Below are 288358 nucleotides of genomic sequence, written 5' to 3'. Positions count from 1 at the left end.
TTTATGGTCTATTTTCCTCTAAATGGGACCATAATTGACTAAATGGCGGTGATTGGTACAGCACATGTGCACATGTCTCAACAAAGATGAGAAGGAAACGATACAGCTCACCCCTTTGCTACTTCCATACACTATACATGTAATTTACTTTTGTTGTCACATATATTAGATTATGTGCTGGGCCACGTGGAGGTTGCTTCGGGCCGGATGTGGCACGTGGGCCGCCAATTAAATAGGGCTTATATACAATATACATTTTATGTATCTCTCTCTGACCTAACCTTTAGTCCAGATATCCTCCTCCTGTACAACTTTACATACCTGATGCCCTGAAATCTGAGGGAAGAGATGGGATGTGAATATACATAAATGACATGCAACTGAATAATGAAGATCTTTTCGCCTTACGAAACTCTTACGTTCACTACCTCTCTGTTTCAGGAGGTGGGTGGTCCTCTCCACATACACTTTGCCGCAAGGACATTTCAACATATAAATATCCATTGTTGAAAATATTTCACCTGTTCTTGGATGTGAAAAAAGAAATGGGTAGCTTCCATCTTTTATGGAAGCAGTTCGTTACAGACAAGTTTGGATTGGCCCTCTCCTTTACACTTTAGGTAGACACTGTACGGATTAGACCAGGAATTGATCGTCTTATACTCAGTTTAAAATTGGACTGAATTTTAGCCAAATCGGCCGTCCTTTGACATGCCGTTTATACAGGGGGTCACAAAGTCTGATTAATTGCCTAAACGATGAATGATCTGGTTCTCGGAGCATCAGATTTATTTCTTTAAGTTCAGAAATTGTTTAATTGTCTGCTGATTAAAATGTGTAAAGTGAGTTAACACAATGCACAAGATAAACACATTCGCACAGTGTTTAATAAGCTTAAGTTTTAGCCCTTTTTTTTTTTGAGAACAGTGGCAGCAGATTTGTACGAGCAACGTGTTTGTGCAATTGATGTGATGAGCTGTTTAAATCCCCCAGTGGTGGGTCGCACACTACTAAGTCACCCTATCCCATTTTACACAGACATCTGTTTGGCTCTGTTACTATCTGTGGAACAACATTCCCACCTTGAGCAGGCTGTATAAAAGGGGCTTTTGACTTTATTATTTAGTTTGCTGAAGCATCTGAGGGACAGACAGATTAAATGTACTTTTAAGAGTAGATGGAAGCTACTGCTCTGGACTACGGCAAATCTCTCCACAACCCAAATGGCTGCCGCTGGAGCATGTGTGAAGTTTTGTACCACTTCATATTGCCCTTCCAGCACCTAGCAGAGCCTTTAAGCCAGGTGAGTGGTGGACACATTTATACTGTAACAAAGGAGGGACCACAGTGCTGTTTAAATAAAAGTTATGAGCAGTAAATGGCATAGCAGTTGCAAAAATGGGTTGAATCTGTGCAGGCATGCTCTGTTGAAACGCAATGGAGCAGAGCAGTTCAGACTGTACCAGTGGAGCTGTAGACGAGTGTGTGTGTGTGCGTGCACCTTTCAGCTGCAAAAGCAGAGCAGGAAAAGAGCATACATTATCAGCAATCCTTCAGTGAATAAACAAATATTAGGGGAAAAAATGAATTCCCTTAACATCTGCTGCCAAAAACTCCGGTCTGTTAACTTGGCAAATGGAGAAAACATTTGAATGTGTCTTTTCGACGATCTCTCTGAAGCGCCTCATCTCTGATTGATAGAGGCCACTGGGGCCCAGACCAGTCAGCCAGTGGATAAAACTGGATCAATACGACAGTGATGGTGTTTTATGATGCCAATAAGATGCTCCCTCCATCTCTCTCTCAGCCATAAACGTAGACACTCAGTAATGGACTGGACTGGCACTTGGAAAGCCAGAACACGCTCGCTCTTGGGAAATGGGATTCTAGTGTTGGGATTCAACTATTTTGCCGCTTTTTGTGATGCTACTTTGTGAGAATGGATTCCACATGCTGACCTAAAATACAACTCTTTTTCCTCGCTGCCACATCTCTCAGATCCATTATAAATAATGGATCACATTTATATCTTGCTTGACTATTTCCATCTCCCAGGGGCTTCAAGTATGCACACTTGTGTGTGGTATGCCTGTGTGTGTGTCTATGTGTGTGAAGTGCTTTTTCGATGCACAGTTAAAAAGGATAACCAGATTAACATTGTACTTCCATTTCGTGAGGCACAAGTACATTAGCAACCTCTTGTGAAGCGGACCATTGGACTGCTGAGCCTTAGTGTTCAACTGTTCAGTCTACATTTTGGTAAGGATGAATTGCCTTATTTGCAATAAATCAGCCATCCACAAAGGAACGTTAGCCTCTCCTCCTGACATTTAAGTATACAAAGAAAGCACAGACAAGCATACTTTATATAATACAATTTCACCATGTGATTGGAGTAAAAAATTAGGGCCCATATGTCACGGCACTGGTAGTACTGGTAAAATACTTGATACTTGAATCTTGAAGAGATTTATTGTTATACCTCGGGTAATTAATTATTACTAATACATCCATCAACTGTATTTTTCAGTTGTCCATTTCACACATGTCTGATAGAATGGAGAAGCTTCTACTTTAATCAATCCACTTGTTTACACAGGCCCATCAATGGCTCCTATTTTAAACTAAACCATATTTAAATTTAACTACGGTGATTGTGTGTTGGATTCTTCCCAAACATTGGGTGACCTACAACAAAATACTGTGCCTGAACGCATCCTGTATAGACACCAGTGTTGTGTCTGCGTTACTGCATTACATTACTGTAATAATATTACAGTAACGCATCACTGAAATAATATTATTTTTCCAAAGGAACAAGTGCAAGGGATTCCTTTTTCCAAAGCCAAAATGTACCAAAACTGGTTGTGAAAGTAATATGGAAACTGTCAGGATGTGTGTGGTTGAAAGGTGGGTGGACGCAAATACAGGACACTGAGCAGAGCAGGAACAGTTCAAAAGGTTTATTAACAAACTAACAGCGAGCACACTTACAATGAGGGGGAACAGACACAAGCAAATCTAAATGCAGAAAATACACTAAACATAATAAGGCAAAACTAAAACAGGACAGACAAGCAAACTGAATAATAAACTGAATAACGAGGACAGACTATAAGAGAACAATCAAAATCAGAATAATAATGAAACTAAACAGATCAGAATTACACAAGACAACAGACAGGACTGAAATCCAAAACAACGACAAAATAACAGATACAGGAAAGACGAAAAATAACCAAACTAAGAACTAACTAAGCAGAGCAGACACGCCCACAGTGTGACTGGAAACATAATGAGTACCGTAATTGGTGATGTTTGATACAGTAATAAAAAAAAGTGATGTTACTTTTTTAAGGAGTAATAATTAAAAAAGTAACTTATTACAGTTTCGGATTAACTAGCCCAACAATGGTAGACACACATGAAGCATTGGAGCTACAATTGAAATAAGCCTTTTGGCATTACAAGGTACAAGGTTGTTTATTTAAGCAATAGCTCACGACAGGCCGTGGTATACGCTCATTATATCACAGTTAAGGGGCGTACAGATAAATATACACCCCAAACATTCCACAGTGCATTTTTTGAATTTGCATCTGGGGTGAATGTAAACAGCAGCAACCAGATGATCATATGAGAATTTCATCTTCACAATAAACAGTCTGACATTTGAGCACCAAGCATCATCGAGTCCACCTCCTCTCATCTCGCTGAAGTCTTGTGCTGACAGCTCGGAACATGAACCGCCTGCCAAGTGCTTGATCTGGGATGTTGATGGGGCAGGTCTCTGAAATAATGTGGGCACAACAGTCTCTGAATTCCGCTGACTGGTCAACATGAGTCCCTTTTTGTCCAGACTGGCTCCTCAGGAGCTGGATCAAGTCCAAGCTGGGCAAGCATGGCTCCTCTCCTGGCTCTCTTTTGTCTCCTCTGAGCGATCACCGCGCCCGCCGTTGTGCCTGGTCCGGTTGTTTGGGCCACGTGGATCCTGGTCTGCTGCTCTTTAATCCAAAAACCCCGTCTTCATTTTCCAATGACTGTACTTATGTCAGAGGTAACACATTTTTGGCAATAAAGCCGGAAAAAAAAGATAAAAAACAAAAGTGTAGCGAAGTTTGAATTATTGTGTTTTTGTCCTTTTGATGGATTTTGTATTTGGTGCCACTTGTATTAATAATCAATAAAGAAGTTCAGTCAAAGCTGCTTCTCTGCTAACATGCTGCTCATGCTATGCCTCCTAGCATAGACACATAGACGCTGTTCGAAACGGGCTAAACTGCTGTCTCAGAAGGCGTCTAACAGCAAGGCATCGAGTGCTGTTCGAAACAGCTCAAATGATCTCTTCCTGTCTCCTGAGCTGCCCCAGTATCGGCCAGTTTTGAAGGCAGCATCAATGGTGACTTGATGTTGGCTATTGCCCATAAAGCGGTGCTAGTCAAGATGGTGGACAAACAAGGCGAATTTGTACACAAATATACATTTTTTAAAGTTTTTAATAGTTTTCTCACTTAAATTTTTGAAATCTAGCGAGAACTAAACACTGAACTATCATATTAGCCCATGACTGTAACCAACCAAGTTTGTTCAGTACGATTTCTGAGGCGTCTGTCAGCCGTTTGGCTTTTCAATAGCTAGTTAGCTGATGCTAAGGCTAGCGTCAATTCTGACAGCCAGAAGAGACGCAAGACGGCGTGCTGATGTCACAAGTTGCTGTAAGTGCTGCCCTAGAAGGCTGTTCGACACCAATGTTAACAGAGCTGCCTTCACTTGGAAGTGATGCCTTCTGAGGCAGCTGTCTATTATGGTATCAAGGCAGCGAGGCAACTGCCTTCCGTTTTGAACACAGCCCCAGTGTTATGGCTAACACCAGCTACTGACAGGCCACAACACACACTGAGTGCCTTTGGTTGCCAACATCCAAGAAAGGACATGGGTTTTACCTGGCTCATTTTATATAATACCTAATTTCAGCAACCAGTCAAGATGGCAGTCACTCCCACATGTTGAGGAACATTGAGGATGTGTTCCTCAAAATACTACTACCAGCAGCTTCTACCACTTCACAACACAAATCCAGTTCACAATGTCTGCTAGCTATCTTCTGGGAACTAACACAAAAAGTATTACAGAAACAGTATTATCAGTTTGTTTGACATAAACGTATTAATGCCAATAGTAATCAGCATTTATTTTTTTAACTGATGTGAAACTCGTGACTGAAGTATCTAATAGGCACCTTCAGGAGCAGATGTTAATCTGTAACCAGACCACGAGTCATGTGGGAAGTTGGGGGGAAAAACTGGACACACTGGTTTGTGTCAGCGTGGCTGTTAAGTGCGTCTGGTGCATTAAGGTGCTGGTGTGAAGGTCTAGTTATCTGAAAACTTGATAGCTGCCTTACAAGATTTTGACATATCAGAAAATCATTTTTAAAAGAGGACATTGATAAAAGAAAAATGTGGACTTGGAAGCCTCATTGAGGAGCTCACTGCGATCACTGAATGTGTTCTAGTACAAAATGTCTCCTACACATAATCGCAAAGCACCCTTTTCATGTCAAATATAGTAAATGGGATAAAGTGACCAAGTGAATTCTATACACTCATAGGATTCTAAAGAATAAAAAAACTGACACTGTAAATTAAACACATACTATCCAAGTGTTGGCCTAATTGTCTAATAAGATAATTAAGTAACAATGCTTAAGAACCATACCTGTGTCTTTGCCTTGTGGTGTTTGATTGGCTCTAGCTATGATGTGTCAACATGCCGTGGGAATGTAACTGTACCAACAGTTTGCTTATAAACCGCATCATATATGGAAGAAGCATCCAAATTCACACATGTACATCACAATACTGACCTCACAGTTACTGTACGGTCTTCAAACTCTTCTTCAAATCCTTTCCTTTACAGTATTATATTGGAAGCCTTCTGTAAGCTCAGCAGATCATTCAAATCCATTTCAGTTGTGTTTCTGTTCAACCAATACACCGGGGACAAAAAAAGGAAACGCTGCAAAATGGCAAAATTGTGAGCAACAGTGTTTTTGTAAAAATGTCCTTATGTTTCTCCTCCTTGTAAGAGAAAGCTCTTGCTACACCCTGAAAGCATCATGGCTATTCCCCTATTAGCAGCGGACAGTGTTTGGAAATAAAATATTCTCTTTGAATGAAAGAGAAATCTTCAAACGTTTAGAATTTGAGACAGTGCCGTGGTAGCTTGCATTATAGCTTCCCAGGCAGCTTTTTTATGCAGTGTTTGATTAAAGATAAGAAAAATCAGACAAGAACATCCACACACACTCTCCATTCCTCTGAGGTTGTGGGCCAGTCTATGAGTCGGCAGAGTGTGCCCAGGATGCGTCAGGTGGTATTGGCGATGTCAGAAAACCTTCAATCACAGAGCTTATGTTTCCTGCAGAGAACGTGGTGCAGGGGCCATCTAAAAATCCCACATAATGTCAAAACACCACTACATTCATTCATCTGCCAGCTCCAGTGCTCTCTACAACACTGGGAAGCAAGCACCTGTCAAAACATCCTGACAATTGGTAATGGAAACACAGCAGTTAATTAGATCCTAAATGGATGCAGGCAATAAGCAGGCTGTCAGGTGATGTAACAGGCCTTTTGGCTGCCATATTGAAAGTCTACAGCTCAGGCTAACAGTTGGTTATGTTTCTGAATATACAAATTGGACATTTCAATAGCTACACTGGTTGAAATATAATGATGCTACTGTAACCACGGTGCATCTGGCATTTGCTAATTGCACTGTGCAGTGTCCTTCATACAATCATCAAGCAGATGTGGCTGACAGATGTTGCTGTCACCAGTCAATCTACTGTATACTCTGATTCCCTGGCATTATAGTCATATTCTCATTAATTGTCATAGTCTGGTTAAAGAGGCCTTTTCTGGGAATTTACATGTGCTTATTGGTTAAGGAATGGAAGTTAAAGGAAATAAAAATAGCAACCCACTTTTTTTGTCTCTGAGATTTGCCCCAATATAATAGAGGCGCATCTCCTGCAAGTCAATCTATTCCGAACCCACCACCCAAAAGTAAGCTGGATCAATCTTGACCTTGTCTGATGCGTTTGATTCATTGTTGCTAATTCAAAACAGCACTGCGGAATGTTCTGGGCGTATAGGCTACATGTAGACTATGTTTATTAATAACTGTATATTGTATTATATTTTCAAGAGGTCATATACTTTTTGGCTTTTTCCCTTTCCTTTCCTTGTGTTATGTATCTCCCACAAGACATCCACCCGCTGCTTCCCCTCACCCCCACCCTCCCTACCAAACGTAAGCTACCCTCCAGGCAGTCAATGGGCATAAAGTTGTTACTCTGCACAGTTAGAACTTCACATATGAAAGATCAATGTGTAATTTAATAACTCACCACTCTGAAACTCTTGCTCCAGTCTAGGTTGCGAAGGTGGTTCGGGAACATGTACAGCTGAACCGAAGCCCTGGTTACCGGCTTGTCAGGACCTGCCCTACTCTTCTACTTCTGCTTCCCTACTGCTTCTGATTGGCTAGTGTCAGATAGCATGTAGCTAGAATGTGCAACTCCTAACAAAGATTACTTGGTAACTAAAATGGATTGTTAACGCACAGGGTGAAAAGAGGAGCTGCAGCAATGTGCAGTATAGCAAAAATATGGTGTCTTTTGAAAATTCAACCCCTAAATAAAATGATGAACCCGAAATGATCATAATATAACCACTATAATACACATTTAATCATCTGCTTAGTGTAGAATGAAGGGACACAAACTTTCTTTATATATATAATATATTTTATACAGCCTTGTGCTGTATAATAATAAATAGACTACCTTGTACCATGAACAAATGTACATTAAAGCAGATCAGTCTGCCAACCCATGTGGAATGGGTTATTGTGTATGTAAAATAAGTACAGTGTTGCCGTTGATATTTGGCATCGTGGGTCAGATCTCTCCACAAGGAGAAGGACGGTGGTGACACACCCATTACTGTACCGCTTCTCCTTTTCAAACCACCAGCAGGAGAGTTCTAAGCTGCGGGTAAGGCCTCAACAGGTGGCTTGAAAATTTCAAATGGTCAGAGTACTCTGATTTCCATGCAGAGCGCAGAAACAACAGGGACATATTGGACAGCAGTGTTTGTAAGATTGAATTTTCCACTACTGATTTCCAAACACATCAGGCTGCAATGTGACAGAAAGAGTAGATACTGCAATAAACTCATTTTGAATTAAGAAAGCAATACTATTTCCTGCATTTAATGAATTGGAGACATGCCACAACAACAAGCTTCTATGTTATTGCTCCTGAAATGGCTTATATTTTTAGAGGTAAATCAAACTATTTTATTAAGGAGTAACAGATACACGATTATTTTGATAAATGTGACACCCCAAAATCAGTCCTAAACAAAAGAAATGAAAGAGAGACTGGCCAAACTTAACAGTAACGAGGGAAGCCACTCAGGCCAACCACACAATGGACTGTCGGACCTCGGCGCTCCTCCTAACCCTCACCAGCATTAGAAAGTAAACCTAACAGAAACACAGCTGTGAAAACATGACTGGACCCATCTCCCCAAACAAAGAAATAACTGAAAAGAAAATAACTGATGCTGAGGCCAGAAGGAGAAAGAGAGAGAAGGAGAAAGAAAGAGCCAGTGACCCTGCTCCCTCTATATAGTTTTCTTCCTACCAGGTCCAGCTGCAAACACTGAATCCTTTGCAACAGGTTGAGCCCCAGTGGTCATACCTACTGTTTTGTCAGTGCATGTTTGTCAGCTTCTCTGCTGTTACTCACTGCCTCAAACCCCACTAACTCGTAAAGTTAGTGGGGTTTGTTTACTCCTAAATTTCTCCAAGTTTTAGACCCCTCTGTCCATCACCATGTTCCCTGAATAAAGAAGTGGTTGACCAGGCTCAGACTGTAGCTGTCTGGATCAGTCTGAAACATAAGCACACTGATGATAGATGGGCAACATTTCTGTGTGCAGTCAAAACATGTGAGAGCTGTAGCTCTCGTTCATATGTTGAACCGAACCTCTTTAATCTAAATCAGGTAATACAGCTGTAAATAACAGATGGTCAGCCCGCTTGGGTCCAAACTGAAATTATGCATCTTCCACTAAAGATGAATTGTAACAACTTTGGTTATCTACTGACTATTTATCTAATGAGGGGCCTATGATATCTGTTTTTTATTTCGTTTTCCCAGATTCCGTTTAATTTTTTCCCAAATTCTTTGTCATCAGACAGAGGGTGTAATACAATTTAAACAATTCAATAAGAAGATATTAAAATGGAATCAATATTAATGAATTGTATGTGTCATGCAAATCTCCATAAAAATATTAAAATGTATGTGCAATTATTTATGGGGACAATAAATGTATTGAAACTGTAGGATATTAAAAAACTAGTACTATTTGGTAGGAGACAGTTCACAATGAATGCACTGTTTGTCTATTAAATACAGTAGTACACTTGATGCTGGTCACTTTCCACTCTGCAGGACATACACAGTCTGAGTGGGTCTGACTATGCCCATACAGCCATGAAGCAGCCCCTGTAAATAACCCCAAAACATAGCAGTAGTTTTTTCAGTTTGTTTGGCATTTTGGCAGAATCTACGATATTCTGTGTTATACTGTTGATTCCTTTTTTATTAGTAAATTCCGCGATTCCACATCAGGGAAATCATAGAGCCATACTAGCGTCACTATCAGGTCAATATTTCAACATTTGGTTTATGACCAAATACCTGTTAAACTAATAACATTCCATCTGCATTGGCTGTCCTTTGTTTGTGTGTCATAGTACATGCCACGTATGCCTTTGGTCATTTTGATGTGACATAGAAATACAGATATATTCATGTGGCCAGTTAGTACAGCTTTGTTTACTCTGTATACCCACTGCAGCTATTCACCCATAATAATGTTTTTCCTTAATCACTTGATTTGAACTTGAAGCCACCTCTCCTCCTCCACTTTATAAGTTATTCATCCAGGTTAATCTCTTTTACACAGCTAAAAATGGAAGAATGTTTCCTTGGGCTGAATTGGCAGATACATGTATTTTTTAACCCTTGGCCGGCCTTTGGTCTATGGAGGACGGATTCTGACATAAAGGGAAATAAATACATAAATAAATAAGTGCTCAATAAATAAATAAGCATCTAATTAAATGCATAACAAATACAGTAAATAAATAAATGTAGTAATTAAATTATACAAAGAGACATAAATGTATATATCTCTTTTAATTAATTAACTTTATTCACCTTTGTATTATTACCTTATTTATTTAAAAAAAAAAATTATTTATTTAGGTGACGGTAAAAATGAGTGGAGCAGAGGAAAACATGAGCGCTACGTTTCAGTCTGGCTATAAATGTACAGCGTAGGTCACAGCATGTCCGTTTATTAAAGTCTGTCTGTTGTTTTCCAACTACTAGAAAGGCAGTTAACGCTAGCAAACATGTCCTCTTCAGACTGCAGTCTGGAAGCTGAGCAGGATGTTATTTGGCTGCTGTAAAGTTGGTTTGGGTCATTCATCCTCATTTCGAGTACACAAATGAACGAAAAGGCCCATGGTGTTCAATACAAGATTACAAGAATCAACTTACAGGACAAGACACAAACATGTTACTACACTATACGGAACAAAAATAAGGAAGTGTAGTGAACGTGGTTTGGCTGGAGCATCGTAAAGTGTGTAGTTCAGATTGTATCTGACTCTGTACTAACAGCAGGCTTATAAATAAAAATAGCAACAGCAGAGATCAGTAATAACGCTGTAATAATGTAATAATGCTATGCAATGATAGCTACATTTATTTGAAGTAACATTAAATAGCTGCATTTCATTACTAACTACTACTTTGGATTGTTACAAATACAATATAAATGCTTTAAAAGGACCAAATAGTCAAACAGTGAAAAAGTCCAGTTGCCCTTGACTTTAACCTTCATTGGATAACTATGACCTGGATGACTGAGAATCCTCACAGACATCTGTATCCTATTTGTTTTACAATCGCATCATAGCCTCATAATCATAATGAGGTACTTAGAAATTCCCACCCTTGAGGTGATGCATCGAGGAATCTATTCGAACCTGATAATCGTAAATCGAATCGAATTGTGAGACCAGTGAAGTGCACGCCCTACATGTGTTTATTAAAAGTAAAATAACACTAAAATGTTAGGGAAATTACTTTACTTACTTACTAGAAGTACTGTAGTTGTACATTGAAATACCTTCCTTTCTGATAGGAAGTCTTCTTGAGGTGCTATAAAAACACATTGCTCCTTAAATTCTGATTTGAGCTGTGGCCAAATAGGACCACGTGAATTAAAAAAGTCCCATAAACCTGCATTCTATTGACCAGCCAGCAGGGGGCGACTCTTCTGCTTGCAAAAAGAAGTCCGGCTCCATTAGAAATAATGGTAAAATTACCCTACTTCTCAGCTGATTTATTACCTCAGTAAACACTTTTCTAATGAGTTTATGGTCTCAATCTCTAGTTTCAAGTCTTCTTCAATACAACACGATGTTCATTTAGAAACAGATGAGTAGCTGAGTATGCTTCAGGGCGGGATTATCTGTGATTGACAAGTCGTTACCATGACATCTTGTCAATCAGGCTAGAGTGACGGCACTGTGTAAATTTAACCAGCGCCGTTGAAAAAGCTTATTAGGAGTTGGCAGTTCACTTTCTCTGGTGAGTAAATTTAGTTTTAAGACTGTTAGACAAAATTGTCAGCCCTGTTAAAATGACAGTTAACGTGAATTACAGATGCACCTAGCCAAGCAAGCTAACTAGCTCCACAAACAGCCGTTAACTCCACCGTCTCGACCAAATATGATTACTTCTTGCCACTTCTTGGTTGCAAAAACTCAACATGGCGGCACCCTATCAGCCAAACTCGAGGCCTCAAAACGGCAGTCCACAAACCCACGGGTGACGTCACGATGACTACGTCCACTTCTTAGATACAGTGTATGATTTCACTGCCAAAGTTAGCTATAACACAAGGATTTTTCATTAGGCTACATACTGTACAGTATTTGTGGACAGATAAATCCTGGAGCTCATTGACAATGTCTACAATGAATGAACACTGAATAGTGAATCAGTTCACCCTCAAAGACACCATTGGATATAAAGGCAATTACTTTACCCTCTGGCTATTAATTCATTTTAGTGTTTTAGTCAATTGTGATGCTTGCATTTTCATTCTTTACACATTATACAAGATGAATAACCTATGCAGACAGTTGTAAAGATTTTGAATGTTCTCCACTTGTTATCCTGTAGTTACACAGTAGTATTAGGGGTGTGGGCTGTATTAAAAGTCCCCACTGTTCTCCTATGCTCTATAATGACACAGTAACGATGACAAATGTGCTGTTCTCCCATTCTTCCTCTATATCTACACATAAACAACAAGGCATGTAAGGGGAAACATAAAAGGAATTTATTTTATTGTTTGGGGGTTATTTTCTTTGTTGCTGTCCTTCTTCTTCTTCTTCTTCTTCTTCTTCTTCCTCGTTTATTCTTGTCCTCTGACAAATATGGTAATGTCCACCGCATGCCTCCTCCTCTGTGTTTGGTGGAAGACATAGAAGAACAGTAACTAGCCTACATTAAATCATTTTGACTGGTAAAGTGCAGTTAAATTAACTTTAAATTGACTCCATTACCACACATAAAACATGGCTTAATAGCAATCACAGAAGCATAAAATTCGGCTTAATAATAGCTGTCAAAATCAGTTTATTTGCTGGTCACCATTACTAACATGAGCTTTAGCCTATAATGCAATAACACTACATTATTACACTACACTACTTTTCCTCTCCTCATAGCTTAACAAATTACATATATTATTCACAGAATTTCTTACTCACCGCTGGTTAAGTCACTGCATAGTAGCGTAGCAACGAGCTGCTCCATGTCGGAGCATTTATCGTAAAGGCTCGAATACGAGAGCACTCTAGATTTAGCTGCAGCACTTTCCCGCAGTTCTGTGTCCATGTAAGTCGCTAAATGAAAACTCTGTAGGTTAGAACGTCCACGCGAAAAAGAAGGAAGACATGGCTGGTAGTACTGTCTTCAAATAGAGTTGCCATCTGACGTGCAAGCAAGCTTTTTGATCTGTGCACATAGAGTCGACCTCTGCCGTCTGACTGGTCCACCAATAGAGGAGAAGTTGACCCCTTGAGACACAGCCCCTCCTCATTTGCATAATGAGGAAGAGGCATACAGGAAATAAATAGGGTAGAAAATGCAAAGGAAGAATAAAACAGACAAAAATATTAAAACATTTAACATTTAACAAATAAAGTTTAAGAATATAACAGACAATAAATTTATTTATTCACTTCAGTTTTTGTGCATTTAATCAGATGCTGATTTATTTATTGAGCATTTATTTGTTTCTGTCTTTATCTCGGAAATTGTCAGGATCAGTCCTCCATACTGGTCAGATATGGCTGAAGTAAATAGAAAATGTAGCTACACATCTCATCAAGGAAGTGCAACAAGACCTTGAAAAGAACCAGATATCCAATGCTGTTTGTTTATTCACTTTAACTAATGATACACGGAGCTGTGGGCCTGGACTTCAACCAACTGCTCCCAGAGAGCATTTGGCTGTACTTCACAGCACACTTCAAACACTGCCTCACATTATCAAAGACATTCCTGACCGTGGCATATTATTGTCTATTATTTCCTCAAAGAGAATACAAAGTCAGCTCCTTGCGTCTTGCAAGGGGTAAAGTTATCTTTGTTAGTTGAAGCTTTCTCTGCTCAGTTTATTTCATGTGCGACAGGTCCTTTTCTGTCCTCTCTTAATTGTGTCCTCGGGCCTTGACTCTGACTCCGCTGGGTAATGAGAAGTAGTACATGGGTTTGATGTTTTTATTTCATGATATGAGACAGAGATATCACCCCCCCTCAGTCAAGCGCCCCTGTCCCATGTCAAGCTTCCTGTGCTCACCTTAAAATGAATATTTGAGCTGTTGCCATGAACAGTGTGACAGATTCCACCTACTTATGTTGTTGTTTCATGTTTGTTTTTTACTGGCTGATAAGCCCAATGCGACGCCACTATTTATATACATATTTGTATGTTTACAAACAGCCTATATACACATCAAAGCCGGATATAACAGGAAATATCTCTCTTTAACGTTCATATACTCCGCTATGTCCACCTGCTAAGTTTGTGTATCTGCTGTTTGGTGCTGAGAAGGTACTGTACACTCGGTTTATTAAAGCTTTTTTTTTTGCAAAAAACACCAAACATGAAGTAAAACAGTAAACGATGAGGGTGAGAGCAGTGAAACTGAACCAAAACAGTAAAGTTGCGAGTTGTAAAACCAAAACAATGACAGGAACTGCAGAGTCTGTAATAATTGTCTGTGGGTGTCACTAGAAGCGTCCACTTTCATATTACACATTTAACCTGTTGTTAATATGAAAATATAAATATAAGTACAGTAGTAGATAACCTTTTAGCTCCACATTTTAGAAACCCGCAAAAATAGAACTAAGGCTGGTGCACATGCTTTGCCAGGAAGTAAAACCCGAGTGTCTTTTTACACAATTTTTATACATATTAAACTGTACAATTACTTTATTGGCATGTTATCGTTTATTTTACATTTTGGCCACTTTTATCGGTTTTTAAATTTTCTGCATTATTTGCTATTAAGTGTTACTTAAAAGTGCTCGTCTTATAGTGCTCTTTCTTTCCTGGCAACAATATGGCCAGCTATGGAATATTATGCAACTGAATTTACGGTTGACCCTTTTTGTAGACCAGATCATCTGCATCTGCAAGACTTAGAAAGAATGGTAACACTTTCTATGAAGGTCATCGCTATAATGACTTATGCATATATTTATAACACGATATAATGCGTCCGTAAGATATTATAACAGTTGTTATAATCACTTACACTTACAGTAGTTCAACCTCTGATTAAAAAACCTGCTCTAGATCCGTCAGTTCTTGCTAATTTCAGGCCTATTTCCAAATTGCCCTTCCTTTCCAAAATCTTAGAGAAGATTATGCACAGTCAATTATTGGCCTTTTTGGAAGAACATAAAATACTAGAGGTTTTCCAGTCCGGCTTTAAAACCTTGCACAGCATCGAAACCTTGTATCCTTGTGCTTTTAGATTTAACTGCTGCATTTGACACAGTGGATCATGAAATATTGATTTCACGTTTAAGGCAGTGGGTGGGCATCAGTGGCATAGCACTGGAGTGGTTTAGGTCATACTTAACGGCTCGAACTTTTTGTGTTAGCGTAGGTGAATTAGTATCCTCCTCTGCTCCTCTCTTGTGTGGGGTCCCACAGGGCTCAGTCCTCGGCCCTCTACTTTTCTCTTTGTATTTGCTTCCACTTGGTTCCATACTTAGAAAGTACAGCATTTCATTCCACTGTTATGCAGATGACATGATGATGATGCAGATTTATGTACCTCTTAAAAAGAAAAATGATAACTCTGTTGGACAACTACTCAATTGTCTCGACGACATCAAGGCCTGGATGGCTCTGAACTTTTTAAATTTTAATGATAAAAAAACAGAAGTGATGGTTTTGGAGGCACCACTGGGACCCTGCTTGTAGATCTGGGCTCCTTGGCACCCTATATTAAACCTAGCATTACAAACCCAGGAGTTAAAGTGGACCCTGAGCTTAAATTTGACAGTCAAATCAAAGCTGTTGTCAAATCAAGCTTCTTTCATTTGAGGCAGCTGGCCAAAATAAAGCCAATTCTGTCAAGACAACATTTTGAAACTGCAATCCACGCCTTTATAACTACACGGCTAGACTACTGTAATTCACTATATGTGGGGGTTAGTGGGTCCTCCATCACCCGTCTCCAGATGATACAAAATGCAGAAGCACGTCTTTTAACGGGCACACGTAAACATGAGCACATTTCCCCTTATAAACCCGGCCGTGCTCTCAGGTCAGTTGATCAGCTGCTCCTGACTGTGCCTAAAACTAAGCGTAAGCTCAGAGGGGACCGAGCCTTTGCTGTGTCTGCCCCTAAACTATGGAATGATCTGCCTTTGCCTTGTTATGAATATGAGTATGTAAGTGATTATAACAACTGTTATAATGTCTTATTGTGTAATAAATATATGCATAAGTCATTATAGCAATGACCATCATAGAAAGTGTTACCGAAAGAGTTTATGCTTTTTGCTTCTAAATGCCCAGGTCTCATTTCATCTGTGGTCAAAGTGAATCCTGTGACGTCACTGGCTGACCGGTATAATCAGTTTACATAGAGAAGATCTTTGCCCCTGCACCCATCCTCTCAGTGGATATAATCAATTTAGAAAAGCATTTCTATTCCCAAAATATTGATTTCAGCCCACCACTTTGGGATTACATTCTTGTTTTGCTTAGTTTTTTGATTTGCAGATACATGTGGTAAAATAAAAATTATTAATACATGTTTGGGCCAAGACAGTCACTGCCATCAGTGTATGAATGTGTGTGAATAGGGTGTATGTGACAAAGTGCTTTGAGTGGTCAGAAGACTAGAAAGGCAGTACATGAGCACAGCCCATTTACCAATATGCATACAAGTTAGTCACAAAACAGTCTCATAAAGAGGCATTTATTATTATTGCACATAAGTTATTTTTATTGTGGAGGATTTTTTAAAGGTTCCATGGTAATTTGAAGAGCCATTAAGTCTTTTCGATTAAGCTAAAATGTTGCAGGCTTTAAATAAGTGCATATTCACATGTACTTGAAGTGACATTATTAAAACATTCAGATTAACCTCTAATATACATGCTGTTAAAAGACTGAATTCCTAAAAATGTTCACACTGTTATAAAAAAAAATGTTTAGGACATTAAGCAGAATGAACTAGATGCTCCAAAGCCCTAGTGTTCCTTTGAAATTAATCTACTCTGACTTTAAAATATGAAGCATGTTTTTTTTTTAACATGCATGCCACACTCTGCTATGCTTCACTGTGACCCTCACTGAAATCTGGGCTGCATTCAGAAACCTTATGACCACAGTACATGTGGTTGCCATGGAAATCGCACTACTCAAAGGTTGCAGAGAAGCCTTTGTTTTATCAAATGGCTGCAAGAAATGACAAAATGCACGTGGGCGTCTGGCATGTAGGATGTTCGATCAGGTTTTGATTTATTCACTGAGCCTCCTGTTGAGGCAGGTTTTTTTTTAATGGAGACAAATTGCTCAGAACAAGGTTGTTGTGTATTCCTTCCCAAGAGTCTGTCCTTTTCACGGACACAGCCAGGGCTTTCATTACCTCCGAATGCTGCGATATTAGATAAATTCGTGAAAAAAAAACAACTGATGGCTGCCACAGGCTTCCTGCCTGCAGTGTTCAGTCTGTACACAGTCTTTGAAATGTCCTGTCTAACAGTAAAACCCCGACCGTTTGTCTGTGCCTGTCAATAACTCTTTTGTCTTTCTTGCAGAGTAAAGAGAGAGCGAGTGCTTTTGTTCAGCAGCTATGCATTTGTTTTCTCCTTATCTGTACGGTGGCAGAGAAAGACTTCTGAAGAGTGTTCTGGGAAGAAAAATAACAGCCTTTTATGAAGTCTTTGTTAATTATCAGTTGATGTTAAAAATGGACTCTGGATACTGTGTTCCCATTCAGTTGCAAAGTGGGAGGGCCCACTGGCTCTGGAAGTGTTCCCCCAATCTGTATTCCCATTTCAGTTCTTTTATTGCTCCTCCATGTCACTGAATATAGGAACACAGGACTCGTCGGGATAATGTAACAATCATATAGGTTTATGTTATGACCACCAGTTTAAATTATTTCAACTTAGTTTCTGAGAAAAACTACAATACCCACGAGCCTTGTTGCAGCTAACACGGCAGCACAGTTGCTGAAAAATCTGTGCCCAGAATTTTAAAAGTCAATGAATTTAAGCTGCTGGTTGTGTTTTTTAGTTTTCCCAACATCGTAACATTAGTGGTCCCCATCACATAGTTTTAAGCTTGGTAATTGGATGATTCTTGCTGAAATGTACCATGGGAGTCATAGTTAACTTTTATTTTGAAGTTTTTTCTCGTAGTTTGAATCAGATATTCAATAACACACTTGATCTTTTCCAAATTGTAGAAGAGCTCCAATTGAGAGTCATGTAACATTGTCTACGGGAAAAAAAGCTTTTCAGGCTTCCTGCAGCTTCTGTGTTTTTTGGGGCAACTACAGAGTTAAAGCATTGGAGTCCTTGTCTGACCAAGCTTGCTGACATCCTGTTTGCTCCCTGCACACCTGACTGGTAGATTATTTACTGATGCAGCTCTTCCTGACTGTTCCAATTGTATTGGAACTAATGTATCATATTCTCATATATAGGGTTTTGTGGGGGTGTTTGTGATGCACCCCACAGTCCAGAACTGTTCCTGTTCCAGCTCACACTGGGTGAGAGGGCTAACAACATTTACATTCACATTCACACCTACAGGCATTTTAGAGTCTCCAGTTCACCTAGCCTGAAAGTCTTAGGCAAAATATAGGCACCCAGAAGACACGGGCAGAACATGTAAACTCTACAAACAAAGGTTCTGTGGCTTCAAACCCTGGACTTTCCTGTTGAGAGGAGACAGGCTACATAGTTAAATTGTTAGTTTTTTGTCTGTTTTAAATGTTGATGTACTATCGGGAGTCTGAAAAGGGTGTTTTATTTTGAAAATCGTTCTGTTCTGTGTCTGACTTCCTGCCTGGTTCATCTGCTCTGTGCTTGCTTGACGCGGCTGCCGTCAAAAATAGACTGGTCGTGAATATTGAACTTTAGCAAAACTTCAATAAAAAAATCGCAAATCAAATCGTAATCGCAATATCTGTCAGAAAAAACACAATTAGACTTTTCGCCAAATCGTTCATTTATGGACAATAAGTCATTGTACTGTACCAGTCTGCCTGTTTCTGCCTGTGTTTGGGTCCATTCCCAATTGCTCCGGCAAACCCACCCTGACACATTAACATATTTATTAAAATATTGTCACTCACTGGGAAAGACGCAGAGAATTGTTACAGGATGCAGTTTGGGGAATGGGAAGTGCATATAGCTTTTGCCAGACAAGTAATAATTATATGACAGCTGAATTTGACCTTGTTGAAACAGCACTAATCTAATTCATTTTGGTGCCATGAAGAGGGTTGATGTTTGTAATTGCACCGCTGCACAATTAAAAAGAAGAATTCATCTCTGACCTGTGCTTTATAAAGATTTGGCAATATGCAAAAAAAGTACAACTTAGCTCATGATCTCTTACTTCCCTAAACTGATGGAAGACAATTCTTTACTTTTTACTCTCTGTCTCTGTTGAAAGTGAACAATCAACAAACAGATGCTCTCTGTGTAAAGTGATCTTATTTGTGCTTAAGGACAATACACGCCTGATTGTCCAGGCAAAGAGACAAACAACTTAATGCAAAAGGTTGGAGGGAGCTCTTTCTCTGACTTCTTCTCACAGCTAACGTCTGTAACACTGAAGTACCTGTAATCACAGCAAAGAACATCCTTGAAGATAATAAAAGTTTCATACAATCACTAATGATAATCATTTTGTTCCATACATACTGTAAGAATAAAATCATCTTCTTATTGAGAATTGTCATAAGAACCAAAGAAACCTGACATGGTAAAATATATTTATCAACATTCTTTGTGTTGTAGTCTACTTTTGGATATACATGTGTTTATTACACAACTTAGGTAGGGTTCTATAAATGCTGCTTCTTTTCTCTGTCAATGGGCAATTAACTGTAAAATGCACATAGCTTCCATACCATCAGCACAGCATGCGAGAGGAATAGATAAACAACATAAGCCTTCACCTCTTTCTCTACCCATAGTTCAGGTTTGAATAAAGCATGCAAAGCATGCTGGGGTTGACAGAGGGGCAGCATGGGATTTAGAGAAAATGAAGAACGCATTAAAACTTCCTGTAGATTTATTGATATTAATACAATGTGTAAAGTGTAACTCCAGACGGTGATTCTCAGTGAGCAGGCAGGCTCACAGAGTCTCACAGACAGGGCAAAAAACAAATGAGACAGATGAAACAGGGCTCTCCGCACTCTGTGACTAAAAACCTGAGGCACAAGAAAAGACAGGGTGTCGGGAAAATCTCCAATCTCAAAAACCATAAAACTTAGCTTTTTCTCTGAGGCCGTAGCGAGTGTACCAGTGGAAGTGAACGGACGATCTGGAGAAGAAGTTGACTTGTAACTTGTCATAATCATCAACCGTTCATGCAGAACGACGAGTTCAACATTTCAAAAGTTTACTGATTGGGGCGTGACTTTGTGTTGTAAAGTGGTGGGGACATAAGGGCTCAGATTAGGTGTGTGACGGCACACACAAGGTCACGAGAAGAAGATGAGAAGATATTTTAACTAGTGCTGGGTAACGATTAATTAACAATGCAATTAATCGCGATTGTTGCACGCAAAACTGAATGATGAATTCTAAAGTAGTGTATTGCGCACTGCTATATACACACAAGTGCAATAGCATGTGGTTTGCAAACACTTTAAACAAATGAGGTGCTTTTCAACAGCAGTATTCCCTTTACACAGTAGCAATAAAATATTTATTGTAAATCTCAACTTAAACATTAATGTAATCAAATCAAATATCAAACCAAAGCTATTTGCCACTGCCAGGGAAGTACCTTTTATCTAGCATGTTAAAACAAGTTACCACCCGCTGCCGAAGTTGAATTCTCTTAAAATATTGGTACGGGAGCTGGGGTCCTCCCCCAGAGGCCTTTGAGCATTAAACACTTAATTTCCTTCATTCTGGAGACATTTTATGCACCAATTTATGCTGGAAATGTCTTTATTTATATGAAGGGAAACAAAATTAAAGTGGCAGGTGACAATTCAAAATATAAAAATATAATGGAATATTAAGCAGTAATCTGCAGCATCGTTGTGTTAGCTTTAGTTACTTTTTTGGACAATGCACTTTTGTTTCTTCTATACCTATTTCAATTGCTTTGCATGTTTTCTTATTGTGCATTGTTTCGATTGTTATTTAACATTTCTCGTAGCAAGCTGTTTTTCAGAACATGTTTAACAAAAGCTTTCAAAAAGTGATGGAGACATTCTGATTCTGACCTGTCCCCAGCGTCCCCAGTGTAAATGACACCTATCTGTCAATATTTTTAAATGTCCCACCCCTACCAGACTGTGATTGGTTCACGAAAAGTGACACTGACGAGCTACTTTCTGCACACGGCTGCATGAAAGGCACCCGAGCTTCTCTTCTCCCTGCTCTGTCTCGCAGACAGAGTTTAGCAGGCAGGCGAGAACTTGAACAGGCTAGCGTCACGTAGCGCCCAGAGAACCTGATATCAGAGTACTGGCAGTTTATGAGAAGTGCCAGTATGCAAGAAAATGTTTGCCAAAGAATAAGATGCAGAAGTGCTTAAAGTGGGCCTGTACACACTGGTAACACCAGCATGTTACCAGTGTGTACAGGCCCACTTCAAGCACTGACCCAGTGCAACACCGCGGCTCACTGTTGGTTTGCTCATTTAGATCACCATCAGCTACTGTTTTAGCACTAATTACAAAATGTTAGCATGCCAACATTCAAAACTAAGATATAGTACCTACTTAATAGCGTCATTTTAACATTGTCGTTCTGAGCATGTTAGCTTGCTGATGGTAGCATTTGCTCAATGTACCCCCACTGCCTAAGTACAGCCTCACAGAGCTGCTAACATGGCTGTAGACTCTTAGGGCATTTTCACACCTGACAGTTTGAACTAAGGTTCGTGTTTTTGTTACATTGTATACATTTAATCCTGTTAGTTTTGGTTTTACAATGCAATTATGCAAAGTTTGTAGATGGGTTTGCATCTGATGTTGGCATGTTGTCAATTAAGCAGGTAGCCCTCTGTCATGTGTCTGTCAAATGAATGGAGGAAAATTAATGAACAGATTAATTTCATTGCTGCTATAATAAAAATTATATTTAATCATTTGGTTTCCTTTTCTCCCCATCTAGTTTTGTTGCATTGTGGCATCCTTTTTCCTTTTTCCAGTTCTAATGATCACCTGCCAGAACTTCCTGTGATTGGTCCAAAAGTCAAAACCATCCAAAAAATGTTTTGACACTAGAAACAAACCAAACCATGGGTCATTTTGACCCCGACTGAAATCACTTCTGTTTGTTGGACCAAGGTTTGGCTGTTTGGTCCATAGGAGGTTTCACACTACTAAACTAAAAAAATGGAGCTGAACAATTATTTGAAATCTTATCGAAATCGCAAGATGGCCTACTGCAATTTAGACTTACATCTTTTGTTTGATTCAGATCCTTGAAAAAAATCAATGACAATGAGAATAATTATGTAAAAATGATCGTCCCCTCTAATATCGCAAATTGTATCGCAATTGCAATATCAGTCAACATAATCGCAATCGGATATATTTTTTAAATCGTTGAGCCCTACTCTAGAGCACAAAAGAATCCATCAGGCTTTGGATACACACACAAGACTTGCTAGGTGGATTAAGTCATGGTTGAGTTTAACATTTTCATGGGACATAACATCTAATGATAAACTGGCTCAGTCATCAGAGGGTAAACCAGTGTTTGGGGGTTTCTTTGAACAATGTTCCATGTATATGGACATGGTTTTACTGATCACTACTGTACTGTAGATGTACAGTAATCAGAATAGAACGACCCAGTCAGTCATAGAGTAAAAGACTTTAAGACTGGGGAAGTGGCCCTTGTATCACACACTCATCAGCATTTATCAGCTAGAATCTCATTTAAGATGTCTGCCCTGGCTGCAGTGTGTAGGGAGTGCTGATGTTTAGTCTTGCGTGTAAAAATCACTGATATAGATCTGAAGAGAGGATAATCATTGATCAATATACTATTAATATTTCATGCTGCATGTGGTTTTTGTGCTGGATGATGCTCAGCTGAAAAGGCAAACAAACATTCATAATGGTGCATCTTCAACGAGATTTTGTTTCGAACAGTGTGAATGCAATTAGTTTCTGGGCCGAGGTAAACAGCTACATTGGCTATTAAACACATAAATATATTTTAGCTGCTCTCTCCCTCTCTGAGGAAACACTTTCAGTGGACAAAATGATCCTGCATTGTAAACATCCATGTGTATCCACCATATTTACACAGATGAGGACGCTGGAAATTAACAGAGTCTCTGGGCGTGGGTGAGAGGTGAAAATAGCCCCATGAAACTCCTCATGCGGTAGACTCTCGGTGAAGGCCAGCGCCGAGGTGACACGTTGCTATGCACACAGCGGCCCTTGGTTTTTAATTAGGTGAAACTGCATTGGAACGCGGCGTGCATTCAAACCCCGGCCGCACCGCATCCCCTCGCCTCCTTCCCTGTCATCTGGGCAAGAATGATGCAATTCGTGCAATTTTATGATCCACTGAATGCAATTACTGGACGTGTCAGTGTTTTGGGCGTACTTTGTCTGTGAAGTATGCACTGTGCAGACTCAGCCCCTGTTAGACTGTTTACATACTCTGTCTCTCTGCCACACACGCGAACGCTCAGGCATATGGTGATGCATTCACTGTAGGTGATTAGGAGAATGGAAAACATAGCTATGTATGTAAATATATTCCATGTACCATGCAATCTGGCACTGTTTATGTTTGACTGCACACAACGCTTCTATTACACAATTAGTTACTGACTGTTTTCATGTCAGCAGTGATTGTGCTGGTTGCAGTGTTGTTGCTGAAAACACCCATAAGCTCCTTATCATTTCGTCAATGCCTTGCAATACAAATGCTTTTTGCTATTTGTATTCTGATCTTGTCTCTATAGTTCAGTATGTTAGTCTTATTTGTTTTTTTTCTTTCTGTTTGTTTTCTTGTCCCACCATTCCAAAAGAGAGTTCTCATTGGCCCACCCTGTATGAGTAGGGGAGAGCGGGGTATGTTGTCACACTTTTCGCACCATCTAATATTTTCTGAGCACCGTACATCACAATGGTACAAATGTCAAACCAAATTAAAGAATGAAGTCTTGGGCAGAAGTTTTGTATTCATTACATCTTCATATCTTATCTCATTATGGAGTTGTAGACTGTTGAATAGAGAGTATGCACTTTTGACAATTTGCCCCATCGGCAGGTAAGTTGTCACACTGGATTATCAAACAGTTAGAACACTTAATTGTGAATATTGATTTCAATTTCAAACCTGTAACCAGAACTAAAAGTAAAATCAATCAACAATCAAGCCCAGAGAATTTGGAAAGTAAATAATTCAAAACAAAAATTTTGGCAGAGCACACATTGTGGCACAACCTCTTTCTTTGAACTTTAAAATCAAACGTTCTCTGGAGTGCAAATAGATCTATGGTAACTGAATGTAATGCTGCAGAAAACTTGTTTAAATGTATAACTTCTTTACTAAACAGATGCGGTGTTTAAACACACTAATGCAACAATGTGCATTTTTGTACGGCGTACGTCTGTATCTGACTAATCAGACGTGTTTAGAGTCACAGTTCTGGCACACATAAATTGCCTGGCCTGAGGTGCAAGTATCACAGGCCCATTTGTTGCATTTCACACACTTAAACCACGTCTTCTTTGGAATACTGCATGAAAATGGCTCCACATAGATGAGGCCAAAAGAGATGTAAGCGGCTTACGTCAAAATCCTTAGCTGTACTTGTTCTTGAACTTCACCTGCCTGACTGCTTTTAACATTATGTCAGGCGGTGTACTGCCATTCTCTGTCTTCTGCTGATAATTTTCTTCCTTCCTTCAAAAGCACATTCCTCTTTGCAATTACAAATTAATTACAAGCTTATTTGTCTATTACCCTTGTTGCCTAACTAAATTAATAACTGGATCATGTAGTGTGTGTGTGTGTGTGTGTGTGTTTGTATCTACATAACAACATACTACATGCCTACGGTATAAGACCGTATATACCCTCTCATGAATTCGGTCTTGTCCAGGCATTTGGCTGCTGCTGTAAACTACAGAGTATAATATTCTATTTACAGTATCATTTAATACTAGTGTCAGAGGTAATTACACAATTTCACATAGTTTTTTGAGCATTTTCTGTGTTTATTTGTACTGAGACAACTAATCGCATGTGACGACTTGCCCCAAAGTCATTGAGACAACTTGCCCCAAACTGACATGTGCTAATGTTGGCTAAATCTCAAGCTTAGCTTAACATAGCACTTCAGCTGAAGTATCAAAAAAATTATTGTCTCCTCTACTTTGTGCAAAGTTATCATTTCATTTCATTCATACCTAATAAGGTTGGAATACATAAAATGTAAAGTGCAAATGTTTTACTTTTGAAGCAAAAAAATAATAAAATTGTGCTCACCTTAGAATAGAGTGACCTTGACCACATGTGAACAGGAAGTTGAACATAGAAAAAGAAGTCACACAAAATGGCTATTTGATTTTTGACATAGAGCCTCTAGTGTTGGAGTTATGAGAAGTGTGACAAGTTACACACAAGACAACTTACCCCGCTCTCCCATAACAATTTCAAAGATGTCCCTAAAACTCGAGTTTAAATTTGCTGGAGATATGTAACTATATTTTATATAAATACTTTATATGTAATTAAAGTTGACGAAATTGACAGTAGTAGGCCAGCCAGAGAAGACAAGCCTGCCTTTTTCTACCTCTACCCATTGTTTCAAAACTTAGAATTTCAAGTGGCAACTGTTTGCATTGTAAACTGTACAGTTTATGTGCTGTGTTGGAACGCAAAACAGAAGAACAGAAGTAGCAACTAAGAGAGGCAGAGAGAAACTGTAGTCAGACTTTGGTGACTCTTGGCTCTTATTCAATTAATCTACATCATATTGTTGTTTCTGCACCATCTTATTTGAAAAATAATGAATTATTACCAAGGCCAAAAACATTTAAGAGCTATACATCAATCTTTCTTTTTTTCTGTCACTCTTGCAACTACATGTCCCTTGCCTCTCTAGGGAACCGGTCTGCTAATGCTCCATGGCAGGCCTCCATCAAACTTCCACCCATCACATTAAAGTCAGCCAGGGTCGGACAGTGTACTCCGAGACTACGGGGTAATGGCTGCTCTGAGCCTTTGCGTCTCCATACCTGCTAAACTCTTCTTAGACGTTGCTATAGTAACTGATAGGCGGGAGCATACACACACATCTACCCACACCCACCCACACACACATGGCACGTCGCTCAATCCCAGGAGGAGAGCGACGGAATCACATACAGGAGCAAACTTTTCGAGCTGAATGCAAGATCTGCAGACAGAGCGGATGGAGGAGGAAGAGGCTGCGGGTGTGTTTTATATCTTTCCTCCTCTTGCTTTCACACAATCTGAGGTGTGAACACACTTGGAAATAGAGCGAGCCGAGGCAGTTGCCAAGGGCTCGCGCCAACAAGTCAAGGTGAGAGGGAAAATTGGATAATGAGGGGGTGGGACGTGGAAATAGCTTGTCACTGTCCATTTTTGAAAATGAGAGAGATGGAAATAAGAGACTTACAGAGAGAGAGAGAATTAGGAAGGCCCATTTACACCTGACATTAACATAAGACTTTACTGATGTGATGTAGCTGAATTATATTTACACCAAGTGTAAGTGCTGTTTGCACTCTCTAACATTCACAATAAACACCTCCTCACTTTTGCGTTCTATTCACCAGAATCCTGACAATCCATCTTTGCCAAGTCACTATCTGAGCTGTCTGTTTGATTTGTATGTTTCCTTGTTCATTATGTTTACACCTTGTTCATGAAGCTGCCCTGGTTGGAAAGCTGACAAATGACTGCACCTGCTGAACCATTATTTTCCTACAGATAGAGCCATGCTACCCATCTGTGTTTCTACCATAAAATAATACTCCACTGATATATCATTGCACTCCGCACTCAAGATGGACAGACGGACAAAACGAAACAAAAAGATGTCGTACACTTTATTCCATGCATTCTTCTTCCTTGTCAAAACCTGGCACCTACATTACCCACAACGCCACTACCAACAGGAACTTAATGTGCATTCATGTACTCCTCGAATGGTCCCATGTAAAGTCTTCCTTCTGACTCCATCTGGTGTGTTCCTGTGCTATTAAGTCAGAATGTGAATACAACATGGACATGTACATAGGGATTTTTGTCCCCAGAGTAGTTATTGCACCATTACTTTACCATACCATATTACAAATGACATGTTAGCAAAAAAAATGTACATGATTTTGCACCATTCATCAAACATTTCTAACCATCAACCATGTTGTCCGGCATGTTTCTACATGTAGGAGGTCAACAACTTGGCTTTAATAACATTTTCTCAGACTTTGAGTTATAGTTCCAACTTCAGGGGGTATTCTCGTGAATTTTCCCCAGTCAGGAAATCTTTTTTCCGATTATTCCAACACCTCATGAGTGCACTATTTATTCACCGGCAGGTCTGGTTAACTAGCTTACAGTACCTCCAGCGTTAGTTCAGCCCAGCCAAGAAGTGGATGTAGCCACCATGATTGGTTTGTGGACCACCGTTTTAAAGCCTTGGGTTTGGCATTTTAGCCATCGCCGTCTTGGTTTTTTGGAGCCAGACATGACCCGAATGTGACCATATTTGGAAGAGGGTGGGGCTCGCTAGCTTGGTAAGTAAGGTGCATCTGTAATTCATGTTAATTGTGGGAAGTGGGGTCATTTTGTCATTAAGTCCAATGCAATGGCACTTCTTTTTGCAACCAGTCAGTTTTACTCTGCCAGATGGAGCAGTGATGAACTAAAAAGCTCCACAAAAGCCATTATTATGCATGTGGCTCTACCTTGCTATCGTCTGCTTACAAATTCCCTTTCTTACACCTGAAATCCACCGAGTCACAAGCTCTCTTCTGAGTTACGCACATGCTACTTTCCCGCGCAAACACAGTAGAGCGAGCGAGAGAGTGTGTACAGCGCCCAAACAGTAATAAATGTTATGGAAAGGACAGAAAGTTGTGAACATTTGTCAAATTCGGGAGAGATGTGACCCCAAAGTTACAGATGATGCAGGTCTCTCTTTTACGCTCTTAGGTCAAAACAGTGGTTAGCTTAGCTTAAAGCATAGCTCGCTTCCTAGCTGTGGCAGCTGGTCTGGCTGGGTGGTTGGAAGATGCCATGGGCAGTGATCTTCTGAAGTTCCAATGAACTTAATCCAATCAGTACCCTTCCTTTTCAGACATTAATGAGTGTATTTCTGTAGTGGGCCTATGTGCTGGGGCTGAGCCCCGTGTGACCATAGCCAAATTTATCCTCATATCCTCAAATAATTTTTGTGTTGTAAAATTGAAGAATACTGCTTGAAAATGCAAAGCATAGCCCAAATGTAAACCCTGTATTGCTTGATGTTTTTCTGTAGGAAGCAAATCCATATGGGGGTACTCAACGTCTGACTTTACATAGACCAACCAGTTTTCTCCCAATAAGTTAATATACAGCGTATTACAATATACATTTCAACATTTAATGCTGTAAATAAACATGTAGAAAGAAAAAAAACTTTCAATAAATGTTTTTAAATTGCGTGAATAAATCCACAATTGTAACCCTAACCCTAGTGTGTGTGTTGTGGCAGAAGAGGAACACTTGCTGAAGAGACGGAGCTCCAGCTTCACTGGTGTTGTGTCGAGTTGTCCGCACCTCGCAGGACTTTTGGATAATTTATCACCGTTGATGAACCACACAAAGAATATTATATCGTTTTTAAACAGCCGGCCACTTGAAATAGACCCACAAGGAACCGACGTGCATGCAGTTGTCGGCAGCACGGCACGCACGCAAAACTCTGCACAAGACCGGTGAATGGCAGGCAAGAGAGAGGGAGAGAAAAGGGTCAACAATAAGCCTCAGTTTAGCTTCGGCTCGCAATCGCCATGCACAAAAACACACATGATTCGACTATCAGTCGACTATGTAAATCCTTTGTCGGGGATATATATGTGTGTGTGTGTGTATATATATATACTGTATATATATATATATATATACACACATATATGTTTTGTAATACAATTACGTTTTATTTTCAATACCATGCTGTGGGGATAACTAGCTCTACACTGAAATACGCAAACAATGCTGCTCCCTTGTAAACATGGATCAACAACTGGTGAGGATGCTGATGTTGTGACTCTTTTAGGATTATATCATGTAGTTAAGGATTATTCACAAATTTAGGACAGTTTTACAGGGTTCTTTTTTTAAAATGTGCAGTCTCAAGTGTCCACATTGATTCTGTCCAGCTCAAATAACTGAACATCACATCCTCCTCATTTGCGCGGCTCCAAAAAATTAGCAATATTACTGACTAAGAATGCCAGCTTGGCATCTGTCTTGCAGCCTTTTATTTCACAAAGCTCTCACCAATGTCCAGGAGCATCCTGCATGGTCACTCTCTTTTTCTCTTCTTTGTTCCTCTCTCAACATCCTCTTTGCCTCTGCCATTAGCAAACAATATATAAAAATAAAGGTACATTTGATGGACATTTTCAGAGTGTAACCCTCAAAATGTATCTAGTTTAATTGTGTAGGTTCCACTCCTGTCTTAATGGGTTCCCACCAGTATAATGTCTCATTTCCCCTCAACATGTGTGGGGGTAGAGGTATTAAGTAACAAGTTAATGGTGTGGGTGGCTATAGAAGCACCAGTGACTGTACCTGAAATCATTATCCTCTGTCATGTGTCTGTGTATCATGAGTGGTCACACAGACATTAGAATTATGCTTCCTAAGTGATAAGTAAAGGGTCATTTAACTTCATATTTCCATTTAGAAAAAGCTCTTGGTGACTATGAAAATCACACAATTGCCTTTAGCTTTTTAAATGAGCAATGGAAACAAGGAAATAAATTACTAAGTCATGCTAAGACATTTTTTAATGTGAAAAAATGAATTAATTTTATAGACTATAGATAGTAGGATTGTAGGAAAAGCAAAAGCCATTGTAGTACTGTGTAGGTGTTTATGTGAGAAAAGAAAGCGTCTGAGTTACAGTAATGGATGCTTTCTAAAGACCTTTAAATAAAGGGGCGATCAGGTAGCAGGGTTGTAAGCAGGATGCATAGATGGCGGCATGCAGCTGTCGGCTTCCTGTTTCCCGGGGGTTGCTTCTCTGTGAGTCAGGAGACATAGGCAGAAGAGACTATTGTTGACATGAAAGGCAACTGTTTGCTGAGGAAACTCAATACTTTTTCTGCTGCAGTCTTTTTTACCTTTGTTGAACTAAACTGGGTTTGGGCTCTTTTACAGCAATGCCCTTCTTCAATTTCACATCTGGGAGCTGCAGACATAGACTATTTTAACTAAGCATCTGTATGGAGCGTATTGCCGATGATGGTAAGAGTTAATTTTCAAAGAACGCTGAAAAGCAGTGGTTCACTGCCCTCTCTTGTTAAAGTGTGTTCTGGGGAACCTGTAATCAAACTCAGCCGTGATGTCACAGTGTGCTGACCACACCCTGGGGTACATTACTGCAGCAAATTGAGAAGTTAAACCACTGGAAGTCAGCAAATAAAGATTTTCAGTTACTGTGAAGTTTCTCTTTCATAAAACAATTAATTAGATTAGATTTGTTTTCTGTCGGTACGCACTGCTAATGTACCCTCACGCTTTAGACGCCAGAAGCGCTACAAATAAAAAGGTGCAACTCTGTTAGTTTACTACACAGCGAAATAAGGGCTGGGTTAAAAAACTAATTCAAATTGTATCCTGATGATAGTACAAAGTTATTACAGTTTATGGATTAAAAGCTAGCCACTCCCTAAAGCTTACCCTGCTTTATTGTATATTTTCCCCTAAATGGGACTATAATTTAAAAAGTATTGCTGTATTGAAGAAGACTTGAAACTAGCGACTAAGACCATAAACTCATTAGGAAAGTTTACTGAGGTAGTAAATCAGCTGAGAAATACGGTAATTTTGCTATTAAGTCCAATGCTCCGGACTTCTTTTTGCAACCAGTGGAGGCGCACCCTGCTGGCCATTTGAAAGAATGCAGGTTTAAGGCACTCGGCATTGGCTTCACTTTTCAGACCCGGAGGTTCCCACTTGGGTCTTTCCCCTGTTGGCACTCTCCCGCTAACACATTCTCACTCCCAACTCATCACATATTGACGCTTGGTCAAGGCCCTTTGGCGTCATTTTTAGACGTTAAGGGCTCTGTGGTCAAGTTAGCAATAATAAATATGCTATGTCCAGTAACATTAGCAAGAATAAATATGCAACATCCGGTTAGACTTTCAAAATAAAATGCTAGCCTGGTTACTTGGTTAGGTTTAGGCAACAAAAGTACTTTGTTAGGGTTAGGAAAAGATCATAGTTTGGGTTAAAATAACTATATACATCAGTTAACACGTTAGTAACTAACATGACTTGCGTAACTTAAAAGTATTGACTTTTTGTTTCACACGGCTTGTTTCTTCAGCCTTTTCTGTTAAATATCATATACCTACCTTCATAAACTGACCCTACAGGGCTTCCCCCACCTCGTTGAACAATGATGCCAAAGGGATCCCCAGTGTTTTACAAACTGACGCCAACGGGTCTTGACCATGTTTCCATATGTGACGAGTGAGAACGGGTTGAGGCTGATATTAAATTACTCTTCAAAATTAAACAAAAAAACATACATATTGAAATGTACTGGAAAAGTAGTAATCCTCTGTACAGTAGAATAATTCAGTAAGTTGTTGGTCAAACAGAAGCATAATGGGAATTCGTTGGGAATTTAAATGGCTTAAAGGGGCATTTATTAAAAAGATATAAAAAGTAATTTGTTAGCAGCTCAGCACTGCTAAAGTGCTGTTAATGGTAGCTGGCAGACTTTGTGTTGTAGCTGCTGGCACTAACTTAGCTTAGTTGCAGGGATCTTAGACAGACCCATACCTCACTGCCGTAAAAAACAGAGTTGGTTCAGCCCAGAGACCTCTGTCTCCACATCTGCAAGTGGCCCCGGTGAGCGTGGAAGGAGGGAGAAAAAAAAGTTGAGCTGCAGTTTTGTTATCTGGTCAAGGAATATTCCAGGGGAATTCCAGTTTCAGGAAGTGACCAGACAAGAGGTGCATTTCAAAATAAAAGATTAAGTCACACAATGACGGAATCTAGGGAGGCCAGTGGTCCCTACAGGTAAAACTCACTTACTATTTTTTATGACATGTATCTATTTCATCAGGCTTGCTCATCAAGTAGAAGACAGATCACATTTTTATTAGTGCACTATAAAGGAATTTCCCTTTATGGTTATTCCTTCATTACAAATTACAATCATTGATCAAAGCAAAGAAAATGCCCATCCCTTGATGATATGTTAAAGCTAATGAGGTAATGATTTATTGATGATAAAATGCAACATGCCGCAGCTTTAAGGGCTAATATGAAGCTCATTAGGAAGTGAAGTGAAGTATTCTGCTCTGAGGTGGAAAAGTTGAGTTCAAATAAGGTTTAAAAACTGAAATAGAATCTGGGAGAACGTTGAAAAGGTTTGCTGGTGAATTCCCTTGTCAGCTTATTGCTTTACAGCTCAGAGTTAGTACAAACCTGAAATGGAAAAATTCAATATCATTTTCTGTGTGACCTTGACAATAAAAGCAACAACAAGCCTGACATACATACTGGCGACAGTATGCTTGCAAATGAGCGTGTGCATATGCATATGCGTGTCTGTGTGTGTGTGTGTGTGTGTGTGTGTGAGATGGACTTGCATTACATACTCACCAAGCCTGTCAGCTTGTTGGTTGAGTGGCTCAGTGTAAGATTATGGAATGGGGGGGGTGTTGACAGACTATCTTCCTTAAAATATGTGTGTGCCTGTTCAGTAGGATAGAGTGTGCATGTGGTGTCATGTCAACAGCCCTTGAGGTCTGCTGGTTGTGGCCATCACTCAACCAGCCACAGAGTCTGGGAGACTCTGAATAAAACTCAGACCCACCCTGATGAGACGCGCACACACAGGGGCCAGTCTGCATGATGCCCGGGGTAAGGGCACCACAACAAACAGAGTCAGACTCTGGAGGGCCGATGCAGGCAGGATGTGGTGGCTCTGACACAAGAGAATGTAATGTGTTTTGATAGATGCTCACAGCTAAACAGGAAAGAAAGGCATCCACACTGAGTTTGTTGGCTAGTTTTAGCAGAACAGCTGTCTGCTTGGCTTTCTGTGAATTGAGAAGGCTTACATGCACCCTAGTAGTCCTATTTTTGGGAGTAAACAGCTGAAACACACCATATGTACCTGCAACTCTGAAAGACCATAATACAGTATAGCTGCAGGAGGGTGACAGGATTAGTGATCAATACTTCAAATAATTTAGGTGTGCTGGTGGGAAACTTCAAAATCAAATGCTGAGGAGTCGAAACGGGGACCTTTAAAAAGCAGGAAACAATCATTCATATCCCTTCATTGCATCTATGTCGGATTTTTTTGCTTATCTCATGAATTCAATGTTGTTTACTGCTGTTTAAAAAATAAAACAGAGAGGATGTTCACTGAAAGGTTGTCTATTTTAAGTACATTGAAGTGAGCTGATTTCTTGCTATAATGGCTGCCTGGATGGTAGTAAAGGTAGAACATGAGCGTGTTGGACAAACCAAACACCACACTGACGTAACTATTCTTAGAGCCTACCAATGGTGAAGTTAATAAAGTGAAGATTGCCCTGATTAGAATTTTGTGAATTTATGTGTTCGGCACCTTTCATGGCAATTTGAACCATCCATTATGAAATTAATGATACACTGGTGAAGGGGTTACCCACTTGAAATTCCACTCAAATGATAGCTAGGTGTTTTACCTTACAGTATGTATGTAGGTTATATGTGTTTGTGTGTGTATGGGTGTATAATGCATGCACCTATGTGATATGTATGTGTTCAATTACAAATTATTTATGCGTTCTGGTGGGGGGCGGCAGTAGCTCAGTCCGTAAGGATTAGTCGCCGGTTCAAATCCAGCTCGGACCAGAGTTGCAGAGTGTGGATTGGTAGCTGGAGATGTGCCAGGTCACCTCCTGGGCATTGCCGAAGGAGGCCTTGAGCAAGCTACTGAACCCCCAACTGCTCGGGATGCCGCTCAGAGTGGCAGCCCCCTCACTCTGACATCTGTCCGTGTGTTGCTATGGGTCCTGTTTGTGCATGTGTGTGTATTTCGGACTTGTGTGTAAATACTGACTAGAATTTCCCCTTGCAGGATTAGTAAAGTATATCTTCTTCTAAAATGTTTTCATGTGAACTCTTTTCTTTTCCAGTGAGCGAAATCAATATCAAATCAATCTCTTCTACATGAAAAGAAAATGAAAACCACGCATTTCCAAAGTTACTTCGTAGACAAACAATGAGCTTTCTACAGTATCAATTACATGAAAGCGACACCAGGAATGCTAAAGTGGAGCAAAACTCTAAACCCGACATTAGTTACAAACTACTTAAATCTGAACAGTAGCAGAATTTTTTAAATAGTTGCAACTAGCAACATTGCACCATTGCAAGTAACACACAGTTTGGTTACAGAAGTACACTGCCAAAGGTTGGCCCTGCAACCAAACGGGTCCACAATTGTGAGGGTTACTCCAGTTTGAGATTACTATCTGAAACTATTGTGCTATACTGGATTTGTGGGATAAGGCCTAGAGAGCCCCCTCTGTTTCTCTCTGTCAGTCGCTCACACTTTTCCTCCTGGGATTGATGGCAGAGTCTCCTCGGCACCCCGCAGCGTAGCATCCCGCTATGATGCAATTAATTAGACGACCTTCCTAAGGTCAGGGCTGTTAACAGTGTAACATGACAAACAAAGGCCAACGTTAAAAACCAGTCAGTAGATCTTACAACAGTGTAGGAGTCCTCAGGGATTGGACTGGAGCCTGTGGGGGCTGCACCATTAGTGTATGCTGCTCCAGCAGATAAAGCTATATACTGTACTATAAAACTACATTATTTTATGAACCTCGCATCAGACAAAGGCAAACACTTAGGTGTACTTATAGCTGTAAAAGTTTTTCTTATCTGTCTGGGACGGAATTCAGCTGAAGGAACACAGTGACCTTTTTGGACTGGCTTAGACCCACAAGGCCCGCCCATAACGCTGATGCTGCTTGTCACATCATCTAATAGCGTAAAATTGGGTACATGTGAAAACCCCTTTTTACAATCTGAAATCATGCGTTCTAGCAAAAAAACAAAAGGGTCAACGCAAGCTCAAAATGTTTTGACTTGAGCTAAAAATTCTGGAGTATCCCGGGGCTTCATGGATCTGCTTCATGAACAGACAGAGACTAGAGGGAAAAGGAAAGGAAGTGGAGGGAAATAACAGTGTATGATAGCTAACGTAAAGTTCGAAGATATGGTTATTTGGTGAATAAACACAAATGGTCCAGCGGTCACATTTGCATGGATTACACAATTTGAATATTTGCTATTACTTATATATTTAAGACATGACTAAAACAACTTTAAAAGGCTGGTTAGTATAGTTTGTCAATACACAAGTGATCTATGTTCCACCTATGACGAAACCATGTAAATTTAGCCATTCTACTCTGACCACAGTTGACTTGATGATTCACTCCCTGGCCCTGGGAGGAAGGCTCAGAGTGGCCAGCAGGATGATAGGCTAATACTTGCTGACAGATTGGAGCATTTGCAGGTCATTTTCATTCAACATCAAGGAGCAGGCCGCAGCTGTTAAGACCGTGTATTAAAATTCTGTGCTGCTCCGAGTGCTTACTGACACGATTATTCCACATAAAGAGGAAATGGCCTCATAAACTAACTTTATTTCAGGGTCCATAAAACCGCTGGCCTGCGGGACTGTGTCTGATGAGCAGCACAGTTAACTTAAGGAGCAGCCAGGTGCACCTTGAATTGTCTCGGCCATCAGTAGAGCAGCCCTGGGCTAACAGACAGAGCGATAAATTTACCAACACAGCTGACCCTTTCGGCTGCATCGATCCCTGCGATCACCTGGAGGCTGCGGCTGTGTTCTGTTAGCACCGGCGCTGTAGTTTAATTAGCCGCTAATGTGCGCTGACGAACCAGTGCCCGGCCAGGTTAAAGGCTTGGAGCCCGAACACCTTGTCCTTCTACCTCTCACGTTCAGTGCATCCCAACATTCTTCAAAGGGTTTCTGTCTTGTTCTTGGTCAGTTGGTGTACTCTTTACCGTTTTTCATTAGACTGCAAAAGGCAATAAAACTTGCTGCAGGTAGCTCGTTAGCAGGTTCGTGAGCATGAGTGAGTGCACCCTAATTGCTCTCAGTTCAGTCCAATCAGAACACCATGTATGTTTTAGTTGGCTTTTATCATTGAAGTCTCTACATTAAATCCATGTTGCCTACCACTGACTCAGTCGTTTCAACAAAAATTGGAAAATGAAAAACTCGCCTTTTCTGACACTTCATAGAATTTAGAAAAAAGGGCATTTTCCTTAATAAGGAACCCCTTATCTAGCGTTATTAACCCTAACTCTTCAACATTAATAACCTCTACAACATTGACAGTTCAGTTAACGTTATAAACAAGCATTGTCCAGTCTGTTTATAAGGACATATTGGTCTGAACAGAATAAGTGCAGGACTACAGTGGTCTACCTACAATATACAGGATAATCTCCTGACTTTCTTTTTCAATATAATAACCTGTAACACCAACCCTGTCTCCTGCAAATTACATTTGCATATTACTGAATTGTTTTCATAATTACATTGTGGCGACAAACGTAATTACTGCGAGACAACGTTTCTTTGAGTGAATTAAACTCTACATTTATGCACTGCATAAAGTTGAATGGTGCTGTAGTCACTACAAGCAGATTTTTGCAATATTGCCTATTTTGGTTGAAAACATATGAAATATGTGAACATTTTATAGGCTAATGACTATACTGAGCGCAAGGCCCCACAGAATAAACTTCCAATGGGTTGGTACATGTTTCTCTTTCTGTTATGGAGTGGGATCAGGGATTTAAATCTAGGCTGCAACACTGTATTTACGCAGCAGATTGCAGGAACACGCTAGACAGTGTGATTCACTTAAATTATAGTTAAGTTCTATTACTTTTTAAGGAAAACAAGAAATTGACCCAATTTTGCATTTTGTAGTAACTGAATCACTCGTGTTTGACTCGACTTACTAATAAGGAAACACAAAAATATAGTTTGAGGACAAAATTAAATGGAAAGCGGAGGTTTTTAAAATGTTGCAAACTGATACACACCGATAATTTAAAAAAGCTCAGGATTTCTGATTTTTGTTTCAGAAAAGTAATTCAATTGAGACAAAAGTACAGGTACTAGGTTTAAGTGCCCTAAAATGCTATTGTTTTATTGGCCACTAGGTGCTAGCTCAAAGAGCTAATTTTGCCTGTGTGACAAAGAAGTCTTAACTCAAAATTCTGTATAGTATTTTTTTTCAGAGCTTGGAACGGCGTGTCACAGTCCTCTTTAGTGACTAGCACTGGCTCAAGGGGCAGCTGATGTTATCTGCTTCTCCAGTCTTTAGAGATTTTTCTTCCTAGTTTCACATCTTTGTGTTGTTCAATATTAATATTCAAAATTACTTTTCCATTTTGTCATGATATTTGTCATGATGTGTGATATTAAAACTGGGGGTTTCGGGGCAGGTTTTCTCTCACACTCAGATATGGTCGCAGCCACATGCTCATTCCGCCATAGTCCCACCCAGAAGTCATCCAGTTGCAGAACTTTGGATTTTTCTGCTTTCTGACTAAGATGATGTTGATAGGCAGAAGTGTGCATGGACTCTTCAAGGAACACGTGTGAAACTGGAAAATTTCAAAATTCCAACTTGCAATCTTAAAGGTGTTGCTCAAAGTGACAAACCCACAGAGAGTTTACACCAAATTTTACACTTCCCCTCAGCTCTACAGAGCATTTTGGCATCTTTCAGCTCATTGTTTTTGTTTTCAAACCTACAGCTGCTCTCATCAACCTAGTTTCCAGCAGCAGCCTCCAGCTTTTTCCTGCACAAAAGCTTTGGTAAACACACTGTGCACTACCTGGCCTGCCAAACAGCAGACAGATAAAGTTAGCGACCAGCCAGTGAACAGAGTGGAACATTTAGCGGTTACATTTATCAGGTCTGGAGAACCATGACTCCAACTGAATGCTAATGTTGCTCTGTGTCTTCTGTGTGTAAAAAAAGGCAAGTATTCACTAACATGCTCATCATTTCAGCTTTATATGTTGAACATATGCCAGTGTTGTATTTACAGCTTGTTGCGTACAGCCTTTACCCCTAAAAACATCCTTGTCTTTGCTGAAATCGCTTTAATTCTGACAGAGGAAGTATTTTTCAATAGCCTTTAAAGGTGTAAAGACAGATGTCAAACTAAAAGCTTTCAGTGATACCAGATTCTGATTCATCATGGAACAGTAAAACATGACGTGGGGTTGGTATGTTTGTAGAAATAATGCTGAGTCAGATACTACAGGCCAAAAGTCCTGATGGTCAGAGCTTTCTGTTTTTTAATCTTTATTTTTAATTTCTTCTACTATCATCAGTACTGTGTTGATGCTGTAGGTGTTTGGCTCAGTCCAGTAAACTGGAGCCTCAAGGCTCTGCTATCTCTCCCTACCCACCCACACATTCTTCTCTACGTAAGCCTCCGCTCAGGATTACAGCACTTTTTGTGATTTATGAGCAAACTGCACTGTAGTCTACCTTCTGAATTTACACTGATAGCTCGTGGGACCAATTCAGTTCGGGATGGGGAGGGAAAAAAAGCCCTCGCTACTGCTTTCCCATTACATGGTAAATCTCCAGAGAATGGGACAGAGGCATACAGAGTCAGCAGAAACCAAGATCTTCTGAAAGCAGCAATTTATATTCACATGGTCTCAGTATCATAGAGTAATGAAAAAGCTGAATAAGTGATTTTTTCACTTTTAATTGCCACTTGAACGGGCCTATATGTCTAAAAGGCCTACTGATGTGCTAGTGTTTTTTTGACCATATGGAGGGGCATGACTTTGATAATATGGATATATAGAGGATTTGGGTTTCCCTGTGGAGTAAAAACGTGATTGCTGAAACAGAATAATTGTGTCGTTTGGGATATTGCAAATTTGGCATGCTAGCCTGGTATTTGGTTCATTGGTTTGATTACCAGTCGTCAAGATGAAGAACAAAACCGTTCAGTCCCATGGTGTTCCTGTGCTGAATGTTAAGCATCACTATCACAGCACTAGGTTAGCTGAAAGGATGCTTAAAAATTATAATTTTTGTATCATTTACAATCCATTGCCTAATGTGTCTGTACTGAAGTTTGGTACTAACATTTCATGGTGAATGAGCTTTCTGAAATGTGAGCTATTTATACACTGCAAAACACACACATTTTTTAAAGTACTGCAGTATTGCTTTATCAAAGTCTCAGCTATCCACTTAAAGGTTAAGTGTGCAAGTTTTAGTGACATCTAGTGGTGAGGATTGCAAATTGCAATGAATTGCTCACTCACCGCTCTCCCCCCACCCTTTCCAAGCGCGTAGATCAGCAAGGACACAGGAAAAAAGATGTTGTCGTCTGAGATAGCAGAGAGTAGCCGGTCAAGAAATTAAGTTTCTTTAGATAGATATATTAAGAAATTATATTTACTTAATTATTCAGTAAAACTATATGTTATTGCGAATTCTTAATTGTTTATCAAACAACAGCAACATCAATGAGGTGAGTATCAAGGCTCCTCTTGCTTTGTTCAATTAGAAAAGCAGCTTACCAAAATTTTTTATTTTTTGAAATACAATAGGAACACAAAGTAGTACCGTAATTTTACCTTGTGGTAAAACGGTGCAACATTTTATTGGGCATTTAGCATGTGAAATTAAAATTACACATTAGTGTGCACAGTAGCGAAGCTACTCATGCAAATTCTTAAAGTAGGCATTATTGGTCACTTGGCACACAGTCTTGTTATCGTAACACCGTTAGCTGTAAAAACAAATAAATGTTTTCCACCAGGGCAGTAAAATGAGAAGTTTAGCTGCTAATCTGAACTTCTATGCTGTACAGTTTATTGCCAATAATATTTAGCAGCTGTTTGTCTCACGAACGTAACCAACACATTGCTGTCCACTTAGCAAAGCCAAAATACAGAATACAGAAAATTTACATGAAATTACAATCCAACTACATATTATTTCTACCAGGGCTGTAAAAGTTTAGCTGGCTGATCTGAGCTTCCATGCTGTGGGCTACTGTTTTAGAGCCAATATTCTGATTCTCACAAACGAAAGCAGCACATTTTTATGTCCACGGAGCAAAGCCAAAATACACCGCTGGAGAACTTTAACGTTATATGAAATTAATCCAACTACATATTATACAACATTTGAATATTCAAAGCTGGAAGTGCCCCCTTCAGGTGTTGATGCTTCCTTTCTTGGGCTCGGCACTTGTTGGTGTGCTATCATGCTCAACACCTTGATCGTCTGGCCTTCTTGGACTATGTCATGCACAATGAAGAGGACAGGACATTGTATAAAGGAAAGCACAAGCTGGAGCACAAGCTATGTGTCATCAGAACCCTGCACCACTGAGCCGATAACGTACCTCCCCCAGTCTGCATGTAGTAGTATCCTTGGGCAAGCTGCTGAATCCCAAATTGCTTCTGATGGCATAACAATCGGTGTGTGAATGTGTATTCATGTTTCGGATGACAAAGCCTCTGAGCCTCTGCTGAATGTGTGTGAATAACTAATAGACTAATAAGGCGCTATATAAGTGCAGATCTTTTGCCATAGTAACGTTATTCTAAATACGATATTAATTGATGTTCCACAATTCAGTGTTTATTTTAGCATTCAGTCTAGTGTATGTCACATCACCGTTGACTGCAGTTCAGTTAACGGCCACAGGTGTCATTAATAACAAGGGTTTTTCTAAGGTTTATTTCAGTCATGATCTTCATTCAGGTGTGAAGATGATGGACAGCACATATGCAAATTAGAAAACAAGCAGCGATAATTGTGTGGAGTTAACCTGAACTATTGATATGGACAAGAGCTAAAACATCAGTAGCTGCTCAGTACAGTTTATGATTTAGTTTATGTATCTATTTTCTTTATTACCATGCCAGTGTGGGAGGTGTGTATGTAGGAGGATCGTTCCCCCGGTCAGTAAAGTTATATCCAATTATTGCCTGACTCCATGAGATTGATATTGATCCTGTAAGAAAGCATAAAAGCTGATTTCCCCAAATGCTGAACTATTCCTTCTTGTCATTCGATCAGGTTAAAACTGTTTTCACAGCATCACTATATTACACAGTGGAAAGTTTGCGGTTTTACTTGTTGTTCTGTGAAATGTCTGCTGAGTCTGGAGTAACACAGTAACGTTACCATATCACAGAAAGATTATACTGCACAGCAAACGATCAGGCAGCTTTGTTCGGAGCACAATGAATGGCGTGTCTTTAAGCAGGAGTTTGTCCTCAGTTATATTCGCCCGCAGCACTAAAATGTAATATAAGAGAGAATCCCACTTTATGCACATTCAAAGCAATACTGTAACTGCAAACATAATGTGATACATTTTTGCCAAAGGCCTTTCAGCTGTGTTTCTAATCTTGGAAATAAACAATAGCAATCCTAATCTCATCTCGCTTCTCATATCTGCCCTTGAGCCTTCACCATGTTGAGACAAATCTGAGCATATGTGCTTCTGTTGCTCTTCATTCATGTAGCCAAGAGCAAAGCCAGGGAAGAGAACAGGCAGAAAAGAACAAAAAGAGCTTCATTATAAAAGCAGAAAATGCATTGTTGGTCTTTAAATTCCTTGTTATTCAGGTTTGTTTTTGAAAATAAATTGCGGCAAACAAATTAAACATGGCAGTTTTATAGGTTTGGACAACATGTCAAAGACATCGACACTGTTTAAATCTGCTATATACATATTTATGTATTTACCAACTTTTACCATAAATCCAATTTATATATATTTATTTGTTTTTTATTGAAGTATGGTGAGCTCTGTACATGTAAGGATCCAAAGGTATTCTTAATAAAACAGGTGGAGCAAGAGCACTTCTGGTGCCTTTAAACTGTACTTGGCTAGATGCAGACTTTAAACTCTAACAGTAACGTGACGATTTACAAGTCAACGACAACATAAGTACAAAAGTACAAAAAAGAATCCAGATTGAGAAGGACCTTATTTCTTGTCCAGGAGCGGTTACTTCCTGGAGTTTCACTTGTTGCCTGGAAACTGCCCCAGGCCGAGAAATAGTCAAGCACATATAACGCCACAAAAACCTTTACACTTTGGCATTTGTATGGAATAAACAAATGAGATGTAACATGTTAATAAATTAACTTTAGAGGTGCTGGTAGGTGGATTGTGAACTGTTTTATGCTAAGCTAAGCTACCCACCTTGCTGCCTGTAGATATAGACATTTAAGATCTTCCCTTGGCATGAAAAGAAATTGTGAGGTGTATTTCCCAAAATGCCAAACTGTTCATTTGAGTTGAATGAGGTCCACTTAGATTAGAAAGATGTTGGCGAACAGTGAGCTGTTGAAAACAGCTGCCCTCCCCCCTGCAGTATTCTGGCTGGCCTGAGCAGCAGAGAGAACTGTCATTTGATTTTTAATTGCAGCCGCAGTGACTATAATCAGATCTTATAGGAATGCGCCTATGCAAAGCCAGCAGCCGTGATATAGAGCCTGAGAGTGGCGGCCAGACATTGATTCCGTAACCTTTCCTAAATTATCCAGGCAACAGAGAGGACTGTGTCTCTTTTCCCTCGCTCTCGCTCCGTCTCCCTCTGTCGTTGTAATGAGCATGGGAGGGGGACACACAGAGAGTCCAGCAGTGCGCATGGAGCTGGGATGAACTGCAATTGATTGGCTGTGCGGCCATCTAAGACAGCTCAGTCGCAGCGCGGGCCGTGCTTTGATGCTCTATGACAGCAAAGTAAATGTCTGCCGAGATAATGAGGTGGCCTCGGCTCGCCCCACGTGTCAGAACTCCACCAATCAATGCGCGTGTGTCAACAGCCAATAAAATTGGCCTTGCGTTGAGTGTGCATGCATGTGTGTGTATGTGCTCTCATTTAAACCGATGCCAAAGGAAACAGGATAATTCAGTGGCCTCAGTGCCAGTGAGGAGAGAGGCCTCCTCAGATGGTCTGGATGGAAAGAGAGAGGCGAGGCTGGTGGACGCCTGGAGGTTGCAGAAACAGGTTTATGACAGGATGCTTGCCAGTTTAGCTGCCAGATCAACTGGAAAAATCTGGATAACTGAAAAACTATCCTTACAGCAATTTGTTGAGTCATCCTTAAAGTAATGATCTTAAACGATTTAATAGAAATGACACAAATCCCACCCTGTTTAAGTGGCCTGCATGTGAAGCCAGAAGCCCGGAACAATGAAACAGTATCAAAATCTCTCTAGTACGTTAAGTCACACCTAAATGTGACTTTTAAAGGGAATTTAAATCTATATTCCTCCTCACCATCTTGGTGAGAACAGGTAGAGTGTGTCTTCCACTTTGATTCCAAACCCTTTGTTTGAGCTTAGCGGGCCTGCCCACCAGTTTTGGATCATTGATGAGCCACCCACATGATTGCGTCGGCCATCTTTGTCTCTCTCCCTCTGTTGTCTCACACACACACCTACATCATATGCTTACTGATTGTTGTATGCTTTTATCGTGCTTTGAATCGATGATAGTATTTAGTTGGCTGAAGTTGTCGAGTACTGATCTGTGCTAAATTTAAATAAATCCTATTGCACCTTTTAGAGAGCAGCTGTCTGTGGTTATTTGCGTGTCGTGTTTTAATAACAGCTGGATGTGAAGAATGACGTGATGCTGGATGCGTCAGTGCTCAGATTCACCCTTCACTGTCCACCTTATTAATGTAAAATAGGTTGGTTAAGGGTTCCTGATCCCAGGGTGGTGATCCCTTCATTATTAATCTTTATTAAAACATTTGGGTAATATTAATAACTTTCTTAATATTACTAAATATCTTCCACATAGGAAATGTTGTGATTCTTTGTAATCTTTGGAATCAGCATCACAGTGAACCTGACATGGCCATCTCACATCTCCACGCAGGGCTAGACTGTGATAAAAAATCGTCCCTGGCATTTTTGGTCCGAGACGGCCCACCAAAATCGGTCGGACACCCCTCACCAATACACCGATCAATTTAGGGGGTCAGATTAGGGGTGTGATGAAACACTGAGACGTAACAATGGCAAGATTGGTGTCCATGAATACAAGAAAAGAATATATTTTGATAGACCTACTATTTGGAAAAAATATTTATAGATAAAATATTTCATTGGGGGGTCTGGGGGTCCACCCCCCGAAGATTTTTAGCAGTACACACTTAATTTCCTGCACCAATTTATGGTAGAAAAGTCTTTATTTTTATAAAGGGAAGCACAAATTTCAGGTGGCAGGTGATAATTCACAATATAAAAATATATTAAAATATAATCAGTAGCTTATTAATATTTTTTGCTTAAGTTACTCCTTCAGGTGCCTGTGCCTGCACAACGCAGGATACGGCAGCTGATGTTGAAGCTACTGCAGCTACGGCAGCAAACATACCAGTTATTTTTGCGCATTTGGTGGCAGCCGTCTGAAGAATGGGTTTTTTTTCCGCCTGCATTCATTTATATAAATGAATGATTTACATTACACCGGCCCCTAAGGTGCATCGGCCCACCGGGCATTTGCCCGGTATGCCAGATTACCGATCCAGCCCTGTCTCCACGCTGGTGAAGAAAGGTCAGAAACGCCTGTATTTCTTGAGGAAGCTTAAGAAGGACAAATTCCCACGCCAAGTTCTTGTCAGCTTTTACAGAGCAGCAATAGAAAGTCTACTGACTGGAAACATCACTCTGCAGCGGGTGATTCAAACTGCTCAGAAGATCATTGGTACCCATCTCCTGAGCATCAGTGATATCGGTGAGGTGAGGTGCTGCAGAGCCCAAAGGACACTAAAGGACAGTACCCACCCAGCCACAGCCTGTTCACCCTGCTGCCTTCTGGGAAGAGAGATAGAAGTTTCTGCTGCCGCGCCACCAGACTGCAGAGCAGCTTTTCCCCCAAGCTATCAGATTCTTAAGCTCTAAGTCATCCTTAGCACTGCTCCATTGAACATTGAATATTGTTTATTTCTGTTTGCCATTTTTTACAATTGTTTCTGTATTAATGTATGTTGTCTGCTACATAGCAGAAGGGAGTTACAAACCTCAATTTCACTCTATAACCTGTGACAATAAATGTACCCACCTACCTGCCTAAAACACAAGGACTAACAAAGATTCTACAGCTATGCTAACAGCTCTGTGAGGCTGTACTTGTAGCGAAGTGCTCATGTCAGCATGCTAACATGCTGTTAATGAAATAAATAAAGCTCTGCTGATTTTTAGTAGGTATAACCTTATGTTTACCATGTTTATGTTCACCATCTTTGTTTAGTGTGCTAGCATGCTAACATTTGCTAACACTAACCACAAAGTACAGATGAGGCTGATGGGAATGCCATTATTATGCCAGGTATTTGGTCATAAACCAAAGTATAGGACAAATTAAAAGTGTGACCTGATGTTGTCAGAGTCAGAGGAGGAGAAGTTATTACAATTCATCCTGAGCAGTACATGAATGCCTGCACTGAATCTTATGGCAAGCTATTCAGTAGTTATTGAGACATTTCTGTTAGGTTTGAGTTTAAACAGACCCAAGAGTGGACTCAGACTTGCAGGTGGAAGTTGATAAAAGGTATTTTAATGATAAAAGATAATGCTGATGGATTGGGGAACTGAGGCTGATGATGCCAGTGGGTAGGCAGGCAGTGGAGAGTGTGGCGGAGGCATGGTGGCTTGAGTAGCGGTAGAGAAGTGTGGCTGGTGGCGTGGGACACACTGTAGCACAGAGAAAAAACAGGTTAGCAAAATCCAAAAGACAAAAAGCACAAGAGAAACTTGAAAACTACTTTGGCCTAGAGTTGCGTTACCACAGAGAAGGAAACAATCTGGAGCTGACCAGGGGCATTTCAGCAGGAAGCTTAATGAGGGGATTCCCAGCAGGTGGAAATGAACCAGGTGGCGGGAGATGAGGACCACACCCATACACACACATAAACACACAACACCGGGAAAAGGGGAAACAACAGGACACATATATTTTTGATTATAGCTCCTCTGGTAAGCAGTACATTTTAAGAATTGAGATGTCCTTCAAAATGGCACGCTGAGATCGATTTCCAGGTCACAGTCAGGAGGACGGAGGATCGAGTAGACGAGGTGGCACAAAATAGAGACATGAGAAGAGCCTTCAGAAAAAAACATCAACACTCAACAGGAGTCACGGATGAACTGTGACAATTTCACTCAAAACCACAAATGTCAACCGCATAAAAGCTTTTCTGTTTGCGTTCAGTTGGAAAAAACTTCTCTCGCACAGGAAGGGATGTGGTTCCTTTGTAATAAACAAACAAACTGGGAAGTTGGAATGAACAGCACGGCACCTACCAAAACTCAAAACTACAGAAAATCCAAGGGAAACAAAGCAGCATGACTCAGCGGGAGATATCCAAAAACTGAACATGATGGTCTCTAAGACAAAATAGACAAATAGACATCTACGTGTCCTTTTCATGATTAGAAACACTTCAAGATGAGATGTGAAGAAAAGCAGTGCGGCTGCTTTTCTTCCGCATTGAAAGGTCTAGCTATGCTTTATCCTTGGGCTACACTAAATGGACAACACTTATTTAGCTTGAGTACTCCAAAAGGGCCTGCTCTAACAAATATTCATATTCCTCCTCCTTACACAACAGGAAAATACCTGTTTCTTTATTCAATGCCACGGAGATAAAGGCTGAATGTACTGCATTAATTACGGCTGCAGAGATAGATTTTTGATTATAAAAGACCAACTACATTTGCACTCAGAATACTTGCCCTCTCCTTTCTTGGGGTTAATACCTACTGGGGGAGAATATTTCCATGTTACATCATTTTATTTAGTTTTTCCTTTCTTTCTTCATATTGCTGGAAGGTAACAGTATGAATAGGCCTTTGAAGATGGTGTATTGTACAGTTTAACCCTGGACCTTCTATTACAGTTTTATTAAATGGACACATTAAATCAGATTCTTTATATCTATATCATGTTAGCTGCCTGGAGGGAAGATTTCAGATTTCTAGCCAACCATAATAAACTGAGCCTCCAACTGATGAATCAATACAATGTGTGGCTTTTATAAATGATAAGTGGTTGCTACCAAGAGAGAGAAACCGAGACACACATAGAGGAGGAACACTGTTTGATTTTTTCCATTATTCTCAATGTTTTCATTACTCCCACTGCTTTTTCATTCATAAAGACAACACAGATATCTAATCACCTTTGTCAAGTTGTTGAGGCGAACACATTAGCAAACAGTTGCCTGATATAGAGGGACATTAGCATTCATTTGGAGTCGTATTTCTGGCCTCCTTGTCAATGTTAGTCCAATATTCACTATTCTATTAGCACTGTTTGGTCTCCCAACTCCTGAGAAAAGTATCTGACTGCTAAATGTTCCACTTTGTTCACCTGCTTGAGGCTTTCACGTGTCACTCTTTAATAACAACATAAACTTTATGTGTAGAGCTTGTATCACTAACAACAATAAAATATACCATTAAATGCACAAATTAAAATGAAATTAAAACAAAATAAGGGCTGGCAGGTCAGATAAAATCAGAAAACACTTTAACTGAAACTGCCTTTGGTGTGGGAGACCTGGGTTGAATTCCCACTGCGAGACATCCACCATTGTGTCCCATTGTGTATTAATAAGACTTAACCCCTAGTTGCTCCAGAGGCGTGAGACTTTTGACATATAGCATTTGTAGGTCGCTGATAAAAGCTGCCTGCTGTTAAAGAAAAGGACTGAAGATAGAGAGCAGTGACAGTATACCAAAACAGTAAAGTTGTCAGCTAAGAAATGAAAAAAAGAGCTGAAAGTTGCTAAAACACTGCTTAAACCAGGGCAACAAGACAGGCAGGCAGGCTATCCAAATAAAGTGTGACCTGTAAATATATTAAAATTATACTATATTATTATATCCTCTGCTAACAGGAATGGGATGGTTTTTTGTGCGATTATTCTAGACTTTCCAAATGTTGTCGGACCAAATTGATCAAATTCTGATAGTGAAACAAGTCATGTGGGGGGTTATGATGCTCAAAAAAGTCCTCCCTTTAAGATCCATAACAACACAGTTTGCTAACAGGAAAATACTGACTGTTGGGTTTCATGATTGATCAACCACAATCGAGTAGTAGCAAATTACAAAAAGGGACAAATTTAAATTCATGGACTGTTACTGACTGTGGCATGGAACTTATGGGTGAGTGATTTTGTGCAAGCCCATATACATTCTCATAAAAGTACCAATAAAAGTGATTATTTTGTGCACTGATGATAGCTGAAGGGTTTTAATCAAACCCATCTCATAACATGAGCAAATTAACAAAATAACAATAGAAGTAAATTTCATGTAGGACGTAAACAGGTAAAATGAAAAAGAAAACCAAAAAAACATTTTTGTATCATTTGAAATCTTTTATTTATTATACAGACAATTAAAAGACTGGAACCTGCTTTTATAAAATACATTTTATCACAAAGTACAGCTGATATTAGTAGTATTAGTAGTTGTAGTACTTAAATTACAAACATACTTCACAGTACATTAGCTGTTTCCACACGGTTTGATTTTACTATTACATTTGACAAGTGTAGTTGGAAACAGGAAACAGGGTGATAAGCTTTCCACTTACTTATTTTTAGTTAATTTGACTTTTTTTTATCAGTTATTCCACTAGATAGCTATAGTCCCACCACCTTTTCAAGCTAGCCTGGAGAGCTTTGGACTTCATGTTGATTCACCGTAAACACGAACGACTGCATGTGTGTTTATCTGACATATCGATCAGGATTAAGCACAGATAGAGCAAACGTGTCTTTCTGTGTTCACTTGCATTTTTTCTTTTGAAAACCGATGTCCACTGTCAGCTTTTGACTTCCAAATATATGTTGCTGGTAGGGATGCACTGAAATGAAAATTCTTGGCAGAAGACTAAACCAAATATAATTATAACATTTGCCGAATTCCAAACAAGTACTTTCACATTTTTTCCATTTATTTTGCCTTTTTTAAAATCATTGCATAAATTAAATATGTAAGTTACTTTACCGGACCTTCATGGGTCCCAGACCCACCCACCATATCTTCTGCGGGAAAAACTGACTGAGTCCATTTACTTTTAATGGACACTAGACTTTAGGGATGAGGATAGAGACCCGGTTCCAAAAGGACCCGATTCCTAAATTTCTCAAAACCTGAACTCTATAAGGTTCGAGGTTATCGATACTGCTATCGAGACTTGCGGGTCCTATGATGTAATGTTATGTCTCAAGTGTCAAATCTGATTTAATTTGAAACGCAATGGATAAGAAAATCATCAGGCTGCAGTCTCTGCCTGCTCTCTGTTGGCTCCCACACACACACACACACACACACACACACACACACACACACACACACGGCAGCAGAGCGAGAGGCGGCGCCGTCGCGGTGGAATACGGTGAGGGTTAAGTTAGCTCCAAACTACTGTAACTTTAGTTGATGACAGCTACGCTCTTACTGTAAGTACGTGCAATAAAACCTTCGCAAGTAAAAAGACAATACACCTGTCTGTAAGGTAACGTTAAACATGTAGAAATGGTTAATTTAATCATCTCTGTCCTCAGTTTCTCATCCTGTATGTTTTATACAAACACAGCTAACCCTACCTTGGCATTAGCCAAATGTTAAAAACAAGCTAGATAGAAAGCTGTCTGTCTGGAGCACAGACTGGTCTGTAGTCTTAAAAACTCAGCTGCTGGCTGAGACAAACCAGCCGCTCCTCCTTCTACCAGGTAACGTTACCTGCAGCCAGCGACAGAGGAGGAAGGACTGATACAGACTGATGTTATTCTTTATAAACCTCACTCACTACTTGTGATGTCAGATAAAGTTATTGAGTTACTTTGCTAGTAACAAAGTAACTCAATAACTTTATTATTGAGTTCTAAATGTCTAGAAACAACATTTAGCTGTATTTAAAATATTAAATTAAAAACAACCAGGCACTTAATATGCACACTTCAATATGTTTATTTATCGCAAGTGATATGTCATCTCAATATATAATGTTATGGCACATTGAATATTTTCCTCATACCGTGCAGGCCTACCTCATGCCGGTTGGGTCCGGTCTTACCAAATAACCATCGCTAAATAATAGTAAAGTATCGAAACAGAATTGGATCGTTAAGCAGTCTCAATAAGGATATCAATATCAATAAAAATTAACGATCCTCATCCCTACTAGATGTTACGTCTCTAACCTGCCTGTCAGCTCGCTCTGGTCCGTTTCAGTGGATTTACCATAAAGGCTTGAATACGTGTGCACTCCAAACTTAGGTGTGGCTAGCTTTATCGCCCTCTCACAAACGAGTGACAGAAACACTCAAAGCCGTTCAGCCACAGATGGCGTGGATGTGCTAGGAGACAATTCAGTGTCTGCAAACGGTGATTTTTGTGTCTTTCTCGGACACTTTAAAATGCTTCCACACTGCCGACACGTCAACGTAATTGTTATTAGGCCGAACACTCACACATCTCTAGTTGCTGGAAAATGGTCACAGAAATAAAACAAATCTAAAACTTGACTATTTAATGAAATAACTGTTGCTTGGTAGCAATTCATGTTTAATACTGATGAATATATATTTTGTGATGAACACCTCTATCTAATGCTGCAAGATTTTGTGACGAGTTTACATTCTCAGGAACAAAGAAAACAGCATGTATTGATGCTACTTCGATGGAAAGCAACCCAGCACCAGCCTGTCCCCTCATTAGTAGACACCCAGTTGGTCCCAGAAGTCACATATATGGTTCCTGGACCCCACCTGAGCATGTGAACGTGCCGTCAGGTTCATGACCAGCCAGCCGCTGGTGTCGGAATAGCGCGGCCAAACAGGCAGACGCTGTTCTCGGCAGAAAGTCGTCTGCTGGACCCGCGAGGAAGGGTCACCAGTGTGGGCGAAGGCTCCCCAGTAGCACAGCATCCGATTGGACAGCAGCTTCTCTGGCATTGACAGGGTGAAGTTGGCCACCGAGGCAGAGTCAAAGAGAAAGGGCAGCTCGGCGCCGTGGCAGGCGTGCTGGTAGCAGAAAGTCAGACCTGACCACACACGATGGTCTGACGCCACGTGGTCGAACACGTACATCCACACTTGGCTGCCAGTTGCTGTGCCAGCACGTGCTGACCTCCGGGACGGACACAGGAAGACAAAGTCGGTGACGATCTGGATAGAGGAAAGAAAGAGACACAGCCGATCAGACAACAGAAATGTTTTTGTTAACTGATTAGCTCTCAGTGGCTTGGCTCTATGAATGGCAATGTTCAGCCCTCCTATTAGGGCCAGACTAAAATATCTGATTGCCATGAAATTTTGAACAGGCATTTATGGTCCCCAGAGGATGAACCCTAATGACTTTAATGATCCTCCACCTTAAGGTTGACCTTTGTGGTTTTGACTGAAATGTCTCAACTACTGAATAGATTGCAATGAAATTTGGTTCACATTTGTGGTTTTTGGGGAAATCTCTTTGGTAATCGCCTTTCTCTTACTGTAGCGCCACCAGCGGGTCAAAGTTATCCAGTGAAATATCTCAGCATCTACATGGTGGAAATTTATTACAGACACACATGGAATCTTACTGTAGCGCCACCATGAGGTTGACATTTGTGGGTTTGGTGATCAGTCTTGACAGCTATTGAATGGATTGCCATGTTATTCGGTGCAGAAACTCATGTGTCAGTTAATGTATGTTAGTATGCTAACATGCTAAACTATGGTTGACATTACCAGCTAAACTACATGTTAACATTGCCATTGCAAAATATTAGAATGCTGACTTTAGTAGACAGGAGTCTAATTTAGGCTACATATATGCGTGTGTTGAGTTTAGACACATGTGACTCACAGCACACCAACGGTAATCAGGTCTTTCCATAGGATGTTCTTTTCCTTTACTTCTCTTCTACAAATACATATATTCCTTCCCTGACATCACATACTCTTTTGCTTTTCCAGTCTTGGAAGAAATAAAAAAACAAACAAACCCTCCCACTCATGAGCACACTGACTCATTTTTTGGGGTCTGTCATGTAAGTTAATTCCCTGTGTTTTTGTGACTCATTATGGGATTTATGTAAATGTAATTTATTATGTTTTATAATGTCTTTCTTTCTTACGTCTGTAGAAGTCACATATTCCCACTTTTTCTTTCGTAATCAAGCTGAAAAGTAGTGAACTAATGTGACTGCAATTTTGTGGATAAAAGATCACATGGCCTCTTGATGAGTGAATTACATTTTGGTGCTGACCCAGCTCTGTGATTTTTTTGCCATGGCTGTTATAGTGTAGCATGCTGCTTCCCAAGTAGATATCTAAACATCACAGTAATCAGAATTTTTTTTGGACCATGTAATCTGGAAAATAGACTATAAACAAGCTGCTTTGCAAGTTGAACAACTGTTCAGCATTGTTGAAGGTTTATTCTTCACAGTGTATCTTCTACTTTCTGCAGTGTTTTGTAGAAAAGAAAATGAATAAAACTAATGAGCGTGACATCTACAATGAGGCGGGGTGGGGCCAGAGCAGCAAAAACAATTGTTCCCTCTCGGCTAAAAGGAAGCAGAAAGATAGAAGAAGGTAAACCGTCTTGCTCCTGTTACCTGGAAACCAGTGTGTCTTTTTCAGCAGCTCACAACCTGCGCCCACACAGCCCCACATCTGACACCTGAAAACAAACAGGCTGACTGTAGGAAACTGATGGACAAACAACACACACACACACACACACACACACGTTTCAAATAGGCCCATGCCATGCACAAATGTACTAATCACTAACAGACACACTGTACACAAACACTGAGTCATGGCACACGTGCACACACACACACACACACACACAGGGTACAAGCACAGGTTGAAATTAAGTTACATAATATGTACTATGTATTCAAGTATAGTCTTCTGTGAACAAACCTTTCCTCTACTATTTCTTCTGCTGCCTCTGCCTTATCCATATATCGTCCTCTTTTCCTTCCTTCCTCCCTCCCTACATCTGTTCAACCAGTTTTCTCCTCTTAGATTGCCCCTCAACTATATTTTTCTCCACCACCTCGTACTTTCTCATGCATCCTCTCTCTTTTACATTTCTTTCTGTGGTAAAATCAATTATTTGAAAGAAACAATCTGCTAAAATAATTGTCCGTATTTCTGATGAATGACTGATGCAGCCTATGAATCACAAAGCACTTGATTGCTACGGCAAATACGAGCACATTTTAGTAATAGGGCTACATGAGCAAATGATGTCTATGGTGAGGAGTTCTAAAGCTGAACATGGTCAGTGTTTTAACATTGCAATCAATGCTATTTATGTTGGCAGCCCTTCATTTCAATGTTACAACATACAGTGGTGTGAAGAAGTGTTTGCCACCTTCCTGATTTCTGATTTTTTTGCACGTTTATCACACAAATGTTTCAGATCATCATCAACAAATTGAAATGTTAAACAAAGTTAACACAAGGTTTTTATTATTAAGGGGGAAAAAATCCAAACCTACATGGCCCTGTGTGAAAAAGTGATTGCCCCCTAAACCTAATAACTGGTTGAGCCAACCTTAGCAGCAACAACTGCAATCAAGTGTTTGTGATAACTGGCAATGAGTCTTTGACAGTATTGTGGAGGAATTTTGGCCCACTCATCTTTGCCAAATTGTTGTAATTCAGCCACATCGGAGGGTTTTCGAGCCTTAACCACTTTTTTAACGTCATGCCACAACATCTCAGTTGGATTCAGGTCAGGACTTTGACTAGGCCACTCCATAGTCTTCATTTTGTTTTTCTTAAGCCATTCAGAGGTGGACTTGCTGGTGTGTTTTGGATCATTGTCGTGCTGCAGAACCCAAGTGCGCTGCAGCTTGAGGTCACGAACAAATTACTTTCTCCTTCAGGGCTTTTTGGTAGACAGCAGAATTCATGGTTCCATTTACCACAGCAAGTCTTCCAGGTCCTGAAGCAGCAAAACAGCCCCAGAGTATCATCTAACATCTATATCTCCACAAGTCTTTCTTCAAATGCTACCAAACTCGACAGAGTCGTTCTCCAGATGGCCGATATCGGCCGAAGTGTTTCAAAGGGTTTTCAGATCGGTCAAACGGTGAGTTTGCAGTGATATTCAGTATTTTGCTGTAACTTGTACAGTATGCACAACTTTTTCTTTTTAACTCAGTTTTGGATCAAATTACTATAATAATAACACAACCAAAACCGGCAGAATGATGTGATTTTTTGCAGAATTTTCTCACCAGTATCTTGACAGTTGTAAGCATTGTAAGTTTAAACTGACAAAACTATCCGGGTCTGGCGCATGTGACATCACTACCTCAAGTTGTGAGAAGGTGTGTGGAAACAGCCTCTCACCAGTAGTTCAGTCAGTTAGTCACCTACTCTGGAGATCTGCAGGTCCAGGCTTCAAATCCCCAGGTGAGCCAGTCAGATGTGCTGACAATGGGGGTGTTCAGATCATAGTGAGTCTAAGGTCTCTATTTTATTTGGATCCCTAGCAGTTTCTTCTCATTTTTCTCTGCTAGTTATGAGTTTGTGCAACTTAAACTTTAAATCTTGGAAACACAAAATGTCGCAGGTGGGTTGAACATTTCAACCCAGTAGTCAGGTACATATAATGACGCTCTAGTATGCGTTTCCCCAATTATCTCAGAGTCCAAATTCTTTCATCACTTTAAGCTCTGAAGTCGTCTGCGCCTGTTCTTCTCCTCTGAAAATTTCATATGTTGCATTTTTTGCGACTGGCTTGGATCCCGATCACTGCCGCTCGCGGCTATATTTTTTGAATATTATATTATTGTTACTTGTTCATTAATAAACTACAGCCACATCAAGAAATGCAGTGCTACATGATGTCTCATACTCCTGTAATATATTATTTTACAACTTGGGAGGGTTGGCTCATCTGGACAACATCTCAAAAACTTATCACATCTAGTGCATCGAGTAGGACCACTGACAGATAACAGGACATTGTAAGCCTCACTGTTTCTGTACCACAGTCCATTATAAACCACATAATACATGAAGTTTACAAAGGCATTGTCAGGTGAGGATCAAGGCTCCTCTCACTTTGCTTAATTAGATAAGCAATCTGCAAATCTTACCAAAATCTTACTTTATAATTTTTAAAAAAATACAACAGAAACACAAAGTAGTACTGACAGCCATAATTTCAGCTTGTGGTAAAAAGTGCAACGTTTTTAATGGGCATTTAGCTTGTGAAAGTACAAATTACACATTTGTGTGCAGTGGCAAATCAATGTCCAAAACCCACCTTTTAATGCAAATTCGGAAAGTATTTATTATTGGTCACTTGATAGGCACACGGTCTTGTTACATATCACCATTAGCAGTAAAAAGAAATACATGTTTTCCACCAGGGCAGTAAGAAGTGAAGTTTAGCTGCTGATCTGAGCTTCCCTGCCGTTATCGTTTCATTACCAATAATATTCATTCATCTGTCCACGTAAAAAAGCGAGTAAAAGAGAGAGAGTAACTACATGAAACTAATCCAACTACATATTACACTACAAGCCAAAGCCAGCGCTGAAGAATAAACCAATCCTACTAACCTTACATGATTTTTCTACCAGGGCAGTAAAAGTTTAGCTGGCTGATGCTTCCATGCTCTAAGTTAATGTTACGGTTTTATTATCAATTAACGTTGCTGATGAGTTGATTGTCTCGCTAACTTAACCGGCAAAGCCAACCCACAGACTGGAGAATAAGTAGGAAACATGAAATTAAAGCAACTACATATAGACAGGGGAAAGACCTCACGTCTCTCCGTGATTATAGCCAGATTCTAGCTAAAGCTATCAAATAACAGCTTTCATTTGCATCGCTACAGTCTGACAAATTTAAGTTTGTTTTCTGCTGGACAGGAAATAGACAACTTCAGCACCGCTTTGAAAACATCTGTCCCACATTATAGCCTTCCATCTGGAAAAATCCACATCCGTGATTTCTGCCGTTAGCTGTTTATCCGTCCCGACTCCGTCTGGCTTCATGGTATAAAAATCCACAGGCTGTCAGCTCTCGTGCTAAATAACACGTGTGCTCGTTCATTTGTCCAAATGTCACTTCTCTCCTTACTTCTAATAAACCAGAACACTACTCAGAGACTGTTTATTATTTCTTCTTCTTCTTCCACAATTAATGTAGTGACAGGCGTCAATACTGCCGGAATTATACAAGCAGAAGAAGAACGCCGTGATGATGAAACGCGCTCTGTAGCACCGTTTGTCCATTGTCAGCTATTGTAGAAACGTGACGACAAAATACGGCGACCTCCATAGAAGGGGGTGCCCGCGGTTATGTAGATCAAAATGACTCATTTTAAGGTAATAAAAACATAATGGTTCATTATGCAAGGTCTTTATACACCACTGAAAATGTAGTTATGGATATTCTGTCAATAGATTCTCAGAAATATTACACACTGAACCTTTAAACCTGCATTTTAACAAACAGCCAGCACGGGGCGACTCTTCTGGTTGCAAAAAGAAGTCCCTTCCATTAGAAATAATGGTAAAATGACCCTTCCCTCTCAGCTGATTTATTACCTCAGTAAACACTTTCCTAATGAGTTTATGGCTTCAAGTCTTCTTCAATACAACAAGATGTTCATTTAGTAAATTATGGTCCTATTTAGAAAATAAATAAAAATTAACATAAAACCCTAAAGCAGAGTTTGCTTCAGGGCGGGATTACCAAGGCGACTTATCAGTCAGGCTAGAGTGACTCGTACCCACGGCACTGTGTAAATTTAACCAGCGCCATTGAAAAAGTGCATTAGGAGTTGGCTGTTCACTTTCTCTGGTGAGTACATTTAGTTTTAGTTTAGTTTTTAGATACAGTTACCGTGAATTACAGATGCACCTTGCTAAGCAAGTTAACTAGCTCCACATGGAATCGTTAGCTCCACCGTCTGGTCCACATATGGTCACGTCCGGTGCCACTGGTTGCAAAAACGCAACATGGCGTCGCCCTATCAGTGGCCAGTTCTTGTTGACTTTTTTTGCAATATTCCCAAAACCTGCAACAGTTTGTGTCACACAAATCAACTGCAATCCATTTGCTGTTCTCTGTGAGATACCTGAGCCAGTTTAGACACAGTCAGCCTCAAGCAGAAACTCTTCAGTAGCTCCATATCAATGCAAGTAGTCTGGTAGCTGCGGGTCCCTCTCCAATGGAACTACACAATGCATCTCATATTGCTGGCAGCAGCTGATGAGCTTGCCAGTGACCGAGTTGAAATACCCATGATAACAAAAGAAATATGTTGAGAGTCATTCTTATTGGTGCTTAGCTTTTATTACGATAGAACTGTTTTTCATTATGTATGACATTTCACAGGGAAATTCTTCATAGAGCCGTACTCACAAAGTTGAAGAGCGGTGTGTTCAACTGGAGAGATGATGATCATGTTTTTTTATGTTGTTTTGAATGTGTTTAGAGATACTGGGGTTTGTGTAATGCAAAGAAAATGTAAACACAGCCCAAACTTATAAATTCTACAAAAGGCATAAACACTGAGCTCTTCACATCAGCCTCCTCTGTGACAGACTGGCTGACATTTATGCTGACCCCCAAGTCCTCTGGAGTAGTGCCCTTTATGAAGCGATGCAGGATGTGTGTGTGTGTGTGTGTGTGTGTGTGTGTGTGTGTGTGTGTGTGTGTGTGTGTGTGTGTGTGTGTGTGTGTGTGTGTGGAGGGGCAAGCTATGGTTGTGACTTTACTGTCTCCCTCCTGCACTGTTACTGAATACTAAATATGTCCAGGAGAGTCACCCCCTGACCCATGGTGGCTCCCCGAGGCTGCTATCTTGCACTTTGCACCAGCAAACCTCCTTCTTTTCTGCTTGTATTATCTTGCTGTGCGGTTATAAAATAAAGAAACGGCATTACTTGAACAAGAGGTTAGCCCCACCCACTCTGTCAAACTGGATTGAACTCTGCGCAAAGCGAAGGTCAGCAAATCCACACATGAATGGGAAGCAAATTTCGATCTGTGTGGAAATAGATTAGTCTTAAATGTATTTTGGGATTTATGTATAAATTTTCAATGCACACAAAAATATTTGTAGTTGTAAACTAGTCCACAAATGTATTTCTGATGCATTTTGGTTGATATAAATGTAACTGAAATTCCCAAATATGTGGACCTTAAAACTTGGACGTTGTTACATTTATATGCAAACCTGTTTGCATATAAATGCCCTGTCAAACTTTCATCTACAAACTGCTTGTCATGTGAACTTCACTGCATTTGTGTGCCCTGCCATGGCTCGATCCGCAAATCCATTTTTACCAACAGGGAATTATATGTAGCCAATCAGATGGCTCTTTCCGCTTCAGCATATTCCAAAAGCATAGATTCGAGAGAATCTAGTTAAAGTCTGTTAAGTTGACTTCAGCTTTTTTTTTTTCAAGTTTATTTTTTCAAAACCTCATATAATTGTAGCAATAATGTAGTAACAGTTAGGTATTGATGTCACAAATATGCAAATTAGTTTAGTGTGTGACGTCATGTAGCTATTTTTTGAGCAGGCAACACTGTTCATATTCAGTACCACAATTAATAAAATAACGCAGTTAAGGGGAATACGAATGTGTGGAAAGAGTTGTAAGAGTTTTTTCAAGTTCTAAGGAAGTGCTGAACATCTAACAGTATCTCCGCCACTGTTGTGTTATTAATGCTGTAGATGAAACCAGTGTGAGATGCACATTTTCAACAAGCACTGCACTGCATCTAAAAAGAGCAGGGAGGCATCACATTGGCCCCTGTCAACGGGCACTGCGTTAGTTATACTTAAAAGGAATTATAATACGTGAGGCACACACTGTGGCTAGGTTCATGTATACCACTGCAGCCTAATCTAGTGCCAAATAAGCAGTGAAAGTTTTCCGGACATGGTTACTCTAATCAAAACGAGCTGATCGGATACTTTGGATTTTAACAGTGTTGTGTTATCTTTAGCATTCCTTAAACCTTTTTTTTGCCCTCTTGTGGGCAGAACTTCACAGCTTGACATACTATGGCCTCGTAAAGTTGATACTGCTTACATGCTAGCAAACAGTTACCTGCTTACACAACCAGCCGATAGGAGAAAAATGTATGCACTGAATTTATTTGGCTATGTGGTCTAGCCACCTGACAAATGTAAGTTATATGTTCACTCTCCTTTTCGCTCCGTTTTGGTCTCAACTTTAGGGTGACCATATTTTCAAACCCCCTGACCGGGAACCTTAAAGTGTACCCGTGTTTTCATTTATTATGTTTTTATATTGGGTAAAGGTAATAATCAGGGGGACAGAACACGATAAAGTCACGATGAAAGTCAAACATGTTAAGTGCGGAATTATAATATTATAATTATCATTTTAATTTAGTGGTGAATGTTGAAAAGTAGGACATTTGAGTGTTTTACAGATATTTTCCAGAACTACTGGACACCCAGTCTGAAGATGTACACCTAGCTAAAATAAATGCAGTCTAAGACAACATGCCACCAATCAAGTCTACCTTCATGGAATTCAGCCTGAAGTTGGTAGTGACTTTGAATTATATTACATTAAACTAAGAGTTTTTTAATATTTAGTCTATACCCTCACTACATACAAATGGGGTGCCAAGTCACCCAGTCAGTGTTTCTTCCACAGCCAACCAGCTCTGTCTTGTATTTCAGCTGTCATTCCTCAGCTGATCCTTGCTGTCACTGTAGAGGTTAATGAGATAGGAGTCACTTCTTAGTGGCAGCGGTCAAACTGCATCTCAAAAACAGACAAACTCCCTGACTCCAGGTGGTCCACATGTTTCACACATATAAATGATGGAGAAGAAAAGAAAGCTGTGGTGTGTGACTCTTGAAAACTAGAGTTGCAGCTCCCTCTGTAGGCAAATGATAGAAACTTTTGAGGAGCCAAGGAGTAAGTCTGCTGATTGATGGTGATAATGCTGAACTTTTATACAAGACTATGTATGTTGTTCGCTGTCGAGCTGGACGGCAGCATCCAAATATATGCAGACTACATATGTTTCCTTGGCTGCACTGATCTTGGGGAAATTACATTTTCGTTAAACACACAAATCACAGCAGCAGGAGAGAACAATTGTTTTCAATCTCACAAGAGGCTCGTTAGACATAGAGAAGCTGCAGAGAGCACAGAAGACAGCTGGGTCCTCGTTAAACACCGAGCTCCGGCTGGGTGGGACATCGATCCATGCGTGACCGCCCGCCTCGCAAAGCCACTGAATGGGTGGTTATCAATGCATGTGTGTATTTGAGTGTGTGTGGGAGAACGAGTGTCTGAGTGTTCACTTTTCCGTCTGTGAGTGTGAGAAAAATATTTAAGAGGAAAAAGCTCTTGTAATGCACGCTACAGCAGGCCTTTTTCACAGAGAGTTGTTACGCACATTCGCGGTTTCTCACAAATTAGACAGCTGGAAACTTGCTGACACTTTCCCGACAGCCATCGGAGAGCTTATGATGAGTAATGTCACCTTCTATAAACTAATATTTTTCTATGAACTTTAAATGTTTTTCTAAAGCTTAGATTACACTGTCCCAGCACAGTAAATGAGTGACTTTCATAATTAGACTTTAGTCTCTTTAAAAATGTATTTTAAGATGGCTGGTATGCATATTTAGTGTCATATTTTCAATCACTGCTTTTTATTATTGTTGCTCACGACTCATGGGTTGCACTTTTATTAAATACTGTAGAACATACACTTCCTCCTTACAAATGGAGCAATGATAATTTTGACACAGTGGCTACAGTTAACTATGAAGAAATGTCCTTTTGTTTCCCAAGAAACTCTAACCACGCTCTGTGACATTTGTGCTGACCACCCAGTCCTCTGGAGAAGTGCCCTTTATGAAGAGATGCAGGAAGTGTGTGTGAGTATATAGCAGGGTAAGCTATAGTTGTCACTCCACAGTCTACCTACTGCACCGTAAACTGTGACTGAATACTAAACATGTCCAGGAGTGTCACCTCCTGACCCCCTGTAGCTCCCCGAGGAGGCCACCCTGCTATGCATCGAAAAGCCTGCTGCTAACTGCTGGGGGGTTTCTTCTCATGCTGTGTCATCATGAGCCAGTCCACCTCTGTATTTTCACAGCAATAAAAACTTGAAACAGGCACACAGCGATAAAACAAGAATCTACATCCATGCTAGCGGCTGACATCAGCATGCTAACATGCTCACACTGATAATGCTAACATGCTGATGGCAGTGTCATTAATTTAGCAAGCATTCGGGCAGAAACAGGATGTGGCGCCAGAGAAAGCGCTCACCACAGTCACTTGGATTCATTGTCTGGAAACCATGAATGTGCAAAAAGTACTACAAATTGGAGGGAGAGAGAGAGAGATAGAGAGATACAGACTGTATACAGAATAAGTGGAAACTTTGACCTCACAGAAGTACCAAAGTCAATGTGTGGACAGACTGACAGATTCCCATCCCTAGAGCCATACTGTGAACATGGCTAAACGCTGCAAGTGCAAAAAACATGCCCCCCCCCCCCCCCCCAAAGCTAACTTTGCTACTATTTATAGTGCTAGCAGATTGTTAATTTTTGTGCACAGCCTGCATAGGAGGCAGGAGGAGGCTATGGCACCCTGCTTTTCAACCCGCCTCTGAGTGTGGTCATTTGGAATAGCTTAAAGAGGTCATATTATTTTCAGGTTCATAATTTTATATAGGGGTTGTACCAGAATATGTTTATATATTCAAAAAATTTGCTCTGTTTCAGCTATGCAGTGATGCCACTCACTTCTATTTGATCTTTGCGTGAAGTTGCAAATGTGCAGTACCTAGTTAAGGACTACTAGCCAATCAGAGGCAGAGTAGGGCGGGTCCTGACAAGCCCTAACCAGGGCTTTGGTTCAGCTGTACATCTTCCAGCCAACGAGCTTCGCAACCTCGACCAGAGCAAGAGTTTCAGAGCGGTAAGTTATTCAATTGAATTTTGATTTTTCATGCAAGTTTTAACTAAGCACTGTCTCTACAACAGTAACAACTTTATGTTCACTGACTGCCTGGAGGGTAGCTAGTGTTTGGTAGGGATAGTGGGGGAGAGGGAAGGCAGCAGGCAGACATCTTGTCACTGTGTGCGCTGCAGCTCAGTGTGTTTCTCCACCAGTGTTTTTCAGGGCGTGCCACACTAGCCGCTAGGCGAATATTATGACAGTTTACAGAAGTAAAGGCTGGACTACAATCGAACCGTTTTCAGGCAGTTCAGGAGCAGTGTTTTCTGTGGGAGATGGGAACTCCCTTTGGGCTGGACTTAGGTTTGCAAAGTGAAAAAGCCCAATTTCATGCACAAAAAAGGTATATAACACAATAAAGGACAAAACTGTCTTTTGATATTCAGGTGCATGTACATCCTGGTTCCTAGCTTAATTTTCTAGTGATTGGTATGCTACTCATGCTATCATGTTAACTATGTTCATAATCTTAGTCTAGTGTGGTAACACGCTAGCGTTTGCTAATTCACACTAAACACAAAGTACAACTGTGTGTACAACAATAGTAATTGAGATGGTTCACTTGGGACCAAAGTAGTCGACCAACCAACCAAAGATGGCATCCATTGGCATGGCTAAAAATGTCTCTTTAAACAGTCAAAGGGAGATGTGTTATGCATAACCACTGAAGCAGGGCACACTTTTTCAGGCTCAGTACTCAGCTTTGAGTGGGAAGAAAGATTTATCATTCATTGTTATAAATGTCAGAGGTTTGTGGATAAGTATAATGTGTCCTCCACCCGCGAAAAGCATTATGACAAAAACTCGACAAATTAGATTCTTTTTGGCCCTAAGACTGACTTTATATCAGTTACAATGCTGAAACTGAAAAGACTGTGAATGGAGTTCGACCTACCTGAGCTAGCATATCCCTGCGGTCAGCATCCCTGTACAGGGGCAGGTACTTGTGCAGGATCCGCAGTGTGTGTTGTTTAAAGATGGCTGTGATGTACACAGTGCTCTCCAACGCAGAGACTGGCTTGTTGAAGACACCATACACAAAGAGCACCCCCTCTTCTGAGGTCGTACCTGGAAGACAAAACACAGAGCCTCAGTCCACGAAACAAGTAGACTTCTATGTTACCCGAAGCTTTTCTCTTATTTGCATACAGCAACATAAACACCTGTAAAATATAATGAAATGCATTTGTTGTTATTTTCACAAATTGTAACCACCAAAAGGGAGTGTGGGGGTCTGATTAGGAGCCCACAATTCACTTTGGGTCTGGGTCCCCTTAGCAGTTTATTCCGGCCCTAACTGACTACCAGTGTGTGTGACTGCTCTTTGTTCATCACCCGGGTCCAAGCTCCCAGCCACTATAAAAGCCGCCTCATCACCCCCTTTATTTGCCATGGCCTCGGGTCCAGCCCTGTCAAATCTGAATCTGCAAATTAACTACAGCTGTCAGATCAAAGTAATCACGTAACATAGTAGAATAAGTGGTATAAAATGTAAATACTTAAGTAGCTCAAAACTGTACTTAAGTACAGTACTTGACAAAATGTACTCCGTAGCAGCATTAGTGGCAGTAGAGGCCGCTTCATAATAATAAAGGGTCATTTTACGCTTATTGTTTTTGTGTGTCTTACCCAGCAGCACTGGCTTCTCTTTCTGCCAGTGGCCCTTTAGGAAGGCAATGACAGCTTGCTCTTTTATTAACTCCCCATCAATGTAAGGGCCCCAGGTCTCAAAAACCTCCAGGAACCTGAACGGGTTCACAATCTTGGAACCTGAGGTCAAAAACACATCAGTTAGATTGAAAATGCAGTCTGAGAACAGAGAGCAACAGGCTTGAACTAGATAAAGATGCAAGACTTGATGGATTCATGAGACAGTGACAAGGAATGTAAAATTCTGTAATAATAAACCTGCTGTTGATACATATTTTATATATTTTTTTGTTTTAAGCCATAAGAGCTGAATTGACTTTTCACCAGTATCTTTTCGGTCCACATTTTTGCACCTGAAAGTGATTTCACGCAGGCAGAAAACAGCAGCTGATGACGCAATCAGAGTCAGTGATACTGATCAATAAACCTGTCTACCCTGCAGATATATTACAGTCATTTTGAGCTGTGAGGCGGTATAATCCCTCTAATTGCCCCTTCAGAGGCCCACTATTCCTCGATTGTCATTATTTTGTTTTCCAATATGCCACGGCTCGGGATAAAAACTGTGTTTTTCATCATATTTTTCAGATAAATGTACTATATCCTGCCTTCTTATGTAACTGTGTGGGAAGCCCTGAGCATTGCTTTAAATTTGGTGAGCTTTTTTTGCGGCGCCCTACTTGTTTTCATCTGGGCAGCGAGGACGGCCTGTGGAGTGAGAGACAGCAGGCAGACGATGTCGCTCACAGAGCAGTTGGTCTTTTTAGCAAAGTCTTTTCCCAGCCTCAGGGCGTCGTGTCTGGAAAAGTAGACGCAGAAAAACAAAATTAAGGTTCAGCTTGAAGTTGTCTGTAAGCACGCTGGAGACTTTCCCACACGGTTTGACAGCAAGAACTCAAGAAAACACCCCCCACCCCCACTCCTGAATACTTTTGAAAGCTCTTTGAGTCCATAGTATGTTGTCACTTCAGTCAGGCATAAATCAATCACATATAAGTAACCAATGCCAACCTAAGCCGATGGTTCCTCACCTGGTCTTCAGAGGGATGGAGAAAGGCAGACTCTGCAGGACAGCCTGTTGAAACAGAGGTTTGCTGCTCTGGATCATCAGGTGAAGACTTACTGACTGAGCACCTGCACTCTCTCCAAATATTGTCACCTGATCAAAAAAAACAAAAAACAAACACAACACAGCGGCTTGACATTAAAAGCCACAATCAGCAGCTTCACATGATAGAAACAAGAGAGGACACTTCTGCTAACTGTTTGAGCTTCACTACCCAGAAACACTTGTTTTACAATCTGGCTGTCTAAAATAACTGGGAAGCGTTCCATTCACAAGTTTACATTATTCTTCTTATGGTCCTCTACGTCAGTGGTTCTCAACCTGGGGGTCCCAAGGTAATTTCCACCAGATAGTTGATAAAAAAAAAAATTCTAATTATATATTTTAAATAAAATAAAAATATTTTAGAGTATGGAATGTTTTTTACGTCACATTGCCTGTACTAAATTTCATGACAATCCGAGTTGTCAGTACATTTTACTAAAAAACACAAAGGTCAACCTCATGGTAGTACTAGAGGGAGGAAAAAAACAGACCAAAGTCAGTAGGATTCATGCTCTGGAAACTATGAGTGTCTCTAAAACATGTGCCAATCTGACCTGAAAACTGACCAGCAGTGAAATATCATATGTGAACAAAATTTTGTACCAGCGTTTCCCTACTTATTTAGCTTGTGACCCTAGATGACATACAGTATTTTAATTCTTAAACAGCAGTATGGCACAGTGTGGTTACCGTAGTATGGCACAACCACAAACTTTAATTATTTACAATAAACATCCTTGACTGCTACATTTAAAATTCTTTAAGGCCTGAAATAATTAATTTGAATGCAGTGAAACTATAAAAGCTTGTACGCGTAAAGTTTGTGCAGTACACAAAATAAAGGAGATAACCATTTAAGGTTAGAAAATTAAATAGTACACCGACAGTGTGTGTGTGAATGTTTTCTGTGTGTGCCTGCTTGCCTTGCTGGGATCACCTCCGAACACTGCAATGTTCCGCTGGACCCAAAGAAGAGCTGCCTGCTGGTCCAATATCCCATAATTCCCTGCAGCTGAGGTGTGAGGGTCTTTGCCCGACACAAGGAACCCAAAGGCACCTTAAATCATGCATCAATTCACATGATTAGTGAGACATAATTTACTCCGGCATGACATTAATTTCACCCGAGTTCCAAATTACCGTTCACATATCTCTACTTTCAGGAAAGCAGAGTAATTACCAACAGGCAAACATACACATGCCCCCCCCCCCGCCCCCCCCTTCAACCCACGGTTTCACTGTATGTGTATTCAGAGCCAGTGAGAAACCGACATTCAAAATACTAATAATTTTTTAAAAACTGCGATACAGTAATTTTCGGCTTTAATTTGTTAACGTGAATATAACGCATTAACGTGGTCAGCCCTTATATATATAATATATATATATATATATATATATATATATATATATAATATTATATATATATATATATATATATATATATATATATATATATATATATATATATATATATATATATATATATAGCCAGCCACCCAGGTTAATATACTGGAATAATACTGGAATATAATATATATATATATAAACACCCAGGTTAATATACTGGAATAGGTCCATTAAAAGGACCACCAAACTTTCATACCCAGTCGGTACTCCACGCTTACAACAACAGTGCGGGTGAAGTTACTGATGAAGCGTCCGTCGTACAGGGGCTTGGAGGCAGAGCCAGCAATGAAATCCCCACCATGGATCCACACCATGACAGGCAGTGAGCTCCTCAGAGGGGAGCTGAAGTTCACATCCACAGGGACAAAGATATTGAGGTAGAGACAGTTCTCACTCACCTATTTGGCACAGTGGAAGAAATAGTTTTTTGATCATTTAAAATCAATATGTCATTTAGTTGTAGCTAAAATTATATTGTCAGGCTACAAAACACTATTGTTCAAGTATATTTATAAATGTAGGGTTAGAGGGGATCTATTTGTTTTTCATTTTTTATCTACATCTGTTACAATGTCAGATGTTTGTACGAACTGTGGCCAAAGTTTCAAATAATGAGGTAAACATATGCAAACGTAATCCCTGCTCCAGAGAGCTCTGAATACTAGGTTTCCTGGGGATTTTTCTCCTTTCTCCAGTGCTGGCACATTGCTAAAATTAAGGTCTGGCTATGCAAGACTACTCTGCGCAGACACTAAAGGACTGCATTTAGAAGAAATTATTAGGGCTTAACAATTTCAAGTTAATTTGCAGAAGACAGCAGGACAGTAAAAAGTTCCTGTTCGTTCAGCCAGGGCTACATGAGAAACATCATCGTCAGGCTAAGCCAATCAGAGGCAGAGTAGGGAAAATTTGTCCCCTTTACGCAGCCACTATTTTTTAAGGCCAAGTTACATTACACTGAAGCTTGGTAAAAAGCTCAGAAACTCAACCTTCCAGGTTAGCTTATAGCAGGCTAGTTAGCTACTAAGGTTGAACAATTTTGAAAAAAAATATTCAGTATTGCCTTCACAATAGATTTTAGAGACTTTTTGGTGTAGTAAGGCCTTTTCAGACAGGGAACTACTCTTATAAATATATCTCCTAGAAATTGAAAACTCAATTATATAACTTCTAACTTTCAAATTAGTTCAGTTAGTAAGTTTAAAAGTGAGTTTGGTTGAGTACGCCAACTAGTTCTACTCTGTGATTACCTCTAAGTGTTTAGTTTAGTTTTAGTTTTTAGTTTAGCATGCCAAAGTGAACTATCTCAACAACATGCAAATAAGTCAGAAGTTGTGTTGTTCCTTACTTTTTGAGGACACTCCTCAGGTCCCCTGCAGGCCTGCACACATGCCGCCCTGGGGAAGGATGCGTCATAAACCCCTGTCCAAGGACTCACAGGTCTAGGGGGCTTCCAGCGATAAGCCCCAACTGGGGGGTCTGCATATGGTATCCCATAGAATATATGGGCCTTCTCCACTGTAATCCCCTTGATCTGGCCATCTTTGGTTGACACCACAGGTCCAGGAGCCCCATCTGTATCCCGACTGACTGTTTTGTCCTTGGTTTGCTCTGTGATTGAGAGGCCCTCCTGCCGTACCAGCTCCTTCAGGGAGTTTATCTCAAAGTCTCTGTTGATGATGAGTGGCTCCTCTCTCACCAGCAGCCCGGGGAAGATACTTCTCAGAAAGCTGACAAGGTCGATGTCATCATCATTTTTCATTGCCTCTCCAGAGGCCAGCACTAAACTTAGTGTGCACAGCAGCAGCCAACAGTGCCAGCTCTCCATATTGCGTTAGAATACTCTTATACTTCCCAAGACCCTGCTGCTCAGATTCTGATTTGACTTGAATTATAGCCCAGCAGAGGTAGAAAAAGTTGCAGCCCCCACAAGCCAACAGCCTGAAACTCTTCAGATACTGTGCATACTTGTGACTCCAATTTAGTATGTTGCTTGTTAAGATTTATCAGACAAAAGCTCCTTTGTCTGATTGCTGTCCAGTAGACCCTGAACAGCTGGACACAGCGATGCAGGACCAGTAATAGAGGACAAGTCGTCTTTCGTTTGCCTAATGTAATCACAAAGTCACACACAGAAGGTAAATGAGAATAAGTCTTAGAGCAGGCTTCAGGAAGGCATAAGTGTTTGTTTCGGGTTTCTTTCTTTTTTTTTAAATCAGTTTCTTGCCATGCCGCTTGATCAGTTACTGACGTTTGAATAAAATATTTACACATTTATTTGTGTACTTTGCAGATGGTGGACTGCAAATTTCATATAGGTGCACAATGCCACCTACAGGCCTTCTGCGTCACAACATGCAACATGGGGTTCCAAGAGACTTCTGAGGAGTCATGACAGCAAGGAAGGCAAAAATGTCACAAAGAATTATTTATTTAATTATTTCCCTCCTTTTCTTTTTTGCCTTTTTCTTTACGAAATACTGAATACTTAGCAATTAAAGCTGAAGCAATCTTAGATTGGAAGAACTGCAATTTATCAGTCCCTCCAGGATTTCTGAGGGGCCTGAGATTGTTGCAGTCTAAAATGCCTGATTTTGCGGCAGCTTTTCTAAAAACGTTTGGGGCGTTTTTTGCGATGAAATAGTGAGATTTCCCGGACCTAACCTGAACCCTGCATATTTAAAACCAGCTTACCTTGATTATTTCAGGGCTTGCAATTTACCGGGACGCAGCAGCCCGTGTCACAGTGAGTTGTCTCGTCTGATTTCCTCCATGCGTTTCTGCCACTCTGTCAAGATCGAAAGCCTACTGTTTTTCACGGTCCTTTTTTGTCGGCAAGTGAGACGTTACTTGTAAATCAGGAAATGACAAGCTGACATAACGTAACTGGAAACGGCGAGGATAGGACAAATTTGAGGGAGTGTCACGCTGAATTCTCGGGAATTTGTTGCGATTGCGACATCTCAAATTCTGGATAGACTGAATTATGTCCACACTAAACCTAAAATGTAGTCTTTGGAGTTGTTCTGCCTGTCCTTTTGTTTTCATCACAAAGGCTAGTCTCCAATATTCTCCTCTTTCGTCATGATAGGCCTTCTGACTATAAGAATAGAATACTATTGTATCAGGTAATCCACCGTCACGTTTACTGATAAAACAGGTGAACGTGGGCAAGTCTGGTCCATCAACCATCCGTCTGACAAACTTTACATGGTTACTTGCTACTTTGTGATAGGCTACATTTGTTCGAAATTTGAATGCACTTGTAGGCCTACCTACGACAAGCATTGTGAGGGACTCATCAAGAGGCTATTAGGCTACACAGTTCAGGAATCACTTTTATGTCTTAGCTTTGGCAACCCGTTCTCATCCCAAGGTCAAGAACCGTTGGCATTGCCGTTTAACGCCCTGTGTAGTCCGGGTCTGAAGGACGTGTCAAAGCATATTTGAGCCCTGGGAATGAGAATGGGATGGCTTTGGAGGGACTTTTCTAAATTTGAGAAAATAACCCGGATGAAGTCATCATCATTGAGATGCATTATAGTAAATGTGGGTCCAGTGTTTTATACAAGGACATATACAAGGGACTGGCATCGGTATTAGTTTTAAATGTATCATAGGCCTATATTATATGAAAAACAAAAGACTTCTAGTAACTTGGTGAAGCAGGTGAGTGAATGGTGCATTCACATGCACCTCGGATAATCCCATCTCTCGAGTTTGAAGTCCTTTCAACTTCGGTTTGTTCATGTGCTTTTAAAGTGTGAATGTGGGAACAACGTGGACGCTACTAAAAAGAAGTGTTGAATCAAGACTGCTGAAACAGTTTGGAGCTTTCTATTACAAAGTGATTTTTGTCCCAGAGTTGTTAATGCACCAGTAGGCCTATATTAGGCAACCTGAAACTACAAAAATATTGCTTGAAGGCCTACTGCAAATAGGTTGTGGACTGTAAACTAACAGTTATAACCTAATATCATATTACAATGAAATGTTATCAAAACATGAATAGGCCTTGTCAGAGTGTACCATCCTGTCTGCCTACAGCCAAGGGTGTCACTTGGTGTTGAAAAGTGGCAGGGACATTTAAGGGCTCATATGGGTGTTATGAAACACTTAGTCCATGCCACGTGATAATGCACAATATTGGAGTCAAGAGAACAAGATACTCCAATTCTATTTGGAAGAAGTATTCAATGATGATATAAGCTATTCGATCAGGGGGTCTGGGGGTCCTCCCTCAGAAGATTTTGAGTGTTAAACTATTAATTTTCTGCATTCTGCAGACATTTTCTGCACCAATTTATGGTGTAAATGTCTTTATTTATAAAGGGAAAAAAATTCATGTGGTCGTGATAATTCAGAATATAAAAATCGATTATCGAATATAATACAATAATCACCAGCCTGTTTTTTTTTGGACAAGGCAGATCTGTTTCTTCTATATTTACTTTGCATTTCATGTTTTCCTATTGTGCAAGTATACCTTTCTCAAAGAATTTTTATTTGTTATTTAACATTTCTTGTTGCAAGCTAATTTTCAAAAAACTTTTGGCAAATTCTTTCAAAAAGCGGTTGGGGACATGTCCCCAGCGTCCCCAGTGTAAATGACACCACAGCCTACATGATTTCGCACCATTAATCAAAGGTTTCTAACCATCAACCATGTTGAGAGCCATGTTTCTACATATAGGATGTCAACAACTCAGCAACTCTACCAACATTTTCTCAAATTTTCTGAGTTGTTCCAACCTCAGGGGGCGTTCACGTAGATTTTCCCAAAGACACCACATGAAAGCACAGGAAGGCAGCGCACACCTGCCACTCATTAGCAGTCTGTCATTTCCAGCCAGGCCAAACACAACATGCTCTCCTTCGCAGGAATTGCCACGAAAATGTAAGAGAATAAGTGCCGGTTTTATGTCCCCTATCTCTTCCGAATTCAACGAATTAATCAGCGACCTTGAGTGTCATGAAAGGTGCTATCAGATAAAATGTATTACTTAGTATTTATTAGGCTATTTACATTTTCAGGAACTCCTTAGAGTTTTCGTTAAGCTTCTTCATACTGGTGTCTCATATATCGTTGGGTGAGTAGCACACTGCATCAGACATCAGGCCTATTACTGCGTTAAAATAAACAGGAGTTTGTTACATTTGGATACTGTTTTCCTTCCAGGACGATCCAGTGGTATTTCCTTCTCAATATGCTGGATGAGCAAGGACGACGCTCTGGAAAGGTAAACATAAGAAACAAGCGTTTTTAAGGGTGTAGTTTACAGTGTTTCACACAGTGCTTAATGATGCCTGATCAAGTGTTTATCTGCCATGTAAAAAGAACCTGTCGCCAAACTCCATTCACAAAACCACAAATTAGTGTTTCTGGGCAAATCTGGACCCATGGTAGAACATAACTTAAGCCTACATAGATTTTAGGACTCATTATATATTTGTGGTGATTTCGGCATACCTATAACAGCTATAATTGAAAATGCTCTCAAATGCAGGATCAGATCAAGACTTTTTGGAGCACAAAGTAGATTCCCTCACCCTCTATGAAATAATTTTTTTTTATTTTATTTGTTTGGAGTTCTGTGGTGGCCAAATGTATGTGCATACCTGAACATTAGACTACACTGCAACATGTAATTCCAAAATGAGAAACACTAATCTGCAGCTGTAACAACCTCCACTCCTCTTTTTACCAGCTGGTGGAACCTGGCTGCATGAATTTGCTCCCATTCAGACACAAGAGCATTAGATAAGTTGGCACTAGTGTTGGATTGAGTTGTTCCCCACCAAAACCATTTCTGTATGGATCTTCATTTGTACACTGGGGCATTGTCATGTGAAAACTGGAAAGGGTCTTCCCCATATTGTTGCCACAAAGGTGGAAGCGTGCACACACATGCTAAAAATGGAGTGTAGCAAAGCTTTTTCTTCCATCCTTTAAGGCAAAATGGAAACATATGGCTCAATGATACAGCGCTGAAATCCATCAGGAAGCTGGGTAAAGTTACCTCCCTGACGGTGTACCCAGCTGTAGAAAACAAGCTAACGCTTCAGTATGGAGGCTCTGTTCAGGAATGGACTTTAAAAATCAACCCATGTAAGAATCTTTTTAACTTTTTTGATATTTTTACTTGATAAGAACTACTGTTATTGGATGTGAAATGAAATGTGTTTATCTCACTCTAAGGTACAAAGTTAACTAAAATCAGCGGCAGGCAGAAACCCCTAAAGCAACCAACAACTGCCACCAAGGTACTTCTGATATAACATGGAACTACAGTTTTATACTGATCTGATGGTCATGTTATATTTGTATACACAGTCCATTTCACTTTTCTGCAGGGCTTCCTGGAGTTGATGAGTCCCACTGAGGTGTTTGCATGTGAAAACGGCACACTATTTTTCCACCAAGATGAAAACTTCTTCCTTGGAATTGGTGAGATTATCTGTGTGTACTTATTGTAATCTTAAATGTGAAATTACATGTTGACCTGCCCTCAGTTTTTTAATTTTTTAGTTTGGGTTTAGCATTGATGTTTTTTGGTCTGCTTAGCAGATTTCCTTCATGGCTGCTGTCGAGTGGGCGCTTCGTGCTTACGTTCAGTATTAGCACGCAAGTTGTGCCCGAGCTGTTTATCCATACAGCGTGAGCATAAAACTCACAGGTTCTTGCTGTGCAGAAAGGCCTACAGTGTAAAACCGGATTTAGAGTTGAAGTTTATTCAAAATATGCTTTTTGCTTTCTTACACTCGTGTCTTAAGTCAAAATCTGACCAACCAATGTGTAAAATCCATGTTGATCTTACACTTTTGTCAGCTGTTTCCTCCTGTTTCTAGCCTTTATGCTAAGCTAACCTGGCGGTTGCTGGCTCTAGTTTTATATTGAACTGATAGACATGAGAGTGGTATCTCTTTGCAATAAAGTGGATAACAATTATTCCCAAATGTCAAACTTTTCCTTTAAAGGTCATTAAAGTGGCCCTATTATGATTTCATTTATTTTCAGATAGTTTGGGGGTTCCTAGGACTGCATTCTTCTGGACAGAGACCTCTGATGTTTTACCTGGAATTTGCTGTAGCAACTCTCCCAGTTTGGGAGTCACAGTCCCCAGTGCTCTGATTACCACTGGCACCACTGTTGCTCTTACTTTCCACATCTTTTCTAGCTCCTCTTCCAGCCCTTGGTATTTCTCAAGCTTCTCGTGTTCCTTCTTCTTGATGTTGCTGTCGCTTGGGATTGCCACATCTATCACTGCAGCCTTCTTCTGCTGTTTGTCGACCAACACGATGTCTGGTTGGTTAACCGTCACCAGTTTGTCAGTCTGGATCTTGAAGTCCCACAGGGTCTTAGCTCCGTCATTCTCAACTACCTTAGGAGGTGTCTTCCATTTTGACCTTGGGACTTCCAGCCCATACTGACGGCAGATGTTCCTGCACACTATGACAGCTACCTGGTTATGTTGTTCCACATACGCACTTCCTGCCTGCATCTTACACCCTGCTGTTATGTGCTGTACTGTCTCAGGGGCATCCTTGCACTGTCTGCACCTGGGGTCCTGCCTGGTGTGGTAGACCCCAGCCTCTATTGATCTTGTACCGAGTGCCTGATCTTGTGCCGCCACGATTAGTGCTTCTGTGCTTTCCTTCAGTCCAGTCTTTTTTCTTTCTACTATTTGTCTGTGGTACATGCCGTGCAGCGACTTGTCTCTCCATGAAGGTTATTCATCTTCCTTGTCCTCATCTTCACGTTTCTGCTGCCTGAGGTATTCACTAAGTCCTTCATCTTTGGGGGCCATCTTCCTGATGTACTCCTGGATCTTCGTCATTTCATCCTGGACAGTGGTCTTGACACTCACTAGCCCTCGGCCTCCTTCGCTACGCTTGGTGTACAGTCTCAGGGTGCTGGATTTGGGGTGAAACCCTCCATGCATTGTGAGGAGCTTTCTCGTCTTGATGTCAGTGGCCTTTATCTCCTCCTTTGGCCAGTTTATTATACCAGCGGGGTATCTGACTGGCAGGGCGTATGTGTTGATGGCTCGGATCTTGTTCTTCCCATTCAGCTGCCTTTCTCTGTAGGTATTTGGCTGTGGCGGACTTCCTTGCTGCCTCCTCATGCTCAGGCTTCAGACTGGTTTCCAATGCTTTTTTCTGCTTTCGTGCTGAGCTGACGTCAGAGCTGTCCATCCAGCAACTCAAAATATGATGTAGTTTCACCAAAATCAGTGAAAAAGATAAAAGTTGTGTGTTTTGTACAGTATTCAAACATATCTGGTACCTTCAGTGGCCACCTGAAACACTCCAATCCGGCATATTTGGTCTGATAAACCATAAAAGCATCAAATTCAGTGCCTTGTATCACCATTTTCTAAGATAAGTTAAAGCTGTCCTATGCAGCACACCAGCAAAAGGATGCGATAAATTGGCTTGTTTCAGACTGAGAGTGAACTGAGGACCAGTATAGGATAAATAAGTATGTGAACAGGATTGGATTTGAACTGTGACTCATGCAAAGCTACTCTAGTGGAATCTCAGAATAAAAATATAGAGCTGTAAATGTACGTTTTGTCACCTCATGGGTTCAGTGATGATGTTGGTCTGTTTATTTGTCTAAAACGTTGGTCCGGAACACATATACTGTTCTGTAACTGTTCACCAGACTGATGTATTTTCTGAGGGTTTTTGTGGCCCACAGAAGATGGATCCTAATGTTTTGTGGTGACCTTTGGTCAACTGATACCTCCAGGCCAATATCTTATATCATCTAGACAGCAATGAAATTTGCTGAGCACATTTATGCAAGTGGATTGTTTATTATTAATGATGCTTCAAATGACTTCTTCTGTTTTCATGACCACATTTGTATGACTTAAACTCATAATTTTCTCATCCTAGGCTACACAATGCGTCTCCCTGTCAAGCTCGAGTCCTGGGCTCCCTCCATGTTGCTGGTCTCCTGGGTGGACAACCGCCCAGGTGTCAGCCACAGCTACACTGCGACCCTGTACCACACTGAACTAGGCTCCTATAACACTCTCAGCATGGACACTACGTCCGACAACCACTACTGCTTCACAGGTCTGGACTCCTGCGGTTCATACGTGGCTTGTATGGAGACTGCAGGCAGTCACTCCTTCACCTGCTTCTCTACTATTACCGGTATGGACTGGCGGTTGGATGGAGTCGCAGACATCCACAAATGATTGACAGCAAAAAAAAAAAAATAGTTTGAAATGCTTGTTGGTATAAAGATAATTAGAAGAAGAAAAACAAGTATTAAGCAAGTATCATGTCTCTACAAGTAGATTTTTATATCTTAGTAAAATTAACTACCTGGAAGCCAGGGCGCTGAATATCTTTTATAATTTCAAGTACACATGAATGCTAATCATATAGTCTATGATGCTAATGTTGCTTCACATTTGCTGGATGTGTAAATGAGCCACTGCTCAGTTAACCACACTTAAAAGTTGATGATACCCAAAACACATTGCCAACTCTTTGTGCCTTTCCCACCAGACCCAGACATTCCCAAGAACTTTGAGATGACATCACGGACCACCAGCAGCTTATTGCTGTCTTGGGACTTCCCTGAGAACCACAAGATGTCCCTCTTCCTCCTCACCGCCTTCTACCTCAATGGTACAGACCACGTCACAGAAGAGGTACTCCTGTGGCAGAAGGACAGCTTAATGTTCATCTTGTCTGATCTGCAGCCCTGCAGCAAGGTTAAGTTTGGCCTGCAGACGGTTTGCCCGGCAGGGATGGAGTCCCGCTATAGCAAGATGGTCCTGAACGATGGAAACTCAGGTAAGTCCTGCAAGGCTTGATGAACTGACTAAATTACTTTTTTGTAATTGGGAAGAGTTGCTTTAGGTAAAAACTGTAGTGCTTAACACAGTCCCTTCGGTGCTCCTCAGCTTACTCCAGCATCGAGGCCTTGCATCAGACGTCGTTTGGCCCAGACAGCTACACCCTGAGCTGGGAGGTGAGGAACACCTCATCCATCTCTGTTTTCAGAGTCTATCATGAGGGGGCGCTGCAGGGCACCACGCTCATGACCAACTACACTGTGAGGGGGCTGCTGCCATGCCAACAGTACCAGGCCAAGGTGGAGGCGCTGTGTGGAGACGGTGTGCTCATGAGTGCCAAGACGGTCACAGCGCACACAGGTAAGGCAGAAACTAATGAGAGAACACACACTGGTAGAATTAATATGGTTCCATACACGCTACTCATTATGCAGTATTACTCTGTTAACAGAAAGCCAGGCAAAGTGATGAGATAGCTGAACCTGCAGTAAAATATCTTCTTGTCCCCATTCCCATCAGTCCTTACGAAGGGGAACTTGGCCATATGTTTTTGTGTCTGGTAGTAGGAGGAAGAAAACAAGTTTTACAAGTTAGCTATATGGGGTCTTTTAGACTAGACTCAAGTTACTTTGGACTTTGATTCAATAAAAGATCAATACTGAGGACAGACAGTGGATTGTAAGTTTACGGGTTTTGTTCTGAGGTGGTTAGCGTACTGTTGAAATTTAAAAGGAAATTGCACAACTTAATAATTTCCCTCAAGAAAGAAGAAATCATGTGTGATATCTAGACAGGCCCCGACCCCGTCTGGATTCATAAATTGCCACTCCTTATACCATAGCGTGCCTGATGCAGCCACAGCTATTAAACTGTCTCTTACTCTACCTGTGACTATTGCAAACACTCTTCTCAAAACTAATTAAAACTTATCTGAGAACCATGGCGCAGGAGCTGGCCATCCTGAGTATTAGAAATAAAACACTCACAACCTGGACTTAAAGGGGTTAGTATGGGATCAAAAGTAAAAAAAACAAAACAACCTTTACTATCTCACCAGAGGAAATTTTGTTGCCACCAGGTATCTTAACTCATTCATCATAAAGGTGCCGAGGTTTCTGTGCAAACAAAAGAGGACAGTCCAATATGGCCTGGGCCTTCATTCGGACCTGCCTATAGTAGAGGTCGGAGAGCTGCAGCTGGTTCAACCCAATAATCTTACTGGTCACCAGATCACTTTCATTTTTGCTCATCGATACACCAAAGTGTGTGCATGTATACTCACATGTAGGAAAACGGATTCTGTAGTATTGCTAATAGTTTTGCATTCACAGTTGATGTAATGTTTGTTTCTCTGTTTGAGAAATTTATTTAAAATGTAAATAATTTAGCCATAGTTTTGTTGTAAAAGGTTCGTTCTAGCTTCACAGTACAGTTGTGTAACAGGTGTACTGTTACACAACTGGTGGGCTTTTTACAAGAACTTTGATAATGAAATCATGTCCTCTGCCACAATGAGCAGTGTTGGGCAAGTTACTTCCAAAATGTAATACATTATAGATTACTAGTTACTGTCATTCAAGAGTTATGTTATTTATTAATTAGTTATATTACAATACTACTGTCGCTAGGGGTGGGAATCACCAGAGGCCCCGCGATACAATATTATTACGATATTTATGTTGCGATTTTAAATTAAATTGAGATATACTGCAATTTATTACCTTTTTCCAACTTCCAATTAGGTCCCTAAAGTCAAACTTTGTCAACATCTGTTTAACTAAAAAGATACACTACTCTGTGTGTTCATATCACTTTTTCAGTCCTCTATGTTCCTGTTAAGTTTTGTAATGGACTAAAAAAGCAATAGATTTTTATTATTCCAGTACCAAAATGTTTGAAATGTTTGTAGGTGTTAGAGTATTATTAAAAACCAAAACACAACATAATTTCATGTTAAAACGCGTTGTAACTCGCGTTACTGAGATTATAATGGGTATAATTTAATTATATTATATATTTTATATTACTAACCTGTGTCCAGTGTTCAAAATAGTGTTATTATATTTATTTTGTGACATTTAAATATCCACACTATGGAAGGTGTTAAATTCCCTCTCTGCTGTAGGAAAGGGGCCCACTCAGGCCCACCATTAGCTGCAGGGGGGGACCCTTACGTTACGTGTTTGCGTTATGGTTCTGGTCGCATACTGTTTCTCTGTTAATATATTATGTACCGAAGTATCTGCATGCACCACAAAGGAGATTATTTATTCTTCTAAAATTTATTGATGCATGCATATATGGGTATAGGACACCCAAATACATCAAGCTGCGGATAGAGTGGTAGTTCCTGTGGACAGAGTGGTAGACCCACTATGAAAAGGCAGTGTTGGGAAGTGCCTTCCTAGTCTTCTGACCACTCAAAGCACTTAACACTACATGTCACATTCATTCACTGATGTGATGTTTGGGCCAATCTACATGAAAGTTCCTTTAAAAACTATATGCAAGTGTACCTAGACAAAAATGATGCTGTTTTGAAGGGGAACGGTGGTGACACCAAATATTGATTAGATTTCCCTTTGTATTTTGTTAATTGATAAATATAATCTCTTAACATGCCTATTTTTGAAAGCATTCTTAGTTTACAGCATTTTTCCTACACCCGCCTAAGTCTTTTGCACAGTACTGTGTCTGTGGCCTGATCTGTCTGTATTGATGTATCCAGGAACACATGGTGTGTCTGAGCTGAGGTATCGCTCTAACGACTCCACCGCCCTGTGGAAACCCAGCACCATGAACCAACCAGCTGTGGCCTTTTTATATGAACTGTCTCTGGAGAATGGCACCAGCATCCAGGGCAGCCGTGTGACTGACCCAAAGCTGGGTCTACCGGGGTTGGAGGAAGGGAAGACCTATGTCCTCAGTGTGTGGGAGGAATGTGACGGACAGTGGGAATCGGAACATTCTCGTGTGGTTTTTGAGGGAGCTTATTCATCCTTAGGGCTCCTCTTGAGGGCTGCTGGATCTGATCTGAACAGAGGTCAGTCTGAATGTTCCATTAGTCCAATAAGGACAAGGGATCTGTAGTTGTGTGGTGGTTTTTAGTTTGAATGTCTGTTTTGTTGACTAGACATAAAGACAATCCACTGAACATTTTGTGACTGTATTAAACAGCAATCTGTTGAAAGTATTAATTCAAGAAAGCTGGAATAAAAAGAAAAACAATAATGTGTAAAAAAACTAAACCAAAACACATTATTTTTTGTTATTTTTCTCCAGCGTAGGCCTAAATCTGATAACGATATACTGGATTTCTTTAATAATCTTTCATGCTGTGTCTCCATTTTGTGACTTCTGTAGGGCTGGATTTAGATTTTTCCACCATGGTACTCACAATGGTCGTGCCCTGGTCACTACCCGATGATCTACAGGATGATGTATCAGAACCAAGAGCTGAAATGAGGGAGATTTTTAAAGATAAGGTAGAAGAATCTTCATTATTTACATATGTGATCACGGGCTGCAGATCCAGTTTTCATCCTAATTTTATACAGTGCTGAGTTAAAGTACACCCCTTTGTGTTTCTGCGTGGAAAAACTCTCCTTGGAGCCAATAAAAAAAATGACACATCTCAATGAAATTTTAATGGTTTTTCAAGCTAGCTGCGTGGCCCTGCGAAATTCCCGTCAGCCTCAGCTCAGCTGTACTTTGTGTTTAGCGCTTATTAGCAGAAAGCTAACAAGCTAAACTAAGATTGTCAGCATGAGAAATATTATACATGCTTAACATCTGCATGTTAGCATGCTGACGGTAGCATTTGCTCAAGTAAAGCCTCACAGAGCTGCTACCATGGCTGTAGACCAGGGGTCATGTTCAAGGGCCAGAATTTCTACACTGTGTCAGCCGGCCTTTCAATTTAAAGAAATTATTTAGACTTAATTAGCATATTCTTGTTTAATATTTGCACCAAAAATGCAGTTTTTATTATCCTAATTGTGTGAACAAACTCCAAAAAAACATACAAATAATAACTATACATACTTAACTAGAATATGCTCTCAGACTTCTGCCAAGGAGGAAGTTCATGCTGATGGTTAAAGTCTGTAATTGTAAATATAACATTGGCAGGAAATATTATTCTACCTGTTTCGCTAACGCTATTATGCATTTGAGACATTTTTGTGCATGTGTAGTTACTGGTGGTAACAGCAGATGTGAATTAATAGCCTACTGCACGTCACAGAAGTCAGGGGCAGCAAATCAACTATTGTCAGGCTGGCAGTAATTGGTCTTTTTCCATAATAATGTGAATAGGGCTGACCCAGAATAGCATCGAGTCTTCAAATAGTCGAAGATTCGATGCTTTAATGGGCGGAGCTTCATTCAACTGTCAATCTCACAGTCGACGCTTCGGAGCGAAACAAGGATCATGCCATTTTGGTGATATGGGGGTGCTCAACGTCTGATTTTACATAGAACTACCAGTTTTCTCCCAAGTTATACAGCCTATTACAGTATACATTTGAACATTTAATGCTGTAAATAAACATGTTTTGTTTTTATAAATATGTAAATGTTTTTAAAGTACGTGAATAAATCCAAAATTTTAACCTAACCCTGGGTCGTCAGTGGGGGGAGAGGTCTTAAAAAGCCTCAGTTTAGCTGGAAATTTACAGTGTAAGTTGAATGAATAGAGACTGCAGCTCTGCAGCTTCTCAAGATTAAAGCAGAGCTACTGTGTACAATCGCCGCGCAAATAAACGCATGATTCGACTATCAGTGGACTATAGGCAGGACTTTACGATTCTGACTATGACTATGATTTTGACTATGTAAATCCTTAGTCGGGGACAGCCCTAAATGTGAGCAGTCAGGACATGAGCCTGCAAATAGATAAAATGAGTTGGTAACTGAGAAGTTGGAGATGTGCAGCCTGTCGCCTGCAGCTTTTCGGACGACAACTCACTGTATCTGCTCCTGAGTGTGATATTACTGGTCTGCTGTCATAGCAGGTTGAAAATTACAGTTGTTTTTTTGTTTTTATGATGAACTTACTGACAAACACACAGCATTTCCTGTACTTCATATTAACAGTCAACTCGTGTTTTGCCAGTTAAATGCTTTTAATATGACACTGCAGTAGCAGGAAATGTTCAGTTAGCATTGGCAGTAACTTAATACAGCAGTTCGTAATACTGTAAATGTATAGATATTACAATACTTTCATCAGTGGCAATTCTGTGGGCCAGATGGGAAGCTTTAGGGGGAGGATGTGGCGATTGGTGGTGTTAGTGTACAGGAGAGATTTAAATGAACAAAACATGAGGTGGCAGGATGTGAGGTTCACTTGTGGATGGCTCCCTTTTTTTATTCCAAAACATATTTTACACTTCCGTTTATTCATTAACACATTTACTTTCTGAACAAAATGTTTTTCTTCTTGAATCAGATACGTTTTTATGTTTTGAAGTACTGAGTAATACATTACAGCCAAGCATAATTAATTCCAAATAAGTTTATCATTCTTTAAACGTGTGTGTGTGTGTGTGTGTGTGTGTGTGTGTGTGTGTGTCCTTCAGCTTCAGAAGCTGTTGAAAGACTTTGATCAGCCAGTCCGCATTGAAGTGGCCACCTTTGAACCTGCAGATCATAAAGACAAAACGGAGATTCTGTTTCTGTCTTTTGATGCATCCAACACTGACGAAGATGTGCCCCTGCCCGCTGAAGATCAGCTGGATTACATTCGCTCCCTGAAGGCTACAAACGTTACAGTTGCAGACGGGGTCATTCACTGGGACGGTAGGTGATGTTGAAAGACCAGCTCACCTACATGTCACAGAATAATAATCTTCTGTTTTCTGAGATGGATTTTATTTGCTTTGACCGTTTATCAGGTCCAGATCTGTGTGCTTTCTCCAAGCAAACTTTGTGTCCCCGTAATTCTCTGTGCATCAACACTCTGGGCTCCTACACCTGTGTGTGCCAACATGGTTACTATGATGTGAGCTCTGTCATCGTGCCTCCTGTGGCTTCACATCCGGTCTGCAGTGGTAAACTTTTACAAGTTGCATGTCTCATCATATTCAATGTTGAAAAGTCTGTTTTTAACACTCTGTCTCATACGAAGCATTATAATACTGAAGTTTCTAGCTCTTAAAGCCTTGTTATCTTAATGAAGAAAACAAGAACAAAATAAAACTCTCAGAAACCATCGTAGTTAGTCTTTCTACTGTTCCAGCAATCACCAACTCTGGTTTGGTTGAAATAAACCCTTAATTCTCTGGATTAGATGTGGAACTGTTCTGGCTCTACATGCTCTCGCTGCCTCTCTGATGCCTTGACGTCTGTCTTGCTCCCCTCCCTCTTGACGCTCCCCTGTCCCCGCCTGAACCCTCCGTGTCTTCATCGTCCCCAGGTCAGAGTCTTGTAAATCACCCATGGCACTTAAATCCATGTTGTCAAACTGGCCTCCGTCGGTCTGGGAGGCTGTGTTCGGTCCTGGTCTGGCTGTGATTATCGGGAGGTTCCTGAGCTGGTTCCGTCGTTGGGCTCCAGCTCTGGTGCCCATCATTCACAATATTTGACTGCTATCACCATTTGCCACCAAGAAACATAAGAGAAGTTGAAATGACTATTAGGATGCTAAATTCTACTTAAGTGTTTGTGACTTTATATTTAGAGAAATTTTGGGGACTTTTCAGTTTTTCTTATAATGTGCTTCCACTACAGCAGTGGTTGGCAAAAGGCGGCCGTAGCTCGCACGCTAGCAATAATATCTCGCCCGTGGCAAGATTACTTTGATAGCGACAAAAAAACCCAACAACATTATAGTGGCTGGTGCTAAAACAGAGCTGTCATGACAGACACAAATTAAGAAAATGCACTGGCAAAAGTTACTCCATATAATCACTTCCTCTTGTTGCCTACAAAATAAAAGCATGAACGTCTTTGCAGCAGTACTTTGTCGGGTTTAATTGAGAGAAAGTTCTAAAGGAAATTCATAAGAGTCTCTGAATGATAAACAAAGGAATTTCCTCTGCCTGGAGATACTGGGGAAATGAAAATAAGCATCTGTAGTTTTGATGTGGACCAATCAGTGGGAGGCACACACTCCTGCACATGCTTTGTTGAAAAGGGAGAAAATAGTACTGGCAGTACTAAGTGGGGATTAAACGCACAACCCTTCAAACGGGAGTACTGTGCAATACTGACTGAGCTAAACAGGCACACAATAAATGATAAATTATAAATGATAAATTGACTATGTTCTGGCCTGTCATATAATGATTTGAAAAACCTGCTGACCCCGGCACTATGGCTTTAGTAAACGGTTAAGATGGCTGTTCCTTTTTTAAAAAAAGTGTCAGAGTCCGAGTATTATTCTGGCTTCTCACTGCTTTGATCGTGACTGTTGTTTTGAAACAGAAAGAGGCCTTATCAGCCAGTGTCTGGATAAACTGGTGACTGGTGGAATAGCAAAACCCTACCTGACTTCGTACCTCGGGGGAAAGGTAGATGTGAAGCTGAACGATGGGCGGTGCACTGTGGATGAAAATGAGATTTTCTACTACTTCCGCATCTCACAAAAAGCCTCTGAATGTGGAACTGAGAGGCGGGTGAGTTGATAGATGTTATAAAAAAGACATTTCATTTTTCCCTTACTAGTGACTTATGGAATACAATAACCCTCACATTTTAACTCTAATAAAATGTTTACATTGCACAACATGATCAGAACTAGTTTAGGTGCTTAAACTGTAATAAAGAAGTGCCCTTTGTATGTCCAGGCGAACAAAACTCACCTTGAGTTCCAAAACACTCTGACTGTGACTTTGACCAGAGAGCAAACCATTAGCCGGCAGGATCTGAAAGTTGTCTGGAAGTGTGTCTACCCACGACATTATGTTCGCAACACTCAACTCAGTGTGGATATGGAGTGGTAAGACGAACCATCTTTATATTTTATCTCTTTGCTTCTCTGTCCGTTGTTCTTTGGTATGGTGTCAAACTCAAAAAGAAAGAATTGTAAATAAATGGAGGAACATATCTCTTGTTGTAGGCTCTCCTCTATCTCCTTGGTGCAGTTCAGCTCATCCCCGCAGCTGGGCCTGACCATGACCCTATACACTGATGACACTTACAGCAGCTACAGGCGTACCGGAGACCTGGAGCCTGAGGACACCCTGTTCTTCCAGGTGGCCCTGCACACCAACAACTCTTTTGCTTCAGACTTACTCCTGCAGGTGGAGTCATGCTGGGCCACTGAGAGCAATGATCCACAGGATCCGGTCCAAGGTGTATTTCTGCAGGATGGGTAGGTGAAAATGTGACTCCGATAGACTGACGCATGTGATTAAATTTATGAACACTATTTTTATGTATCACATTTAGTTGGAGTTAAGAGGAGGGGTGCCATCAAGGATGGACCCTACAGACTAAGTTTTTTCAGTTTTTTTATAATTGGAAGAATTACTGGGTGATCAACTCGCAAGCTGGATAAGAGAGCAAGAGGGGATGTGGTCAGCTTGCTTTCAGAACCAACAGATCCACAGAGGATGCCATCTCCACTGCCCTCCTCTCAGCCCTCACACATCTTGAGAAAAACAACAGCTACATCAGAAAGCTGTTGTGGATTTCAGCTCAGCATTCAACACAATCTCCCCATGAAACTGATCAGCAAACTCAACACTCTGCAACTGGACACTGGACTTCCTCACAAACAGACCCCAGTCAGTTCAGATTGGCGGACTCACCAGAGAGCCCCCCAGGGCTGTGTGATCAGCCCCCTCCTGTACAGCCACGACTGCATCCCCCGACATGGAGAGAACTCTGTTGTGAAGTTTGCGGATGGCACCACCATCATCGGACGAATTTCAAACAATGATGAGACTTCATGTCGGGAGGAAATAATAATATAATTATCTTGCCGAGTGGTGCTCAGAACAACCTACTGTTCAACGTCAGCAAAATCAAGGAGCTGATCGTTGATTTCAGGAAAAAGGAGATGGTACATCAGTGGTGCTGAGGTGGAGCACGTGAACAGTGTCAGGTTCCTGGGAATCAGCATCACAGAGAACCTGCCATGGAGCAGTAGAAAGCATCCTGACTGAAAACACTAACTGGCATGGGATGTGCACAGCCCAGGACCAGAGGGCTCTGCAGCGGGTGATTAAAACTGTTCAGAAGATCATTGGTACCCATCTCCTGAGCATCAGTGATGCACTGTAATCCACGAGTTACAAACTAAGTTTTACTCTTCCAACCAGATATTAGCTTTAGGGTTAGACTGATTCTGAACCCAATCAGTTACCTGCTGAGTATTACTGGCCCAATAGTAGTGGAGTAGGTATGTGGTTTACGTACCATTCCATGAAACTAGAAAGAGTTAGTTGCTATGGCAAACTACACTGCTGGTTTTCACTTCACTTTTGGTTTTCATCTGTTTTTTTCCGGCTTTATTTTGAAACACGTGCTACCTCTGACAGAAATACGGTCACTGAAAAAAGAAAGACAGGGTTTTTGGATTAAAGAGCAGCGGACCACGATCCACACAGCTCAATCAACTGGACCATGTACAGTGGCAAGTGCAGTGATCACTCAGAGGAGAGGAAAGCAAGCCGGGACAGGTGCCATGTTAGCCCAGCTTTGACTTAAGGCTGCTCCTAAAGGTCAGTCTGGAAAAAATGGGACTCATGTTCACCAAGCAACGGAAATCCAAGTCAGCATCCCAGATCAAGCACTCTGAAGGCGGGCTGTGTTCCGAGCTGGCAACGCAAGACTCCGGCAAGATGAGCGGAGGTGGATTCTGTGTTTTACATCAATGATGATTTGTGCTCACAGTCAAGATGGACACCTAAATGTCAGAATTGAAGATGAAACCATATCTTGTTGCTGCGGTTTACGCTCTCCCCAGATATAATTTCAAATAATGCACTGCAGAATTTTCTGGGGTATATGTGTATAAATGTATGTAACTGTTATTTTAATATTATACATTTAATGATATGTTCAGTTCTGTGTGTGTAGCATGAAGGGACTTCAACCTTGTACCTTGCATCAAGTTGTGAGAATACCCTCAAGGGGATGAAAGTAGGGATGTCCTGAAAAAGATACAAAAAATCAGGGCACAATGTTAATTTTTATCAAGTGTACCAGCCACTGATAATATGCAATATATTTAACTGATTTAAAAGAATGTTATCCTCTCTTCTCCCCAGCTGCCCTGTTGACTACACTTTCCACTGGCTCTCTGTTAATGGCCTGGCACAGAGAAGCAGATTTTCCATTCAGATGTTCACCATGCCCAAAGGGTTGCCCCTCTACATTCACTGCCTGGCCAACATATGTGGACATGGTGAAGAGTGTACAAAGGTAAATAATTTTTTTTTTCTCAAGGTTGATACAGCCACAGATATGTATCAGTGCATACCTTGCAGAGTTAATGGCTGCAGCCAATCAGGTTGCAGTCTTTTATGCAATTTGTGGCTGTAACTGCAAATGTGGGACTTTTGTTCACTGACTTCAGGCTTTAAGGCAGGGCCTCCTTGCAGGCAACAATAAGCACCCCTGTACAACAGCACCAAGGTTTGTCTTCAGGACAAACTCGGGGAAGAAATGTCCCTTGCCATACTGTGTTCCAAAGCTGCATGTCTACACTGGAGGCGTTTCAGCCGTGTTTTTCAGCCACATGCTGTGTAACAGCTCGAGTTTCACTTGCATTGCATGTTTATGTAAATGAAACCCAAATTGTATACTCAGTGCCAAGTCTATTTTCCTCTGTTTTATGTGTGTTGTGCTCTGAGCACTACCTTAAACGCAAGTGACCTACACACAATACTGTGCCTGAACACGCATCCTGTGTAGACGCAGACAGAGGACTGAAGCTGCTGGCACTGCTAACGTACTGCTCACATCATGCCTCCTGTGAAGACACACTAACTTTCTTCACGGGGAGATCGATGGATCAGTAATGGCAAGCCTTATTGGGTGCACACAAATACAAAAACCTAGGCACATTACTTGAAGAGCGTGATATTTAACACAGGCGTCCGTAGTATTCAGATCTTTTACTGAAGTAGAAGTTGCATTACAGCAATGTAAAAATACTCCATGTAATTGCATTGAAAATTACAAGTAAAAGTATAATTACAGTATCAAAAGTACTCATACCACACCTGTGTTAGTGTTATACTACTATATATTTTACTATTGGATTATTATTATTAATGTAAGTAACATTTTACCATTTAGTTTGTTGAGGTAATTGGTTGCAATTTCACTGATTTCTACAGGCTACTGTTAAATATAAAAGTAAATCATATTTTAAAAGCTCATGATGTTTCTTGTCTCATGATGAAAAATTTTAATCTGTAAGTAAAGCTGACAAATGTAGAGGAGTGAAAATCTCCAACTGACCCAAATTTTGTGATAGAATTGCACAAGCCCGCAGCGCACCAAGAGGTCTGTAAGCCAGATGGACAGGAAGGGGAAGCAAGCTGCGGTTGTGTCTGCTGGACCTCTGGTGGTCAACACAAGAGTGAATTCGGGAGCCCAATCGCCTTACTGTGAGTTTATGTCAAGGAAGCTGAACAGATGTTCAGTCCAGAATTCATAGACCTACTTTTACGTGATCAGTGCACATGATGTTTTCAGGGGTCAGCTTCAAAATAGGCTTTAAAGAGACTACTTTATTGCAGTTTTACATGTATTTTTAGTTTTTATTGTTACAATCTCTATGCTTCAAATGTCTTTTTTTTTTTTTTTTTTTGTCATTTCAAGTTAAGGATAACGTGTCTTGATGCAGCATGTTTGAAACTTTGTGGTTTTCATTGTCTTGAGTCTAATGTGCAGTTCAGTGTGAGGTGTATGTGCACTCTGAATACAGAGTGATGTAATTACTTGTGTCCATCTCTTTGCAGGGGCAGAGCACATGACTATAATCTCCATTGTGGCTGGATCAATAGGCTTTTTGGGAGTAACCATGCTCTCAGTCAGTGCAACCAAAGCAATCATGGCTTACTACAAACGACTACGGCTGCAATAAAGTGTTTGTTACACCATCTGTGAGCGTGTTATGTTCATCATGAGTACCGTTCACTGAAACTACCCATGAAACAGTAAAGGGGAATATAAAGAAAAGGGTATTATTACTGTTATCCTTTTGTGCTGAAATGTTTTTTTTAAAGCAGGTCGTTAGCCTGTGAACTACACAAAATGAACAGTTTATTTAGGATACTTCAAATGCCTGGGGGGACTCAGACTCGCGACAACCTCAGTATTTAAAATGCTAGCTACGCCCCTGCATTGGCATTTAAACGTGTTTCATTTGCGTGTTAAATCTTGATTTAAGGACAAACTGAAAAAATGTTTTCATCATCGCGGCAGCATGCTATGTTCCAGGCAACTCAGAACTGGGAAATTTCCGACCTCCAACTAGAAAAACTATCCTAGAACGCCACTTGAAGTCGGATTTCATACTTACATGAAAAAATATGTACCCTGACTTCACGAGTAGCAGCTGAATGACGTTACAAAACAATGGCAGCTCCCATGGAAGCACACATTGTAAATAGTAAACCATAAACTAAAAGGCAACAAAAAGTATATGTATTTAAATTAAACTAATACATATATGATCATATAGTAAAACCTGTTCTGCATGTACATTGATGTAGAAATATGTTGGAACACAGTATGGCAAGGGACATTTCTTCCCTGAGTTTGTCCTGAAGACAAACCTTGTTGGGCCTATTAGGTAGCTGGATACAGTAAAGAATCTCAAAGTCATCTTCTCTGCATAAACGTTATTGTTAAAAATGGCAAAACATTAGGAAATGTAATCTAAGTTACAACATTGACTGACTTGAGGGTTACCAACTGCTGTAGCTAGGGGGGTACACAGTTAAATGTCCAGTTAAATATGGTGTGCCTCAGGGGTCGGTCTTGGGACCCATTTTGTTTTCCTTTTATCTGCTTCCCCTTGGACAAATTATCCATAAACATGGTATTTCTTTTCATATTTAGGCTGATGACACACAAATGTACTTGCCCGTCAGATCCACAGACCCTGGGATGCTGAGTTCACTTAACAACTGCCTTTGTGAAGTAAAAAAATGGATGTCAAATAATTTCCTCCAGCTGAACTCACACAAAACAGAAATCCTGGTCATCGGGTCTCAGCAGATGGCAGATGGCTGGTTCCCTAGTAAATCACATTAAGCCTGTTGCAAAGAACCTTGGTGTTTGGTTTGATAGTAATTTTAAATTTTGAGCAGCACACCACAAAGCTTGTTCAATCATGTCTTTATCAACTTAGATAAATTGTTGTTATATTTCTATGTTAACCTTTAAAGACACCGATACCATTTTACACGCCTTCATCTCATCACTCCTGGATTATTGCAACAGCCTTTTCACCTGTTTAACCCAAAAATCTATTGATCGACTCCAGACTGTCCAGAACTCAGCTGCCAGGCTTTTAACCAGAACAAAGAAATATGACCACATTACTCCTATTTTAGCTTCATTACACTGGCTCCCAGTATGTTTTAGAATTTACTTTAAAATTCTATTGATCACTTTTAAAGCTCTTCATGGCCTCTCGCCTTGTTATATTTCTGACCTTTTAGTCCCATACGCACCAGCACGTACCTTGAGATCCTCGGGCAGAGGTCTGTTGTCTGTTCCAGAGTCTCGACTGAAAACTAAAGGGGACAGAGCGTTTGCTGTCAGGGCCCCGAGGCTCTGGAACAGCCTGCCCGAGGAAATCAGGTCGGCTGAGTCAGTGAACTCTTTTAAGTCCCTTCTTAAAACATACTTTTATTGGAGAGCCTTTCATGATCTTATTTGACTTCATTTTATCCCTTTTATTTTATGCTATTTTACTTATGATATATTTATCTTAAACGTGTATTTTGGTCTTTTCAATGTTTTCTTGCTTTTATCTTGTATTGTTTTTGTATTATTGTCTCTTGGGTATTATTGTCTTTACACTTGTTAAAGCACTTTGTAACTTGTTTTTGATCTACAAATAAAGATTAATATTATTAACTAGTAACGTATAGGCTAATGATGTCAGTTGTTGCCGTTAAACTGCTAGCTGAGGGTGTAAGTGTGTGCACTTTGTCATGGTTTTCGTTCACTTTCAGCATCATGCACCTGTAACGCTCTGAAGTTGGAAGTCGGATATTTCAACTTTGACATTCCTAGTTCCGAGCGGTCTGGAACGCGGCACAACTCACACGAAGAAGAATCTCTGCGTCACTTCCGCTTCTATTCAACAATGGCGTCCTCCACAACAGGAGACGGCGTGAGTGAAGCACAAACAGGCAAAAAATCGAAAAAGACAAAAAACCAAGGTAAGTTATGTATGCTGCCCAGTTGAAGACTGTTAATTAACGCTCAGCGAGGCATTCACTGTGAAACAGTTGGATTTTGTCGGCTAACTGGTGTGTTGACATGTCTGTTGCACGGCACGCATGAATTAACGTTAGCATCGAGATAGCAAGTAGTGAGCTGAGCTGTCGTGTGTTGTAAACATTTGTTGAATGTTTTGTTAAATATGTCACCCTCGTTGGCGTGGCTTTAACTTCACAGCTAAAAAAACGACATTTTATATTATGTTATTTGTGTAATGCTTTTCGTTGTTAAGCGTTTTCAAGAACTGTAACATCACAGCACACCTAAACTCTGCAGCTGTAACGTTAAACTAAATTACTTAAGACAATTACTTAAACTAAATTACTTCTTCTAAAACTTAGCACGGGCGTAAATGAATCCCTGTGTTGTCTTTCCTTGTACATCCTTGTTATCATACTCGCTGCATTGCTGTATTCAGACATTGCTAACATACAGATTTTTGGACATCACACTTATATGACCTCTTTTCCATCTCTTTTTAAACGTAGGGGGAAAAATACGAGTCTTGAATAGAAGATTGCTACTTTTAGCTACCCTCCACCGCTGTTCCCCCCGAGCCCTACATTTATAATCTTTCTCTGTTCATCAGGCTGTAGTGCACCACATTGTCCTATAGGGGTCACTCCTAAGCAAGCAAAATACAACACAGGGTGCTGGCGTATTGGACATGTGGAAAAACTGTGTGCCTGACATTGGTACAGAGGTTGTATGTCAAACATTCCATGGTTTGGTGTCTGTGTCATGCAGTGGATGAATCTGAACTCCTGACTGTTCCCGATGGATGGAAAGAGCCAGGCTTCAGCAAAGAAGACAACCCGCTTGGTCTGCTTGAAGAGAGCAGCTTCGCCACCCTCTTCCCCAAATACAGAGAAGCCTACCTGAAGGAGTGCTGGCCGCTCGTGGAGAAGGCCTTAGGAGAGGCAGTAAGTTCAATGATTCAGGACAGGATTTTCCCTGAAACAAAAAGTAGTGGTCGACCAATCAGATGTTTTTCTGTGGCCTATGGCAGTATATTTAGAGAGCACGTATAATTAGATTATTCCATGCACACTCCAATCTAACATACGTGGCTATTTTAGCCAGTAACTATGATGAGTAAGGCTTAGATACATTTTTTTATTAATTGATTTCAAAAATCTTTTGGGTGGTTATGCTGTAAATTTCAGATTGTGACATAATTCTAACAAAATACTGCTCATCAGTGCAGCGGAACAAACCTAAATTAACTTCTGAAAACAGATTTTTGGGTGGTTGAGGATGGAAGACTTATTTTAGTAATCAGGAGAACAATGCAAGTCTATAAATCTGCTGGTGCAGGCAAGTCAATTAATTAAACTTAGTTAATTTAGCGATTTGTATGTCATAAACTACTAATTACCTATTAAAACATATAAAATTTATGATGATTTAAAGCAGAAAAGCAAAGAAATCCTTACGATTAAGAATCTATCAGAAAATATTTAACATTTTTACTTGATAAAGACTTTAGCAGTTCAGTTTCTCATCAATTAATAATTATAATAATATTGTTGCTGCAGGGTGGTCAATGTGAAATGAAGGAAAATATTCACTATAATCAATAGGGGTAGGAATCACCATAGGCCCCTCAATACGATATTATCACGACACGATTTTGCGATTTTAAACATGCGATGTATTGGAATTTATTACTTTTTTCCAACTTTAAATTGTCTCGTTTTTTAGTGGACTGAAAAAACAATAGGTTTTATTATATACCAAAAAAGTAAAATTCTCATGTACAATTTATATAATAAAAGATCGATACTTGGGCTCTGTGTATGGAAACAGTATTGCCACGGAAAATATCGCGATACTAGGCTGTACTGATCCCCCCCACCCCTAGTAATTATTGTAGGTTACACATTTAAACAAACTCTACTCTATTTTTACACACATGAGCGTGAACCTGGCTGGGTTACTTCCCTACCTTCGGGCAACGTCAGACTGGATTGCAGACCTGTAGTGTGCAATTTAGGCTTCTATTAATCACCTTGGGGAGTTCCCATTTCATTTAACATGGAGTTTTGTTCTTCTCAGCACATCAAAGCCTCTCTGGATCTGATAGAGGGAAGCATCACAGTTTGCACCACTAAGAGAACTTTTGACCCTTACGCCATTGTGAGAGCCAGAGATCTCATCAAGCTGCTGGCCAGGAGTGTCCCATTCGAACAGGTAATGATCACAGTGCTCACATACAGGACACTGCTGTCATGTGGGGCAGTGGTCTTGTTGTCTGTGTCTTGTTCACATGCCCCCCAACCCATATCTTGCAGCACAGGCCATATGAGTTTTGTGTCTTAAAAAAAAAAAAAAAACACAAACTTTTGATGACAGTAGGAGCAAACACGAGTGATGCTGATTTCTGACTATGTTTTTGCTTCCAGGCTGTGCGGATATTAGAGGATGACGTGGCGTGTGACATCATCAAAATCGGGACCCTGGTGAGGAACAGAGAGCGGTTTGTGAAGAGAAGACAGCGGCTGATTGGCCCCAAGGGCTCCACCCTAAAAGTGAGTCCCACACCAAAATCCAGCTTTCATCCAACACATCTCAACCTGCTGGGAAGCAGCAGTCATCTCAGACATACTGCTTTTTTACATTGTTGTTTGTTTGATATGTTCACTGTTACCACAGGTAACCTACCTCCCTAATAAGGCTGACTGGGGTCCCAAATGACCCATGAAAACACAGTTTAATGCAGGTCACACACCTGCAGGATTTGGAATACATGAAAATCAATGGAGCTTTTAACTGTTATCTAGAGAGGGGCGGATGATACCAAAGCCACAATGTTTGTTTCACTTCTGTGAACCGTACGAAGCGTGTTTCAGTACATTGTGCCGGAGCACAAACATCATTCAGTCTGTCAGTCTTGAAAGTTTTGCAGCTAAATTGTAGTAGGCACATTTGTGGGATAAATAAAGAGGATAAGTGAGAAAGATGGGAGATGTACACTAGAAATGCATAATTATAAGCATGAGAACATTTCTGCCTGATATCAAGGAATGTAATTAAAGCAATAGGCTATTAATTTAATGAAGATCCTTCTCCAATCACATCACATGTGAAATGTGACATTAATAATAGTGGTGTCACATTTTCAATTCTAAATAGCAGATAGATCAAAATGATAGGAAAATTCTGGGACAATCACCAATCTCCACTCCTACCTACTTGTGCGTGTTTGGCACATGTTCAAAGAAGATGGCCGGTAGCCTGCAGCGGCACTTTTCAGAGTCAGAGATGTGTCGCAGTTCATGGATTGTCCCTCGCTGTCCACCGTCATCATGGTTATTTAGCTAGTTCAGGGTTTCCTCTGGTAACATTCCAACACAAAATATGGTGGTTACATCACACGTACCATGCAGGCTATGTGTAAATGACAGTTGTCATGGCATAAAACAAATGATCTGTTGATCTTTACAAATCAAGACTCAAGTCTTACAATCCCATAACCTGGGAAACGAACAAATCTGCAAGCTCAAGTTGTTTTTGCTCTTTCAGATGCTGAGTTCTATATTCTTTTTAATCGACAGTCAACTCGAATGGTGGAAATCAAAGTTTTTGAGAATAAAGTCAAAATATTTTCAAGAATTTAACTGAATTCTTTCCAAACTCTGACATTGTAAAGCTGTGTAATAAGAGGAGTGAAAATATGTATGCTCACTGGTCTGTCTGCTATGGTGCATTTTGGGATGAATGACATTAGGTGGCAGCATTGCCTTTAATCAGCCGCAGTATCTAAGCCTTTTTCTCATTGGAACAGTATAGCAGCACTATTATCAGATCATTTCTTTTTAAGTTTGAGTTAAACGCTTTGCTTTCCTCTCCCTTTTCTCCAGGCATTAGAGTTGTTGACCAACTGCTATGTGATGGTGCAGGGCAACACGGTATCGGCCCTGGGGCCCTACAACGGCCTAAAGGAGGTAAGAAATGGTCAGGAGTTAAAATGGTAAATATAAAGGGTGGAGAAACTGACCTGCAGCAGGTGATCATGAAGCAAAACCAACCAGTGTAAACACAGTTCACCGTGACCAAACAGAAAACTGAAAATTAACATTTAATCATTATAAGAGGAATTCTACCCATGAAAATGTGTTCACACAGAGAACATCAGAAATGTGACCCTGCTGTTCTGTGAATACTGTGTATCTTCTCTGCTGCCTGTACTGAGGTGTAACACGAACAACACAAACTCCCCTCATGTTTGGTCTTCGTTGAGCTCAGCTAGAGGTGAGATGGATCCCTAATGATCCCTGTTGGGAAATCTGGCTAGTTGCAGCAGCAAATAGTAGCAGGGGATCGAAAGACAAACATTTATTTCATGGCACCTTTCCTGCCTGTGGTGTAGTCACTACCCTCTCACCTTTCAGCAAATCCCATACCCCCTGCCCTGTAAAAGCTAACTGTGATATTTTGGATGTTATTTTCCTACATTCTCTGTGACTATTAGGACAGCATTTTTTGAAATTGGTTCCAGTATTGAGCGAGCGTGCTGCAGTCGGCAGCAGCCAGACAGGCATGCAACGTAACCCTTGTGTGCAGGTGGAAGTGGGTGGTTAAAAAAAACATACTGTGGGCGAGTGAGGTTTACTCACTGCAAAGCCTCGCTGGTTTCCGTCACACTAGCGTTTAGCATAACCCAAACATTTGTGTCCTTTTTTTACTCTGCATGTCACAATGTTTGCGGGAATGGGCGGTTTTAACTGTGCCGCAGATGAGAGCGGGTGGTTAAAAAAACATACTGTGGGCGAGTGAGGTTTACTCACTGCAAAGCTTCGCTGGTTTCCGTCACACTAGCGTTTAGCATAACCCAAACATTTGTGTCCTTTTTTACTCTGCATGTCACAATGTTTGCGGGAATGGGTGGTGGAGTAACACACATGTTGATCACAAAATCAGCGGGATCAAGAAAACGGTCCCGCGCAGGTCTCTAGTTGCGCCCTGTCAAAGTACGTCCACTAAAGTGCTTGTTTCTCAGGTTGTTTTTTTTTTTTTTTTTTTTTTTTTGAAAGAGTAAGATCCTTATTGTTTAACCAGAAACCGTCACTATATTCTTGTCAAACCACCAGACTCCATTGACAAAAACATATATATTACCTCTCCGGTTTACCGCTGCTTTGATTGGTTAGTTAGTTTGTTATTGTGTGACATTGAAAGTTACACAAAAACATAAACTAACAGACCGAGACGACACCAGACGTTAACAACACCACTGTCAAGAAAAGAGACATGAAATTATTTTAATTATGACAGCAGCCAGGGAAAATACTATTGTGAAATAAAGACTTTTGAAAAAGGGTATGTTTAAATAAAATGGTTAATTTTTTAATTTTTTTTTAAAGAATTTCTTAAATTATTACATTCTTAGTATATTTTTTTCAATCAATTACATTTTTATTTCCTTTTAATAATCAAATATTTTAAGCCTGGCGTCTCAAATCAGAATAAAGTTTTAAACAAATAACACAGGATTGTTTCATGTCTCTTTCTCTGTTGTTCAGGTACGCAAAGTAGTGATGGACACAATGAAGAACATTCACCCAATCTACAACATCAAGGTACGTTCAGTCTGCTGACAGGTGAGGCAGCTCAAAAGCAATATCACAGGAAAGACTGAGATGTTTGGACAGACTGCATTCATGCCCAATGAAGAGGTTTTCCATCCTTGTTCTTGATCTCCTGACTGAAATATGTCTCTCTGGGTTTGTACGCCAAGGCTGGCTTGACCTGGAGCTGAGGGCATGAAGGACTCACAGATGCTCTGTAGCAGGCATTCTGTTTCACAAGTGTCATGGCATCTACATCAGCTAAGCAGCTAGTTAGAGGCTACTAGCATAACACAACCAAATCCCCAAACCAACTGCCGTGGTTGTGTTGCATTGTGGGTTATGTAGGTTTGACAAGGAAAGAATATTTCTGCTTCTGTTGCATTGACTTTGGTCTTTTTTTAAACTCTCCTTTGTGAGTGCTAATTTACAGGAGTGCAATGCTAAATAGGAGTACTCTTGCAGCTAGTGGTGATGTGGCCTAAACTCTTATTACCCGCGAGTCCAAGCCCGAGTGGGAACCTGCGGATGCAAGGCACACTTCTACCTGTAGGGGGCGCTATAAGCAAGGTCAACGCGTTTGGGTTTGGAATGCCCACCTACGAAGGCGCATATTAAAAACATTATGTTCGGTGGATCCACCTGAATCTCGTGGTATAGGCCACGCCCATTTCTGTCAAAAAATTTTCCAGCAAAAACGCGAAATGTATTTTAATAAACTCCTCTGAAGCTGCAAGTCCGATCGCCAAACTTGGTACGGATAATCTCTGGACCAAGCTAATGAAAGTTTGTAGAGGAAATTTTCATCCGACCAAAAATGTAGCAATTATATGCTAACAAATATTTGCGCAAAACACTATAAACAGGAAGTTACGTCATATCATGCCCTGGGGCCTGTGCAAAATTTGGTGCAACTAGCCGTAGGTGGCGCTATTTAACCCCCCAAAATTGTTCCTCTATAACCACAAGTTGCATTGACATTAAAGTTGAGCAGAATTGTTCAGGATGGTCCCCTGGACTTAAGTTCATCCATGTGTGCCCATAGGTGGCGCTGTTACTGCAGATTAAAGTTGTCAGAAAAAATCCCATTGACTTACATGCATTTTATATCTCTACAACCATGAGTCCGATTGACACCAAATTTGGGTCAATGGTTTCCCATGGGCCCCTGATGACACCTGAAACGTTTGGTGCAATTCGGCTTATAGGTGGCCAATAATCGAAGCTCAAAACCCATAGGAAAATCTGATTCATTTGAATGGGATTCTAAATCACAAAAACTGAAAAAAATTTTCTGAAGCGGCAACTCTGATCGGCACCAAACTTGGCACGGAGCATCTCTATACCAAGCCGATAAAAGTTTGTAGACAGAATTTTGATCCGCCAAAAAACGTCCGAATTATAACCTAACAAATTTTTGCCAAAACGCAACAAACTGGATGTCACCCCAAACTGGGGGACCTTATCTGCCGCGCCCTCCTCTTGGTGGAGCTACTAAGCGTATAACAATTAACACTCCCATAGACATACATTCATTTTATCTCCGTAACTGCAAGTCCCTTTCATTTCAAACTCTGCTCATTTCAACTCGAGCCAGGGTGGAGCGCCCGGGTCGACTCGCGCGGGGCGAGGTGGCGGCTTGCGCCGGGAGGCTTGGACCCCGCTTAGAACTACTTGCAGTTCTAGTTATTAGTTTTAGTGGTTGACTATACCACTAGTCGAGTAGTTGGTGAAGTCCCTGGTTTAATTTTTTTAAATAAGTTTTGTCATCAGTATTTAAACAACAAGAAAATCATTGAAAATCTGAAGAGAATTGTTTTGTCAGACAGTTTATAAGGCAGGATTCAGTTAAGGTGGAGTTGGGAGGTTAATTGCAGGTTTGATTATTAAGATTTGAACAGTCTCGGTTAACAATAAAAATCTTATTATTACCACTGAATCAATGTGATATATAATAATGTATCACATTTCTTTTACTTCTACCACCCCATTCCAAACTCTGTGACGGCTGGAACCCTCAGACACTGATGATCAAACGGGAGCTGTCCAAAGACCCCGACCTGCGGATGCAGAGCTGGGAGCGCTTCCTGCCCAAGTTCCGCCACAAGAACCTGGCCAAGCGCAGGGAGCCCAAGAAGAAGAGTGTGAAGAAGGAGTATACACCGTTCCCTCCATCACAGCCAGAGAGCCAGGTCAGACGTTTGCACATTTATCTGAACATTTACCGTTGAAATACTGCCTTGATATTTTCTGTGGAGATCACAGTAACACTCGTTAGTTCAAGCACTAAAGCTATAACATCTAATTTAAAAGAGGCTTTAGTTATTGGACAAATTGAGACTTTATTTTGACATTGATTTTAACTCTGTGGATAATCTTTGAAGGTTGACAAGGAGCTGGCCACAGGAGAATTCTTCCTTCGTGAAAGTGTGAAAAAGAGGAAGAAGATGGAAGCGATCAAGGTGAGCACTGGATTCATCTCCTGCTGGGCTGTAGTGTCTGTTTATATGACTATCTAGGCCACATATATGACAAGAGGCCACATTTTGTATGTTGTCTGAAATACTGCTGAAACTCACCCTAAAATGGAAGGAAGTGGAAGAGTTGCATCACATTTTGAGAACTGGCAATTGTGTGATTGTCATTGTTACTCTTTCTCAGGTGAAACAAACAGAGGCACTGACAAGAAGCAGGAAGAGCGGAACAAAGCTTTCATTCCTCCCAAAGAGAAGCCTTTAATGAAGAAAACCACTAAAGGTAGAAATGAAAGAACAAACCAAAGCAAAAAAGTTTGAAACTGTGCACTGTGAGAGTACAGCTAACCTCTATCTCACCCTTGTTGACCTTTTCTCCATCACAGCTCCTACAGAAGGAAAGCTGGACATCGAAGCCATTAAAGAGAAAGTGAAAAAAGCAAAAACCAAGAAACTAGGCGCTCCACCAGTGAACCCAGCTCCTCCCACCAGCAGCAACACCAACAGAAAGAAAAAGAACAAAACAAAAAACAAAGGCTAACCACAGGCTGTTGTCATGTGTACCATGTGATATGGTATGTGTTGGCCAGTCATGTTGGACAAAAAAGGACTCAGGAAGATGTGACATCAGACATCCAGTGTGTGTGTGTGCTGGGATCAAAATTAATTCCATCACAAACTGTCATGGAAGTTTATATTGAACTCCTTTTGTTGGGAGGATTTCCTGTTCATATATTACATTGTATAATTTCCTTCTATCTGGAGACCAATTCTCAGTCAGAGATGAACAGACCGCCTGTGAGTGAGGTTCATTTTCCTCTTCTGTTTTGATAGACTGTCCAGATTTTGAGTGGCCAGTATTTATGTTTAGACTGATGTGTGTTCAGGAGAAGGCAGAAAAAAATTAAAATGTAAAATTAAAGGTAGATTTTTAACAAAATGTTTTTGTAGGTTTGCCTTAATTCCTTTAGGTCAAGGAAAGATTTTCCCAGCAGCTTTGTTGTAGAGGTACAGTATAGTGATTTAACAATATCTCATGACACAAGTTCATAGCAGACTCCACATTTATGAGAATGAGAATGAAAATAAAGGTTAATGTTATCCTCCTGTTCACATTGATTTCATTGCAAAGATCCGCTGATTTTACTCACGGAGCCTCCGGCTGCTTAAATCAGATGTAAATCTTTTCCGTTGCTTGCTTGTAGTTTAGTGACTTGTTTAAGCCGACTCTTACTCGTTTTCTACTTCTTACGGTTGTCTGTTTGGAGGAGGTTTTTGCGACTCACCACTCAAGGAAAAAGCACTGACAGAGATCTTTCAATTCAGTTCTTCATGGTTTATTGAAGAATTTTTTTAACAAATGTATCAACTTGAATTCCTTTTCCACAAGTCAGTGATCACTAAACTACTTCACTCTTCATTTCAATTTCAATTTTCACTTCAATTTTATTTATATAGCGCCAAATCACAAAAAACAGTTATCTCTCAGCGCTTTTCATAAAAGAGCAGGTCTAGACCGTACTCTGTGATGCTATTTACAGAAGCCCAACAGTTCCCACCAAGAGCAGCACTAGGAGACAGAGGCAAGGAAAAACTTCCTTTTAAGAGGCAGAAACCTCGAGCAGAACCATGGCTCAGGGTGGGCGGTTGGGGGTGAAGGGGAGAGAGAGGGGGGGGGGGGGGGGGGGGTGCAGCCTACACAATATACACACAGAGGTACAGACAGTGAAGGTGATGTTGCTATAGACTAAATGAATAATGGTACAGATATTTATAATAGTGTTAATGGTAACAATGGTAATGTTAATGATTATAAAACAATAATCTTTGACTTGATTGGAGTCCACCTGTGGTGTGGTAAATTCAATTGATATATGGATTGGAAAGCCACTATATAAGGTTCCACAGCTGACGATGCATATCAGAGCAAAAGCCAAGCCATGAGGTCAGAGGAACGGCCTCCAGCCCTCAGAGGCAGGTTAGTGTTGAAGCAAAGATCTGGGGAAGGCTAGTCACGGCAATTTTGTCTTTATAGCCCTATAATTTCGTCACACTTTGAAGCTTTAGGCTCCCTCTATCCTAGACACTCATTTGGGATAAGAAGGACACCTACAACTTGTCACATCATACCCAAGAAGACTCAAGGCTGTAATTGCCACTAAAGGTGCTTTAATTAAGTACTGTATAATGAGTCTGAATACCTACGTCAGTGTGGTATTTAGGTATACAGTTTTTATAAACATTTATAAAATCCTGACTGAACCAGAACCGTAACACTGTCAGCCATAAAACCAAGACAATTTGCTGAAATGTGCTAAACGCTCCGTAGAGCTAGGGGAAACTGCAGAGTTGTGGGTTCATCACCATGAGTAACTGCTTTTACATTTAATGTTTGTAATTTGACTTTGATTTTAATTTATATATTAAAAAAATGACTTGTGCAGCTTTAACTTGTACGCCACAGCAGTAAAATGACAATCTCAGTGGACATTTTGTTCCCTTGAGTTTTCTCTCACCATCTGTCTGATGGTTTAAAACTGCTGTGTCACTTGTGGCTTTACAAACAGGATGTGTGTACTTTTTCACAGTTTATGTACGGCTCTGCTGGGACCTGAAAGCTGTCTATAGACAAAAAAAAAAAAAGGTTGAATTAAACTTGAATCTTTATCATAATACTGACTGAATAAGTACATGTCCTTCAGGTCATCACAGTCTATTCATAAAAGAAGACATCGGGGTAAAAGTGGTGGACTGCATATGCTGTGATGAAGGTGAAGATTATGCCGATGGGACGGGCGACCAGAATAGACACGTAGTTGGAGTCCGAAGTAGCCGGGCTCCCAGTAACTGGATCCCAGTCTGGGGTCCAGTTGTAGCCTGGAAAAATGAAAGAAGTTGGACAGGTGATTTCCATGGAAAATATTGATCACTTCTTCACTAACACCCTGTTTGACAACAGAACTTTTTTTTATATTCTATAACCCAGTAGGATTTGAAACAGTATGTTCCTGCTTTCTGTCACTCACTTTTCTGTGTATCTCGTTCTTGGTTACCTGTAAAGACATGAAGACACATTAGAGATGGCTACACTTTTTTCTTGTTTTGACATCCACTTCAGCAGATTTAAATACACATTTCTCAGTTGTTTTTTAATTTGTAGTTTTCAACTGGTCTTGAAACTGTCAGAATGTCACAAAAAGCAAAGAAATAAAATGTGGTTTGGGTGAAAATTACAGACAAAAGCATTGTTTTGGCCAAACATTTTAGCAATGTCTTAGACTTCAACTTAATTCCAAGTCCAGGATATAAATTAGTTTTTGCATCAAAAAAGGGGACTGAATATATACTCACGGCAGAGATTCTCCTCACAGGTGTCTTTACATCCAGAGCAGGCTGCCCCCTGAGTTTCATATGGTCGCCTTCCGTTCACATTACCCCTGCACCAGGAACCATCATCAAAGTTAAAATAGCGACCCATGTTTTAGGTAGCACGTGTTTGTTCATTCTGGGGTCATCTTTTCTGTGAATTTCCCATCCTCTCATCTCCCTACTTTCATTTTTTCAAATGTTGACAGTGCACCTGTATTTGTCGCATTATTTGCTTTAAAATGTGGTGATCTAAAAAGCGGAGCTGAAAGGATGAGAATGACATTATTCTATGTTCATATATTGTCAACATTCCCCATGAAAAGGCCAATTACTTAATCAGTAGGAACTACTCTATTTGTTGGGGCTGTTTTCATTAGTAGGTTACTACATATTTGGAGCTGTAGTGAGTATTCATGGCAACAGAGGATGTAGGACTGAGTCAAAATAAACAAGTGTGTGCTCATGGCAGTGATGGCACACGTCACCCAATGCAACAGTGGGGCTCACTGATGTGTTTTGGACAATAATGTAGCTCTTTGGCACAGTGTAATAAGAAGTGTAAATAAATCTGAAGATACATACACAAAATATTAATTCGTAGTGGCAGAAGAAATATTCAGATACTTAACTTAAAAGTAGCAATAACACTCTGTGAAAATACTCCATTACAAGTAAAATACCTGCATTCAAAACAATACTTAAGTAAAAGGATGTAAGATTTATCACCTAAATTGTATCATAAGTATCAAAAGCAAAACTTCAAAGTGAATAAATGTACTTTATATCCTGTTAGATTCCACCACTGCTTATCAGTAGTATCCATTCATTGTTGGTTTAGGTTTCATCATGCAATTTGTTGATACTAAGAAGAACCTTGTGTGGCCTTGTGTTTTCATGTGCTGAACCTTGCAAAGTGGTTGAGGTGAATGTATTTAGAGGTATGCCACTTCCTTTTTTTTCTCTCTCTCTCTCTTTTTATTTTGAAATTACATGAAATGAAACTGAAACCTTGACTAACTTTTAACCCTACCTGATACACCAGCAGGGAAATATTAACAAATAAGGTATACAGAGAACATTTAATTGGCAAAAAAGACAACTTTTTTCTATGATCCTACATTGTTGGAGCTGTTTGAGTTGTGTGATTTTCTAAGTCATGAACTCAGAGTTGTAGTGTATTTTTAGATGTGTTCAACTTACGCTCTAGCATAGTTGCATACAAAAATAACGCTCTCTCCATCATGAAAGTTCCTGACACCATTTTTGCACAGTTGAGCGGCACACCCAACTTTGTAGCTGCTTGCCCACACAACCTGGAGTAAAACAAAAGGGTTAAATTGTGCAATGCAGATCAGAATATGAAACATGTTTAGCAGTTCCCCTTATTAGCCCTCGTATCTTCAAGCCTGTGTGATTTTAACACAAACAGGGAACAGAGAAAAAGTACATTGTTGTAATGTAAAAGCAGTAAAAAGTGCACACACCTGTGTGTAGTGGCCACAGACTTTGTTACATGTCTGGCTTTTGTAGTCATAGTGTTGTTTTTCATCCACCCAACTTTTTATGGCCGCCTTCACGTTAAATGATGATGGTGGGGAGCCTACCCATATGTTCTCTCCTACTGAAGGGAAGGTAGGGTGCACGCGGCGGACCTCTTTGAGGTAGATGTTGTGTTCAAACACACAGTGTCTTGCCCATGCTCTCGAAGTAATGGCCAAGCCTTCATCCCATGTCTGAACGAGCAGAGATAAAATTTAATAAAATTTTTAAAAAAGCTTTCCGAGGGAGCTAGGTTGCTTGATAGCAGTCAGTTAGCAAGCTTGTGAAGTGTACCATTGATTCCTGTCTCATAAATTCATGCTTCTTCTGTGAACAGAGGAGGGTCGAATTAAACTTAATGGTGCTATACAACTAGGAAGCTAAGATAGCTTTTCTCTATTTTTCTTGAGTCTTCAGCTCTTTGTTCCCTCAAACATCTGCATTTTCAAGATATTTGCTGTTGGTCAACGGGGCAAATTCATATGTCACGCTAAAGATTTGTGCAGATTTACTTTGCCCCTGCAAGCGAAACTGCTGATAACATACATTTCATTGAAATAAATCAACTTCACGATGAAACATTGGGATTTATTATGCCGGTGTGAGCCAGACTTTACGGCACAAACTGAAATTTCATTTAAAACCAAGCTTTGTTTTGTAATTTTGGTGACCTTACCCTTTAAACATCTACTTTTCCCAGCAGACAAGCTGTTGGTTAGCAAAGTATCATTAGCATTTATTTCCTGGTTGGTCCAGGGATTAAAGGCCACTACTGTACTTCTCTAAAACCAACAAAAACAAAATAATCTCCTTTACATTACTGCACAACGCTATGACATTTTGATATGTTGCTTCATTGTTTTAAGTCCTTACACAGAGATGTTCATATTATTTTGCTGACCCACTGCGTTGTTGGTGAGGTTGTTTTATTACTAGTCATTGCTTTATGATGATGAGGAAATAACTGAGAAATGGAAATACCCATAAATCTTACCATGTACAGCATGTCACTTGAAGGTGGCTTGACAGATGATCGTGCCCAGTTATGTTCCTTCACACATTCATCAATAAACTTCTCATCAGTGATTTCTAGCAGTGAGACTGAATACCCCCCCGAGTCCAGAATAATCCAGGCCCACAGTAACATCTCCACCATGCTCCCCATGTTTCAAACGATAAAACGCCACAAGTGAAGCCACAGACGCTGTGGTTGAAATGCACAAAACTGGAACAGGAAATTACTCACTTCAGTGAAACAGGATGTATGTGATGTTTTTGAGAGGTTCTATTAAAGAGATATAGCGGGTAAAACATGCAACATTAATCACACTAACAAACAAAGATGCAATTCTCTTTTCTTGTGCTGCCTTTAATTCTCTTTATTTAGTTTGCTTTTGGTTTTTCAGTTTGCCACAGTTTGTGATCTGTGACCTTTCCTCTAAATCCACTATAAGCTTGACCTTTTTCGTTTTTTGTGAAATATCTCAACAACCATAGGATGGATTTCATGACATTTGGTACAGCAGTACTTGGTGCTTTGACAATGTACAGGTGCTGGTCATATCATTAGAATATCATCAAAAAGTTGATTTATTTCAGTAATTCCATTCAAAAAGTGAAAATTGCATAATGTATACATTCATTGACTGATATATTTCAAGTGTACATTCCTTTTAATTTTGATGATTATAACAACAACTAATGAAAACCAAATCAGTATCTCAAAACAAAATTAGAATATTGTGAAAAGGTTCAATATTGAAGACACCTGGTGCCACACTCTAATCAGCTAATTAACGCAAAACACCTGCAAAGGCCTTTAAATGGTCTCTCAGTCTAGTTCTGTAGGCTACACAATCATGGGGAAGACTGCTGACTTGACAGCAGTCCAAAAGACGACCATTGACACCTTGCACAAGGAGGGCAAGACACAAAAGGTCACTGCTAAAGAGGCTGGCTGTTCACAGAGCTCTGTGTCCAAGCACATTAATAGAGAGGCGAAGGGAAGGAAAAGATGTGGTAGAAAAAAATGTACAAGCCATAGAGATAACCGCACCCTGGAGAGGATTGTGAAACAAAACCCATTCAAAAATGTGGGGGAGATTCACAAAGAGTGGACTGCAGCTGGAGTCAGTGCTTCAAGAACCACCATGCGCTGACATGGGTTTCAGCTGTTGCATTCCTTGTGTCAAGCCACTCTTGAACAAGACACAGCGTCAGAAGCGTCTCGCCTGGGCTAAAGACAAAAAGGACTGGACTGCTGCTGAGTGGTCCAAAGTTATGTCATTTCCTTTGGAAATCAAGGTCCCAGAGTCTGGAGGAAGAGAGGAGAGGCACAGAATCCACGTTGCTTGAAGTCCAGTGTAAAGTTTCCACAGTCAGTGATGGTTTGGGGTGCCATGTCATCTGCTGGTGTTGGTCCACTGTGTTTTCTGAGCTCCAAGGTCAACGCAGCCATCTACCAGGAAGTTTTAGAGCACTTCATGCTTCCTGCTGCTGACCAACTTTATGGAGATGCAGATTTCAGTTTCCAACAGGACTTGGCACCTGCAAACAGTGCCAAAGCTGCCAGTACCTGGTTTAAGGACCATGGTATCCCTGTTCTTAATTGGCCAGCAAACTGGCCTGACCTTAACCCTATAGAAAATCTATGGGGTATTGTGAAGAGGAAGATGTGATACGCCAGACCCAACAATGCAGAAGAGCTGAAGGCCACTATCAGAGCAACCTGGGCTCTCATAACACCTGAGCAGTGCCACAGACTGATGGACTCCATGCCACGCCGCATTGCTGCAGTAATTCAGGCAAAAGGAGCCCCAATTAAGTATTGAGTGCTGTACATGCTCATACTTTTCATGTTTCATACTTTTCAGTTGGACAACATTTCTAAAAATCCTTTTTTTGTATTGGTCTTAAGTAATATTCTAATTTTCGGAGATACTGAATTTGGGATTTTGATTAGTTGTCAGTTTTAATCATCACAATTAAATGAAATAAATATTTGAAATATATCAGTCTGTGTGTAATGATATATAATATCCAAGTTTCACTTTTTGAATGGAATTACTGAAATAAATCAACTTTTTGATGATATTCTAATTATATGACCAGCACCTGTATTCCCAATAACGTTGGTGATCCCTGACTTTTCCTCTGATGCCACGCTTAGAGTCACATTTGTGGTTTTGAGTGAAATTTCTCAACAACTTTTGGATGGTTTACTATTAAATTTGGTTTCAAAGAGAAACCAAAATGTTTGTTTATTTTTGTTTACAAAATACTTAGTTCAAGGTGCACTTACTAAACATTTTATGGAACCTTTCAACTACACCTTATGGTATACTTCAGGGAATGGAGTTTTGCTCAGCTGTCGAGTAAATGGACCTTAAACAACAATTTTTTTCCCGCACAAACTGGAATTAACAATTTGTTGTTGTTTTTAACAGAAGATTCAGTAGCTTTCTTACCATCATTTGCAATTTATTGATATTTTAGTTATGTTAGTAGCTTTTTTATTTCTTGCATTTTGGAACATTAGTGTACAACAGCACTCTCAGACCCTAGGTTTTAGAGTATGCTTAACATTGCCACTTTTCTAATGTGAACACTCAAAACCAGGGACATGCCCAGACATTTTAGTGGGCAGGGGCTCAAGTGAAAAAAGGGCACTTCTCATAATTATTTATTAATTTTTTTAAACAAAACATTAAATATATTAACACAACTCTGACGTCCTTCCAATTAGTTTTAATTCCCTCACACCCATGCAATTGTTTAATACTCAACTTACTCAACTTTACTTTTCTACAAAATAATCAGTTCACAGAGAGACCATGGCCTTCTTTAGTATTCACTAGGTTTATCACATGAGCAGGCAACAGCAAAGGAAACTATGCCACAATGTGCATGTTTTCTATGCAACTAGTTTCAAGTATATATTTAGAATAAATGACAGCACCAAGGAGAGGGACATAGTTTCATTAATAATTTGTATATTTTTCACAAGGCAATATATCATTTTAATTCTTTTGGTGTTGTTGGAAGACATAACACTATAAAATCAACAAAGATCTTCACACTAAACTGTGGCATTGGGCTGCAGACATGGTTAAAATAACTGTTGCCAAAAGCATCCAAAAGCAAGATGCCAAAAGAGTAAAGATAGCCTTCAGTTTCACACAGCCAAGCAACTGAATACTGAATTGACTGAAGACATTAATGTATTGATCAAATAGATTATTTTTATTGTTGCTATTTTAATTACATTTATGACACACACACACACACACCCAAACACCCACACACAACTACTGATGGTGACATGCACTTAGTTTCATATTTGAGGGAGGGCTGTCTGTATCGTGAATGGATTTATCAGCATACAACAAACTAATAGAATGGATAGTGATTAGATGAGGAGCCTTCGATCAATATTATGAAGTTACTGTTTAAGGCATGTAGTGGTCTATTTTGCTTCTATGTCTTCTTTCACTCTAATGAAGAATACACCTTTAGATGGTGTTCATTTTAAGCCTGCTACCCTCCGTCTGTTTGCATCTATAGATTTCTTCTAAATTAACCTAAACAACCTAATCTGCATATTTACACAGAACATTTAAAAACGAAAATCCTCTTGATGTAAGTTATTAACTGGGAAAGTTTTGTGGTAATATGCAGTAGTTATTTTCATCCTTTTCACCTGCAGTGCCTTGTTAAATGTGTGCAAATTGTTGAATTTGAATTAGTTAACATCTAATTTGCATATCAGTGTGGCTATTGTGATGACACTATTAGACACAAATGTTACTGTACCTGTAGTGCCTGCATGAAGTACAGTAATTAGCCTCTATGGCCATGAGATATTGCCTTAACTGTTTTCAGCTAACTTATTACATTAGCTCAGCTCATGAGTCATGCATGTTAGCAAGACTTGCCTTTTGTCTTTTGTTTAATTGGCGGTAAACTACAGGCACTGGTAGTTTAGTCTTCTGTTCATCCCCACTCTATGGAAACCCATTTCCACAAGTAAAATAAAAAATAAAATAAAAACTTAAAAAATTAAAAATCATATTAAGTCGAAATTATGAGATAGTAAGTCATAATTATGAGACACTAAGTCATAATAATGAGATAGTAAGTCGAAATTATGAGATAGTAAGTCGAAATCATGAGATTCTAAGTCATAATTATGAGATAGTAAATCGAAATTATGAGATTGTAAATCGAAATTATGAGATACTAAGTCATAATTATGAGATAGTAAGTCATAATTATGAGATAGTAAGTCGAAATCATGAGATTCTAAGTCATAATTATGAGATAGTAAGTCAAAATTATGAGATAGTAAGTCATAATTATGAGATAGTAAGTCATAATTATGAGATACTAAGTCATAATAATGAGATAGTAAGTCGAAATTATGAGATAGTAAGTCGAAATCATGAGATTCTAAGTCATAATTATGAGATAGTAAATCGAAATTATGAGATTGTAAATCGAAATTATGAGATACTAAGTCATAATTATGAGATAGTAAGTCATAATTATGAGATAGTAAGTCAAAATCATGAGATTCTAAGTCATAATTATGAGATATTAAGTCGAAATTACGAGATAGTAAGTCATAATTATGAGATACTAAGTCATAATTATGAGATAGTAAACAAAGTAGCAGCTCTTTCAGTTCTCATATTTGACACAGAAGTGGATTGTGAGTACACTGAAGACTACTTTAAACGTGGCTTTACAACAGATGAAATACTTAATTTGCTGTCTGATTCACATGGGATTGTACTAAGAACCCCTGAAAGGATTTTAAGCAAGAAGCAACTGTGGCATAGAAAGAATAAAACCGATGTGGCTGATGTGGAAACCTTCATTGAACAACAACTGGAAACATCTGGTCAGTCTCATGGTTATAGATGGATGCACCAAAAACGTTGGTTACATGGAATTGTGACTGACAGAGAAACAGTTCGAACATTGCTACAGTTATTGGATGGTGAAGGTGTTGATCTGAGGTCAAGAAACAGACTACGAAGACGTGTTTACCACAGCTGTGGTCCAAACTATGTTTGGCTACAACAAGCTTAAGCCATTTGGAATCGGAATCGGAGTGGATGCATCGATGGGTTTTCTAGAAAGATGATATGGCTTGAAGCTTACAAAACAAACAATGACCCAAAGATCATCGCAGGTTACTTTATGTATGCTGTGATCAATGCTGGTGGGTGTCCTGCCAGACTCAGACTTGATTTAGGAACAGAAAATGACGTTATGGCTGAAATGCATTTTTCTGAGAACCAAGCTGAAACAGACGGTGTTCCCTTTGGTCCTAGCACTGGAAATCAGCGGCTTGAAAGATGGTGGTTGATCAGTAGTTCAGCAGTGAGTGTGTCCAGTTTGGGGCAGACCTATTTGACCAACTGAGAGAAGATGGCTACTTTTCAGACAACTTCTTGGACAAGTCACTGATCCAGTTTTGTTTTCTTCAAACAATACAGGTATTGTTTTACTTTCACATTATGAGATAAAAGATTGCTCAATAATATTTTTAAGAGCCACAAATAACCATGCTTAAAATGTCATTGCTGTGGTCAGCGCAGAGAATGAATAATACATAAATGATTGTTTCTTGTTGTCAAAAGCAATCATGTGGGTTCAGGTATTCAGTGTAGCTATGCATCAAATAGGAAATGTCCTGTGTAATAAATAGCATGACATAATGAAGTAAAAGCCCCTTTTCAGTTTTTGGTTCTTCCACCACATTTTCATAGCTATAAAAATATAATTTTATTAGTTGCACAGCAGTAAATTACATTTAGCAGGTATTAAATAATGCTGTTGTGCCAACCTGTCATATTACAACCAGAAGGCAAATCTCAAAAAAAGCCATGGATCAGGGCTACTTCACTATGGCATTAATCAAATATGCCCAATATTTTTATATAATGTAACTGTATACTATTTGTGTCCTAGGAAGAACTTGATGAGGTTGTTAGGACTTGGAACAACCACAGAGTCCCTCATCTGCATGGAGGCCGAGACTGTTTACACCATATGCACCTGGAGAAGATTCAAGTCTGCCTTGAAGAATGTGTTTTCAAAGACTTTCCATGTGATGAAGACCTGTTCCATATCTGTGTGGACCTAATTGTTAAGAATATTTCTTAGGTGTCTTAGTTGATGTAACAGGGAAAGGTAAGACAGGTAAAGCTTAGAGTAGTTTAACTGACCCCTAAGTGTTTATCTGACATTTATGAGTTATTTCTCACATGTTCTTGTCATGGTCAAGATGACAATAATAGACTGATTAGTTAGAGACACTAGCTCAGACGTCAGGCTAGCAGATATCAGTGTTCTCTGGGAATCTTACAAGGTTAAGTCCAACAAGAAAGTTTACAAGAACACACTGGCTTCACAGATTAGGGTACAACTAAGGGATAGTGAGAGATTCCAATATGGCGAAGCATTGGAATCTAAACATCAGAGAGATTAGTTGTTCTAGGTGAAAGGTGACCTAACAGAGAAACCTACAGGCACTAGGGGGAAGACAGGAACATAAAAAGGGACCAAAAGATGCTATCCTTCAGATTTGTAGTTGGCATTGCTTGTGTTTACACGTTGGATGCTGACACTATTTCTCCTTGGCGAAGTCTCATTAAACTTTGCTGTGTAAAACTTCGTCAGTCTCCGAAAACCTTCTTCTCCACACCTGACAGCTGGCTCACAATAATTCTCAACACTAATGTCAATTGGAGGTTGGATGAAGTGCAAATGCTTTCATATTTCAACACACACAATTTGCAAGTTATAAATGCATCAAATGAAACAGACAAGTTCTTAAATATTGCTCTCATAGGTCAAATTACCCTAGAAATTAGTACCACATGTGATTAATTTAATATCCATATCAACAAAAGTATGTTACCTCAGGTTATTGGTGAAGTGTAGAAAAACCATCAGTATTAAACTACTTCCTTAACAGAGGTATTTACAGTGAGTTCTTTGCATTGAAGCCATGAAAACAGTGTTCAAAGTGGCAATAAGCAGCAGAAAATGTGGACAGCATGTAAAAGCTGTGACCGTTAAATAAGGTAGCTGGAGTACCTACAAAGCCTAAACATAAACCTCTGATGCCAGTCAAGTTCTTGTTGGCTGAAGTCTTTGTGTTTTAAGCAATGTCCATTACCCAGACATTGCTTTCTAAGACTTGTTCATTTGATGTCGAAAATCTGGGTAGTTGTCATAGCTGACTGGCAACTCCAAGTAACAGCCACATGTATGAGCAACAGGTCTTCTTTGAAATCCCTGAAGTTGTGAGAAGCTGACAGTGATCCTCTTTCCTGTGAACAGGTCTGATCCGTTACAAAATCTGAGGAGATGGGTGTATGCACTTACGTACTTGACAATTTGTTTCTCCTGGGAATTCTGGGAACTGGGGTTGTGAATATCCATGATTTCCAACAATTCCTCTTGGTCAACTCCTTCAAAATCTGAACGACAAGATTCAAGGATCACTCGCTCAGACTCTGACACATAATTAAAAAAGCTGTCCACAAGACCAATCTCTACAAAACTCAAAACAGCTTGCTCCAGAAGTACAGGTGCAAGTTTTACAGGAAGGTACTTCTCTTTTTGCCAGCCAAATGTGATTATTTTGCCTACACTTTCCTATTCTTGTTTACCAAAATCATGACGTAGGTATGGCACTTTAAAAGCATTTCCTATTGTGCACTGCTCATAACAGCAATTCCAAAATTCTGACAGTACATCTCTCAAAACACCTCCATCATCCACAGCCTTTTCAAGCTTTCCACCAGGAAGAATAACTTTAAGGCAGATGTCATCCTCCATGATACTTTGCTCAGAAAAGACTTGAATGAGTTCTCTAAGAATCTGTCCACGGTGGAGAACAATAATTTTCTTCACTCTTTCTCTGTAATGGTCTCCTTCCTGCAACAGATCCATGGAAGGAGGTAAGGGTGATTCAAAAGACAGTTCCTGTTGGAGAGGCAAGGTATCATCAAGACTGGAGTACATCCCAGAGATGCTTTCTGTGTGGAAAGTCCAGTATCCTCTAAAGCATCCGCATGAAGCAATGTTTCATGATCTGGCAAACTAGATGCACCAGTTGGCTCGACTGTGGCGTAAAGAAAGGAAACACTGTCACTGCTTGCATTTGCGAATACTGTGCTGCTTCCAACATAAAGAACATCAGAAGTATTTAGCTCCACAGCGTCTGCCGTAGAGGTGACTGGAGAGGGGTGATGGATATCAAGTATGTCATGTGTCTTTTCACCTTCTTGTGAAGTTGCATCACTATTCTCCTCCTCATTTATGTCACTGGCAATGTCTCTTTTCTTGGTTGTTAAATAGAAACGTAGAACAGGTAACTTTGTCTTTTCATAAAGTTTCCCGACTGTGATACTGTCCTCTAATGAATGCTGCTGAAAGTCAGTTAAATCAATGTCAAAATCAGTAAGGCTCCCCTCTGCATTTTTTCCACCTGGAAAAAACAACCGCAAAGCTTTTTCAATCAAGTTCTGTTTTTTACTGTCCTTTGAGACACTCTCTTTACTGGTTCCTCCACCCTTTTTGGTGCGTACCTGCATAAATTCCCCTTCTCTGAAATGCATCCATTCCAGCTCAGTTTTTCTCTGTGTCTTCTCAGCATTCTTTGGAGGTGTTTGGCGTTCTCTCTCAGACACCTGATCACCTTTGTTTCTTGCAAGCTTTTCTATAAGTTGCTCAAAGATCTTTGAATTGCGACTGCTTGGTTCCTTTTCTTTCTGTCTGCAGTATCCTAAAACAGCCAGTCGATCACCATAGGATGGCAGATACTCTTTTAGCTGGTCATCTGTCATGAAGCATATGATACTGGAATCAATCTACAATGAAGAAATATTTCATGAACTCCTAGGTCAAATGGATTAAGTTAGAACTATATTAACTACCTTCTCCTGTTCCATTCGCTGTATGTCTTCCTCAGGCACATGTCGTGACCTTAAATAATCACTCAACGCATCCATTTTATGACAGAACAAAACACCTCTGAACCTCTGTTGAATAAAATCAAAGGTTTAATGTGATATTAAAGAAATAAAATACATACAGTTGATTTTTACTAATTCTTTTTGGTTTGTAGTTTTGGCATTCTCTGGTTTTGGTCGCACCCCCACCCCCAAGCTCCTGAAGTATACAATATTTTCATGTTCTCGTTACACCCGACCCTGTCTGGTCCCTGCCACCTGTGTTATATATTTTCCTTTTAAAAAATATATTTTTAGTGCTAGTTTTCTGTTTCCGGTTTAGTGGCGAGGTGAAATTATACCAGGGACTCAATTCAAATTGGCAATGGGCCAGAATCAGAAGAGAATTATGACCCAGCTTGTATTAATAAAATAAGAATCAATTAGCTATTATACTAAGTCAAGATCATGCATACATTTATTGTATGTTTGGTGTGATTAAAAACTGAACCTTTGACTATTTTTCTGTTTACACGACCAACTTCAATGGTGATAAGAGCATTAAAACACAAATGGCAAGAATCAACTACTATATATATTTTTGCTAAATAAATTACAGTCAAACTTTAACCACTGCGTAACCAAATATTTTAGTTACACTGTGTATTTTAATAAAGTACTGCTACTACATAAAAGGTTTAATTATCACTGCCACTGAATGCCATTGAACCTACCATAGACGCCTGGTCCATGGCTGGTGAGGGGATGAGCCAAATATTTTTCAAAACACCTTGGACATAACATGGTAGTGTAGTTCCTATTAACTAATTAATTAATTAATAGGAGAGAGTACAACTCTAGTAAACATTGATACATACATGCATAAATTATAGGCCTACTTGGTTGAAGTTTGGCTATGTGCAATAATTTATTTAGAATCAAGAGTGAGCAACTCAGGAGTAGCGTTACTGAGCGTTACATTTCAGGGACACCATCTAGTGGTGTGTGAACGTTACGACAAACCCATAGTCGGAATGATTGAAACACTACTTTTATACCTAATATTTAACTTTTACTAATGTCACCTGTAATATTCATCTTACCTTTAGAGTTGCATATCGTTTGCATGCTTAGGCCAGGTAGGTGATGAAGGAACGTTTGAAGATGCGCACTTTGTATCTCATAATTTCGACTTAATGATATTTAATTTTTTTATCCAGGTTTTCCTCGATTGTTTACACACATTTTCTGAAAGAATGCCTCATATTCTCAGAACTCTACACACAAATCAAAAAACACACACACAATGGGCAAAACCCCTCAATTCTCCTGCAAAATGAAATTTTACATTCAAAACTGTTTTCTTTTCAAAATGGTATTTTGTTTTCAAATGACACACACAAACCATCATATGAATAGACATAAGAACCAGTTGAACACTGATGTGCTCAATGTAAAACACTTCTTCTCCATTCATCATAATGACTTAGGCCTTTTTTTGTTCAGTGTTACACTTACATGTTGTAAAATATTTGAGAATATTGTTTTTATACTCAGAACACACAAATACACGGTAACAAATATATTTTATTTGTCCCACAAAAACAATGTACACAGTGTACATCCCATTCCCAACCAACACAAAGTTGCACACACACTACATACAAAACAGAAGAATTTACTGTACACAGTTACAGTAAAAAAAACAAAAACCTAAAAACAAACTATGCTGCATCCTCTCTTCTGTTGCAGTCTGGCCACAGCACCTCATCCACATCACAAGCAATGTTTTCCCTGGCCAAGCAGCAGGGGAAAATTTCACGGCGATTCCAGCCATGAAAAGCATCAGCTGCTATATCTCCACATGCATCCTCCATAGCTTGGAGGAGAGGTATACGCGTTTGTGGATTTCGGTCATACACTTTCCATCTCCAGGCAGAAAAAAATTCCTCAATAGGATTGAGGAATGGAGAATATGGAGGGAGAACAACAACAACTAAAAAGCGTGGTTGGACAGTGAACCAGTTACGAACCAGAGCAGCCCTGTGGAAACTTACGTTGTCCCAAATGACAACGTACCTGAGCTGCTCTGGGCCGTCTACCTGATCTGGTGGAATGAGTGTTGTGTAGGGTGTCCAGGAACGTGATAAGATGGACGGTGTTGTAGAGGCCAAGGGTAGCATGGTGATGGATAATCGCTGCACACAGTGTGTATTCCCTCCGCGCTGGCCAGAGACTTCAACAATGGCACGCTGGCCGATGACATTCCTTCCCCTCTTTCGTCTTTGTGAGGTTGAACCCAACCTCATCAAAGAAGATGAACTGGTGCTCCACTGCAGCCACCTCTAGCTCAAGGACTCTCTGAAACACACATGACAATATCAGAAATAGACATGGAGTGGTCACTATTATGAAGCACAATCATTATGATTACAATATTGAAATATGTATGATTTACTGAATACAGTGTTGAGAGTATGCATCAATTGTGGGACTCACTTGCACATAGTTATATCGCAATTCTTTCTGAATTGCGTTCAAATGGCACCCTGTAGACCTGCTTCATCCTGAGAGGATTTCTGCGCAAGACACGGTCCAGTGGTGATAAGCTTACCCTATCAATATTTTGAAATATGTCGTTGTGTTCCATTATTTTTTCTTTGTATTTGCTGTAATGTTAAGGCGTTGTTTTCTAGGACCATGTTTATGATTTCAGCATCGGAACTCGCCAAAGTCATCTTCCGACCTGATATTAGATTTTTTTATTCAATACACAAATATGCTTATTTGTTGGACAGGGAAGCTGTGCGCAAACAGGAGTGATTATATTGTATATTCATTTATTTTTAAAAAAGAAACCCAGAAAAAAGGTCAAAACCTGCATAGATTTGGGTTGGAATATTGAATTCTCATTTTTGTCATTTGTTTCCTTTCACCATGCCATGTCAGCTGCACTCCTCCCTTAGAGAGAGAGATACTTAAAATACAGCAGTGTGTATGTGTGTGCATAAAAATCAAATCCCTCATCTTCAGCTCTGAGTAGGCCTCTCGCTGGCTCCGCTTCCCTGTGCTGGACCCTGACTCTGTTTGTACTGATTGTACAGCTACATATGAATGGGAAGAACATCAGTAATATCACTAATAATGATCCATTTTCTAATTCTATCTATGCGATTGCCTACCCAGCCCTGCACACTGCTATTGTACCTGCCACTGTTTTGTCTGCTTCCATTGACCTTCTCTTCCTCCTTCTCCTCCTCCTGTTCCTCCTCTTCCTTCCCTCCCTCCTCTTTAACATGATTGTGGTCATCACCCTTTCTCTCTGCATCACCTCCACAGACCTTAACGGCTCATATACATAGAGAGATTATTCACTTATAGAATGTCATCTTTGTGTGATAACACATTGTTTTCAATATATATAAATATATATATATAGGGCCATGCTTATACATAAATAAATAAATCAGTATATAAGATAATCATTACGTATCGTGCACCTGTCCCTGCCTGTGTTGGGTCCTGTCTCATCTGCACCTGAGTCTTACTCTTTGAAAATAAGACAGGTTTATTCAGTCAGCGGTACGACACAACATGGCTTCAGTCCAACACTGAAAACCCTATGGCGTCTTCTCCATATCTTCTTACACCATCTGATGGCCGCAACATTTACAGTCACTCAAGTCTTGAAGCTGCACAGAAAATTTTGCATCTAACTCCTCTTTTTCAGCTGTGACACTATAAGAGGCACTGACTGTCGTTGTTGTCGTCCTCCATTGTAAATTGATCAGTGTATCTGCTAAGGTCAAACCTAGTTTATAACCTCAAGCTAACCACAATCTCAACCCTCCACTTCAGACTGCATTTCCTCTGATAGATTACGTTGCAAATTTTTGCTTGATAGCAAGTTCTGTCATCTCAATAATTCTTTCCTACAAAGGGTTGGTCATAGAAAAGGTAGAAGCAAGCAGCGTAGCAAAGTGGAATGAACTAGAACGGGGAAAATACCATGCCCGACTGTTGGACTGATTTGATTAGATTGTTTATTAGCCACACGACAAATGCTGGTGGAATTTGTTTTTGGTGCAGTATGTTAAACTCACAACGCACAATGCATACATACATGGACATCAGCAGACACTCCACATAATATTGCAAAATAATACAGGAATACATTAGGAAAATAGTATGCAAGCCTGTAGTGTGAGGAAGGTGCTAGAGGGAGGAGTTCAAAGTCCTTATAGCTGTGGGGACAAAGCTGTTGAAGGGTTTAGTCCTAGTGGACAGTGATCTGTAACACCTCGTGAGGGATCCCTTACGAGCCTAGCCCGACCCTCATCTGCATAAGCTTGCTTGTTTTGACGGTCTACCTGGTTATGACCCTCGCCTGCTCTTAGAATTTAGTAAACATGAATGTTTATCTTGTACTGACTGTCTGTGTCAAGCTTCTCTGAGGCATTACAGACCTTATCATACATCAACAACGTGATGTTTAGACTTCATACACAAAATCAATAAATTCCATTCCATTCATTTGGCAAACACTCAAACTGGAAACAACTTACTTTCCAGTAGGTCACAGGACCAGCATACACAATTCCCTTTCTGTGGTCACACACTCACAAGCTTTCACCGATCTGCTAAGTACTCAACAAATAACACAGTTTTACCACTGTTGTTTTTATTTGACAGTGCATCCATTTATTATTAATGATAAATTACAGCAGAAAATACATTTCCGTATTTCAGTAGCACTCAATTAACCTCCTTCACTTCATTAAAAGGCACTTGCACCAGGACTCCCAACAAAATAAAGCACTGTAGTAGAGAAGCATTTTATGCTCAGTCTCCACATTCAGTGGTGTCACCCATACCAGTAAAATGATCAGATGTAATACCTAATCCAACAGACCCTGGTTATAAATATAACATAATGCAGATTAAATAACTTTCCCAGCCAAATAGAGCATTGACACTGATGAATTCCCTCCTTCTGAAAGTTGTTTTCTTATTGAATCTTCATATTTTGGCCTCTAAAGCCCGTTGAGATATGTGAAACTGACTAATTTCACTTGACTAACAAAAGATAAAAATCCTGACAATAATTAATGAATCATCAAAGTTTGAATATTATACTTTATATACTGTAACCAGAAGGACACCTGATGTGGGGGTTGTGTGTTATGTGTTATGCTGTCACTACCATACCAGGGTTCTTTAAAGTTTTAGCTAATTAACCACATGTCCTGAATACTTCCAAGTATGGTATTTCTATATCAGCATCTATCCTTTCTCTTTCTGTAAAATGTGTTAATGACTCATGTTGCTTACAAGCTTACAGAGCAGTGTGATTGACTCAGCGATGTCAGTTACACAGCAATATCACACAAAAGTTTTCTAACATAAGACACTTTAAGCTACTGGTCCTACCAGACCACATAAAGACTGTAGCAGCAAAATACAGTGTTACTGAATTAGAGAGAAAGATTTTTTTTTCAGGAGTTACCTAGGCTCACTTTAAACTGCATTACCACACAATCGTTATGTTATTTTGGAAACACTGATACCAACTTGATATTCATAACACTTCACAGTAGCTCCATTTGTTTTGCTCCTGTGGTGTGTCAGGCTCCTGGCTGGAAGTCTCCTGCTGCAGGAACTGGTCCCAGTCTGGCCTGCGAACTGGTAGCTCTATCTGGAAGTGGTTCCAGAACCTGGAGACCCACAGGACAGATTAAAGTTTAGGACATTTTACAGTTAATGGGCAATGTAAGCACTGAGTGCCGTTGAAGTGGTTAAAGAGTCTGTTGAAGTTAAGCACTAAGAGGAACAGAAATCATTAAAGTATGAGAAATGGAGCTGGAAGTGTCAGCTGAGGAGTAATCACCGAAAACAAATGAACTCTCAATTGAACAATATATGAAAGCAGTGGAAGTGCCAGTCGAAGTGTAAACACTATGACCGCATTTCACAGCCAAAACCTGCAAGTTCAAATGAGATCTACACGTGTGTCTGGAGGAGCTGCACGTGCAAATCAAACAGCTGTGCACGCAAAATATTTTCCGTAGAAGCTCATAAACTGTTTTGCAGTGGCCATCTAACTGACTGACGGACCAGTTTGGCCCAATTATTAAACCAAACAATATACAAAACATTCAGCTATACGATTATTGTATCGAGTCATAGGCTGTATTTACAAGCTTTTGGCATGTCGCAAGTACAAGTTACACTCAAAGTCAAATGTTCTGTGTGATCAGTTTCTTGTTCAATGATGAAATAAATTTTATGGTGTCATTATTGTAGCTGTTTCCATGACTACACATTTGAGATTTTTTCTATAAATTAAAGAACAATTATGAGATTAACTGATCAGTCAATTGACAGAGGTTTTGATAGCAGATTTTGGCAGTGATATGCCGTCATACCAACAGTCGCTGGGTTCAGTGCACTCTGCGCAGCTGTGCACCGTCAAGCAATAAAAAGCTTTCAGTAAATGAGATTAGTGTGTGTACTTGTGGTGGTAGATATCCGGGTCTCGGCTTATGCGGTTCTGGAAGCTCTGTGAAAGAAGGAAGCTAAACTTCAAGGGCCACATGTGTAAACGATGTGTTCACCTTTTTCCACACATGAACTGGCATTTATTTTTTTAGTTAACATTGTGTGACAATATGCGTACTTCCCCATCCTATAGCATATCATACATGCACATGGTTTACAGAGCAAGTGAAATCTGATATGGTGAAGTGGAATTGAAAAATAAGGCGAGACAAATAGTATTCACAAAAATAATTGCGAATCTACTGAATTCTATGCCCTTGTGTGGCTGCTATAAATAGCTAAAGCCATGTGTAACGGTCGTGCATAAGGACGGCTGCTCCTGTGTTGTTGGAGGAATTTGCTGATGATACTTTAAGACAATGATTAGTATTGGTCTGTTGGCTAATGATGATGGTTGTCTTGTGTGCCACTTTAGGTGTCCATATGCAAAAGTTACACACGTACCCTTTAAAGAGTTAGATGATAGAAGATGATACATACCCTTGTCACATCTGTACACTAAATATAAATCTACAGCCAGGAGAAAGTTTAGCTTAGCATAAAGACTGGATGCAGGAGGAAACCACCAAAAAAATCCACCCACCAGCACCATTCCCTAATAACATGTTATATCTTGTTTAATCTGTAAAAAAGTGTAGAAACATCAGTAGTGATTTTATGGAGGTTTCAAGCTGGAACTGGTGCTAGCTGCATTTTATCAAGAAACACACATTACCCCCCATCAAACCATAAAACCTCTTTGGGATTTCATATTTATTTAAGATATTTTACCTCTCTTTTTCCTTTAGTAATTTATAATACATGGTTGTAGATATTTCCAACTGGATTAACTTGTTTATGCTGCTGAGAGTAGTTTGCCTGGTGCTTCACAATGTCTCACCTCTACGTAGCAGTGCTCTCTGTCAGGCCTCTTGCTGGGGAATGACAGATCCATAAAGTCCACCAAGTAGTCGTACCGATCAGTAAGGGGTTCAAAGTCGTCATCTGTCTCAATCACCTTTAATATAAATTAGCATTTTATCAAACAGACATCCACTTTGAACAATTTAGCGACAGAAAGAAAGGAAGTGAGGCTCAGCCAGTAGGACCCATTTCCAGGACCGCTCAAAGCTGGAAGGAAATACAAGAGGTGATAAGGAAACGCACCAGAGTGCTAGCTTTTAAAATGTCTTTGTTGCATGACATGAACTCTACGCATCCATTCAGTTTCTGTTGAGCTTAGTAAGATTGCAAGACCTGCTGTGACATGAACAAGCTCAGCAGCTGCTTCCTATACCTGCCAAATGATGCAGTTGTCCTCTACTTTACTTCAGAATTAACTATCACAACAACTATTAGATTGCTCAAAATGTTATGGTCCCCAAAGAGGATGAATCCTTTTCATGTTGATTGGTCATCCTCTGACTTTTCCTCCAGTGCCACCATAAGTACTTTTATCACCAAATACCCGCAGAACTATTGACACCATTAAGATGGTGACCATGGTAAACATTGTATCCGCTAATTATTAGCATGGTAGCCATCCAAGATGTTAGCGCTGTCATTTTTGAGCATGTGAGCTTGCTGCTGTTTGCTCAAATCATTGCCTTCCCTAAGTACAGCCTCACAGAGCCGCTAGCATGTCCGTAGACTTGCATTAGTTGTTCCCAATGAACATTTGATGATATAATACTGACATTGCCCTTAAGTTTATCTCCTTTTATGTCTACTGATTTAAATTGTTATTGTCTTTCTAGACATTTGTAGTTGGATGGTTTTAAACAGATTGAATTATTATTATTTTTATCATTATCATTATTATTATTATCAGTATATGTGAAGATTCTTATGGGGTTTGATGATGAACATTCAAACCCCTTAAGTTCTCTCCAATTTTATTTTGAAAGACAACAGATGTGAGGTAAAAAAAAAATGCCTGAAGTACATGTAACACATGGTCAGTGGTGGTTCACCCTATATGTTCTTGAACCCCTGGGGTGAATCCAAATATGTTTGTGCCCCTAAAAACCCAGTCACCAGTTTTCATAGGGACTATTTCTTTGTAGAAAAGTTATTTTGAAAATGTTCTGCACGAGGTCTGTGAATTATCCAAAGACATTTTCCAGTGCTTTAAGCACTACATTCAAATCTCTCTCATCTCACTGAAATCTCTTAACTGCATGGCTAAATGTAATTTGTAATTTGTAAAAATGAATTAGTTAAATTTCACCAAATCACTCCTTTGACTTTTTCTTATAGCAGAAAGTACAAGTGTAACAGGAAATGACAACAAAGGTCCCTCCACAAGGCGTCTTCCACACCACGATTCTTAAGTATAACCAAGCACCAGACCAAAGTGTGTAGCCTACCACCACGTGTAATTCATATGCTACAGTGCTCAGAAGAGTTTATGCACAGGAAGAGCCAGAAGTGTCTGCAGTACATGTTAGAAAAGAACAGAGGGGATCTTGCTTGTAGAGTATATTTACCCGCACAACAAGGTTGTAGTTTTGAAAGCCTGCCCAGGTGTAATAAAACTGGATCCAGCTTCGATGTTTAAATATCTCAGAGGTGATGGCGCTGTTCAGTTCATCAACATACAAGTCGAAATCCCAGCTGTCCTTGTAGATTTTTGCACTGGCTGGGGGATTGGTGATGGCTTCACTATGTTTGGTAGTGTAGTAAAGGAAATATTCAAATAGTAGATTACATTTGGAACTTATACGTCTTCATGTGTCAAATTTTATGAGTACATTTGGTTATATGGCAGTTTTCAGTGATAACAGTGGCAGATTTACTATTCAGAAATTGAAGCAATGCAGGGAATTTAGACAAAAAAAGATTTTAGGAAAAATGTAAGATCAGGCTGTTACAGTCTAACATAATCCCTGTGTGAATACTTAGCTTCCTATAGCAGAACATGGACAAGTAGTAGTAGGTTAGATATATGCTTTTTAGTAAGAATTATTTCTATTTTTACAGTAATGCTGATGAGGACTAACTTATGAGTTTGAGAAATGTAACGCTATTTCGGGTAAATCCAAGCTATGGCATTTAGTAGAGGTTCCAATTCTGAATGGGCAACCTCGCAAAATAATGTAACATTAGCCAACAATTTGCTCCTTTGATTTGTAAATTACTCTACATTAGCATCACTGCTGGGGGTAATAATGTTACAACTGAGCAGCCAAACACACTGTGGTTTTAGAAAGGCTAAAAGAAAAGACACCACAAACATTTTACATGTAGAGTTGTTTGTACTAGAGCTGACCGTGCAATTTGGATAATGCCCTTTTATGCTGAGTTTAGTTTCACCATTTAGTTCCGCCATCGCCGCAGCTTTATAGGTGGAAAAGCAAAACTTTGCAAACTTTTTGTTGTGGCAATGTCCACGTGTTCCCACATCTCAGCAGATCTTAACAGAGCGTTATTATATTGAGTAGAAATGACAGCCAAAACTCAACTGTCTGAACACTGCCTTGACATGTATGTTTTATGATTTATCTGTTGTAATGTACTAACTGAGTAAACAGTCTTCGTCCTTTCCCACAGTCAGATGTGACATCAATAACACACAATGCGCTTGAGCTGTTGTCAACCTGTTAGTGGGGTCTCTCAGAGCGAGGCCGAGGTCCAGCACAGCGCCTGGCTTTGGCGTCCATGTCTTGATGTCTGGTGCATGCTTATTGATGAGCGCATTGAGGTCCTCTGCACTGTTTTTAGTATTTGTATCCTTAATGTATCTGTGTACACACACACACACACACACACACAGTAGGAACATATACAAACGATAACTTTTAGATGGATCCAAGAATACCAATATGCCAGCTTTGTACCTGTTACTGTTTAGTCATATTATATTACTTTCCAAGATAAACTGCCTATCAACTATTAACCAAGTCTGACATTATTCAAACCCATTTCTCTTCGGCTGTTAATTATTTATCATCTATTGATATAGTATAAGTCCTGGTCAATCCCTCTGTACAAACTTTACCTGTCTGATGGATGAGCCTCCACAAAATAGCCAGCGAATGGGCAGTAGATCCTCGGCTTCAGGGACTTCACCAGCTGAGCTTTGTAATTCAGCAGCTTCTTCCTTTCATTCTTGACAAACTCTGCCTTCCAGGAATCTGCGTACAGACAAACACCATCATCTTTATGTCAGCGCTGTGGTATACACCAAATTTGATAGACTAAACTGTCAAACTCACGATGTGTCAAAAATATTCCAACTTATCTACACTGCGGTGTGCAGTGATGCGAAATTCCCAAACACTTAGATGAGCCTCACCACTGTATTTCCCTCCATAAAAGGTCATGGGGAATCCAGATGCACCCCCAGCAAAGTCACTCAACATTAAGTCCACATTCAGAGGCAGCTTGCCCCCGTTTGGTCTGGTGCAGTCCACAGTGTTCAGGATCATGTGACCTGTGATCAAAACACTTTTAAACAATCCATCATATGTATGTTGGTATTTAAAATATGAACATCACTGAAAAGCACTAACCTTTATATTCAACGATGATGCAGGTGTCCATTTCAGGATGTACACCATCCATCAGGATCATGAATCTCAGGTGTTCGTCAATCTGACAGAGACCAGGGGACGGATCAGTGAATGGTTACAGTTTTGCTATTTTTTGCTGTAGCGGAGTTTTTTCACTTCTATATTATTATAGCAATTTATTTTATTTAAATATTACTTGAAAATGATTTCAAAATGGCATTACTCTTAATTATTTTGTAATGTCATTATGAAAGGACCAGATGTGAGCAGCAGTTACTTACATCTTGCCAGACACCAAAAGGAACAATGTTGATGTTGGTCAGCTTGACTTGGCTTTGCTCCAAATACCTGTTGCATCAAGACAGAAAAAGGGACATGTGAATAATGGTAACTTAAAATAATAAGATGTAATGGATTAAACTGAGCTCCATGACTTTACTAACCAAAAGACAGGTCTCACTGTGTCACCAACATAAATGGGGACATCTGGCCTCCTCTCTGACAAGACTTTCAGTGTGGGGTAACTAGAAAAGATAGGACAGGTCAGATTACTACATGGCATTATCAGTGGTGGAAAGTAACAAAGTACAAATACTTCACTGTACTTAAGTAGTTTTTTTTGGTATCTGTACTTTACTTGAGTATTTTTACTTTCACTTCTCTACATTTCAAAGCCAAATATCCGACTTCTCACTCAGTTACATTCTAGACGAGACCTCGTTACATTGTTATTAGTCGCCTATGCAGCGCACCTGAGTGGAGCAGCATTGAAAAACAACTGTGAAACTGATAAAGGCCACTTGGCACGAATCAACTTCAGCCAGCTGATGCGACACCGGCATACGCAGTGATAGAAATCAGGTCACTCTCGCACAGAACTGGGTGGCCCCGCCTCACTGCCGTGTCAAAGGTGAAACCGAATGTTTACAGCTATGATGAGAGGGTAAAGAGGGACTATCCTTCTGGGAATGAGAAAAGACAACACTCAATGAGAGTGAACTGCGTGAACGCCAGGTAAACATGTGTTATCTTCTCGCAAACCGTGAGGTCAGCAGATAACATGTAGCCCAATGTTAATGTGCAGCTGCTGTGAATGTCTCAATTCAAGCTTATTACAGAGACAGATTGTTTCAATGGAGGAAGGATTGCAGTGAGAGCACTGTGGTGTCAGGTGTGACTGTGAAGCAATGGCAAATAATTTAAATGACTCCTGAGTCAGGTAGGAGAGCCCCATAGCAGAATCTTTCTTAGGGCCCCAGTAAAGTCAGAACTGGCTCTAGTTAAATGCCATCAGATTTGCAAATAAAGTTACGTGTGTGAAGTTATTCTCTGCTAAAACACCAGGAAGGTTGCTCTTCTTCATCAGTTTCCACTTGTGGGTGCAAATTTCAGTTAACTACGGAAAGAATTTGCCAACTTTGCGGGCACAGATTTTAGTCAGTTGTCAGCTTTCCAGGAGACCTGTTAGTTGATAAAAGTATCTATTTAACAACATTGCCAGAGTTTACCTGAGGTGGTCAGAGTGCATGTGGCTGATGTAGATGAGATCCGCTGAACACAGTCTGTCCAGTGAGTCTGCTGGAGGCTCATGGAGGAGCCACCAGCCTCTGGCAAATGCAGGACCCGTTAGCCAAGGGTCGAACATGAACCGCCTCTGTCCGAGCTGCAGCTCCATGCAGGCATGGGTGAAGTACGTCACCTGGGAGGGAAGTTCACAGTTTCTTATTGACAAAATTTGCAAATGTTTGTCTAAAAAAATGTTAAATATTTTTATGTATGTCAAATCCCTATTGTGTCATAACTCTTCAATAAATATAAATAAAACTTTGTTTAAGTAAGTAAGGAATTTGATTATGTTACAACATAAACATGGAAATGCTGGTTTTAATAGGTGTTTGTGTTAAGCTTTTCTATTGCAATCCTTACATGTCTCCACAAGACAAAATTGTGTCAAAGTATCGCATACTTTCATGTAAAAGTTGTATGCAATATGGTGTTAAAGGTGACTGTTTGAATGGCTTGATACATACTTTCACTTCTCCTTCCTGGAGCTCCAGAGGCTCTCGAGGGTCAGCGAGCCAGGGGTCCATGGGGCTCAACTCGACTAACTGAAGCCCCCCATCATCCAAGATCTCTACTTCTGTGTGTGACATAACATAAATGCTCAGCAGGATTTGCAAATGTGATTTACTTTGTTCTAAATGTTTTTTAAGATAAACACTGACGTTCAAAACAATACAATTCGAACCAACAGGATAAACCTGGGACATGTGATCACAGTGAGAGTACATCTCTCCCTCCCACTGTGTACAAGCCTTTTCCATCTATTCCAGAACCAATCACCATAAAGAGGTGATGACGATTTTGGAAACAAAGGATCCTAATCACTAAGAAAGGTAAAAGCGGGGGAAATATTGCTCCCATGATTTTCACCATGATTCATGGTCAAAAACAGGGCACTTGACCGATGGAAACTGACAAAACTGAGATGACAGAGCCTCACTGACTGAAAAGGCTCTCCACAGTCTGCCGTACTCGGGACTACCAAGACCTGCCTTTTGACCTGCGTTCTTACTTTCGTGGTTGACCATAAGAGAGTGACCTGACCTGTTCTGACACCATGTGGGAAAAAGGGGGCAGAATGAAGACTGAATTACTGATTTCAATAACATTCTAAGAGTTTTTTTCCCTTTAATTCCTTTAATTGTTCCTTTAACTGTTTGCTGTTGCCAGTGGTGGAAACTTGTTCTCTCCTCTACAAGTCTGATCAGCAGATAGCTTAACAGTAACGTTAATGCGCAGCTACAGTGAACCTCTCTGTCTGTCCGTCCTGCTAACCAGCTGAGCAGCGCAGCTCTTGTCTGTCATGTCTTGGTTGCTTGCCAGACTGCGACAGAACAAAGTTGAGTGAAATACAACTATGTATTACGTTTGATAAACGCCGACGGGCCAGGGTGTTTTTAAACTGCAGCTCGGAAAGATGACCGCTCTGCGCGTGAAAATACGTTCATATGCACAAAATTGATTTCACAAATTTGAGCAGGAAACATCCAGACAGGATGTACATCATCTACAAACAAGACAGTTAAATTTAGTTACTTCTCTGGACTAATGCAAGATGGGAAGCAGTGGATTCACGTTGACTATTAAAATGTTGATTAGCTGGACAGACTGGGTGATATGGATGCACATCTCAGTAAATAATACCCAGTCATATAAACAGTATTTTATATTTGAAAATGTATTGAAGGAAACCTGGAGGAGCCAGTTTGAATGGGCCTGATGGAGCTGATAATATTACTATATAGAAAATATCTATAATTTACAGGGGCTATGCTAAAGTTTGTCAGTGGAGTACAAGTGGGATCATCAGCCAGTACAAGCACAGCTGATCCACATCCAGCCTCAGCCAGTACCAGCACAGACCAAGTCCAGATGTCTTTAGCAAGTCACACAGACCCATGTGAAACACATCCAGCCTCAGCCAGTACCAGCACAGCCAAGATGTACTTAAGTATTTTTAAAACCAAGTACTTTTTTACTTTTACTTGAGTAGGTTTATACAGGATGACTTTTTACTTTTACTTGAGTAACATTTTTCATGTGGTAAGTATGAAAATTGAGTACTTCTTCCACCACTGGCTATTGCCTAAGGTAAGGATGGATGATTAACAAGGGTTTGCACTAAAATCTTAAAGTAAGATGGTTGAATCTGCTTCGATGCTAGATTTTGCAACCACTCAGGGTCAAAAATGGAAGGTAAACTGTCTGTGTTATTGGACACTGTGAGCTCCAAGGTTAAGACTCATTCAGAGAGGGCAAATGAGGACATGCTACTGTTAGTTTAGCCAGAGCTATCTTAGAGAGATTGTGGAGAAAAAACAACTACGGACGAACTGAAAATCTCATGCTGTAGTAATCTGTGTTTTTCCTACAGGTCCAGATGTGATCTTACGGTGGATTGAACCAACACCATGTGAATAATTGAAATACTTGTCTTGTAATTGTTGGCATATTAAGTAAAGAGGTTAAAGTTACCTTCACAGCTGTCCTTTGTTGCCATGTCTTAAGGTAATTATGTAATCGTTTTGCTAATTTGACAAACACCCCTGCCTAGTGTAGGTCTAACTCAACCACATAGAAAACGCACATCTTTAACAGATTAAATCAGGAAACTTTTTTAAGTCCCTTCTTAAAACATACTTTTATAGGAGAGCCTTTCCCGATCTTATTTGACTTTATTTGACTTTTATTTTATTCTATTTTACTAATTATATATTTATATTTATCTTAAACGTGCATTTTAGTCTTTTCAATGTTTTCATGCTTTTATCTTGTATTGTTTTTGTATTATTGTCTTTTGGGTATTATGGTCTTTACATTTGTTAAAGCACTTTGTAACTTTTTTTGAAAAGTTCTCTACAAAAAAAAGATTATTATTATTATTATTATTATTATTATTATTATTATTATTAATAAAGTGAGCAGTAATCTTAAGCCAGAGGAGCCAGTCTCTATGCATGCCAAACAGAACAAGTATATCCAGCTGCAGCCTTCAGAAAGTTGACGGAAGTTGAACTTCCAAATATGGTTTGTCCCAGAAGACACTGCGCATAAAACGTGTCCAGCAACAGCTGAATGATACTGTTAATGTTCGTACCGCTGTTATTCTATCAATAAATTCTCAGAAATGTTGTAAAGTTTTAACCTAAATCGAGATACATCTGGCTCTTGATGTAACATTACAGAATATTCTTGGTTTGTGAAACTTAAAATCACTTTGGAAGAAATAAAATATACAACATTGGTATGAATTGAAACATTGCTTTATTATTATCATTAGGCTATTATAAATAAATATTTGCAGGAATTATAGTATAAATATACTATATTGATCATATGTAATTATAGTATAGTAAATATTAAGACATAACATACAGTGATTACTACCTTGACACTTGACACCTCTTTTTTAACGGCTCTTTTTAAAAATTTAACAGCTATGCGTGGGCCGAGCGGTCGAGATGTGTGTTGTGCGCGGTGGCTTCTGGGACAACCCATATATGGAAGTTCAACTTCTGTCAACTTCCCTCACGTGTTTCCAGGCTGCAGCTTGACCCTTCTCAAACAGAAAGGATACAACTCTGGCAGTAACCTTTTCCTCATACAGCATGTGCCAAGCATTTAATTGTGTTGTCCTAAATCGAATCCTCCTCAACCTCCCTCCGCCCAGTCCACTAGTCCACAGGGCCTGGGACGGCCTGCTCACACACAGATATTAATGATACAGCACTGGTGCTAAATGTTCACTCCACCCAAACTTGAGAAATGTAGTTCCTTCAAAAATTGCAGTAGTAAAAGGTGTTAATATGTATTGAAATCACTAATTCCAAGTAACCCATAGATCTTGGTAATTTCTCTGTAGGTGTTCACACACCTGGGAGTCTATAGTAGTCAATAAAGTTAGCTGCGGCCTAATTTACACATGTTGTTTTAGCAAGTCCGTTGTTAGGCAAAGATTGTCTGGCATTAACATATCACACCCTCACAGAAAGAAACGCTCCATCACAGAACAGATCCAAGGTTGTTCCTTTCCAGGATGAATCTTAAATACAAAGACGTTTAATCCAGTGGTGTTGTGAATATACTGTGATTTTTCCCTCGCAGAGCGACGTCCCGTAAGCACCACTACACTCACTCATGCAAACAGCATGCATGTATATGTAATAGAGAGGCTCGGAGATAGAGCAGCAAAGAGGATATTGTGTACACAGATATATAAATTCACAATATAATACAACAACGATTAACAATTAACAACAAATATATGGCCATCTTTGGGAATATTTTCTAATTATACTTTGCGTTAAGGGTACAAATAACTTCCATAATGTAAAAATCTGAGTAGAGCACTATCTACACCTACCAACAATGTCCATAAGGCATCTAATTATGTCCTTGGGTAACTAATAATGAGTGTAAAAACCTCAAGATGATATGAGAAAAAGAACTGAGAGGTACATTTGATAAAGGGAAATGGGGGGAGACTCTTTCCAACAATGGAAAACACATCAGAAAAGCCAGAGGTAAACATACTTCACAGATATTACTAGACCCCAGCAAGACTCAATAAAATAGGCCTAATTAAAGACAGTATTTGGTAGTTGGAAGTGCAAAACAAAAGAAGGCAACTGTATTCATAACCTGTGCTCGACAAATTTTAAGATGTTGGAAAGAGCCAAACACTCGCTAACTGAAAATGTGGAAAGAACAAATGATGTATTTGAGCCATTATATTTTATATAGTTACAGTCTACATCATTTGTGTGGCTATGTAAACTATCCAAATTGTGCCAAATTTTAATTGATCATCTTATATTATTCTACCACAGTGTGTGTTTGTGCAGAGGTGAGCTTAGAACTTTATTTAAAAGCCCTGGCAGCTGTCGTACCTTGGAATAATTTTTTTTAAAACTAAAACTAAATGAAACAAATTTCACCATATTGCATTAGAATTTATAGTTTGTGAACACACCAACTCATTAGTTTTACAGTCTAAAGCATTAGAAATGCTTGATCTAGTTGAATTTCAAACAGCAGTAATTATGTACAAGGCTAGAAACAATCTGTTACCTGTATTTGTGGAACAAACTAAATGAGGAATTGAAGCAATGTCAAAACATATTCCGTTTTAAAAAGATACTTAGTACAAAGAAATTATATTCAAGAGGAACAGAGATGAAGTACAGTTCTAATAATCACCTGGGGTTCTATTTAATTAAAAGAAGTATGTATAGAAACATTGTTGTGTTTGTGTGAATATATGTATGTGAATATAACTATACTTGAACATGTATTTTCTTTGATTATAGATTTATTATTTTTCTAAATGTATTATTTTGTAGTTTGTAGATATGGCATTTAAGGTATAAAAGGGTAGGAGTACATAAGTTTTGCTTCTTCCATGTCCTTTTTGCACATGTAAATAGAGGTGTTTAAGGTAGAGGTGTTTGCCAAAGCTTCCATGATTCACTTCTACACACTATTCCTCTCCAGATGCACAAAATGACATATGTGTTTAAGGGAAAGAATAAAAAACACCATCATTATTAAGGTAAAGTAGGCTAGTTTCTTTTCCATGTTAGCAGATGAACCAAATGACCTATTAATGAAAGAACAACTTGCTGTCTTCTTCCATTATGTTCACAGTGGAATTACTTAGGATCGAGCAATCGGTACCTACCATATAACAGACCTTGGCACAGAAGCACTGGCTAAGGCTATCTGTGAGGACTTAAAGAGGTCATATTATGCTAATTTCCAGGTTTAAAATCATATTTAGGAGTTGTACCAGGTTCCATTTGCTTTCACATGGTTTCATTTTCTAAGAACACCATGTTTTTGTCATACTGCACATTGCTGCAGCTCCTCTTTTCACCCTGTGTGTTGAACACTTGGTTTTAGCTATGGAGTGATGCATTTTGCCTGTACAAGATCTTTGTTGGGAGTTGCACATGCGCAGTTCCTAGTTAAGGACAACTTGCCAATCAGAAGCAGAGTAAGGCGGGTCGTGTGAAGCCGGTAAACATGGCTTCGCTTCAGCTGTACATGTTCCTTAGCGGCACAGACTGGAGCGAGATTTTCAGAGTGAGGAGTTATTAATCTGTAACAAATGTATCTTTCTTCCATAAAGTTTTAACTGAGCTCTGTCTCTACATCACAGGAACAACTTTATGTCCATTGACTGCCTGGAGGGTAGCTAGTGTTTGGAAGGGAGAGGAGAGGTTTGTGCTGCAGCTCACTGTTTTTCCACCGGTGTTTTGAGGGAGTAGCTGCTTGGCGAGCGTTATGATGCTCATTTTGCTGTGATGTCACAGGGATGAAAGGGAAAGGCTGGACTACAAATGAGCTGTTTTCAGGTAGTTCAGAGGAGTGTTTTCTGTGGGAGAACTCCCTTTGGGCTGGACTTTGGGCTTCTTCGCTTTGCAAACCTTTTACATGCATAAAAAGATATATAACTATAAAGGAGAGGGAAAAGCCAAAAAGCATAATATGACCTCTTTAATGAATCAAGGCATATGGCTTTGTGTGGGACAATGCTATGTAGGGTGTGAAGTGTGAAGGTGTAACTACAAGAATAATGCCACATTGCAGTGTACATCATATGGACTATCAGAGAAGCTTCAGACATGGGGCCCGGCCATCCCAAAAGTTGCACACTCATTCTAAGTACAAAGGCCTAATGCAATGTGGTCGTACGATGAGTGGATTTTCCAGAAAAATGGGCTTTCTGAGAAACAACCCTTGGCCAAAAGGAGCAGCGAGAGTACAACAAGTGTAAAACCAAATTACTCGGTTTGTAACAGAATCCACCATAAGACAGCAAGAGGTTGGACAGCACAATAGACCCTTCTTTGAAATCCTCGGCTGGTTGCTTTATGCTATCCAGGCATTTGATAGGTCGTCCCCCAGGTTTTTGGAAGTGATGATGGCTTTTACCAATGCATAGAAAACCCAAAGAGCCATTAAGGATCTAGTATTCTTGACTGAGAACGATAATGATGATGAGAAGGACGTCTTGTCCACCTTGAACAAGCTCAACTCTGAGGGCATTTTCAGAGGTTAGCAAGCTCTTCCACATTGCTGCAACATTGACTGTGTCTACTGTGTCAAATGTGAGATAATTTTCTAAAAACTATCTCAGAACAATGAGTGATGACAGATTAACATATTGTGGTTATGGCTGTGGAATTTACACTGGTAAACACAAACATGGATAATCTATTGACAGGTGTTGCCCAGTTAAGGCCTAATAGACCAAACAGCAGAAGATGGTAATGTCTACCTCGTCTGATCTGCTGATCTAACATTTGTGTTGCCCAAAGAAGAAATACTGTGAATGCCTACAGCAACCTGCAGTTATTTTATGAATTGTACTATAGTTAACCATTGTTGGCTTTGTCAAAGTGTGTTGGCGTTACGTAAGAAACAAGTATGCAATTAGACGTTATTTAATTTGTGGACTGTAAGGCTTAACACTGACTACCTGTTTTGTTGTGTTCTGTTGGACCTGTGAACTGTGACCTGTGAACTGCAGGTGCCTGGACAGCAGAGACATTTCTGAGAGGCAACTCGGACTTTAAGTACCACTTCTTGAAACTGAAAGTATTTCACTGTATGGTCATTGTATGCATACATACACTTACATAGGTCCATTGGTTTGGTAGTGTGTTACATTATTTTTCCAAACAGCCTGTACAAATGATGTTCACAAATGATAATTTTTTCAAACATGTAGAAGCCTGAAATCAACCTTGAGAGGCTAACTACTTTGAAATAACATGAAATGTGCCTATTTTTGTGCCTGTGTTTGCTGCGTTTTGATAACTCCTTGTTTATGTACTAGAAATTAGCATATTAAGTGTGATTTATACTCCTACGGCGTAGCCATGCATTTATGCTTATGCGTCGGTGTCTCCGTCCCAAGTTAGCCTGCTCGGGCGGCAAAAGTCAACACAGTGGATGCTGTAGCCAAACGCAAGTTGGCGGTGTAATTGCAGAATGATGGAGACACTGATATATTCCCACCTCCGGTATCAAATCCATATTATTTGTGGTCATTACTTTATGAGATATGCACTGTTAGTCTTCAACCCCGTTACGGACTCTCTGGAAGCTGTCTGAATATGATTATAAAATGCATTTATCATGAAATCAACATTTTCCTATTTATCAATTGTCCCTCACACTTATTCAGTAATTGCAAATATAAAAATTATATAAAATCTCATACTTTTTCTTTACTAAAGCCTAAAATTGGCACTTTTTGTGAAAGCAACTTTATAAGTTTTTATCAAATATGTGGTGGTTTAACTTCAGAATTTCAACTAAAATCAGTATTCTTATGATAGCTCTAACCATTTCAGAAAGAGTTCCACCAATATGAAATTACGTTTTCATAAACTTAATGAAATTCACTGTATCATTTTCTATAAACATTGTATTTAATTGTGTAACCATTTAAGTTGTATTAACCCAACTGCAATTTTTTATTCATCCTAGGAAATTGAGGACATTTTGGCTGGTCCTCACTTCTTCAAAAGACTGTTTAGGGGTTCAGGTTAGAGTCAATCTTAGAATTGGATTTAGGTTAGGGTAGGGGTTGGGGTTAGAATAGATAGAAGTATAAGTGTGTGTGTGTGTACACAAGGTTACAAGGTAGATTTATTTGTCATTTTACAGCACAGGGTTGTATAATGAGATGAAGTTTGTAGTTCCCTTTATGGTACTCGCAAAAAGCAAACACTATATACAATTATTATATACACTAGATAAGTGGATATTAGTCTTCTTAAGTTTCCTTGAGTGTAGTGGTGATGGCGCAATGGATAAGACGCATTCCTTTGGTGTGAGAGACCCGGCTTCAATTCCCCACTGTTCCCCATCCACCAGTGTCCCTGAGCAAGACACTTAACAGACATATATAGCAATTGTAAGTCGCTTTGGATAAAAGCGTCAGCTAAATGTAAATACAGCCAATTCTGAGCTTTCTTTATCAGTGTGGTAAACTCACAGATGAACCAGACTCCTTGATGCTTGTAGATAATGTGATATGATTAAATCAAACATCCAATCTCACAACTCTGTTATGATCAAAAAAGTACAGGGCTGAGTGTGACGGGGTTTTGATTTTTTCCTCTAGATGGCCACTGCTCTTAATGTGGTGAATATCAGGAGAGCACATAGTCTGCATACGATTAAGAAACTGTTGAAATAACAAAGATAATTTTAACAAGTAATGGTTTTCTGTGTTTCATTCAAGTCGTTAAGCTTGATGACCACAACATCACAAAATAAATGACTAAAATATAATCTAAAAGAAGGTGGTAACTTGCCTGTCTCTGCACAGTGTTGTTCAGAAGATGTTGATGTCACATAATCATCACATCATTATTCTTATGGGGAGGGATTTGTGTAACGGGTTTGAGGGTTTACTGAGATACAGACTTAATAATGTGATTTTAATGAATAATCATTAACATTAACAGCAAAAAATCACAGATAGACGTTTATGTAAATGGTAAAATGTATGGACTTTTAAAAAATTGTATTAGTCATATCCCAAGTATACTTTCACAGAAGGTCATGAAGGATATGACAAAATAGGTGGTGTCAACTGAAACAACAAGACAATTGTTGATATAAAGATAAAATGTATGTAATGTTTTTAAACTTTATTAAAGGGGACTTTTCAATTGATATAAAAAGCGTTTAAAAGATTAGGTTTTGATGACCCACAAATTAAAATACACTGAAAATGGTCAGAGGGACTCAATTCTCAGTTTTGTGGACTGACTCACAATTTTGAGGAGGTGCAGGTGACGTCGTAGGGTACAGGGCCACGCAATTTTACTCAGAAGTATAAGTCACACTTAAGTCAATGCATTTCTTTATTAACATTATAACTTCTGGATGTCATGTCACATTGCCATACTTTCACTTTGGCTGAAATAAGGCCCCCTACAAGAACACAAATGTTTCTCCCCAAGTTAGAACTATGCTATAAGTTAGTCACACAACTTACCTAACTCGTCCTGCAGAAAGCTGTCTGGTGGGTTCACATATTTCATTGTTGACACATTTAACTTCCAGTTGTGTTTAGTGCATTTAACAGTCCTGTGAAAACAGAGCAGCCAGTCTGTAATGGCAACTTCAACCACCACCACAAACACATTATATTCCCTGATATGTGATTCTGACAGAATGCCCACCTGCCGTCCAGGTCCTCTATGTCTTTGATGAATAACCCTCCTTGGTGTTTGCATTGGTTCTTGCATGCTATAAGGCCATTGTTGCTCTTGTATATGATGTAACATTTGCCATCCTTTGGGTTTTTCTTGAAATTGACTCCCTGTTTGAGCAAGCCGACTGCTTCAGTGTCCAGCGATAGCAAGACATTTGATCTTTGAGAAGTCATTCTTTCTAAAGAAAAAAATTCAATTTTAAATGGAGTTCAAAACATTGTTGTTAGCACACAGTGGACATTGTGGAAACCAATTTTAATGTCCAGATAGCATCCCGATGTTCAGGCAATAATTCGGAACTCCTGGCCTTCTTGTGGCTCTGACAAAATGGATGTGAGCCTTCAAATCAGGGCCTTTTTTGGCAAAGATGCGGTGCACTCCGCTGTGTGTAATCTAGATGTGACCCATGTGTATACATGGATAAAAAGAATACGATATATACATACGCAAACACAAATACACGTTTAAAAGAGAAAGAAGGAGTACAAGGTTAAAATCTTAATCAGAAGTATTAAAATAAGAAACTAACTTTGGGATGCTGGCGCTGATAGCCCATCACTTAAATAAACAGCTCAGCTATTAAATATCTTGGTATCCATGTTTCATCTAACCTCATGGACTATTTACACTCAACTTTACTCCGTTACTTCAAATTATTAAAGATGACTTAAGCAGATGGAACAACTACCTCTACGCCATGACCCCTTTCACTCCTCTCCTCACCTCTGGGCATGCACTCGCTTTTTAAGTCAATCACAACAGCATTTTAGTGGGAATATAAAAAACCCAGAATCAAATTCGCCACCATACCAAACCTTAAATGCCTTGGTGGCCTAAACGCCCCAAAGATTGCTACTTTTGATTCTCCCCAGAACACTTCCTTTCCTTCATTCTGGAGACATTTTCTGCTCCAATTTATAGTGGAAACATCTTTATTTATATAAAGGGAAACAAAACAAAAACTTCAGCTGGCAGGCGACAAGTCATAAATATAAAAATAACAGATTATAAAACAATAATAAGCAGCTTGTTTATTTTGTAGCTTTAGTTAAATTTTTTTTGGACAATACACATTTGTTTGTTCTATATTTAAATTGCAATGTATGTTTTCTTGTTGTGCAAATAAATCTTTCTCAAAGAATGGAAGCTATTTTTCAGAACATTTTTAACAAATAACACCTATGTATCGCACATTGGAGAACATGTAACAATTACAACAGAGTTGTTTGGAAAACAGAATTATTTTGCTGTTGTTATGCGAATAAAGCAGCAGATAAGTAGGTTGCTGTTCACTGTTAGAGAAAGAGGAAGCAGTACAAGAAAGCATGTGAGAAATGAACGACAAGCTGCAAAAACATAGCATGTTAAGAGACACCTACCTTCTTTCTCAAGGCTCTAATCCCTGTAGTTCAGCATTTCTTGTTGGAGCTATTATCTGCATGCTCAGTGTCAGTCACTATTTATCAGAGGTGTAGGGGCAGTGAGTTGGGTGGGGACATTGTGACGTGTTGTAATTGCCCCTCCCCAAATGGGACCTCAGAACTGCACTTGTTCTGTGAGTAACACTTATTTTTTATGTCCTGAGACAAAATGTAAATATAGTTGTAGAAAAGGTGGCTCCAAAACAGTATTTAAAATACCAAAAAGCTCTCCAGCATCCCCTAAAATGGCATTTTCCTCTTGTCCCACCTTCTTGATGACCAACTTGCAACACTTTAAATAAGTTTTAATGCAGAGTAACTGTTAGCTTCCTTCAGGGAAATGTAGCAAGCTAAGCTACAGTAACATGGCAAAACATTTGTCGGCTAAACATGTCACATACAGGTCCTTGTATGGCGGTGGGGTCACTTGTCAATAAAAGAACCTTGAAAAGCTATTTGATTCAGAAAACAGCGACGTTAAACCCACGCTTAGAAATGTAGTTAAACTAGTAGTGGCATTACATGAAAAGAAGCTACTCTCCAACACTGGTCTGGCAACATTTGTGCAATTAGCATTGATTTGCAACCCCAGGCTACTCTAGAGTTTCAGGGTTTTACAGTTTTGCATCACTGTCAGTTTACTCAGAAGAGACAATCTATTGTGTATAGCAGCGGTTCCCAGACTTTTCAGCAACACACCTCCTTCTACATCTTGACCGGGTTGCTGCACCCCAAAACCCCCTCTCTCTCAAGGTTATATATAATTGTATATATATATATATATACTGTGGTTTAAACTATTCAATTTTGCTCATAAAGAACCAGATGTAACCAGTAATGGGACACACCTTCCAAAAAGTATGTCTTGTCAGTTCACAGAGTATTTTGGCAAATGTTAGACAAACCTTTGTGCTCTTTTTAGTCAGCAGTGGTTTTCGCCTTAAAACTCTCCCATGGAGGCCATTTTTGCCCAGTCTCTTAGGCCCAATCCCAATGTCCCCCCTAAGCCCTGAACCCTGAACCCTCACAGACTTTACCAATTTCACTTGGAAATTGATTGAGTTTAAGAGGCTGCAAGGACTCAAAATGCTGTAAACAGGAACGAGACAGCCCTTTGCCACTTTATCACATTACCTTGACGATGCTGAAACATGTTGCACACTTTTTGTGTTTTGTTTTTGCCTTATTTTTAAATCAATAAACTATTTTTGGTCAAATAGCATCATTAAGCAAAAACTAAAATAAATAGTTGAATAAACTAAGTGTGTAATAAGGTGATTGCATTCCTCTGACTTCATGTGTTCTATGCAGCATCTTAAGTTAAGTAAACTTTCAACATTTTTAACATCAGCGTAGATGTCAATGCTTGTTTGTTTACTGTTTTCTTCTTCTCTTATAACGCGGATTTGCCGTGATATTTCTCTCGCTTCCAAGCTTCCCCTGGTTACCCCTGTGTTTCACGTCATACTGCTATGAACTGTGGGCAATTCCCTCAGCCAAATTCTGCAGAAATGCAGACTTACAAAAAGGGTCTATAAAGGGCTCAAATTGTCCGCGAGAGAACCCTTGCGCACTTGACCATTTGACAGTGGGTCAGCCCTGCGCCCTCACAGACTTCCGGGGAACGGGTCTCAAAGTCTGTGAGTCTGTGAGGGTGGACATTGGGATTGGGCCTTACTTATTGTTGACTATGACCTTAACTAAGGCAAGTAAGGCCTGCAGTTGTTTAGATGTTGTTGTGGGTTCTTTTGGGACCTTTTGGATGAGTTGTCAGTGCGCTCTAGGAGTAATTTAGCGGATGCGTTGGCGTCTGTAACTACCTGTCAGAAGCTCCGTCTTAAACCTGACTCTGATCTACTTTTACGTTACATTTTTTATATCCTTTTTATTTAACTTAAGTTTTTAACAAAAAGATTGCTGACCTTATGGAAGACATCCGATGACTTTCAGAGGAACTCAAAGAGACTGGCTTTATGGATGTCGCTTCAGTACAAGCCAAACAGATTGTTTCTCTTAGCGCAACCGCTAACATCCAGGACACCACGCTATGGGACCCCTCTACCCTTCCAAGGCTTTCCTCCTGCTCGACTCCGAAGCATCAGTCAACCTGGGTCCATGGGTGCAAGAGAGGCTCGGACGGGGCTGCCTCTCCTCCGCACATCGGCCTCTCCAACCGCTATGAAGCCCTGTCTGACGACAAATTCTGGTTGCAAATGAATGACTATAGCCAGCTAGCTGAACTGCGTCCGCCTCAAAATGATTGAGTCAACCATGTTGATGACCCCACCAATGCTAATGCAACTGAATTTTTAAACATGTCCAACTTCAAACAACATGTCAAAGGGCAAACACATAACTGTGGTCATACACTGGACTTGGTTTTTAACCTGGGTGTGATCATTTCCTCGGTGGAGTTAGTGGACATGACCATATCTGAACACAGATGTATTGTTTTTAGCTGTGATTCGCCTGTTACTCATGCCTCCTCAGCAAGCTCCGTGTGTTCTCGCATCTTTAATGAACAAAGCGTTTCAAAGTTTTGCACATTCTTCAGAGCCAAAGCCAACACCTGTCTGATTCCAACACCAACAATCTGGTCGATCACTTCAATCATATCTGATTGTTGTCACTAAATATTACTGTCTCCAAGTCCATTAGTCTGAAGGATTTATTAATTAACTACAATGGTTAAGGATGCGAGAACACACTATTTTTCTGAACTCATTACTACACATAAACACAATCCCAGGTTTCTGTTTAAGACTGTGGATCAGCTGGTAAACCCAACCCCTCCTTGTGCCTCAGCTGGAAGTAATGATGACTGTGAATTGTTTTTATCTTATTTTACCAATAAGGTGGTGTCAATCAGAGCCTCTATTACCCCAGCGGCCTCTTACTCAGAGGTTCCTCACCAGCAACAAGAGAGTTTTAACCAGTTTTATCCCATCGACTTGTCTGAGCTTTTAAAAACAGTATCACAAATGAGAGTGTCCTCCAGCCCACTTGATGTAATACCTACAAAGTTTTTACTGAAAGTAATAGATTCTGTTGGGCCCCATTTGATCTCTGTTTTTAACAGCTCTACTGGTTGTGTCCCTGATTATTTTAAAACGGCTTGCCTGAACCCGCTTTTAAAGAAACCTGCTTTAGATCCCTCCCTCCCACAAAAGTTTTAGACCAATTTCAAAACTGCCTTTTATTGCAAAGATTCTAGAAAGAATTGTGTCCAAACAGCTGCTCACTGTACTGGAAAATAACAAAATATTTGAAAAGTTTCAGTCTGGTTTCAGGAAGTACCACAGCACTGAGACTGCCCTGCTTAAAGTCACCAATGACCTTTTAATGTCTGCTGATGAAGGCATGTGCTCAGTCCTTGTACTCCTGGACCTTAGCGCTGCTTTTGACACCATTGATCACAACATCATGTTAGACAGACTGAGGCACTGGGTGGGGATCTCTGGTACGGCCCTAGAATGGTTTTCATCCTACCTGTCAAATGGGAAGTTTTGCGTGTCTGTAAACAACTATGTCTCTTCGTTATGTCCAGTTAAATATGGTGTGCCTCAGACTGACTACTGATGACACACAAATATACTTGCCCGTCGGATCCACAGACCCTGGAATGCTGAGTTCACTTAACAACTGCCTTTGTGAAGTAAAAAAATGGATGTCAAATAATTTCCTCCAGCTGAACTCAGACAAAACAGAAATCCTGGTCATCGGGTCTCAGCAGATGGCAAATCAAATACTGCCATCTGCTGGTTCCCTAGTAAATCACATTAAGCCTGTGGCAAAGAACCTTGGTGTTTGGTTTGATAGTAATTTAAATTTCGAGCAGCACACCACAAAGCTTGTTCAATCATGTTTTTATCAACTTAGAAATATAGCAAAAATTCGATCTATGTTAACTTTTAAGGACACCGAGACCATTTTATACGCCTTCATCTCATCACGCCTGGATTATTGCAACAGCCTTTTCACCTGTTTAACCCAAAAATCTATTGATCGACTCCAGACTGTCCAGAACTCAGCTGCCAGGCTTTTAACCAGAACAAAGAAATATGACCACATTACTCCTATTTTAGCTTCATTACACTGGCTCCCAGTATGTTTTAGAACTGACTTTAAAATTCTATTGATCACTTTTAAAGCTCTTCATGGCCTCTCGCCTTGTTATATTTCTGACCTTTTAGTCCCATACACACCAGCACGTACCTTGAGATCCTCGGGCAGAGGTCTGTTGTCTGTTCCAGAGTCTCAACTGAAAACTAAAGGGGACAGAGCGTTTGCTGTCAGGGCCCCGAGGCTCTGGAACAGCCTGCCTGAGGAAATCAGGTCAGCTGAGTCAGTGAACTCTTTTAAGTCCCTTCTTAAAACATACTTTTATAGGAGAGCTTTTCCCGATCTTATTTGACTTTATTTTATCCCTTTTATTTTATTGTATTTTACTAATTTTATATTTATCTTAAACGTGTATTTTGGTCTTTTCAATGTTTTCTTGCTTGTATTGTTGCCTTTTGGGTATTGTTGTCTTTGCACTTGTTGAAGCACTTTGTAACTTGTTTTGTGGTGCTCTACGAATAAAGATTATCATTATTATTTTTAATTTCGGGAGATGGGCCACTCCTAGGAAGGCTCACTGCTGTTCCAAGTTTTTGCCATGGATCATGGCTCTTACCGTGGTTTGCTGGAGTCCCAAAGCCTTAGAAATGGCTTTGTAACCCTAGACTGATAGATGTCAACAACTTGTTTCTCATTTGTTCTTGAATTTATTTAGATCGTGGGATGATGTGTTGCTTTTTGAGATCTTTTAGCCTACTTCACTTTGTCAGAAGGGTTATGTTTAGATGATTTCTTGATTCAATAGGTTTGGTAATAAGTAGACCTGGGGGTGGCTAGTAAAATTGAACTCAGCTTTCTAATTTTTAACTAAAATCTGTAGGTCAACCTGACAAGTTGAATTAATATTTAAACAACTCCACCAAAGAAGCAATTCTATTGCTGTTTTTTCTTTTTTTGCATACACCTCCAGTTAGTTGTTATTCATTTTGTTTTCAACTGACAATGACATAACATTTTCTTAATTATAATGATGCTTAGTAGATCAACAAACAGTGTTCTTGCTTTTTAAAATGTGATTAGGTAAAATATACATATATATCCATTGTGATAAAGCTTTCACAACACCATGTTTAGACTTCTGACACCAAAGCATTAAATTCCATTATTTTCATTTGGCAGACACTTTGTCCAATGCGACTTACAATAAGTGCATTGAAACTAGAAACCACTTCCACTTTTTAGTAGGTCACAGGACCAGCACACACAATATCTGATAAGTGCTCAACAAAGAACAACATATTTTTACCACTATTGTTTTCAATCGACAGTGCATCCATTTATTATTAATGATAAATTAATATATAATGATATAGTTGTAGTATTGAACATTTGTATATTGTGATCCTTCACTTAAAGGGGTACAGTAATCATTTAGCTGACACTTTTATCCAAAGCGACTTACAATTGCTATACATGTCAGAGGTCACCTGCCTCTGGAACAACTAGGGGTTAAGTGTTAAATGTCTTGCTCAGGAACACACTGTGTTCTGTGATATCTCACAGTGGGAATTGAACCCACACCAAAGGCAAGCATCTTATCCATGCGCCATCTGCTCCATATGCTAATTTAGCTGATTAACTACATAAAACACATACTTTACTGTTCCGTGTATGGTAATTCTATATTCTATATTATCTTTCTGTAATTTTTTTTAATGACTCATCTTGAATTCTGAACCTGCCCATCATGTAAAATGTTTAATTTTTATATATTGGATGGAAGAAAATTGAACACATACAGGAAAGGTGTCTCCAGGTGATGTGTGCTGTTCTTATGTCTTTGTGAAAACAAAGCCAACAAAAATGTTTAAATGTTTTTCTGTGACATGCTGAAGTAAAAAGTCAAATTGACTGGGTAATGTCAGTTACACAGCAATATCACACTAAAGTTTTCTAACAGCAGCTACCATAAGCTACTGGTCACACCAGACAAAATAAAGACTGTAGCAGCAAAATAAATTGATCAAGTTGATGAATTGTGTTATTGCTCTTGAATTTTAATTCCCATTTGTAAGAAAAAGATTTTTTATCAAAAGTTCCATAGGCTCAATTTAAACTGCATTACCACACAATGATAATGTTATTTTGAGAATGTAAAATTGGTCGCAACTTGATGTTCACTGTGATAGATTGTAACTAAATGAGTCTGTTTAGTGATTTTTTTATACCATGTAAGAATTGATGGATACATGCTAAATCAGAGTTATGGTCCTTTAAAGACAGATGGAAATAATTGAGCCATGTGTCAGTTTATCTCATGTGTTTTTAGCTCTTTTTTCTGTTTCACTCTTCGCTTGTTTTCTCAACGTGCAACCTAATCAAAGAAGATGTAATTACCTGGCTGGTATGTAAGTTAAATTGTGAATGTAAATTAAACAGAACCAAAACAGTTACTTGATTTCCACACACCAATAATCCATATTCATAACACTTCACAGTAGCTCCATTTGTTTTGCTCCTGTGGTGTGTCAGGCTCCTGTTTGGAAGTCTCCTGCAGCAGGAACTGGTCCCAGTCTGGCCTGCGAACCGGTAGCTCTATCTGGAAGTGGTTCCAGAACCTGGAGACCCACAGGACAGATTAAAGTTTAGGACATTTTACAATTAATGGGCAATGTAGGCGCTGAAAGATGTTGAAGTGGTTATTGCACTAAGAGGAACAGAAATCATTAAAGTGTGAGAAATGGAGCTGGAAGTGTCAGCTGAGGAGTAATCACCGAAAACAAATGAATTGAACAATAACAATAAAAAGCAGTTGAAGTGTAAACACTATAATGACATTTCACTGCCAAAATCTGCAAACCCAAATGAGATCCACAGGCATGGATGTAAAGGAGCTTTAAGTGCAACTCAAACAGCACTTGCAGAATATCCCGCGCAAGCAATGTTGTTCGCCGTGATGCCAATCTTGTGAGGAACGTGCTCTCTTATGTTACCTGTGCCTGCTACTTGCTTTTTGTTTTTGTTTTGGCCAAATTTGGTTAAATCGATCAAATCTGATAGAGAAGAGCAGAAAGAGTTTTTTCTATAAATTAAAGTACAACTGAAAAGTATTTTTCAAACAAAACAAAACAAATTCCTTTGTTTTTGTTGTTCACTGAAGACATTTGGGTTTAAGATCAAAAGATGAGTATGAGACAAGAGTTCAGAATTTGAGCTTTTATTTCGTGGTATTCACATCTAGATGTGTTAAACAACTCAGGACAAACCACCCTTTGTTTGAACCCACCCATTTTTCAAGTGAGCAAAACTATTGGAACATGTGGCTGACGATGTTTCTTGTTGCCCAGGTGTTGCCTTTTAGGTTGATTGTCCAAACATTAAATATCTCTGCATGACTAGTCTAAGTTTTCATCCCTGGTTCAAACCTATAAAGACTGCATTTCCTGTTAAAGGATAAACCAACATGAAGACCAGAGAGCTGTCTATGGGAGAAAAGCAAGCCACTGTCAAGCTGAGAAAAGAAGAAAAATCGACCAGAGCCATTGGACAAACATTGGGCAGAGCAAGAACAACAATTTGGAATGTCCTTAAAAAGAAAGAAACTACTGGTGTACTGAGCAACAGACGTCCAACAGGTCGGCCAAGGAAAACAACAGTAGTTGATGACAGAAATATCATGAGAGCTGTGAAGAAAAGCCCCAAAATATCAAGAAGTGACATCAGCAACGACCTCCACAGTGCAGGGTGAAGGGATCACAATCCACTGTTGGAAGAAGACTCAGAAAGCAGAAATATAGAGGCCACACCACAAGATGCAAACCACTCATCAGCAGGAAGAATCGGAAAGCCAGAATGAAATTTGCAAAGTACAGAGATGAGCTGCAAAAGTTCTGGAACCCAATCTGATGGACTGATGAGACCAAGTTTAATCTCTAGCAAAGTGACGGAAAGGCCAAAGTGTGGAGAAAGAAAGGAAGTGCTTATGATCCGAAGCATACAAGCTCATCTGTGAAGCATGGTGAAGGTAATGTCATGGCTTGGGCTGCATGGCTGCTTCTGGAACAGGCTCATTAATATTTATTGATGATATAAGTGATGATGGTAGCAGAAGAATGAATTCAGAAGTGGACAGAAACATTTTGTCTGCCAATTTATGGAATGCATTGAAACTAATGGGGAGGAAGTTTATCATGCAGCAGGACAATGAGCCAAAGCACACTGCCAACAAAACAAAGGACTTCAGGGGAAAAGTGGAAGGTTTTAGACTGGCCAAGTCAATCAGCTGACCTTAACCCAATAGAGCTGCATTTCACCTCCTTAAGAGGAGACTGGAGGGAGAAACATCCCGAAACAAACAAGAAGTGAAAGAAGCTGCAGTAAAAGCCTGGAATAGCATCACAAATGAAGAATGCAACAGTTTGGTGATCAATGGGTCGCCGGCTTGAGGCAGTTATTGCAAGCAAGGGTTCTGCCACCAAATATTAAATGTTATTTAAGATTATTTGTTCCATTACTTTTGCTCACCTAAGAATGCTGTGGTCTAATACAAACGGTGATATGTCCTGAGTTGTTTAACATCTAGATATGAATACCAGGAAATAAAAACTGAAATTCTGAACTCTTGTCTCATACTCATCTTTTGATCTTAAACCCAAATGTCTTCAGTGAACAACAAAAACAAAGGAATTTGCCTTACTGTTCCAATACTTTTGGAGGGGACTGTATGTGAATAGCTGATTAGTCAATTGACTAAACGTTTTGGTAATTGTTTTTCATGCAAAACATTTCATGGTTCCAGCTTCACAAATTTAATTTGCAAATATTTGCTTGCAGATTTTGGCAGTGATATGCCGTCATACCGACAGTCGCTGGGTTCAGTGCACTCCGCGCAGCTGTGCACCGTCAAGCAATAAAAAGCTTTCAGTAAATGAGATTAGTGTGTGTACTTGTGGTGGTAGATATCCGGGTCTCGGCTTATGCGGTTCTGGAAGCCGATGTACAGGTCATCCCAGAGAAGGCCGTGCAGCACCACGTATCTCATCACCCCAATCCTGTTTTTAATCTTCAGAGAGAAAACCAACAAACATCAGCGTTACTGCTCTGTGAAAGAAGGAAGCTAAACTTCAAGGGCCACATGTATAAACGATGTGTTCACCTTTCTCCACACATGAACTGGTATTTATAACATTGTGTGGTGACAATGTGCGTACTTCTGCATCCTTCAGACCATACATGCACATGGTTTACAGAGCGTGTGTGGTATGGTGAAGTGGAAATGAAAAATAAGGTGAGACAAAGAATTTAACAAATAGTCAGGACGCTAACATACTGATGCGACATGGTATGTTAGCTTGGCTCACCATGTGCATGCTGTGTATTGAACTTTTTAATTGTTATATGCCTCATGATTGTATTCAGTTGATAAAGGACTTGTAAAAAGCTGTTTTGTTAAGAATGTGTTCCATTTGGTGTATAATACATATTTAGTTTTCAGTAAAAGAGAACAGTAAAACATTAACTCTCGCAAGCCATGTTGCTTTCCTTATAGTTTTAACCACTGTATGTTGTTAGCTTTATGCTAAACATGGATTAGTTTCCAATCAGCAGGGTTAGCTGGATATGCAACTACAAATCCAGTTATTAAAGCTGTAAGCAGCAGACCAAAGACATTTGGAGAAGAATGTATTTTCTTTTATTTGCACATGAAGAATTATGAAGTATGGAGTGTGGAAATTATTATCCTTATTACAGAAACTGTATTTTGCTATATTGGTTTGTCATTATGTGACCTGGAAATTAGAGAAAGAAGAAAAATGTGAAGGATGGTTAAAACATACATGTGTAGAAATAAAGAATGACCGAAGTGGGGGAAGGAATTGCTCATGATTTCTCTATTATTATTTACAAGAAATTAACTTCGAACATTAATGGCATTTCTCCTCCTCCTTACCTTTGGCTTTAGTGAAATGTAACCAAGCTTTTGACTGCTTTGCACATTCAGCTGTCCTATCAAGCAATTGGCCAAATGAGAAACAAAGCATGAGGGTGTGAGGTAGGCCTTCACAATATGAGGAAACACTGTTCAGTTACCATGTTGATATGATATGCGACAAATAAACAAGCAATTTAGTGTGCATATTAGCTGCCTGGTTGTTTTTAAATTCAGGATTAGATCTTAACCCTTAAAAGGGCAACCATATAAAATTATTTTAAAAATTTTAAATAAATAAAATGTATTATTGCTATTTTCCAATAAAAGTAGTTTAAAAAAAAACACAATTTCATTTTATTTTTTTTCAAAATAGGACCTTTATTTTCCAATTTACAGTCTGTATCTCCCGATATATGTTGCCCATTTTGTCACCTATTTAATCAGTTCATTATCTGTTATTTAGTCTGTTGTGTTTTGGGATTCTGTCCTGTCTGTTGTCCTGCGTCCAGTCTCTTAGCGTTTATGGTGAGCTCTGCCTGATTTGTTATCCGTTTGCTTATTATCATTCTGTGTTAATCTGTCTTGTTCTGCTATCTTAGTCTGTTTGTTGAGTTTGACTATGTTGTTCTGTCTTCTGCTTGTTCTGTGTGGTGGTTCTGGTCTGATCTGCCATGTTGATATCTCAGTGTCTGCCTTAGTTCTTGTTCAGCTCTGTTCTTGTCTCATGTATTAGTTTCTGTACCATCATGCTTGAGTTCTGTCTGTTTGCTAGGTGTCTATTTATGTTCCCTGCCAGTTTCTTTAATTAATCTGATTTTGATCATTCTGCTTTAGTCTCTGTGTAGCCTTGTTTATTATTTTATTCATCCACATGTTTAAGTTTACTTAGTATCTGTCTTGTCTCTTATCTTAGTTCCTAGTCCTGTGCCTTAGTTCATGTCTTAGTGTATACTTCTGGTCTGTGTACCTCTGTGTTATTTTGCCCATGTCTGCTCTGAGCTCTGTTTAATCCCAGCTTCAGTCTGTTTTCCCTGTTGGTTGTAGTTATTGGTGATCTGTCTGCATGTCTGTCTATATTAGATTATCATTTATATTTCTCTGATATGTTTAGTGTTCAGTAACTTGTGTTGTGTCTGTTGCCTTCTCAGTAATCTGCCTGCCAGTCTCTGTTCTCCCCTGCCTGTCTCGTTAGTCCTGATCCTGTTCGGTGTTTCTGTTCATTCCCTGTCTGGTCATTGTAGTGTGAATACGCTCTGTTGTGTGTTGCTGATTGTCGAGTATCCTGTACTGTATATGTGTTCTGTGGGATTCTGGATTACCTGCCTGTTTTGGACCTAGTTCCTGTGCTGTATGGCTTCAGCTTTATTTTGGACTTTCTCTGCACCTTTCTGTGTACACCCTGTGTTGCAGTAAGTGTGAATAAAATCACTGAACCGTATCCCTGCTCCAGTGTCTAGCATTTGGGCTATCTTCTGCTTTGCGCTCACCAAACCCTTTAGGGTATACATTTAACATTTTCATTTTTTTTAGTTTGTGTTAACTTTTAAAACATTTTATAAACAATTAGTCAGCTGCTTTCTTTATTGTTTTGCATACAAAGTTTTTAAAAAAGTGAAAAAACAGAAGAATAGTTAACATGTTTTGAAACTGGAAACAAATCATATCTTACAACAAGCTATTAACATTTATAAACAAACATTTTTGTTTTTATTCTACCCTCTTCTCTGTGGTGCCCCCACACTAGCAATATCCAGTTGAGAGCATTCCAACCAGTGACAATTCAAAGCTTAATTTTTCACCTCTGACACATGATGGACATACTGTAAGTCCATCATGGCACTTCTGCTTTTAGGGGTAGATGAGTCCTTTGGCAGCAGCCACAACAGGCACCAATGACCTTCTGACCTTTGAAGGCTTTGAACATTGCCCACTCAGATTCCATATCCCCAACCTACGCTGAGATCCATCCATCCGTCCATCCATCCATCGTCAACCCCTTATTCTATGGACAGGGTTGCGGGGGAGACTGGAGTAAATCCCAGCTGACATCGGGTGAAAGACGGGGTACACCCTGGACAGGTCGGCAGTCCATCGAAGGGCCACACATAGACAAACAACCACTCACACTCACAATGACAATTATGAAATAAGGACAATGTAGAGTCCCCAGTTACCCTAGCCTGCATGTCTTTGGACAGTGGGAGGAAGCCGGAACACACGCATGCATGGTGACAACATGCAAACTCCACACAGAAAGGCCTGGAACGACCAAGGTTCAATCCCACAACCTTACCTCTGCACCACCGTGCCGCCCCCTACCCCGGGATGCACAAGAAATTCTTCCAGTCAAAGATCAAACAGGGCCCCCCTGCAAACATTCCTAGTTCTTCCTCACTATACTGGGTTTACGAGGTCTACTCAGATTCACTGCCATCTAATCTGGTTTACCACCATATGGTTATTGTGGTATTAGCATATTATGTTGAGTGTTACTACACCGTATCCAATAGAATTTTTAGACCCCCGTCTCAGCCGTTTGTGACAGTGAGGGAAACCGGAAGTGACGGCAATATCGGGATATTTTTATTGTGTTCCAGACTACTACCAGTGGTGAGTGGAGTAGCTCCGGCAAGTTATATGTTTTGAAACAGTGTTTTATGTCGAGTTTTAAATTGATGTATTAACCGTTGTGGCCTAACGTCCCAGCCCCTAGGACCCTGCTAACAGCCGTTAGTGGCCGTTGAGACACTTAATACTAGTGAATGCTATTGAGGTTGGATTTTCATACACTTCATTCATTCATTCAGGGCTGTTAAGTGTATTTTGAATGTAAATCTGTGTATTTGTTACGTCTTTGTATTGTTATTTTGCACCTTAGTGATAACTATGTATTATGGTTATGCACTTTATTTCAAAATGATAGTTGGTATATCTTGAGAAATTTAATATGTTGTACAACTGAACTAGAAACATGACACTGTGATTTAGTGATACTGAGTTTATTGATAACAGCCTCAGCCTATGACAGCAATGTCAACAGTGTTAGCTCTAAGGTAATTTTATGTCGTATAGGTCAGGTTTTTTTTAGGAGATTCAAAGTTGGGAGATCGCAGTCTGGTGGAGTCTAGACTGGCGGTGGAAAACTTCAGAGAACTTGGAGAAACTGTTCCAGTACTGGATGGCCAGCCAACCCCCACTTGATAAAGAGCCCGGTTGTAGCCAGGAGGTTGCAATCTAGAGACCTTACGCCGGAGAACCTTGGAAGACTCCTACACAGTGGCGCAGTGAGCAGCCTTGCCTGCCACTCGGCTCGCAAAGGGCCCAACCCCAATGTCTATCCCAGCAGCTGGTGGGCCCACAGGCCACCAGACCCTCGCTGGAAAGCCCCCCACCTCCAGGTCTGGCTCCAGGAAGGTGCCCCGGTTTCCCTTTTCCAAGTGCTGCAGCCCCTGTTCGGCCAATTTATTTGGGATCCAAGAATACTTCATAGTCTGGCCCCTCCCCTGGAACTAACAGGCTGATGCTTTCTCTTTTACAATAGTGTCTGAGGAAGCAGTGTTAAAGAAACTTAAAGAACTTAACCCATCCAAAGCAACTGGCTTGGATAATATTCCTACCAGATTCCTTAGGTATGCTGCAGATTCTCTCACCCCCTGTATAATGCATATGGTAAACCTTTCAATTACACTGGGAATGTATCCCAATGAATTTAAACAAGTGAGAGATATCCCTTTCTATAAAAAAGTCTCACACATTCAGATTAGAAACACTTGTGTGTACCTGTTATAATTCATAAAAAACATATATGAGATAAGCAGTGACAACTTCAATACTGTACTAAACAAGATAAAGTCAGATATTTACAGATGGAGGAACTTAAAGACATCTCTTCAAGGTAGAATTAATACAAGTAAAATTAATGTGCTACCACGTCTCAATTTTCTATTTTTTATGCTGCCGGTCTGTCCTCCTCCAAGTTATTTCAAAGATATCCACTCTATGGTTTCCAATTTCATCTGGGATGAGAAACAGCCCAGAGTTCGCCTGACCATACGGCAACGACCCAAACTGTTGGGTGGTCTGGCTGTACCAAACTTTGAACTCTATTGGTCGTTTCAAATCAGGCAGCTCAGCCCCTGGGTTGACACAGGAAATGCATGGAAAAGGATTGAAGCTAATAAAGTGATGCCATATAGACTGCAAAGTATTCTGTTCTCTAGTATAAATACTAAGATAGTTAAGAAGAGTTTGGGGACAGGTATGACACCCATGGTCTTCGTTCTATCCAAGACTTAAGGACACAGTTCTTCCTCCCTGCGTCCTCCTATTTTGTATACTTTCAAATAAGAGCAGCCCTGAAAGCATATGGAGTTCCCTGGAACTCTTCCCTCCCCTCACACCCCATGTTACGATGGGTTGTGCCACTAGTGGGCAAATCCTCTGTGTCCATAATATGTCATCATCATCTCCACACTCAGAGATTGGGTCCCAACCCCCAATAACAACAAGCCCTTACGGCACAGAATCACTCAACATAAGTGCAACTGACCTACAACTGAAGATCATAACTAAGCTGGACCCCCAAGTACAACAACCAATATTGCCAAGGCTAAGTGACAAAGTACCCTCTGAAAGTCTGCTAGAAGATGTGAACGCAGCACTACATACTATCCCTACTAAAGCCATAACTGAGACCAATGAGCTGATGTACGCCACAGCAACAGTGTTCCTAGAGATGCTTGGCTATAAAATGAACACCACAAGCCACAAAGAGCATTACCCCTCATGGAGGAGAGGCTAGAGGCCAAGATCAAGGCAACACGAAGAGAGGTTAGTCAGTTGTCAGAGCTACAGAAAGATGCAAGGAAGGGGCTACCTAAGAAATACAACAAGCTGTCAATACCTGAAGCTCAGGACTGCAAAACAAAGACTTACCGCTCTGACTAAAGAGATACAAGGGAGAAGCAGAAGCCTTAAATAAAACCAAGGGAGTGTGCATCTTGTTCAACAGGAAACTCAATTTCAATATAAAACATGCTGAAAATCATGGCAATGGAAGATTTGTAGCATTTACATTTGCCTTCATCGGTGGCACCTTGCTCAATCATAAACTAGCATTCATATCCATATGAACCAGACAAAATTTTTTTACTTGAACGGAACAACTGTTCATTAGTTGTAGGAGGTGACTTTAATCCTGAGGCGGTAGCCAATCTCTCGTCTAACCTTTTAAAAACTTATCAGGGATCTTAATCTTGTCGACCTCTGGCGTTTACAGAATGCCATCAGTAGAGATTACACCTTCTGCTCTAGTAGACATAAAACATTCTCCCGGATTATATTATATTTTTGTAAACCCAGCCTTAATCTCAGGAAATACATCCATCTCCACCTTACCTATTCTGTTATCTGACCACTCAGTGTTTGTAGCATTGACCTGCCCAATACAAAACCAAGGGCCCCCAGATGGCGGTTGAACACATCTTTACGGAATAACTCTGGTTTTCTTGCGTCACTTCAAGCTCACATTACATGACATTACACAAATTTTATGGGAGGTCACAAAATGTTTTATTGGGGGTTTTTGTATATCATTCTCCTCGACTGTAGCTAAAACAAGAACTTACAGAGCTGGAAAGCCAAATGGAATCACTGCAGAATATACAAAAATGTGGCTACACTGATGATCGTTCTGCTTTGTTGGCATCTTTAAAGGATGAATAAAATACACTAGCTCTATCAAATGCATAATTTATCTTGCATAGAACATGACAGAAATACTACTTTGAATCAGAATGCCTGAGTCACCTGCTAGCACTTATGCTGAAAGTCTGTGAAATAAAGGCACATATTGCAGCTATAAGGACAGCAGATAATGAAACCACAACAAATCCCAGGGCCATTACATTCTTTGAAAATTTATCATTTACAGTCTTCTTCCAAAGATAAACCAACTTTGTCTACTTGCAAACAAATATAAGGTGGGAGTGATGTGCTTCACTAAAACTTGGTTTGATAGCTTTATAGGCCACCAGATCAGAACGACTTTTATGATCTTTTAGAGTAAATATGTTCTGTGCACAGATTTTATTAAATCAGAGGTAATTACAAAATACAAAATACAAAAAAAGAATACGCCTATTGTTAAATCTTTTATACATTTCTGTAATCTCTTTGATTTGTATCAGTTGATAAAGGAACACACTAGAGTCTGTACTTCCACCCAAACCACTATTGACCTCATTCTGGTATCAGATAAGTCAAAGATATCTGATAGTGGTGTTTTAAACTATGGACTTAGTGATCATATATTTAAGAGTAGGCTTAAGACATCCCTCTTTGATAAAGCTTATAGTTAGGGCTGGCTCAGGTGAGTCCTGAACCATCCCTTAGTTATGCTGCTATAGGCCTAGACTGCTGGGGGATTTCCCATGATGCACTGAGCTCCTCTCTCCTCTACTTTCTCTCCCTCTGTATGCAACCTCATCCCATTATTGCATGTTACTAACACAACTTCTCCCCTTTCTGGTAGTCTTGTGCTTTCTCGTCTCTCTCCTCTCTCCTATCACTTCCTGCAGGTTTTCTGGCTCTGGAGCTGTGGAGTCTGGATCTGTGGCTGCGGGTCACCTGCTGCCCCCGTGTTCCTGCTCGACACTCTCTGCTACAATTACTGTTACTAGTCCTATTGTTATTCTTGTTATTATAATCATTAACATTACAACTGTTACCATTTATCTCTACTATAAATATCTGTACCATTTTTCATTTAGTCTATAGCAACATCACCTTTACTGTCTGTACCTCTGTGTGTATACTGTGTTGGCTGCCTCCCTCCCCTCTCTCTCTCCTTCCATCCCGCTCTTTTTCTCTCTGTTCCTCTCTCTCTCTCTCGCTCTCTCGCTCTCTTTCTCCCTCTCTCTCCTTCACCCCAACCGGTGGAGGCAGATGTCCGCCCCGAGGTTTCTGCCTCTTAAAAGGAAGTTTTTCCTTGCCTCTGTCGCCTAGTGCTGCTCTTGGTGGGAACTGTTGGGCTTCTATAAATAATATCACAGACTATGGTCTAGACCTGCTCTTTTATGAAAGCGCTCTGAGATAACTGTTGTTGTGATTTGGCGCTATATAAATAAAATTTAATTGAAAATTGAATTTAATTGATCATTCAATCATTTTTTGTACCAGGAAAGCTAAGAAAACAGTGTTCAATTCCCACAATCTATGAAAGTCAGGTCTCTATAAAATCATAATATTAACCATTTTACCCTTAGCTAATCCATAGTAGATTGGTCTAAGGTATGTGGATAAAGCATGGCAGATTTTTAAAACCTTGTTTTTAAAGGCTGTAACAAGCTAGCTCCAGAAAAGATGGTGCGAATTAAGACTAGAACTTAACCATGGATGAACAACAATATTTTAAAGGCAACTAGGACTAGAAATTATCTTTTTTTTTTTTCAGATTACAGGAAAACCAAAGATGAATCTTTATTAATAGAGTACAAGAAACTCAGAAATGAGAGAAATAGAAACATAGAGGAGGCCAAAAAAACATACTACAATGACAAAATATTAGGGAAAAGGAATAATCTTCGAAAATTATGGAAGTCACTGAGTCGAGTAGGGTATAGTGCCTGGATATTGGAGGAAAGGTTACGCCAGATAAGGCTTGGATAGCTGACAGTATGTATTTTACAACCGTTGTGAAAACCTTGGTTAATAAGTTGGCGGGTCTGTTAAGATACTATGGAGAGAGCCAAGTCCAGACTTTCTTATCTAAAACAAGGGGTTTCTATAAAAAAGGAAGTAAGTTAGATCCAGGAAATTATTGGCCTATATCCATCCTGTGTGCGCTATCTAAGGTCATAGAGAAGATAATTTATGAGCAGATATACATATATTTCCTCAAATGATATGTTCTATACATTTCAATCAGACTTCAGAACATATCACTCCACTGACACTTGCACACTCTACCTCACCGATTACATCAGGAGAGAGATAGATGGGGGAAAGTACTGTGGTATGGTCATGTTAGACCTCCAAAAGGCATTTGATACTGTTGATCATGCCATTCTATTAAGAAAATTAAAAGCATTGGGATTTGACAGTTTAGCTATAAAACAGATTGGTTCATATCTTTGAGGTAGGAAACAAATAGTGGATGTCTGTGGGATTATATCTAAACCATTGTTCCTAGAATGTGGGGTCTCCCAGGGAAGTGTGTTAGGTCCATAGTTTTTTCTATTGTATATTAATGATATGAAATCTGCATGCTCATGTGAACTTTTTTTATATGCAGATGATTCTGCATTAATGGTATCGCACAAGGATAAATCTGTGGTCGAAAACGTCCTGAGCTTGGAATTATTTCATATCAGTCGATGGTTTTCTGACAACAGGTTGTCACTCCATCTTGGTAAAACAGAGGCCATACACTTTGAATCAAAATATAAGCTAAAGAAGGCCACAGACATTAATATAATGGTAGGAGACACTGAGATTCCAAGCCAAGGAATCTGTTAATTACTTAGGATGTGTCTTAGACAATCTTTTATCAGTTGAGTGTGTGGCTTAGATGGTGCTCACCAAAATCAACCAAAGAATCAGATTTCTGGCTAGAATCTCATTTTTTTTTTAATAGAACAGCATTAGAGACCTTGGCAGGGGCTCTAATCCAGTGTCATTTTGATTAGGCATTTGGGATTTTTATTAGTTGTCAGTTTTAATCATCACAATTAAATGAAATAAACATTTGAAATATATCAGTCTGTGTGTAATGAATGAATATAATATCCAAGTTTCACTTTTTGAATGGAATCAACTTTTTGATGATATTATAATTATATGACCAGCACCTGTATTATATTTTTGTAAGCCCAGCATTAATTTCAGGAAATACATCCATCTCTACCTTACCTATTCTGTTATCTGACCACTCAGCGTTTTTATGTAGCATTTACCTGCCCAATACAAAACCAAGGGCACCCAGATGGTGGTTGAACACATCTTTGCGTCACTTAAAGCTCAATTACGTGATTTCTTAGATATCAACACAAATAAATTCTCTAACCCACAAGTTTTATGGGAGGTCACAAAATGTTTTATTGGGGGTTTTTGTATATCATATTGTTTATGTTCCTAATCCTGCTTTTTGCCTGCTTAATGATGGCTCTGACATTACCTTCAAGCAAATTCAGTATAAAATGGTATTCGCTGAGTTTACGTCTGCAAAGAAAACAATTATTAACCACTGGTTCTCCCCTGATGTATATATGAAATCGTTCTGGTTCCACAGCCTTGTTAACATTGTCAATCATAGGGGAGAGCAGGGGCGAAAGTACCATTTTTCAGAAAAACCTGATTTTAAAAGATAATGTTTCAGACTGAGATATATCTTTGCTGTGGTCACTAACTCACAGGTTCTATCAATATCAGGTGGTATTTTGTAGAAATGTAGAACGACTTCTGTATAATTTCACTTTAAACATAAGTGGCACATTGACCCCGTCAGCTGGGATAAAAGTAACACAACAATACAAACTGCATTTTTTGTGTTACCCTTGTATTTAATAAATAAACATGACTGTGACCTTGTTAATGTGTAAGTGCAAACATCTTTTGTCCTTTATCTTTAAAAAAATAATAATTATAATAATAATAAAAATATTCAGTTTCAAAAGTAACCTTGAACCTTAAACTTGAATTGTTTAGAATATTTCATGTTATATTAAGGATATATTATAAATATATAATATAAATATGCAAATGTGTGCACCTAAAACAGGGAGTAAATGGTTACATGGATATTGTTTATGAACCTGACATGATTAAAATAAGTTGAGACTTTACTGATCCTGCACACTGATATTTGCATGTTGCAGCAGTTTCAGAAACAGTGAAAAAATGAAACGTAATTTAGACAAAAATGAAAACAATAAAATTAAGATAAAAATTAAACAGCTATTAACAGAACATTTTGAAATTAATTTAAACTTGTTTTAGTAAGAACAGTATGAGTGATTGCATTTTGAGTGCTTTTTACTGACACCTACTACACTGACCTCCTTAGGAGACAGGCCAAAATAAAGATCAGCCGCTCTCTCAATATAGGCATGCAGCTTCCTCTCCTAGTCCAAGAAGAAGACTTAATAATGTGATCTGTACCTGTGGTCTAGTCTTCTCCACAATTATCTCTGCCCTCCTCCTGCATTATCGGAACAAAGCGCATGGCATATGGCATGAGACTTTATCAGCTGACCTGAGACTAATGTTTGTAATATAGATGTCCAGAAACGCCTCCTCATAAACATCTGGCAGAATCAGACCTCTGTCTCTATGACCCACCCTATTGGCATATTCTGTTGGTATAATATAAACATGTTTTAATAAATGCTGCAACACACAGAAAAGTCACCACATAGCAGCGGGACAAAAGAAACACTTCTTTTGGTCAGGTGTAGCGAGACAGACATATCAACACGATTTATTTTTACACTGAATAACTCTGACAGGGCAAACTTTAAAGTGTGTTAAAGCACTATATAACCTGTAGATTAATCCTTACTGTGACACATGAAACGAGAGACACAACTTGTAATTCGAAAAACAGTCCCGCTTCAGAAATTTACTTGCTGTGCTCAAACAGTTTTCTGAAGACAGCTGCGGGAAACGATGACGAAATCATGCGATATTTGGCAGCTCCATCAAGGGTTGTGTGCTGAAGGTGCTGTCACAGCTTGGACTGCAAATGCAGTCAGGCCTCTGAGAAAATCGCCTTGTTACTTTTGCACCGGTTTACCCCTACTGCTGCAGGACTCAACAAGGCAACACAAAAAAAAATACTATTATGTAAGAAAAAATCTCAACAGTTAGGCTAATGAACATGAAAATTTAAAATAACAACACTTACTACATGGCCAGTGTCTTTGTCCACGTACACTGGCATTATGGATTTTGATATAAATGATGAATATAGTTTTCAATGTTGGTGTGAAGTCACATGACCTGTGTACTTGACCCATCCACCCTTCAGTGTTTTTTATGATATAACGTGCACCCACATAATGTCGTTCCCCCCTACAGCCTGTCAAATAACTGCATCCCCCAAGATACAGAAACCATTTAAATATAACTAAATGTTCTTTCTACAACGGTTAAGTCATTATATAAACTATCTGACATCACAATACTTAGTGACAGACAGAAAGAATGATGAACTCAGACATCAGTCCTCCTCCTTTCTCTCTGCTTTGCAGGTAACGTTGCTGCCTGTAGAAGGGGGAGCGGCTGGTTTGTCTCAGCCCGCAGTTTACTACAAGAATGTGCCAGATTTTAAGGTCTGTGGCAAACTAAGCTAAACAGTTAGCGAGCTTTCAACTTAGCTTGCTTGTAACATTCGGGTAATTGCCAAGCGTGCTGTGCTTGGGTAAAACAGAGGATGACAGAGTGTGGACAGAGCAGATTAAAATATCACAATCTATGTTTTTGTACTTGTTGAACAGGTGTATTCTAAGTATTGGCTTTTTACTAACGAATGTTGTATTGCACATACTTGTATAATAATGAGCGTAGCTGTCGTCAGGCCAAGTAATTTGGATTTACCTTCACTGTCTCCACTGCAGCTGGCTGCCGTGTGTTTGCGCGTTTGTGTGTGTGTATGTAGGAGTTAACAGGGAGCAGGCAGAGGCCGCAGCCTGATAATATACACTACAGTCTTTAGCCCCAGGACAGTTTATTTCAACATTAGTTTTCTTATTAATCACGTCTTCACTGATGTGTCAAACTAAAAGTGACTTCATAAAATTCTGACGCAGTGGCAGCCCACCACTGCAAAATATACATAGTGGAAACCCTGAACAGCGTGCATGTATATGAGACCCAAACATAGCAGTATTGTTTTTATGTTTGTTTTGCTTAAGTGCTGTGAAAAAAATACTTGTAATTCTAGGGAAACACATGTTTTCTATATATTACATCCATATTTTGGCAAATTCTGGGTTTTATAGTTGATTCCAATTTCCGCATTAAGGAACTCATAGGGCCCTAAATATTGCTATGTCTTGTGTTGTTGCAATTGCTTGATGGCTGTAGCCATTCCTGTGTAACCAAATTCATGCGAATTTTAAGCAGACTTTGAACTGTCGCAAAAAAGAAAGAAAAAAGTTCATGCGAAATAGGTGCGTTTCCATCAGCTGGTTTGGAGCGAATAAACCAGGCAACGTAGTTGCATGCGTAGTTACGTCAGTAGTTGACGTTACATATAGCTGTAATAAACAAGACGTATGGGTTCCAAACCAGAAACAAAAGCAGTCCCATGGAACTGAGGGCCATTGATCCGAGAAAAATGGAGAGAGGTCCTCAGGAATGTGTTTCAAGCGGGCAAACTGCTACCAGCCATGTCTCCGTGTGATATGCCGGCAAGACGGCGACAGCGGAAACAGCTGATCAGACATGAGTTACAAGTTCGCTACATCAGAACTTATTCGGCAAAAGTGTTTCCATCTCCCATTTAGCCCATTAACAGTTTTTCAACAAAGGCAAAAACCACCTCAAGCAAAACCTTTTTATTAAGGATTTTTTCCCCTCGAATTTTGCCGTTTCCATCAACCTTTTCCAATGCGATACTTCAAAATGCGCATTAAAAAACATTGATGGAAACACGGCTTGTGTTAGCAAAGTTGTTAACTTGGTTGTTTTTGAGTAAGCAATTTAATCTGCACATGGACAGCTGGTCCTATTTACGACAGCGGTGAATTAGGCCTACACTCTGAAACGGTAGGGACCCCAAATCACACCAAATCTTCCAGAATGTTGTTTTAAAGGAATAATTAGACATTTTGGAAAATATTCTTATTCACTTTCTTTCCAGGAGTTAGATTGTCAAGGTGAACGTTAAGTAAATCTAAAGATAATATAGCCCAAACAAAGCAAAGATCCAAAAACAGGTTGCCCAAACAAGGTGACAAAACTATAATCCAACCTCTCTTTTTCCTTTAGTAATTTTTAATACATGGTTGTAGATATTTCCAACTGGATTAACTCGTTTATGCTGCTGAGAGTAGTTTGCCTGGTGCTTCACAATGTCTCACCTCTACGTAGCAGTGCTCTCTGTCAGGCCTCTTGCTGGGGAATGACAGATCCATAAAGTCCACCAAGTAGTCGTAGCCATCAGTAAGGGGTTCAAAGTCGTCATCTGTCTCAATCACCTTGAATATACATTTGCATTTCATCAAACAGACATCCAATTTGAACAAGTTGGCAATAGAAAGAAAGGAAGTGAGGCTCAGCCAGTTCCTGAAAAGCAGCTGAGGAGGAGCACTCAAAGCTGGAAGGAAAGGAAGAGGTGATATGGAAACAGACCAGAGTGCTAGCTTTTAAAATCTCAATGTTGCATGATCAGTTTTCATAGGGAATATTTCCTCGTCGAAGGTTCTTTTGAAAAATGTTCCCAGCGAGGTCTGTGAATTATCCAGAGACATTTTCCAGTCGGCATCTATCCCATTGTCTTGGGTGTGGTAAGTGAAATCTCAAAAGCTCTTATCTGCAAGGCTAAAAGTGTTTTGTTTTTATAATTTGGGTAAACTGGCCCTTAAAAATGGAATTGCATAGTTTCCCCAAACTTCCAACTATATGTGTTTTTTTAAATAATTCTTTTTTATAGCAGAGCAAGTAGAGGTGTGACAGGAAATCAGGGGAGAGACAGGGGATGACAACAAAGATCACTGGCTTGAATTGAACTGAGAATGTTGCAATTACTGCACCGAAGACCCTCAGGCCAGGCCAAGTATCGTGCCACCAAAGAAAATGAGAGAACTCAGAAGAATTTATGCACAGGAAGAGCCAGAAGTGTCTGCAGTACATGTTAGAAAAGAACAGAGGGGATCTTGCTTGTAGAGTATATTTACCCGCACAACAAGGTTGTAGTTTTGAAAGCCTGCCCAGGTGTAATAAAACTGGATCCAGCTTCGATGTTTAAATATCTCAGAGGTGATGGCGCTGTTCAGTTCATCCACATACAAGTCGAAATCCCAGCTGTCCTTGTAGATTTTTGCACTGGCTGGGGGATTGGTGATGGCTTCACTATGTTTGGTAGTGTAGTAAAGGAAATATTCAAATAGTAGATTAAACTTTAATTAAATTTATAGGTATTCATGTGTGCAGTTCTAAAGGTACAGTTTTCAGTGATAACAGGCAGATTTACCATTCAAAAATCTTAGTCATTTTTGAGGCAATGCAGGGATTTTAGATAGAGGTAGACGAAAGCAGCTTCTCATTTAATCTTAATGCCAACTCTGTGGGCTGGATTGAAAACATGATCTCCAACTAACTTTTTTTGAAACAAGGACCACGTAAAAAGGTCTTAAATATATAATTAATGCCTACATAAAAAATATTGTGCTAAAAGACTGAGGCTGCATGTCAGTTTAGTTACACCAACAAGTTGATGACATGGGATAAAACATACACACGCATACACACAAAGGTGTTGTCAACCTGTAGTGGGGTCTCTCAGAGCGAGGCCGAGGTCCAGCACAGCGCCTGGCTTTGGCGTCCATGTCTTGATGTCTGGTGCATGCTTATTGATGAGCGCATTGAGGTCCTCTGCACTGTTTTTAGTATTTGTATCCTTAATGTATCTGTGTACACACACACACACACACACAGTAGGAACATATACAAACATTAACTTTTAGATGGACCCAAGAATACCAATATGCCAGCTTTGTACCTGTTACTGTTTAGTCATATTATATTACTTTCCAAGATAAACTGCCTATCAACTATTAACCAAGTCTGACATTATTCAAACCCATTTCTCTTCGGCTGTTAATTATTTATCATCTATTGATATAGTATAGGTCCTGGTCAATCCCTCTGTACAAACTTTACCTGTCTGATGGATGAGCCTCCACAAAATAGCCAGCGAATGGGCAGTAGATCCTCGGCTTCAGGGACTTCACCAGCTGAGCTTTGTAATTCAGCAGCTTCTTCCTTTCATTCTTGACAAACTCTGCCTTCCAGGAATCTGCGTACAGACAAACACCATCATCTTTATGTCAGCGCTGTGGTATACACCAAATTTGATAGACTAAACTGTCAAACTCACGATGTGTCAAAAATATTCCAACTTATCTACACTGCGGTGTGCAGTGATGCGAAATTCCCAATCACTTATCTATTTATTTATTTTTATTGCAAGACAAAATACACAACATAGACATGACGATACAAAGGGAACAAGAAGAGAGAAAAGACAAAAGAAACAGGTACATGACAACAATATCAACAGCAGCAACAAAATTACTTAATCTTGCGTGTGTAGGTACATGTGCGTGTGTATGTGCTTGTATATGTGTGTGTATGTAATGCGTCCCATATTGTCAAGGAAGAGGGATGCCTATTGGATACATAATAGAGAGAGGCAAAGAGGCTGGTGGGGAGTTACAAGTGGAAAAAAAAGCTAAACAAAAAAACCCTATGATAACAATAGCAATAAAAAGAAATAGAGTCAGCAGCCCCCCTGACAGTGAGGCAAAACAGGGGCACTGCCCGGGACACCGGGGCAGGACAAATTCCCAAACACTTAGATGAGCCTCACCACTGTATTTCCCTCCATAAAAGGTCATGGGGAATCCAGATGCACCCCCAGCAAAGTCACTCAACATTAAGTCCACATTCAGAGGCAGCTTGCCCCCGTTTGGTCTGGTGCAGTCCACAGTGTTCAGGATCATGTGACCTGTGATCAAAAACACTTTTAAACAATCCATCATATGTATGTTGGTATTTAAAATATGAACATCACTGAAAAGCACTAACCTTTATATTCAACAATGATGCAGGTGTCCATTTCAGGATGTACACCATCCATCAGGATCATGAATCTCAGGTGTTCGTCAATCTGAAGCCAGGGGAGAGATCAGTGAATGGTTACAGTATTGCTATTTTTTGCTGTAACAGAGTTTTATTATTTGTATTTCATTAGAGCAATTTATATTTTAAAATTTTAAATGATTTTCATTTTGTAATGTCATTATAAAAGGACCAGATGTGAGCAGCAGTTACTTACATCTTGCCAGACACCAAAAGGAACAATGTTGATGTTGGTCAGCTTGACTCGGCTTTGCTCCAAATACCTGTTGCATCAAGACAGAAAGAGGGACATGTATAAAATGGAATAATTGTAACTTAAAACATGTTTCAAATGTGAAACATGTGTCAAATTAACAAGATGTAATGGATTAAACTGAGCTCCATGACTTTACTAACCAAAAGACAGGTCTCACTGTGTCACCAACATAAATGGGGACATCTGGCCTCCTCTCTGACAAGACTTTCAGTGTGGGGTAACTAGAAAAGATAGGAAAGGTCAGATGACTCCGTGTATGGCATTAGACATTCTTTTACAAACCGTCTGTTGATATTTAAATGAATTTTAAGTTAAAAATATAAGACTATAACTATAAGACTATCACACTGTGCGAGAGCATAATTATGTAGATAAACCAGTTTTCCATGATCCCCTTTCATCTGCGTTTTGAGTGAACCAGCTCGGCACACCATATGAACAATAATAGATGTATGCACATACAAATACACACGTAAGCAATATTTTTCATGACAGACGCAAAGTTCCAAGGCAAACAAAGGAGGGACACCGAAATTCCCTTAAATTACCGGTTTATTCACAAAAACATAAACAAATTGCAAAAAGGGATGGGATGGCAGTAAGGTCAGTGCTGTACATGAGTGGATGTGTGGGAAATATGGTGTGCAGGTGTTGGTGGGAAAAATCATAAACAAAAAAGCGAAAGAAACTGTGGGCCCACTGCCACTCAGCCCTGCCTAACAAATACATGAACATGCAAGCAACCACAACCAAATATACCAGAGGGCAGTGACACACACCTAAAGTAGGCTAACTGTAGTTTACAGTACAGAAAATGAAAGGCGTAATCAAATTATATGTAAATCTTGTAAAAACAGGGATTACATACAGGGATTACTTTAAGCAGAAAGTTTCCATGAAACAGAAAATGAAGTGCTATTTGCTATTTACGTGTATACTTAGCTAGGGAGGAATTTGTTGCAGATACTGACTGGCGTGTGGTTACGGCCCCACACCGTTGTGCAGAACAAAGTCCTTTTAGGCAAGTCATGCCACTCATCAGCTATCTTGTCAACACAATGAATGGGGAGAGAGCCAGAACTGCACTTTCACTGTTCACCGGGACATAAAAACTACATGAATAGAATCAGCATTAAAATCTGATAAAAATCGCTGAAAGTTTGACAACTTTGCCCCCGTTTTTCCTGAAGCACATGATTGGCTGAAATATGTTTCCCGCTTTGGCTTTTTTGTCCTTTTTTTTTAAGTCATCTTTATTGCAAAAATAGGATATAGATAACAAGTGACTTACCAAAATATACATAATAATATACAATACAGTTTTGCCAGGGAAGCTTATAGGCCATTACAAAGAGAAAGAGAACCAGATGTTGATAGTTTAAACTGCCTTTTTGTTGTTGGGGCCAGAAATCAGATTTATATAATTTACAACTTCATGGAGAAAAAGTACAAAATTAGGTTTTTTAATTTTTTAATTTTCATTTATGAATGTGAAATTTTGCCAAAAGAATTAATACTTTTATAATGAAGTGCATCTATTCTTTACTTTGACTTCTATTAAAGCAAAATACTACATTCTCCCACAATAAGGCAAAGTCTTTATAAATATAGTCATTGATGAATCTGCTGAGGTTTTGCCAAAATGTTCTGGTGTGTGTGCAATACCAAAAGAGGTGCAAAACAGTTTCTAGGTGGTCTTCCCAAAAAGAACAGTTTGTATTGATGTCTCTTTTAAATTTAACCATGTAATGATGAGCAGGGTAATATCTGTGCATTATTCTGAACGACACTGCTTTCACCTTGTTTACTATCATGTGCTCTTTGTATTTCTTAGTAAGAATCCACCTTGTTTAAATATATAGTCAGGCACAGTCCTCCTTTTGAGGACCTCTTTTATTAACTTGGTTTGTTATTTTCACAGCACCCTCATCCACCCTCTTTTTGTTTATGTTTGTTACCTGCCTGTATGTATGTATACGCCTATATGTTTATGGCCCCCTACACCCCTAGACACCAGGGGTCCCTAGACAACAGCCTGTTCTTCTTCTCCGGCAGAACAGCCTGACAGACCTCGTTGGCCTTCTTTTGTATGTTTTCCTCATTCTTCGACTCCAGGAGCCATGTTTTCCTTAGCATCTTCAGTCGCCTTCCTCAGTGCGAAGTTTGCACAGCTGGGGAAGGATGTGGCCCCAAACAAGTGGACCACCATTTTGTATTCTTGCAGAGGTTTCTTCAAGTTTCCCTCTGGCCACCAGAGGAAGCGCAGCAGGTCACTATCTTCAGGTGGTACACGTACTTGGTGGTAGATAGCTTCTATGTCTGACATTAAAGCTACATGGTCTTGCCTGAATCGTGTTAAAAACAGATTAGTAAGTTAGTTCAATCTGCTGTACCAACAGGTTCTCCACACTAGCAATAGAAATGCGATTCACAGAAACACAATACAATACTTTCAGATGGAGTGTTGTAACTGTCTCTCCTGAGAGGACCATTGATGACCCAACCCAGGATTGTTCGAACTGCATATGGACCATTATCCTTACTGTGAATTACTTCCCATGGTTCCATAGCCTTGTGTACATCACATCCTATTACAAGTCCAATGTCTGCATCTATGTGTGGAAGCTGGATTCCTTGCACATGTGGCCAGTTTTCCAAATCTTCAGGCACTGGAATGTTCTCTTTGGACACAGGAATATCTTTGTGGGTGTAGATCTCAGGTATGTCAATGTAAATGCTCTAGGTAATATAACCTGTCGCTGTCACTATCAGCTTTGTCATGAATGGTATGATCATATGCTCTTATGAAAGCTTTGAACTCAAGTGTATCGCCACTGAAAAGAGACACATCTCTCTGGGGCATATGTGACAGTCTTTGCCGTTTGACTAACATCTCAGTGATATCATTTTGTTTCAACATTACTTCTGTTAACATAAGATTGTTGTGTGTCAGTTTCATGTTTCACTTGAAGATCATCTGCCTTTAATTGGCCAATGTGCTCATAATTTACCATAGGCTGTTGGTTACGTAGCTGTGGCATTCCTGGTAAGACAGTCTCAGGATGAATACCTACATCACCTTTGCAGTTGTCATACTCACTGTTTTCCAACACTTGTATTTTTGACGTAGAAGCAGCAATAGCTATCTCAAGTTGTTCCTTGTTTTCCTTTAATTTGCATTCTTTGATGTCTAACGCCTGCCTCTGTTTTAGTGATGCTGCACGTGCAAGTAAGGCAGCACGTTCTGCTTGTTCCTTCTGTCGCACCGATGATATGGAGACTTTGGATGATCTTGAACAGCGGCAACTAGCTGAGCTCGTTGTGCTTTTTACTGCAGACTTCCTCTCCGCTGGTGTGGCAGCTACAGACACGCTGTCATCCTCCTGATGTTGTCGCCTTGATGTAGCTATCCATGTTTTACCATCAGTTATGAAACTGCTGAAGTGTTCCATTTTTGGCTTGAACCAATACATCTGATCAGCATCGTGTTCATCATCAGGTTACAGCAACAGTACATCATCATTTGAATGAGCAAACTCTTCTAGCAGTTTTGAGGATTCATTTAAATGTTCATCAACAATGTCCGGATTTTCATTATCTTTCATTAGTCTTTCAATCTTGCTCCTTTTTTATGTTAACTGTGACAACTTGGATCATCTTGCACCTATAAGCCTGCTAACTTGTTCTTCCAGACCCTTTTCGGTGTACTTTGGCGCCTTCTTTTGGCTACTCCGGCTGCAGCAGCTCTGAGCTCTTGACTTTGCGTCGTGTGAATCGTCCGCCATTATGGCACGACTTCTAGTTCGACAAATGTTCACAAATGATGGTCTATGACATAAAGCTCACCAGGCTTTCGTAATGAATATCATCTTCTGACGACCAAAACATTCTAGTCGTCTTATTCTCACAAGAAGTTGGGCAGCACCCTCATTTTAGCACGCTTCTGCAGCATAACAGCATTCTTTACTGTTTCAAAACTCTTGTCCTCATGTTTCCTTTTAACTTCTTTCCTGCAGTTCTTTGGGCACTTATCTGAAGCTTTACTCTTGTCCAGGTCTGTTCTGTTCTTGGGAAGGTGGTGGCTCTTGCGACGTGTTGTCATCGCCGTCGTCGTCATCTTGCTGTTGAGCAGGTTGTTTTACTTAATGTAGTAACAAACTTAATTGTTTGGAATTATAAACTTCAACTAAACTTACTTCTGTCATCATAACCACATTGTATGAACGACGTAAGACAGTTTTACGCGTTGAGTTGGCCCGGAGAGAACAAACGACGGTAAAACAACCTTGTTAGTCTGCCGTCCACACTCATTTATTTTATTTTTTTTTACAGCTTCCTTCAAAACTTCAAAATAAGAGTTCCAATACATAAGTTGCACCGAAATACCAAAATAAACACAAGAATGAAAGAGTAATAAATGTTATAACATAAACAAACTTGCTCCTAATAAATGGCGCTTACACCCTCCCAAACAAGCAGTGGAGAGAGGCTTCGGCAGGTTCTCTCAGGTGAAAGATGCGGTGGTTGGATTCTAGGAGGGTTTTCTTTTTACCTGTTTTTTCCTGCACTGCAAGGGTTTTCATACACTGATCTGACATAAGATGACAACCATAAGCAATTAAAAATTGGTTCATTACCTGTTTATTGATTTAATTTGCTTTGTGCAAAGATTATGATTAAGTGCTGAACATACTGAGAGTTCTTTTGCTGCTGTGGCCTTTACATTATTCTGAAGACATTCAATTCAGACTTGTGCCGTGTGAAGTTTTTACAGAAATGTTATTAGGTCTCTTGTAGTGATCACAGTTGTGACTTTAATGTTACAGTAACTCAAGCACTTATTCAGACATGAGACTTATTGTGCATTCAGACCAAATGCAAATTTTATTTCGAGTATGATCGCTGGAATACCTGGTGTTCACATACAAAGAAAGTAAACGCGAGTTTACGCGGTTACACACAACCTGGTTTACTAAATAAAATAAACATTTTGCTGTGATTTAACTGCAATAAAGAGATCAAAATGATGCCGAAAAAACTACAACATAATGCTGATATGTTAAACATCTGAATTTATGCTTTGTCAGATCTGCATCATATTTGCACAACATGGTGCATGTCTAAAAGGGCATTGCCAGGAATCCAAGTTCTGTTGTTGCTGCTTGTGTTAAAATATTTACGGTGTTGTCTTGGTTTACTTCAGTAAACTATGAGGTTGCTCACTCTGCAGGCATGAATGTTAGTCAGGTGTCAGCATAGGTATCATTTACACTGGGGACATGTCCCTACCACTTTTTAAAGCATAATTTATTAAAAAAAACAACAAAGGTTCTGAAATATAGCTTGCTGTTAAATAACTAATGAAAATGCCTTTAGAAAGGTGTATTTGCATACTAAGAAAACATGCAATGCAATTAAAATGTAGAAGAAATAAATGTTAAGCTAAAAAAAACAAGCTACTGATTATAAAATGACAACAAACGTGCAGCACCAATCAGTAACTTTACTAACTTCCAGACACAGCTTCTTTTGGCCAAGTTTTCTGTTCTCTCCCTATGAACATGACAAAAGAGGAGGGAAGACTAAATCATGTCTACATATGTACTACCTCAACATGTATGATATTACATGAGAAAAGCTGATCTACAGGGGAAACCGATCTAAAGGCATCACAGAATGACCGAGAGCTGCACTGACTTGGATTCTGTTCTATTTATATGTATTAAAATGTCACATGCTACCTGAATTTTATGTTTCCTTTTATATAAAACATTTCTACCATAAACTGGTGCAGAAACTTTCATCAGAATGCATGAACTGAAGTGTTTAATGATCAAAATTTCCTGGGGGAGGTACCCCCGGACCTGCCCTCATTTATCTAGGCATTGAATATATTAAAACATTGTTTAAGGATCTTTTCATCTTGTTCTCGTGAAACCAATATATCGCATTAGAGCCCGACGGATATGGGTTTTTGGGGGCCAATGGCGATGCCAATATTAAAGTGAGAAAAAAAGCCTATATTTAGATTTTGAGAATGATTTGGATAGTAGACCCCTTTACTATAATAACTACACTTAGAACAGGCCGATATTGAAAGCTGGTATGTACTGTATGTGGGCTATAAAACCTTTACCTAAATGGATTATGTTAATAAAATGGCAGAGAATCGGAAGGTTGGCTCCTCCAGGTTGCCTACTTGGGCAAGATACTGAACCCCGAATTGCCCCTTCCGCCAGTATATGACTGGTGAATGTAGATGTAGCTTTGAGTGGTCGAAAAGACTAGAAAGGCGCTATACAAATACGGAGCATTTACAGGCAGCTCACAGATATATTTAGAATACACCAGAAACTATAGGTGCATTGATATCACTCCCCCTTCCGGAACAGGCTGGACTGAGTGGCAAAACATCTGTTACCATGGCTGTGTTCAGCAGACTGGGAGGAAAACAAGTGATTATTTGCTCAAATTAAAGGCAGTCGGACTCGACAGTGATCCTAACTACTTTCCAAAAAAACAGTGGTCCAGCTCTTTCCCATTTTAGATGTGTTGTTTGTGTTTTAACTGATTTAAGCTAACACTGCTGCTCATCTTTCTGCCACTCAGTGAGCGTAAATGTATTCTGTGACATCATGCGCATACCGTCTATAGTTTAACGACTCATCAACGTTAGCGCTCCTCCACTGATAAACACAGCATTAACTTTGTGTCTGTAACATTACGTGATTTTAGAGAATATTTAGAAGTGATGAACTAGAGACAAATGTGGACTGTTCACTAGAACTGCCAAATAAATCTACAGTTACGTCTGTCAGCAGCTTCCAACACCCAACTACCGTGACATTAACCTGCTGTGAGCTGCTATGAAGCAGGGGGAGTGCAGTGTAAAATGGGAGGGTTAGCAAGTCATGAATGTTTTCAACACAAAGTGACGCACTTGTGTGCCAGCTTTTCAGGACAAGTGTTAGTGACACCACATGACAGTTTTTGAGGTTATTGATTTAACAACATTGCCAGAGTTTACCTGAGGTGGTCAGAGTGCATGTGGCTGATGTAGATGAGATCCGCTGCACACAGTCTGTCCAGTGAGTCTGCTGGAGGCTCATGGAGGAGCCACCAGCCTCTGGCAAATGCAGGACCCTTCAACCAAGGGTCGAACATGAACCGCCTCTGTCCGAGCTGCAGCTCCATGCAGGCGTGGGTGAAGTACGTCACCTGGGAGGGAAGTTCACAACTTTACATGTGGCAGATGTCACATTATTACCTTGATAATTCTGTTTTGTCACCGCAGACAGATCTGGAAATGATAATATGACAAAACTGTAAATAGAGGTGGCTACTGTGTGGACGCATAGTCATCATCATTCAATATAAATATTGGAATGTAAAATCTGGGGACTGGCTCAATCAGCAGAGAGACTGCTGTTCCCCTATCTTTACCGAGAGCTGGCTGCATAGAAGTGTACCAGAGGAAGGTGTCAGACTTGAGGAGGAGTTAATTCCGTGCAGACAGGACTCTGGAGTCTGGTAAGATGAGGGGAGGAGGACTGTGTATCTACATAAATGATGCTTGGTGCTCAAACGGTCAAGGGTCAAAGGGTCAAGCCAACAAACAAAAACAGTCAAAGTGTGGACAGATGAGGCTCCAGCAGCTCTGCAGGACTGTTTTGGGAGCACTGATTGGAGTGTGTTCAGAGAGGCTGCCGCCCAGGAGAGCCACATCAACCTTGAGGAATATACATCATCAATATCATCATACATCAGTAAACGTGTTGATGATGTGGTGACCACTAAGACGATAAAATCATTCCCCAATCAGAAGGCCTGGATGAATGGAGAGGTGAGGGATCTATCCAGAGCCAAAAAAGGAGAGCAAAGGGCATCAAGGAGGCAAAGCGGAGACATCAGCAGAGACTGGAGAGAGACCTCAACACCAACAACACCAAAGATATGTGGCAGGCCATCAAAAACATCCCAGGCTACAAAAGCAGGAGCTCCCCCATCATGTGTGAGGCCACATTACCAGATGAACTTAACACCTTTTATGCTCGCTCTGATCTCCTCAACAAGGAGTCAGCTGTAAAGTCTACTCCACCTCCAGAGGACCGGCCACTGTCAGCATCCACAGCAGATGTGAGGAATCCTGCTGAGAGTGAATATGAGTAAATCAGCTGGGCCTGATAACGTCCCTGGCGGTGTATTAAAAACCTGTGCCAATCAGCTAGTTGATGTTATTACTGACATTTTCAACATCTCACTGTCTCAGGAGAGGGTTCCCACCTGCTTCAAGACATCAGAAAGCTGTTTGTGGATTTCAGCTCAGCATTCAACACAATCTCCCCATGAAACTGATCAGCAAACTCAACACTCTGCAACTGGACACTGGACTTCCTCACAAACAGACCCCAATCAGTTCGGATTGGTGGACTCACCTCTTCCACTCTAGTGCTCTAACACCGGAGCCCCCCAGGGCTGTGTGCTCTGGCCCCTTCTGTTCAGCTCTACATCCACGACTGCATCCCCCCATATGGAGAGAACTCTGTTGTGAAGTTTGCGGATGGCACCACCATCATCGGACGAATTTCAAACAACGATGAGACTTCATGTCGGGAGGAAATTTCATAATCTTGCAGAGTGGTGCTCAGAACAACCTACTATTCAACGTCAGCAACACCAAGGAGCTGATCATTGATTTCAGGAAGGAGATAAAGACACACACTCCTGTCTACATCAGTGGTACTGAGCTGGAGCAGGTGAACAGTTTCAGGTTCCTGGGAATCAGCCTCACAGAGAACCTGACATGGTCGTCTCACATCTCCACGCTGGTGAAGAAAGCTCAGAAACGGCTTCTTGAGGAAGCTTAAGAAGGCCAAATTCCCACGCCAAGTTCTTGTCAGCTTTTACAGAGGTATAGCAATAGAAAGCCTCCTGACTGGAAACATCACAAACTGGAATGGGATGAGCACGGCCCAGGACCGGAGGGCTCTGCACATCCATGGGTGAGGCATTTACACTGCTCCACTGAAAATAGTTTATTTCTGTTTACCATTTTTATAATTGCTTTTATATTAATTTATAATATCTGCTATGTAGCAGGAGTTACAAATGAAATTTCACCTGTTGTGTTGTGACAAAATAAATCTACCTATCAACAATTTCATTGTGCTTACAAGAGTGTTACAACACATAGATATAAATGCAATTTTTAATGGTTGTTAAGCTTTTCTGCTGCAGACCTTGAATGTGAGACTAAATTGTGTCAAAAATGTCAATATTTCACCTTTTTACATAGCATTAATGTGCAATAAGGTGTAAAAAATTAGACTGTGAGAACAGCTGGATACATACTTTCACTTCTCCTTCCTGGAGCTCCAGAGGCTCTCGAGGGTCAGCGAGCCAGGGGTCCATGGGGCTCAACTCGACCAACTGAAGCCCCCCATCATCCAAGATCTCTACTTCTGTGCGTGACATAACATAAATGCTCATTTGCAGATATGGGTTACACTGTTCTGATATTTATAAAAGATAAAATAACAAGTCCATTTTATTTAGACTCACAGCTCCACGTTGAACTTTACATAGTCATTACAGAATTAATCAAGATTGCACACTCCTTTAACTTTCAAGAAGACGAAAATACTTACATTTATAATAAGAGGGATTTCATTTTGAACAGTAACTCAAAATGGAACACCAGATTACCTCATCGTGTTATCTATAAAAACCCCCAGCTCGTTTCCAGTTGACTGATACTACAGAACAGGTTTTTCTTCACCAGTGAAGCAATACCAGTGAACGCACGCAACTCTTTCCCTTCTACACCAACCCCATCTGTCACATATATAATAAAATGTATTTACACAGATAAATACGGAATAGGATGTGAGTGTTTGCAGACATCTTTGGTGTCCAGGAACTTCCATGACCCTCCTGTCAATGAATACATAATGTAGGTACTTCCCAAGCAAGAAGGGAAATGTTTCAGAACCATGCAGTATAGATTTGTTTAGAGTTTTGACTTGTACTCTGTCCCTACTCTTACCATTGTGGTGACTGTTCGGACTGTATTTTATACAGTTACAGTATTCATCATGTCCAATATTCACTCTCCTTTTTGCTCTGTTTTGTTTTCCTCCAACTCCTGAGAAATATGTCTCTTTAGCTGCTTAATGTTCCACTATGTTCACCAGCTGTCTGCTGTTTGGTGCTGAGCAAAGTCGGATTATCAAAGTTTGTCTGCTGCTGCTGGAAATGAGTGATGAGAAAAAAAAAGGATACTAAAACGCTCCTCAGAGCTGATGAGCTATCAAGTCTAGAAGTGTAGACTGAGGCAGAGAACTTGTGGCACTGAGGGATGGTTTTGTTTGGGGACACAGTGTTGCAGTTGCAGCTCCATGCAAAGTAGTACTCAAAGTCTATTTATGTTCCCTGTTGGCTCCACATAGCCAGCGGCACAATAGACACACAATAGGAGGGCAGACAAATGGTTTAAGTAGTGATGATTTGGTCAGTATATGTTTAAGTTCTCCCACGTGTGGAAACCTGCCAGCTCCTGCAATCCCAGAAGACAGTGGACCTTATAATGCAGGCCCCAGACTGTTCTGGTAAAATTTAGAGAAACACTGCAAATCTTTCTAATGTTTCTAACAAGAGCTCTAGCTCTAGCTCTAGATTGGCTTTTGTGTCACTGTGTTCTCTGCTGGAAACATTCATTCATTCAGTCATTAAATCATGGCCCAGAGTTTTCCAGGAAATGAGATTAGGCTAATCTATGTGCGCACAGCCATTGAAGAGGTGTGGTCCAACAGTGCAGTAAAATGTCTTTATGACTACCTCTTTATGCAATGCATAAAATGCCTTTTTCGGCACTGAGATTGGATATATTTCAAAGTATTTATGTAGATTTATCAAAATACAATGACAATGAATGATTAAAAAAACTAAAAATTGCAAAATAAGCCATAATAGAGTTTGTCCAGCACACATAGATTATCCTAATTTCATTTCCTGGAGAAACTGCTGGACCATGATACAAATAGTATAAATATATAATAGTTTCCAGCAGAGAACACATATTTAGGCCAGTAAAGAATGACCCTGTATGGGATACTTCTTAGACTCTAATGGCATAGCAAAGTGATAAATATTGTGGACCAAGAGACACTGTTTTGATTTGGTTTGGGACTACACTGTGTTCACACTGTATTGCTGTTGTCTCCCCTGCCAGGCTTCAATAAACAATCCTGTTTAAGACATCCTGAGTTTCCTGAAACCTATAGTAGTCTCCAAGGCCATGACGAAATGACATTAAAATGGTGGAGTGCCCCTTTAAATTGTCTTTTTTCCCCTGCACTTTAAAATACTTACATCTAAACACATGGCAGAACTTACCTAGCTCATCCTGCAGAAAGCTGTCTGGTGGATTCACATATTTCATTGTGGACACATTTAACTTCCAGTTGTGTTTAGTGCATTTAACAATCCTGTGAAAACAGCAACCTGTCTGTAAATAAAGGTTTGACTGACACATCATGATACCGGATGTAAGCTGTGAGAATGCTCACCTGCCATCCAGATCTTCGATGTCTTTGATGAATAACCCTCCTTGGTGTTTGCATTGGTTCTTGCACGCTTTAAGGCCAGTGTTGCTCTTGTATATGATGTAGCATTTACCGTCCTCTGGGTTTTTCTTTAAATTGACTCCCTCTTTGAGTGAGCCGACTTCTTCACTGTCCAGTGATAGCAACACCATTGCTATTTGAGAGGCCATTATTTCTAAGACAACAGATCAAATAAAAATGAAATTTCAAGTGGAGTTAAAAAGTTTTTTAAAAAGTTACTGAAAATGGTCATTTGTTGAATTTTCAGCATAAGGAGATCAAATTTACTGAAATCAAAAGTGATTTAAATCAAGCACATCTTAACAGGGCAAGTTACATGTTAACATAGGATCCCTTCTTTGATATCACCTTCACAATTCTTGCATCCATTGAACTTGTGAGTTTATGGAGAGTTTCTGCTTGAATCTCTTTGCAGGATGTCAGAATAGCCTCCTATTTTGATGCAAACTGCTTAAATGCTCACTTCTATTGACTTTTTGAAAACAGAATGTACTTATTAGTGTGGCTGAAAGAGACTATTTGCAGCGACAGAAGATGGAGAATAGACTGGAGATGGGAGATTGGGCGCAGAGTCAGAGAGACGGAGTATAATATAACTGACTTCCTTCCATAAAAACCATGGAACAGCTGCTAGTTACATTTTATTTTTTTACAACCGCTAACATCCTTTTGTCCAATCTATAGTCACATTTTCAAAACTCTAAACAGTTAGCCCCACATCGGTTTGTTCATACCATTAACACAATTCATGTTGTTTACACATGAATTGTGTTAATGGTATAAAAATATGCTGTAAGTTTTTCTTTAGGTACAATCTTACCCAATACCAAAACTATGGATGTTTGTTGTGTTATTTACAAATGCTTACACACAACATGTCAGAAATGAAGACCTTGTGATCAAAACCTTAAATATTGCATAAAGCCTCAACTTCTGCAATAAAAGAAGCTCAAAATCTATATTGAAACAGCTGATAAGCATTTCTTAATGAGCATATCAATGAAACATTAAGAAATAGCTGATTTATTGTAATTTGGGTAAAATAGATCAACCACAGCTAATTCCAATCTCAACCAGAGACATAGGCAGGTGTGGAAGTTCTTTCAATTACATACACAATGCAGTATAAAGGAGACTTTCTGGACTGAGTTTATTCAATGTGGATACAGACCAACACAGAGGTGTAAAGAAAGAAAAAATAATGTCTAGACAAGGCAGACAAATAGTTGGGCCAGGGAGAGTAGTAGCTCATCCAGGGAGAGGATTAATTAGACCAGAACCGGGGAGAGGGAGAAGGAGAGGTAGGGGGAGAGGAGTAGGATTGCGTGGTGGTGTTCAAAGCTGTTGTCACTAATGAAATAAGAGCAACCATCATAGATCATGTGATAAACCATGGTCTATCGATGAGAGAGGCTGGTGAAAGAGTTCAGCCTAATCTCAGACGGTCTACCGTGGCTTCCATTATCTGGACTTTTCAACAAACCAACAGGTGAGCAATTACAGTAATTTCAAATGGGCTTCCTCTATCATTACAGTAAAGTTAGTAGGCCACCAGTCCCAATGCAAAAACAGTATGTTGTATTTTTGTTCCTCTAGGACGCAACGTCTTCCTCCCTCTGGGGGAAGAGGAAAACTCCTCAGTGAAGACCAAGAGCATGTCATTGTAGGACTGGTCATTGTTGACAATGTAATAAAACTGAGAGAAATTCAGACCAGAATTGTTGAGGACAACGTGGTATTTTACAATGTGGAAAGCATTAGCCTGACCACCATTGCTCGGACTCTGAGCAAACACAGAGATCGGATGAAACAGTTGTACACAGTTCCTTTTGAAAGGAACAGTGAGCGGGTCAAGGAACTCAGACACCAATACGTCCAGGTATGGTATCTATCCAATATGCCTTGTTCTATAGTGAGTTTTATAATTTGTTGCTTTACATTGTAGTGATCAGCCAGTAGGGGGGGGGGGGGGGTTGAGATAACAACCCTCAACAGACAGCTGAAGCAACCCCAAAGGAGGCAGTGAAAGGTTTGCTTTCCCTAACTGTGGTTTTGGGCAGTTAGATAAAAACTTACTGCCTCTGGTGAAGCTGAGATAAGACTCGATGCCCTGACTGTTAAAACGACAATATCAACACTAACCAGAAACTAACTTTCATGGCATGTGGTAGCTTGTTTCACAATCATCATGTCACAGAAAAGGAGTCTATACCACACAATGGTGCGGCTCTGTGCCTGGAGAGCTCTGCCGTGTAGAAACAGACCTTGAAGTCTACGACCCAGAATCCTACATCTTTTTTAGATCATGCAAGAACGATTCTATCATTCACAATGCAAGGATGGGGACCCCAGAGCAACAAAAAGGCTACCCAGTGGTGGTCCAGTGGAGAGAATGGGATAGAACCCTTGATGTCTTCTCACACATTGATAAATTATTCAGATGGTATAAACCTTATGTTAGCTATGTAGGAATCAAAAGAAAACTTTTCAGTCCTGAGGACAAGGAAGATGAACAAAAAACAACACCGCAGAGAACCTCAAAGACCTCCATGACGGGGCTGACGGTGACATTGTTCTAATTAAAATGTTTTGTGCAGGTACGAGGACATGTGCAGCGGGTGAGGATCTATCGAGCAGCCCTAAATATTTTACTCCAGCAAGACGTTATCGATAACTCATGGGTGGATGACTATGGCAAAGAAATGGGGAAAAGAAATTTAACATTTCTCATTCCTGAAGAAAAATCAGAAGAGGACAAGAGCAGGTACAAGCGATTTAAGGGTGCCTGTTTGGACGCTCTGGACTGTTGCGACAAGAACACATCTCCCAACACTACTGCTAGCGGTATTATACAGGTAACCGCAGCTTATTATTTATACAATATACTGCAACAAAAGCTATACAAACATGTGTGTATTATGCATATACAGACAAATGGAGCAGAAAACAACCTCACACATGCATTCACACACTGCCCTTCTTTTATATCAAAGGACAGAAATTACGCAGAAGCTTAATTCTGTAACAAAGATCATGGAGGAGGTGATGAGGAATATATACTATACGACAGAAAATGCAGAGGGTTACGGAGGCAAGCAAAAAAAAAAAAGGCCATATTTGACACTACTGGGGTTCGGTACGCAGATTCAGACGTAGAAAACTGGCTCATGAAGCAAGATGCCTATACTCTACACAAGACGGCTCCAGTGCATTTTAAGAGAAACAAGGTTTTAGTGAATTCAATAGATTGGCAATTCCAGCTAGATTTAGTTGACATGTCTGCTTATTCTGCTGAAAATGATGGGGTACGCTATTTATTAACGTGTATAGATTTGTTTTCAAAAAACGCATGGGTGCATTGTTTAAAAAATAAGAGTGGTAAATGCGTCACAGCGTCCTTTAAAGATATCTTAGTTGAAGGTAGAATACTGCATAAAATTCAAACAGGCGAGGGAAAAGAGTTCCTAAACAAAGATTTTGAGGCGTTAATGAAAATTAATAGTATCGTACACTTTACCACATCAAATGAGACTAAGGCATCTGTAGTAGAGCACTTTAACAGGACTCTGAAATCTAAAATGTGGCGTTATTTAACAGCCAATAATTCTAAACGATATGTAGATATATTGCAGGATTTATTCACCTCCTACAATCATAGTTATCATCGTAGTATTAAAATGAAACCGATGTAACAAAAGACACTGAAGATATCGTATTTAACAACTTGTATAAAACAAAAGATAAAAGAGTAATTCTTTTTAAATATAAGGTGGACAATACTTTAAGAATTTCAAAACTATGCAGCCCTTTTAAAAAGGGTTAGGAGCAAAATTATACTGATGAATATTTCACTGTAAAAGAATGTGCGTCAAGGGACCCTCCTGTTTACAGGTTAAAAGACTATGACGGCGAAATATTACAGGGAACATTTTGTGAGCAAGAGATGCAAAAAGTTATTATAGATAAAAACAAAACGTTTAAAATAGAAAAGATTTTATCTAGAAAGAAAAGTCAAGGCAGGGACATGGTGTTAGTCATTAGTCACCAGGTCATTCAGCTACCTTAGCAGATTACAAACACATGTATAAATGGAAACAGAGGATTTTTGTCACCCTGCCCAGCAACTCGTCTGCATTTTTTTTACTCAGGCAATACAATAGCAAACTTTAGAACAAAACTATCCAAGCCTTTACACTTTAAATCAGCATACGAGGTGGGTTTGATAGAAATACAATATCCAAAAACATGGAAATCTTTTTTATCAGACTCAAGACTCAAAATTTGTTGTGTTTGATAAAAAAAATCCAGTATGAATAGAATAGAACTGTCAAAAGTCTTTGATATGGTAGTGAAGCAAGGCGTCTTTCTTGGAGTATTTGCTAGTGACCAGCTTCCTAAATCAGTTATTAAAAAGAGACCCGCCATGTTGGTGGTAAACACAGACCCCTCCCACCTGGGAACTCTCCGATATACTCACATTTTCCTGAATCCTTTTCTGTCTTTCTCAACAGTAATTGTAAGTCCACGCAACATTCTGTTAGACAAGTGCAAGATGTTGATTCTGATAGAGGGTTATCTTCTAACAATGTAATGACTAAATGTAGTAATAAACGGTCATGCAATGATTTTATGATGTGCAAATTTGTGAAAAAAATGAACCCCTGGTGGACAAAATAATTATGCAAAATGTAACCAGTGTGTCCAAGTATCAGATTCTTTTAAATGTGTATAATATTAGAAGCTGTGTGTCATTCATTATCAAAATGATTAATAGATTGAAACGTGTACCACAATGTTCTTTGTTATTCTTTTCTGGTGATATAAATAAAAACACTTTGAAATGATAAAGTTATGTCTCTTTGTATTTCAGGGGTATTCAATAAGAATTCAAAGAGGTCCAGTTAGAGAAAATTTCCCAACACAAAGGTCCGGAACATCAAAGCGACTAACTTGCGTTATCATTCAGTACCATAACGTATAGTTGTATCAACATGTGTTTTTAGTCAACAATGGACTGTCAAATCAAATAATATTTCAGTCAGTTTTCACATCAAACTGGTGTGTTTCCAAAACGTCTCTGGTGAATCTCGCGGACTCGACTCACAAGCATCGCAATGCACAGATTTGATTGGCTGAGCAGCGTTACACGAGACGATTGGAGCACATGCGATTGGTCTGTGAGTTTCCTGGGCCGTGAAACCAGTACAGTAAATGCTATAAAAGCTGCGAGGGTTAAAATAGAAACGCTCCGTCACGAGGTAGTAAGTCTCATTAATAAATCGGCAGTAGGTCTGCAGTCCGGAAAGGACAGTGGCTGTGTCCGGATCCGGACCGCGGTCCGCCTATTAGTGACCTCTGTTGTATTTATTTAAAACCAATAACGATATACAATTAAAAAGTTATCCAATCACTCAATCGCATTTCAGGAGATACAAATTGACTTGTTTCATTGTTTGCTAATTGATGCCCTCTGGTAACAAGAGGTGTAGATGGTCCTGTAATAAGTCTTTTTCTTAAACTCGTCAATTTTTCTTTTGACCTGTTGATTTGGCACAACTGATAAAGCTATGTTCATTCTAGCCAACCTGTAGGTCTCTGGCTGTCAGACACGCTGTGAGAAGCAGTTACTCCTCTTATCAAATCATACACATGAGACCCTTTAATAACATTACTGTTAAACACAAACTCCCCACGTTCAGTCCATGCAGATATGTTTTTTGAGGAGGACATTTTATCCAAAATATGCTGAGCTTTATTCCTGCTGTTTTTTGGTATGTTTTTTAAAACTTCTTCAAAAACAAAATCTCTTACTTCTTGATTCTTCTGCTCCGACCGGCATTGACAAAGTTAGTGTGTTCAGGTCTATTTTTTTGTTTTTTTTATGAAGATCTTCAGTCTTCTGATCAACAATGTCTTTAATAGTACGATCCAAATAATTTTCAACAATTTTCTCGAATAGACTCATGTGCCAGAGGTCTTCTTAAAAAAGCAAGCTGTTGTTTAGGTACTAGAAACATTTTTTGTGCATACACTCCATAGTCATCTAAGTTTGTCTGTGTAAGTATTGTTATAAAAGGCACAGCGATACTCAGGAGGGGGAGAAGAAGAAAACCGCCAGACTGTTTAAGCATCGTCTTCTTTTTCTTAGAAGCGCAAACCTTTTTATTGGCGATTAGTCTAATCCCCGCATTCTTCTTTCTAATGTTTGATCCTGTGTCTTATTTAAAGGAATTTTACCTTTTAAAACATTGTATATTATTTCGCATTTTGTTACAGAGAAAGTTTAAAACAAGAACAGAAAGAGAAAATAATCACTCGTGTGAAATACATGCAGTTGACACACAATTTCTGAATTACACAGTGCGGCTGTACTTATAAAATGAAACATTCCCTTCACTCTTCACTGTAAACTATCACAAGAATTACTACTAACAAAAACATTACTTTATAAGCATGCACGTTTAAAATAGCATAAATTGCAAAGTAACTTTCGTATTCCAAACAAATAGGAGACTTAACAAAACTCTCTTCATCGCGTTGCATCATGGGAATACTGAGGGACCGCCTTTAAGCTCAACTTCTACTGGAAGCCGAAGTGTATCAGCAGCGAACATCAGCATGAGTTTAAACCTGCATGGCAGTACCTGAGTATGCCATCTCTTTCTGAGGGATATCTATGTAACTTCGAGGTCAAAGTCTTAAAAAGACTCGAGTAAAGAAATGTGCTTTAGCACAGCATCGATAATCCCTACACCTTTTCTTTAACTGTTGTTTATGCAGACCTCAGTCTATAAGTTAAGAATCAAACAAGAATGCAAATCCACGATCAATAAGAAAATCACTCACACATTTGAAACGCTTTGTTACTGAAATAGTTTAATCGTCAGTGGATTCTAAAAACAGTAAAAGTAACCAACGTCTTTTTTCCAGTTTCCGACATTAGGATGTGATTTAAGCTGAGATAGATGTCACCCAATCTACTATCCTAAAAGGAGACAATTTTAAGAATCTTTTCTTCTCCTTTCTATGTAAGTCACCATGTTACTTCAATGAAATAAATGCTCTTTTTCTCCTCTCTGGCATCGCAGGATGTTATCGCAATTGCTGTCCTTAGGAGTCACACAAGAACGAAAAGAATAGCCTAAATAATCACTCACACATTTGAAACAGCTTGTTACTGAGAAAATTTAAAACAAAAACGAAAAGAGAAAATAATCACTCACACATTTGAAACAGCTTGTTACTGAGAAAATTTAAAACAAAAACGAAAAGAGAAAATAATCACTCACGCATTTGAAACAGCTTTTTACTGCATTATATGCTTTAAAATTTCTCCCAGTATATTGGTGAGGCACAAGGATTATAATACACTATATCTAACATAACTTTGTTGCATATAGAGGGATAATAACTGATCATCATGATTTTCATAGGGGCCTTAAATGGAAAACCCCGTGTCACCTACCCCCCCGTGACATCCCCACCCCCGATCTATGCGCGTTCACGAGAGCGTGCGGCAGGGGGGTTCGCGGGAGCACGCAAAGCTGACCTTAATATACTACTGCTTTTACTTCTGTAATTCTGTCACTTACATTTTTTTCCTACTCAACATTCTATAAAGTAAAGATGACACTTACATAGTTTGTTGCCAAAAATGCACACATTTGACCCTCAAGCCAAAAATGTAGGATGGTTTACAGTAAAAGGAAACTGAATTACAAAAAAACAATAGATTTCACATTGTCTACTGTGTGCAGGTAGAGCTGAGACATGAAAAGTACAGCAGTTTTTGTAATGCCATCAACTGTTTGTATTTAGAAAGTCGGTGTGCTATGATTGATCTGGTCTGGATTTGATTTTGAGTCAGGTTTGCTGTGTTTTGATAGAGTTTGTGTATGTAGATTATGTTACTTTGCATTTTGAAATGTAGAGCTGGTGTTTAAAGAACAAAATGTGGTTTTGAGCAGAAAATGTACAATTTGACTAATCATGTGAGGTAGGTGTGTTGCTGTGTTAAGAGTTTTGATAAAGTATCTTAAGTTCAGGTAAACGCTTGTTAGGAATTGAAAAATTGTAATGTAGCTAGCCAGGGAACAAATGTATTTAGTTATCCTAATGTTGCACTTTTGAGCTGTCTGGGATATTTCCTGTGTCTCACTTGGCCCTGACTCTTCCTGCAACAAATGTTTGTGAACACAGAACTGTCTTCAATGTAAACTCTGACGACATGCCATTGGCCTAACAAAGCATTTTTACTACGTGAGTTCTTGACTATGTTTAGTAGCTCTCCATACAACTTCCAAGCTCATCCTCCTCAGTTTTTTCTACATGGTCACCATGGTGGTGATGTGTGCTCTCTGGATTTCAGTTGTAATAGTAGAACAATAAAGCCTTAAACTGTCTTTTCAGTTTAAGGCTGAAAAGACAGTTGCCTGATTTTCTAAATGCAGTGTTGGGCAAGCTACTTGGAAGATGTAGTGAGCTAAGCTACTAGCTACTCTACATTAAATGAAGCTTCACTACACAGAAGCTCCGCCCCCCAGTCAAAAAGAAGTGCTCTTAAAGGCACTGAAAATATACTAGAAATTCACATAGTATGCTTATAGTACATTTATACTCCTAACATGCTTACTACAAGTATATTAAAGATATATTCTCCTGAGCTTTAACATACTTCTCAAAAGTATACTTTGAATAAATTGGTAATAAATATATAGTTAATTAAACCTTTAATAAATATGCTTAAATAAAAGTATATTTTTTACAACATTTTAGTCTATTTATTAAAAATATATTTATTTAACTCTTGGTAAATACTATTTAGGTGTACTTTGCGGAAGTACATTGTCAAACAATTACACTTTCAGTGGGTTAAAAATATTTATGCCAAATTTGCTTCATTGTGTAGGCTACTGCAAAATATTGTAATTATTTATGTAATTGCCACATGTTTCAGCCTGATTTCCAAAAGTATGAGTTTTAAAACATATTTTTTTAACATTAAAATGTATTTTTCAAAAGCATATTATAATTTTTTTTCATTCCTTGTCTTTCTTTTAATTTTTTTTAATCAGGTAAATAGCTAGTTGAGATCAGGGACCTCTTTCATAAGGGTAACCTGGCCAAGAAGGAAGCAGCACATGCTGTTAATTTAAACAACAACATATAGAAATAAGCATACTTTAAATCACAATGTAAATATACTTGTTTCTGTGTGTAAACAGTAAACACATGTGTACAGAGGGGTGAAGTGTGCCCTCCCGCCCAGCCCACTAGCAGTGCATTCAGTTGGACCAATCAGAATCAAGGTTTTCAAATCGACGACCCAATCATACAGCGTGAAAGTCTGCTTCACGAAAGTTAACGTTTTTACTGTCGCTGGGAGAGGGAAGCTATTTTGGGCCAGAAATGATTTTGTTTCTTAGGTTTCCTTTGTTTTACCTTACCGACTCGAACGTGGAAGGTGGACACCTCAGACATAATAAGAAAAGAACACAGAAGAGAAGAATATCCGGTCAGCTCTCTGCAGAAGTTAAATATGAGAAGAGCTAAAGAGGCGTGCCTGGCAAGTTACAAGCAGAAGAGGACAGACGCTGATACTGCCAGCAAAAATCGTCTTTCAGGGTAAGTTTATTATTGTTAGCAAGACAACACAATTGTGTAGGTTAACAAAAGTTGAGCTCACTCTGGGTTTGAAAATAATTTCCTTGGTGGATAGCTCTGGTGTGCATTAGCTAATGCTAGCAAGTGGATTAATATATTTGTTAGCTAACGTTAGTTAGCATTTTAACAGCTTCATAATTGAGACAGCAACTTTCGTCTGCCTTATAAACAGTGTTGGGAGAAACGTGTTACAAAATAAACGCAATTAACGTTACAGTAATTAATTGCTTTTTGCTGTAAGGCAATTTTTAATGTTACTAAAATTTCTGTAATATACAATCTCAGTAACCTGTTGCTGGAATTTGATGCATGAGATTTTAACAAGTCAGGCCTGTGCACATGCACTGTTAAAATGACCAATGAGGTCTTTATCAGAGTAAGAAATGCAACTAATATGTTGCTGTCTGTGTGCTAAAGGTTCACATTTTTATAGTCTACCTTAATACTCACATGTCCATGTTTACAGGAAGTTATTGGTCACTGTAATCATTATTATTCCTGCCCATAATGTCAGTAAAGATATCACACAGTTGTCATTTTTGTATAAATTCATTCAAGTACACTGTTTTTTAGAGATTTCTCGTCACTGCAACCATGGAGGGGGTAACGTTAACCATTACAGTGACCAATAACTCAGTTATAACAGCAATGTTAAAGTGTACACGGGTATGTGAGAATTGTTTTATTATATAATTATAATGTTTTATGTCCTGCAATAGCTGACAACACACTATAATAGCATGTGATGTTATATAAAATACTGCTCAACTTTATGTCCATTTTTATGGTCATAGATCCAGTATTCAACTTTTAAAAGTTGAACCTACCCTTTGTCAACTTTAAACAACTTAATGCAAAACCCACAGTTGGAATTTCCTGCCTTAGCTCAAGAAAATGAAATAAAGAATAATAATAAAGATTTGCTATAAGAATAGAATTACAGTGTTTATAATGAAGAACAAAACTAGGTGAAAGTACTGGCCTAACTGAATATTTAAACTCATTTGCAACTGCATTTCTTTTCTTTTAGAGCTTCCTGAGATCGTTGCCTCACTCAGATATGATGATAAGATGACTAGCAGAGCACGACCACATCCGATAGTCCCGTGAAAGGCCAGTTAACCTGAAGTGGTAGGCAGATGACAACAGGGATAAGAATGTGGGTTTAGCTAGCAGGTAAAGTTGTTTCTGCTCTAAACACAAAGACTGATTATTTTGGCACTGCATTTATTGCTCCCAATTTTAAACTAATACTTTAGGTATAGAAGTGGAACATGAAAAATACAAATACTAATAGAGTTAGTGATATGGCATGAAGACAGAAAATTGTATTACAAAACTAAGAGCAGCAAGGGGTCTTGACTTGTTGACTCAGTTATAGTGTCGCACAATGTACTTGTAGTTGATGTTGTGGGCTTGTGGACGGCATTATGAAGAGATTTTTCTGTTTCTGATTTCACAAAGTTTATAAAAAATCGTTTACAATATGATCTGACAAAGTGTAAATAACCACAGGGGTTTATTGTTGTACAAATAATGGTAGATAATTTAAGAAACCAAATCTGTTATGTACCTAATTCACACAATTTCCATAAACTTCAATCCACCCCTCTCGTTTCATAAAATGTCGTCTCTGTCTGCTTGTAGCATCTAAAGCCTTGAAAGCATTAATTTCTGATGTAATTTCTAACTGCTCTAAAGTAATTTATAATCGAATAAGATAAATATCACACTTTCTTTTTTATTCCTGCTCATTTTTATTTCTATTGCAGGTCTTTCTCATGTCTGATATATCTTAACTTGGTGTGATGTGGACCAGAACCTAACTCTTTGGGGAACTCATATTGTTTTGGTAAGCGCATTTAACAAAACTCTTTTAGGGCTGAAACGATTCATCGATAAAATCGATTCATAAAATGCTTGCATCGATGCTTTGTTTAATCCATGTAACTATACAGCACAGTGTTTCGCAGGGACATTTCTTACAGTCACACATCGCGCTTACGCTGTGAACACGACGTGAATATGATGGAGCTGTTTGCAAAGTGGAGGAAGAGAGAGAAAACAGCTAGGGACAAAGTGTCCAAAGTGTGGTATTATTTCAAGCTAAAGAAAACAACAACTCTGTAATGTTATCGTCCGTCCACCGTAAAACAACACTTTTGTCGCCTCGGCAACAGCACAACGGTGCCTTATCAGAAAGCAGCCGGTGTTCTGCCAGCCGACCACAGACAAGGTAAAAGTAACAGCAACTTTAGCATTTAACTGAAATCATGATTGATTGTTGAGTTGAAGCCAAAGTAAGCCGCAGTCCTCAGCTGAAAATGTGCACACATGCGTTTGTTGTTCTGGTTTTTGGGCCGTGAGTTGTAACCTCACAGTCAGGAGTTAATTGGGTGTTAACTCCCCTCCCTCTCTCTGTAGCTCAGACGATCCCTTTTGGAAACTAGCATCAGGTGCCTTAGCTGTTGCTCCTGTAGTGTGTGTGACCCCATGTCACCAATCAGTCAAGTAGTGTGAACACCACAACGACTTCAAGACTGCCGTCATATGGCGGCAAGTTGTGTGAACGGCACGGCCATCGGCCCACGCTGAAAGCCGTGTAGTCTGCACGCGCCTTTAGTATATCTTGTATAGCACTCGGGTGATGTTTGTGTTTGTAAAGCAGCTGTCTGGTTTGCTGTATGACACACTATGAATTTCCGAAAGGACTAATAAATATCTATCACCTATAAACGTGCACAGCTGATCCCGTTACAGGGGGGTTACTTCTTAAACGAGGCATCGATGAATCGTTGAAATAATCTATAGAAGCTTGGTAGTCCTGCCCTAAAGCATACACTGCATTATCGTCTATTTCCCCCTAAACAGGACCATAATTTACTAAATGAACATCATGCTGTGTTGAAGAAGACTTGAAACTCGCGACTGAGATGTTGAGTTGCTAATGTGATCTTTTTGTTTTCGTTTTTTTGATACTAATGTTTTTGATTGGGCCAGTGAGTTGCTAGTTCAACAGTCCCGTTGTTACTTTTTACTGGCCCTGGGCCATCGGGCCACCGTTACTGTCGAGCCCTGAGTCCTATCAATGTCTACATGCTGTCATGTTTTGGGGTCTAGAGTTATTATAGTGTGGAAGCCTGCTGTTTATTAAAATCAACTACTGCAAAACTTGAAAAATGCTCTGGCCACTAAAGCATGTCACTACAGAGGACCGTAAGGATCATACAAGTGTTTTTATGTTTTAGCCCATTGATGACAAATGCATTAACACTAACGCTGACCATTTTCCAAAGCATTATTTTAAAAAGTTTATTTTTATCTTCTAAGTAGCCATAAGGTTGAGAATATTTGTATATAAATCAACAATTTAATAATGCAAAGCAGGTACCATTTTCTAAACACATCCTGGTGCATTCAAGACACCCAATAATTATTAACAGACTCTGACAAACTTTGTTTTGAGTAAGTAAATCCTGAAGTGTAAAACAACATAGAATAATGTAAATTTGGCTTTGTCTGTGTCTTTCATATAGGCTAAAACATTTTAAACCAACAGTTTGGTCCTTGAAATGATTAGGCATTATTTTCTTATTGTTCAATTAAAACACCAAACCATCTGTGAGTCCATTTTGACTTCTGTGTCCCTGCTCCAAGCCCATTGTTCACTACTGAAGACATAAATCTTTAACACCTCACAAATATAAAAAACCCATTTCCAGAAAAGTTGGGATATTTTCCACAATGTAATAAAAACACAAATCTGTGATATGTTAATTCACATGAACCTTAATTGACAAAAATATTTTCAGTACTTTTAACTGACCAGTGTAAATAAAAAGAAATTTATAGTTTTCAAGTCATTAAAATCCATTACATGAATACATGTTTTCTTTTTGTCACCTATATTCTATAAATATACAGGACATCAAAGATGACATCCAGAGAGACCTGCAGAAATCCACATATATGTCATCAACAAGGAGGGTGGAGAAGTTGCAGCTCATGGTGACATTGACATTTATGTTGAAGGAGGAATCATTCTGGACAACATTAGATCTGTAGACCAAGTATTGTGCAATGATGCTGGGAGTCATCTATGTACTGAACATGGCTTACCCCAAAGAGCTGAAATACTCCTATGAATTCATTCAAAAATTGCTCTTGCAAATGGATGGAGAAAGGCTTTCCCCCAAAGTCCTGGTGTGAACATTTAAAGCTGCACGATGGATTTTGTGGAATATTCACCTGAAATAAAAATTGCAATCCTGGAAATAAGCCAGGTTTCCATCCAGATGCATCACAAAATTCCTCCATCTATCCACTACCGCCATATGAATATTAGAAGTGAAGCGCTTTGAGATAAACAGTTGGTGACGTCAGCGCTATTAAACCATTGCATAAGAAGAGGACACAATGAGATGATGTCCAATAAAGGGCAGTCAAAGTTCAAACGATGGAGAACCTTGTGGAAAACATGTTGGAATTATGAGATTTCTTGTTTGTTTCATGTAGGAATGTTACAGCCTCCTCATTGCTCCACACGGAAGGGATGTTTTCATTTGCCACTATTTTTATTATTCTTAGAGGAGCTTAAGCTTCAGTGGACATTTAAGTCACATTTGATATACAGTATATCATGATTTATTCAGTAAGTTTGTTTTCATATTGATACACCAACTTTTTCACCTCAGCTAAGCATAAATCTGGGCAGGGTGATGCATATGTTGTCAGAAGTGGCACGGTTTGCCGTGAGGTCATCTGAGGCGTGCCCAGTGTCCAAACTGCATGAGGGACCCCCATGGGTAACATTAATGATGGGATGTGTATAGTGTAATTTTCAGTAATACTGGTCATATGTCATCATTTTACTGATTACATTTTATTTGATTATTTATTTTGCTCAAGATGTGTTACATGCTGCTGTACCTTTTAATGTACGGGAATTCATTTTTGTAATGTACACAAAATTAAAAGTTTTTTAGTTGTCTGTATGTGTGTGTGTTGTAAAATACTTTTTTAAACTGATGTTTATTAAAAAGAGCATTTTGCAAGATATTTTTAATGCATTAATAATGCATTATTCTCACACTGAATGGTTTCATAAAGCAGCTTCCCAAGATATTAATAGTGGCTCTTGGAGTATACTAGTAATAAATTACTAAAATGCTGAAATGCTAATAATAATGTTCAGGGAACACATTTAAAATATATTTAAACTGTTCTTCAAGTATAGCACAAAAGGGTATTTTAAATTAATATTGCAATTATCTTAAAGTTGACTTTAAGTATTTCTAAAATTACACTTAACATACTTTAAGTTGTTCAAAAGTAACACACTTAATATACACTTAGTATAGTACAATTAAAATATGATAAGTGCATCCAAAAAAAGTGCTAGGCCTACTTAAATATATTTCTTTTTCACCCGGGCCTGCCACTACATATCAAAGTTTCCTCCGTCTTTAGCAGCCCAAGGATCGGTACGTGGAAGCGCTTCTGCCGGCTACACCTACACATACAGGTCCGTGCGTGGCCTTGGCGTCACTTACTGATCCTTCAGAAATGCATGGGAAAATGCAACGTGTGTAGAAGCTACCGCGCTACTCGACCAATAAAAAAAAGCCTCGTTACAGGAAAGCTATTTGATTCAGAAAATAGCGACGCTACCACTAAGATAGAGAAACTACTACTGACAAATGTAGTTAAAGTAGTTACGGCGCTACTGCCCGGCACAGTCTGGGTGACAGCTCTTTACGGTTAATGAAATAAAATACAGATAACAGACTGGTGAAGTTAAGAAGGTAGTAGATTACTGGCCCAAAGAAAATACTAGAGTGAAGAGCAAAAGTACAGTTTTAAAAAAGGAAAGTGAAAGGTGCCAATACTTATTTTTACAGCACAAAAGAAAAGTCTGTAATGAGGAACTTCCTCCAGCCAGAGAACTTCTCTCCCTTAACTTTTCAGCACCACCTTTGCGGTGTGTCGCACGTTTTCTATCGGGGCGTTTCAGCCGTTTATTTATGTCTGGTGTGGAGTGTGTGATTGATTGACTAGTAAAAAAGCCTCCGCTATGAGCCAACTCATAAGAAAAGTGAGGGGGACAAAACAGATTTAGTATAATGGCTCCTACACGAATGGCTACAATATCCTTGTCTATATCACTTCCTGTAATTTATTTGTGAAAAATAATAAATTGAAACAAAAAGCAAATTCCTAAAGTTTCAGTGCTGCAATACAATTTTTCTCAATTGTAAATGGTAACACATCGACCACAACCTGTCAGTCATGTACCAACCCCCTGAACCTAAATTACAAGCACATCACCTGCTTTCCACTTTGCAGTTTGAAAACATTATTCAGTTTACTCCACATACACTTCTGTTACGCTGACTGCGTGACGAGTTTTGACACTGACCTCAGTTTTGACCAATGCATTACATTACATTACATTTAACTGACACTTTTTCCCCCAAAGTGACTTATAATTGTTTTATTTGTCAGAAGGCATGTGTCTTATCCTATCGCCACGCGGCGTGGGGGACTGGGACAAAAATTCGGCCCTGGCACTGTAGCACGTCAGCCCACCTTACCACGCATCCCCACGGATACACATTCACTACTTAGGCTACATATGTGTACAGATGGTGAAACAATATAAGCAGTAGGCCTACTGTATGTAACAGCAAGCGTCACTTTGTCTTGAAAAGAAGTGGTGACATAAGGTCTGAGAATACAGGCGTGATGAAAGACTGTGGTCACGAGAACAAGACGAGAAGATATTTTAACAGTAATTTGAATAAATATTCCTTAATGAAATATATGAGTGGGGCTTTTGAGCATTAAACTCTTAATTTCCTGCATTCTCGAGACATTTTCTGCAATAATTTATGGGGTAAATGTCTTTATTTCTAAGAATGGCAGCACAAAATTCAGGTGCCAGGTGACAATTCAAAATATAACAACAAAATGGAATATAATGCAGTAATGGGCGGCGCAGTGATGCAATGGTTAGCACTGTCACCTCTCAGCAAGAAGGTCGCGGGTTGCCCCGGCCTATCAGTAGCTTTTTTGTTGCTTTTCTTTTTTACCACTGCCTTTAACTAGTAGATTGATAACTTACACTGCACTGTAACATTTACTGTATTTTTTTTCTTTGTTTTTAGCTTTTTACCATTGCTTTTGATTAAATATTTACACGGTGAGAAATGAGTAGGTAACTGAGTGAAGAGATAATGAGAGTGAGATTGAACAGAGTGAAGGAAGTGGTCTTAAATCTCGTGCCTGAGTGATTTGCAGGAACCTCTGTCCACCTGTAAACGCGCAGGTGGGTCCAGAGTATAACTGGATCAAAGTGGCCTGCGGACAGACGTCCTGATTTCTCTGTAGTGTCCGAGGGTTTTTGGAGTTTCAGTGGACCGAAAGATTTCTATGGACCCGAGTACAGACTAGCTAGAGAGAGTAGATTAAGTGTACTTCTCTGTTTATTCTCTTTTCAGAATTATTGTAACTCAATTATTTGCTCAACCCCTCAGCCTGTTTTTATTTTCCATTTAACTCTTTTAACCCTGATTGTACACTGCACTGTAACTTTTATTAGTTTTTAATGTGTATTTTTTATATTTCCCTGTTGCTTTTATATGTTTTGTGTAAAGCACTTAAGCGCTTAAGTAACTTTCTTGGACAATGCACATTTGTTTCTTCTATGTTTAAATTGCATTGCATGTTTTCTTATTGTGGAAATAAACTTTCTCAAAGCATTTTCATTTGTAATTTAACATTTCTTGTTCCAAGCTATTTTTCAGAACATATTTACCTAACCAATTTCGCTTTCAAATCTTTGGTAACAGATTAGTAACATTTCGTGTGACTGGCACACAATGCTCAATAGTTTATTAGAGCACACGTTTAAAACACATTTACACATGCAGGAGTATGTTTAAATTAAAGTAAGAGTCTGTGTGCTCTCTGTCTGTTTGTCTGCTGTTACTGTCTGTCTCTAATGCAGTCAATTCCAACCAGAACATTTATGTGCACTGTTTTCTTCCTTCCTCTACCACACTCCTCCCATGGTAGCCTACAAGAAGACCAGGGCTACCGATTCCAGCAACATACATGAACACAGTAGCCTATAGAACATTGCAGAAAAAAATGTTTTCTCACACACTGCGCTCCACACTGGAACACACATGAATAAAAACATTACTCACTAGCCTACTTAATTCTGCTCTCCTTGCCTTCACTTCTAACATCTCCACACAAAGCACGGAACATACACCTCTTCTGCAAACACAGTAGCTTGCCCTACCTCTTTCTTTCTTTCTCCCTGTATTTATCGGCCCTGGGGACTTTCTCCATCAGCAGTGGGCTGTTTTATAAAGTGGCGGAAATGACAATACACTGGCGATTTCCACCCGCGATTCCGTTTTCACCCGCGGAGGAGGCTTGTTACTGAGGAAGTCAATCGAAACCAACATTGTACCCAGTTGCACCTGCATCAAAGTGTTCACTTTACCTGGTCCGTGCTTGTGAATTATCCACCGTCTGAGTCTTATAATGTAGCCTAATAGATCATAATTTCTCTGTGTTTCGCTGCAAAATGCTTAAAATGGTCACCAAATATAGTTGGGCGGCCGTTAATGTACCTCAACGTACCTAATGTACCAAATCCTATGTTTCCTGAATCCCTAACCTATATTTCCTTGAATGAATAAATTAATGCAGTATATCCATGTGCTACATATACAAAGGTGTCGACAACAACAATAATATTAGGCCTAATAATTTGTCAATAATAATCATTATTTTTATATATGACACATTTGTTGTTTTAGTATTTGTTCTATCTCTTTCATGTTTTCTTGCCTTACCATTTGAGGGGTTCACCGCAACAGTCTAACTTCCCACCTTCTGTTGCAGTACTTTGCATTTCCATTTTATTTCCTTTAATCATGTTTACATAGGCTACACAATGTATCTTTCTGGCGCTGGTTCGGTTCAGGAACCGGACCTTTAGACATGAACCTGCTCTAGTGGGACGCAGAGACAGACAAAACTATTTATTATGACTTTATTCTCGAATTATTAGGCTACAACTTTTTTCCCCCTGATAATATCACTTTATTCTATTAGCCTAGTTAAAATACAGGACAAAATAAAAAATTAGGGGATTAAAGCAGCGGATAAAACAGGTGTTTTTTGATAGAGAGGAAGCAGTGAGACAAGCTACCATATGTAAAACATTATTAGAGCATGTTAAGAGACACTTACCCTCTTAAGGAAGAGCCGTACATCAGCAGTTCTTGTTAGAGCTATTTTCTGCATGGTTACTATCAGGCACTGTTATATAGCATGATGGGAGGGTGGGTTGGAGTGAGGGAAGGGAGGGGTGGGGGCAGTGTGACTTCCTGTCCACTTTGCAAAATTGGCTTCTAAAACTACACCTGTTGTGTGAGTTAAACTTGTCCTGAGACAAAATGTAAATATAATTAAAGCTGCAAGCAGCGTTGGGCGGGCCCTCTTACTTATAAGCGCGTCCGCGCGTGAGCCGCCCGAGTTGCACATTCTGGAGCTCTGCCGGTGCGGCTGTGAATTTCCTACGCGGTTCCGACGCCGCATGAAGGTGCTATATGTCACTTCCTGTGTCCCCTATGTGGAGCTACATAGCACTTGCCGCTATGAATATAAATCGGTATTGGCGTGTAGATGTCTGCGGGGTGGGAGAGTTATCAAGCACGTAAAGTTTGTTTCAGATGTGAGCATGTACACTGAACAATAATGTACCCAAACAATAAAATAAATTCCTTTTATATTTCCCTGCCTTGTTGTTTATGTGTACATACAGAGGAAGAATGTGAGAACAGCACACATTTCATCGTTACTGTGTGTTAGAGCATGGGAGAACAGTGGATACTTTTAATACAGCCCACACCCCTAATACTGTGTAACTATAACAAGTAGAGAACAGAAGAAAAAGATGTTCTTTCTTTACAACTGTCTGCATAGCTTATTCATATTGTGTAATGAATGAAAATAAATAGGCTGAACAAGACTTGTGTTATAGCTGACTTGGGCAGTGAAATGTTTAATTTTTTTAATTCATGTGGTCATAGTTGTCCACAGCTCAAATCAGAATATAAGAAGAAATGTTTTATACCACCTCAAGAAGGCTTCCTATCAGAAAGGTAGGAAGGTATTTCAAATGTACAACTGCAGTACTTAATTCTAAGTAAAGTAATTTCCCTGACATTTTTGTGTTAATTTCCTTTTAATAGACGCATGTAACAGGTTTTATACTTCCTGTGAGTATAATCCAATCAATCTTATTTTCATACTGTATATCCGTTGTGTAATTTGATAAATTGTGTTGTATGTCGTGCTCGCATCTCAGAGAAGACTCTGACTGCAACATGCGTCTTTGTAAAGAGAGAAACAGACAGAAAAAGTCTCTAACTCTGCCTGTCAGCTCGCTCTGCTCCGTTAAAACTGAATTTACCATACAGAATTGAATACGAGTGCACTCCAGATTTAGCTGCAGCCAGCTGACCGTGTTCTTCTCCCTATACCGCAGTTCTGTGTCCATGCATGCAGCAAACTGAAAGCACTGTCTGTCGGAGCGTCTACGTGAAAAGAGACGGAAGACATGGCTGGTATTGTCTTCAGAGCTATTAAACACCTCAGCGCACTGAAGGAATTGTGTATTTAATTGGATGCTTATTTATTTATTGAGCATTAATTTATTTCTGACTGTGTCAGGATCGGTCCTCCATAGCGGGTGGGAGAGTTATCAAGCACCTAAAGTTTGTTTCAGGTGAGCATGTACACTTAAGTTACAACAACTTCCTGTGTCATGGCGAAGAGTTGATTTTTGACGCCACGCCACGGACACGCCAATTGACGAAAACTCACAGATAGCACAACTTTTCATCTTCAATGCCTTTAGAAGGCACAGCAGAAATTTGAAGTCGGTCGGACTAAATCCCTAGGAGGAGTTCGTTAAAGTACGAAGTGTGTAAATCATCCAAAATTTGACGTAAAATTCAAAATGGCCGACTTCCTGTTGACTTTAGGGTATGGGTTCTTGAGGCTTTTTTGTGCGTCTTGATATGATACATGTCCCCAGAAAATTTCGTACATGTAGGCTGAACGTGAACGAGGGGCTAATCTTTTCCAATTTTCTAGGTGGCGCTAGCGAGGCATTTTGCCCCGCCCATGCGCGAAACCCATAAAATACAAAATTTTCAGTTCTGACATGTGTGCAAAGTTTGGTGAGTTTTCGAGTATGCTCAGGTCCCCAAAATGGAGCTTACTTTGCAGAAAAAGTCTTTCCAAATTCAATAGGGACCTCGCACGGTCATGCTCGGGCCCTAAAAATATAATCTTTACAAATTCAATAGGGACCTCGCACAGTCGTGCTCGGGCCCTAAATAGCAAATAGCTCTGGAGCACCACCTAAAGGGCATTTACCTCTTCTTCCAGAGGTAGCCTACTTATAAAAAAGAGAAAGAGAAGTGGAAAGATGTAGAAACAGGGAAGAAGAAAAGACACAGTAACACAGTGTGAGAGAATAGGTGCCCTGCAAAAAAAAAGTATGCTGATAGAGGCAGGTGTGTGTGTGTGTGTGTGTGTGTGTGTGTGTGTGTGTGTGTGTGTGTGTCATACAGTGTGACAAAGTGGGTTTGCTCACTTGTCCCATACAGGCCATTACCTAAGTGTTTAGTTTTTTTGTAAAAAGACAGCTAAAGCTAATTTTCTGTTCTTAACTGATGAAGCATTTGTTCAAACAGTTAACTGTAAGCATTGAATTACGTACAAGCAAATTTTGATATGGATATTGTGTTGACGTTGTGGCCAGAGAGAGGATTGGGTGGCAGAAAATTGATCTGTCTCATATTCATGCTGATAAATATGTTTATTATTTTTTATGTTTTATTAACACACACAAACACAACTTTTACTGTTTTATGTACTAATTTAATGAAATGTATGAAATTAATTGTTCTTATGTAATTTATATGTAGCTTTGGCAATACTGTTGTTAAATGCCAGTAAAGCTGATTTGAATTGAATTATACAGTGGGGGAAATAAGTATATGACCCCTTGCTGATTTTGCAGGTTTGCCCACTTACAAAGAATGCAACAATCTACAATTTTAATCATATGTACATTCTAACAGTGAAAGACAGAATCCCAAAGAAAATTCCAGAAAATCACATCATATGAATTTATAAAATTGATAACCATCTGATGAGGAAAAACAAGTATTTGACCCCCTGGACAAACAGCATGTTAATATTTTGTAGAAAAGCCATTATTGGCCAGCACAGATGTCAAACGGTTTTTATAGTTGGTGACAAGGTTTGTGCACATTTCGGCAGGGATGTTGGCCCACTCCTCCCTGCAAACAGCCTCCAAATCATTCAGGTTCCGAGGTTGTCGCCTGGCAACTCGAATTTTAAGCTCCCTCCAAAGATTGAATTGGATTCAGGTCTGGAGACTGGCTAGGCCACTCCAGAACCTTGATGTGCTTCTTCTTCAGCCACTCTTTTGTTGCTTTGGCGGTGTGCTTAGGGTCGTTGTCGTGCTGAAACACCCATCCTCGACCCATCTTCAGCTCTCTCACTGAGGGAAGGAGATGTTGGTCCAGAATTCCACGATACATGGCCCCGTCCATCCTCCCCTCAATACGATGGAGTTGTCCCGTCCCCTTGGCTGAAAAGCACCCCCAAAGCATGATGTTGCCACCACCATGCTTGACGGTGGGGATGGTGTTCTTTGGGTTGTACTCTGTGTTCTTTGCCCTCCAAACACGACGAGTTGAGTTGAGGCCAAAAAGTTCTATTTTGGTCTCATCTGACCACATCGCCTTCTTCCAGGCCTCTTCTGAGTCGTCCAGGTGGTGAATGGCGAACTTCATGCGGGCCTGTACATGTTTCTTCTTGAGCAGGGGGACCTTGCGTGCGCTGCAGGATTTCAATCCATGACGGCGTAGTGTGTTACCAACCGTTTCTTTTGTAACTGTGGTCCCAGCTGCCTTCAGTTGATTCATCAGTTCCCCCCTTGTGGTTTTGGGATGATTCCTCACCGTTCGCATGATCAGGGACACCCCACGAGGCGAGATCTTGTGTGGAGACCCAGACCGAGGGAGGTTGGCGGTGGTGTGGTGCTTCTTCCATTTCCTGATAACTGCACCGACAGTTGATCTTTTCTCTCCAAGTTGCTTTCCGATTCTCTTGTAGCCCATCCCAGCCTTGTGCAGATCAACAATCTTGTCCCTGATGTCCGTAGAAAGCTCTTTGGTCTTGCCCATGGTGGTGATGTTGGATGCTGGTTGTTTGGGTGTTGACAGGTGTCTTTTATACAGGTAACGAGGTGAGGCAGGTGTATTTGATGTAGATAATTGGTTGGGATTGGGGCTGTGTCTTAAAGAAAGACTAACTGACTTGTAGGAGCCAGAATACTTGCTGTTTGGTAGGGGGTCAAATACTTGTTTTTCCTCATCAGATGGTTATCAATTTTTATAAATTCATATGATGTGATTTTCTGGAATTTTCTTTGGGATTCTGTCTTTCACTGTTAGAATGTACATATGATTAAAATTGTAGATTGTTGCATTCTTTGTAAGTGGGCAAACCTGCAAAATCAGCAAGGGGTCAAATACTTATTTCCCCCACTGTATATCCAACATTCTGCACTTATAGTCACGTTCTTACACTGTCCACCAGGACATGACAGGGTTTGTGTGTGGGTATGAACATCTGTGAAATTGTCATGTCTTATGTCTCCATTCCCATTGGAAGGTGAGTTTTGAAGTGTGAGGGAGCACTGTCCCTGCTTCTTATGTTACGTTTATCCTCTGCTCTGGGCCAGATGTCTGATTCTGCCTTAAGTGGTAGACGTCTGACCCTGCTGAATCCTTTTTGCACTGTTTCTTTCTTCCTTCAATAAATACAACAAAATACAACAATGTGTTGTAATCCATGTTTTTGTTTAATTCTGCCCCAGGAAATTACAATTTTGAATTCTGAAAAGAGAATAAACAGAGAAGTACAGTACTCTCTCTAGCTAGTCTGTACTTGGGTCCATAGCAATCTTTGGGTCCACTGAAACTCCAAAAACCCTCGGACACTACAGAGAAACCAGGACATGTCTGTCCGCAGGCCACTTTGATCCAGTTATACTCTGGACCCACCTGCGCGTTTACAGGTGGACAGAGGTTCCTGCAAATCACATAGGCACGAGATTTAAGACCACTTCCTTCACTCTGTTCAATCTCACTCTCATTATCTCTTTACTCAATTACCTACTCCTTTCTTACTGTGTAAAAATTTAATAAAAAGCAATGGTAAAAAGAAAATTCTTCAGTCTTAATTTGAAAGAACTTACAGTTTCAGCAGACCTGCAGTTATCTGAGAGTTTGTTCCAAATATATGGAGCATAATAACTGCTAATAATAACACTGCTTCTCCTTGTTTAGTTTTGACTCTGGGTACAGAAAGCAAACCTTCCCCAGATGACCTGAGAGGTCTGGATGGTTCGTAACGAAGCAGAAGATCAGAAATGTATTTTGGCCCTAAACCATTTAGTGCTTTATAAACTAATAGAAGTATTTTGAAATCAATTCTTTGACATACAGGAAGCCAATGTAAAGACCTCACAACTGGAGTGATATGATCCACCTTCTGGTCTTAGTGAGGACTCAAACAGCAGCGTTCTGAATCAGCTGTCTGATGGATTTCTTAGCCCTGTAAAGACACTGTTACTGTAGTTGAGTAGACTGATATATGCATGGATAAGTTTTTCCAGCCGCGACCCTGTACGCAGGATAAGCGGTTGACGATGGATGGATGGATGGAAGTTTTTCCAGGTCTTGCTGAGACATAAGTTCTTTAATCATGATGACACACAAATATACTTGCCCGTCAGATCCACAGACCCTGGAATGCTGAGTTCACTTAACAACTGCCTTTGTGAAGTTAAAAAATGGATGTCAAATAATTTCCTCCAGCTGAACTCAGACAAAACAGAAATCCTGGTCATCGGGTCTCAGCAGATGGCAAATCAAATACTGCCATCTGCTGGTTCCCTAGTAAATCACATTAAGCCAGTGGCAAAGAACCTTGGTGTTTGGTTTGAAATTTAAATTTCGAGCAGCACACCACAAAGCTTGTTCAATCATGTTTTTATCAACTTAGAAATATAACAAAAATTCGATCTATGTTAACTTTTAAGGACACCGAGACCATTTATACGCCTTCATCTCATCACTCCTGGATTACAGCCTGGATTAACAGCCTTTTCACCTGTTTAACCCAAAAATCTATTGATCGACTCCAGACTGTCCAGAACTCAGCTGCCAGGCTTTTAACCAGAACAAAGAAATATGACCTCATTACTCCTATTTTAGATTCATTACACTGGCTCCCAGTATGTTTTAGAATTGACTTTAAAATTCTATTGATCACTTTTAAAGCTCTACATGGCCTCTCACCTTGTTATATTTCTGACCTTTTAGTCCCATACACACCAGCAGGTACCGTGAGATCCTCGGGCAGAGGTCTGTTCCAGAGTCTCCACTGAAAACTAAAGGGGACAAAGCGTTTGCTGTCAGGGCCCCGAGGCTCTGGAACAGCCTGCCCGAGGAAATCAGGTCAGCTGAGTCAGTGAACTCTTTTAAGTCCCTTCTTAAAACATACTTTTATAGGAGAGCCTTTCATGATCTTATTTGACTTTATTTTATCCCTTTTATTTTATTTTACAAATTTTATATTTATCTTAAACGTGTATTTTAGTCTTTTCAATGTTTTCTTGCTTTTATCTTGTATTGATTTTGTATTACTGTCTTTTGGGTATTATTGTCTTTACACTTGTTAAAGCACTTTGTAACTTGTTTTTTGAAAAATGCTCTACAAATAAAGATTATTATTATTATTATTATTAATCCTTGATATATTTTTCAGGTGATAGTAGGCTGACTTTGTAATTGTCTTAATATGGCTCCTCAAATTCAGGTCTGAGTCCATGACTACACCAAGATTTCTGGCTTGATTTGTGGTTCTTAACATTACGGATTGAAGCTGAGCACTGACTTTCAATAGTTCCTCCCTGGCTCCAAAAACAATAACTTCAGTTTTATCCTTGTTTAACTGAAGAAAATTCTGGCACATCCAATCGTTGACCTGCTCAATACAGTTCCTCAGCACTTGTATGTGGTCATAGTCCCCTGGTGATATGGTTGTGTAAACCTGTGTGTCATCTGCATAATAATGGTAGCATATTTTGTTGTTTTTCCATAATCTGAGCCAGTGGAAGCAAGTAAATGTTAAACAAAAGAGGCCCCAGAATGGAGCCTTGGGGAACTCCACATGTCATTTTTGTCAGCTCAGATGTGCGATTACCTATAGACACACAAGTAGTCCCTGTCCTTTAAGTAGGATTCAAACCAGTTTGGTACTGTGCCAGAAAGTCCAACCCAGTTTTAAAGTCTGTCTAGTAATATGTTGTGGTCAACCGTGTCGAATGCAGCACTGAGATCCAATAATTCTAAGACTGAAATTCTGCCACTGTCAGTGTTTAAATGGATTTCATTGAAGACCTTAACAAGAGCCATCTCAGTACTGTGGTGTGGTCGAAGTCCCAGATTTCTTGATCCGGATGTTTTAGCCAACTATAGACATATATCTAACCTTCCATTTTTCTCTAAGGTCCTGGAGAAAGCAGTTGCTAAACAGCTGTGTGACGTTCTACAGAGCAATAGTTTATTTGAGGATTTTCAGTCAGGATTTAGAGCTCATCATAGCACAGAGACGGCACTGGTGAAAATTACTAACGACCTCCTTATTGCATCAGACAAAGAACTTGTCTCTGTACTGGTTTTATTAGATCTTAGTGCTACATTTGATACCATCAGATCCTATTGCAGAGACTGGAAGATTTCATTGCCATTAAAGGAACCGCTCTAAGCTGGTTTAAGTCCTATTTATCAGATCGATTTCAGTTTGTACATGTTAACGATGAGTCCTCCATGCATGCCAAAGTTAGTCATGGAGTTCCACAAGGATCTGTCCTTGGACCAATCCTCTTCACTTTATATATGCTTCCTTTAGGCAATATTATCAGGAAATATTCCTTAAACTTTCATTGTTATGCATTTGTTACTTCTAGGCTGGATTACTGCAATTCCTTATTATCAGGCTGCTTGAAAAAGTCCGTTAAGACTCTTTAGCTGATCCAGAATGCTGCAGCACGTGTTCTGACAGGAATCAGGAAAAGAGATCATATTTCTCCTGTCTTAGCTTCTCTGCATTGGCTTCCAGTAAAATCCAGAATAGAATTTAAAATCATTCTTCTTACCTACAAAGCTCTTAATGGTCAGGCACCATCTTATCTTAAAGAGCTCATAGTACCTTACTACCCCACCAGAGCACTGCGCTATCAGAATGCAGGCTTACTTGTGGTTCCTAGAGTCTCCAAAAGTAGACTAGGAGCCAGAGCGTTCAGCTATCAAGCTCCTCTCCTGTGGAAACAGGTTCCAGTTTGGGTTCAGGAGGCAGACACCATCTCCACATTTAAGAGTAGGCTTAAGACTTTCCTCTTTGACAAAGCTTATAGTTAGGGCTGTAGGTCTAACTGTTGTTGTGATTTGGCGCTATATAAATAAAATTGAATTGAATTGAATTGTGGGCTCTGTCACATGTTGGGTCAGTCCATAATTATCAAGAACACAATACAGTTCTTCCTTCCCTCCCTCTGTCCTGGGGGTTGTCATCATGGATGTTAAAGTTACCAACAATAACCACACAGTCAAAGTCAATGCAGATTATAGACAGCAGTTCACCAAAGTCACGACAGGCTGCGTCTAATAGAGTGCTTCCTGTTTTTCAACACATTCACCATGCTTTTTCTGTTACCTATCAAGACAGGGATGGAGAAGACTACCCGCACACTGGGCCCCGGCTTGTCCTGGGAAGAGTCATGAGTGCTATTTTCCTAAAATAGCCCTAGATGGGGATTGGGGGGGTAAAGACGGTGGATCCTCAATGTTGTTTTTCAGTGAGACCAACTTCCTCCTTCCATGATCAGAGCTCTCTTCCGGCGGGGGCTGAGTTAGCTCTACTTCAAGATTTCTGGCATGTTGAGTTATGTCTTCTTGCTTTGTTTCCTTGGTCTTGGCAGAGGAAACAGATGAGTGATGCAGAAAGTAAAACAAGTTGGAGCAATTTTACTCCTGACTTGTTAAGGTCCATCTGCCTTAAAAAGATGTCTGCAGTTCCACAGAAAGTAAAAATTTCCAATAAAATGCACTGAATGGACAGTACATGCCGTTGAGAGCCACGTTTTCAATGCCATCAATATGGTGAATCTCTCAGCTCCTCTTTGGATTGGACCTAGTGGTATAGGACCACTGATAAACACCTCAGCATTCAAAGAGCTGACTGTGTTCAACAGATTATTAAAATCCTCTTTCAACACTTCAGACTGTTGCTTCACAACATCATTGGTCCCGATGTGCAGTATGATGTTTTTCACAGTAGGATGTTCAGCCACGATATGTAGGATTCTTTCTGCCAAGTCAGACACCGTATCCTTCAGAAAGCAGAGTATTCTGGTGTTCTTACTGCACATGCTTCTTACATCTTTTACAGCAGCGTCACCCACAATCAGAGTTTGAGGCCCAGTCATTAGCTTTCCCTGCAGCCTTTTACTTTCTGATTTACTCTCAGTCCTTACCCTTCTGTGTGAGGACGGGAGGTTATCCAGGTCATCAGAAATCCAGGGTCCTGCAATAGTAGTGAAAATCTGTTCTGCTGTTGCACACTCGGTTGTTGGGGAGGTTTGTTGCTAACTCTCCCTTTCGCAGCTGTCCACAGCTGCTTCCTACTAAGAGCAGGGGTTGAAGAGGCACTCTGCCTGGATGATGCAGGCCAGCCAGTCGCATCACAAATCTCAGGGCGCTGGGTTCTGCCTGTTACTTGTCCTCCCATTTCCCAAGGAAATGATTTACTCTTAGGCTTTGCACCAAGAGCGTTCCAGGGAGGACTCCTACTTTCAGATTTATTACCCAGTACACAGGCCTTCTGCTTCTTGGTAGTCTTGTTGTTGCTAATTAGCCGTGTGTTAGCATGCTCTTGTCCACTATTTTGGGTCCAGGGTAAAGTAGTGTCATTTCCACATAGTCCATTCACTTCCACATTCACTTCTAACCTGTGGATCTTGGTTTCCAGCACTGCAATTTTCTGTAGAAGTTTGTAGAAGTTGTCCATGGAGAAGGGGGCATCTTGTTGTTAATTAGCATTAGCTATAACTCCAGTCACTGCAGTACAGGCTAGTGCTATTGATAGGCCGCACTTGCATAGCACTAACATCATAAAAGTGTTTAAAGTATGGCAATAGTCTACTTTATCTGACAGTCTCAGTGATTTAAAAGTATCCAGGAGCCGCTGCTCATAATTTCTAGCCGGAAAAAAAAAGTTTCAGCAAAAGAATACAAGCAGAGGTAAGAGCAAGCAGTCTGCACTGTAAGAAAGCAAAAAAACCAGCAGAACCTATGCTATGAATATAAAGCTGAATATGTAATAGTATTAAATCAGGCAGGAGCCGAGAGCCTGAAGAAGATGTAAGACCAGTTTTGCTGTGATGACATGCTGAAACAGTGGGTTGTTGATGTCAAGCAGTGGTCCAGTAGTGTTAAGAACAATGTTGTTTGTTCGTGAAACAGACAAAGAAGTGAATTAAAACAGGCTGCTGGGCAGGACAGGTTTTTTAAAAAAAGAACAATGTTGTTTTATACATAAACACCATCTAAGACATGTGGCATGTAGCTGTAGCTTAAATGATGTTAGATTATTGTGTGGGGATAGGCCTTCAAGTATTTTGACTTAAGGAAAGTATACTTTTAACAATTAAAATGATTGGTGCAGGTTCATGCAAACCAAACCAAAATAGAACCATTTGAGGAACCAGAATCATTTGAGGAAGCAAATGAAAGGCCAAACAAAATGTGCCAGTAGCACCCAATATACAGGGCCCCATGTTTGCATCATTTATGCATGCTCAGTTTGTAATTCTGCTATTTTCAAAAGGCAACTGAAGGCAGCATAACGGTCATTTTTAAGACTCTGTCACAAATGTTGGTTCTCATTATTGGTGCAAGTATCTCAGCTGTTTTCTACAGATCTAGTTTGTGTTTCGAATGAGCATCTAGAAACCTAAGGATTTTACTTTTTCATAATTCACAAAGAGCACCACGTCCGTCAGTTCAGAGGATACAGTTGTTTAAGCATTGAAAGTTTGGCCTATGAGTGGAACTAGAAGAAAGGTCATAGGGTCACCAAATTTGATGTCTGGATAGGGGACATAATCCTCAATTAATGGGTTTCATAAAGAAAGAGTGACAGGTTCTATGGACTGCCACAAACACTGACTCCAGAAGAATGATGATAATAAAGATGAAATGACACGGGGTAGATGCCTATGCCTCTTTTGTGCTTGGTTCCTAATTGTTGCTGAAATGTGGTCAGTGGAGGTCCAGTCCTTAAGTGTGTTTGAAACATTTGTCTCTTTCTCTTTTATCTTTAATTTAGGGAGTGCAACAGCCAGTCTGTCAAAGCACTATTTGTGAGCATTTGTCAGAAGAAGCCCTTTACAGACAGAATGGTCTGTATTAGTAAACATAAGTGATGCAGATGGAAGTTATTTGGTCTGTTCATTCAATTCCATGCCAGTTCATTTGTAATACCATTATTTTTAATCTTGTTACAGTTAGCAACAAAAGGCGTCAGAAGATTTGTCAGAAGATGGCCCAAGAAAAGCAACGGTTGCTAGAAGAGATCTAGAGATACAACCAACAACCTGATGGTGACCCTGTGGCCACAAACTCAATTTCAAAAGCAGAAACTCTCCAAAAAATACTGCAGAGAGATTGATCTGGCCCTGGCAGGACAGAACACAGGTGTTGTATGATGATTCTTTTAGTATGCATTTAAAATGTATTAGGATCAAATTTGTTCATTAATCTATAATGTTTTCATTCCTTTACGGACGGTGTCGACATTTTCACCAAGAATCAGCTTATCTCATGACTGACAGAAGAAAAGCAGATAGAGATGACGCAGCACTGTCTGTATCTCAATGACTCAGTAACAAATGTCATGTCACTTATGGCCACCGTTTCAGAGAGCATGCAAATAGGAAGTAAGTGTAAATCAAACTATCTGGCTTTAAGCACAATTTTTAAGTGTTGTGTATCCACAAATATGAAATTGTTCATTTTCACCAGTGCTGTCTCTGTGCTATGATGAACTCTAAATCCTGACTGAAAATCCTCAAATAAACTATTGCTCTGTAGAAAGTTGCACAGCTATTTGGCGACTGCTTTCTCAAGGATCTTAGAGAGAAATGGAAGGTTAGTTTTAGGTCTGTAGTTGGCTAAAACCCCTGAATCATAGTTTTCTCTAAGAGAAAAAAAAGAGGTTTAATTACAGCTACTTTAAAGGACTGTGGTACATAGCCTGTTGATAAAGATAGATTGATTATATCTAGTAAAGACGTGCTGAATAAGGGTAAAACTTCTTTAAGTAGCCAAGTGGGTGGGATGGGGTCTAAGAGGCAGGTTGATGGTTTAGATGAAGAAATTATTGAAGTTAGTTGGTAAAGATTGAGGGAAGCAAAGCAGTCTAAACATGTATCTGGTTCTACAGCTGTTTCTAAGGTTCCTGAGTTTAGAGATAAGTTGGTGCCAGTTAAGGGCAGGTCTTGGTGAATTTTGTCTCTAATAGCTAGAATTTTATGAAGTCGTAACTACTGAGAGCTATGGGAATACTTGGCTCAATAGAGCTGTGACTCTCTGTCAGCCTGGCTACAGTGCTGAAAAGAAACCTGGGGTTGTTCCTATTTTCCTCTATTAATGACGAGTAGTACGCTGCTCTGGCATTATGGAGGACCTTCCTATAAGTTTTAAGACTATCTTGCCAAATTAAACGAGAATTTTCCAGTTGGGTGGAACGCCAATTCCTCTCAGGTTTCCGCGATATTTGCTTTCATTTGCGAGTTTCAGTTTTATACCATGGAGCTAACCGTCTTTGTTTTATTATTTTCTTTTTTAGAGGGGCTACAGAGTCCAGTGTCATTCACAGCGAGCCTGCAGCACTATCAACAAGATGATCGATTTGGGAGGGACTGAAATTAGCATAGGAGTCCTCCGTTACTTTGTGACTTGATAATGAATTTAGAGCTGATGGAATTGCATCCTTAAATTTAGCTATGGCACTATCAGACAGACATCTTGTATAGAAATTTTTGCCCAATGGCGAGTAGTTCAGCAATACAAACTCAAAAGTTATCAAACAGTGGTCGGATAAAGAGGGATTCTGTGGGAACACCACTAAATGTTCAATTTCAATACCGTACACCAAAACAAGGTTCGAGGGTGTGGTTAAAACAGTGAGTCGGTTCATGAACACTCTGAGAGAAGCCAATGGAATCTAACAGAGAGATAAACGCAGTACTAAAGCTGTCATTCTCATCGTCCACATGAATATTAAAATCCCCTACAATAATAACTTTGTCCGTTTTAAGGACTAAAGTTGACAAAAACTCTGCAAATTCAGATAAGAATTCAGAGTGCGGACCAGGTGCTTGGTACACTATAACAAAGAGAATTGGTTGCAGTGATTTCCAACTTGGGTGCGAAAGACTAAGAACAAGACTTTCAAATGAGTTATAGTTTAGTTTAGGTTTAGAGCTGATTAGTAGGCTAGAGTCGAAGATAGCTGCAACTCCACCTCCTCGGCCTGTGCCTCGAGGAATGTGAGTATTAATATGACTGGGAGGGGTGGATTCATTTAGGCTAACATATTCTCCATCACCCAGCCAGGTTTCAGTAAGACAAAATAAATCAATATCATAATCTGATATTAGTTCATTTACTAGTACACCTTTAGAAGAGAGAGATCTGATGTTTAAGAGTCCACATTTAACTCCCCTATTCGTTTGCACTATTGCTCTTGTGGTTTTAATTTTTATGAGGTTTTTATGTACAGATCCTCTTCTGTTTACCTTTGATTTAAATAATTTCGATGGTCGGGGGACAGACACCGTCACTATAGGATTTTCACTAAGTAACTCCTGAAATGGAGGAGCAGAGAAGTGTGTTAGACTGCGACTCTGCTTAGGGTTTTGGGTGGGTAACTGCTGAATTAGAAGGGCAGAGAAGTGTGTTAGACTGCGACTCTGCCTCCTGGTCTCAATTCTGGGTTGTCATGGATTTGGTCCACTAATAAACTTGGCCAGATTTCTAGAAATGAGAGCTGCTCCTTCCCAAGTGGGATGGATGCTGTCTCTCCGAATCAGACCAGGTCTTTCCAAGAAAGTCTGCCAATGATCAACAAAGCCCACATCGTTTGCTGGACACCACCTCGACAACCAGCGGAGGAATGACGACATGCGGCTATACATGTCATCACTGGTCAGATTTGGCAGGGGTCCAGAGAAAACTACGGTGTCCGACATTGTTTTTGCATATGTACACACCGACTCAACATTAATCTTAGTGACCTCCAATTGGCGTAACCGGGAGTCATAACCGCCAACGTGAATAACAATCTTACTGTATTTACGTTTATCCTTAGCCAGCAGTTTAAAAAAAGACTCAGTGTCGCACGCCCTGGCCCCAGGGATGCACTTAACTATGGCCGCTGGCTTCGCTAAATTCACGTTTCTCAAAATGGAGCTGCCAATGATCAGAGTTGGTTTCTCAGCGGGTGTGTCGCTGAGTGGCGAAAATCTGTTAGAAATGTGAACAAGTTGATGATGCCCCGTGGACTTTGAATGCTTACGACTATTCCTCCTTCGGACAGTCACCCAGCCCCCCCTTCCTGGCTGCTCAGGAGATGCCGGGGGACGGCTACCACAGGCTAACTCAGGCCGTTCCGCACCGACTACCGGGGACTGGCTAGCTACAGTAGTTAAAGACTGATCTAACAAGGTGCACAGCCGGACTTCTAAATCACTGAGCCTCGCCTCCATGTCTACAAATAAACTACACTTATTACACGTACCATTACCGCTAAAGGAGGCAGAGGAGTAACTGAACATCTGACACACCGAGCAGGAGAAAGTAGGAGAGAGAGAGGTAGAAGGAGAAGCCATCGCTAGCTGCTAAGCTAAAGTCGCTAAGCTAAAGTACTGTAGCGTCAGCTACCAAAACTTTAGAACAACTATGAGATTGAACAGCAGTCACTAAAAGATGGAAAGAACTGTGAGTGCTTCTAACAAATGTAACTGTTATTTAGCGAGAGCAGCACAACATGGAACCAACACACAAGCACCGGAAACGGAAATAAGTCAACACACTTACCGCAGTACATCAGCAGTACTTATAGCGTTTCTGTGTTACAGTTTTTGTTAACATACAAAATACAGATTTTGGCCCATAGTGTTAAAAAATTCTACACAAAAGCAGAGACGTTTTATTTATAAAATAGTATATAGTAAATATACAGGCCTCTGCATGTGAATAGTTCTATGAATCACGCCTTCTATTAGAGTCGGCCAAAGCACCTCCTCCACAACATAAGTGATGTGCTCCCTGCTAAATACTAAAAATAAAAATATTGTCTTGCATGCCTTATCACTGGATTGAAAATGGCCAGTTCCTGTTTATAGGTCCATGATGCAGAAACATAAGCGAAGGAGTTAGGCACTCTATATGTTGTCTAGCAGTTCTGTAGAAAATGCAAGAATTATGTCATTGGTTAGGTTCTTTTTTTACTTACAGTAGGCTACTGTCATACTGTACACATCGTATAACACATAGGCCGCACCATACCAATTTATTTTGTTCACCGAGCAGCATAGACATAATACTATATTCTAGGACTACATTGTACTGTACAGTGATGCAGAATGATGAGCAGCAATTATAGGTACTGCGCAGTCTAGTACAGAAAGATGAAGACATACCCGTTCTCTTGTCTAAATATTATATTATGCCTGCTGTGTAGCGACTACGGTGGGGCTGTACTCTCTGCTCAGTCAGGCCATGATTGATGGCATGGTCCACCAAAGTGGCCCTAATTTCATCAGAAATATGTCTATGTAAATTGCCTGGTGCCCTTCTTTGTTGTCATTTTTGTCCTCCTCTTGCTCTTTCTACCTGCATGTTTGCAAATTTCTCACAAAAGAGCTGAGCTTACCAGAGGTCTATTTGTGGCGCTACAGCTGTGACTATTTGGTTTTCAATTACTGTTGTGTGTGTGGGAGGGTTTCGAGTGGAAGTGTTTTCCCAATGATTGCAATAGTTTTAATTCTTGAAGAAAGTGTTTAATGTAAGAAACTGTGTGGTGTTCTGCACCATGTGTGTTGAGGAATTCATCTCAAAGTGCAAAGCTGAAAATGCGTGTATACATTTGGTGTTGTGTGTAACGCATGGTTGCAAAATGTAAGGTTTTCCCACTTTGGTCCAAGTCACGTTGAACATTACGTTGCGGTAGTTTCGTTTCTATGAAGGCCAGCTACACTGAGGGGGAACTATCTGCAAAGGGAAACGGAGGACAGCGGGCCAAAAGCATGTTGAGTAGAGTCGAGCCGAGGCGAGTTGGTACCAGCATTGAAAAAGCGACATAGCAGTTTTTTTTCTGATTATTTAGGCACAATTTTTGTAACTATTGACTAATTTTGCAATTTTAACACACTAATCACAAAACCTTAAACCAAAACAGCAAAACATTATACATCTCTTGGAAAAGCAAACCAAGCAAAACTCTTCAAACTCTTTTAAAACTTCTTTTTACATCAGTCCAGTACACACAAACGTCTTTGAGTAAGCACACGAGGCAGCAACTATGCACTGATAGTAAATGTAAAACACTTTTTGCAATAAGGGTTTGTCATGCATGTAGCACAGTAAAACTCACATACAAACAGGTGCCCAAATGGATGTGTATCCTTTAGTAGTTTTATACAATCTGAGTCTCTTTTGGATGGGACTCGATTCAGCTGCTTCATCCAGTGCAGAGAGACTGATTCTGTTGATGCTTTGGAACATTGTGTTATCAGCCATTATGTGGTTCTGTAGTTCTGGGTGTGATGCAGTTATTTGTGTAGTGAACAATCAGTGGAAGGAGATGACGCCTGTTCTTATTACAGATCTGGCTTCATTCAAAGACTGAGCCTTTCCCACATACACAGGAAGGGCACAGCCTTTCATGTGAGATAAGGACCCCTGCATAAAGTCAAGCAGAAATACCAAACTTAAAATGTTTATTCTATTATTGCTGTAAAGGTGCCACTTGCCAACACTTTCCGGGAGGACAAAAAGGTCAAGCAACCACGTTAACCCGGCCTTACTCCTGCAGTCCTGCATCCACCAAAGGCTGAGTGGTCAGAAGCCATGAAAGTGAGACTTCAACACACACACACACACACTGCTCATTCCTTTATTTATTTATTAACGGATAAGATAAACAGACATTTAAACTGCCTGGCTGGAGAAAAACACATAACCTCAAATTTGTTTTATGAACAGAGAATGCCTACTCACACACACATATACACATTATACATTATATATATACACACATTATATATATATATATATATATATATATATATATATATATATATATATATATGTGTGTGTGTGTGTGTGTGTTTTATTTACTTCGTTTAGTTAAATAGTCTTTGTTAAGTCAGGTAGGGGCCCTCTCCTCTTCAATTTTGACTAGATTATTTACCCTGTTTACCTGTTTAGAAACTATGTTGAAAGCTAAAGAATCATAGGAAAGTTAATTTGAAGAGCTCTTTACTTCATGTCCTTGTGCTCATTTATCTATTACTGTCCGTGTTTTATTGTTTAAACTGATGCCGTGCTTCAACTACCTTTTATGTATTTTCTTATTGAGAACGTTTAACAATCAATATTGTCTTGAAAGTTATTTAGTTAGGCTGTTCTGTTCATCTGCTATGATTATTATAACAGTTTTTTTTGAATGCTTAAGCATGATTTTGAAAGCAGGGCTTATTTTGTCATAACACTACACACAATTCACAGAACTATTCACACAAGTAGCAGAAAACCTCAGGTAGTTTGCAAAATGAAACACTTCATTCAAAAATATACAATAATTTATACAAATCCGATTTTGTCACCGTGTGGCACACACATGGTTCAAATGATCTAATTCTGTTTGAACCAGTTAAACACTGCTATGCTCGATCTAAAACACATTTAAAATTCCTACTTTTCAAATGACTACTTTTCAGAGAGTTAGAGTATTGGATATATTGACCAAACATAGCACACACAGTACAGCATACTGATACATGTTTAATTTCAGCAAAACCAAATGTGGAAACAAAAAAGAAAGCATGAAGTACAGTACAAAAAACTAAAAATGTATAATTATCTCTTCGCCTGGCTGGATCTGGCCATAGCACTTCATCCACATCGCAGGCTATGTCCTCTCTCGCAAGACAGCGAGGGAAGTATCGTCTTGAATGGCAAATCCACGCTTGCACAGATGCTGCATCCATTTGGTTGCTGGCATCCTCCATAGCTTGAATGAGGGGCATCCTGATATAGGGCTTGAGGTCATAAACTTTCCACCGCCATGCCGAAATAAAACTCCTCAATAAGATTAAAGAAGGGAGAGTATGGCGGGAGGTATTGGAGTATATATTGTTGATGCTGATGAAACCAGTTTTGGACAAAAGCAGATCGGTGGAAAGATACTTTGTCCCAGAAGATAATGTACCCCATCTGCTCTGCATCCATTTGGTTTTCAGCTGTGATGATGTTGTGCAGTCTGTCTGAACAACATGATTAACGGTCCTGTTGTAAGGACCAAATGTGCATGGAGGTGGAGGACCCCATTCTGGGAGATGGCAGCACACATGGTGATGTTACCACTACGCTGGCCCGGCCCATTGAGAATAAGTCTATGTCCGGTGATGTTTCTTCCCCTTCTTCTTACTTTAGTCAGGTTAAATCCAGCTTCATCTACGAAGATAAATTCATGCTGGATTGCAACAGCTTCCATTTGCAAAACTCTGAAAGATAGACAATGTGTTGTTCAATGTCGGCCTACTATAGATTTACTTGACAAAGGGTTATTTGGGCAGTGTGCATTACAGTACATACTTCCACATGTTCATGCCGCAGGTCTTTTACTATCTCCGAATTTTGTTCAAATGGCACTTTGTAGAGTTGTTTCATCTGTGTGTGATGTTTTTTAAGGATTCCAAATTACTGTTGCAACAGTATTTCTGTTCAAGTTGGGCTGAACTCTCTGTCCAGCCTCTCTGAATGTCAACCCATGGTTTCAACATGGTCAATCAACGTTGCTCTAATATCATTTGAGGTCTCCCTCTTCCTCTTACTGGAACATTACCTTCCAATTTTTTGTGGCTGACAGGTAAACACACCTGTTGCCTTTTTGATTGGTGAGTTTAGAATTGTGCACCTAATTGTCTGCACACCTGATGGCAATGTTTGATCAATTAGTTCACAGGTGTGGCATTTTAGACAGTAATGTCTTAACATCACAAAGATGAGACATTGAGTTAGATTTTTGTGTCTAATGTAGCCTGTGTGTGTTAAGTATTTTGCAAAAGGTGTGAGGCCGAGAATGTGCTTATAATTGTGCAGATCTGGGCTGTAGTTTTGCTCCCTGAGTCTAAGGTTTCACTGACAATGTGTTATATAACATTTTAGTGTGTAAGCAATTGTACAAAACTGTAATTGTATTTAACTGTAACCGTTCTAAGCATTTTGGATGATTAACTAAGATACTTTCTTTCCTTTATCTAATGCTTAAGAATTTAATAATGGTATAACTGCCTATGGCATTTACAGTTTTTCCAATTGCTAACACACAATTTTGCAAACTAGTCTGGTTTTATCAAAATACTTAACACAATTCACAAAACCACACACCCAACACAAAAAATACCTCATATCCTGCAAAATGAAGCACTGCAACCGAAACTACACATAGCATTATCAAAATCAAACTTTTGCATGAAATGGCACACACTTCATTCACATTACCAGATTTTTGCCTAACCAACTACACACTGTTAGGCATAATGAAAAGCACCCCCATCTTTAGTATGCTTTGCCATAATACTAAAATATGTATCAGATTGTTCACATGCACAGAAATATTTGCAGAAACACACATGCTGTTGAAACTTTATTTTATTTTTCACTACAGTAAACAAGTCAGTGCAACATATGCACAGCAGAAATATTTACATGGGACTGAACAAAAGTATTCTTACAAAAACAGTAAACTGAAAAAGAAAATTTCAGAAAAAATATATTACAGTAAAAAAAAAAAAAAAAAAAAAAGGCAAGAAAAATAATTAGGCAGGATCTTCTCGCACAGCCGGGTCTGGCCACAACGCCTCGTCAACATCACAGGCAATATCTTCCCTTGCCAGACATCGAGGGAAGAAGCGCCTTGAGTGCCTTATCCATCCCTGAATTGCACCCACATCAATCTCATCACATTCCCTGAAAACAAAGATCAGTCAATAGTGTTATCCAGTACACTGGGAAACAATGTTGCGTGTAGTCTACTGCAGTCAATATAGTACTTACATCCGCATATGCTCGTCTGACCTCTTTGTTTCTTTGAGAGTTTCTCTCAAACGGCACCTTAAAGTTGTTTCATTCTGATTTTGTTTCGCTTGAGAATGTGAGCCAATGTGGACAGACTGACTCGTTGAATGTTGTTGAATAAGATGTTGTCTTGGATGATGTGGCTTTGAATTTCTCGTAATCTGATTTCATTATGTTCCAAAACCAAGTTTACAATGCCAGCTTCCTGTACCCCGGTGAACATTTGGCCCCTCCCTCCACCAGGGTGTCGTCTCTCAGTCCTTTAGAAAAAATATAAAAAAAATATATAGGGCTTGGACAATGCAGCCTAAATAGTTTTCCCCCACAGTAGAGTACATTGTACAGGAAACTTTTACAGTTCATGAATGGCTGATCATACATTGGTCATACACTAAGTAAACAGGTGTCACCCAATGATACACTATGACATGGGGTGTACTACATGAAATTTTGGTTACATACCTGTTTTCCAGTCTAAAGGTCCAGATGACAGAGGAGACAGCAAAACGGCTCAAGTTTGGCTGCACTCTCTGTCCAGCCTCACGCATAGTCAGCCCATGGTTGATGACATGATCAACTAAGGTTGCTCTGATTTAATTTGAAAGCGTTTTTGTCTTCTTTGGCCATGATATCCTCTACCTGCTCTACCCTCTACCTCTCACTCTTCCTCCCCCTCTTATTCTCAACCTCCCTCTTCCTCTCTCTGCAACATCTTCCATTGTTGTTGTAAAAAAAAAAAGTGCTTACCTTTTGGTCTTTTCATAGTGCTTACATCCTGATTGAAGTGTTAACAATTAACCATTGAGGTGTTTGGCCAGGTGACACATGTAATTAGCCAATTAGCTCATGTAGTGTAATTTTGAATGGTAGGGTTTTGAAAGGGCAAACATGTGACTTTGTCAGATTGTTGTGTCTTATGCAGAGAACCGTGTTCAGTGGCATTTTGATATGCAAAATGTGTGTAAAGCAGAAAATGTGTTTAGACTTTGAGACTTGAGAAGAAGTGTTGCTCTCTGTGTGGCCGTTTAAATAATCATGCTGTGCATGTCATTTTAGTGTGTTAGCAATTGGAAAAAAACTGTAATAAAGTGTTGATATTATGGAAAGAGATGATTGGAATATGCGCAAATAGGGCTTTAAGACATTACTTTCGGGTGGGCTCTCTCTCTTCTCTTGTTAGGGTTTGTCAGGACTGTAGGATGCAAGACTCAGCATACGGAGGCAGAAGTGGTGAGTAACTTTAATTTCAGAAATACTTAAAAAGGTGCAGGGAAGAGGGCAAGGGATCCAAGGGACTGTCCAAGGGCAGGTCCAGTGAGGGGGGAATCCAGATGGAGCAGGAGTGGAGTGACGACGGGAGTCAATACACACAAAAAAAACAGCGTTAAGCAAGGTTCAGTAACACGGGATCAAAAGATAGAAGGCTAGAAAGGAGACCGGAGCAGTTTTAGACTACAATCTGGAATGGGCCGATGAAATGGGGAGCCAACTTCCTGCTGTAGACCTTGAGGGGGAGGGGTTTTTCAGAGAGCCGTACCTGTTGCCCCGCAGTGTAGGTGGGGGCCAGGTGGCGACGACAGTTGGCCTGCCTCTGCATGGTGCTGGATGCGTGGATCAGGGCTGCCCTAGTCCTCCTCCACACCCTGAAGCAGCGCCGCATGTGAGCCTGGATCGAGGGGACTGCGAGTTCCTGTTCTTGAGAGGGAAACAGAGGGGGTTGATAACCAAGAGCACACAGGAAGGGCGACATACCGTAGATGCGTTGGTGAGGGTGTTGTGAGTATATTCAACCCAAGGGAGCATGGAACCCCAGGATGCTGGGTGGGATGCAGTGACGCAGCGTAGTGCAGTCTCCATCTCCTGGTTAACGTTCTCCGTCAGGCCGTTGGTTTGGGGATGGTACCCGGAGGGAAGGCTTGAGGAGATGCCCAGATACCCTATTACTTCTGTTCTGTCTCCCATTGATTGCATTCTGGTGGATGTTTTAATCATTGTTTGTTTACTTTATATCCATATTTACCCTCACTTGCATTCACTTTAGTTAGTTGACAAATATTCACTTTGATCACGGGAATGTGTTGGTACTGTTTTACAGTTTCTCGATAGCTCTCCACACAAAACCATTCAATCTTGCTCAAAAACCAAACTTCGCCCTCAGACATAACACTCAAGACCCTCAAAAAAAAAAAAAAAACCAACCACACACACACACCACAACACAGTCTTACACACTGTTGAGATAAATTCAAAACAAAATGTACAAAAACTGGTTATTAGTAATGTTGCTTGTGGTTATCCCCCTCAAAACTTTCACATGAATACAAAAGAAAGAACAAATGTACATGTGCACATTTTTCGTTCCTTAGTGTGCTGTACAGCACAACACACCAAACAACAACAACTATTCTGCCCCAGCGTCCTATCTTTGGTCTGGGACAGGCCAGAGATTCTTATCCAACGAAGGTTAAAATCAAGGGCAACTGGATAACGTTGGATAACTATGACCTGGATGACTGAGAATCTTCATAGACATCTCGCCAGAGATTCTTGTTCTCCACTTCCTTCTCTGCCCTACTCCTGCTCTGCCTCCTCCACCTCCTCATCCTCCTATCTCATCTCCTCCTCCAACTCTTACTGTTCCTCTTCCTTCATCTCTTACTCCTCTCCATAATGCTCGTCCTCCCCCTCTTACTCCTCCTCCTCTCTGGTGTCCTACACTTTCCTTCAGATTTCTCTGGATCCATTGTTCCAAAACTGAATGAACTGACTCTGGCTCTTTTATCTGTGGAAGCTTCTGATTGGTGCATTATCAATTATGACCGTTTGTGTTTCCATCTGGGTAGCTGTGTGCTAATTGAGCTCAAGCTGTGCTGATTGAGTGAACAATATTGAATGTCAGGTCTTTCTCAGTGACCACATGGTGTAGGCAATGAGAAATGAAGGGATTTGTGTGTAGAGTTTAGAGAAATGGGTGTTCTTCTTGAAAAAAAAAATGGAACTATGGTTTTGAAATTTTAGTTCAAAGGCTTGCTTATAGTGTTTAAGCAATTGCAAAAAACTGTAATTAACCCAGGTCAATGCATGGAGGACTCATCCTCAGAACTGAGACTGATTGCTTAAACTAACTAATTAAAAATAATTGAACAATTAAGAACTAACTGATCACTAGTAACACTTGTTGTAATTATTAAGCTATACCCAAGGAGTCCTAAAAGCCTTGGGCAGACAGCTATTCTTTTTAGGTGACACCCCCTTTACAAGTGCTTGTGGTAATATTTCCAGGTGTAGGTTCACTACATTTGCAATGACCATATTTACATGTTTACCTGTGGCCTATTTACATGTAGAAAGAAAATACACAGAAGGGAAGGAGACAAAAATGCACAGTCACTTTGCTAATCCCTATGGTCTACAGCATTTGGCAACATGTTCTTACAGACATCAAATCTAATGTCATCTCTCACTATGCACTTGGATAGAAACACTTGCCCTGGTTCAGCTACTCCTCTCCCTGGCCCCTAACTATTCTTCTCTCCTCTTCTGTGTTGAAACTCAACTCCACAAAGTCCCGTTTTTACTGCATTGTGTATGTAATTTAAAGAACGTCAACAGCTGGTTGAAATTGGAATCAGCTGTGGTTGATTTAGAAATGCTTATTAGCTGTTTCAGTATAGATTTTGAGCTGCTATTATAGCATAAGTTCTTATGTTTTTATGAAATTTCTGGGTTTCACTTGTGTTCTGGTTGTGTGTTCTTGTTTCCCTGTGTTTAGTCTTTCATGTGTGGGATTTCGTAGTCTAGTTTATTCTTTTGTTCATTTGCATGTTTAAGTTTACTTAGTATCTGTCTGTGTTCTTTGCTTGGGTAGTTTTTGTCAAGGTGTTTTATTTTGTGATTTCATGCCTTGTGTATTATGTGAGATACTTCCTGTTTTAGTTTGTAATTTTGTCTGCTTCATGTGTCACTGTCTCTCTTTGCTTCCTGTGTTGGCTGTCTCTGATTGTTTTAGTGGATTCACCTGTGTCTCGTTAGTTGCTCCCTCACCTGTTGTATTTAAGTGGTTTGCCCCTTCACTCTGTGCCAGTTCATTGTTTTCATGCCTAGTGTTCTCCATGCCTATGTACTCCAGTGTTTCTCGTGCCTTTGTGGATTTAGTTTGGATTTACTTCCTGTTGGACATCTTGGATTAGGGTTGGAATCTTTACATGTCACACGATCTTTGAAACCTCTCACTCAAAGAGCAAAACTGCACACCAAATTTCCAAAACCATAAGCTATTTCTCAGCCTTTTCCGCACAGTTTTCAATTGCATAAAACACCTTTTTCAAAACACTGCACACTATTTAGAACACAGAAATTTTAACCGGTTGCAACTGCTGTACTGTTACCGCTACTGTATACAACACTGTGCTACTATTACCACAGTAATGTTTTGCCAAATAAATATTTTCTGTTTCAACATTGTATTGGTGTACTTTTCAACCCCTCTCAGCAGATTACTTTCACTCTAGAACATTGTATGGAAATGTAAACATAAACCTATGAAATACAAGATCTTTAGATTTAGAACAGTGTGGTATATCCAATCATTTACTATTATGAAAAAAGTTTTTACCATTCGACTATATGCAGCAAATATGGTTAGGGTCATTTTAGTGATCCTGGTCTACTCTGTTCACACTTTGTGTTGTTTTGGCCTTGTCTTCTCTGTGTTCTGTTTGGTCCTAGTTTCAGTCTGTTTTCCCTGTTATGTTTGTAGTCTATCTGTATTATTAGTTTTTTAGTCTGCTCTGTGTTTGGTGCCTTTAATGCTGTTTCAGTCTGTCTCCTGTCTTGTTTGGTTATGATCTGTGCCTGCCTTAGTTCTTGTGTTTTTTCTATTATCTGGTATCTGAATGGAAGCTCTAAGCGGCTTGGTCCACATCCATCACCCTATGGACTTTTCATTTCCCCACCATTAGGTAGAGGAAATTCCTGAGCTTCTCATTCAGAGATTCAGGGGAATCCATTTAATGTTACACATTTCCTGACGGTTATTTCAGAACCTTTGAAAGAGCCGTCAGGAAATGTGTGAATGGATTCCTCTGAATCTCTTCACAACAGCTTTGTTGAAGAGGATAATAAAAAAAAAACACACAAAAGAAGAAAAAAAAATGTTGAGAGGAGAATTGGGAGGGTTACTTTAAAAATGGAATCCGTTACAATTACTAATTACTTGTTAAAAAATGTAACCAGCAACATAATCCAAGTACCAGAAAATAAGTAATAAGTAAGGTAACCTGATTACTTTTAGTTACTTTTGGATTACTTTAATACCAAATACGCAAATAAAGAAGATGAATGTTTTGTAGGTATTCTTTGATATTTTAGAGTGTCATTTTCTGAAAAACGATTTTAAAATGTTGATGAATCAGCTGCTAAAAAATAGTGTTTCTGGGACGGGCACCACTGCTTAGTGAACAAAAGCACACCTTTATTCACTGATTTTGCTGAAACTGTATCATATTAGATGGAAACTATTATCTGGTTTTCTCTCTTTTGTTCCCCTGCTGCTTTGCCTCAACTCTGTGATTAAGGAGGTCCCTGATGGACAGATAGCTTTACTTGTTGCTGTAGCAAGTCAGCTAACTGCTGCTAACTAGCTGCCATTATCTAATTAGCTCAGTTAGCCTACAGCTACTGATCAAATTAGCTTACTCTGCCCGTACTGGTAACTCGGACCACCTTCGTACTGTATTCCCACTGGTCAAACTGGCCTCTGTCGGTCTTGAAAGTCTGTGCTCGGGTCCGGCTGCTGTGTTCATGAGCTGGCATCAGTACACAGAGTCTGCAAGACAGCGTGGAGGCGTAACCACATTCAGCTACTGGTTACACGTTTAGTTGCCAGTGCCTTGTGTTTCTGCATTTGGGTCTGGTCCTGTCTGGTCCCCTCAATTGGTTTCACCTTCTTGCTTGTGTTCTCAATACTGTCCCAATACACAAGTTATCATTTTGGCAAGAAAGGTTAAAAGTTAAAAAGTGTTCTTGACACGCCCATTTTACCGAGGATGCATCAGTTCGTAACTTGTGTGAACTTGACAGCACAGATATCCCAGCATTCATTCCAGCATTCAAGTGAGGGGCGGAAAGAAGCTGAGAGAGAGGCCAACAACAGAACATTTTTTAAAACTATTTCATCGCTAAATCCACTTCTGAGAAGATTTACCGCGAGAAATCAGCTGTGTAGATGTCGAATATTGACAGTTTTACTAAAAATTATGGCGAATCCAAAATGTGCTCAAAGGTTTTCGGAGTTGTGACGCTCCACAACTATCAGCGGGGGAAGCTAGCGAGCTGGCCGGCCAGTCAGCTCACAGAGCCTTCAACAGACATGCAGACCACTGCAGCCAACACAGCAAGAGTCCAGCAACAACGGCAGAGTAAAGACCCACAGCTCTATGATAGTTTTAACGTTCGTACCAAGCGGGAAGCTTCTGGTCTACAATATGAAGCCGATGCGGAAGTCCCTGAAACCTGCATTCTATTGAAAATCCAGCAAGGGGCGACTTATGGTTGCAAAAAGAAGTCCGGCTCCCTTAGAAATAATGGTAAAATGACCCTACAGCTGAATAATTACCTCAGTAAACACTTTGATAATGAGTTTATGGTCTCAGTCGCTAGTTTCAAGTCAATACAAAATGATGTGGATTTAGTAAATTATGGTCCTATTTATTTTAAAATAGACCATAAAGCAGAGTATGTTTCAGTGCGGGATTATCTGTGATTGACAAGTCGTTACCATGGTGACCTGTCAGGCTAGAGTGACTCGTACCCACGGCACTGTGTAAATTTAACCAGTGCCATTGAAAAAGCTTATTAGGAGTTGGCTGTTCACTTTCTCTGGTGAATACATTTAGTTTTAAGACAAAGTTATCAGCCCTGTTAAAATGATGTGAGTTACAGATGCACTTAGCTAAGCAAGCTAGCTAGCTCCACACACGGCCGTTAGCTCCGCCGTATCGTCACTTAAAAAATATTACAAAAAAATTATGTACGATCCAAATTAGCGACAACAGGCATTAACGAGAAACCAGGGCTTGCAAAAGGTTCCCAGGTACTTCTTGAATATGCGCAAACAGGCATTGGGGGAATACATATGCTATCTCAGCTGCAGTCTAAAAGGAAGAGGTGTGATACAAATTTGCGACTATCAGTGTTAAAGGGGTTTTTTAGACATTACATTGTTAGTGTACAGTAGAGTTGCGGTCACAGTATTTGCTTTTATTTCATATAATTTTTAAAACATTGAAAAGACTAAAATACACATTTAAGATAAATATAAAATTAGTAAAATAAAATAAAAGGGATAAAATAAAGTCAAATAAGATCGGGAAAAGCTCTCCTATAAAAGTATGTTTTAAGAAGGGACTTAAAAGAGTTCACTGACTCAGCTGACCTGATTTCCTCGGCAGGCTGTTCCAGAGCCTCGGGGCCCTGACAGCAAACGCTCTGTCCCCTTTAGTTTTCAGTCGAGACTCTGGAACAGACAGCAGACCTCTGCCCGAGGATCTCAAGGTACGTGCTGGTGTGTATGGGACTAAAAGGTCAGAAATATAACAAGGCGAGAGGCCATGAAGAGCTTTAAAAGTGATCAATAGAATTTTAAAGTCAATTCTAAAACATACTGGGAGCCGGTGTAATGAAGCTAAAATAGGAGTAATGTGGTCATATTTCTTTGTTCTGGTTAAAAGCCTGGCAGCTGAGTTCTGGACAGTCTGGAGTCGATTAATAGATTTTTGGGTTAAACAGGTGAAAAGGCTGTTGCAATAATCCAGGCATGATGAGATGAAGGCGTGTAAAATGGTCTCGGTGTCCTTAAAAGTTAACATAGATCGAATTTTTGCTATATTTCTAAGTTGATAAAAACATGATTGAACAAGCTTTGTGGTGTGCTGCTCGAAATTTAAATTACTATCAAACCAAACATCAAGGTTCTTTGTCACAGGCTTAATGTGATTTACTAGGGAACCAGCAGATGGCAGTATTTGTTTTGCCATCTGCTGAGACCCGATGACCAGGATTTCTGTTTTGTCTGAGTTCAGCTGGAGGAAATTATATGACATCCATTTTTTTACTTCACAAAGGCAGTTGTTAAGTGAACTCAGCATTCCAGGGTCTGTGGATCTGACGGGCAAGTACATTTGTTTGTCATCAGCATAAATATGAAAAGGCCAACCCCTGAGGCACACCATATTTAACTGGACAGAACAAAGAGACATACTTGTTTACAGACACACAAAACTTCCTATTTGACAGGTAGGATGAAAACCATTCTAGGGCCGTACCAGAGATCCCCACCTCAGTCTGTCTAACATGATGTTGTGATCAGTGGTGTCAAAAGCAGCGCTAAGGTCCAGGAGTACCAGGACTGAGCACATGCTTTCATCAGCAGACATTAAAAGGTCATTGGCGACTTTAAGCAGGGCAGTCTCAGTGCTGTGGTACTTCCTGAAACCAGACTGAAACTTTTCAAATATTTTGTTATTTTCCAGTACAGTGAGCAGCTGTTTGGACACAATTCTTTCTAGAATCTTTGCAATAAAAGGCAGTTTTGAAATAAAATATAAAAGCTCAAAACCTTGTCATTTGTTAAAAGTGATCTAGTGGTAACCTTATTTGACAGACAGGACCACTTTTGCCTGCCGGATCCCTATCTGTGTAGGGAGCAGCACCGATTTGGTACCTACAATATAATCATCACACAATTGAGTCACCATCATCACCAAAGTTACAACAAAGATGGATCAACAAATTCTTGGCTGGGTGCAGAGTTGTGCAACCTCGCAGAGGTTTTTGTATAAATTAAACATGTTAATTGTTGAGCTTTAATTATTCTGATTGACAGATTTGTTTTTACTTTGGAGAGAGCCATGTTTCTGCTTTGAGTAAGTTCCATCTCCTGGCTGTACGTTCATATTTAACAGACGATTCTGAGAGTCGTACAGATCTTCTCATCTAACTCTTGGTAAGAAAGCAAATAAGCGTATTTTGCAAAATGTTTGCATACGGTAGACTGCTACCAGGGCACTAGGTTTGATCTCTACAGAGAGTGAGTCAGCCCACAGAGAAACAGATCAGAATCCAATGTGGTGCTCTGCATCAACCTAGCCTCCATCACCTGGAAAATAAAAATAACTCATTATAGACTTTTAAAAAAGACATCTGAAACCACTTTGTCCTCACCACAGGAGACAAGGTGGAAATTGTCCATGTAGTTTTAAGTTCCTCAGTATTCCCGTTCCTTTGGATTTCACATGGTCTGTTAATGGACTTCTGTGTGGTATTTTAATATCCCCCTTGCAGCAGAAACTTACTTCCTGAGTAAGACAGAATAAGCATACTTCCCCTGACAGCTCCTTGATACTTTTACTGGTGTGCCACCGAATACTGAAATATCTCAAAACAATATTGTAGGCCTCCTCATATTACGTTACATTACATTTATAGCAGACGCTTTTATCCAAAGCGACTAACAATAAGTGCATTTCAACCATGTGGACATCAGTTTCAACAAATATGCTGAACTGATTCAAGTGCTACAGTTTGAAACAGAGATAGAGATGGTTTTGTTTATTTATTTATATAGCACCAGCCTTGACAGAAGGGTGTGTTTAAAACCACTCAAGTGCAATTTCCAGCATTAACCGAAGCCACAGCTTCCCAGAAAACCCTTAAGGGTCCAACAGACATCAACTGCATGTTTGTTCCTCTGCCCACTAGAGCGCAGAGTGCTAGATTTGAAACAAAGCTCTCTCACAGTCCTTGTAGGCCTATGCTTATTACGTTTCCTGCAAATTGTTATTTGATTGAAATAGGCCACCACCCCGACTCGTTTTTCTCTTATTAATACCATATTAATTTAACAAATCTAAAAAAAACGTCTGGCCCCAGGCAGTTTGACTTTTGTGAATCAGTGGCACAAGTTTTTCCAGTTGGCGCTTTTATTCTGAAAGCGTCCTTTCCGGAAGTCCGGTTCTTGTTATTGCAGCGGAGCAGCTGTTCGGAGCCGCACAGTTTAGGTCTCATCACACTGCTTTCGCTGGATATTAGCCTGTCAGTTGAGCGTTTCCTAACTGTCTCCCGTGTCTTTAGCCACACATTTAGCGGCTGGCGTTGCTCCTTTTCGGCGGGTGTCCCGTCCCGTTTGTGTGTTCACGAGAGGATGGTTTTGTCAACGTCACAACAAGTCGCCCTGGCTTTCACGGCCGTGCTCTTCACGTTCGTCGTCCTGCCCAGGTTGTTTGGCGTCGGCGGCGGGGCCGGGGCGAAGGAAACTAGATTTGACCCTCGCTACACCAGAAAAGGTAGGACATCTTTCTGTTGTCGCAGTGGGAAATTACACACACCACTGGCGCATGTGCCCAAGCTTGTCACCATGCAAGTTAGGCTATGTCATTTTGCCTTGAGCTCACTGGTCTGCTAACTTGGAATAGCTACGTGCACTGACAGGGTTTTCAAAAATAAAGGTCATGAAAGAAGAAGACGACATTTACATGCTATGGTCAAGTCAGAAGAGAGTTTGTAGCACAAGTCCACGCGTGATTACACACTTTTGTTCAGCGCCATGAACGTCTAATAAACTCCATCTATTAGATAGAAGATAAGTAAAAACAAGCTACATTATCTATAATCAATCATATCTTTCCCTGTAAGGTGTAAATCCGCAACAAGATTAGATGATGCCACTCTGCGTTTTACTTTTTAGACTGCATGTTCTTTTTAGTCCCACACCGGGAAGCCATACTCAGGGTTAAGACATATCACTGGCGTGGATTGGTTCCTCTCTGTTAGGTGTGGTCCATCAGCTATTGGGGGAGCTGAGGCCTGCTGATGTCAGAGGGGACCAAACAGCCACCCCATTCAAGTTCAGTTTGGTCAGCACAAAACCATTACATTTGGCTATATCAGTCAGCTGGACTGGATCACACTTTTAAGAAGGAGCAATCCAAGAGATTTTGTTCCTTTCATAGACCATTGACCATAAAGTAACATGAAATATATTTTGTAAGGATTTTTAATCTTATACATCTTACTGCGCATAAAGGGGGTAATTTGTTCCCTTCCTAATGACCTTAACTGTCCTGGCTTCACAGTGGGGGTACACTGATACACCGTCTTATCTCTCAATATCTTCATTGAAGGACTTGAGGATGCGGAACAAACTGTAAACGCAACATTGACCTGTTAAGTTGACATGGCAAACATTTAGCAAACAGGCCGGAAGCAATGTTGGCATTAATGTGAACTCTTGTTCTGCGTCTACCTGCTGAAATTAATATTATATATTGAATATTCACTTTCATTTTTGGGTATGTTTGGCCTGCTTCTTCTGGAAACTCCTCTATGAGGATTTTGAGAGGGAATCAAAACAGTAAAAGTGTAGTTTGTGAAAACCAAAACAATGAGCTAAAAAGAGAGAGAAGCAGTCAATGCAATAACAACAGTAGGCGTAAGTCTTAAGCCTACTCTTAAATGTGGAGATGGTGTCTGCCTCCCTCTCATTTGACTCTTGGACACTCTTAAGAACCACAAGTAACCCATATCCTGATAATAGAAAAGAAGCATATATAAGGTGAACAAGATTGGTCCTCCCTGCACAGAACCTTGTGGAACTCTGGCGTGCACTAATGATTCATCTACAAACTGAGATTGATCTGAACAATAGTGCTTAAACCAGCACAGAGCGGTTCCTTTAATGCCAATTAAATGTTCCCGTCTCTGTAATAGGATATGGTGGTCAATGATATTGAATGCAGCACTAAGATCTAATAATACAAGTACAGAGCAAGTAAAGTCCTTTGTCTGATGCAATTAGAATTGTAATTTTTACCAGTGCTGTCTCTGTGCTATGATGCACTATAAATCCTGACTGAAAATCCTATTTTCTAACTATTGCTCTGTAGAAAGTCACACAGCTGTCTGGCAACTGCTTTCTATCCCTTTTATGAAAAGCGCTCAGAGATAACTGTTGTGGTTTGGCGCTATATAAATAAAATTGAATTGAAAACGATGATTTTAGTACTCAAAGCTTTTATAGATTATTTCAACGATTCATCGATGCGTCGTTCAAGAAGTACTTTTGCTTGGCTTTCAGCGTCGGCTGATGGCCGTGCAGTTCACACTACACAACTTGCCATCTTGCGATGGGAGTCTTGAAGTCGTTGTGGCGTTCACACTACATGACTGATCTGCTCTGTCACCCGACACTTGTCTCCAAGCCACGTTTTGTCAAGAAAACATACATGAAATGAGCGATCTGCACACGAAACAGCTGTTTGTTATTATAAAGATAACAGTTATAAAGACAAAGAATCTGGGTGAAAGGATGGATTAGCACACGCAGGTAGCAGGGATTGTCTGAGATGCAGAGAGAGCTGGAGGGGAGTTAAAAGGTGCAGCTCCCCGACACCCAGTTAACTCTTGACTGTGAGGTTACAACTCAAACGCACGTGTGCATATTTTCAGCTGAGGACTGCAGCTTACTTTGCCTTCAACTCAACAATCAGTCATGATTTCAGTTAACTGCTAAAGTTGCTGTCACTGTTACCTTGTCTGTGGTCTGCTGGCAGAACACCAGCTGCTTTTTGTTCCGGTGCCGTTGTGCTGTTGCCAAGACGGTAACATTACAGAGTTGTTGTTTTCTTTAGCTTGAAATAATACCACACTTTGGAGACTTTCTTCTTTTGCCCTAGCTGTTTTCTCTCTCTTCCTCCACTTTGCAAACAGCTCCATCATATTCACGTCGTGTTCACAGCGTAAGCGCGATGTGCGACTATAAGAAATGTCCATGTGAAACAGTGTGCTGTATAGTTACATGGATTAAACGAAGCCTCGATACAAAGAATTTGCCTTGATGCATTTTATTACACACAGAGAGCTGTGATCAGTAGAAGAAGCACACAAAATGACAAATAAACAACAACGTGGGGCAAGCTAAACGTTCCGCTGCTGAAACGCATGGTGGACACACCTCCTGTGTGATTCCGGCGTCACGGTCGGGCAGAAACCTCACCATCTGTCGTCTGTTTTGTCCTCCTGATGTATTTGCAGCAGCAGGTCCGGGCCCGGGCGCAGTCAGAGGTCAGCCCATCAACGTGAACGCACCCGGTTCAGCTCAGACCCCTGAGAACATGCAGCAGATGAAGAAGCTGATGGAACAAGAGCTGAAGAGTGACAAGTACAAGTCCAACAGCAACAAGGGCTACGTGTTCACACTGATGCCCCTCTACGCTATCGGAGTTGGAGTGTTTGCAGCTTACAAGTTTTTGAAGGTAAGTAAAGACACCTGCAACACCAAATTACACTGAGGGAATTTACATCTTTGATAGGCGATCTCTGCAAAGTCTGTATCACTTCATTCTTTTCAACTCACAGATCAAATCTGCAGATGACGAGGCACAAAAGGACAAGTTTGCAAAAGGAGCCAAAAAATCAGTAGAGGCAGGTGTGTATCGCACGCATTGGGTTTTCTATTTGCATATCTGTGTTTTCTTTGGTCAAACAGATATTTGTTTACCATGAGTAATCCTCTTGTGTGTCTGTATGTTTGTTTTTGTACAGAGAACCAGTTGAACGAGCTGGAACAAAGGCTAGCGCAGACGGAGAGGATGCTCAACTCCATCCTCACCCAGCTGGACCCGCTCACTAACTGGTGAGTAGGGCTCCACCTCATCGTTGTAATCCACGTCATTGAATACAGAAATACGTCACGCGTCGGTGCGTTGCAGTGAAGTGCTGTGCCCGGTCTAAGCAGGGATTCCTCTGGAGAAAAGCCGCACCTGCAAAACTTCCCCAAGTGTGATCCCCTAACGTTTGGGTGTATTTGAGACCCAACAATGTGGTGCTCTGTAATCTCTGAAAATTGGAAATTGCTTCACTGCAGCACAACTGTTGCCTCATAACAGAGCACTTTTCCAAGACTGCAGCAAGACAGCACCGCAAATTTACTGTTTGTCCCTGCAAAGCATGAAATATTAGGATTATCAACATGAGGAACAGGTTTCTGTTATTAGTAGTCTCTTAAAATTGATTTTCTTCATTGTCACTTAATTGTAAAAGTAATCTCTGCATTGCTGCTGTCATGGTAACGTAACGTTACACCATGTGTCATTTAACCTTTGGCTGTTTTCTGTATTCTGTTCTTTTTAACGCCAAGTATGAGTGAGAGGAAGGCTCACTGAATTGAAGTGAGAAAATATTACCTTAGTTATCAAAAGGAGATCACATACAACAGCCTGAATGTGTGTGATTTGGTTAAATAGATACTGTAGCTCAGAGACATGATAGGTTTGGGGATTTTTAACTCACAGAATCAGGAACTAAAACATGACTTAGGACCAGTGTTGGGAGTAATATGTTACGAAAGTAGCGCAATTGACCCAAATACGCTGCTGGCCAATCACAGCGCAGTATAGGACTCTTTCTAACTGAGGTTAGGCTCCATTGACTCGTATGTAAAATCCGTCGTTTCTAGCTTTTTCTTTGCTGTATTTTTCCAAGATATGGTGAAACGCTGTCCCATTGTTGAGTGTCTGTGGCATCAATAACATAATCATGAACTAAGGGAGGGTGGAGAGTGCATTTTCCCAAGCATTGTCTGACGGTAGCCCCACAGTCTCACTTTGAAAACCCCTGGCTTAAACTAACCTCACAGACTTTTGTTACAGGCTGTGGCTGTCTGTACAGTCTGTAAATCATTTCAGTTATTTTGTCCCACACCGATGCAAAAACACATTTGCCTGTAATTGTTTTATTGCATATAACTCTAGTGATGAAATAAATCCATTTAAGTCAAGTACTTTGGTAAAAATACAGACGGGTCCACACAGAGGTCGCTGCTGGAATGAGCGAGTTTCATTTTGTGCACGCACATATGAAAGCATGTTCATGCGCAATGTGGTTAACTTACAGAGGTAACAGACAGAGATTCATCAAAGTTGTAAACATTTGCAATTTGTGGGACCCTACACAGTATGCATAGTGAATGTATTGAGCGGTCCGGCTCTGACAGTTGTGGTTCTGACTATGAGCCTCACTTTTCTGTCCACTACTGTCCATCCTTATCTCTTTTCTGTTAGCAGCCTGCAGTATAAATAAGATTGCTGGCAGTTACCCTTGTATCTTCTGAAATACTATAATGCCATAATACTGTTTCAGACAGTAGAAAATATTATCTGAAGACTTTGTAGTAGAAAATGATAATGTCCAGTTCTTTCCAAATTTGGGTGTTGCACAAAAATATATATATATATATATAGAATTATTTTTGTGTTCAGTCCTGGCAGACATTTTATTATAAGAATAACTTACTTTGTTTGGATTTTAGTGTTTACACTGTCATGAGAAGTTATTCAAATGTAAATGTAAATGCTCCGTACTTGTATAGCGCCTTTCTAGTCCTTTCGACCACTCAAAGCGCTTTTACACTGCATTCACCAGTCACACACATTCATACACTGAGCCTAAGTGCTCAAACGGAAACTAACATTCACACTCATTCATACACTGGCGGAATAGCCGCCAGGGGCAATTCGGGGTTCAGTATCTACCTCCTGAGCCACAGCCGCCCCTCCCTCTCCTTCAAAGGAAGGACTCTTGGCAAGAAAGCAAATAAGAATATTTCCCAAAATGTAGAACGTTTTTTTTAAAACTTGCGGAACTTTTGTTTCTCTCTTCTGACGGTGAGAGTAATTACACAAGACTGTCAACACGAGCTTATGACGTATAGGCTCTGCCATACTGAGGGGCTGCTGTCTCTGGTTGCTACCCCCTTCAGCTCTAGCAAACCGATCACTGCTGGTTGGCATAAAACACATCACTACTGGTTCGCCAGAATGTCGCCACAGACACCAGATTTAAAAACTCCTAATACACAGAGATTTACAAGGTGGTTTACCCAGGATTTTAATCTACCTCATCCAGGTTTTTGTTGTATATAAGTTGTATATGTAACTGTGATTTTTATTGTAATTTTATGTATTTAGCCAACAAATTAACCAAACAATCTGTAAAGCTTACTAGCCCACTAAGCTAACTAGCATGCTAACAGCGTGCTAAGCTGACCAGCGTACTGCCTGAGCCACCAACTAGTAATTCGTTTTCAGTTAAGGGGCTATGTGCTTCCTGCATGCTCAGAGTAGTTTGTTTTCATCCTCTCTTTCCTCTTCAGTGTGAAGTCGGTGGCCCAGGAGCAAAAGAATGAGATCATGTCTCAACTCCAGACAATCCGGTTCCTGATGAAGAAGAGAGGAATGGACTGTCCACCCCTGATCATCAACGGTAGGATGATGTCCGTCTTCTCTGTGTGCACACAGCAGGCTTACCCGGTTGTTTTTAAAATCAGAGTTTAACTGAAAGACCCAAAACAGCAAACTGCAGCCTAGAGAATAAGATGTTGATAGTGCAGCCATGCTTCATGCTGCAGCCACAGCTTACAATACATACTGTGCGGGTGTGGCATCAGTGTTATGTGTGGTGTTGTTTGAAATTCCAATGACCCATACCTGTGTCTCAATGTGGAAGTGTTTTGCATCAGATTTTTGAATTGTAAATGTGGTTAAAGTGTCATTTGCAAAAAGATCAGAACACAGTAGGGGTGTAACGATGCACCAAATCCACAGTTCGGTTCAGACCTCGGTTTCGAGTGTGCTGTGGTGCTTTTCTGGGTTGTCCTTTTGAGAATCTGGTTTTCATTGCAACACTGCGGCTATCGATTTTACTAGCACACCTTCAACCAATGGGAAGCCAGCTGCTGTTTGGATTCAGTGGAATCCTGCAAACTCTGCACGGTTCAGCAGAATGTAACACTGTCATGTAAATGTAATTTTCAAATATACTGTACATATTTCAAATAGTGGCCTTTTATTAATCTGAGGTGAAGTGAGGATCAGGCCTTCATTTGAAACAGGTTTATATTAGAGGCAATCCTTTATTCCTAATCCATGCGTATATTTATATCATCATAATTGAGTGAGAAGCCTCCCTGATGTCTTATCTGCTCCTGTTTTGTTTGCTGTTGATTCTATTTAATGCGAACTCCACTCTTCCTCCTTGTCGTTTATTTTGATAAATTCAGTATTACATACATAATGTTCCACTGCACTAATTTCATCAGAGTCATGCCATACTCCCACTCTGCTGCTGCTCTAAGTTTCTCCCAACAGAAAAACAGTTTTCATTCACTGATTATTTCCTGTTTCTTCTATTTTGGAGTTTTTCGACCGCTGTTAACCTTACCCTAAGCTACGTCCAAATAAACACTTCCTGCAATGGTTCACAAGCTGTCTAACAGTTCAAAGGATAGCATTCCTTCCAGCTCTGGTATCCACGGGCAGTGTTAACTTTTATTGACAGTAACTTAACAGCACTGGAAAAACAGCAGAATAGAAGTGAGTGAAATCAATTAGTGAACTAAAACAGTATTTCTGATTAAAATGAGAAACAGCAGAGTATGATATCTTCATACTGTTGTGCTGATGGAAATGTATATTATACTATATTTAATAGTTTTTTTACCAGGCTTTTCATCATCAGGCCTTAATTTGATTTTTGTCAGGCTATTCTTTAAGACTGGGACTTTATTGTGCAGGTAGCTGGGCTATTTATCAATAAAATATGTGGTTCACTTTATATCACTTGTTTTGTGACTTTCAGAGGCATCATGTGGGCGTAATCTTGATGACCTCATTGAGTCACTCGGCGCTGACGACACCACGGCAGTGAAAGCTTCCATGGTGGAAAAGCACACCTCTGCAGGAGCAACAGAGGTTTTGGAGAAAATCTATCAAAAGCATTTGGAAGCCAAAGATGAAGCGGCAACAGAAGGCGAAGAGATGAAGGAGCTCATACCGGAGGATTCTGACAGGGAAGCAGAGGAAGAAGGACACGTAGAGGAAGAGGAGGAGGTTGCTGTGGAGGAGGAGGAGGAGGAGGAAGAGGGATTGGAGGACTCTGAGCTCATGCCCTCACTAGAGGAGTCATATGAGAAAAACATTGAGGAGGTTGGAGCGGAGCAGCCTGCGCCGGGCCTCAGGAGACGTAACAGGCCTGAATGAACTCATTACAGGACTTCTGCAGTGTACGGAAATTAGACGCATTATTATGAATATTTATTATCTGAAAGGCTTTCATTCCAAAAGGCTGTTAGTAGGCTGTGAAGTAAACACATTAGAGCTCTATTTTCCTGTGGCACTCTCAAAGAGCAGACAAACTGTAGGTCATGGTGCATCTGCTGTTATTGCTCATAATAGCAGTGTCAGACTGAAAAGCTCTAAAGGGTTCTGATGTCACTAGTTGGCACTTACAGATAGAATAACAAATGACCCCCCCCCCCAAAATCAAACACTTTGCCTTGCAATGCCTCATCTGCTTGGGACTCCCATCTTGTTGCTGCTCTGACAGAAAATCCTACCCTGTGGTCAGGTGGGGAAAATTGCAACATAGCATCGTGCTACTTGTTGTAGTGTTTGCTGACATGAAAATAGAGCCCATGATGTCCTTTACTTTCCTCTTTTTTATTTATTTAGTTATTTAATTTTTTTCTAACACAAATGATCCCCTTTTTAAAATGCCTGATTTTTGGGATGAAATTTATATACTTTTTTTTTTTTTTACTAGCTCTGCCATCGGTTTAGGTTTGTACCTGTTTGTATGCTGAAGCCAAACATTTAAAGCGTATAATCTACATTAAGGAGGTGGTGGTCAATGTTGCCTGTTGCTTCTAATTTGCCTTTACCATTTCTTTTCTCATGGTGGACAACTTGTCAAACACAGAGGTAACTAATAACAATTTAGACTCAATTCCACTTAAGTGTTGCAGTTCAACGGACATTGTATTGTGAACGCTGGCCCACTGACATGTCTTACTAGGACACTGAAATGTAACAGATCCATTGTTAATATTAGTAGCCAAGTAAAAATGTCTTTTGACGCGATTATCCCACTACAATAAATACCACAGGACAAGACCCAGCTGCTCTGTCTTAGTCTAGAGAAATGTGCTTGTCGTTGTTGCATCTTAACCCTGCACCATACTGTGCTGAGACCCCCTACCCCTACTGTCTATTAGTAAATTACAGAGATTAATGATTTCATGACAAAATCCATAATCTAAGTCTTACCATGAGCAATTTTACTTTCCTATTTTATAAAAACAATACCATATGCTAATAAATTTTTATCATGAAGGGTTTGACATTAATGCTGCTGGGTGCGATGAGCCTACTTAGACTGCATGATGTTTATTTATTCAAGAGTGAAATGACAATCATTTGTTAAACCAGAAACACATTATGTCTCTACTGTTTCACTGTTATATTACTTTTTAAAATTCATTAGCATGTTTTTGTGTTTGTGGGATGCCAGTATCGTACAAAGGAATCAGTTATCACTCTGCCTTATATTTCAGTATCTTTTTGAAGTTGTGAGTTGAGGTTCTTGTGAGGAGGCTTTCAGGTTGTTTCCATGTTGTCTGTTGTTGGGAAACTACTATATCGGGGTGCTTTAACTCTACATTTCTAAATACAATGAACAAATGTGGGTCCTGAATTTTTAAATGAAAAGAAATGTTATGACTGCAAGTTGACTACAGCACCAGAGTTAGAATAGTTATTAGTCTCATCATTTTTACATGTGTCTCTGTCTGTTACATATTAACGCTGCACAGTTGAGTCATTTGACTTTGCAGTACATCATACTATGCCCAAATGGTGATGTAAAGTAATGCTAAATAAAAGGTATAAATCACACTAGAAAGTAATAATTTTTGCAAAAATGAGATACCCCCTGTAGTATAGCATTTAATGTGTCACAAGCTCAAGCATGGTTTCTTATTGTTATGAAGCCACAGATCATTGCCTTATCAGTAATGAAACTGCAGGACATTTTTACTTTATTGTCATATCTTGCCCACAAATCTTTGCCTTAATTTATTTTGTAAATGTTTCGTGTCGGTTCTTCCCATTTATGCATAGTTACATTTCTGTGTTGAATGTTGTGCGTTTCATGTGGGGGTTGAGTGAGGAAACTCAGCTTGCCTTAGAAAATAAAACAATGAAAAAAGTAATGCCGTTTGGTCTGCGTGAATTTTGAACAGATATGGACCAATATGGATTTGTGAAACTGAGGCCGGATATAGCCATTGGTTCCCAGTATGTTTAAGTCTGAGCTGCTTCATCCTGTTTCTTGCCATATTGGATTTTTATCAGGATGAAGAAGCCTCTGAACCCCCTAATATCTTTTAAATGGTAAAGAAAGTCATATGAAACAACTTTCATAAACATTATGGAAAGATACATACACTTTAGAAACAGATGTTATTCTGATTGATTGGACCATTACTCAGGTTGAAGTTAACCTGTACCCAAAATGAATCAGGAATAACTTTATTTTCATCCTCGCCTGGTAAAAAAAAGCTATATTTTAATGCAATAACCATCATCAAATATATTATAATGCAACTGAAAATCAAATACACCTGCAATGCAATTGTAACTGTAAATTCATCCATCCATCGTCAGCCGCTTATCCTGCGTACAGGGCCACTGGGGGCTGGAACCAATCCCAGCTGACATTGGGTGAAATGGCCAGTCCATCGCAGGACCACACATAAACAAAGAACCAGTCACATTCACACCTAAGGACAATTTAGAGTCCCCAATTAACCTAGGCCGCATGTCTTTGGACAAGCCGGAACACCCGGAGAGAACCCACGCAGTGACGGGGTGAACATGCAAACTCCACACAGAAAGGCCTGGAACGACCAAGGTTCAAACCTGCAACCTTCTTGCTGTGAGCTAACCACTCCACTGCACCACCGCGCACCACCTGCACTCATTATTACTTTTTAAGTTGATATGGCCTGTGTGTGAGAGAGCAGTTGCCTTTTCCCACATTCAGCAGAAACTGACCCCCTGACAAATTTAAGTCCAATATTCAACTTCTGAGTTAAATATCTGGCTACTTTAGCTGCTAAAAGCTACTGACAGTTAGCTGGATCAAGACCAAGACTTTGCATCTGTTGAGAAATCATTATAATCTGTTGATGTAACTACCACAATTTAATTTTCATAATGAAAAGTTAACCTTGGACATGACCAAATAGCCTATACAACAAAATAAAAGTTTGTACATTAAAAAAAAGTCCCAATCTAAATGTAGTTTGTGATTCTGTGAGCAAAATGACATAAACTCAACTAAAAGTTTTTGAATGTTGAAAGACCAAAGGAGCCAGAACATGAGCATTTCATTGGAAATAACAATGTGTCAGTTGAACACTGAAACTTATTGAATAATTAACTGTATAGCTCCGCTTAATTAAAGATGCCTTTGAAAAAATATTTTAGTAAAGTTTCATTTATCACTCTGAAGTCTCTCTGCAGGTCCATTAGGGAGAACCTCACAGGTCATGCTCCAACATCACTTGTTGTCTGACCACATTCATCAGTAATAAGTCTTAGCTTATCAGTGATCAGAGTGTGGAACAAGTCAAAATGTCCTCTATTACCAATATTCTTATTAATCACTGTCACCATATTCCATCTGGATACTGTCACACCCCTTATTTGCATCTGCAGATTCACAGTCAGCTACAGAGTGATCCCTGCACCGCATTCAAGCTAAAGGAAGTGTTGATACTCCCTTTGGATCCTGCAGATGGTGCCACAGGAACACAGTTACAGCAAAAGCAATAAGGTAAAAAAAAAAAAGGTCTGATGCTGTGCACTGGGTGGGTAAGGCATATTGTTAATTTGCTAGATTGACGTGTGAAATTCTTAGGTTTCTTTCTTTTAAACATAAAATAGATTATTAATAGATTTATTTTATGATCGTCTAGAATTTCATTAAAATTGTGTAGAATAAATATCAAACTGGAGTACAAGATCCCCTCCTTATTAATTCCAACCAAATGCAAGTATTTTTGAGAACTTCTCCAAAGTATCCTGTTGAAATAAACCACCCTCTTTAATCATAACTTATAATTAGACAGAGTTTATTAATGAGCTCTTCTCATGCAACAGAAGAAAAAGATCTGGGATTCATTGCAAATTAGTTTGGCTCTCTCAATTAGGAAAACATTTAATCAGCTCCATCTTCCACTGGGACTTCTGCCTAATTCCATCCAAGGGCCCGTGGTTAGCAGGATAATGTCTTTTTTTTTAAAAATTGTACACCATGGTAATGAATGTTGCTAAAAGTGTTTGCAGCAGAGCCTCACACCAAAAAAAACAAAAGTTAAAGTGAGTTTACAAGAGAAACATTTCATTCCTTACACAGACAAGCTATAAGCTATTCCAACATTACGGATCTGCAATACAGTGGAAACCCCTTGTAGTGATCAGGGTTACAGTGATCAGCTGCTTCAATGCATCATATGCTCGCGACAGAATCACTACTATACAAATCTATACCCATGCCACCCTTTGGTGGCAACGTGGGACAAACAACATCCCAACACTGACCCAAACTCAACACAAATAAACACCTTTAAAACAACCAAATCAAGTGAATTTATTAACATAACTAGACAATAAATTAAGAACACCAAAAACACAATACAAAAATGCCCCAGCTGGGAAGCAGCAAGGCTAGCAGTACCAAATCAAGAAGGGTCCCCTCCTGACACTTGCACAGCAGCTTTTAAAGCCCGCCTTCAAAGGCCAGGTGGACCTTATTCGGTAATTAGCTGGAGCACTCCCACAACAGAACTGAAGGACAGAAAACATGGACACAGCACAGGGAAATACATACAGCCGTAACACCCCCACCCTTAAAACAAAGAATAACTTTATTGTCACACAATCACATGTACAACATCAACATGGACAAAATATAGCTCACAAGCGTTCACTGTGACAAGTTATTCTTAGGAATGCACTGGACCGAACTGAGGTATGACTTACCAAGGCTGTATGTTTAGGTAAACCCAAGTAAATTTACAAAAATAAATCCACGAGACAACACCTCACAGGTGCACTAATCCAGGTTTGCACTCAAGTAGGCACATACAATGTTGCTGAGAGCACCCACATGGCAACTCTTCAAGCCTCAATATGCAGACAATTAAAATCAACCAAATTGGTATTACTGCAGCTTACTAAAGAAAAAAGTGAACGTGGGTCAAATGTGGAACATCCCACATGCAAGGGATAACTAAGTTGGCACTGGAGCTTAAGAACAGCAACCACACTTGTAGCCAAATCAGCGGGTGCCACTTCCACAAATTGGCCACTATCGTGAGGTGAAAAGACCACAAAACCAGACACAAGTTACTGCATTTACCTACACCCCTGTAACACTGGTGACCCGCACAAAAGTGGAGCACAACAGCCACACACCAAAAGGGTCAACACAAGTAGACCAACTACAAGGTAGCTGCCATACACAAACAGCAACACACCATGACCCAACAAAAGTGAACTGTCGCAACACAATATGGGCACCATGTGGTCATCAACCACATACCCTGGTTACTTGAGGATTTAGGAAACCAGCAACACAACCGAACCTGACGAACTGGGAGGATACCCCCACCACTTTAAATCCAAAGGTCTGTGGTGTTAGCACATCCCAAACGCACAAAAAACTAAAATTAATGTTCTGTAACTAAATACACAACCGCAATAACACACGTGTGACCACACCAGAAGTGGACTGCAACAACCACAACACAAAATGGTCACATTGTAGTAAACTACACACAAATGTTGCCAACTTACACCCAAGAAGCAACCGACGAGTGACCTACCAAATGTGGAGTACAGTTACCACTAAACAATGGGTCACGATCCACAAGTTATTGCAAACAAGAGTATTTCACAGCTGGAAGAGAAGTGACCAAACAAAGCAGTCATCTCAAACAAATAGCTAAAGCTGTTGTGCATAGTGCTAGGGAAAACAAGCTGCATAGAGACACCCCAACCTACCTACCAAGATGGCTAAACTAATCTAGCTAGTCTTCAGTGGCTTGCCGAGCTCGAGGCGACTTTAAACGCTGAACTCAGTGCATCACCGAAGGCCACAGATGTAGCCATCTGCGATCCACTGAAGCGTGCCCCCACTCAGAATTGCCACCAAAAATAAGAAAGGCAAAAAAACAAAGTGGCAAGATCTTTAAACCTGCCCGGTGGCTACCTAGTTAGAGTGCTCAACAGCAAAAACTCCCAAGCTACTGAGTTACCCCAGTCAAAAGCACAACATGTAGCCACAACTTACAGATATTCTAACAAAAGAGACAACCACTACACTCAAGGCCATCAGATGCACAGCTTTATCTCACCTCATGGTTGTTCTATCCCGGACGAGCCCCCATTTGTTACGTCCCACCCTTTGGTGGCAACATGGGACGAACAACATCCCAACACTGACCCAAACTCAACACAAATAAACACCTTTAAAAACACCAAATCAAGTGAATTTATTAACATAACTAGACAATAAATTAAGAACACCAAAAACACAATACAAAAATGCCCCAGCTGGGAAGCAGCAATGTTTAAACGATTTGCTTAATCAAGTAGTCCTCTTACAGTGTTCAGTTTGCGTCTTTTCAGAAACATATAGAAAAAAATCTAAATATTTTATGAAAGTTTTTGTTTTCAAACTCTGCTTCCAGTTTGGCATTGATAGCCCACAGTTTATTTTCAGGCTGTTGAGAATGTAGATATGCACTGAAAGCAGCACCAAGCGGTGGCTTAATAGTCTACTTGCATTTGTAAACAGCACAATACAAATTTAGGCTATTACAATTTGAACTACTTTATATACCATACTGTATTCTATTAATGTATAGTGTATTTGAATTCACAGAAATTGAATTTGTACAGTCATTTGAAAAGTGGATTTTATTTTGAAATACCAAAGCTGTCTGTTTTATTACTTTACATTCATGTAATAAATATCCAAATGTCTATTAGATGGTAATCTACCTGAGAAATAAAAGAAAAGAAAAGACATTTGAATGTAATAATTGTCTGCTTAGCGTGATTAATATGACCCAGACAGACGCGATCACCAGGAGGTTTCCACTGTACTAAAACACTACAAATCTGTAGTTATGTGATGAGACAGTGGTGAAAGTGCTCAGTCTATTTTCTTGACTTATTTGTTGGGAAAATAACTGCATTCTCTCAAGAGGAATTAAAGACAGTAAGTACACAGTGCCCATTGGGCATTTCCGTGGTGCCATGTTGCCCTCTTACTGTGATAGAAATAAGATCTCAACATGTAAGCATTTCAGTTTTTGTCATTATTTGAAGGGGCATTTGAAACAGCAGAGTTTTTATTTCAGATTTCAACTGCCCTTTTGGTCCCTGGACGTCTTCAAAGTCAGCAGGATTGTGTTGTCAGACCTCTGGGAGGGAGGCAGAGGTATTGTGCTTCATCAGATATAAACCCAGCAGACAGTCTGTGCAGGACGGCACACAAAGTTCAGACTGAAAGGGAAGAAAACTCTCCTTAGCTCTGGGTGACAAGGCTTCTGCTCTGTAGCTCAGAAACAGGAATACATTTCAGCAGTATTAACCATCATCCAGTTAATTTCTCGGAAGCTTCATACAATCTTATCATCTTTATTCTGTTGATGGAAATTTATTTTGTCCCATTGCCTTAGCATTATTTTTTTCAATTCCAACTTCTTGTGATGAATATGTACCATCCTGTCCTCTACCGTGGCCTAATTTTAGGTTTTTCTTTTATATTGCATTTAATATAAGTGAAATATGACATTGAAACTGGCTTTTCTTTTCACAAAATCCTCTACTTATAAAACATTGAACATAATCATATTATACCCTATTCTTGCATTTCTGATTGATGTTATTGTGAACCTAATTTGAAACCAGCCAAGGCTGCCTGTCTAGCCTTCAGCCCTCTCTGGGACTGATCCTGTGGCTCTACTTGGGAAAAATGGACTGGCCAAGGACCTTGGCTTTCCAAGAGACTTTTCTTTTTTCTTACTCTCCAGTTCCCGATAAAGATCAGCAATCTGGCTGCTCTATTTTTAGTGAAGATATTACAGGGAGGGAGAGGGGGGAGCGAGAGACTCTGAATGCTAGTTGCTTCCTGTATGGGCCAGTGCAAGGCTGGCATGGACCGTCTTGACCCACAATAGTACCCGATACTTCATCTTCTGGGATGAATGGCCTCATTAGTAAAACATTAAAAGGCTTCAACACCCCAATTTAACAATTCACCAGCTGGTTCATTTTAAATTGAAGTGGGAAGCAGCAGGTCGGGAAATGAGTAATGCTACCACAGTAGATGTTTTTTAAAGAGTTCATGTAGGGAGAGCAGGGGCGAAAGTACCATTTTTCAGAAAAACATGATTTTATGATTATGACAAGATTATGTTGTAGACAGTGATGTATTTTTGCTGTGGTCACTAACTCAGGTGTGGTCTATCAATATCAGGAGGGTCGAAAGTAACACACAGGAGGGTCGAAAGTTACACACAGGAGGGTCGTAAGTAACACACAGGAGGGTCGAAAGTAACACACAGGAGGGTCGAAAGTAACACACAGGAGGGTCGAAAGTTACACACAGGAGGGTCGAAAGTAACACACAGGAGGGTCGAAAGTTACACACAGGAGGGTCGAAAGTAACACACAGGAGGGTCGAAAGTTACACACAGGAGGGTCGAAAGTTACACACAGGAGGGTCGAAAGTAACACACAGGAGGGTCGAAAGTAACACACAGGAGGGTCGAAAGTACACACAGGAGGGTCGAAAGTTACACACAGGAGGGTCGAAAGTACACACAGGAGGGTCGAAAGTAACACACAGGAGGGTCGAAAGTAACACACAGGAGGGTCGAAAGTTACACACAGGAGGGTCGAAAGTAACACACAGGAGGGTCGAAAGTTACACACAGGAGGGTCGAAAGTAACACACAGGAGGGTCGAAAGTAACACACAGGAGGGTCGAAAGTTACACACAGGAGGGTCGAAAGTTACACACAGGAGGGTCGAAAGTAACACACAGGAGGGTTGAAAGTAACAAACATACTTTTGTCCCGACAGGAACTCCTGACATATAAACACAATTTATTTTTACACTGAAAATCTCTGTCAGGGCAAACTTAAGGTTATGTTAAAGCACTAAATAACCTCTAGATTAATCATTGCTGTGACACATGAAACAAGAGATACAACTTGTAATTCGAAAAACAGTACCGCTTCAGAAATTTACTTGCCGTGCTCGAAAACAGTTTTCCGAAGACGGCCGCAGAAAACGATGACGAAATCATGCGATATTTGGTATCTCCATCAAGGGTTGCGTGCTGAAGGTGCTGTCACAGCTTGGACTGCAAATGGAGTCAGGGCTTTGAGAAAATCGCTGTGTTACTTTCGCCCCGGTTTATCCCTACTGTATGACTTAAATTGACCTCTGCTGGTCACCACTAACAATTCCCTGTTGACCTCTGTTGACTACACTGAAAATGTAATTTATTTTCTTAAGGGACTCTGGCTCCATCAGGTGCACTGGCAATGGTACTACTCTAGTGCACTATAGTTAAAACCGGGCCCCATTTTTACATATTTAGTGGTATAAATTACTACTCTGTTTTTCAAGATAGTAAACGCTCATAACCACAAAAATGATATTAGAGCATTTAAGGATGCAGATGGGCTTTGCCAATGCTTCACCCTTCAGCACATGGCACCGTTGTCATATGTTGAACTGATAAATGTCGTGGCTGCAGCAGCAGCAGCAATTGTTGCTTGTTTCCATTATGTTTCATTATAGCTTAATGGAACTTGAGTAAATAAACCCTAACCTGTACTAAAACAATTTGTTACTCTTGCTGCCAAATAGTCCAGTCTGTTTCAATACTAACATTCAATTCAACACCAACTTATCTTCTCTCCCCTCTCTCTTGTAAATTACTGCAGCTTGCAGTTGACACATTTCCATGACAGAGAAAAGATAACTAGTGCAAATAACTATGTACACAGAAAAGTAGTGGTCGATACAGTTTTTCAAAGGCCATTGCCGATATTTCAGGAGTAGGGCGGCCGATGGCCAATATATGTCTCTGATATCAACACAAAGAAAAGTCATTCCATTCATCCTCCTTTGTTCTTGGTATCTATTGTTTCTTATTGCAATACAATTAATAAGAAAACTGAGTATTGGCTGATTAAAATATTAAAACAATCTCCCAGATGAGACCACATGTTAATTTCTAAATCACTGTCATAGTCTGTATGAAATGGACGTCGACACTGTGAAGTCACCCATTGGTTTATGGCCATTGCCATCTTGCTTTTTTGGAACAAAAAGTGACCATAGCTACCTTGGTTAGCAAGCTGCATTCCTAATTCACGTTAACTGTGATATTAATCGGTATGCTAATTTTGGCTAGCGAAAAGCAGGTTTAAAACAAAATGTATGTACCAGAAAACAGCCAACTTCCAGTGTCTCTTACTACAACCAAATGCTGAACAAGACATTTTTAAGTAACCAAAATGTTGCAATTAACTTAAACTGAAAACACACTGTGAAAGCGTGAAAGTTCTGAGACCAAAACCCCATCAGTACCAAAAAACAAGTTCACAGCTAGTTTAATGTACACAGTGTAGTGGATACCATTAGCCTTTATTGATTGACAGGTTGCTGTGGTAGTGACTTGTCAATCACAAGGTAACCACGTTCTAAAGCATAGCCTTCTTTATAGTCTATTTTACTCTAAATGGGACCATTCTTTACTAAATAACAACATGCTGTATTGAAGACTAGAACTAGTAATTGAGATCATAAACGTGTTTACTGAGGTAATAAATCAAGTCAGTAGTAGGGCCATTTTGTCACTGACTCCAGTGCAAGCCGACTTCTCTTTGCAACCAGTGGAGTTGCCTCCTGCTGGCCATTAGAAAGAATGCAGGTTTAATGTACTTCCACATTGCCCTTACTTTTCAGACCTGGAGATTGCCGCTTGATCAGTATATGACCTATAACATGTGCTAAAGGCTTTACTGCTCTCATCATCACATTCTTAAAATCATATCACATCCTCATACCAGAATGACAAGATAGGTTGATTGTCAATTAACCCAAAAAATCACATGTCCATTGGAAAGTACAATTTACATATATGGCCGCTCCTCAAAACAACATGTACCAGCATTAGTAAGTACCAGTCCAATGAAAGGTTTACCGGAATCTCAATACGTTGACGTGACGTGACCTAAGTCCCATGTGGTACATGTTGTGAAACGTTGGTAGTTTGATTAGGTTGAGGCAATAAAACCACCTGGTTAGGTTTAGGAAAAGATTGCGGTTTGGGTTTAAATAATTATTTTATAATTACAAATGTAATTAATAATTACGTAAGTCATCTACAAAACATTATTTAACTCAAACCTCCTGCATGAAAGTCCTTAGTTTACTTGTCACATCCATTCACCTTACCTTTCTCTGTCTTTAGACTACGTCACCTGACTTTTTATGCTTTAACTAGAGGTCACGGCCTAACATAAAACATACATATGCAATAAGCTATATAATAATCAACCTATATGACTTTTTTCTGGTGACAAGCTGTACAAACACTATGTTGGCAACATGGGTGAACAGCACTATAAATGGAAATCTCGCTGTATTATCTATCACTATAGTGTAAGATAATTAATAGATGGACAAATTAATTTAAAAAAATTCCAGTCGGGATTGTTAACCAGTTCCCTCTGCCAGTTTAGGCCCAATTTAAAATGCTGAAGAGCCATTCAAATGTGGAACAAAGTCAGCGTAGCTCATACTGAAATAAAAACGACCACTTAAAAAACAAGAAAGAATAAAATTAACATTTATTTATTATTTACTTCTATTTGGAAACCCAGAATTTAAAAACAGAAAGACATCTATTTCTCAGCAGATTTGATCAAGACTAGTAATGAGTTATTAGGTTTCTCAGAGGCTGCAGTTTTACAAAGCAGCCTTACATCAGGGAATAACGATGCATGTAATTATAGGCGAGCTGCCTGCTGTGTCTCCTCATTGATTGAGCTGTGCTTAGATTCGCTCAAGATGTCACTCTTTCCTCCTCTTACACTGTGGAGAGTGGAGACTGTCAGATGACGGTTTATGGAAGACAGCTGCCTCTCTGCACTTATCCACAAAACCTTTCAGTTTCAAGAGAGAGTGCAGAGATTTCTTTTTAGCATCTCTCTCTCGCTCACATTTTCTAACTCATAACAAGGCTTTTTTATGTGTTGGGAGGATGAATAGAGAAAATGCCGAGATGCATGTGAACCTGCACACAGAATAATAAATAACAACTGGGGACCATTACGAACTTTATCTTCGGTTCGCAACAGAATTGTCCATTTAAAAACAAAATCTGTTTTTAATCCCTTTATTATTTAAGTGGACATTATGCAGACATTGTGCATATTCTGAAATAAATTTTACTCAAATTATCAGTCATACACATACAGACCTGGAGAGAGATTGTTTGCATAGAGATAATGGTTGGTTTGTGGAGCCCTCGGCAAAATATAATGAAGCTGTTGTACTGCACTGTGACATATGACAGGCAGCAAGACACATACACCAGGGTAAATGTTTGCCCTTGGGCCCCCCAGCAGGTTAATGTGGCCCTACATGCTTTTACTATAACTAGTGCTACTACTATACTACTCCCTGCCTCTATTCTTAGAATTACCATTTCTACTACCTCAACTATTAGGCTAGTGCAAGTTTTGGTAATTAATGGAACATTGCCTTAGTGCAGTCAGAGAACTGTAATCTCACTGGCATCAGCTCCAAGCAAACACTGGGGCATTAAATGTCGTCCAATCAAAAGGCCTCATCATTGTTAAAAAATAGTTCCAAAATGAAAGTTGTGCCAACGTGCAGGACGTGACCTGGCCATCAGCTGGACGTTCTACCAACGTTTAAATATATTGTTACCACGCATGGGGCTGTTCAGCTATTCTGCTACAGTTTATGTACACAGTGTGCATTCAGTAGCTTTATACATCCTAAACAGAAAATAAGTTTTTTTCATATGGGACTCAAACCCCAGTGCCTGAAAGTCCTGAGTTCCTTCCATTTACTTTGACTTAGTTGCTCTTTATGCTTCTCTATATGCCTTTCTGGTGTGACAGCTTGGATAAAGAGTTTTGACACTTACAAACACCATGGTCTTAAAACAATGAGACAGGATTATAATTTATATCTTCTGTATATAAATGGCTGTGTTTTTTATATTTAAAAAATTGAAGTCAAATAATACTGCCCTTTGGAGGTGGAGTGATTTCACAACCAAATAAATTGTCCATTCAGTGTTGTTTTATTAAGAAAACAAAGACACATGCATTTGCTTTTTTTCATGGCAATAATATGATCAACATTTCCTGGTTTATAGAAGAGGGTCAAAACTCCGAACATTATTGGATGTGGAAACACCATCGCCATCATTACCACGTTGCAGTTTTTAGAAAACTTTGTTTGTTCCTGTATATATCGTTGTGTAGTATCCAATATTTATGCATTTGACTCATAACAGTTCAAAATAGCAGTGTAGCAGCAGGACAGAGGGTCAGTGACCTTCTACGGGGAGAGCAGTGATTGGTGGTTATGTAGGGACTGAACCCTTCTATAGAATTTGACTTCTAACCCCTTGTTTTGTTACTTCAAAATAGTACTGTACCCTTCTATGGGTTTGACCTTTTATTTTGCAGACTCAAACCCCTCTATGGTACCTAACAGATACCTACACATACCCTATATAAGCTGTGTTTGATGAACAGAGTGACAGAGTGGCCATCGGGCTGGGTCACTCTCCAAGCTGCTGCAGAGCTTGTAATTGATGCTGAACTCCTTGATTTAATAAACTTTTATGATCAAGAACAGTGTCAGTGTCTTCTCAACACATCATCGCAGCATTATTGTTCGGACACCACAGCTGTTTTGTGAGAGACCTTCTTACGCAAGCAGGGCTAAACTCCTGCCTCTTTCACAACATCTAAAAGTACTATTGCTAGTATACTTACTTGTTCATTTTCAATTAATGTGTCTGTTATTTTCACTAATTTAGGGATTGATATATACATTGTTTTGTCCATTAATATAAAAATGCCCATCACAATTATTTGAAACATATTCACATTGCTTGTTTTGTCCACCAATAGTCTAACACAAAAAGTTTTTTAGCTTAATATCCCTAAAGATACCCAGCAAATATTCACATTTTATAAGCTGCTTTAAAAATGACATTCAAAATAATTGCTGTTTAATTTGTCAAAATTGGTCAAAATCAGGGTGTGGTAGGTCACATCACCTGGTGCTGTGAGAGATTAAAGAGATTAGTTTAAGTTAACAGCAACAGTGAAGAGCCTGGCATGCACATACACACTTGTGGAAAAAGGATGTTAAGGCTCAAAACACAAGGCATTGCTGCTCCTTCATTCTGTGATGCTCAGAAGAAAAACTCTCTCATAAAGTATTTGAAATCCCATAGGCCTAGATAACAATAAATTAGGGCAATTAAACCTCTAGTAATCATAACCCACTGGAACTCTGTAAGGATGAAAACAGACAAAGCTGTCTTGACATGACCTGTTGAGGATGCAAGGCCTAAATCACATTAAAAAGCCATTATGTTATCCCTGATTTTAATTTCTAAGACAGCAGAGAGTTTGCTGTTCACATTGAAATGATCTGATCTTTAAAATGAACATTGTTTTCAGTCATTTCTCAGCACCAAAACTCAGTTTCCTGATTGGTTGCTGTTAACTAAACTCACTTAATCAGGATCCATTTGTCCTCTTTTGTTTGTTTTATCAAGCCAGCCCGTGACTACAGCAGTGGATATGCGCGCTGATTGATTTCAGTGAAGCTGACTACTCCTGGTGTTTGATCTCTAAAGCAAATAAATAAGACCAATGGAGTGTAATTGAAAAGTAATGTTTTTTTTTCCAGATAGTGATGAGGAAAGGGCCGACATTACTTTTTTGAAAGGAATCTCAGGTCTTCTGTTACGTGTTTTTGGAATAACGACCCCGACGCTGACGAGCGGTTGTGCGTTTTGGAGAGGGCAGGGGCGCCGCAGACGCAGCAGCAGCGCAGTCTGTTTGGAGCCACCGGTTGAGATCATTCAACACTCTGAGCACTGACTGTCTGAGCGGATGGTGTGATACAAATCGACGACCTCCGCCTCCCCGAATTCGTCCTAAACAAACAATGGACATCCTCCTCGGCCCTCTATGTAGCCACAAAAGCGTCGGATGAGTGAAATCGGAGATGCTGCGCACCACGGCCAAAATCCTGGAGCTTTTTTGAACAGGACTGTGGGTGTGTGCGCGTCGGGCTCGCCGTTACCTCCGGACTGCACTCGCCAACTTCCCCCGCTTTCCATCAAGTCATGTCTGTTACAGAGCGATGGGCAAGTTTGACGACAACGAGAGGATAATCCTCAACGTCGGGGGCACCAGGCACGAAACCTACAAAACCACCCTGAAGACCCTGCCGGGGACGCGTCTGGCCCTGCTCGCCTCCGACTCGGACATCGACTCCGTGCTGGATCAGCTGCAACAAGTCCCCGGCTTCATCGAGTACAACGCGCGGACCAACGAGTACTTCTTCGACCGCCACCCGGGTGTCTTCGCCTACGTGCTCAACTATTACCGCACCGGGAAACTCCACTGCCCGGCGGATGTGTGCGGACCGCTGTTTGAGGAGGAGCTCTCCTTCTGGGGCATCGATGAGACGGACGTGGAGCCCTGCTGCTGGATGACATACCGGCAGCACCGGGACGCGGAGGAGGCTCTGGACGTGTTTGAGCTTAACGTGGACAACGGGGACGAGGACGACGAGATAGGGAAGAGGCTCGGCATTGAGGACGTGGCTGCCGACGGTAATGTCAGCCTGTGGAGGAAGTGGCAGCCGGTGATCTGGAATCTTTTCGAGGATCCCTACTCCTCCAGAGCGGCGAGGGTAAGGGCGCACCGCTGCGTCTGGGGCTCTCAAAACATACACAATAACAGCCTCTTTACACCTCACTCCCCACCTTCTTTTCATTCACAGAAACACACTCTATAGCGTGCCCATTTAAACCAATTTTAAACCCCAAATCTCGCAGAAAGAGTAAAGAAAGTAAGTTCCAAGTTGGCATAAAGTCTCAAAAACTAAAACAGCTGATGTCTTGCAGCTGCTTGAAGTCATTTCTTTCCAACCTTTAATTTTGTTTGAATTGCATTTTATTTCTCTACTGAATCTGATTCATTTCCAGACAGTGACACAGCCTGATTTGGGAACCAGTGCAATTATCTCTTCAACACAAGCATATTTTTCCATTTGGCATAAGCAAACAAGGTGTTAACACTGTCAGGGTGGATATTCCTAGCAGCAGTGTGATTTAGGTGTGTAGGCCCATGCCAAACAGAGCCTATACCCTACATTTGATGCTGTTTATTTTAGCCATGTATCCTATATCTGTAACGCTGTTGTTCCTGTTGCAGGGGATTTTGTTTATTGGGTTACAGAAATGTAATTTCAACACTCACCCATTTAGATCTAATTGAGTACTCCTTTCGGCTCCAGACTGCATCCTAGAAATGACAAACACAAAAGTAACCTACGGGACATTTTATCATTCCCAAAAGGAGTGCAGTGCCTCATGCTGGGAATAGGAGAGATGCAAACATAAAGGCAACATTTGGCATCTCTCTCCTTCCTTTATGATCATTTTTAAGTGTTTTTACACTTAGGCAAAGGAGTGAACTGTGTGACAATTAACATGTTTGAATTTAAAATTTTATCTGGATGGAGTGCAGCTGAACAGCATGAGGTTTTACATCCCAGTGAGCAAAACTGATGTGTGTTTTCTGTCTTTTTGAATCTGTTATCACCGGAGGGGTTACTGTTAGAAAAGAACCACACAAACATGAGTTATTCTCAGATATTATAATCCAGCGCATTAGCTGTTCATCAGAAGTTTTTTCCATAAATAAAATCCAGAGCGTTGAATGGATTTTTTAAAAACTTTATTTATTTTAGTCAAGGATAGGGGCTCTGCTAAGCTTGCCTTAGGCTGGAGTGAATTCTGGGTAATGGACAGCAAATCCTTCCCTCACTGGCAGGCTGTCCTGTTACGTTGTGTGAATGGACATTAATGCAAAACGGCCACACAAATGCCTTCATGATGTCACAGACCGCGTGTCATTGTGATGCAAACACACAACTGTTCAAGTGCTTACTTAAAAAAATAATACTGTGCAGGAAAGTAACTAAGCACATTTACTTACTTTACCTACTTAAGTACAATTCTTACTTGCACTTTACTTCAGTATTTCAGTTTTCTTCCAATTTATGCTTCCACTCCAGAAGGAAATATTGTACTTTTTACTCCACTACATTTATTTGGTACTTTTAGTTACTTATTACTTTGCAGATTCAGATTAATGATACAAAATATAATCAACAAATACATTTTGATTTATTATTATAGGTTAGGATCACCTTTTATTGATCCCTTGGGGAAATTCACAAAGCTACCCTTTATATAGTGTGAGAAATAGGCCCCACCATTACCAGCTGCAACATTCAAGTCATTGACATTATGAATTAATCAATAATTATAATTCAGTTATATAATAAACATTATTCTGAAATGGGACATTCTGTATAATGAGTCCTCTTACTTTTGGACATTAAGTAGGCTACATTTTGATGCTTGTACTTTTACTTTTACTTTAAAGATCTGCATACTAACACCACTGCTGCTGTATCATCACTGATTGGCATGTGGCCAGAGGTGACATTGCCTGCAAGTTTCAACCCCTAGAGCGCAGTGCTGAAGCAGCTTTCTGCGATACAATATATGGCCTTTAATGTAGTTTCAAAGCTATTCCTTTAAGCCATAATAGGACACCAAAACTCACAAATAAAGCTAAATAGAAAAAAATTAAGGTCCTTTGTCACACCAACAATGACACTGCGGCAAAAAACACTAGTAGAGGGCTCTAGGAAAGAAAAGCAGAGTATGGCAAACAGAGTTGAGCCTGGCTTTACTGTAGCCACGGCATAATGCAACGTGATTCATCAACACACTGTTAAATATGTGCACATAGCAGTTAGAATACGGTGTGGTGTGTCACTTAGCATTGTGCTAAAAAACTGTTTAGGAGAAAACGATTCCTGCTGTGATGCGCTTTTCCAAAACAGTACAGTCCTAATGTCTGACCACCTGTGTCCTGTAGCAACTTCCACCAACGCATGCCTTTTGGGTAGTTTTGCTAAAATGCTCCTAACAGTCTGAAAGCATCCTAAATCAGATAGAAGCCTGGAAAAGTTTTCGCTGTATGCTTTTAATCTGACTTATCGCCCCCAAAGCTTTCGAGTAAAATGATCTTCTTATGAGCTGACGTCTGAATTCTTGCTGATATTAGTCATTATACTAGTCTAACTTTTAGTTAATGGGAGGCTTCCCTTCAGCATTTCCTCTGAAAGTATCCTGCCTCTAACTACTTGAAATTACATGGTTTGTTAAACTGTATGCGGCCTTGGTTAAAATGTTATTTCAGTGGCTATTTAACTGGCAAAACAATTCTGGGAAAGAACTGTGAAGCTTTGACAATCAAATAGTCATAGTTAGTTAACATAATCTACATCTATCCTGCCATAGTGATGTACACAGAGGTACACAATAATGAAGGTTGCTGCAGTTATTCATGCAGTTATGCTTTAATTGTTTACTCCGTTGACGAATTCCAGAGTCTGTCTCCCATCTAGATTTTTCATGAAAGGGCTGGAGGAGAGAGAGAGAGAGAGAGAGAGAGAGAGAGAGTGTGTGTGTGTGTGTGTTGTGGGGCTGTTATTGACCCGTATCACTTGTCTTCTGCTCACAATCCACCAGAAAACTTTCAGCAAGGACAGAGATTTGTCTTTATGTGTGAAAGGAATCCTGATGGAGGATGTGTACTTTATAATGAGAAGATACTTTCAGAGTTTATTAGATGGATATCATTCCCAGAAATAAATTTGAGGTAACATTAACATTACAGTTAGCCTTACAGCCATAGCTTAAAAACTGTAGATGACCACAAAATTCTGTCAATCTGCTGTTCCTTGTACTTGCACCAAATGTCATTGGTAATTTCATTAGTGATTACCCTGCTGACGGAGGAACTGGCAGGGATGTACCAAGGTAAATATTGAGCTAGTTTCAGAGATGCTTCACTGGCAGAAGGGAGTTGAGCGAGCTGAATGCTTGTGTTTACAACACTCAAACTGTACATCCGTCTATCAGCACCAACATACACCCGGTATGCACACACAGAAGTTATGCCACATTTCCCCGCCACCAGTCCCACACAGAAGTGTCTGTTTGAAGATGAAGCCGTACCTTCAGTCCTCTGTTGCCTGCATGTGAACCAGATTGCCCTGATGTTGCCCACGATGATGCGCCACCTGCAGCCATGTTACGCCTCAGTTTGGTGTCACGGTGGCAGCACGCAGAGAGCTGCTGCTCCTCTGTTATTAAAGGCCAGCGGGCTTTTGGTTCATTTTGAATACAACTACCCATACACAGAGAAAGGCTCTGTATATGTTTGTGAAAGAAAGACAGGTGATGTGTAGCGAGTGAGTGTGTGTGTGCATGTGTGTGTATGTCTAAATGATGACCCAGGGGGCACTAATCCTCGTCCTGCAAGACGCTTTAAGAGAGTAATGTGGAATTATCCGCCATGGAAATGAAGGGTGTGATTTTAGCCTGGTGGAAAGCTCAGTCCTCTCACACAGTTCACCTCTGACCCTGACACCACGGAGGTGACAGTATGATAGTATTAACTGTGAAGTGGTCTTTAACAGCAGAAATGACATTAAACTTAGTGGCGTGGTGGTGAATAAAAAGATGGAGGCCTCTTGTACATCTGAACAGTGATCATCATATTGCAGGCAGTCATTACTGAAAGGATCTGAATCATTATATCATATTTACTGTGACATGTGCTAAAGACATTGTAGGGGTTTATGTTAGCCTAAAATAAGTTAGGCCAACTCAAGTCTCTTCAACTGGGTTATTCTACACTATATACAGGATTGGGAAATGGTTTAGGTCACTAAATAATTGGTTGCAGTTCAAATATAAAATGTTTAATGTACATTTTTTTTTTTTTTTCTAGTTTACTGTATATTATTATAATGCCATATGTACATTGAGTCATTGGTCACTGTAAGCATGCCTTAATTTCCTCACGGAACAAAAATGGAAGAGGGTGCTTCTAATGCCAGCTAATGGTGCATGTAGTAAAAGCATATTGCAAAATAATTTAAGCAATAAATAGCTCCTAATCTTCTCTTCTGTTTAACATAGGCACTGGTATGGAGGGAGGGAGGGAGGGCAAGCAAGCAAAAACGCCCTTTTTGCAACAGGAGCGACAGGGTTCATGGAAAAGGTTTTGTGGTCTTAATAAAAGTTCCATCTGTCCCTTTAACCAACTCGTCCATGAGTGTTCATGTGCCAACAGTCAGCGGTAGCAGGCGTGTTTCTCTGGGCTCCCCACGCTGTTTCTATTGTTGTAGCCATCATGTTCTCCTTCACTCTCAATGCTGCCTCTTTAATCTGCATGCTGTGTATTTTAACAGCGGCTGCTGCTGTGTTCACTTGTCTGCGTGAGGCAGAAAGAAGGAGAGATGGTGGTGGATTTTCCTGTGTGTTTGTGATTGTGTTTCTGAAAAGGAAAAGAGTGAGACTATATGGCTGCCTTCTATGTTTGTGTAGGTGTTCTCCTATGTGTTAACCTGTTTGTTTATTCCTCTCATATCTCTGTAGTTGGCCATTTCTGGATTGGGATGGTAACAAAAAAAAAGAAAGAAATATCACTCACCACCTTTTTCATTTCCCATGTCTGCGCTTCAAGGCAGAGGTTTAACTGATGCCTGACTTTGTAGCCCCCCTCCACACCCACACACACACACACACACACACACACACACACACACACACACACTTCACCCTCAACAACGCCCCCCCCCCCCCCCCCATCCTCCCATGATCCCGTCTGAGACTGCCGCTTGCTTTCTTCCACTTAAAGGTTAAAAACCCAAACCGTCTGGGTGCCGCCCGCCGCACGCCTGAAGATACCAAAGCCAGGCTGCACGTTCAGCCTGCCTGTTGTCATGGCAACATCATTGCTCATCGCCACGGCCTGTTTTCATTCAGATCCGTCCGGTCTGTGAAACTGATTGATTTCAGAAACCTGCTCGACCATGAACCCTTATTGCTCAGTAACCCCTTGCGTGCTAGCTTGTTAGTTTTGAGGCAGTGATGCGAGAAAAAAAAAGGGTGTTGGAGCATCACAAACACAACCGATCCATGTGTGCATGTCTCTTTAACTTCTTTCTTATTGCTGTCAGAGTGACACGTTGTGGTGTGGCTTAGCATCTTTACTTTTTGCTCCCGTCTCACTGGAGCTACAGGTGCGCAAGGGCCTGCCTGCCTCATCAGAAAATCCCGTTGAATCATATTGTGCAGACTCTGAGGTTGTAGGAGGCCAGGAAATGTGGCTGATCTGCCTCAAACAGACGGCAAGGCCTCGCTGAGTAAATAGAGTCTGACGTGTAAACAGCAGCAGACCTGACGCTGGGTAGGAGAGCAAGGCAAATGGCTGCCCGAGCGTGGGCGGTGACGGCACGCCGCTGGGCATGTTTGTAGCCGCTGCCAGTCACATTAATTTGCCCCGCCAATCATCATCCAGTGCCGCTTTGGTTGACTATAATAGCTCAGTGTACAGGAGCAGTGTGGAGGGCTGCATCTATGGTAATTAGGTTAGTATGAGGAAGACTTTCACAATAGCTTTGGTTCTGTTAAAGGTGTAGTGTGAGATGTCTGCTTCTTTTTTTAACATTCGGTGGTGTATTTGTTGCTAAGCGCTCATCCCTGTGGCGTTCATGCACTGCAGTTTGTGTTTATCACCTCACAGTTGGCCAATGTGGTGGCTGTGACGTGTTCTTCACTGGTAGTGCACTTTGGTCTGTTTCTTACTGACAGGTAAAAAATGTTCATGTAACATGTATTAAGGGGCGTTTAGAACTTTCCATATGGGTGCTCTTGGAAGATGTTTTCCTCCTAATAAAAGTAGAATATATACCGTAGCAGTGAAAAGAACCCTTGCTCAATTCAATGCATTCCAGGATTTTGATGTTACAGCCGTATTTGGTCTGGTATGACCGGTGGTTAATGGTGGGTAATGTTCGCTACTGTTTAAACTTTAGGTAATTCTCTTAGACTCTTCTCTACTTGTGCTATTATTACACTACACTTTAGAATGTCACAGATATATATTTCAATGGTTTTATTACAAAAGTAAAGCAAGAAGTCATCGTAGCTCACCAGAAGACATGTTTGTTGTTCCCTGCCTGTGGTCCCAGTCTTTTAGATTCTCAATTAGTCTGACTCAGTTTGGGAAAATGAAGGGACATTGTGCCATTATTCCAAAATTGACCCTTGAGAATACAGTACAGGACAAACTTTCTTGTCTTGTCTTGCCCTTAAAGGAATTTAATAGCAACTTAAGGATAATTCCAGTTTATTACAACATGGATCTTGCTGAGATCTGGGAATGCTGTGGCACTGGGAAAGAAAACCCCAGACAGGACAAAGACCATAATGAGGTGATCGGGTAGGTTGTAAACAAGCCCCTAAGTAAGTCTAACATATTTGGCTAAACTAATGATAAAGTCTTTCTCCAAACTTCAGTTTACAGAACGACATTTTGATTTAACTGTGACCTTCAGTACTTTCCATAGTTGTGTGAGCACTTGGTTTTGAACTGAGGGTTGTTAATGACATTTTGGGCTCTCTGGCTTTGGTTTTACCAAGAAAGCTAGCTGTTAGCTACTGTAGTTTACAAGCTGTCTGATCGTGTTTCCATGTCAGACTTCGACGTTACCGTGTTCCGGCAACACATTCTTACTCCTAATTCGTTATAGATGGACACTTGGTCATGGTGCATTGTTCTACCAACCCAAGGTAGACTTTCAAAAAAAAGTGAGTACCGTTGGGAAACGTCACAATTTGATTAGGTTTAAGCACCGTAACAACTTGGTTAGGTAAAGGAGAACATCATGGTGCATGGTACTTACGTGATTTAACTTATTTTATTTAACTTACGTGACTTAACATACGCAAGATAAGTAAAGCTACTTATGTGACTTTCGTATCATACGTAACTTCACTAAAAACAATTACTGGTGACTTTTGGTTTTACACAGGAAATGAACACCGCTCTCCTGGGGGAAGGTCTGGTTTCTGGCGCACCTATTCATCCCAACCACCTCCTTACTCTGACTTTCTGTCATATCCTTCACCTGCGTTTAGCGCTCATAAGTGACGCTAACGGGCTTCCCAGTGTGTCACAAACTGATGCCTAGAACATGTGTCCATATGTAACAACTTGACAGTGAGAACGGATTGGTTCTGGGATTGAAGCAAACTACAAAAATATGACCAAAGTTGTCGTAACAGGAATTATCCTTTAAAAAACGATCCTCAGCTGTAGTGGTTGCTACTTGGTTTAGCCTTTAGTATTGAAGAAATTGCAGTTCATGCTAACTGAACAAGATATAATGTAGTGTCATCACTGTTGTGTTTTATCAATTTGTGAAAATAGACTAGCAAAGCGGCATTTATTCATATGATGATGTAGCGAGCGTCCACCACCAACACAAATGATAAAGTGCAGGAATGTGTCTTTGTGGGCATACAAGAAAAAGAGAGAGAAGCCTGTTGGATTGTTAATGAAAGAGACTTGTTCTGTATGCATGATTGGATCCCTTGCTTCACAGTTGTTTGCTATATACGTCATCCCATCAGGCCTTGCTCTCACTATCTGTATGTTGGTCTCACCCTTTCTCTCCCACACTCACACACTCTCCAACGAAATGAAGAACATGCTCGCTCTCTCTCTCTCTCTCTTGCAAAGGGACTTTTAAATTATTAGGCAGCAGATTGAATTTCCAGATTTGGCATACATGATGACCTTAAGCTGGATCTCTATCACTGTGTGGTATTTTTGAACCTTTGTAATAATATTTGTAATTGTAGAATATTCATAAGGCAATTAGAAATCCGTTTTAGGACTAGCATTCTTTAAAGGTGTTGGTTTTGAATTTTAAATCCCAAAATATTTGGTATTGATGTCCATGCCATGTCGTTTGGTCATAAATACACAAAACACTGTTTTCTTTATATTAACCAAATAAGAAGCAGAGAGGCTGGAGGGATGACGTACCATCACTTTTAAGGATAAAAGAGTAATGGATTGTGGGTAACCATTGCTATGGAGATCTCTACGTCCTTGATGGAATAGCTATCAAAAGGCAGAAAAAAAGCTTGTGTCTTCTGTCAGAAAGCTCAGTTATGCAAATGTGTGACGACTTTGGACACCAGTCGGCATGATATGCATTTGCCTATGAATGAAGCATTTTGAAGCATGAGTGCATGTAGACTTTCCGTGACGGCAGCAATCCTTTGTCTCATTACATGTTACTACAGGTGTTAATTGAACAGAGCATCTAACATCAGTGGTACATTTGTTCCCACCCACCTTCTTCCTACAGTATGTAGGCGGGGTTTCTACAGGTGCAGGCCTGGCGAAAGAAAAAAAAAACAGCACAAGGTTTAGTCATCAGATCGAAGTTTTAAAATGTGTGTGTGTGTATGTAGCGGAAATCTATGAAAAGAGAGGTCTCAGTGTCGCTTCAAACTGGAAGACATGTTGTTGGTTTTCACAAAATGCATATGACTCAATGCCAATTTAGACGAGCTTTACTGCTCAATTTGCAAACAGAAATTTATGCCACCGTGTGTGAAGACTGCAAGGAGTGCTGGCGAAACTAGAACAAATCAAAGAGAAGCAGACAGGTGTTGTTCTTTTGCCCATCTCAGCAGGAGGACCCCTGGCCAGATAATGGATTACACAATGGTTATAGACGTTTCAGAGTCTGAAGTGCATTTAAGAATGTGTTGAGCAAGAGTTATGTAGCATGCATTTATGGATGTGATGGCATGCATGCTTAAGGTGCGCTCCTCATCATCTGCGCACTGCCCGTCGACCGCTAGGAGGGGCCCTGATGTGTGTCCTGAGCTCCGTGGGCTAAATAATTAATGCTCACCAATCACCAGTCACTCTAAAGGATTGAGCACTTTCCTTGGACAATGGATTTACTGAAAGTGTATTGTATGTATATGTATTTGATAAGATTTTCCCAGTATGCACACAATGTTGTGGACGATTTGCTGGTCAATACATATCTAAACAAAAGAGTATTTTAACCCAAGGTCCACTTACTCGCTAGTTGTGGGTTATCAGCCATATCACAGAATCTCCATCAGTGCATTGAGTTTGCTCAGACGTCACTTGTTACAGAACCAGATGTACACTGAACAAAATTATGATCACAACACTTGTTTTCGCCCCCATTCATCATGGGCTGAAAGATCTAAGACTTTCTCTATGTACACAAAAGGCCTATTTCTCTCAAATATTGTTCACAGATCTGTCAAAATCTGTGTTAGTGAGCACTTCTCCTTTACCGAGATAATCCATCCACCTCACAGGTGTGGCATATCAAGATGCTGATCAGACAGCATGGGGATTGCACAGGTGTGCCTTAGGCTGGCCACAATAAAAGGCCACTTGAAAATGTGCAGTTCCATCACACAGCACAATGCCACAGATGTTGCAAGTTTTGAGGGAGCGTGCAATTGGCATGCTGACTGCAGGAATGTCCACCAGAGCTGTTGCCCGTGAATTGAATGTTCATTTCTTACCATAAGCCGTCTCCAAAGGCATTTCAGAGAACGTACAGTACATCCAACCGACCACACAACCGCGGACCACGTGTAACCACACCAGCCCAGGACCTCCACATCCAGCATTTTCACCTCCAAGTCGTCTGAGACCAGCCACCCAGACAGCTGCTGCAACAATCGGTTTGCGTAACCAAGGAATTTAGGTAGGTAAGTTTATTGTCACAATATAACAAGTTATAGAGTGAAATTGAGTTTTGTAACTCCCTTCTGCTAAATAGCAGACAATATACATTAATACAGAATCAATTATGAAAAATGGTAAACAGAAATAAACTATCAACACTGGAGCAGTGCTGAGGATGACTTAGAGCTTAAGAGTCTGATAGCTTGGGGGAAAAGCTGCTCTGCAGTCTGGTGGTGCGGCAGAAGAAAATTCTATCTCTCTTCCCAGAAGGCAGCAGGGTGAACAGGCTGTGGCTGGGTGGGTACTGTCCTTTAGTATCCTTTGGGCTCTGCAGGCACCTCACCTCACCGATATCACTGATGCTCAGGAGATGGGTACCGATGATCTTCTGAGCAGTTTGAATCACCCGCTGCAGAGCCCTCCGGTCCTGGGCCGTGCACATCCCATGCCAGTTTGTGATGTTTCCAGTCAGGAGGCTTTCTATTGCTCCTCTGTAAAAGCTGACAAGAACTTGGCGTGGGAATTTGGCCGTCTTAAGCTTCCTCAAGAAATACAGGCGTTTCTGAGCTTTCTTCACCAGCGTGGAGATGTGAGACGACCATGTCAGCTTCTCTGTGAGGCTGATTCCCAGGAACCTGAAACTGTTCACCTGCTCCAGCTCAGTACCACTGATGTAGACAGGAGTGTGTGTGTCTTTAACTCCTTCTTCCTGAAATCAACGATCAGCTCCTTGGTGTTGCTGACGTTGAGCAGTAGGTTTTTCTCTGAGCACCACTCTGCAAGATTATAAATTTCCTCCCGATATGAAGTCTCATCGTTGTTTGAAATCCGACTGATGATGGTGCCATCCGCAAACTTCACAACAGAGTTCTCTCCATGTCGGGGGATGCAGTCGTGGCTGTACAGGAGGGGGCTGAGCACACAGCCCTGGGGGCTCCGGTGTTGAGCACTAGAGTGGAGGAGGTGAGTCCGCCAATCCAGTGGAGATGGCATCCTCTGCGGATCTGTTGGCTCTGAAAGCAAACTGGTGAGGGTCCAGGTTGGCTGGGATGTTGTTTTTTTATGTGCTGAAGAACCAGTTTCTCAAAGAACCCTCTCCTGAGACAGTGAGATGTTGAAAATGTCAGTAATAACATCAACTAGCTGATTGGCACAGGTTTTTAATACACCGCCAGGGACGTTATCAGGCCCAGCTGATTTACTCATATTCACTCTCAGCAGGACTCCTCACATCTGCTGTGGATGCTGACAGTGGCCGGTCCTCTGGAGGTGGAGTAGACTTTACAGCTGACTCCATGTTGAGGAGATCAGAGCGAGCATAAAAGGTGTTAAGTTCATCTGGTAATGTGGCCTCACACATGATGGGGGAGCTCCTGCTTTTGTAGCCTGGGATGTTTTTGATGGCCTGCCACATATCTTTGGTGTTGTTGGTGTTGAGGTCTCTCTCCAGTCTCTGCTGATGTCTCTGCTTTTCCTCCTTGATACCAGCTTTCAGTCTCGCTCTGGCGGTGCTGTAAGCTTCTTTATCACCCGACCAAAAGGCAGCTTTTTTGGCTCTGGATAGATCCCTCACCTCTCCATTCATCCAGGCCTTCTGATTGGGGAATTATTTATCGTTTTAGTGATCCACACATCATCAACCCATTTGCTGATGTAAGATGTCACTGATGATGTATATTCCTCAAGGCTGTTATTCTGCACAAACTGTCAGAAACGTCTCAGGGAAGCTCATCTGCATGCTTGTTGTCCTCATTGGGGTCTTGACCTGACTGCAACTTCGCACAGCCAAGAGGAGTGGACCAACATTCCACAGGCCACAATCAACAACCTGATCAACTCTATGTGAAGGAGATGTGTTGCACTGTGTGAGGCAAATGGTGGTCACACCAGATGTTTACTGTTTTCGGACCTCCCCAATACAGTGAAACTGCACATTTTCGAGTGGCCTTTTATAGCCTAAGGCACACCTGTGCAATACCCATGCTGTCTGATCAGGGTCATGATGTGCCACACCTGTGAGCAGGATAGATTATCTCTGCAGATTTTGACAGATTTGCGAATGATATTTGAGAGAAATAGGCCTTTTGTGTACATAGAGAAAGTCTTAGATCTTTGAGTTCAGCTCATGATGAATGGGGGCAAAAACAAAAGTGTTGCGTTTATGATTTTGTTCAGTATAGAAGTTGAAGCTTTTTATGCAAGTTGATTTTGAAGTGACATTGTTTTGTCAACTGCTTTTCAAGGTCAAGAATGAAATTTAAAACTCCGAAACAAGGTCCTGGCTACATTTACCAGGTCTGGGTATTGAACCAGAATCCTTTTTTGGCACCAACAAAGTAGTGTACAAAGCACAGTATGGTTGACTGTCAAGTCAATTGGTATCAAATGTCTGGTAAGATCTGTTATTTTCTGACTATCCACATAGTCAGAATATTGCCAATATTAGACTACTTTATTTGGACAAAGTCCTTGTGTGCATGCCTAAGTGTAACATAACATTTGAGAACTTTGCCTTTTTTTTTGTTAAACTTGCCAATTGGGGGTAGTGCAACATTTTATGACCTTATAAAGTTGTTATACCTATTTATACGTCCAGCAGACACAGAGCAGATTTATCAGCATTGATTTTGAGTCGTGTTTTTGGCACAGATCTCACCCGACAGTGATATGCTGTTAGATTAAAAAATATATACCTGTCTGTCTACCTCCTCTGTCTACAGTTTGATATCACGTCAGTGCAATTAGCTTCACAGCCTTTAAACATTTGTTTCCATTTAAGCCACAGATTTAGTATTAAAGAAAGTCTTTCCTACTGCTTAGACTAACCCACTATAATTTGGTAGAAGCCCACAGAGCCTTCCAGACTTCACAGGCAAAGGTCAGGCCACATTTTCAGAGAGGTGTTTACTGTATACTCTACACCATCTTATTTAACTGCCAACAGTCACATGGCAGGCGCTTGGGTGACAGCAGAAACTCAGCCATCTTCAGCTGCACTCCTAGACGCAGATGAGGGTGAGGCTGCAAACTGAAAATGTCACACCACCTTGGAGATGACAGGGGTCTGAAGTGCACAGAAAAAGATATCATCTGGTGATAATGGTGAACAGTTGCGGGCTGACCCTCTTTGACAGCTTTGGTTGTGAATGAAGCTGTAAAATGTGTTGATTTTTCTTTCTCCACGAAGCGAGGCATGGTAATGAACTGAATGTCGCCGTTTTCTTGGTCACTTTGTGTGATGCTAATTGCGCACCTGGTTAATCTGCTGGATCAACCCCTGGCTTTCAGCTCTGTCCTCTGATCTGGTTCAAAGACAGAGGCTATAATGAGGATACACTGTTTAATGCACCCGCATCTGAGCAAGCAGGGCTCAATTAGAGCACATGTGGTGCCAAATCAACTCACTCAGAAATAGAGGCAGACAGACAGAGGGACCAAAAGTAAAAAGGGGGAGGAGATGAGGAATACAAGTCAGATAACAATTAAAGAACACTTTTAGGCTACAAAATAAATTTCAATTAATGTTAACATATACACAAGTGGAACAACATCAGCAACATAACAAGCCAACAGTAGTTAGTTTCTGTGGAGGAACTTTTCAGCCTGTGCTTACAAATGGTTATCAATTATATTCTCTGTATAGAATATAAATACTAAAAATAATCATTATAGGACAAAATCCAGACAATTAACCAAAAGTGGCCGACAAATAAAAAGTCTATGGACACCACCATTGGTGCTATAAGCATTATTAAAGGTTCAGTGTGTAATATTTCTGAGGAGCTATGAGTGTTCAGTGGTGTATAAAGACCTTACATAATGAACTGTTTTTATTATATCAGAATGAGTTATTTATATCTACATAACCGCGGGTCCCCCCTTCCATGGACGTCGCCACTTTGGGTCGTCATGTTTCTACAGTAGCTGAAAATGGACAAACAGCGCTACAGAGCGTGCTTCGTCACTACGTTCTTCTTGTTCTACTTCTGGTAGAATTCTGGCAGTGACACTCATCACTATGTTGAATAGATACGTTCAAAGAAAAAGTACACGTAGTAATAAGATACTGAGGGGTCAGCAAATTTTCAACCATTAGATGGTGGGTGAGAATATAACTCCCCCTGACTTAGGGGTTGTGTGTTTGATCCCACCTTGGGAGAATTTTTTTTTTCTCTCTTCAACAAATGGATTCTCCAGCAACTGTTTTCCAGGCTCACATTACAGCATGTGCTGCATTGTTTTTGTTTCGGTGTTTGATCCACATCCATCAACCCACGGACGCTTTTTCATTTCCCCAGTATCTCCAGGCAGAGGACATTGAGGGGAATCGTGTTTTCTGATGGCTCTTTCAGAGGTGTGTCAAGCAGGCTACAGATTTTTTAATGTGGTTCAGAATATTTCAAAGTAAAAGCTCAGTTCAACTCCAAATAAAGGATTACAGTAAACAAGCTTCTCGTGCTTTTATTTTGCAGGCAAAAAAGAGGAAGTGATTATGTGAGTAACTGTTGCTGTCATGACTGAGCTCTATTTCAGCACCGCTATCAAAGTATTTATTTATATTTTTTGCCGCTATCAAAGCACCATAATCTGACTGGGGGCCAGATATTATTGCTGCTGGGCAGTTTTGGCGAGGGTCCATAATCACAAAGAGAATTAACGTGTTTCCCTTGTCAATGTTTGTATAAACTTTATCTATTATTTGCTTTATAATGGACTGTGGTGTAGAAACAGTGACAATGTTTCACACTCTTGGCTTACATTTTCCATGTTATCTGTCAGTGGCCAAGTCACAATAACATATGGTTTAACAGAATAATTAAGTAAATATAATTTCTTTTTAAATATACCTAAAGAAACCTCATTTCTTGACTGGCTACGCTCTGTTGTGTCAGATGGTGACACTTTTTGTGCTGTATCATCCACCGTAGCTGTCCTATGTTCTTTGAAAAGGTAGGGGGCAGTGGTAGACTGGAGAGATGGTTGCAATTCACAACCTCACCACTAGATGCCACTGAAATGAAATAGCCTGACACTTACTATAAAATCAACAGTAATAAAAGATTGCCAAGGCAGACAACACAGAGATGTAACAATATAAGGTCCACAGCGACTGCAGTCACAAACACACATATTAAAGTAACGGACAGACTGCACAGTACTCAGCTATCTAAACATCATTCTGTGAGACTTGTGCACCATGAAGTCTTCCACAGTCTGCTCCAGGTTCAGCTTCTCTGTTTGTTCACTCTCAAAGCATAATATAAGTCCAATCAGCCTCTCTGCTCCACTATTACCACTGTTGTTTAACACTTAGAGGTGAATGAGCACTCTGCAGTAACAAGTTCGACAGAGATTATTGTCAAAAACAGCAAAAAGGCCTCACACACACATCACTGAAGGAAACTATATGATAATATAATTTAATACAGTGAATGTACAAATCATCTGGAGGATCAACACTAAGCATTTCAGCATTTAGCCAGAACCAGCTGCACCTGTTGGTCAAGTGTGTTCATCAGGTGGTGCAATAAATAAGTGGTTAAGTAAGGCAAGGCAATGATGATAACCATAACCCATAATGACGTCATTCTTCATTTTATTGTATTGATGTGCTTTTATATACTGTCCGCTAACTGCAAGCCCCGGACTGGGTGCGTCACCAACCATCCATACCCTCTGACACTCGACCAGTGAGCAAACAGTCAACAGTATCTTTTCCAGTGTCAGCTGAGTGCCACCTCTCTGGAACCCTCCAGCGGCTGCAGACACACCAGCAGCTTTGTCTCTACTGCAGCTGCTGATCTGACCTCTTTCTTTTGTTTCATTTTCACACACTTTAACCCGACTGTTTCATGCGATTTTTGTTTTAACTCTGTAACGGATGTGACTTGAAATGTAGTGAGGTACAATAACTTAAAAGTATTTAAATATAAGCAAAATTACTTTTTTTTCCCTAAATACTAAAGTACTCGAAAAACAACCTTATTACAGTAATGGGATTAAATGTAATCACCTCCACTCCTGATCATGTCATACTACTAACCATTTCCTCTTTCTTCCAACAATGAATATATCCTAAAAAAATATCATGTGCGTATCCTAAGACTGGTGTATCTTATTCCTCTGTGCCATTGAGTAACATTGGTGTCCAAAAACTATTAAAAACACGAGTCACACTGTTGCACTGAGTGACAAGTTCCTTCATTACGATGGACACACACACACTGTAGTTTATTTTGACTCTGTCCCACATAGACGACATGAGACTATGAGATTAAGTGAAGCAATTTGAAGCACATATTACATGTCTTGGGTTGAACTGTTGCTGCCCAATCAAAATACAGTATAGAGCGGCTAGTGGTAGCAGCTTGCTGTCTGAAAGCACCAAGGAACTTATTTTATCTTGTCTCAGACGCTGACCTCAGTGACAAATGCTGTATGTTGTCTAATTTGAAATTAACAGTAAGTTTACTAAAGTTAGCAACTCCACAAGAACAAAACACCTCCTTGTATCTTTTTTTCTTTTACAAAACCAGTCAGCAATGCTTATGTATTTATTCAACGTGATATCATGGGATGGCGTATAAATAGCATGCCACTTTTAAGGACATTTCAGTGTGCAATGTCAACGCATTTTAAGCTTTTCGTGTGTCATTTCACGTTGTTCAGTCCCTATAGACCTAAGCAGCACAAAGGAGGTTAACCTTATCTGCTAGCAGATCGGCCGAGAGGCTAACCGGGCGACATGCATAATTAATTACTTAGGTTTAGGCAGTGATGGTTAAGGTTAGTGTACGTGCTTCGGGGGGGATGTCAATGCTAACATTGTTAGCTAGCTAGCTACTTAAACTTTAATGTGGCTAACGTAACATTGCTAATTCTACGTAGCTAACGTTAGCAACATAGCTAGTGCGATGGAACATGGTAACGACGTATTGTAACTTACGCATCCCACGTAACTTCATTTTTGTTACACAGGAACTGAACACCGGTCTCCTGGGTCAGGGTCCAACTTACTTTCCACCCAAGCTTCAAAAAATGTTTGGTTTTGTAGCATTGCAAATTTCCTCAAGTCGGAAATTTGCACAAGATGTAGACTTTTGAGCTAATAGTACTGAAGATAAGGCAGGATGTGATTAAAATACACACCATTACAAAAGTGTAAAGAGCAACTCTGATGTAGAGCTAAGACTTAAATCTCTATATGAGTCACAGTGAGGAGACTTCACTTTCAGATGTTAACAACACTGCTGATGGACCTTTAACAAACTGTGAACTTCTTTCACTCAAGCCTGCTTCACAGTTTTCCTCATGGGACTTGCAGCTTGTTTGATGTGAAGTGCATAACATTGTTGGGTAGTCTTCACGCTCTGCTGAACAATCCTGAACTCCCTTCAAGCTCCCTTCACACAATGATGTGCAGTCAGTTTTGGGATACAGTATCGTGAATTTCTTTCCTAAATGCTACTGTATCTCTATGAATTCTTTTTGGAAAACTTAATTGTGCAGATGACCCCTTTGTTGAACAAGGGACTTCATGTTAAACTTGTGCTATTGGTTGATACCTAGGTATAACATCTATGACAACCTGCAGTAGTTTCAAAAGGACTAACTTTCGTCATGCAAAATTTGTTGCACAAATCAATATTTTTATATTAACTAAGCAAATGACCCCAAGTTGCAAAACCATAAAAAAAAAACATTTTAGTAATTGGCAAATAAAATCAATTGATCATCGATTCAGTCAGTTGGTTAATCTACAAAAAATATGTTCTCCTTTGTTGCAAATGTGTAGCCAATGAAATAATATCTACCAGTATATGTATATAATAACTCTAAGATGTCTCAGTCTAGAAAGTGTATTATGGCTGCATTATATATATATAAAATTCTTTATTTTTTAAATATGCAACAATTTAGGTAGGAGTCACAGTTTTTCAAATAGTGGATATCTCAAATTAACTCTAAGATGTCTCAGTCTAGAAAGTGTATTATGGCTGCATTATATATATATAAAATTCTTTATTTTTTAAATATGCAACAATTTAGGTAGGAGTCACAGTTTTTCAAATAGTGGATATCTCAAATTAAGAAATTAGTACATCAGTGAAGAATTCACGCGGGGATCAGGGCTGCAGACGAGGATAGCGTGTGCTGATGTTAAATAAACAATATACCTCTGATTTATTTTTAATATAAGCGTGACATGGCATTCCCTATGAGGAAACTAAGCTGTGGTGTGGAACCACATTACATCTTGCCTTTGGATTCAGCTGGAAGTAGGAACTTTTTAATGGCATGACATTTTTTTGAAAAACAATCTTACCCCATCGGCCCATTTAAAAGCTCCAAATGGTTATTTCAACTAAAAGTTTAAATTGTCCAAAGATGACTCTAACATGAATACAGGTGGGGAATATTGCTTCAATGCCAGACTAAGAATCATATTTCTAAATGGTTTGGAGAAAAACTATTCATTTCTTGTTCTGCTTTGTGGACTGACTGCAGTGAAAGCAGGCTGACCCCAACCCCGCAGCACTGGAGTCTTTGTCTGTCTGAGTCTTCTTCTATGGTTCAATGATACCGACCTAGCAGAACCAATCCTATTAGTAATTCTCTACTGGATTCAGGCTCCTGGGGACCCAGAGGAGCCCTCCGCTTTTGCAGCCCCCTCCTCTTCAGACAGAGCAGGATATTCATGCCTGGGTGCGTTTGCTCTTCAATAAGAACCACAAGGGGATTGCTGGTACAAAGATAGAGTCCCGTCTCTTAAGGAGGAGGTTAAAGGACCCACGCCTGTAGAGATCTCTTTTCACACTGTATGTGTGCAACAACTCTCAAAGCTGTTTAAAGCCAACAGACAATTTAGACATTTACCTCACATTCTTTTCTACTGAACACGATTTGCCATGTGTCCAGTTCCTCCTGTATACTTTTCATACTTGAAGTGAGAAAATTGCTTCACCGCACATATAGTGCGAATCAAGCCCACAGAATAGGAAAATGTAGGTTTGATCAGTTGAACTTTATACAGAAATAATCCAAAAGGGAAATTACTTGTTCAAGTTAAACAAACCAATATCAGTATTTCAAAATAACAATTTGTATGGCTTCTTTCTCCACCTGTCTGGACTCTGACAGGGGAAATGATGCCTGGAGGAAAGTCATAAGATGCCACTGGTAGGTCAATATCAAAGTTAGCTTAAGTAGAAAGAACTAACGACACCCTTGGAAATCCCGTTGCAGTCAATTGAAATCATTCATTTCTGTAAGTTCTAAATCATAATCAACAATATACATAGATTGTCATTGCCTTATAAGATGACCTATATGATTCTTAACAGATTGTGATCTATCCATCACAGTTGTTAAGGTATTGTTTAATTTAGGCAGCAAATGCCTCATAGTGTGTCAGGAGTAGTGCCGTGTGTTCAGGTATCAGGTAAGGACCCAAATGCAGTAATCCACTGAGGAAGAAAGGTACAAAGTCCATCAATAATGCAATCCAAGAGAACAGAAAAGCCAAGCAATCTTCCAGGGCACATGCTAATACAAACTGAACAGATGGGCAGGCAGACTAGCAAGGCCATCAGGTTAGATTTAAACATGGCAAACAAATACAGTCCCCTCCAAAAGTATTGGAACGGTAAGGCAAATTCCTTTGTTTTTGTTGTTCACTGAAGACATTTGGTTTTAAGATCAAAAGATGAGTATGAGACAAGAGTTCAGAATTTCAGCTCTCATTTCCTGGTATTCATATCTAGATGTGTTAAATAACTCAGGACATATCACCGTTTGTATTAGACCACAGCATTCTTAGGTGAACAAAAGTAATGGAACAAAGAATCTTACAGTAAATAACATTTAATATTTGGTGGCAGAACCCTTGCTTGCAATAACTGCCTCAAGCCTGCGACCCATCGACATCACCAAACTGTTGCCTTCTTCATTTGTGATGCTATTCCAGGCTTTTACAGCAGCTTCTTTCACTTCTTGTTTGTTTTGGGGTGTTTCTCCCTCCAGTCTCCTCTTAAGGAGGTGAAATGCAGCTCTATTGGGTTAAGGTCAGCTGATTGACTTGGACAGTCTAAAACCTTCCACTTTTCCTCTGATGAAGTCCTTTGTTTTGTTGGCAGTGTGCTTTGGGTCATTGTCCTGCTGCATGATAAACTTCCTCCCCATTAGTTTCAATGCAAATTTACTGTTCATGTAGAGTGACCTAGATGAATTAGGAAAGGTATTTATTATCAGTATTTGCAGTACAAGCAATATTTTAGTGGTTTTAGGTAGTGTACTGGTGCAGTAGCAATTCTGGGATAAAAATAACTTTGTAATAGAAGCTTCAAACGGTCTCAGTATAGGTCTACTTGGATGACAATGACAGTCCAACACATCCTTGTAGTTCAGTTTCCACATTTCGACTTAATAGCACATGAACACACCGAAGTTGGAAGAACAAATTCACAACTTAGGAAATGGGAACATCGGAGCATGTGAATGCACAGGGTGACACTAGTCATGGGGAACAGTGACCTGTACTATGAAGTGAGGTAACTGGCTTATCCAGGTAACTTCAGGAGTAATTTAGTGATGTCAGGTGTAACTTCCTGAAATATTTTTAGATTTCATCCTGACATGTTCCACTAGGGTTGAAGCTGAAATATTATTCTTAACACAACAACATTGCGTTCATACAGCGAGCCCTGCACGCTCTGTAATTTTAGGGAGGAGATCTAAATTAATTAAGGGGCCAGTTTCTTAGATATAGCCCATCTATATAGCCCATCCGGCTATAAGTGTTTTCATATATTTAGATTGACTACATGTCCAAAAAATACGGAGCCAGGATGGGGGTTAATAAGCTGAGAAAAAATTAAATTAAATGAAAGTGACAAATTTACAGAACTTCCCTGAAATTAAAGTCACAAAAAATCAAAATCACTCTGGTGTTTTCTTCTGAATACGCCGAATCCACGGCAAAGACTCTAAGGTGCATGAAAATATTGTGATTGTGGGCTAAACTCACGAGTATTTCCTCATTGCTAAATCCGATTGCAAAGTCTGTAACTTCCTAATTCATGCATAATACACGGCAGAGGTGTGTGTGTGACGTTGCAGCCTTGCAGAGTGAAGCTTCCCTCATAAATGTGTGACTATAATGTCAGAGAATATTCAAGTTTTTTACTTGTAGATTAATCTTAATTAATTAATTTTATCTCGGATTATTACCCTTCTCTGCTGGCTCCAGTTATGGACCTTATGTGCAGTTGTACCTTTACATCTTAATCATTTTACACATAAAAGACGATTCCATAAAATACATATAAGAGAATTACAAACAAGAACACTGTGAAGATAATTACAAATTTATTAAATATGATGCCGACAAGCCTTTGGCCTCTCCCTGCACGGCCAAACACACCCCTTTCATGTGAATACGCACCAATTTGATAACCTTAGTTATCAAGAGTTAACTCTGAGTAGGTTGAACTCCCTACGTAGTACAGGCCACAGGCAGATAGAGGACAACACCACAACAAGACAAGGAACAGTCATGACCAGACCAAAATGCAGAAACACAATCTGAACAACAAACCCACAACCAAATTTAAAAGGACACAAATAAGCCGATACACTGACCAGAACCAAACAAGACAGGGAAACAGACTGAAACCAGGATCTAAGAAAAGACCGTCCAAAATCAAAAACCAGAACAGGCAGACATAACAAACGTCACACAGTGTTTCAAATGAAGTGCTTGTTGGGTTGTCAAACACCATCTGAAATGCTCTCACCCAACAATTCAATTTCATTTTCAATTCAAATTCAATAATAATTCAAGGCAAGTGAGCCTGCCTGCGTGTGTACACAAGAGTGTAAAACCAAACATCTTTCTAGTTGTTTTAAATCCAATAAACATTCCTGTCTTCGAACAACGCTGACATTTGTATTTTCACTAAATCTCAACCTGTGATCAACCATAGCTCCCAAGTAGGTGTAGGTCTGAATAATTTCACCCGAGTGCTAGAAATTTTGCTATATGTGGACTTGATGATAGCCAACTGTATATAAGATAAACATTAAAGGAAAGAGGACCTTTTCAGACTTCAATTTTAGTAAATTTCAGAAACAATGAATGGCCACATGTGTGGAGGTGAGAAAGTATAAGCAAGATTTTAACCTCTCTCTCATGCCGTTTACTTCTGAGGGAGAGGATCAGGTAAAGGAATGAGGGGAGATGTTAGGGTTAGGGAGCAGGAAAAGAGAGACAAGATAAAAGGAACCAAGTACTGCCATTCCATGGTCAACAACAGATCACCCATGATCTGTGGTTAAGATGCATCTATGGTAACTACGGCCCTCACAGACACAGCAGTTGGGAAATGGGAGGAAAATTAAAGAGTTGGGAGGGAAATTGGCAGGTAGAGGGACAGGATTACTTTGCGCTTGTTAAGTATTTAATGATTTTATGATGCCTTCAGTGTAAGCTGTGTCTGTTGAAAATGTATGACCTGCCACTAGGTATGAACGTGACAAAGAATTTCGGTCTCAGTTTAGTACAACGATCAGTTTTAAAGCCTGCTGCAGAAATTCACATCACCGAATGCAAATCAGCAAATCATTTTTTAAACAGCTCCTCTGCAGGTTCCAAAGTAGACATGTCAATTATTCTTAATCATTTGGCCCCAGGTGTATTTTACTGGAATAAAAAAAACTTGATATTCCCACAGGAGTCTGTGCTGGCAAGGTATAATTCATTATTCATCTGCCCTTAATAGGTTATCAGGTTGTTTTTTTAAGAATCCCCATTTCTCTAAAGTGACCAATTCTCCACCATAGCTTTGGCATTAATAAACCACCTCAGGTGGTAAATTCAATATGCTTATTTAAAACTGATTCTGAAATGAGGTTTGTAAGTAGGCTAAAGCAAATTCATAAGTTAACCTCAGTGGGTGAAGCCAAGCAAATAGCTCAGTACTATGCAGGTGTCTGACTGACAACTTTTGGCCACACCTTTCAAATTTATAATTGACCTTTTTTTTGTTTTTAAGAGCCTGAAAATATGTAGCTAATATCAAAAGATGACATATATACACTATGGCTGTGTGCACTCATAAATTACTTCCCAATTACTGTATTATCCCTTCCATTTATAGGTTGAATATTAAGTAACAAAGTTAAGAGTCTGTTGCTAGGCTAACAGCACAATGAGGCTGTACTGAGGCCCAGTGGTGCCTGGGAGTTAAATGCTAACACAAGTATGCTATCATGCTGATATTTATCATATGGTTTTCCATGGTCACCTTCTTTGTTTGCTGTTTTAGCATCCTAACATTTTCTGATTTGCACTAAACACAAAGTAAAACTTAGGCTGATGGTTATGCCATTAGTTTATTAGTTCATAAACCGTGAGCATTTGACAAATTAACATTTTCACCTGCTGTTGGCGCTAGATGAAAAGACATGAATGTCTGTACAAAATATCCTAATCACAACAGCTATTGTATCCAATAGTTGTTGAGATATTTCTGTCTGGACTAAAGAGGTGGAGCGACAGCATGACCAACATTTCCATGGATAGAGCCATGCTACTAGCGTGACATTTTGCGTCCACATTTTGTGCGCATTGCACTGAAAAAGCTCAAATTACTGGGTTACCAGCAGTTTGTGTGATAAAAAGTGACCTTCTTCTTTCTTAAGACAGGGTCATTCCTATGTTCAACATAGATATGCTCCCCCCAAGACCAGTGTTACTGAAAACATTGACAAAAGCAGTAGCAGTGTGTAGATATTTTACTTTTATCTTAAGCTTAATGTAAAATCTAGTCAGGATTAGTGTATGTAAAAGCAGCAAAACTACAGATGGATAATTCAATATCTTCTGTCTCTGTCCAAATAGTGATCCTGTTCTTTATTACTTCTCACATCTGTCTTGTTTATGTGCAGATATGACTCATTAGCCTGTAAAATGAATATCATCCTTAATATCAGCCTTTGCTGGTAAAAACCCTCAGTGGGTGTTGAGTAAAATCATTCATTTCAAAACATGAGTGGGAGAAACATGTAGACTGAATGACTTCAGTTTATTAAAACTGCTCTTTTGAGTGTACCTCAGCCTTAGTGTAAATATTTTTCAACTCAAAGTGATGAAAAGTCGAGGAGAGAGTTTTTTTGCACGCGTGTCAAAGTACAGTGTTGATTCACTCCCACACAAGCAATTTTGCCATTGACTTGCGCATCCTCAGTGTTGTAGGAATCTAGTTGGTATGAGAACATTACCCCAGGCCCTTTCTATAAATGACTCCACAATTAATTTAATCTGTTTGATGATAATACTCTAAAAGTCATTTACAGCACAAATGCTTCATCTAACTCAGTGGCACCTAACCCCAGAGAGAGCCAAGCTGCAGCAGGTCATTTCACTGATTGGTTCCACCTGGCTCATGGTTTTTATAATGAGTAACCGTCCTACAAAGCATATATTTGACCACAGATTAGACAGATGTGTTTGTTTGCTATTTATTATTTTGTAGGGTGTTTTTCACCTATTTATAGAAGTTAGATTTGATTTGATTTGACTCAACTTCACAAATAGTGCAAGCAGCAAAACCAGGAACATGAGGAATTGTGTCCACATGCACACTACATAGGCAGAGCTAGTGAGTACAATGATTTAAGAGGTCATGTTATGCTCATTTTCAGGTACATAATCTTATTTAGGGGTTGCTCCGCCAGTTTTAAATGGTAACACCATATTTTTGTCATACTGCACATTGCTGCAGCTCCTCTTTTCACCCTTTGTGTTGAACGCTTCATTTAGCTATGGAGTGATACATCTCACCTCCACAAGATCTTTGTTGGGAGTTGCACATGAGCAGTACCTAGTTAAGGACTACTAGCCAGTCAGAAGCAGAGTAGGGTGGGTCCTGAAAAGCCGGTCAACAGGGCTTCGGTTCAGCTGCACTCAGGCCTGTATTGCCGTTAGGCCCTGGGGATGAGAGGTTTTGTAGGCCCCAATAAAAAAATTAAAATCCAACTCACAAAGAATGTCATGTTCAATGGACGTCAGTGTGAGGTTGCTGACTCTGTCTTGCTGCATGCTTGCTCTGTCACCAAAAACACTAATAATGCACGTGCCCTATTTGCTACTGTCGACAGTTTAACCAACCCTCCTGTGTCTGTAGCCTCTGAACTTCTATCCACCAGGGACTGCAATGAATTTGCTTCCTTCTTCACAGACAAAATTCAAACAATTAGACAAGCAATCAGTGCCTCCATGCCAGTAACAGGATATGTCTTGTCCCTGTGTCCATTTAAAAACAATTCATATAGCATGAGACAATTTGATTCTATTAACCATAAAAACCTGGAGGACATAATACAACATCTGAAATCCTCTTTATGTTGCCTTGATATTCTGCCAACAGGTTTTTTCAAAAATGTTTCTGACTGCTTGGCCTCAGATCTACTACAAATTATCAACATGTCTCTCCTCTTAGGTTTTTTCCCACAGGCCCTGAAAACCGTCATTAAGCCACTCTTAAAAAAGAGCAATCTAGACAGGTCACTAATGAGCAATTATAGGCCCATATCAAATCTCCCATTTTTAAGTAAAATCATTGAAAAAGCTGTTTTTCAACAGCTTGGTGCTTTCTTGGCACTAAATAACTGTTTTGATGTGTTCTAGTCAGGTTTTCGACCACACCACAGCACTGAGACGGCTCTTGTTAAGGTCTTCAATGACATCCATTTAAACACTGACAGTGGCAGAATTTCTGTCTTAGTATTATTGGATCTCAGTAATGCATTCAACACGGTCGACCACAACATATTACTAGACAGACTTGAAAACTGGGTTGGACTTTCTGGCACAGTACTAAAATGGTTTGAATCCTACTTAAACGACAGGGACTACTTTGTGTCTATAGGTAATCACACATCTGAGCTGACAATGACATGTGGAGTTCCCCAAGGCTCCATTCTGGGGCCTCTTTTGTTTAACATTTACATGGTTCCACTGGCTCAGATTATGAAAAACAACAAAATGTGTTACCATAATTATGCAGATGACACCCAGATTTACATAACCATTTCACCAGGGGACTATGATCCCATACGGGTGCTGAGTAACTGTATTGAGCAGGTCAATGGCTGGATGTGCCAGAATTTCTTTCACTTGAACAAAGATAAAACTGAAGTTATTGTTTTTGGAGCCAGGGAGGAACGATTGAAAGTCAGCGCTCAGCTTCAATCTGTAATGTTAAGAACCACAAATCAAGCCAGAAATCTTGGTGTAGTCATGAACTCAGACCTGAATTTGAGGAGCCACATTAAGACAATTACAAAGTCAACCTACTATCACCTGGAGAATATATCACAGATTAAAGGACTCAGCAGGACCTGGAAAAACTTATCCATGCATTTATCTTTAGTCGACTTGACTACTGTAACAGTGTCCTTACAGGGCTCCCTAAGAAATCCATCAGACAGCTGCAGCTGATTCAGAACGCTGTTGCTCGAGTCATCACTAAGACCAAAAAGGTGGATCACATCACTCCAGTTCTGAGGTCTTTACATTGGCTTCCTGTATGTCAAAGAATTGATTTCAAAAGTAGGTTTGCTTTCTGTCCCCAGAGTCAAATCTAAACAAGGACAAGCAGCGTTCAGTTATTATGCGCCGTATATCTGGAACAAACTCCCAGATAACTGCAGGTCTGCTGAAACTGTCAGTTCTTTTAAATTAAAACTGATGACTTTTCTTTTTACCATTGCTTTTAATTAAATATTTAAGATTTTTCTTTTTACCACTGCCTTTAACTAGTTGATTGATAACTTACACTGCACTGCAACTTTTACTGTCCTGTTTTCTTTTTCTTTGTTTTTAGCTTTTTACCATTGCTTTTAATTAAATTTTTACACGGTAAGAAAGGAGTAGGTAATTGAGTGAAAAGATAATGAGAGTGAGATTGAACAGAGTGAAGGAAGTGGTCTTAAATCTCGTGAGTGATTTGCAGGAACCTCTGTCCACCTGTAAACGCGCAGGTGGGTCCAGAGAATAACTGGATCAATGTGGCCTGCGGACAGACATGTCCTGGTTTCTCTGTAGTGCCCGAGGGTTTTTGGAGTTTCAGTCGACCCAAAGATTTCTATGGACCCGAGTACAGACTAGCTAGAGAGAGTAGATTAAGTGTACTTCTCTGTTTATTCTCTTTGTAACTCAATTATTTGCTCAACCCCTCAGCCTGTTTTTATTTTCCATTTAACTCTTTTAACCCTGATTGTACACTGCACTGTAACTTTTATTAGTTTTTAATGTGTATATTTTCAATTTCCCAATGTTGCTTTGCAAAACTTTTTTATATTTCCCTGTTGCTTTTATGTTTTATGTAAAGCACTTTGAATTACCTTGTTGTTGAAATGTGCTATACAAATAAACTTGCCTTTCCTTGCCTTGATCGCAGTCTATTTTTCACCAATGCCAGTTTAGAGAAGGAACGCTCCCGCTCACGTTGGTCACTGGCATGGTCAGGAATAGCCATAGAGCAATATCTGTGTTGGGAAACACTGTATGGAGTTTTGTACTTCTTAATACTTTCTGTAACTCCACTACCGACCTGCTGCCCAACTTGTCATTCTGTACAAGCTCCCTGAACTGCACCGCTTCCTCCACAAAGTCCGCTTCCAAATCACAGTGGTATTTCTTTTGCAGGCTCTCCGCTTCTGAGCGGAGGTTTTGGGGGGAAATAGAGTTCAGTCTGTTTAAAAATCCGAGGTTTTCACACCGTCATTATCTTCAGTCCAGCTCTAACACTAGCCAGTCAATCACACAGATATACACAGATGTACAGAAGCGTCTGCAGCCTGACAGCTCGCACTCATCATCAGCAACGTTCAGTAATGACTGACTGAATGATGACCTAATTCTGACACAGGGCTTTGGTTGCAACAGCGTGCGCTGACCATCTAGTATCAGATAGTGTTTTTAAAGTTTCTATTCTTCTGTTATCATTTGGTTGCAACCCCGCCTTAAACGCCTGCCAGCATGAAGTGGTCTTTGATGAAAAATTAAACAAAGACTGCAAAAAACTGAAAAACTGTTCCGTTTCCTCACAGCAGTTCGCACTGGTAACCCCCACCAGATTTAATGTATGCGCTGCACAGGGCATCCATTCTGCCAGTGGGTTGATCTGTTTGATGCGGGCCTGTAAGCCTTTGTAGGTACCTGACATGTTGCTGGAATTGTCATAACACTGTCCTCTACAGTTATTAATGTCAATCCCCATCTCTGCTAAAACACTAATAGCTCCCCAAGGTAGTAGCATCTTTGATTACATTAAGACTGGCGAGTGCTGTTCAAGTGCTGATTTCCCTACAATCGCAGCCCGACGGTCCTCGTGCTCGGCGACTTGCAAATCTTGCAAACTTAAAAAAAAAGCTTAAGGTCAGTCTGGTTCTCTTAGCAGCATGGTTGTCTTTTCCTTGTGTCCTTATGAATTCTCCTTTATATCTTTACTTAAATTCATTACGTTTTCCATCGAAGTCAAGGAAAAGTGTTTAGGAAAAGACATAGGATGCCATTTGTTTTAACTGCAGCCAAAGACTAAATACACAAGAGAAAGATAATGAGCGACAGCTGATTGTGACATCGACAACATCAGGGTTGTGCACATGAATGGAAAAGATGCAGCAAGAGCTATGGATCTCTGTCGGATTAAACTGATGCAGGCTAATAAAAATTAACGTCTCAAAGTGTGACAAATAGGAGGTGTAACTAATGTATACAGCTGCTCTGAATGAGCATGTTAGCAGAACATATCACATCAGGATGACGCTCACTTCCAGTCTGAACTCTGCCACCTGTTCCTTGAATGCTATTCTGTGACAGTTACCCTGAATTCTTTGGGAATCAGATCGGCGTAAAGGGTAACCAAGCATCTGCTCCCGCAGCCCGAGGAGCCATTTTAAGAGCTTGACTTCAGCGCTGCTCGAGCGCAAGAAATGCAGCCTCTCAGCAGTACGCCTGCTGATATCCAAGGACAACTGTGTCTCTCTCTCAGGCTCTGCTGTGATGAGGGAGGATACTGTCCTGTGTGTGAGAGTCTTCATCAGAGCAGATGCATGCCACTGTGCCAGCCACTAATGCCTCCTGGCCTGTGATATATCTTAAATTAACACTTCTGCATGCTGTCAGAATGAGTGTTTTAAGTCAGCACGTGTCTCGGCAAAATGGTTGTTTAATCCACCACCAAGCTTCACAATTCAGTTCAGTGCAGCTTGACCTTACACAGCTGTGGAAAATAGTTTCTAGTGGTAAATTCAGAGTAAATGGAGAGGAATCAAAATGACAGCTACACATTATGCAGTGTTGAAATGGAAATTCTAGTGCCTAGCCCTGTAGAAACCAGTTAAATTTAAGTATTTTATTACATGTATTGTAGCGTCTTAATGTCAACGAATTCTGAGGCGTTGGAAAAACTGACAAAAAAGACCATCACTGACAGCAACACTGGAAACCACATCATTGCATTTTAAACTGGAAATAGCAAATTCAAACCAGCAATTTAGCATTGCACTTCCATAAAGTTGAGCGGCATGCATGAGACAGATCTGAAAAAAGATTGGTACAAATCAGCAGAGGCTGAGATATCTTTTAGTCATTAGTATGGGTCAAGCTCCAAAAACACTTCCATGATGCAACTGGATCGTGTCTTTTATTAGACTCTGCCTGTGGGGTAAATAGCCACAGAGTCATCTCAGGGTTGCAGACTTCACCAGTCCTTGCTTGGAAGATTACCCGTAATTCATTGGAATATTAATGTATCGATGCACTGGTAATAAAAGCAGAATAACTTATAGGCTTTAGTCCAAATGTATCATATTTATTTTGGAGGACATGTATTGTTGTTTTTTTGTTGTTGTTGTTGTTTTTTTAACTCTTTCACTTGTACGTTTATTGATGTAGTGAGAAATTTTGTTCACTGCCTGCCGTGCTGTTATCCTGCATTACTTTGTGTAAAGTGACACAGCTAAAGACAAAATGGAAGTCAACAAATGAAGTTTGACTCGGGTGGCTTTTCGAGTGATTAAATTGCCGACTTTTAGGGGGCATTCCTAGTATTGATTAAGTTTTATTAATAGTTGTATTAATCAATTAGTTGTATTATTTGCCGCTGTCAATACCATTAAGAACCATTCAGAAAAATATTCAAAAGGGTAAAAAACTTGCATTGATATCCATGTAAAAAAAGTGAGGTTAGAATTCTCATAGTTTATTTGATCCCCTTACAGCCCAGCATCCTCACAGACTTGATGATATCATGTATGTATGTTGACAATCATATAAATTATTAAAATGCTAAACAAAGGGTTAGTTAACAGGTTAACATTAAGCAATGCAAGCAGAAAACATGTTCAATTACATAATTAACTTTATTAATATCACAAATTACCATTTTCAGTGTTTCCCACAGGATTTTAAGAGACTATGGTGGGTGGGCCTCGGACCCTCTTGGGGGGTCCAGGGACATGAAGAAAATTTTGTACATTTTAAAGTTAAATGCATTAATTTGGTGCAAAATTCAGAGGCTAGCTATGAAGAACTTTGCACTCTTGTAAACAATGTGTTGCTCTAGTAAACTATTTGATCATAAACCCATTTTAGATCTATAAATGGTGTTGAAACAGCAAGAAAAGTCAACAAATTTTTTTTGTCCAGCAACCCTAAATCAAAGAATAGAAAATAGAATAATTAATTTCCCTAACATTTTATTGTTGTTGTTTTATTACTTTTAATGACACATTTAATATATTTCATACTTTCAGTGAATATAATCTAATTACTCTTAGTTCCATACTGTAGAAACGCGTTATTTTGAAAACCAGACGTTGTCACATGTGTACCCTCGCGCTAAGTCCGACCCAATTTGATCAATTATGTTGTATGTGGTTCTCATATCACGTAAACATGAAGACTCTCTTCAGGTCAGACTCTCATACTGCACTTGTCTTTGTAAAGAGAGAAACTGACAGGATAAAGTCTCTAACCTGCCTGTCAGCTCGCTCTGGTCTGTTTCAGTGGATTTACCATAAACGCTTGAATACGTGTGCACCCCAAATTTAGGTGCGGCTAGCTTAATCGCCTTCTCACAAACAAGTGGCAGAAACAGGTTGTTAACTTTAACGTATTTACCAAAAAAGAAAAGTGGTTGTCTCAAGTCGGATGCCAAAGTGTGTGGGCATGTGAGCTTACAGCAGCGCCCACAAAACACAACGTTGAAGGTCTGTAATGTTATTATGAGATGTGTAAAAATATTTTCAGTTCATTTTGAAACTATGGTGGAACAAATTAGACTGTGGCGGGCCGCCATGGTTTTGTTAATTAATGGGAAACACTGATTTTAGTTATAGCTGAGGTCAGTGTGAGATGTGGCGACACATCTCGAAGTTTTGACTGATGCAGAAATCTGTTCACTTAGGCAGTAGTCTCTCTGGATACCTTGGGGATCCATCAGCCACATCCTTTATTTGGAAGATATTTCATGAGCAAAGTCAGAGTGGGGTTAGTTTCCTACAGCACTGCCCTAAAATACCTGCAGCCTCTTGCTTATTTTATGAGCACTGAGAAGGAGAAAAGAAAGAATGAGAAGGAGGGAGGATGAAAAAGACAAGACAGCAGGAAAGGGAGCTGATGTAAAAAGAAAAAAGCAAAGTCACCCTGTGTCTTGAGTTTTATTTAAATGACCACAGATATCATATTCACCCAGATGCTGACCTGGGTTTTGATTTTGAAGTAGACAGCTTGACTTTGGGAGGATTATACTCCCTTGCTTGCTGTAGCAAAATGCCAGAACTCTTACTAGTCTAAGCCATGCACAATTGTCAGTCACTGAGACTAGAGCTCAAAGATGTTGGGATATTTAGTCAGCTACTGCTAAGAAATGAAAGTTAACATGCTGCAAATCAGACTGCTCCTGGTCACAGCATTCACATCGTCAGAGATCTTAAGAAAAAGCTGTTCCACATGATCTTGTCTCAAAAGGGTTAGGGTTAGAAAGACACCCTGCTGAAGTTCTTAACATTAAACTGAAATTTAAAATCTTTTCACTTTTGTTTTTTTGGAATTACAATGATACTGCAGCTATGGTGCATAATTTTCCATTTTTAGTATTTAATCATAGCTAACAAACTAAGCTACAAGCTTCTGAATGGGCAGCGGTTGATGTCAGAATCATGAGCTGTCAAATTCTATTATGTTACAGAGAACGTCACTATGTCTAGCATATAAACCAGATGTTTCCCCCCCTTTTCTAAAAGCCCCCATTGTTGATTTATACTGTTAGTAAGACTCCTACCCCTTGAGTTAAGTTTGTTTTCCACTCTGAAAGTGGAAGCTAACGAGCTAGACTATACTTAGCTTCATCTGAGAAGCTCCACTTGGAAAGTGGAAGCTAGTTAGCCAAGCTTGCTAAAATTAGCACGGATTCTTCCTTGACTTTAGTTTGTTCATATTATTTCAGCACCTGTGAAGTCGTTGGCAGCTCCTGGCCACTTTGGGCCCCATTTTAACGATCTAAGCGCACAGTGTGATGCTTATGGTGCAATTGTATTTTGGTTGCATGTACAACTCTAATTTTGCTAAATAAAAATAGTCAGTGTGCCAGGCGCATGGGTTGTACTTAGTCTATAAATTAGTAATTGCTGTGTTTTGGGCGTAACATGCAAAAAAACTATTCCCAACAAAGATCTTTTTTGAAGTGAGATGTTAGCATAACTCCATAGTTAAAACAGAGTTTTCAACACAAGGAGAAACGAGGAGCTGCAGCAGTGTGCAGTATGACAAAAAATATGGTGTTTTTTGAAAATGAAACCATGTAACCTGTTCCTGTACAAGCCCTAAATAAAGTGATGAACCTGAAAAGGAGAACAATACGTATGATACGTCACCTCAGTGGGATTCATACCTGCAACTTTAGTGCAAGTGGCTTAGTGCTCAATGCAACTAACAGAGCCACAAAGGTCCACTGCAACATTTCCTGAGAAACTTACATTTTGAATCAGTGGTTGTGTGGTTTGAATGAAAGACTGGCTGTTTTACAAATGTGAAGAGTTTGGAGTTTTGTACTAAGAGTTGGGAAATTTTACCACAAACTTGCGATAATAGTACCAAACAGATAAAAAAAACCCTGTAAGTAATGTTAGCTGCCTCCCTTTAATGAATCCACTTATGGTGACAGCAAAAGTCCAGACTATAAACCGATAGTTCTGTTATCTTCGCACTCCATGCTACCATGTAGTGCCAGCCTTAAGCATCTAGGGGCCCGTTTCAAGAGCAAATGTCAGGCCCTACCCAACCCTGTGAAGGGGCTGGTTGGCACATATACACAACATATCTGTAATCATTATTTATAGCTGAGGCCTTAACCTTTTATTTGCTGCTGGTCAGAATATTCTAACATAAATTATGCCAGAGAAATATGGAGGGTGAAAAGTGTGACAGAAAAATCCTGGTCTTATCCACACAGGGACACACAGAGAAGGTCTATATGATTATGTCAGACTTTATGGTGTGCAATATTCACATTTTTTGTATTTATTTGAATAGCCAGGATCACCTGTATCTAATAGTTGTTAACAATAGATTACAACAATTTGAGAATGTCGTACACTACAGCAGACAGCAAACTTGAACATAAACATACTGTATTTCAAAGCAGCCACAGTAACTACACAGTCAACAACACAGTTGGGCGATGTTTACAAAAAAAAGGGGGGGGGGGGGTAGCGGCCGTCTTATGTGCATGTGTTCACTTGCACAAACTTCACTTGGTTAAAAACTTGGTAGCCTATGATGTAACAAGTCGCGGTGGATATTTTACAAGCACAGACCAGGTAAAGCAGCATTGAACACACAGGGTGCTGATGTTGGTTTCGGCTGTTTGATAGGCTGCGTCATTAACAAACCCACAAGCGGCTCACCTGCTGCCGTGATTGTGGTGGGGGTGGGGGGTAGAGATAGAGAGGGGCGGGGCAAGCCGGTGTGTTTACCTGAGGTGTAGCCTAGGCGTCTTGTGTGTCTGAGTGTGAGGAGAAGAGACTTCCGAGGAAGAGGCGAAGCATATTTAAAATGAATAATAATAATAATAATGTTCGTGGTGATTAAAACCTGCTTTCACATGGCGGTATGAGTATAATGTGTCTATCGGCCCAACCCTAGTCAACAACAGGAACTAATGCTAATAAAGGAGATGAAGAGGGAGAGACAGCGCCTGGACGAGAGTGAGATGTGATCCCTGACCGACCAGTTCAGCATAGTTTATAAAAACATCAATGCTTCTGTCCAGATTCACACGCTCTCTCGCTCTCTGATCTCTGCTGCAAGTCTGCATCACTTGTTTTTTAATCAAGTGGTGGTTTTATAATACCTGATTTTATGCTAAGGAGGTTGCAGCACCCTTACTTCAATGCCTATCCACATTAAGTGAAATAAGTATTTTATTTTAAAAGTGGGTGAATAATTAAAATTCTTGCATGTCAGTCTGGGCCCTTTGCAGGAAAGGCCCGTTTCAATTGAAACATAGCATTGAAACACATCTCGTAAACTGCCCGCAGACACAGATAGGCAGTCTGTCAGAAAATGTGATGCTTTGCTTTGTAACTCTGTAATGTAATAGTAAAAAAAATCTGGGGCTAAATCTGTACCATCTCACTCATTGGCTGAAAACATTAGCTTGATGCAGGAAATGAATCATATGAGTCTCCGCATGTTCTCGTTCATTCTAATGTGCTGACATCATATGCAAGGATGTGCAATGCACTGCAATATCATTCCACTATTTATGCAACAAGCATTTATGGGAGTTTCAAACAATCAGGCCCTGTGTGAGATCTGCAGGTTTACCACCGGCTGCAGTGTCAGATTTAAATGCCGTGGTGTGTCTGCTCACGCTCACAACCCAGCATGTAAATAAACCCTCTCCTCTGTAGCACCCTCGTATTGCCGCCCTCCTCAGACACAGGCAATTATGCTATTCACTCGCTGCCAAGCTCTGCCTCGAACTATGACTCTCTTCCCATTAGAAGTCACTTAAGCAGCGTGCTGGAGGAGGCTAGTGGAGTTGTGGAGAGGGTCTCTTTTTCGCGAGCATGCAACACACAGACACATGCTTATACAGTGTGTGTGTATGAGAGGCTTTCCAAACGCTAAGAAATCTTAACGTGAGTGAGCGGAGAAGAAGCTCCAACTTCGTCCTCTATCGTTTACTCCTCCACTTTCAGTTAGACTGCACACAGGAAAGTTATTGGCCTGTCTACTTCCTCCTGCTGTCACTTTCCTCTGACATTACTGTAAGAGTACATTTCATGAAAACACAGCGAGAAGTTCATCAGATTTAATAAAGAAAATAAGGTGTTGAAAATAGTTGAAAACAATCCAAATAAAAAGGATTTTACTCTGTGTGAGTGAATGCATTGCCTCTTTGACACAGTCTTTCAGTTTCTAGTCTCAGCCGTGACACATTTCTGATGACTCAGACCTGTGCTGGTTAGTGGTGGGTGATACACATTTTGGTTTTAATCCAATACAGTACCAGAGTAGTGTAGATGTTATATTAATACTGGTAAGAACACTGATGTGCTTTAATGGGATACTCTTAAAAAAGAATGATTTAACTAAATTATATATTACAGAAAATAATCAAGGTCCACTTTCTAGTTTTTTCTGGAGCTTTCATCTACACCTCACTGCCTGCACAGTGGTCATGGAGAAGATGGTTGTATATGTCACAAAATGCGAATGTTAAAGTTCCCAATGAAACCAAAATCAATGGGTTTTTTTATATGATATGCCTTGCACTATATGTCACCAATACACAAGTATCTGTCCCAAAATTGACAATTGAAAAATTATTTTGTAGTTATTCTTATAGGTATTTTAGAGTTTGTAAATTTCTGGGAAACGACTTAGAAATGTTGATGACTCATCCTGCACTCAGGGGAGTGTATTAATTTAGCATCCAATGAAACTAACTGCTGCTAAGTGTATCTGTCTGCAATGCACATTCAGCGCTATTGGCTGCTGTAAATAATAATCAATAACTGCGACAAGTCCCTCCCTATCTTTGTGTTTTCTCAGAAATTCTTTTTCATCTGAGCTTTAAACGGGAACAGTGGTCCATACTTAGCTCAGGTGATGAGCCATCACTATGACAGCTTAGCAAACTCTGCTAAAGAGAAAAGGCCTGGAAGTGGACTGGGAGGTTTTTTTTTTAAATCCCCAAGATCAAGAGTGAACTGAGAACTGTACTAAAGTAACTTAGAAAAATAATAATAATAAAGTAAACAGATATGTAGCCAGTGTGTATACTCAGAAAATAAAATTAGTTTGGATCAGTAGGGCTTCTTGTAGCTCTTCAGGCTCTCTCTCTCTCTTGATTAAGTTTGAACATGTTTGTAATATTACTGCTTTATTAAACAGCATTTCAAATATCAAAGCTGATATTTCATTACCAGGCAAGAAAATAATGCTGTGTATTGTCTTAGACGTTTTTGAAGCACAGACCTAATGTCTTCTTTGACAGGCTGGTCAAAAGCCAGAACTGATGATGACTGCGCTGTGTGGGTGTTCTTAAGTCAAGAAGGTTGGCTAAAGGTCTGGCACAAACACGTGTTATGGAAATTCTGCAAGATACTTGGGACCATATTTTACTAAACTAAATGCATAGGGTTAGGATTAGAAACAAGCGATTTCAGCAACAATAAGCTCCTTAGGTAAAGAAAGTTAAATCCTTTAAATCTATAGAGGATAAAATGTAGAATTCATCCAAAAGATCTGCATTTCTTTCCCAAAGTATAATATGAATTAATTTCATTTGGGAAGGAATGTATTCCTTTTATTGCCTCCTGAAAATACCACAGTCCTGCCTCAGTTGATCCTGCCAGAAAACAAATGCATGAACCTTCATTAGCTATCATGGTCTGCACAGAAAGATTTGCAGCTAGAAAATTGTATCATTACTACGTCTGATTCACATCACTTCCCTTGTTTTATGAAGATGAACTAAGAATGAGAATGTTTTTGCAAGTCCAGTCATTGTCTCTATCATGCAAAGCGTCTCTGCTCTCTCTTTTGATCTTTTGCTCCCTGTCTGTGAGCGCAGACGGCAGGAGGGCCGTGACACTGGAGGAGCCCTGCCTTTACACCATCTGTGCAGCTCTGCCTCTCCATGCTCACCGTCACATGATGCCACTAACGTCAATGCACCGCCCGCGGCAATAGACAGGCATGCAGGCAACATGTATATGCTACACGCACACACACACACACACACACATTTACAGTAGATATAAACTACATTTACATGGACAACACTTGTCAGATGCTTTTGTAAAAACACTTTCAGATTAAAACAACACTCAGTTCAAGCAAAGATGCTGTAGACATTTGACTGTAAGTATAAGGGTACTGCAATACACAGAATGTCAAGATTATCTCATAGAGCATTTACTGTAAAAGTACATCAGAGTTGTGGTATTTTCTACAATGAGCTGCTGGTTGTATTAAAAATTCTTTCCTTAAGACAACGTGATATTAGATAGTCAGTGTACAGATATTTTGAGAAAAAGCACATAGTAAAACACTAGGCTACTGTTTAACCTAATAGGGAATGATTGATAGATAAATAACATCTAGGCATAAGTTCATTGCATAAGTCATTACATGCAGAATGGCTGAACACATTGGCAAAGTCAAAGTTTATTGTTATTCTAAGTATACAGTTGAATAAAATATTGTTACATACGAACAAAAGAAGAATAAGATGTAAGAATAAACAAAAAAAATCCCAACACACTAAAAAAGCTACACAGCCCTCAGACCATTCACCCGACACACAACACACATACCATACACAGTACTGTAAACAGTAACAATACAAAGTGAGCAATGAATAGTGCAAATCACCAGCAGATGTGTGTATATTATATATTATATATATATTTAGATTGATTGATTGATTCTTGGGTCCCTTTTTTTGAAAGATGAATTCATGCATGTCAGGGCAACCCGTTCGCATGGTCAAGACCCATCGGTGTCAGTTTGTGACCACTGTGGATCCCTATAGCATCATAGTTCAAGGCAGTGGGAAGCCCTGTAGCGTCAGTTTGTGATGGTAAAGGCAGGTATATGATATTTAACAGTAAAGACTGAGTAAGGAGGTGGATTGGGTGGATGGAGGGCCAGAACCTCGACTTTGAACCAGGAGATCTGTGTTTGTGTCCTGTGTGAAACAAAAAGTCAACATTAAATATGTTTATTGAAGTTAGGCAAGTTACGTAAATTGCGTAAGTTATGCAAGTGACGTAAGTTAACTTACATGTTAACTGACGTACGTAGTTATTTTAACCCAAACCATGATGTATTTTGTTGCCTAAACCTAACCAAATGGCAACGTTTCACGACTTAAATAACGTGCCATTTCAAAATTACAATGTTTGGAAACGCTAGCATTTTATTTTGAAAGTTACTGGACGTTGCATATTTGTTGTTGCTAACATGACCGGGGAGCCCTAAACATCTAAAAATGACGCAAAAGGGGCACCCAGGGAAAAGTGACGCCAAAGGGCCTTGACTATCTCTCTCTCTCATGAACACTGCTGCACAAATCAAGGTCGGTGACCCACCTTAAAAAAGTTATTAGCTAAAAGAAGAGCCATATTAATGTTAGAATATAGCTGGGTTGTCCAGGTTAGCACGCTGTACATTGCTGGTAGTCGATATCGACTGCACGCAACAACTGCAATACATACATTAGGCCTTTTATAATTTTACACTCTTTTATGGCCACAGCCTAAGTGCAGCACTATGAATGTCTTAAAGGAGTGACTTTTGCCTCTAGACGTGGTCGGACGACACATCATATACCCTAGTTTGTTTGAATTATTCCAGAGACCTTACGTGAGATAATCCTTTCGGAGCCATGCAGTTAATGATGATAAACCTTTCATGAATTACACTTCTCCCTTTGCATCAGTGGGCATTTAGCTATTGCGTACTGTGTTATATCCCAGTAACTGTTGTCCACTGTGATATGATATTTGTATTCAAAATCAACCAGCAATGAACAAAACATGAAATGAAGAAAGGACATGAACATGAAATGAGTTTCCATACCAGTGAGTATATGGGGTGAGTCACCATCCGTGCCTTGCCAACTTTTAAAGGTATGACTCACTTTTAGTGTCCCATAATAGCCAAAATTCTGTCTTGGAGGTGTTTCCACCCTGAAAAGAATACAGTTCTGTAGGAAACACTAAGCTTCAGCATGAAAATAACTGTCAGCGATTTAAATATAAAGATATAAATATTACCCTCCGAAGTCCCATTTTCCACATGCACACATCACACCCATGATTTGCTATACTCTTTAAGACAAAAAACAA

General features: G+C 39.9%; 8 protein-coding genes and 3 long non-coding RNA genes across 20 annotated transcripts in view; 5 read left to right on the top strand and 6 right to left on the bottom strand.

The window, feature by feature from the left end:
• Positions 1-50815: 50815 nt before the first annotated feature.
• On the bottom strand, positions 50816-69906 carry LOC119918509 (cAMP-regulated D2 protein). Its single transcript, XM_038739287.1, has 9 exons — positions 69175-69906; positions 67829-68588; positions 66677-66878; positions 65994-66127; positions 64991-65118; positions 64640-64758; positions 63939-64079; positions 63205-63377; positions 50816-51465 (listed from the first exon to the last, which is right to left on the bottom strand). The coding sequence occupies exons 2-9, from the start codon at positions 68306-68308 to the stop codon at positions 51013-51015; spliced, it is 1830 nt and encodes a 609-aa protein (XP_038595215.1). The 5' UTR covers positions 68309-68588; positions 69175-69906; the 3' UTR covers positions 50816-51012.
• A 1404-nt stretch (positions 69907-71310) lies between these two features.
• Positions 71311-88365, top strand: LOC119918224. Of its 2 annotated transcripts, XM_038738854.1 has the most exons (19): positions 71311-71377; positions 71515-71570; positions 71660-71720; positions 72435-72589; positions 72680-72744; positions 72835-72928; positions 75385-75648; positions 76009-76299; positions 76410-76661; positions 79030-79344; positions 79665-79786; positions 81884-82103; positions 82199-82354; positions 83730-83920; positions 84092-84243; positions 84364-84618; positions 86522-86675; positions 87736-87868; positions 88223-88365. In XM_038738854.1, the coding sequence occupies exons 1-19, from the start codon at positions 71346-71348 to the stop codon at positions 88345-88347; spliced, it is 3093 nt and encodes a 1030-aa protein (XP_038594782.1). In that variant the 5' UTR covers positions 71311-71345; the 3' UTR covers positions 88348-88365. The 2 variants fall into 2 exon arrangements, with proteins under 2 accessions (XP_038594782.1, XP_038594783.1); XM_038738855.1 differs by lacking the exon at positions 87736-87868 and having other exon boundaries at positions 88223-88355.
• Positions 88366-90543: 2178 nt separating this feature from the next.
• On the top strand, positions 90544-99875 carry krr1 (KRR1 small subunit processome component homolog). Its single transcript, XM_038738853.1, is given in 11 exon segments — positions 90544-90661; positions 91470-91645; positions 92781-92915; positions 93128-93253; positions 94586-94669; positions 96248-96304; positions 98314-98484; positions 98677-98754; positions 98954-98972; positions 98975-99049; positions 99153-99875. Coding segments are annotated over 11 exon segments (1152 nt in total). The 5' UTR covers positions 90544-90585; the 3' UTR covers positions 99308-99875.
• Positions 99876-100914: 1039 nt separating this feature from the next.
• Positions 100915-104904, bottom strand: glipr1a (GLI pathogenesis-related 1a). Of its 2 annotated transcripts, XM_038739151.1 has the most exons (6): positions 104669-104904; positions 103620-103868; positions 103336-103448; positions 102118-102203; positions 101793-101819; positions 100915-101643 (listed from the first exon to the last, which is right to left on the bottom strand). In XM_038739151.1, the coding sequence occupies exons 1-6, from the start codon at positions 104837-104839 to the stop codon at positions 101480-101482; spliced, it is 810 nt and encodes a 269-aa protein (XP_038595079.1). In that variant the 5' UTR covers positions 104840-104904; the 3' UTR covers positions 100915-101479. The 2 variants fall into 2 exon arrangements, with proteins under 2 accessions (XP_038595079.1, XP_038595080.1); XM_038739152.1 differs by lacking the exon at positions 103620-103868.
• A 12811-nt stretch (positions 104905-117715) lies between these two features.
• Positions 117716-144545, bottom strand: LOC119918133 (cytidine monophosphate-N-acetylneuraminic acid hydroxylase-like). Its single transcript, XM_038738685.1, has 14 exons — positions 144453-144545; positions 136468-136678; positions 136281-136372; positions 126727-126836; positions 126205-126395; positions 125140-125220; positions 124978-125044; positions 124697-124778; positions 124480-124617; positions 124183-124318; positions 123782-123925; positions 122672-122846; positions 121084-121200; positions 117716-119359 (listed from the first exon to the last, which is right to left on the bottom strand). The coding sequence occupies exons 2-14, from the start codon at positions 136671-136673 to the stop codon at positions 119270-119272; spliced, it is 1629 nt and encodes a 542-aa protein (XP_038594613.1). The 5' UTR covers positions 136674-136678; positions 144453-144545; the 3' UTR covers positions 117716-119269.
• Positions 143036-194692, bottom strand: LOC119918134 (cytidine monophosphate-N-acetylneuraminic acid hydroxylase-like). Its single transcript, XM_038738686.1, has 15 exons — positions 194593-194692; positions 175603-175813; positions 175430-175521; positions 173387-173496; positions 171063-171253; positions 164176-164256; positions 163976-164042; positions 163726-163807; positions 163508-163645; positions 162799-162934; positions 162408-162545; positions 161814-161994; positions 160998-161114; positions 146930-147045; positions 143036-144601 (listed from the first exon to the last, which is right to left on the bottom strand). The coding sequence occupies exons 2-15, from the start codon at positions 175806-175808 to the stop codon at positions 144466-144468; spliced, it is 1791 nt and encodes a 596-aa protein (XP_038594614.1). The 5' UTR covers positions 175809-175813; positions 194593-194692; the 3' UTR covers positions 143036-144465.
• On the top strand, positions 186163-190316 carry LOC119918135. The gene is made up of 3 exons (XR_005447396.1): positions 186163-186498; positions 187095-187174; positions 189247-190316. It is a non-coding gene; the product is annotated as an uncharacterized LOC119918135 (long non-coding RNA).
• A 19810-nt stretch (positions 194693-214502) lies between the features above and the next one.
• On the bottom strand, positions 214503-215550 carry LOC119918547. The gene is made up of 2 exons (XR_005447463.1): positions 214926-215550; positions 214503-214838 (listed from the first exon to the last, which is right to left on the bottom strand). It is a non-coding gene; the product is annotated as an uncharacterized LOC119918547 (long non-coding RNA).
• A 620-nt stretch (positions 215551-216170) lies between these two features.
• LOC119918546 lies at positions 216171-220962 on the bottom strand. Of its 3 annotated transcripts, none has more exons than XR_005447461.1 (3): positions 220644-220962; positions 216484-216641; positions 216171-216241 (listed from the first exon to the last, which is right to left on the bottom strand). It is a non-coding gene; the product is annotated as an uncharacterized LOC119918546 (long non-coding RNA). The 3 variants fall into 3 exon arrangements; XR_005447462.1 differs by lacking the exon at positions 220644-220962 and adding an exon at positions 216738-217107; XR_005447460.1 differs by lacking the exon at positions 220644-220962 and having other exon boundaries at positions 216484-217107.
• Positions 220963-224924: 3962 nt separating this feature from the next.
• On the top strand, positions 224925-234521 carry ccdc107 (coiled-coil domain containing 107). 2 transcript variants are annotated; one of them, XM_038739039.1, is made up of 6 exons: positions 224925-225289; positions 228039-228256; positions 228360-228429; positions 228546-228636; positions 231154-231263; positions 232638-234521. In XM_038739039.1, the coding sequence occupies exons 1-6, from the start codon at positions 225148-225150 to the stop codon at positions 233036-233038; spliced, it is 1032 nt and encodes a 343-aa protein (XP_038594967.1). In that variant the 5' UTR covers positions 224925-225147; the 3' UTR covers positions 233039-234521. The 2 variants fall into 2 exon arrangements, with proteins under 2 accessions (XP_038594967.1, XP_038594966.1); XM_038739038.1 differs by having other exon boundaries at positions 224927-225289; positions 228036-228256.
• A 13391-nt stretch (positions 234522-247912) lies between these two features.
• The window catches only part of kcnc2 (potassium voltage-gated channel, Shaw-related subfamily, member 2), a 186324-nt gene continuing 145878 nt past the window's right edge, over positions 247913-288358 (top strand). For 3 of the 5 annotated variants that reach the window (XM_038738803.1, XM_038738802.1, XM_038738801.1), the window contains exon 1: positions 247915-248918. In XM_038738803.1, coding sequence (XP_038594731.1) covers positions 248364-248918 — 555 coding nt within the window. In that variant the 5' untranslated portion in view covers positions 247915-248363. Of the gene's footprint in view, positions 248919-288358 lie in introns of all 5 variants that reach the window. The other 2 variants (XM_038738806.1, XM_038738804.1) reach the window with 2 other exon arrangements.

This window comes from Micropterus salmoides, unplaced genomic scaffold, assembly GCF_014851395.1.
Source record: "Micropterus salmoides isolate LMB-PRFRI ecotype aquatic unplaced genomic scaffold, ASM1485139v1 Ms_hic_scaffold_23, whole genome shotgun sequence".
Lineage (NCBI taxonomy): Eukaryota > Metazoa > Chordata > Actinopteri > Centrarchiformes > Centrarchidae > Micropterus > Micropterus salmoides.
Note: the sequence above shows the minus strand (reverse complement) of the source record. Positions and strands in the feature narration are given on the sequence as shown.

Bases quoted from the DNA above. Each gene is read 5' to 3' on its own strand.
- ccdc107 (XM_038739038.1), top strand. From the start codon at position 225,148: ATGGTTTTGTCAACGTCACAACAAGTCGCCCTGGCTTTCACGGCCGTG. The intron at 228,257-228,359 runs GTAAGTAAAGAC...TTCAACTCACAG, and splicing joins CAGCTTACAAGTTTTTGAAG to ATCAAATCTGCAGATGACGA. The intron at 228,637-231,153 runs GTGAGTAGGGCT...TTTCCTCTTCAG, and splicing joins CTGGACCCGCTCACTAACTG to TGTGAAGTCGGTGGCCCAGG.
- LOC119918133 (XM_038738685.1), bottom strand. From the start codon at position 136,673: ATGACTTCTCAAAGATCAAATGTCTTGCTATCGCTGGACACTGAAGCA. The intron at 126,837-136,280 runs GTAAGTTGTGTG...TGTCACACACAG, and splicing joins CTTTCTGCAGGACGAGTTAG to AAGTAGAGATCTTGGATGAT. The intron at 124,779-124,977 runs GTAAGTAACTGC...GGTCTCTGTCAG, and splicing joins CTTTTGGTGTCTGGCAAGAT to ATTGACGAACACCTGAGATT.
- LOC119918134 (XM_038738686.1), bottom strand. From the start codon at position 175,808: ATGGCCTCTCAAATAGCAATGGTGTTGCTATCACTGGACAGTGAAGAA. The intron at 171,254-173,386 runs GTATGTATCCAG...CTTCCCTCCCAG, and splicing joins TCCAGGAAGGAGAAGTGAAA to GTGACGTACTTCACCCACGC. The intron at 162,935-163,507 runs GTGAGGCTCATC...GTCTGTACGCAG, and splicing joins TTATGGAGGGAAATACAGTG to ATTCCTGGAAGGCAGAGTTT.
- LOC119918224 (XM_038738854.1), top strand. From the start codon at position 71,346: ATGCTCTCCTTCGCAGGAATTGCCACGAAAAT. The intron at 71,571-71,659 runs GTGAGTAGCACA...TTTTCCTTCCAG, and splicing joins GGTGTCTCATATATCGTTGG to GACGATCCAGTGGTATTTCC. The intron at 72,929-75,384 runs GTGAGATTATCT...TTCTCATCCTAG, and splicing joins AAACTTCTTCCTTGGAATTG to GCTACACAATGCGTCTCCCT.
- LOC119918509 (XM_038739287.1), bottom strand. From the start codon at position 68,308: ATGGAGAGCTGGCACTGTTGGCTGCTGCTGTGCACACTAAGTTTAGTG. The intron at 63,378-63,938 runs GTAAGACACACA...TTTGTCTTCCAG, and splicing joins AGAGAAGCCAGTGCTGCTGG to GTACGACCTCAGAAGAGGGG. The intron at 51,466-63,204 runs GTAGGTCGAACT...TCCTCTATCCAG, and splicing joins GCAGGGATATGCTAGCTCAG to ATCGTCACCGACTTTGTCTT.
- glipr1a (XM_038739151.1), bottom strand. From the start codon at position 104,839: ATGGGGAGCATGGTGGAGATGTTACTGTGGGCCTGGATTATTCTGGAC. The intron at 103,869-104,668 runs GTAAGATTTATG...CTGCTCGTTCAG, and splicing joins CAAGTGACATGCTGTACATG to ACATGGGATGAAGGCTTGGC. The intron at 102,204-103,335 runs GTAAGTTGAACA...TTCCTGGTGCAG, and splicing joins GTATGCAACTATGCTAGAGC to GGGTAATGTGAACGGAAGGC.